This window comes from Oncorhynchus gorbuscha, linkage group LG06 (assembly GCF_021184085.1).
Source record: "Oncorhynchus gorbuscha isolate QuinsamMale2020 ecotype Even-year linkage group LG06, OgorEven_v1.0, whole genome shotgun sequence".
Lineage (NCBI taxonomy): Eukaryota > Metazoa > Chordata > Actinopteri > Salmoniformes > Salmonidae > Oncorhynchus > Oncorhynchus gorbuscha.
In genome coordinates this window covers 73,898,760-74,187,117 of record NC_060178.1, presented here as the reverse complement: position 1 = coordinate 74,187,117, position 288,358 = coordinate 73,898,760, and the positions used below count along the sequence as shown (strand labels likewise).

Genomic DNA, 288,358 nt, shown 5'->3' with positions numbered 1-288,358 from the left:
TGGTGAAATAACTTCTACTCATTTCTTATCATAACACATCTGAAGCCTAAAACAGTACTATCTAAAAATAGTACAGTAAAGTTTGAATCTAGTGTTCCGGTGTGTTCCAGGCTGTCACCTCTGCAGGGTCGATGTGCTCCTCTAGGAACTGCTGTAGAGAGAGCACCTCGCTGGCGCTGCCATTTTTCTTCTTGGCCTGTGTGGCCTGGGGGTCCAGGGACCTCTGCAGCAGCATGGAGCTCTGGTGAGAGGAGTGGGACAGGGGCTGCTGGACAGGGCTGCTCCCGCTGGACCACTCCTCCTGATCCAGACTGAGGCTGAACTCCCCACTGCTCTCACTGTGGGGCCTGCTGAGGTTTCCGTTCAATGTGCCTGAAGAGAAACACACTACTTACTGTAGGAGAGTTCTGCTCTAACAGTGTACGACTAACTCCGGTACTAACATACGAGTATCACCTTAAGGTGATGACAGGCACTAGATTTAAACCAGCATAGCTCAGAAACCTGCTTATTTGTGAGAACGCAAATAAATAAAATAAATAATAAACATGCCAGAACCTAGCCTGGACCCTTCCAGAACATATCTCACACAGAGAGAGGAAGAGAGTTACAGTATCAATGTTAATAGATTACAAGTGTCATTTTTTTCTCTCCTTTTTATCCAACGTGTGTGTATGAGAGAATCAACATAGAGTACAAGGAGGTGAAGGAGATGTCATATGCAGGAGTGTGGGAGGGAGGGGGCGTTCTCCTTAGTGTTGAGACTGTACCTTTGGCCTCGAGCGGAGTGGAGCGGGAGGTATTACTGCTGATGGTCTTGATACTATGGAGGCTGGAGGCTCGTGAGGCTGGAAAGGACACAGATTGAGGACACGTCACACGGGTCAGCAGATGGTGCAGGCAGGAGGGGTGGCACAGTGCCATGCAACGCCAACATGCCCAATCAAACAAAGGGAGTGGAGAGGGAGGGGCCACACAAACACGAAGGGAGGAATCATTCACGAGGAAGAACATGTTGTAAAACCTGATTGGAGGAAAGGAGAGGGGCCTTGTAATTGACATGACCCAGAGACCAACACAGGAGGGGCTCAGGTAATTGAGAGGAGTAGGGAACGGAGGAGACCCGGGGCAGAGGAATGTACCAAAGGATAGGTGGGCTGTATGTGAATGTGTGGGATGCAAATTGATACAATGCTGTTGCTGTTATTAGTGGTCTTCAGTTTGGTTCAGGTTTGGTGTGGCTGGTACAGTGGTCGTACTGGGGAAGCGATGTCCGCAGGTAGTGGGTGGTAATCATTGATAGCAGTGGCGGGCTTGTGTAAAGTGGTACTGTTAGTGGTCTTAGACAGATGTACACAGGTGTGTCACTTACAACAGATGCTACAGGGGACTCTGCACATAGCGGACGGGTCGAGAGCAGAGGGCGACATAGCCTGAGCACTGCTAAAGACCTGTAGGCCTGGCACATTCAACACACACAGCTAACTGGGTTAACCTGCTACCACAGTTATTAAAACACTACACTGGGCTACAGTGGTGCAGTTCACTTATACTTATATATACACTTATATAGCTACTTGTAGTTTGGCTCAGTTTAGGATATAATGCATTGTACTAGGTTATCTGCCATTTTATTAATTAACTCACCAACATTACAGCACATCATAACAAAGTGCAAAAAAACAGTTGTGGAAAAGGTCATGCAATAAGAGGTATATTACTGTATAATACAATGCACATGACAGTGGGAGGACATTTTAGCTAGCCAAGACCGCACAGAAAATGGAGATAATGGACACTAATTGTGATACCTGTGTGTGTATGTGTGTGTGTGTGTGTGTGTGAGAATCGAGTAGGCAGACAGCCCGATCTACTAGCTAATGGAGGAATGCTGCTCATGACTTTTTGTTAAGCAGAGTTTACTGTTAATGATAGCATGCTGAATCTAGTCATTTAGGCAGATCTACTCTAACGCAGGGCTTTAAAACCCTGTTCCTGGACCGTCCTGTATGTTTTCTTTCCAACCCTAATCTAGCACACCTAATTTCAATTAGCTGGTTGATCAGCTGCATCAGGTTAGTTACAACTGGGGCTGGAGCGAAAACGTACAGTAGGGTAGCATTACAGGAACAAGTTTGGAGAACCCTGCTCTAATGGTAGCAAAAATGTAGAGATATGGACCAAGCTTCCAGTGGCACGACCACTTACTGTAAGGCTTTAAAACATTGCCTATTTTTTTGCCATTTGATATTTCATTCCTTTGTCTCCCAGTAATAAACTGGTGTAAAGCCCTGTGGTTAAATAATAGTAATAGGAGTTTGTCCTAAAGGTCAACAGTTCTCTTACCTTGACCTCTGAACCCAATGGGGTCGTCTGAGGATGCTGGAACGTCTTCACAGGAAGCGTTGTCTGGAGGAGACAAAGATGTGGAAATATGAGTTATGGCTGGAGGGATGGAGAAACTACCAGAGAATAGGGCTTATGAAGGAAACAAAATATGTGGCAGACAATCTTCTGAAAGCTAGAGTATGATCGTAGGCATTCACCAGTGTCCAAATTAAAAAGGAAAAATGGAGATGAAAGAAAAATGACATTTACGATGGATTAAACAATTACTTGCTTCTGAAACACAATGAGACTTGTAGTAAATACACATCCTAGATGATAGTTCACCACACCACCAAGGGGGATCGACTAGCGGTCCTGTAGTCTCTACCTTTGATCTTCAAGCTCCTCTTGGCCCTGTTGCCAGAGGGCAAAGTGAGGGTGGTGTAGTTGATAGCGTTAGTGGAGTAGGCCATGGAGCCCAGCTCCTTCATGTGCCGACTTCGGCTGCCCCCGTTGGCCTCCACGGGCCCCTCCAGGTTCTCTGTGCTGCCCGCCCACTGGCCCCCTGCCAGGGCAATGGTCTGCAGCAGGTCATTCATGGCTGGGGTGGAGATGGACATAAATTAGCCAAGGGCACAGGGAGCAGCGCTAGGCTAGGCATGCAGTGGCTGCTAAGTCAAAGCAGCAGAATTCAGAGATGTGCCACAGTCAGTGTGGGCAAGCCCATGTCGGCAAGGCATGCACAAGAGCTGAAATGCAGCCAAACTGAAAGACTCAATAAAGATAGCAGAGTGACAGAAAAAAGTCAGGAAATTAGAGAAAGAAAAAGAGAGAAAAAAGCACTGTAATGCTCCACTTCAATTCCTACATGGTGGCTGTGAGTGAGAGGTGGCGAGAGAAAGAGAAAAGTGAGGTTCTGCAAAGTCATGCCGGCTCTGTAGTGAGAGAGGAGTGAGGAGGATGACAGGCTGCGCTCACACCACAGGCAGACAGGTAGAGATACAGTATATAGACGGATGGATGGGGTCAGAGTCAATGTGCAGGCCACACACATACCTAGAGACAGCACCACCTTATACAGTACGGTACAGTAGAATGGCATACAGTACCTCTCGACTGCACTGTCACACATACAGTTGAAGTCGGAAGTTTACATACACCTTAGTCAAATACATGTAAACTCAGTTTCACAATTCCTGACATTTAATCTTTGTAAAAATTATCTGTCTTAGGTCAGTTAGGATCACCACTTTATTTTAAGAATGTGAAATGTCAGAATAATAGTAGAGAGAATGATTTATTTCAGCTTTCATTTCTTTCATCTCATTCCCAATGGGTCAGAAGCTTACATATACTCAATTAGTATTTGGTAGCATTGCCTTTAAATTGTTTAACTTGGGTCAAGCGTTTTGGGTAGCCTTCCACAAGCTTCCCACAATAAGTTGGGTGAATTTTGGCCCATTCCTCCTGACAGAGCAGGTGTAACCGAGTCAGGTTTGTAGGCCTCCTTGCTCGCACATGCTTTTTCAGTTCTGCCCACAAATGTTCTATAGGATTGAGGTCAAGGGTTTGTTCACTTTGTTGTCCTTAAGTACTTGCCACAACTTTAGAAGTATGCTTGGGGTCATTGTCCATTTGGAAAACCCATTTGCGACCCAGCTTTAAATTCCTGACTGATGTCTTGAGATGTTGCTTCAATATATCCACATACTTTCCCTCCCTCATGATGCCATCTATTTTTTGATGTGCACCAGTCCCTCCTGCTGCAAAGCACCCCCACAACATGATGCTGCCACCCTTGTGCTTCACGGTTGTGATGGTGTTCTTTGGCTTGTAAGCCTCCCCCTTTTTTCTCCAAACATAAAAGATGGTCATTATGGCCAAACAGTTCCGTTTTTGTTTCATCAGACCATAGGACATTACTCCAAAAAGTACTATCTTTGTCCCCATATTCAGTTGCAAACCGCAGTCTGGCGGTTATGGCAGTTTTGGAGCAGTGGCTTCTTCCTTGCTGTGCGGCCTTTCAGGTTATGTCGATATAGGACTCATTTTACTGTGGATATAGATACTTTTGTACCGGTTCCCTCACTTCATCTTCAAGGTCCTTTGCAGTTGTTCTGGGATTGATTTGCACTTTTCACACCAAAGTACGTTCTTCTCTAGGAGACAGAATGCGTGTTTTTCCTGAGGGGAATGACGGCTGCGTGGTCCCATGGTGTTTTGCGTACTATTGTTTGTACAGATGAACGTGGTACCTTCAGGCGTTTGGAAATTGCTCCCAAGAATGAACCAGACTTGTGGTCTACGATTTCTTTAGATTTTTCCATGATGTCAAGTAAAGAGACAGTGAATTTGAAGGTAGGCCTTGAAATACATCCACAGGTACACCTCCAATTGACTCAAATTATGTCAATTAGCTTATCAGAAGCTTCTAAAGCCATGACATCAGTTTCTGGAGTTTTTCAAGCTGTTGAAAGGCATAGCCAACTTAGTGTATGTAAACTTCTGACTGGAATTGTGATACAGTGAATTAGAAGTGAAATAATCTGTCTGTAAACAATTGTTGGAAAAATTACTTGTGTCATGCACAAAGCAGATGTCCTAACCGACTTGCCAAAACTATAGTTTGTTAACAAGAAATTTGGGGAGTGGTTGAAAAACGAGTTTTAATGATTCCAACCTAAATGTATGTAAACTTCCGACTTCAACTGTACATCGTCTTGACCTAGACCAGCGATGGGCAACTTTGATGGGGGTGGGGGCCACAAAAAAATCTGAACTCATCATGAAGCAGCAGTTGGCCACTTTGCGAGCAAGACATTTTGACAGCGGAGAGAACATTTTTTAAGTTTTAGAGTTCATTTTGTGTAATTCTACACATTTTGTCATAGAGTAGAGAAATATGTGAATTTGTTAATATAATATCTCAATGAGACTGACTAATAAAATCATTGGGGCCCCCCCGGCTGGTAAATCGACCATGATAACAAGTTTAGATAGCTGGCCGCTAAATAGCAATCCACATTCTTGTTGTTGCTGACATGGACTAACTGACTGACTTAACAAGAGGACAACTGCTGATGCACAGACATTTTTTAAAAATGCACCTTGTGTATTCTATTATTGTAACTCGCAACAGTAAGTTTAGACGCCGATAAACCCCCTCCCCCAAAACAAAATGTATAACCTAGACTAAGACTAACCTAGAGTGCATCTACAGATACCACAACATAAAACTACAGAAAAAGAACTACAGAACACCACTACTACCACTCACATTACTTCACATAAGTATTGTCAATCATTGAAGAGTGTTAGTTTGTACTAATATCTACATTTGTTAGTTCTTGTATGTCAATACTTCGACTGTACACAAATCTAACCGAACAAAATTTGTTATGTTAGATGTATCTACTATTGGTGATAAATTAGAGCATGAGTTTTGTTTATTCCTAGAAAGGATGAATAGAAACCAGCTAGAAGCTATGAGAAGAGAAGCTAGGTGAGGAAAGCAGGAAGGCGCAGGCCAGAGGAGGCGGACGGAGGTGGTAGGACGCCAGGCTGTCGGAGGTCTTACACATGGACCGGCGGTAGATGTCCTTCGCTTTGTCTTTCTCCTTCGATCTGTTCCTCATAAAGGGCAACCATTTCACAGCTGTCAGTTTACAGCCAAAGCAGAGGGGGGAGAAACAGAAATACCAGGGGAGATGGAGAGGAAAAGAAAGGAGGGGGAAAAAAGGTGGTTGTTAACGTTGAGAACCAGTGTAACGTTCTGAAGACTCAACTGGTAATAAAACAGTGTTCCATAGATATCGGGGTAAATACTGATATGTATGCAAACAGACACACGCGCACACACACAAACGCTCACTCACTCACTGTTCAAACAAAACGCCAAGCACACAGCAAAGTGGGATGGCTGTGAAGGGGGTTGCCACATAGAAGACCTCAGGCTGCTAACAGACAGAATACCACACATAGGGTGACATTTATTAAAGGGTGCAATTAAGTGAGTACAACAGTGACACCAGGGGAACGGCACTGCAGTGGAAGGAATGGCCACAGGGATCCCATTACTAACGCAAAAAAAATAGTAGATCCTGGGACACTGTATAGAGAGAACATTTTAGATTTCCAGCTCCACAGACACCTCCATGTGTTCTATTGATTTCTGTAAATGCATACATAGTGTGTGTGTGTTATGTAAAATGTTCTTTAGTATAGCTATTAAAAGGCAAAAGAAACAGTTACATCAAATATTGCCTTTAGTATAGCTAAAAATTATTGTCAGAAGTATTACAATGTACTTCTAATCCATCTGTCTGCATATTTCAAGACATGTCATATGAGGGGGCAGAGAGGTACCTGAATGGTTGGATGATACTTTTCTTGTGAATTATCTTGAAAAAGCTTATACTTAAAAACCGGACATCAACCAATCCTCCATCGTTAAGTCAATGGAAAAATCATATGCTTCATTATCTAAATATTGAAAGAGTGTGGGTGACAGAAAATAACAAAATGGTGCGATTTGAGGATGTGGGGGAAAGTAGTGCAGACACTGGAGATAGGCTCTGGGCAGGTGTGATGTTGATTTGTGTGCGTCTGTATGAGATAGACATATATATAGAGAGAGAGAGAGATAGAGAGAGAGAGACATATATCGAGAGAGAGAGAGAGACAGAGAGAGAGAGAGAGAGAGAGAGAGAGAGAGAGAGAGAGAGATAGAGAGAGAGAGAGATAGAGAGAGAGAGAGAGAGATAGAGATAGAGAGAGAGAGACATAGAGAGAGAGAGAGACATAGAGAGAGAGAGAGAGAGAGAGAGAGAGAGAGAGAGAGAGAGAGAGAGAGAGAGAGAGAGAGAGAGAGAGAGAGAGAGAGAGAGAGAGAGAGAGAGAGAGAGAGAGAGAGAGAGAGAGAGAGAGAGAGAGAGAGAGAGAGAGAGAGAGAGAGAGAGAGAGAGAGAGAGAGAGAGAGAGAGAGAGAGAGAGAGAGAGAGAGAGAGAGAGAGAGAGAGAGAGAGAGAGAGAGAGAGAGAGAGAGAGAGAGAGAGAGAGAGAGAGAGAGAGAGAGAGAGAGAGAGAGAGAGAGAGAGAGAGAGAGAGAGAGAGAGAGAGAGAGAGAGAGAGAGAGAGAGAGAGAGAGAGAGAGAGAGAGAGAGAGAGAGACATAGATCTCTCTCTATCTATATATATATATCCATATACTACAATCCCAGTCAAAAGTTTGGACACACCTACTCATTCAAGGGTTTGTCTTTATTTGGACTCTTTTCAACATTGTAGAATAATAGAGAAGACATCAAAACTATAAAATAACAATCAAAATACATTTATGAGATTCTTCAAAGTAGCCACCTTTTGTCTTGATGACAGCTTTGCACACTCTTGGCATTCTCTCAATCAGCTTCACATGGAATGCTTCTCCAACAGTCTTGAAGGAGTTACCACATATGCTGAGCACTTGTTGACTGCTTTTCCTCCACTCTGCGTTCCAACTCATCTTAAACCATCTCAATAGGGTTGAGGTCAGGTGAATGTGGAGGCCAGGTCATCTGATGCAGCACACATGCGGAGATCATCCGTTCACCTACTCTGCATCTCACAATGACAGGGTCGGCTCGAACCAAAACGCTAACTTTTGGACTCATCAGATCAAAGGACATATTTCCACCGGTCTAATGTCCATTGCTTGTGTTTCTTGGCCCAAGCAAGTCTTCTTATTGGTGTCCTTTCGTAGTGGTTTCTTTGCAGCAATTTGACCATGAAGGTCTGATTCACGCAGTCTCCTCTGAACAGTTGATGCTGTGTCTGTTACCTGAACTCTGTGAAGCATTTATTTGGGCTGAAATGTCTGAGGCTGGTAATTCTAATGAACTTATCCTCTGCAGCAGAGGTAACTCTGGTTCTTCCTTTCCCGTGGCGGTCCTCGTGAGAGCCAGTTTCATCATAGCGCTTCATGGTTTTTGTGACTGCACTTGAAGGAACCTTCAAAGTTCTTGACATATTCCGGATTAAAGTAATGATGGATTGTCGTTTCTCTTTGCTTATTTGAGCTGCCCTACCATAAATATGGACTTGGTCTTTTACCAAATAGGGCTATTTTCTGTATAGCACCCCTACCTTGTCACAAGACAACTGATTGGCTCAAACGCATTAAGGTAAGAAATTAACATTTAACAGGCACACCTGTTAATTGAAATGCATTCCAGGTGACTACCTCTTGAAGCTGGTTGAGAGAATGCCAAGAGTGTGCAAAGCTGTCATCAAGGCAAAAGGTTGACTACTTTGAAGAATCTGACATAAAATATATTTTGATATGTTTAACACTTTTTTGGTTACTACATGATTCCATATGTGTTATTTCATAGTTTTGATGTCTTCAATATAACAATGTAGAAAATAGAAAATATAAAAAAATTAAGAAACCCATACATACACACACATACATACATAGCTGGTGCATTGAGCAGAGGTTATATATAATGCACTACACCGTTTAATAGGTATGGAATGTGGGTGCGTTCCTCTGCCCAGGCGTTGCTGACACCTGCCAGATCTTACAACACCTGGATAGGTATTTTATGTATCAGCTAATCACATATGTTATAGCAATGTATCAGTCAATGACACAGCCGATGATGTGGCAAGCAAACATTGGTTGATGCATGCAACGTCTAAGTAGGGGAACGCGACCATTGACTGAAGGATGAGACACGACAGCTCGACTACAAGCCCCGCCCAGCCCTCCCCTCTCAGCATACCATTAGAGGAACCTTGGTTACCCTGGTTACTCTGCACATGGGAGTGCTGCACTCTCTGAGAGTCTTTCTTCCCTATCGCATAGAGAAGGAAAAACAAGCACAGGAAGCATTAGGTTCACACAACCAGCCACCACACAGCAACAAGGGGCTACTGTCCTGGTGTCTCCTGCCCTGCATACCTCCCTGTCTACAACTGAGCCCTGCTCATGTTCTAGTGTCTGTGCCAGCATGTACTTTTCTGTCTGACCCAGTGTACTTCGGTTTCTCTGTCTGCGTGCATCATATTACAAGTGTCTGCATGTATCTGCCTCTGTCTGACCATGCATTTCATGTGTTTAAACCGCATGTATTTATTGACATACGCTCTGCTCCCAGTGTCTTATTGAACTAATATGTGATCTAGTCTTTCTTCCCGTCTGTTAGTCCTTCTGATCAGAGGAAGGGACATATTGAGTGAGAGGAAGACCTAGTCCTAGACTCTTTTCTGGTCTGGAGCGGACTCTCTTTCAAAATATAGGTCTATTACTTCCTTCTATTGTGTCACTTTACCATAAAGTATATTGATGTGTTTTAATGCACTTGAAATAAGGCTCGATTTGATCTGATCAGTAGGGTATTTTCCATGCAGGTCAGAGAGCGTCTACTCACTGCTGTTCCTCTTTTGTGTCAGCGTGTCGTCCAGGGAGTTGGAGCCAGAGCCTATGGAGGAAGAGTCCTGGCTGTCCAGAGGAAGCGCCAGGAAGCCCTCGCTGGACTCGGAGCGCGTGGGCGTCAGTGTCAGGGAACGCATCCGCTCCCGACTCCTCGGCTTGATCAGCTTCTTCATCTTCAGGGTGATCCAATTCTCTCGTCTGAGATGAGAGAGAGATAGTTTTGTAATTAGGGTAAATTATTTGACTCTGGGTAGTGTTCAGTAGGCACAAAAAGAGCGGAAATCTTTTTGAATTAAGGGATCTATTCCCATTTTGTGCCTTATTGAACCAGCATCTGGGGTGTTCTTGCAAACCACAGCCTCCCAATTCCCCAGAGTCAGCTATGATGATGGTGGTTAGGCATAAAGATGAACCAGAGCTTCTTGGTTAATTTGAACCATATGCAGGAGTTGGTTAGGTTCAGACCATATGCATTAAGTCAGGCATGGAAATGAATCAGAACTGAATGGTTAAGCACATACGATCCAGGGCAGTTGGTTATGCAATGGAATTAACCATAACCAGACAACTGCAGAAATCCACCGCGGTTCTACATTTCATTTTCATGTGGGGGATGTCAGCTTTGTCTCAGTCAGCTGTTTACTACGACAGAGGCTGATATGGTCAAAGCACCAGCCACAATGATAGCAGTGGACTCCTCCTAGCTACTTACCTCCGTGGAGGAGAGGGGTCATAAAACTTGTACTGGTCCATGATCTTCTCTTCAAGCTTCTCCTTCTGTCTCCTCAACTCGTTCAGCTTGTCACTGAAGGAGGGAAAGACCAGTTAGGCACAGGAACAAATGACATCTATCTACATAGCCAAGAAACAGACATCTCTTTCTTATTGAAATGTTAACTTGAACACTGGTTACAAAATGTAATAGTGGGGTCATCTCTCACATGTACTGTCTCTGTTCTACGTGGAACAAGTCCTTGCTCTCCATGGTCTGTTCTAGCAAGGTGCGGTTCTGCAGCATCAGGGTCTGGATCTGGTCCAGCAGGTGACGGTTCTCCTCCTCCAGGTTCCCCTTCAACTGACTCAGCAACTAGGGTGAGAGAAATAGACTATTATTTGAGCAAAGTTGGTAGTGTCCAAGTTGCTTTCACATGGTTGTATATATTACACATGGGCTGTGCCTTCCCTTCACAGTGGGTGAATACAGGTCAGACACTTGTTAAGCCTTAAAGAGCATGGTATTGAGAAACCAGCTATCAGACTTCCTTTCCAACAGACGGATGTCAGGCAAACATAGTCATGTCTGGACCGAGACCACATATCAGCTTTGAACACTTACATAACATAGGACTACATTTACCAAGAGTTACCTGTGATAGAGTTTGGAAATATGCGGAACATAATAATTAGAATCTAGTGGTTGGTTTATGGGTAGGGGGTACAGATATTGTAGTACCTCACACTGGTTAGTGAGTGGGAGGGAGTGAAGGGGGACTGAGGGGTGTGTAACCGTACCTCACACTGGTTGGTGAGCTTGGTGGAGGTGATGTCCAGCTGCTGGTACTGCTCTTTGAGTTTGGAGAACTCTGCCTCCAGGCGGGTCTGTTCCAGCTTGGCACCGTTCATCTGGCTCTTCAGATTCTTATGGTCAACCTGCAGGGCCTCATTATCCTTCACCAGCTGGCGGTGTGCCATGTTCAGCCTTCACACAGATGTCATGTGTTTTAAACAGCACATTCTTTACTCATAGCCCCCTGGTTAGTTCTCTAATTTCAACCACTTAAAATGTCTGCATATTGCCACTCAAAACATGCTTACTTTATTTCCCCCTCTCTAAAAACCTTGATGCACAGATTTCTCTGTACCTGGATTGACAGCTTAAGGATGTTCCCTTGCACCTCAAAGTAACCCTCAGGGTAAATTCCCCTCCTCCTCCCCCCTCTCTCATACAAACACACACAGACCTCAGCTTGGTCCTTCTGTAGCTCAGTTGGTAGAGCACGGCGCTTGTAACGCCAGGGTAGTGGGTTCGATCCCCGGGACCACCCATACGTAGAATGTATGCACACATGACTGTAAGTCGCTTTGGATAAAAGCGTCTGCTAAATGGCATATATTACAATTACAATATTTAACCCTGAAACACTCACCTTTCATTCTCCTCTTTCAGTTTGTAGTAGTCTATAGCCGTGGCCTCGTGGCTCTTGTTCTCAGACAGCATCTTCTCCTGCTCTGCCTTCAGTTGTTTCTCCAGCTCCTCCAGCTGATCCTTCTGCCTCAGCAGCTGATTATACCTGCAACACATTACCACCGGTTAGTGGATGGCAGCTGTGTGTGTATATACAGTTGAAGTCAAAATTTTACATACACTTAGGTTTGAGTCATTAAAACTAGTTTTTCAACCACTCCACATATTTTGTGTTAACAAACTATAGTTTTGGCAAGTTGGTTAGGACATCTACTTTGTGCACGACACAAGTAATTTTTCAAGCAATTGTTTACAGACAGATTATTTCACTTATAATTGACTGTATCACAATTCCAGTGGGTCAGAAGTTTACATACACTAAGTTGACTGTGCCTTTAAACAGCTTGGGAAATTCCAGAAAAGTATGTAATGGCTTTAGAAGCTTCTGATAAGCTAATTGACATAATTTGAGTCAATTGGGGGTGTACCTGTGGATGTATTTCAAGGCCTACCTTCAAACTCAGTGCCTCTTTGCTTGACATCATGGGAAAATCCAAATAAATCAGCCAAAAAATTGTAGACCACAAGTCGGGTTCATCCTTGGGAGCAATTTCCAAACGCTTGAAGGTACCACGTTCATCTGTACGAACAATAGTATGCAAGTATAAACACCATGGAACCACGCAGCCGTCATACCGCTCAGGAAGGAGACGCGTTTTGTCTATTAGAGATGAACGCACTTTAGTGCGAAAAGTGCAAATCAATCCCAGAACACCGGTAAAGGACCTTATGAAGATGTTGTAGGAAACCGGTACAAAAGTATCTATATCCACAGTAAAATTATTCCTATATCGACATAACCTGAAAGGCCGCTCAGCAAGGAAGAAGCCACTGCTCCAAAACCGCCATAAAAAAGCCAGACTACGGTTTGCAACTGCACATGGGGACAAAGATCGTACTTTTTGGAGAATGTCCTCTGGTCTGATGAAACAAAAATAGAACCGTTTGGCCATAATGACCATTGTTATGTTTGGAGGAGAAAGGGGGAGGCTTGCAACCCGAAGAACACCATCCCAACCGTTAAGCATGGGGGTGGCAGCATCATGTTGTGGAGGGTGCTTTGCATCAGGAGGGACTGGTGCACTTCACAAAATAGATGGCAACATGAGGGAGGAAAATTCTGTGGATATATTGAAGCAACATCTAAAGTCATCAGTCAGGAAGTTAAAGCTTGATCAAAAATGCTCTTCCAAATGGACAATGACCCCAAGCATACTTCCAAAGTTGTGGCAAAATGGCTTAAGAACAACAAAGTCAAGGTATTGGAGTGGCCATCACAAAGCCCTGACCTCAATCCTATAGAAAATGTGTGGGCAGAACTGAAAAAGCATGTATGAGCAAGGAGGCCTACAAACCTGACTCAGGTACACCAGCTCTGTCAGGAGGAATGGGCCAAAATTCACCCAACTTATTGTGGGAAGCTTGTGGAAGGCTACCCAAAACATTTGACCCAAGTTAAACAATTTAAAAGGCAATGCTACCAAATACTAATTGAGTGTATGTAAACCTCTGACCCACTGGGAATGTGATGAAAGAAATAAAAGCTTAAATAAATCACTGTACTATTATTTCTGACATTTCACATTCTTAAAATAAAGTAGTGATCTTACCTGACCGAAGACAGGGAATTGTTATTAGGATTAAATGTCAGGAATTGTGAAAAACTGAGTTTAAATGTATTTGGCTAAGGTAATGTAATGGTAGTGTGGAACTGAGTGCATACTAAGACTGTCATGCATGTGTATTTGGCAATGTGTGGTTAAGTGTGTGATCAATGCCAGCTGTGCTAGAGTATGATGTAGGCACATAACAGCACCAGTTGAAACCCCACCTGTCCTCCAGGTCTCTGTGCTGTGATTCCAGGCTCTTGTGGGCACTTTTCAGGCCTCCGTGTTTGCCAATGAGGCCCTCATACTCCGAGGCCTGCCTCTCATGCAGGGCAGCCAACTTCTCATGGTCCCTCAGTAGCATCTCATAGGTGGACCTCAGGTCCTCCCTCTCCCTCATCGCCCCCTCCTTCTCGTTCTCCGTGCTGGACTGCTGTGTCGCAAGCTGGGCATTCTGGGCCATGAGAGTGCCGCTCTGGGAGTTCAGGGTGGAGTTCTCCACCTAAAGGGGAAACAAGACATCTGTGCCATCTGAACTCAGTTGCTCAGAAATGCCCTTAGCTATGTCTGTTTTTTCAAGGCTTGTGTCATGTCCTTCTAGGCATTGCATTGGATTAGATTCGCCAGTTATGTGGGGAAAAAAGCAGGACGATAACCTCACAAAACTATTTGTGTAGGTGTCAGTTCTGAGCAATAGAGGGCAATGTGTCCACAGACAGCCTGTCCATCCAGTAAACACTAACGGTTGAGACGTCGCATGTTCTTGTCCAATTTGGATATACATCAGTAGTCAAATGTTTTTTGAAAGTACAAATTCCCAAGCACAGACATGTTCAAAGTTAGATTTGACATGCAGCAGAATGCATCCGATTCCTGTTCAGATGTAGATTTTACGACCAAAGATTTTGTTGAACCGCTGCAATAAAATATATCAAAATAGATGTGGCTTATGAGAGGGGAATTCTCTCTAGCCACGTGGCAGTGGAGAGACAGAGCTTGGGGAGGGTTAAACTACAATATAAGCTATCAATGCAGTGTAGACAAGGCCAGCATATAGGGTGCAGAGCACAGCAGTGAAGGAGCAACAGAAGGAACCAGGGCTTAGTGGTTAGCGTTGGGACAGTAACCGAAAGGTTGCTGGATCTAAGCCCCAAGCTGACAAGGTAAAAATCTGTCGTTCTGCCCGAGAAAGCAGTTAACCCACTGTTCCCCGTGCGCCGAAGACGTGGATGTCGATTATGGCAGCCCCCCGCACCTCTCTGATTCAGAGGGGTTGGGTTAAATGCTGAAGTCACATTTCAGTTGAATGCATTCAGTTGTACAACTGACTAGCTTTCCTCCTTTCCCTTACTTGTAGTTTGGCATTCTGGGTCTGTAGTGTGGTGTTGTTCTCCTGTAGAGATGCAGTCTGTCTCTGTAGAGCCAGAATCTGAGCCTGTAGGTTACTGCTCTGGGTCTCCAGCTGCTTCAGGTTGGTATGCAGGGCCTGCTTCTCTGCCTGTAGGGTGGCATTCTGAAAATGACACACACACACACAAAAGATTAACGCATGCATTAATTATATACAGAGGCCCTTCACATATCGTATCGAAGATGGCTATTTTGACTTGTTGATTAGAATGAGTTTACTTACGTTTCTCTCCACCTCGATGAGGCGGTCTTTGACCTTGAGCAGTTCCCGGGTGGTCTCGTGGCTCTCCTTCTCCCACTTGTTGACCGCCTGAGAGTCCTCCCTGTCCCCTCTTCTGGGGGGTGAGCTCTGCACCATCCTCTCCTCCTCCTCCCTCTGTCGCAGGGCCTCATAGTTCTTCTTTACCTGGAGAGGTCAAATGTGAAAGGGTTAAACCTCAATCCCCCAAAATATGCCCATGCTAATGAGCTCCATCTCTGTTCTGGCACCCCAGTGGCAAGGGTTCTAGTTTTTGTCACAGAGTTAAACATGTGCTGTGGAAATTATTATCTGGGTTTTCTAGGCTCCTGGTGGTTCATGAATAGGGGCGGCAGGGTAGCCTAGTGGTTAGAGCGTTGGACTAGTAACCGGAAGGTTCAAACCCCCGAGCTGACAAGGTACAAATCTGTCGTTCTGCCCCTGAACAGGCAGTTAACCCACTGTTCCTAGGCCGTCATTGAAAATAAGAATTTGTTCTTAACTGACTTGACTAGTAAAATAAAGGAAAAGAAATAATAATAATAAAAATGTAAAAAAAGATAACACAATGGAAAAGGAATGAATAAATAATGAATTGCCTCAGAAGCATTTGAGCGTTTCTCTGTGTCACGTGTTAAAGAAGCATAACCACAGGACCTCTCTGGGATAATGTTTTTTTGTGCAGATGTTCATTGGGCTGCTGTTCTATATTGTTTAGGACTCACAGTTTTGAGCTCCTGGCGCAGTTGTTGGTTGAGGTTGGAGGACTCCTGCAGTCTGGCCTCCAAGGCTGCTATCTTCTCCTCCTTGATCTCCAGAGTAGATTTGAGAGTGGACTCTAGCTTGAACTCCAGCAGCTTGTACCTGCACATAAGGGACATTGACAATCATTAAAAGACCAAGGATCTTTCCCGGATAGAATTCAATGTCTTCACACCGTATTGTTGGCAGAGTGTCTACTATGTGATGTGGTCACAATTATTTATGGGGGGGATGGGTACCTTTGAGCAGCAGCATAATGGTTTGTGTGTGTGTATTACCTGTCGTTGTCAGAGCTCTGCTCATCCTGCAGCAGCCTCTCCTTGTTGAGGCCTATCTTCTCCAGCTCGTTGGTCAGTTTCTCCAGGTTATTGTTCATCTGCTGAGTCCGCAGTTTCTCACTCACCAGTTCCTGAAACATCAAACGCCAATCCAGAGTCACTCTACATTCAATCTCTGGAATTTAATCCTTTATTAATGAATAATACAATCTTAATGTACTTAATAGAACATAGTTGAGTTCCAAGTTGAAAAAAGTGTTGGCATAGTGGTCTGGTTGAATTTCTTCTTGAATAATGCAGGTGCAATGATTATAGCTGAATATTCTAAAATGTACATTTGAAGACTTGTGAGCATTCACCCCATGAATTACCATTACAATATATATACACTAACATTACAACACGCATCTCTCAGGTAGTCGCTACATCATTACCTCTCGTAGAGTGACTAGTGTCTTCTTATCGATGGTGGCCTGTTTGACCAGCTCCTTGTTCTCCTTCTCCAGATCTTTGAGGCGGTTGCAGGAGTCCTTGAAGAAGGTCATCTCCTTGCCCAGCGAGCGGTTGTCCTTCTCCAGGTGGCTGATCCTCAGGTTGTCCTCGTCCATCTTGGAGTCCCTGATCTCCGCCTGCTGTCTCAGCCTCTTGTTGTCCTTCTCCAGGTGCTTCTTGTCCTTCTCCAGCTGAGAGCTCTCCTGCTCCAGAGTCTTATTCTCCTGCTCCAGCTGCTCCAGACGTTTGCTGGAGATCTTCAGTTCCTCGAGGCTCCTCTGCAGGCTCTGGTTCTCCTGCTCTACATCCTGCAGCTCCCCCTCCAACTGCTGCATCTTGCGGCTGCTGTTGTCCAGGGCCTTCTGCAGCCGCTGGTTTTCCGTATCCAGGCCCTGGTTGCTCACCTCGAGCCTCTCCGTTTTCTTGGAGGAGGCCTTGAGCAGCTCCAGGCTCCTTTTCAGCTGGCTCCTCTCACTCTCCAGCTCAAGGTTCTCCAGCTCCAGCTGAGCCACCTTGTTCCCTGCTGAGCGGAGCACCTCAGCAGTCCTGCGAAGCTCCAGGTTCTCCTCATCCAGCTGGGAGTTCTCCTTCTCCAGGGCCTCTAACTGGAAGGATGTGCTCCGCAGGCCATCCACCACCTTCTTTAAACGACGGCCCTCTACCTCCAGCTCGGAGTTCTCCTTCTCCAGAGACACCACCTGAGGATTTGGGAGAATATGGGAACATTTCTCAACAAAGCACTTTTCCTCATTCAAACTCCCATCTGCTTTATACAATAGGAGCTGCACAACAAGGTAATAAGTGACTCATTTGGCACACAATAGACACCAGGTACACCGACAACTTTAAGTGAAGTTTACAGCCACCAATGCACGCAGGGGCCGACCTTGTCACAGGTGATGCCCAGACTGGCTACTCGTTTCTGCAGGGCCTCGTTCTCCCTCTCCAGCCGCTGCGCCTCCACCTCCAGCTCCTCAGCCCTCTCGCCCTTCTCCTTGTACATCTCAAGGTCCTTACGCAGCTGTTTGCGCTCAAACTCCAGTTTGTTGAGCTTGGAGCTGGTCTCCCGGATGGACTCGTGCAGCACGCGGTTCTCCTTCTCCACGTCTTTGACCCGCGCCTCAGCGCCCACCTGGGAGCGCTGCCTCAGCGACGAGACAGTCTGGGTTAGATGCTCGTTCTCCTGCTCCAGGCCTTTCACCTGGAACATGGAGGACGTCTGAGTGGCGCTATGGGACAGCTTCAACTCGAGTCATGCTTCAGTATGGTGTTAATATGAACAGAGCCCCAGAGATTATCTGACCATGAAAAACTCCTTGCTCTTATAATACCCTAGGGTCCTGAATTTGTCCTAAATCAGGTCAAGTGGTCATGAGAAGTTCCTGGTCCTAACTCTGAACCCTGTAGTGTAGGTTCACCAGAGATCTGTTATTCTACTGTAAACCTCATCAATCTTAACTCCCTGTGTCTGGGGCCTCATTAGATTCTGTCGGCTTTCATTACTTTCATTACACCCCCCCAAGCCACACAGAGCTCTTCAAACTCACTGGGAGAATGCAAGCACAAAGACTACGCTCTTTTAAGAAAATCATTATAGATCTGGATTGAGTTAAGTAGCAATGTCGTTTTGAGTTTCTTGGAACAAGACCAGAACAAGGTCAAATCAGTCCTTTGACCAGCCTAAAATGAAAGGCTGTTTGTGTCTTGAACATGGACATGTATGCATGCCTGTGTGTGTGTGTGTGTGTGTACCTGTCTATCTGCGTTCTCTCTCAGTGTCTCCAGGGTTTTCTCCAACAGAGCCTTCTCCTTCATCAGGTCGGTGCTGAGGCTCTCTGCACTGCACAGACTCTCCCTGCCTGTGTTCAGCTCACCCTCCAGCTGCCCCAGCTGCAGGCACACACAGAGGACGCACTGTTACCATGGCACCCAGTCACTTAGATCACAGACAATTACACTATGCAGTACCACATCATTACCCATCACAATTGGACTCAATTACATTGTAATCCAGTCAATGAAATTGAAGAACCCACTATTCAATTTAATTTCCTGATTGGCCAAAATAAAACTGAATTGACTATGATACACAGACATTTATATTTCTCTAATTCCAGTGGCTCCGTGTTGTGATGCATGTCCGATATTAAAGAGAAGCAAAAGCGACTCCATATAAAGCCCTTCCCATGAACACCGGCTCCAATCTCTGTTGTCTCCTCTCCCCTCCGGAGGATGCTGTCAGACTGCACTGGGTAATTACCACTCATGTCACCACACCCTCTACAAAGGGAAGGGCTGAATTATCTACAAATAAAAGCTTTTCACTGCAGCCGCTTCATCCTTGGTCTGTTCTCTCCTTCTGTCCCTTCTACTCACCGCATGACGCACAAACACTGTGGCACCAACAGCAACTACAAGTGCAGTATACACACACACCGTTCTTCAAAAAGCAGGCGGATTATTACTAATCATATCATAGATATATACTCACAGCACTTCATTACGTCAAAGCAGCTTAACTCAAAATTGCCTTCTTATTGCTCTTGCTTGGATTCACTTCTAAATGGGCTCTTTTACAGACAGAGTGCTGTTGCCAAACTCTGTTTCGCTTGAGAAATGCACATTTCATGCATTTTATGTGGAGTGCACAAGAGAGGCCCGAGAGAGGTAGCTTAGAGAAACCTTCAAGTGTCAAGTCTGAGAAATAATAGGAAATGGACTTCAGGATTTACTCAGTTCTTTCAACTCTGTTGTCATGGATCTATGAGGCCTGAAAGCCAAGTCCTGGGGTGAAATATAGGGGGCTGGAGAAAGATGCTAGTGTACTGTAGGGTTACAGAGCAGGCAGCCATTATTATGTTGTTGATGCAATAAGGAGCCAATGTGGAGTGGGCAGATGATTGATGGGCAGATGAGGGCCCATGTTTAGGCAGCAAGTGTGAAGACGTATGGGACAAGTGTAAAAGCTGCTCTGACCCTCTGGGTGAGCCTCTGGTTCTCCTTGTCGGCCTTGAGGCGGTGTGCAGGGGCGTCCTCGCTGGCAGAGCCCCTCAGCTCCTCCACGGTTTTCAGCAGGGCCTGGTTCTCCTTCTCCAGCTTCAGCAGGCGGCTGGACGTCAGCTCATTCACCTCGTGGCCCAGAGACTTCTGAGGGACTACACAATGACACCAACTATGTCAAAACACACAACTTACTGCACCGAGAGACTGAAAATAGCCATCACTAGCACAGAGAGGCTGCTGCCTATATACACAGACTTGAAATCATTGGCCACTTTAATAAATGGAACACTAGTCACTTTAATAATGTTTACATCTCTTGTTTACATCTCTTGCATCTCATATGTATATACTGTATTCTATACTATTCTACTGGGTCTATGCCGCTACCACATTGCTCGTCCCGTCCATATATTTATATATTCTTAATTCCATTCCTTTACTTAGATTTTTGATTTATTTGTATTGGGTATATGTTGTGAAATTGTTAGATATTACTTGTTAGATATTGCTGCACTGTCAGAACTAGAAGCACAAACATTTCGCTGCACCTGCAATAACATCTGCTAAACACATGTATGTGACCAATCAAATCGGATTTTATATTTTAAAAAGGTACTGATATAGTGTTGGGGAACTTCCCAAGGGGAAGAGGAAGTATGGGACATCCCTAAATGTAGATCTACATCAGTACTGTAGTTACTGAGGAAACACACAGGGTTTATCCTGATCCAAGACCAGTTAAACACTATTCCAAATCCAGGCCCGTTGCTAATCTGGGTCTCGGATTCATTAAATATTAATTACAGGAGCTAATCATGTGTAAATAAACCCTGTCCAATCTGGTGTGTGTGTGTGTGTATATATATATATATATATATATATATATATGATCGGCCAGGGCCGGGGTGAAGCCAGAGCCCCAGTAGGCCTACTGATGCTCACCCTCTGTCAGATCAGGGGTCTTGGAGAGCTGCTCCAGCTCCCAGCCCAGGTGGAGAGACTCGTCCATGCTCTGTTTCTGGGCCATTTCTAGCACCAGGTTCTCCTCTAGCAGCTCCTCAATACGCTTCCTGTCCATGTCCCGCTCCTGATGCACACAGACAAACACATAACGTACTGTCAGGATGGCTATACAGTTAGCTAAACCTTAAAGCCGATTTAAGGTAATTCCAGCGTTTGCATTGACAGTACAGCATTTACTGCGATGCAGCCTCTGTAGAAGTCAAGGCATTCATACTTCTTGTGCTTCGTAGAGTTGTTGTAAAGGAAGTTGTCAAGGAAGTGAGTTTGTGTTTATACAGGACCTACCGCCCCCACCTATCGTCAACCAATCATGTCAATGCAGAGCAATACGCAGCCCTCCGTATTGTTACAAAATTTGGGAGGCGCACGACAATGCGGGTACGTAGCTTGATTTGGCCTCTGCAAGCCCCCGCAACTGCATCACACCCTCCATACAGAGCCTCTGGATCACATTTCAGGATCAAGCATAAATGGGCTTTTACAGTGAGAACCTATTCAGTACAGTATATGGGATTTTATTCAGAGAGAACCTACAAAATGGTCCCATAAAGAGAAAATATACAAACATACCAGCATGTCTGTTAACTTTAATCCCACACAAAACACAGTCTCTCAATCTCAATCTTTCCCTCACCATTTCCATGTCGTGGATCTTGGATTTGAGCTGCAGGCTCTCTTTCTCCAGTTCGTGGAGTTTGTCAGAGCGAGCCCTGGTTCCTTCTAGCTGGTCCTCAAGCATGGCCTTGGTCTCCAGCAGAACCTGGTTGTCCTCCTTCAGCTCCTGTAGGGCCCAGCAGAGATCAACATCAGCAGCCCTATCACTTCTAATACACTGGGCTCACAACATTAAACAAACATTGGGGAAACAAGTCGATACATTTATGTTACACCCAATGGATGCTTCATTGACACGTCAAGCTTGTTGTGTGCTGAACTGCTATTTACTTGTTAGGGCATACCTCCACTCTAGCTTTGTAGAACTCAATGTCATGGAGCCTCTCCTTGTAGCGTCCCACTTCACTTTCCAGCTTGTCCACTCTGATGGCCTTCTCTCTCAGAATGTCCAGCTCGTCACGATAGGCCCTGGCAGAACGCGCGTCTGACAACAACTGCAGGCTCTGGAGGGGACAAACAAAACACTTCATGTCAGTGTCACACACATACAAGATATTTGTTTTCACAGACTCATTTCCCTTGAGCGTACAAAACATTAAAAACACCTTCCTAATATCGAGTTGCACCCCCTTTTAACCTCCTTTTGCACCCCCTTTTGAACAGCCTCAATTCACCGGGGAATAGACTCTACAAGGTGTTGATAGCGTTCCACCGGGATGCTGGCCCATGATGACTCAATGCTTCCCACAGTTGGGTCAAGTTGGCTGGAAGTCCTTTGGGTGGTGAACCATTCTTGATACACATGGGAAACTTTTGAGCGTGAAAAACCCAGCAGCGTTGCAGTTCTTGACGCAAACCGATGCGCCCAGCACCTACCTCATTCCTCATTCAAAGGCACTTGGATCTTTTGTCTTGCCCGTTCACCCTCAAAGGCACACATACACAATCCATGTCTCTGGCTTAAAAATCCTTACGCAACTTGTCTCCCCTTCATCTATACTGATTGAAATGGATTTAACAGGTGACATCAATAAGGGATCATAGACTGACTAGGTGAAAGCTATGTCATGGAAAGAGCAGGTGTTCCTAATGTTTTATACACTCAATGTACATGCATTGTGCACAGGCATAATTAATATTGGTAAACAAACACACCATAGATTGAGTAGGTAGACACGCGTGCACACACACACACGGACAGACTAAAGCTCCTCTTAGTCAATAGGGTCATTAGCCAGTAATCTTCTCTGGAAAGGGGATTTGAAATGACCCCACACACACACACAACAAGCACCTCTGCCATGCTGTTGCTGTGGTCCCTACTTTCTAGCGCTGCGAATCATGTTTACAGCAAAGACTATAAATAAAAGAACATCTTTGCCTACTTCTAAGGAGATCGCCAAACTATAGATAGCTCAGCCACTAATTGGTTAAAGGCATTAACCTCATGATTAAGAATGTCAAATAGGAGGTGGTGGAGATGGTTTGATGTGTTGTATAACATTGAGAGCAGTCAGGGCACAACAGGCGACGTGTCTTATAGGTGGAGCTTTTGTCCAGTTGTTGGCGGGCAAGCTCTGTGTGACAGGCCTGTAAATCTGGATTGATGCCTAGCACAGCTCAGCAGCATGGTCAGTGCGTAGTTTGTGTGTGAAAGTGTGTAGCTGGAGATCAGAAGAGACATGTTGGTCCAAGGCAGACTGTGTATTCGTGCATTAAGTGGAGTCTTGCTGGTGCTAAATTGTGTAATGTAATGTGGACCGGGAGCTCTGACATCAGCTGTAATTGACTCCCGGTGATTAGTCAGCTGTGTTGACCTATTCTGTGCCACACCTAGTGAGGTCTCAGTCTGCTCTGGGGTTGGACGGTAATGTGTTATGTTGGGCTATATGTTGTGCTAGTTTCATCTTTCTAATGCAGAGTTGGAAATCTGTTCTATATTTCTTTGTGCTGTAGTAGCTAGATTTGTTTTGTCCAGTACCTCTTGCTGAATCCTCTTGTTCTCAGTCTCCATATTGTCCAGCTCCTGTCTACAGTCCAGCAGCTGCTCACTCTTCTCCTCCCTGAAAGAGAGAGAGCAAGCGAAAGAGGCAGAGAGCGAAAGGGAGAGAGAGAAATGTCTTCAATCACACATGTACACTTTTTTTTTAAACACACATAACAAAATCCTTCCTCACAAACACCATAACTGTCCCACACAGTTGTTATTCTTAGAATAAATATTTTTTCTTGACATTTTTCTAATTTGGCACAGAAACTAGAGGCCATGAGTAACACCGATTGGCCTATAGGGAGCGCTGTTATAAGCAGTCTCACTTAAACCCTCATATCGCCGTCTGTTTGACCTAGAGACTTGAAACTTGGTATGTAGGCGTATTTCAACATGCTGAACAAATCGGCCTCAAGGATCCATAAGGTCTGTCAGGATACATTGTCCTCCATTTTGGAAGATTGTTGAAAAACTTCTCATTAACCAAGTCCAAATAACAGCAAATTAGTTTTGTAGACTCATGGTTAGGGTTGCAAACAGAGGGTATATTACTGGTAATGTTTAATGTTTACCAGTAAACTACCAGAATTTTGGTATCTTTCAAGGATTTGATCTATCACAAGACATTTAGTGGCACTTTTGAGTACTTCAGATTATTACAGGTGTCTGTCCCTCTGTGTGGTATTATCACATGTAAAATATGGAAATAAGTTCAAATGATTTTCAAATAAATAATCTAATGACAAAGGTGTAAAACACTAAATATAAACCAACTTAGTGAATGTTTGTTATTTTACAAACTTATTTATTTTTTGCTTTCTGGGTTGGGAGATGGCGAGATATTGCATATCCAGTATTCTATTTTATACATCTGTCGATGTCATTTATTGTTTCTTTGTAGATAACTAGCTATTATCACTAACTACTTGGCTGATGTGGGTGGGGTACAGTAGTAGTCTACAGTAACGTTACAGCAATACTGAATTACAAAGTAGGCTTGTCACTACTAGCTAGTTGGTTGATATGGGGTACAGTATAACTGAATGACAGTCACCACCCTACTGTTCTGTTATTCATTCGTCTGAAAATGGTTAAATTAACATTAAAGAGACACCCCACACATTCACGCAGTTGGAGGGCCATATACATTTTAGCCAGTAGTTCTGAAAGTAGCACTAATGAGCTAAAAGTGGTCCCCGAAAAGTGTCTCTCTCGCGCTCATTGGCAAATGCTGGTTAGGCCTTGCTAGCTGTCACTCAAATGCAAGGGGTTGGCTAGAACTCAAATTGCTATGGGGCTGACCGACGTGCGGGGAAATGGCACGGCACAGCTTCAAGAAAATAGTAGTTTCAAACTAGAGATTTTGTGTCTAATTGAGTTAGACAGTAATTCTGCATGTGTGAACTAAACATCCAGCCCAATGCAGGAGTTTTATAAAATACTTTCTTAGTCGTCAAAGTACTGGCGCACGTCTTTAAGGCTAAGCTAATCGTTAGATCCTTTGAGGGCGCGTCAGTAAATCCGAGCTGTTTCCCAAAACCATCGTTATTAACGTTGCACTTGAAAACGATCATAATCTAATGCCCGCCTCAGACCACTCGTAGACCATACAAGTGCGTGGTTAGACGCTTTTTTGCCCTCCCACGTCACTTTATACACAGTAGAGCTCTGCTAAACATAGAATCACATGGTTTATAAGTCTCTCTGTGGCAGCTGATAACTCCAGAATAAAGTTGACTACAAAGTTGCCAAAGTTCTTGCAATTGGTACAAACAAGTGACATATAAAAACATGCTTCAAATGAAAACAGATGACTGCATTAAAATATAAATACAGTAGGCTATAGGCCTATTTCAACCCTATCCATTTACATTTCATGTGCAATCAAATGAGTTCTATTTTGCTACTTGTAGGCTAGCTAGGCTACTGTCTGTAATTTGTCTCATATTTCATCATGTGTAGCCTAACATGTGCGCAATTATTTTTATTGGGTAAGCATTAGAATAAGCCACCTCACAATTTGCAGCTGTAGGTGGCAATATCTCTTTAGGAGCTGATCTGTCGTCAGTATTGTGAGATAATTATAATGTTGGGGTAAGGTTTGAATGGAGAAAGCTGAAACCGAGAGCAGTTCTGCCTTTCTTTTGATCCAGTCAGTATCAACACATGCTCCAATGACGAACAGAGACCGTTCACGCTACGTGGTGTTTTGGGAAACGTATGTTATGCAATGTAGGAACAATGCAGGGTTAAAAAAAAACACTTGAAAGCCTAAGTTCCACCGCTATCGGGGAAACTGGGCCCAGGTCTCCCTTGAAAAAGTTATGTTATTTTTGACCAGGTAAAACAATTTAAAACGTTGTGTGTAAGCTCACTAGATAGAATTGTGAGGTTCAAAGAAAATAGACATGGATATCGACATGGATATCGTCAGCAATCCTCAATCAGATGAGATACACCTGGTCGCATTATTAACAGTATTACTGAGAAACAGATACATCGTTTCAATTCCCAACTATTAAAAAGTTGATTGTTTCTAAAAACACAGCAAACCAGTCACGGCTACCTTTGAAAATGCTGTGGACAACACCTCTAAATTAGTCTTATGGTAAATAACTAATCCAAAATGAATTTCATTCATAAAATGTGGCTACAATTTACTGTGTGGATATCTTTACAAGTTATGCATAATTATTGTTAATATTACATTTCTCTTTCCATTCCCAGATATGAAGTCACCTGTCTCCAGCAGGAAATACCAGGGGATGGGGGGGGAAGTGTTGGCTTAAGGTACGACTTCCTATTGGGGAAATGTTAAATCACTCAAGGTCATATTTAGACTTAGTGACTAACACTAATAGGAGCATGCATATACATTACAGGATTAGTCTACCCTCGCGTTGAACAATAACATGCAAGAACCACAATGGTTAAGAGGTGCTTACACACTTGCATCCTTTATTCAACTTGTGTAGACTAAGCCCTAGAGATTATAACTTCACACGATTTAGCCTCCTTGTCAATCCAGATCTCAATGTTTAATATCCTTTTACTGTACTTTTGATAGTATTTGATGCCAAAGCTAATCACCGAATGTCCTACTACAAGGTCAGGTTGACACAGTCACAAAATCACACACACGATTTGCAAATATATTCAGATATAGTACATGCAGCTTTTCTGTCATTACCTGTTGCCCTAGAATACTAAATAAACCCTTGCTCACCAGAAAATGTCATACATTGATAGATTGAATGCTTAAATCTAGTTGACATCGGTAAAGTGCCTTTACCTCTGCTTTTGCCTCAGTGGATCGATGTAAATGATTTCTGCCCAATTTCCCAAAAGCATTTGGTAATTGGCATGTATTGGTGCTCGTACACTTAGGCCCTAAAGATTATGCTTACGCACTAACGCCAGATATAAAATATATATATATACATGTAGCTTCATATGAATTGTACAAAAATTATATACTACATGGCCAAAAGTATCTGCTCGTCGAACATCTCTTTCCAAAATCATGGCTATTAATATGGTGTTGGCGGCGAGCTTTACACCACTCCAGCCGATGCTTGGCATTTCACATTGTGATCTTAGGCTTGTGTGCGGCTGCTTGGCCATGGAAACCCATTTCATGAAGCTCCCAAAAAAACAGTTAGTGTGCTGAGATTGATTCCAGAGGCAGTTTGGAATTCTGTAGTGTGTGTTGCAACCGAGGACAGAATATTGTGATGTTCTTCAGTTCTCGGCTGCCCCGTCCTGTGAGCTTGTGTGGCCTACAACTTTGCGGCTTAGCCGTTGTTGCTCCTAGATGTTTCTAATTCACAATAACAAACACATTAGCCTGGGGCATCTCGAGCATGCAGAAATATGACAAACTGACTTGTTGGAAAGGTGGCATCCTATGACGGTGCCACGTTGAAAGTCATTGAGCTCTTCAGTACAGGCCATTCTACTGCCAATGTTTGTCTAGGGAGATTACATGGCTGTGTGCTCAATTTTATACACCTGTCAGCAACAGGTGTGGCTGAAATATTTAAATCCGCTGATTTGAAGCTGTGTCCTCATACTTAAAACGTAAAAAAGCTTCATGTGTAAAAAAGCTTCATGTGCCTAGTGACTGAACGCAAAAACAAAAACAGCATAGCGACATGATCACACAGTTACCTCTCCGCCACTCATGTAGTTTAACTATGCGATTATTATCACTTAAGGTAATTCTTAAGTGAGGACGGACATGCATGACTCTTCTCTCCTCCCCGCCGAAAACGATCCGGCCCCAGCAGCACAGACCTCTGCCTGCCACGCCACCCCTGCCCATGAAAGCTTCTCCCTGGGCGGCAACAAGACAGCAGTTCGTCCTGGACCAAGGCCACAGCCAATGTCTATTGATGGGCTACTGGCCAAGCACCACAGGGAGATCCAGAAGCGAGTGGATACCGCCGGCCGTCTGTACAAGTTCTGCCACCAGCCACTGAAAGGTCCTAACAGCCCTCCAACACATACCGGCTTTCCTGGAGTGGCAGGAAAATATCTACTGCCTAGCCCAAGTGTCCATGGTATTGGAGGGAGATTCAACAGTCTGCCTTTAATAAGACTGGAAAGCAGAGATGGATGGTGGAGAATGGGGAGTGACTCTACAGACACACAGAAATAAATAAGAGCTGAAGATCTTTCCATTGATGGAAGTGGTTTGTTTGATGTATTTATTTGACAGGTACTGTTCATTCTATTACATTACATGCAGTACTTCAGAAAAGTATTCATACCCCTTATTCCACATTTTGTTGTGTTACAGCCTGAATTTAAAACGTGCTGACGAACACAGAAATCTCTCATTTATAGAAAATCACCTTTGGCAGCAATGACAGCTATGAGAGCTTTGCACACTTGGGATTGTACAATATTTGCTATTATTTTTATAATTCTGCAAGCTTTTTCAAGTTGATTGTTGATAATTACTAGACAGACATTTTCAAGCCAATTTAGGTCAAACTGTAACTAGGCCACTCAGGAGCATTCAATGTCGTCTTGGTAAGCAACTCCAGTGCATAATTGGCCTTGTGTTCTAGTTTGTCCTGCTGAAAGATGAATTTGTCTCCCAATGTCTGTTGGAAAGTAGACAATCAGGTTTTCCTCTAGGAATTTGCCTGTGCTTAGCTTTATTCCCATTCTTTCTATCCACAAAAAAAGCTCCCTAGTCCTTGTCAATGACAAGCATACCCATAACATGATGAAGCCACCACCATGCTTGAAAATATGAAGAGTGGTACTCAATGTGTGTTGGATTTGCCCCAAAACATTATGCTTTGTATTCAGGATAAACATTCAAATTCTTTGCAACATTCTTTGCAGATTTACTTCAGTGCCATACAGGATTCATGTTTTGGAATATTTTTATTCTGTACAGGCTTCCTTTACACTCTGTCAATTAGCTTAGTATTGTGGAGTAACTAAACTCAGCAAAAAAAGAAATGTCCCTATTTCAGGACCCTGTCTTTCAAAGATAATTTGTAAAAATCCAAATAACTTCACAGATCTTCATTGTAAAGGTGTTTAAACACCGTTCCCATGGTTCAATAAACCATAAACTATTAATGAACATGCACCTGTGGAACAGTTGTTAAGACACTAACAGCTTCCAAATGGTAGGTAATTAAGGTCACAGTTATGAAAACTTAGGACACTAAAGAGGCCTTTCTACTGACTCTGGAAAAACACCAAAAGAAAGATACCCAGGGTGCCTGCTCATCAACGGGAATGTGCCTTCGGCATGCTGCAAGGAGCCATGAGGACTGCAGATGTGGCTAGGGAAATAAATTGCAATGTCCATACTGTGAGACTCCTAAGACAGCACTACAGGGAGACAGGACGGACAGCTGATGGTCCTCGCAGTAGCAGACCACGTGTAACAACACCTGCACAGGATCAGTACATCCGAACATCACACCTGCGGACAGGTACAGGATGGCTACAACAACTGCCCCAGATACACCAGGAACGCAAGTTCCCTCCATCAGTACTCAGACTGTCCGCAATAGGCGGAGGGCTTGTAGGCCTGTTGTAAGGCAGGTCCTCAACAGACATCGCCGGCAACAACGTTGTCTGCGGGCACAAACCCACCGTCGCTGGACCAGACAGGACTGGCAAAAAGTGCTCTTCACTGACGAGTCACGCTTTTGTCTCACCAGGGGTGATAGCTGGATTTGCGTTTATCGTCAAAGGAATGAGCGTTACACTGAGGCCTGTACTCTGGAGCAGGATAGATTTGGAGGTGGAGAGTCAGTCATGGTCTGTGGAGGTGTGTCACAGCATCATCGGAATGAACTTGTCGTCATTGCAGGGAAGACATCCTCCCCTGTCATGTGGTACCCTTCCTGCAGGCTCATCCTGACATGACCCTCCAGCATGACAATGCCACCAGCCATACTGCTCGTTCTGTGCGTGATTTCCTGCAAGACAGGAATGTCAGTGTTCTGCCATGGCCAGCGAAGAGCCTGGATTTCAATCCCATTGAGCAAGTCTGGGACCTGTTGGATTGGAGAGTGAGGGCTAGGGCCATTTCCCCCCCAGAAATGTTCGGGAACTTGCAGGTGCCTTGGTTGAAAGAGTGGGGTAACATCTCACAGCAAGAACTGGCAAACCTGGTACAGTCCATGAGGAGGAGATGCACTGCAGTACTTAATGCAGCTGGTGGCCACACCAAATACTGACTGTTACTTTGGATTTTGACACCCCCCTTTGTTCAGGGACACATTATTCAATTTCTGTTTGTCACATGTCTGTGGAACTTGCTCAGTTTATTTCGGTGGTTGAATCTTATGTTCATACAAATATTTACACGTTTGATGAAAATAAAATGCAGTTGACCGTGAGAGGACATTCATTTTTTTGCTGAGTTTACAATGTTACTGACTTACTGACCCATCCTCGGTTTTTCCTATCACAGCCATTAAACTCTGTTTTAAAGTCACCAGCGGTTTCCTTGCTCTCCTGCAACTGAGTTAGGAAGGACGCCTGTATCTTTGTAGTGACTGGGTGTATTGATCCATTATCCAAAGTGTAATTAATAAATTCATCATGCTCAAATGGATATGCAATATATTGCTTTTTATTATTTACCCATCCACCAATAGGTTCCCTTTTTTGCAAATTCACTTCTTACAGATAATTATCTTACAGATCTTACAGATAATTGGTTAAATGGGGTACAGAGGTAGTCATTCAAAAATCATGTCAAACAACTATTATACACAGAGTCCATGTGACTTGTTAAGGTTTAATATTTTTTATTACTTTTGTAAAAATAAAAAATCTGTGTAGCCCAATGACACAATCTCAATTTAAAGCCCTATTCTAAAATGAATTACACCCCCCCCCCATATCAATCTACACACAATACCCCATAATAACAACAAAGAAAAAACAGGTTAAACATTTTTGCAAATTTATTACAAATAAAACTGAAGGATTGTTTTTTTTTGTTTTTTAATCACTAACATAAGTATTTAGACCCTTTACTCAACACTTTGTTGAAGCACCTTTGGCAGCAATTACAGCCTCTGGTATTCTTGGGTATGACGCTACAAACTCTGACTGGGATACTTAAGGACATTCAGAGACTTGTTCCGAAGCCACTCCTGCGTTGTCTTGGCTGTGTGCTTAGGGTCCTTGTCCTGTTAGGTGAACCTACACCCCTGTCTGAGGTGCTGAGCGCTCTGGAGAAGGTTTTCATCCAAGGATCTCTCTGTACTTTGCTCCAATCATCTTTCCATCGATCCTGATGAGTCTCCCAGTCATTGCCTCTGAAAAACATCCCCCACAGCATGATGCTGCCACCATGCATCACCGTAGGGATGGCCAGGTTACCTCCAGATGTGATGCTTGCATTCAGGCCAAAGAGTTCAATCTTGGTTTTATCAGTCCAGAGGATCTTGTTTCTCATGGTCTTTTCGTGCCTTTTGGCAAACTCCAAACGGGCTGTCATGTGCCTTTTATTGAAGAGCGGCTTCTGTCTGGCGACTCTACCATAAAGGCCTGATTGGTGGAGTGCTGCAGAGATGGGAGAACCTTCCAGAAGGACAACCATCTCCACAGAGCAACTCTGGAGCTCTGTCAGTGACCATCGGGTTCTTGGTCACCTCCCTGACCAAGGCCCTTCACCACTTGCTCAGTTCAGCCGGGTGGCCAACTCTAGGAAGTCTTGGTGGTTCCAAACTTCTTCCATTTAAGAATGATGGAGGCCACTGTGTTCTAGGGGAACTTCAACCTTCAATGCTGTAGACATTGTTTGGTACCCTTCCCCAGATCTGTGCCTTGACACAATCCTGTCTCGGCGCTCTATGGACATCTCCTTGGACCTCATGGCTTGGTTTTTGCTCTGACATGCATTGTGAACAGTGGGACCTTGTATAGGCAGGTGTGTGCCTTTCTAAATCATGTCCAATCAATTGAATTTACCACAGGTGGACAATCACGTTGTAGAAACATCAAGGATTATCAATGGAAACAGGATGCACCTGGGCTCAGTTTCAAGTCTCAAAGCAAAGGGTCTAAACACTTTTGTAAATTATTTTTTATATTTTTGCAAAAATGTCCAAAAACCTGTTTTCACTGTCATTATGGGGTATTGTGTGTAGACTGATGAGGAAAACATTTAATACGTTTTAGAATGAGGCTGTAATGTAACAAAATGGGGAAAAAGTCAAGGCGTATGAAATACTTTCTGAATGCATTGTATTAGTTTATTGCTAGTGTGTGAAAATGAACAAATACCAACATTTTATTCTAAATTGCTGTGAATGTCTTGAATAAATCAATTGCTATAGTGTGTTAATAGGTTTGCTGTACAATGGATTGTGCTCTAACACTATTCTACAGTAAACCTCAACAATATGAAAGATAAACATGGTAATGCCTTCACTGATTGCACATAAAGGAAGATATCATGTAGGAACTAAAGTGCTTGCTTTGTGTCATCCTATGAATCCTGTTTATTGCTGTTCACAGCTATATTTATTTCTGTTTTCTCTAAAGTAGTCTTGAAAAACTGGAATTTTTACTGAGGCCATGTAACTCATTGGTTAGTACAAACCAAGATGTTTACCCAGCAGATAGGAATCCACAGACCTCTGTCCTTACCGGGTCAAGTCAGCTTGTTGACTTCTGCCTGTGTGGGTTGGGGGTGTGGTTAATTACCAAATGATACAGTCCATAGAGGATTATATCTGACATTATTAGGAGCTATTCAGACTCTGCAGGTGAGGATAATTCATTTATATGTGTAATGAACAATTGAAATGATAGTGTGTGAGTACATCTTCTGTCTTTTTGATCATATGAAAACAACCTGATTTGTACTTTGAAGAAAAGAACCAAGCATACATTTTCCTTCAGAGGCAAGTCAATGATCTTGAGTGGAAAAAACAAAAATGCCTGTGTGTTTTTTTACAACTTCAACAGAACAACCCTTTCCTCAGGACAACAAACATAGCTCAAATGAAAATATACAAAGTACGACCACAAACACAACCTACAAATGACCTCACAATAAGCTCCCCTATGACATGCAAATCTCTAACTGTCGTGCTGCTTTGCTTTAGTTACACCAGCTCTTTGTAACAGAGCAAATCCAGATAACTAGATGTTAAGTGAGCAACAGGCCAACAGATTCCTCTCCTCGCTCCGTCTATGACTAGACGGACTTCAAACCCCCTCAACCCAGCATTAGCAGCAAATAGAGCTCCTTTGACAACAGCATATTCAACGGTTAATGGGTTTGCGTGATTGTGACACAACATTACACAGGCAATGCAACCAAAATACAGGTTGGGACTTGATGAGGCTGAGGGAGGCCAGTCCTGCAAGCTCCTGGTCGGTGAGGAATTAAGAATGTGGCACACAAAGCTTTGAAGAAACCTGTACACTCTTCAGATGAGTGGAGATGCTTCCCAGTCTCCTTGGTCCACTGAACAGAACTTATGATGGCCTGCTAGATTAGTGATCTGTACTGGCTTGGCTGCTTGTAGGAATTATCATCACTGTTCTATGCTTCCTGTGATGTGCTTGTAGAAATCAGAGGCTTGAGAAGCTAGCTTCGAGCATGGAATAAAACTCACATTACGCTGCTGTTGCTTCAGCTGCTTTTGCTTCAGCTGCTTTTGGTGAGCACACACTCCAAGTGTGTACCTCTTGTGTTTGGAGTCCTTTCATCTCATCCCACCATAGATCCTGTCATCAGACATTCAGCCTCAGCAGCAACACACCTTTCACTGTATTCCACGTTTAATTAAGGCCCTAACAAAGAGAGTAGTTGACAGCCTAGGCCGAACAGAAAGCTGCTCATCCACTGTGGGTGACAGCACTGAGCCTGCAGCAGCTGAGTCACACTGACAACCATGGTACCATGGTCTACCTGCATTTTACAGTCTAACATTCACAATAGAAAATGCACCTAACTGTAGTTCCACAGAACCTGACAGGATTGAGATTGGGTCTTTAGGGGCTATATCATAATCTATTTCTACACAATCTATTCCTATTCTATTCCTCTTAACACCAGGTTTCATATTTAAGCTTTTAAAAAATCATGATTATTAAGCCATATTGTTTAAAGATATTCTGCAGTATGTATGGTCAACATGGTCACTTTACTGTGCCCTCAAATGGATCAGTAGAACTGAATCTCTATTTGTGTTTTAAAGCATGCCTTTGGCGGAGAATGGCCAGCTCCCCTTCTCTAGTGTTGGTGCGCCAGAGTCAACAACGGCCAGAAATCGGAAGAAAGCAAGTGGAATTCAATAGGAACTGCGTAAGTAGGTCAAAAACCCATTTAAAAAAAGAACATGCCTCTGCACGGCATCATTGGATCTGGGTCAAATCCTCAGACATCTGACCCAGCATCAGGCCTGGGTGACTGGAGGGGTCTGTGGCCATCTACGGCAATAACATCTCCACACACATACACGAGACTACAGTATATGCACTCGCACTCCTGTAGAGAAGTAGTCTGCCGCGTCACTCTTATATTCTGGATATCTTCTGGAATTATGATCACCATAAAAAAAGATACACACAGCACATACATACAGTACCAGTGAAAGGGTTTCCTTATTTGTACTATTTTCTACATTGTAGAATAATAGTGAAGACATCAAAACTATGAAATAACACATATGGAATAATGTAGTAAACAAAAAAGTGTTAAACAAATCAAAATGTATTTAATATTTGAGATTCTTCAAAGTAGCCACCCTTTGCCTCGATGACAGCTTTGCACACTCTAGGCATTCTCTCAACCAAGCTTCATGAGGTAGTCACCTGGAATGCATTTCAAGTAATAGGTGTGCCTTGTTAATATTTCTTTCCTTCTTAATGTGTTTGAGCAAATCAGTTCTGTTGTGACAAGGTAGGGGTGGTATACAAAAGACAGCCCTATTTGGTAAAAGACCAAGGCCATATTAAGGCAAGAACAGCTCAAATAAGCAAAGAGAAACTACTTTAAAACATGAAGGTCAGTCAATACAGAACATTTCAAGAACTTTGAATGTTTCTTTAAGTGCAGTTGCAAAAACCATCAAGCGCTATGATGAAACTAGTTCTCATGAGAACCACCACAGGAAAGGAAGACTCAGAGTTACATCTGCTGCAGAGGACAGGTTCATTAGAGTTTACTGCAACTCAGAAATTGCAGCCCAAATAAAGTGTGCTGCAAGTAACAGACACATTCAAGTAACAGAGTTCAAGTAACAGACACATCAATATCAACTGTTCAGAGGAGACTGTGAAATCAGGCATTCATGGTCGAATTGCTGCAAAGAAACCACTACTAAAGGACACCAATAATAAGAAGCTTGCTTGGGCCAAGAAACACCAGCAATGGACATTAGACCAGTGGAAATCTGTCCTTTGGTCTGATGAGTCCAAATTTTTGATTTTGGTTCCATCTGCCATGTCTTTGTGAGATGCAGAGTAGGTGAATGAATGATCTCCACAAGTATGAAGAACAGATGAGGAGTTGTGATGGTTCTTTGCTGGTGACAATGTCAGTGTTTTATTTAGAATTCAAGGCACACTTAACCAGCATGGTTTCCACAGCATTCTGCAGCGATACACCATCCCATTTGGTGGACGCTTAGTGGGACTATGATTTGTTTTCCAACAGGACAATGACCCAAAACTGCTCCAGGCTGTTTGACCAAGTAGGAGTGCTGCATCAGATGACCTGGCCTCCACAAACACCCATCCTCAAACCAACTGAGATGGTTTGGCGATACACCAGAACTTAGCTTGCGTTTCATTGTTTTTCTACAGACAAATAAATTCTACGGTTGGAACATTATTGAAGATATATGTTAAAAACATCCTAAAGATTGATTCTATACTTCCTTTGACATGTTTCTATGACCTGTAATATAACTTTTTGGACTTTTCGTCTGGACTTGCACGCGCGTTTGGATTTGTTCACCAAACGCCCTAACAAAGGAAGGTATTTGGACATAAATTATGAACTTTATCAAACAAATCAAACATTTATTGTGGAACTGGGATTCCTGGGAGTGCATTTGGATTAAGATCAAAGGTAAGTGAATATTTACAATGCTATTTCTGACTAATGTTGACCACACAACATGAGGGATCTCTTTGGCTGTCTCTGAGCGCCGTACTCGGGTAATTGCACGGTGTGTTTTTTCCGTAAACATTTTTTAAAATCTGACACAGCGGTTGCATTAAGGAGAAGTGCATCTTAAGTTCCATGTATAATAACTATCTTTTATCAATGTTTATTATGAGTATTTCTGTGAATTGATGTGGCTCTCTGCAAAATCACTGCATATTTTGGAACTACTGAACATTACGCGCCAATGTAAAATGAGATTTTTGAATATAAATATGCACTTTATCAAACAAAACATACATGTATTGTGTAACATGAAGTCCTATGAGTGTCATCTGATGAAGATCAAAGGTTAGTGATTAATTTAATCTATATTTCTGCTTTTTGTGACTCCTCTCTTTGGCTGGAAAAATGGCTGTGTTTTTCTGTGACTTGGTGGTGACCTAACAATCGTTTGTGGTGCTTTCGTTGTAAAGCCTTTTTGAAATCAGACACTGTAGCTGGATTAACAAGAATTATCTTTAAAATGGTGTAAAATACTTGTATGCTTGAGGAATTTTAATTATGAGATTTTTGTTGTTTTGAATTTGGCGCCCTGCACTTTCACTGGCTGTTGGCGTGGTGGGACGCTACCGTCCCAAATATCCCAGAGAGGTTAACGCTTTATTGGTGACTACATGATTCTATATGTTATTTCATAGTTTTGATGTCTAAACTATTATTCTACAAAAGAGAAAATAGTAAAAATAAAGACAACTCATGAATGAGTAGGTGTCCCAACTTTTGAATGGTATTGTGCGTGCGTGTGTGACATATATATAAAAAAATATACATACATACTACAGTTCAAAAGTTTGGGGTCACTTAGTTGGAGACTTATCTCCCTAAACAACTTTAAACATCTGCTATCTGAGCAGCTAACCGATCGATGCAGCTGTACATAGTCCATCGGTATATAGCCCACCCAATTTACCTACCTCATCCCCATACTGTTTTTATTTTATTTATTTCTCTGCTCTTTTGCACACCAGTATCTCTACCTGCACATGTTCATCTGATCATTTATCACTCCAGTGTTAATCTGCTAAATTGTAATTATTCACTCCTATGGCCTATTTATTGCCTACCTCCTTATTGCCTGCCTCCCTCATACCTTTTGCACACAATGTATATAGATTAATTTTTTCTACTATGTTATTGACTTGTTTATTGTTTACTCCATGTGTAACTCTGTGTCGTTGTCAGTTCACACTGCTATGCTTTATCTTGTCCAGGTCGCAGTTGCAAATGAGAACTTGTTCTCAACTAGCCTACCTGGTTAAATAAATCAAATAAGAAATGTCCTTGTTTTTGTACATTAAAATATCATCAAATTGATCAGAAATACAGCGTAGACATGGTTAATGTTATAAATGACTATTGTAGCTGGATTTTTTTATGGAATATATACACATAGGTGTACAGAGGCCCATTATCAACAACCATCACTCCTGTGTGCCAATGGCACGTTGTGTTAGCTAATCCAAGCTTATTTAAAAAAAGGCTAATTGATCATTAGAAAACCCTTTTGCAATTATGTTAGCACAGCTGAAAACTGTTGTGCCAATTAAAGAAATCAAATCAAAAGTATTTATTTATATAGCCCTTCGTACATCAGCTGATATCTCAAAGTGCTGTACAGAAACCCAGCCTAAAACCCCAAACAGCAAGCAATGCAGGTGTAGAAGCACGGTGGCTAGGAAAAACTCCCTAGAAAGGCCAAAACCTAGGAAGAAACCTAGAGAGGAACCAGGCTATGTGGGGTGGCCAGTCCTCTTCTGGCTGTGCCGGGTGGAGATTATAACAGAACATGGCCAAGATGTTCAAATGTTCATAAATGACCAGCATGGTCGAATAATAATAAGGCAGAACAGTTGAAACTGGAGCAGCAGCACAGTCAGGTGGACTGGGGACAGCAAGGAGTCATCATGTCAGGTAGTCCTGGGGCATGGTCCTAGGGCTCAGGTCAGCAATACAACTGGCCTTCTTTAGACTAGTTGAGTATCTGGAGCATCAGCATTTGTGGGTTCGATCACAGGCTCAAAATGGCCAGAAACAAAGCACTTTCTTCTGAAATTCGTCAGTCTGTTCTTGTTCGGAGACTTGAAGGCTATTTATTCCATGTGAGAAATTGCCAAGAAACTGAAGATCTCGAACAACTCTGTGTACTACTCCCTTCATAGAACAGCGCAAACTGGCACTAACCAGAATAGAAAGAGGAGTGGGAGGCCCCTGTGCACAACTGAGCAAGAGAACAAGTACATTAGTTTTTGTTCCATTTTAAAACAAGACACTAAATTGTTTTTTCCTTCAAAAACAAGGACATTTCTAAGTGACCCCATACTTTTAACCGTTGCTGACAGGTGTATAAAATCAAGCACACAAGTCGCCATAGACAAACATTGGCAGTAGAATGGCATTACTGAAGAGCTCCGTGACTTTCAACATGGCACAGTCATAGGATGCCACCCATCCAAATCAGTTCGTCAGATTTCTGCCATGCTAGAGCTGCCCCAGTCAACTGTAAGTACTGTTATTGTGAAGTAGAAACATCTAGGAGCAACAACAGCTCAGCCGCAAAGTGGTAGGCCTCACAAGCTCACAGAACGGGACCGCTGAGTGCTGAGGCGTGTAAAAATTGTCTGTCTTCTGTTGCAACCCTCACTACAGAGTTCCAAACTGCCCCTGGAAGCAACATCAGCACAATAACTGTTTGTCGGGAGCATCATAAAATGGGTTTCCATGGCCAAGCAGCCGCACACAAGCCTAAGATCACCATGCACAATGCCAAGTGTTGGAGTGGCGTAAAGCACGCCACCATTGGACTCTAGCACAGCGGAAACAAGATCTCTGGAGTGATGAATCATACTTCAGCATCTGGCAGTCCAACAGACAAATCTGGGTTTGGTGGATGTCAGACGAAGACCTGCCCGAATTCATAGTCGCAACTGTAAAGTTTGGTGGCCCCTTAGTTCTAGTGAAGGGGCAGCCTTAAAGCTACAGCATACAAAGAAATTCTAGACAAATCTGTGCAACAGTTTGGGGAAGGTATGACAATGCCGTCATGCACAAACTGAGGTCCACACAAAAATGTTTTGTCGATATCAGTGTGGAAGAACTTGACTTGCCTGCACAGAGCCCTGACCTCAACCCCAACAAACACCTTTGGGATGAATTGGAATTGCAAGCCAGGTCTAAAATCGCCAAACATCAGTGACCAACCTCACTAATACTCGTGGCTGAATGGAAGCAAGTCCCCGTAGCAATGTTCCAACATCTAATGGAAAGCCTTCCCAGAGGAGTGGAGGCTGTTATAGCAGCAAAGGAGAGGACCAACTCCATATTTATGCCCATGATTTTGGAATGAAAGTTGATGAGGAGGTGTCCACATACTTTTGTTAATGTAGTGTACCTCAAAACCGGTTTGACCCAGCACTAAGAAGCCTGCATTGCTAAACCCCAACCGTATCACTGGACAAACCACTTTAATGTTATGATGGACTTGTTTAAGAGATTCCAGAGTCAGCACCTCAATTTTTTGCATCCTAAAAAACACTTCCGTCTGAAACAGAGAATGCTTCTCGTAAAAATCCCTCCCTTTGATAAACTGACCACTGGCCTTTGTCTCTGCCCAGGGTTAATGGACTCTGAAGAGGAAGTTCAATTATTTATGACAACAATGAAGGTCTAGCACTACGGCATCAGAACAGTAGTGTAGAACCATTTGTTTCCTACTGAGAGGCAAGAGGAAATGTATTCTTAATTTAACAATATCGCTGACATAAAACTTTTAAGTTCCGTAATTAGCGTCCTGCTTTTGCGGTTCTCTCCGGTCAGTATTAGAGTGCTCCATGAACTGGTGAACAGAGAATGGGATACACAAAGACAGAGCTGAGTCACGGTTCCTAGCTCCAATGACACACCGTACTGGGTTGTTTTCCATTACTAGGCAGTCACGAGACAGCAGTAGATGAATGCAGAGTGTCACATTTAGAGACACTCTGCTAGACTACACGAGGCACCAACAATACTCTTAGGATACTTGTACAAAGCATATAGAACTTGTGAGAACCTATGATGTGTTAAGAGATCCTGGGAGGTCCAACAGTGTTTGCAGTCTACCACAGACTTACTAAAAAGGGCCAATGGAGCTGGAGAAAGGCCAAATGAGGGTACTTACAGCTCCTGGCGCAGGCGTCTGATCTTGGCCTTGGCGTCGGCCAGCTCCACAGACAGGTGCTGGCGGCTCTCTGTGCGGCGCAAGCTAGGCGAGTCGTTGGGCGACTGGGCAAAGAGGGGCGGAGGAGAGTACAGTCCACAGTCCCTCTCCTGGGTCAGCTCCACAATGGTCTGGAGGACACGCAACACCATAACAGTTAGACCAGGGATGCAAACTGGTGAAGGCCCAAGGTGGTGACAAAACATTCTCTGTGTAAACTGACTATTTTCAGAGTGGGGTTGTCACTACACCAAAATATGACTAACGATGGCCAAGTTTCATAAAACAGAGTAGTATCGTGACCACACAGGGTTAGAGGCAAACTGAGGACGGATCAACATTGTAATTACTCCACAATACTAACCTAATTGAGAGAGTGAAAAGAAGGGCGCCTGTACAGAATACAAATACTTCAAAACATGCATCCTGTTTAAAATAAGGCACTAAAGTCCAATTGCCCAGAAATATCCTGAATACAAAGTGTTACGCATGCATTCTGTGCTCAGTCAATCATTTCAATATGAGAAACATACACCATTATTTAGTGATCACACAGAGAGAGAAGCTCTTTTCACACCCCTCAATGATCTCAATAATTTAAGATCAAAATGGCAAATATTGCCAAAAAGGAACAAGCTTGCATCCCTGTAGACAACTCACAGACCAGGACCCTGATCATGTATCCTACACTCATCTTCTATATTTAACACATGTATCCCTCCCTCCTTCCTTACTTACTTGAAATGACCAGCCCAAGTAATCTTAACAGATTTGGATGGGTGAAAACAAGGCTCTCATCAAATTGCTTTCAACAGTGTTAGATCATTGATCACAATGAAAGACAAAGCAGTTGTCAGACAGGGTATTGAAGATTGAGTATACTGACCGTGTGGATTGCAGTCTATATATAGTCTACCGTGACACCTTGTTATTGAACAGTAGTACCTATATTGCGTCAGGCTCTCCTGCTGTTCTGTCTGCTCAGTCTGGGAGGTGTGAGCTTAGGGAGATGGCTCTGATTAGGACGGACCTCAGAGGAGGAGAAGCAGCACCTAGCCACCAGGATCAGTCACTTAAATGGAAACCCCAAACATAATGAAAAGCCCAGTACTAATGCAGTTAAGGCTCAAGTGTCGGCACACAAGGGTATATTAGGCTGGGTTCGGAGATAATAGTAGCAAAAGGCATTGGTTTAAAATGGCCTGTGACAACATATCATCCCTCCTCTCTCTCTCATCGTCCGTTCATAACCCAGTGGCTACGCAATGAAATGGACTTTTAATGAAGAGTGTCTAGCCTCCAGTGGAGATCCTTATAATCCCACCTCCTTCTCCCTGCCCCCCTAGCCCATAGGATGCTGGGACTGCTGCTCTACCAGGCTTTGGCAACTGTACGGGTGGGCTGTCCTTAATCAGACTACTCTGGGTTCAATTCACACACACCCCAACCATACACACAAACTGACGCACACGCCATAAAAATGCAGACACCATAGCACCATACAGACTCTATACAGGCCGTTACCTCATTGAGACAACATTTTATTCATTTTATTTTACCTTTATTTAACTAGGCAAGTCAGTTAAGAACAAATTCCTATTTACAATGACGCCTAGAAACAATGGGTTAACTGACTTGTTCAGGAGCAGAACATATTTTTACCTTGTCAGCTCTGGGATTCGATCTAGCAACCTTTCGGTTACTTGCCCAACGCTCTAACCACTTGAGTGGAGTTAAAAAGGCACCAATGTGCCCGGTTTCAGACATGTACCTCCAGCTGGTCGTCTCTCTCGTCCACCAGGCGTTTGAGATGGAAGGCCATGTTCCTGGAGAAGGAGTCCAGGTCCTCTGGGGGCAGGTCACCCCCCTCCAGCCACTGTAGGTCCACAACATTCTCCTGGTTGTGGGTCACCTTCAAAACAACAGCATTAGCAGAGTCACACTCTGCCAGCCAATACACAGAACAAATGTGTTGAAAGCAATGGTAAGCAAACTAATTTACTTTGACTCAAACTGCTGTGGAGGGCAGTGACATAAGTGTGGCTGAAAAGCTCACAGATCAGTCCTACAATAACTAAAGTTTCCTTTTACAAAAAGCTGGCCCAAAACAGACACACAAGACGCAAGGGTTTATGTTTGAACTGGATGCCTTCACAAAATGAGATATATCTTTATATCTATACATCGGTCTCTCATACCTCTTGGATGTGAGATGCTATGGCAGCTTTTGTGTCAAAGTCTAGCGTCTGGATCCTCTCGATGTACTCTTCTTTCTTCTCACACTGCAAACAAAAGGAGGCGGTTTGGGGTTTGGATGACAGTCTGGAGAGTGGAATTAGAGAGGTCTTTGCGAGGTCAGCTTCCTAAACACAGGCTAGGTTGAAGATGGGAAGATGAAGACACCAGGGAGGTTCTACCACTCAATCAACCAAGGGAGCAGCTAAAATATTGTAGCTACGCTGCCTAGGCAGAAGACAAGCATTCTGAAACAGATATCAGTATGGTGAAAAATGCATTTTAAGCGAATGCCAGAAAAAAAGACATCTAGCCAGCTAGCTAACGTCGAGGTTGAAAATTACACGGTTAAGACAACAGGGTTCTAATATCTCGTAACTCTTTACAATTCATGGAATTAGCTTTACTAGCAACGGCACTAGTAGTTATCAATGGCGCCGGTCCCATTAGTTTATTTTTGAATGCTTCAGCATTGAATTATTACATGGTCTTAACAAGAGAATGGCCTGGGTTCTGATTGGTTGACTTTGAGGAAAAATGCCTGTGAAGGAATATCTAGATCAGGGGTCAGCAACAGGTGGCCCGCAGGCCATAACCGACCCGCAACTGACTTCCCCACCAAAGTTTTTTTGCAAAACAAAAAAGGGGGATTTTCATTTTTTGGTCAAACAAGACTAAAACCATCAGGAATTCAGCTAAAAATCAAGTTACCCTGTAATAGAACAGTGTCACCTAACAATTATGATCTAGAAAACAACATTTAAATCAACACTGACTTCACACATATTTCCCTATCAGGAGTCCTTGAAGTATCCTAGGTCAACTCCCTAAAACAGTGAGCTAAGTGTGAACGAGAATGACTGAGGTTAGCGTCTCTCTGGTCAGGGGTTAAGTATGACGCATCATCAGTGCTACTCCAGCCAGGCCCAGGGCAAAGACAGAGACAAGGGTCGGGTCAGGGCATACAGAGCCTCCCATTGAGCAGACACACCCTCTGACCCTTCTCTGGCCTGCTGCCAGGACAGAAGACAGACCACCTGTCATAGTGCCAACTCTGCTGAGGAAGAGGAAGCGAATGCTAGTCTGAGTGAGAATGACTCATTTTTACTCATACAACTGTAGTTGTGTTAACACTCGTCTGAACAATAGAGCCGAAGGTTATTGATGGTCAGGAAGTAGTGAGTAAGAGCTACTCAAATCAATAGAAGAGTGAGTGTTAATCCTACAGGAAATGGTAAATGGTAGACTATTGACAGTAGATGATGATGAGTGTACAGTAGGACTTACCTGGACAGCACAGCCAAGCAACAGCAACAACAGCTTCCTCATCTCCTCCAGACCTTGCTCTGCAGACAGATTGTCAAATAGTGTTTTACTACCATTGATTTTACTACCATACATATTTTCATTGACTGTAGTTCTTGCCCCTGGCATTTTGCCTCGTTTCAAATTCATTTCATAAATCACAACCAAATTCCATAAGCTTTTGCTGTATCATTTTGCAAAAAAGATATCTGCCCCCCGGCCCGGTCACACAGATAGGGCTGTAGTAAGTATCCTGAGATGAGCCATTCAAGTAACCCTATTACATACATGCAAACCTTCTATTGCATGCTTATAATGTGAGGTCCTTAACCAAAAAGATTGTACTGTAATTTTCAGCATCCAATCAGCTAGGTACGGTATGATGCCAAGCCACATGTAGAGGAAATAATTACACAGCTGCTAGGAAGCTCAACAAGGTTGAGGTAATCTGTAGAATTGTAAAATAATGAGCCTGCCTGCCCGCCTGCCTGCCTGCCTGCCTGCCTGCCTGCCAGCCAGCCAGCCAGCCAGCCAGCCCCAAGGACATAAACACAGATTAATAACAGGCTTTGACAACAAGGCATGTCTATTCAGAAAAAAAGGGCCACACAGCAATAACAACTACTGTAAATCTCCACCAGTAGGTACAACATCTTCATGGACAGCCATAATATCAAATGGCAATATTTTGTTCTTAGTGTATGTTATGGTGCATTCGTTTCCTCCATGTGGGTGTGTAGTGACAGTAGAGGTAGAGGGTTTGGAAGGTTGAACTATTGGATGTAGCCTCCAGTGCATTCAGAAAGTATTCAGTACACTTGACTTTTTCCACATTATGTTACAGCCACATTCTAAAATAGATCAAATTGTTTTCCCCATCTCAAATCCACACACAATACCACATAATGACAAACAAACAGTATTTTTTTGCAAATGCATAAAAAAAATAAAAGAAACACCCAATTTACATAAGTAATCTGACCCTTTACTATTAGAATCTAAATTGAGCTCAGGTGCATTCGGTTTCCATTGATCATCCTTGAGATGTTTCCACAACATGATTGGAGTCCACCTTTGGTAAATTCAAATTATTTGACATGATTTGGAAAGGCACACACCTGTCTATAAGGTCCCACAGTTGACAGTGCATGTAAGAGCAAAAACCAACCCATGAGGTTGAAGGAATTGTTCGTTGAGCTCCGAGACAGGATTGTGTCGAGGCACAGATCTGGGGAAAGGTAACAAAAAATGTCTGCAATATTGAAGTTCCCCAAGAACCCAGTGGCATCAATCAATCTTATATGGAACAAGTTTGGAACCAACAATACTCTTCCTTGAGCTGGCCAGGGGCAAAATTGAGCAATCGGGGAGAAGGGTCTTTGGTCGGGGATGTGACCAAGAACACAATGGTCACTTTGACAGAGCTCCAGAGTTCCTCTGGGGAGATGGGATAAACCTTCCAGAAGGACAACAAACTCTGCAGCACTCCACCAATCAGACCTTTATGGTAGAGTGGCCAGACTGAAGCAACTCCTAAGTAAAATGGCACGACAGTCCGCTTGGAGTTTGCCAAAAGGAACCCAAAGACTCCCAGACTAGAGATCGGCCGATTATTTGAGAACCAAAAAAAGCCGATACCGATTTAAAATCGGACAAATGTATTTATTTGTAATAATGACAATTACAACAATACTGAATGAACACTTATTTTAACTTAATATAATACATCAATAAAATCAATTTAGCCTCAAAAAAATAATGAAACATGTTCAATTCGATTTAAATAATGCAAAAACAAAGTGTTGGAGAAGTAAAAGTGCAATATATGCCATGTAAGAAAGCTAACGTTTAAGTTCCTTGCTCAGAACATGAGAACATATGAAAGCTGGTGGTTCCTTCAATATTCCCAGGTAAGAAGTTTTAGGTTGTAGTTATTATAGGAATTATAGGACTATTTCCCTCTATACCATTTGTATTTCATATACCTTTGACTATTGGATGTTCTTATAGGCACTTTAGTGTTGCCAGTGTAACAGTATAGCAGTATAGCTTCCGTCCCTCTCCTTGCCCCTACCTGGGCTCGAACCAGGAACACGTCAAAAACAGCCACACTTGAAGCATCATTATCCATTGCTCCACAAATGGCGCGGCCCTTGCAGAGCAAGGGGAACAACTACTTCAAGGTCTCAGAGCGAGTGCCGTCACCGATTGAAACGCTATTAGCGCGCACCACGCTAACCATTTCACATCGGTTACACGAGCCTAATCTCGGGAGTTGATAGGCTTGAAGTCATAAACAGCTCAATACTTTTATTTATTTTATTTAACCTTTATTAACTTAATAACACACAGAAATACAAGCCTTAGGTCATTAATATGGTAAAATCCAGAAACATTTTGAAACCAAAATTTTTATTCTTTCAGTGAAATACGGAACCGTTCCGTATTTTACCTAACGGGTGGCATCCCTATGTCTAAATATTGCTGTTACATTGTACAACCTTCAATGTTATGTCATAATGATGTACAATTCTGGCAAATTCATTACAGGCTTTGTTAGGAATAAATGGTCTTCACACAGTTCGCAACGAGCCAGGCAGCCCAAACTGCTGCATATACCCCGACTCTGCTTGCACAGAATGCAAGAGAAGTGACACATTTTCCCTAGTTAAAAGAAAGTCATGTTAGCAGGAAATCTTAACTAAATATGCAGGTTTAAAAATATATACTTGTGTATTTTTAAAGGCATTGATGTTTATGGTTAGGTACACATTGGTGCAACGACAGTGCTTTTTCGCAAATGAGCTTGTTAAATCACCACTGATTTGCCTAGTTAAATAAAGGTGTAAAAGAAAAGAAAAATACTACATTTTTATTTTTTATTTTAAAAATCAGCCACAATCGGTGTCCAAAAATGCAGATTACCGATTGTTATGAGAACTTGAAATCAGCCCTGATCAATCGGTCGACCTCTAACCCAGACCATGAGAAACAAGATTCTCTGGTCTGATGAAACCAAGATTGAACTCTTTGGCCTGAATGCCAAGATTCACATCTGGAGGAAACCTGGCACCATCCCTATGGTGAAGCATGGTGGTGGCAGCAGCATGCTGGGGGATTATTTTTCAGCTGCAGGATAGAAGGAAAGATAAATGGAGAGCAGTACAGAGAGATTCTTGATGAAAACCTGCTCCAGAGAGCTCAGGACCTCAGACTGGGGCGAAGGTTCACCTACCAACATGACAACGACCCTAGGCACACAGCCAAGACAATGCAGGAGTGGCTTCGGGACAAGTCTGTCCTTGAATGGCCCAGCCAGAGCCCGGACTTAAACCCGATCTAACATCTCTGGAGAGACCTGAAAATAGCTGTGCAGCGACACATCCCATCCAACCTGACAGAGCTCAAGAGGATCTCCAGAGAAGAATGGAAGAAACTCCCCAAATTCAGGTGTGCAAAGCTTGTACGGTAGTGTCATACCCAAGAAGACTTGAGGCTGTAATCGCTGCCAAAAAGTGCTTCAACAAAGTACTGAGTAAAGGGTCTGTGTATGTATGTAATTGTGATATTTCAGTTTTGCTTGGTCATTATGGGGCAGTGTGTGTAAATTGATGAGGGGGGGGACAATTGAATTAATTTTAGAATAAGACTTTAACATAACATGTGGAAGAAGTCAAGTGGTCTGAATACTTTCTACTTTCTAAATGCACTGTATACAACACAATAATGCTTCTAAGGGGCATTTGGTGTTAAATGTACTGCTATAGTGTCAAGTCAACTGATTATAAAAGCCACGATAAAAATGATGACCTGTAACACTTCCTCTGAGCTGGCTTATATCTGTGGCTAATAAACAACTCATAGTGACATCAGTGTTTCACTCATCCTAATGACAACATCCTTGAAGACCAGATTCATCCTATGCCATCTGGAATCCTTACAGATGTCCACACAGGACATCCAGAGGATCAAAACACAGGTCTCAGCTAAACTAACAATGTTTGTGGCCCAGACTGAAGCACCATCAGTAAGAAAAATAACTACTGGCCTATATTCACATTATGATGTTCAATGTTTCTTTAGGGGGGAAAAAAATTCACCATATTAAAACAAGAGTTAAGTAACAGGGTTGACCTTGAAATTAAAAATCATTAATCACACAAAATAATATTCAGAAATGACTGTCAAAGTAACAAAATAACTAGGTGTTTCTTGATAATCGTGAAAACTTGGAGAAATTTTGGGGTTAAAGATCTTCCTAGACAGGGACATGTCAAAATGCCCAAGTCTATTCATGTAAAAAAAGTGTTAAGGTCGCAATGAATAACTCAAGATAATATTATGATAGATAGGATATGGACGGAACTGACGACGATTAGAAAATGTTGAGGCCCATCAAAGCTAAACAACATCTAAAGGCTAGGACATACAATAGCTTTTGTCGGCCAAGAGTACTTAGCACCTCTGAACAGATTGCAGGCCATAATTTGCCAACCATTCTTCATGTAGAATTGCGCAAAAATGTTGGCAGGTCTCTAACACACCACACTGAACAAGCGGCAGATCGACATTATGTGTGGTGTGTGTGGTCCTTTAGGGAATAGGAGAGTAGTCCGTTCTGGATTCTATTCTGAGTACACAAGGCCAGCTGTTGCGAATGCCTTCTAAATGCTTTTTCTTCAAACTGAAAGCCTTAAGAAGGATTCATACACACACAGCAGAGCCTACACACAGAAGCCTGTAGTGATTTAGAAAGGCAAATCTTCTTGAGCGCTGAAGATAAAGGAGCAGGCAGGCACTGGATGAATAATTTAAGAAGCTGACTGAACCAAGCATGGCGAGCGAGCATGCGAGAGAAAGAGAGAGATGGGGGAGAGAGCAAGATGTTGCGAGAGAATGAGAAAGAGAGCAAGAGGAGAGGGGGGGTGGTTTAAAATAGATGGAAATTTCCCTTCAGAAGCCCTGGCTCTGCAGGCATTGTTATGATAGTGCTGTATGTGCCTAGTGTGGCTCCTTTCCTCGGTCGCTACACTCCGCTCTTCCTGGCAGGAAACTCATAGTGGCGCACAGACAGTGACTTACCCCTCATTGCTGCAACCCTTCCTGCCCAGCCATTGTTCACAGGAACCTGGGGGGGGGGGTCCTACCAGGGAGCAGGGGCACAAGGCCTCAGTGACGCTGGGGCATACAGGTGAAAAACTCTGCAGCGTCCCAGTTCTTGACACACTCAAACCAGTGCGCCCAGCACCTACTACCACACCCCATTCAAAGGCACTTGAATCTTTTGTCTTGCCAATTCACCCTCTGAAAGGCACACATACACAATCCATGTCTCAATTGACTCCAGGCTTAAAAACCTTTCTTTAACAAGTGACATCAATAAGGGATCATAGCTTTCACCTGGTCAGTCTATGTCATGGAAAGAGCAGGTGTTACTAATGTTTTGTACCGTCAGTGTATTTTGTCAATTGGCCCAATAATTGTTATTCATTATATACGTCTATAACGTGAGTCAGGGACTACTCATGGTTCATCTGATAAAATACCATACGTTTGCTAATTTCACTTCCGACTGAAACTGATTTTATAAATCACTTATTTCCCCAAGGGCCTCATTTATAAACATAGCATATTTTGTGCGTATGCGTGTGCCCAGATCACGCAAAACTTGCCATTTATAAAAACTGAGCTTGAAGTGAGAATGTGCTTATCCTCCCGCAAACTTTAGACCACGTGTACGCAGTTTCTATTGGTTGAAGTATTACATTGCAGGCAAAAGTAGTATCCTTGTGCTGAGACAGTGGAGCTCATATTCCCGACGTGGCTACACAACAAATTACCATGCACGCATCTCATTTAAATTGGGCCTATTAGATAGACTTCAGTCATTTCAAGTTTTTGCTCTTTGCATCCGACAGTGAGCACAGTTCATAAGATTAACAGGTGAACATGATGTTAATATTTTGCGTTGAAATGTGTAGGCTACCATTGTACGTAGGTCTACTGTTGTTTATTTTTTCCCCCCAGAGTAGACTATGTTTCAGAATGTGTGGGCAGTGTAGAATATTTAGGTTCGGGAAAAAGTGAAAGCAAAACATGATTGCATTCAAACGATCTGTTTACTGGTCCACAACAATTTGCTATTGCTTTTGACCTTCAGAAACAGTCAGATAAAGCAAATGTCACTTGATATTTGATAAAGATTACCATTACATTTTCCTTTAGATACAGTCTTGGTCTAATTCCTATACTTCCAAACCATACAGCAAATAAGGGTGTTATTGTCCCCATAAAAGGTGAATGATGGGCATTTTTCAGATGCAGTTATAATGCTTGTTCACGCTTGCACTTTCTTTTACGGCAGGTATGATTTATAAAACGCATGTATGGCGTGCGCCAAGTTTATCAATCTCAATATTTTTGCAGTCTTTTCAGATAAGGCGCACACAGATATTTAGTGTTCAATTTATGTAATGGTTATAAAATGAGGCCCCAGGTGCTCTAACCATCTTCAGGTTTCTAAATGTGACTTCAGGTTTCCTGACCTTCCCACAACCCCACACAGCGTTGCTGATGACTGCCACTCTGCTCTGCCTCCACCTCTCCACCTGGCGAGCACATATCTCCATACGGTTGCCATTGTTCCTGAAAAGAGACACTCCTCTGGCATCTGAACGACAACAATAGAATCGTACAATGTCAGCAATACAAAGTAGGTAGAAACTGCTCTCCACGTGGCAGGCAACGGACACCCATGTCCAGTCTCTGAAAGAAAGGCTTGATCGTTGCACCCAAGGAGAAGTAGTTTCACTAGAAAGACACAGACAGGGCATGACTGTCCACATTGAACAGGAGATGAGCCTTTAAGAGCACATTATGTTCTAGCTGGTCAAAGTGCTTTCCATTTTGAAGCTGGGTCAGACTGAGTCGAAGTGATATTCAGTGTGGAAGTCAGACAGTCTGGGGTGGGGGACCAGATGAGTTAGTTAGTGGGCTCAGAGGAGTGGGGTTTTGTGGTGTTGAGCACAGAGTGGGTTAATAATCAGAGCCTGGGGTAGATTCCCATAGTACTGATAATAGGCCCATACCCCATTGAGCCTTAATGACTGCATAATAAAAGCCACATGGTCAATCACTTTCAGATGGCCCCAGATACCAGCACCGCTGCACACCACCAGGGTCAAAGGTCATTGGAAAGAGACTGGAATGCCACATGTTTTGGTTCAGGACTTTGAGTTGGTCTGATAATACTTTGCACATAGGAGTATTGAATTTCATGGCTGTGTTGTCTAGGTCTTCACTCGAGACGCAGATACTAGCTATGTTTCACAGTAGCAGAACAATTCAAGATTCAATAAACCAGCATAGTGTTTCGCTGTATTTTGACAATACAATCAATGGCTGGTTTGATCTTCATTTTATTTCACCAGCCAATATTGAGAGAACCAAGACTAATTCTAGCCGGGGGAAATCAAATCTACACACAAGGAAAACTGATTTCAAGATAAAAGGGGAATGTGAAATGCAAACAACCTACATGTACGTTGCATAATAATGAAGTTATAAAGGGTTTAAAAAGCACATCATATCCCAGTGTAACAGAGTGTGTATTACACACTGATCAGCCATGACATGTAACAGTGTGTAACAGTTTGCATTGTTGGCAGGTCAGTCAGATGAAGGACGTACCACTGAGAGGGTTCCTGCCCAGCACCAGCACGTTGGGGAGAGGCATCGCCACCAGCTGCTGGAGGGTCTCCTGGAAGAACAAAACATCAAACACTTATTATTACAGTATCAGTTATTACAGATGTTCACAGGATTTCATACATCCTGACAAGTGTGCATATTGTTTTCACTGAACATCAGAATGAGTAGTGACTTCATGGAGAAGGAATCTTTAAAGGATCACTGCAGATTCATGCATGAACCCCCCCACCCAATGCGATAGCTATAGGCTAGACTAGAGAGTTTCAGGCAGGCCGTGTACAGAAACCGTACAGGCAGAGGGAAGCCCAATGGGGATGTTATATAAAAGAGTATCAATTTGTCCAACAATGGACAAAGCAGAAGTCTCATATAGCATCTTTTGATGATGTCACACGTCCTGTGTCTATGTGCAGACTATGCTCTTGGCTGTCATGTGACAATGGTGACTTTGGTCTTTCTGTAGGTTGTAAATCTCAAATCCCCCTTTCACTACAGGTTATTCATGTGATTTTTTTTCCATCATGAAAACAGGATGCCCACACTTAAAGCTCACATACATACGTGAAATGAGCACATAGGAGTACAAACACACACAGCACAAAAGCTGCCGTCAGCTGACAATCAACTACAGCTGCTCATCTCCTGCTCCTCCTAGTTCAGTACTACACCACCATGCTACTGCTGGTACTCTGACAGGCAGCCAGTCATGCCGACTGGTCAATTCTCCACCCATAGGGGTGACATGCACCCTAACGATCTGAGGGGGCACAAAGTACGTGAGGATGGCTGGGGTTGGAGGAGAGCTAGACTGCCATTCCCTGAAGTTGGTGAATTTAGCATTTTTCAAACACCCGAAACCCTGTCCCTGCAATCGAGAGCCATAATCATTATGCTTACATTCGATGTAAAATGTTCTGCACTTCTAAGCATACCTCTTCAGCTTTCTGTATTAGAGGTCTGTGCGGGTTTCCACTGATTTTTTCATCTCGCTCCCGCCTGCCCCCGCCGGCACCTGCTGTCTGTGTCAAGACTCCCACCTGCTACCGCAAGAAATGGTCTGGAACTCAACTGTAGTCTCGCTATGTTATTTTAGAACTATGTGACGACAAAGCTCACTTGACAGCCGAGGTCGCAGCAACATTGCACCCTATAGTCAATATCAAAATGCACAAAAATAACCTAAGAATAGGTTAAATTACCAGAGATTCTCACTGGGCCCATTATAATTAGGCTATCGGTAGGTATTCCTGGGCTATATCAACCAATAGGCTAGATGTAGTTTGAAGAGAGCAGAGTGGACACTTGCACTTTCTCTTGAGATACATTTTATAGCCTACCTTTAAGGACCAGGACAACTTGCATCTGATCTGACCGCCTGCTCCCAACCGCAGCATGAAAAATGCAGACCACGCCACAATGCTCTCTGTCGGGGCCCACGTGTATCCCTCGCAGTCTAAATCCTCCAGACTAGTGGTTCTTTTAAAAAATATATATTTTTAAATAAACTAAATATGCTTCTCCATCTCTGCTCAAATCTGGGTAAAATATTTTTTTTAAATGTGAGTCCTATTCAGTACATTTAGTTAAGTCCACAAACCTAGCTACTCAAACTTGATTGATAGCCTGAAATGGCTTCTTGGTAATTAGTCGAGGTTGGGAACCTATCCGCGTTAGCAATGTTATAAAGTTGGCTTTAGCTCGGTGGCTAGTAGTATTACAGAGAAACAAACATTTTTGTTTGTCCGAGGTGGCACGTGCCCCTGTGCCCCCTATGGGCATAACACCTCTGTCCACACACACACACACACACACACACACACCTTCATCTATTAAGTAAAAAGCCAAGTACTCACTAAATGAGGGAGACCTTCCATTAAACAGCTTTAACTATTGATTCAGTAGTGAAGAAGTCTGTTGAACTGGTGGGACTGGAATGAGACGCATGGGCAGTGCTGTTCTAGGGCATGTGTAACCTCTAACAGACTGCCAGACTGACTGGCCACCTTGGAGAATGAACTTGCTTACGGTGTAAGCATAATTAATAGGCTTTAATTACTATCTCGGGACTTCAGCCAAAGAACTCCAACCCAAAGTAACCATTAAAGTATGTGGGGCGGTGGCCTTGTCATTTGTCCATTTCTCCAAAAATAAAATAGAACAATTCTTGAATGAGTAGGTGTTTTAAAACTTTTGACCGGTGGAGCGAGCGAGAGTGTATATATGCATATTGTGTGTGTGTGTGTGAATGTATGTACAGTGGGGCAAAAAAGTATTTAGTCAGCCACCAATTGTGCAAGTTCTCCCACTTAAAAAGATGAGGCCTGTAATTCTCATCATAGGTACACTTCAACTAACACACACACACACACACACACAGTTGAAGTCGGAAGTTTACATACACCTTAACCAAATACATTTAAACTCAGTTTCACAATTCCGGACATTCAATCCTAGTAAAAATTCCCCGTCTTACGTTAGGATCACTACTTTATTTTAAGAATGTAAGTCACTTTATTCTGACATTTCACACACACACACACACACACACACACACACACACACACACACACACACACACACACTACCAGTCAAAAGTTTGGAGACCTACTCAGTCCAAGCTTTTTCTTAAATTTTTTACATTGTAGAATAATAGTTTAAGCAAAACTACGAAATAAAACATATGGAATCATGTAAACAAACAAAAAAAGTGTTAAACAAATCAAAATATATTTTATATATTACAGATTCTTCAAATAGTCACCCCGTGATGACAGATTTACACACTCTCGGCAATCAAGGTAAGAACAGTGCTAAAGTGTGATGGAACAAGGACATCCAAGCCGGCCAAACCATCCACAAACCCAGAAGACGCAGGGCCAGCTGTGCGCCGCCTCCCAGTCGCAGCCTACTGCGACACATTCCGGGATCGGACCCGGATCTGTAGAGACGCCGCTAGGACTGTCTTAGAACACTGTGCCACTCGTGAGGCCCAAGGTGGAAATTATTTTGTCCATTGGTCACATCTGGTCAATAATAGGCTCGTCTTTTGAGCGAGATTTACAGTTGTAGTCCTATATGATATGCATAACATGGCACGAGGAAAAACAGACAAGAGTGGACAAAATACTGATGCTTCAGCCACCAGACACACTCCCTATCCACAGCACCCCTAACCTCAGACGTGTGGTAGATGCCGGTCACACTAACGAGCGCCAGGGGACGGAGGGCTCAAGGTCATTCGTTTCCGGGGGTTACAAAGTGAGAATTTTACACGGTTGCCATGGTTTTGTGTGTCAGTCAGGATGAGTGTCAAGCTGCTGCTCCACCCTGTACTGCTGCTATGCTGGTGAAGGGTGGATGGATGATTATATGGCTAACACCACAGGAAGGGAGTACCTTCACATTTTTTCCCCCATGCTTCCAGAATAGAATAGATCGAATGGAATAACATGTGATTTGCCATCAAATGCTATCCCACCACAATCATTTTGTGGCATAAGGTGCTGACTGCTGAGTCAGATCCCAAGACAGCAACTATGGCCTTGGATAACTACCAAATACATGTTATTTGTCACATACGCTGAATACAATGAAATGCTTACTAATACGTGTTAAGTATTTACTAAATAAACTGAAGTAAACAAATAAATACAAATGAAAAAATATATATATTATATATAATTATAGCGCAACAATAAAATAACAGTCAACGCAGAAGCCATTTGGTTAGCTGTTCAGGAGTCTTACGGCTTGGGGGTAAAAGCTGTTAAGAAAACCTGGACATCCCCTTGAGAGTAGTCAGACCAGTGTAAACTTGGGGTAAGAGCTAAGGGTAGTAGTTGCCTTGTGGAAATTGGAGGGGGATAATGTAACGATTCCTGTGACCACTGACAACGCTAGAAATATTGTAAAAGCAGGTGCACCAGCTGGATTGGGGCCACAGATGTAATGTGAGCAAAGCATCCTTAATCTAGCATCTCAAAAAGCAATGTCAGTGAATCCAATCTCTCGCCTCCTAGCAAAGATCAGGAAGGTGGTATCCTTCTTTCATAAAAGCACAACTCCTGCACATGTTTTCAAGACAAAACAGGAGATGCTGGAGCTGCCAAACAACAAACTAATCCAAGATGTCCCTGCTAGATGGAATTCAAGCCATGACATGGTTGAGAGATACCTTGAGCAGAAAGTTGCAGTTTCAAGCTGTGAGGAAGAATGACATAAGATTAGCAGAGGAAGTTATCAAAGTGTGCAAACCTCTCAACACAGTCAACAACACTGAGATGCACCGAGAGCATTCCATCAGTTTCCATGGTCCTATGTAAACAATGATCCTGAAATCAATGGTGGCATCTGATGAAGATGAACTCACAGTAAGGGACGTCAAGACTGCTATCAGAGTTAACCTGGAGCATAGATATGCTGACCCTGGTGTCCAAGACTTCTTACACAAGAGCACCGCTTTGGACCCCCGGTTCAAGTCCCTGCTACACCTGGATGCTGCTGCTCGTCTGAGAGTCTACAATGAACTCACAGCCGAGATTGTGACCAATATACAATGGGTATTGTATTTATTTTGTTAATGTGACATTTAATTTATTAGTAGGTTAACAATTAAAGTCTTGTGTCTAATATACATTTCAAACAACAAATCATATCTTTAAGCCACTTCAGAGATTTTCATATAATTGAATTCTGCAGGGTCAAGCCACAGATACCACAGGCGCCAACCCCTCTCCAGAGAAGGCAGATGAAAGGGGTTCTCCTCCAGAAAAGAAGTCTGCCATGGCTGGGCTTTTTGGGGAGTTGTTCACGACCCAGGAGCAGGGAACCAAGTCAAAGGTCAAGGTCATCGAGGAGGTGGTGACCTCATACAGGGAAGTGGACTATATTCACCTGGATTCTGATCCACTTACATTCATTCCAGAAAATGTAGATATACTAATCTTCTTAAAGAAAAACATGGGGGGAAAAAATTCAATCATTATCATCAGATTGAGTAACCAGTCTCAAGTAGTCCTATTTTGTTTAAGGCACTGCTATGTCACTTAATTTTGATATATGCTGCTGGACTATGCATTCTTGTTGAAGTTCTGTTTTAAATTTAATTTCATGTTGTACGGCAGCCACTGCTGTTTTTTTGTAGTCCCTTTGTTTTCAAGCTACCCATGTTTACTATTATAATAAATGCCAAATTTAAATACAAATCACATTTCTCAGGCATTTATTTTGTCGATGTATCATCGAAACCATACAAAACCACCTCTGTACCGTATTGTACCATGAGTTTTGTGAACCTTTTCACCTCTAATTCTCATGTAGGTGTTCCTTTTGTCCAAGTGGGAAAGAGCAGTGTGGAGTGCAATCGTGATTGCGTCATCTGTGGATCTGTTGGGGCGGTATGCAAATTGGAGTGGGTCTAGGTTTTTGGGATAATTGTGTTGATGTGAGCCATGACAAGCGTTTCAAAGTACTTCATGACTACAAATGTGAGTGCTTACGGGTAAGTAGTCATTTAGGCAGATTACCTTGGTGTTCTTGGGCACAGGGACTATGGTGATCTGCTTGAAAATCTTGGTATAATACTGCCTCGGTCAAGGACAGGTTGAAAATGTCATTGAAGACACCAGTCAGTTGGTCAACGCATGCTCGGAGTACACATCCTGGTAATCAGTCTGGCCGTGGCCTTGTCAATGTTGACCTGTTTTAAATGTCTTACTCATATCGGCTTCGAAGAGCGTGATCACACATTCTTCCAGAACAGCTAGTCCTCTCATATAGGCTTCAGTGATGCTTACCTCGAAGCGAGCACAGAAGTAATTTAGCTCATCTGTTAGGCTCGGGTCACTTGGCAGCTCGTGGCTGTGCTTCCCTTTGTAGTTCGTAATAGTTTGCAAGCCCTGCCACATCCAATGCGAGTCGGAGCTGGTGTAGTAGGATTCAAGCTTAGTCCTGTGTTAACGCTTGCCCATTTGATGGTTTGTTGGAGAGAATAGCAGGATTTATTACAAGCGTCAGGGTTACAGTCCCGCTCCTTGAAAGCGGTAGCTCAAACTTTTAGCTCAGTACAGATGTTGCCTGTAATCCATGGCTTCTGGTTGGGGCATGTACGTACGGTGACTGTGGGGACGACGTCATCGATGCACTTATTGAGCAAGCCTGTGACTGGCATTGAGGAGTACACCATATCATCTGAAGAATCCCGGAATATATTCCAGTCTGTGCTAGCAAAACAGTCCTGTAGCTTAGCATCTGCGTCATCTGACCACTTCCATACTGAGCGAGTCACTGGTGCTTCCTGCTTTAGTTTTTGCTTGTAAGCAGGAATCAGGAGGATAGAGTTATTGTCAGATATGCTAAATGGAGGGCAAGGGAGAGATTTGTACACATCTCTGTGTGTGGAGTAAAGGTGGTCTAGAGTCATTTCCCCCTGGTTGCATGTGACATGCTGGTAGAAACGAAGTAAAACTGATTTAAACTTTCCCTGCATTAAAGTCCCACTAGGAGCCACTAGGAGCGCCACATTTGGATGAGCATTCTCTTGTTTGCTTATGGTTTTATACAGCTCGTTGAGTTGGGTCTTAGTGCCAGCATCTGTTTGTGGTGGTAAATAGACAGCTTCTGAAAAATATGATGAAAACTTGTGGTAAATAGTGTGGTTTACAGCTTATCATGAGATACTCTACCTCAGGTGAGCAAAACCTTGAGACTTCCTTCATATTAGATTTTGTGCACCAGCTGTTATTGACAAATAGACACAGACCGCCACCCCTTGTCTTATCGGGGGCAGCTATTCTATTTTGCTGATTCACGGAAAATCCAACCAGCTGTATGTTATCCATGTTGTCGTTCAGCCAATTCTCGGTGAAACGTAAGATTACAGTTTTTAAATGTCCTTTTGGTAGGATAGTCTTGATCGGAGCTCATCCAGTTCATTATACAATAATTGCACGTTGGCTAATAAGACTGATGGCAGATGCGGGTTATCCATTCGCCATCTGATTAATTACCAGGCACAACAACCTACGACCCTACATCTCTGTCTCTTCTTCATGCGAATGATGGGGATTTGAGAGTTGTCCAGTGTCTGAAGTAAATCCTTTAGGACTAATTGCTAAATTAAAAGGCTGAATGAGTTGATGCTAAATCAAGGTTAGCATATTAAAGACATGTTCTGGAAATGTAGGACTTAAATCTTTTTTAAGCCTCCCTCTTTTGGCTGGATGTCTCAATCTGTAGTTCACACATGCATAATCTATGAGCACAATTAGCGTTTTACCTTAGCTACGAAATCCAGTTTGAAAGCTGTTTTTCTGGGAGCTGTGAAGCGCCATGTGAATTGGGTCTAGCGCGGGGGGGGGGGGGGGGCTTCCTGAGGCATACATCTAGACGGATTAGCTAACAATGTCACAAATGTTACGTGCACGACGATGTGACTGGAAGCCGTAATTTGTTACGGTTTGTACTTAGGACCATATTTTCTCAAGTCGGCAGAACAGAACATAATAGCAGCTCAATTCATAGGCCTTTGCTACAAATTAAACAATTAACATCTGGTTAGTAGGCTATATAAATCAGTTCAATGTCAATAATATATCCTAATATTTTCAATCTGATTACACTGCTAAAAATCAAGTCGTTTCTTTATATATATTTCTTGGTGCAATTAAGAGAAAATGTCGCTCTGAAGAAGTCTCAAAAGAGGTGGATAATGAAAATAGGGATGAATAGACAGCGAAATAGGCATTCTTAACATATTTCTCCTATGTCAATCCCAAGTGTCTTGTTTCCAATGAAACGGTTGCGGTTTGCAAGTAATTCAATAATATTAGACATCAGTATGAATCTAAACAGAATTTCAGATACAAATAATATATCCCCATAAGCATCAGCGTCACATATTTTGTAGGGGTGGGCGGTATAGCGGGATGAACGCGAATACCGGTATGACGTTTTGCCATGATATGGATTTTGCAATGTCGTGCATGTCATGATGAATTAATAAAATAAGCAGTTGTTTCATTCCAGATTTCAGGCGTGCGTTACGGCCTCAAATTGTTTCTCTTTTACTAAAACCATAGCCTTTTTTAGCAAAGTTTTAAAAACTAGAAGCATGGATGTTACACGCAATCTGCCTAACAATCAAAGTATACAAATAAGCATGCGCAACTGCAGAGTACGCAAACATTTAGTGAAGTAAACTCCTTTCGTTAACAAGTGTAAAATGTGTAGGCAAGCATTGAGGATGACCGAAGACCAGGAACAGTTGAGGTTGATTTGCAAGACGAAGAATTGGTTAGAAAAGAAAAAGAAAAGGGGGGCCTCTGTGGTTTTGGAACTGGTTTCGCTTTAAGATAACCAGTTGTGTCAATGCATTATGCTAGCCAGAGGTGGAAACACTAGCAATACATTTCACTACCTGAAAACACTGAATGTGTGCGCGAATTAGAGGTCGACTGATTTAAAATCGGCATGGCCGAATAATTAGGGCCGATTTCAAGTTCATAACAAGCGGTAATCTGCATTTTTGGACGCCAATTATATTGCAATCCATGAGGAGACTGCGTGGCAGGCTGACTACATTTTACGCAAGTGCAGCAAGGAGCCAATGTAAGTTGCTAGCTAGCATTAAACGTATCTTCTAAAAAAACGTCACATAATTACTAGTTAACTACACATGGTTGATGATATTACTAGGTTAACTAGCTTGTCCTGCGTTGCATATAACCAATGCGGTGCCTGTTAATTTATCGAATCACAGCTTACTTCACCAAACGGGTGATGATTTAGCAAAAGCACATCCGCGAAAAAAGCCAAATCGTTTCACCAATGAACCTAACCATCAATGCCTTTCTTAAAATCAATACACAAGTATATATATTTTTTACCTGCATATGTAGTTAACTTCTTCGAGATAGGGGGCGCTCTTAATTTTTGGATAAAAAACATTCCCGTTTTAAACAAGATATTTTGTCACGAAAAGATGCTCGACTATGCATGTAATTGACAGCTTTGGAAAGTAAAAGCTGACGTTTCCAAAACCGCAAAGATATTATCAGTGAGTGCCCCAGAACTAATGCTACAGGCGAAACCAAGATGAAATTTCATACAGGAAATGCCCCCGATTCTGAAGGCGCTGTGTTCCAATGTCTCCTTATATGGCTGTGAATGCGCCAGGAATGAGCCTGCCCTTTGTCGTTTCCCCAAGGTGTCTGCAGCATTGTGACGTATTTGTAGGCATATCATTGGAAGATTGACCATAAGAGACTACATTTACCAGGTGTCCGCCCGGTGTCCTGCGTCAAAATTATTGCGTAATCTCCAGGTCCATGCGCGTTCCATTTCTTCAGAGGAGAAACTAAACTGCCACGAATGATTTATCATCGATAGATATGTGAAAAACACCTTGAGGATTGATTCTAAACAACGTTTGCCATGTTTCTGTCGATATTATGGAGTTAATTTGGAAAAAAGTTAGCAGGATTTTTCTTACCCAAATGTGAAGAAAACGGAGCGATTTGTCTACACAAATAATATTTTTGTAAAAACGGAACATTTGCTATCTAACTGAGAGTCTCCTCATTGAAAACATTGAAGTTCTTCAAAAGTAAATTATTTTATTTGAATGCTTTTCTTGTTTGTGAAAATTTTGCATGCTGAATGCCAGGCTTAATGCTATGCTAGGCTATCAATACTGTTACACAAATGCTTGTTTAGCTATGGTTCAAAAGCATATTTTGAAAATCTGAGATAACAGTGTTGTTAAAAGGCTAAGCTTGAGAGCTAATATATTAATTAAAATTCATTTATGATTTTCATGAATAGTTAACGTTGCGTTATGGTAATGAGCTTGAGGCTGTATTCACGATCCCGGATCCGGGATGGCTAGAATCAAGAGGTTAAGAAATTCATGTTAGCAGGCAATATTAACTAGGGAAATTGTGTCACTTGTCTTGCGTTCCAGTGCAAGCAGAGTCAGGGTATGCAGCAGTTTGGGCCGCCTGGGATGTTGGGAACTAATATGCCAAAATGTTACATAATTATGACATAACTTCAATCAAATGTATTTATATAGCCCTTCTTACATCAGCTGATATCTCAAAGTGCTGTACAGAAACCCAGCCTAAAACCCCAAACAGCAAGCAATGCAGGTGTAGAAGCACGGTGGTTAGGAAAAACTCCCTAGAGAAGGCCAAAACTTAGGAAGAAACCGAGAGGAACCAGGCTATGGAGGGGTGGCCACTCCTCTTCTGGCTGTGCCGGGTGGAGATAACAGAACATGGCCAAGATGTTCATAAATGACCAGCATATGGTCAAATAATAATAATCACAGTAGTTGCCGAGGGTGCCACAGAGGTCAGCACCACGGGAGTAAATGTCAGTTGGTAGCCGATTATTGAGAATATCTCTATCACTCGGCTGAAGTTTGTGCAATGTAACAGAAATATTTAGACTTAAGGTTGCCAACCGTTCGATAAAATACGCAACAGTTCCGTATTTCCCTGAAAGAAAAAAATGTTTTTTTTCTCGAAATGATAGTTTCCGGATTTGACCATATTAAATGACCAAAGGCTCGTATTTGTGTTTATTATATTATAATTAAGTCTATGACTTGATATAACAGTCTGACTGAGCGGTGGTAGGCAGCAGCAGGCTCATAAGCATTCATTGAAACTTTACTGTGTTTGCCAGCAGCTCTTAGCAATGCTTGAAGCACAGCGTCATTTATGACTTCAAGCCTATCAACTCCTGAGATTAGGCTGGCAATACTAAAGTGCCTATTAGAACATCCAATAGTCAAAGGTATATGAAATACAAAAATGGTAGAGAGAGAAATAGTCAACCCTTCATAATTCCTATAATAACTACATCCTAAAACATCTTAACTGGGAATATTGATGAACTGGGAATATTGAATCACCAGCTTTCATAAGTTCTGAGCAAGGAACTTAAACGTTAACTTTTTTTACCTGGCACATGGCATTTTTACGTTCTCCTCCAACACTGTTTTTGCATTATTTAAATCAAACTGAACATGTTTCATTATTTATTTGGCTAAATTGATTTTATTGATGTATTATATTAAGTTAAAATAAGTGTTCATTCAGTATTGTTGTAATTGTCATTATATATATATATATGGCATCAGCTTTTTTTGGGTCCTCCAATAATCGGTATCAGCATTGAAAAATCATAAAATCGGTCAACCTCTAGCGTGAATATGAAGAATCTAGCAGAATGCTTGCAACAAACACCCGGAGCAGGTCGCAAGACATCTTCAAGTCAGACCTGCACTCAGCTATAACTCAAGGCATCATTCATTAGTGGTACTCCCTATGACAAGAAGAGCAAGAAGAAGTGGAATGAGATAACAAATGCAGTTAAGTATCACATAGCGAAAGCCATGGAACCAATTAAACTGTGGAGAAAGACAGTTTATTTGAACGCAAGACCCAAGATACGAGATCCCGAGCGGCAGGATAGCCTAGTGGTTAGAGCGTTGGACTAGTAACCGAAAGGTAGCAAGTTTGAATCCCCGAGCTGACAAGGTACAAATCTGTCGTTCTGCCCCTGAACAGGCAGTTAACCCACTGTTCCTAGGCAGTCATTGAAAATAAAAATTTGTTCTTAACTGACTTGACTAGTAAAATAAAGGTAAAAAATAAATATATAAAAATCACAAAACATGTCTGCCAGAACTCTACACAGAATGGCAACGCTGTCCTGACAACGAAATCCCTAATGCTCAAATCTTCCTTACCACTGCCGACTTGTGATCAAGCCGGACCACAGAGCCATACATTAGCCTCACGATTCATTACATTGATGACAACTGGAAGCTGCAAAGCAAATTCCTTCAAACCTCTTATTTCCCAGATGTCCACACTTTCTTCCTAGGGCCTGAAAGAGTCACGTCAAGTATGTAGGACTACAGACAGCGGATCGAACATGGTCAAAGCATTGGAGCTAAACAAATGGACAAGACTAGCGTATTCCGGACACAGGCTATACATTGCTTTTGGTAAGTTTCAAAAATGTCCAAAACACAGCTAGGTAGAACAATTACATAACTACAAAAATAAAGAAGAAAATGCAGAACTATAGTTAAGTTCTCCATTTAAAGTTATAGCCGACTACGCAATCTGATCTTTCTTATATGTTCCACTGAATATATATATACAGCTACACAAATCTATAATATTTGTAATTTGTTCACGTGTGCAATAACCCAATATTACATGGATTAATTTGCTTAATTATAATCAATACAATTGCCTATGGTTTCAATATATGCATCAATCCTCTTTCAGTAATAATTTATTGAGAAGGCTATCCTGTTTTCTAATGCAACATAGCTCTCTTAATCATAACAGTTGTAAATCTATAAATGGATTACATTTGTAATCATGTCCGGTGTCCATGCTTTAATTATATCAGATGCAATGCTATTTCTATTGAATAATTGTGATTCATATGCAACTCTTTTTCACCTTTTTATTTTTTCAGAGAGGAGTGTCCAAAATGAACCTCTGGTTTCCTGGGCCACTAGAATGTGCAAGGAAGTGGTCAGCATATTTTCCTAAAGCTAAAAGAAGCAGAAGGCCCAGACAAGTGCAGAGGGTAAACAGAGCCTGACCCTCCACAAACCCATCACAGAATCCCCGACAAAGTGGGGATCTCAACTGCAGATGATAGGAAGAGTCCTGGTGCAGGAAAAGGCCATCACACAAGTTCTGGCAGCAGGTTAAAAAAAACAGCACCTTGCACCCTCCGGGCAAGACATTGATGCCTTTGAATCCATCACTGCAGCCCCTCCAGGATTTCACAGATTGCCTGTCAGGAGAGAAATACATGAGTGTGTACCATCTGAAGCCGATCCTCAATTTGTTCAAGACGGAGGTTCTGAAATCAAATGGAGGGCAAAGCCAAACTGACCCTAGAGATTATGAATGTCCTCAATTACCTGAATGACAAATGCACCAACCCTGAAACAGAGGAGCTGCTCACCATAGCTACCTTTCTGCACCCAAGGTTCAAGACCACCTACATGACCACTGAAGCTGGTGGAGGTGAAGGGGAGAGCTGCCTGAGACAGAAGCCCTCCTGGTAGGGAACACAGCCGTGGGAGACTTCTCTCTTGAAGAGGACGAGAGTGAGAAAGAAGCTGCCACTGCTCCACAATCAGCAAAGAAGTCCAAGAAGAGCCTTGGGAGCATCTTTAAAAGAAAACCAGTAGTGCACCTACCTTAAGAACCCAGAGATCAGCCACAGAGCAAGAGCTGGACAGCTACACTCTGATGATGGCAGCAGACAGTGAGGCTGATCCTTTGAAGTGGTGGCGAGTTCACGCATCCAACTTCCCACAAGTGAGTTGTCTGACAAAGAAATACTTATGCCACAAGCCCTCAGAAAGCATTTAGCAATGGGGGCAATGTGGTCACAAGCCAGAGGGCAACTTTGAAGTCTGAAACTGTCAATAGGCTGGTGTTCCTGGCACAGAACTTGTGAAGAGGGAGGCAGTGACTTGTTACATGGTGAACTGAGAGACATACAGTGTCTGGTTAATGCCCCCTTTCTGCTTCTATACGGTTAAAAGAAACTTTGAAGGGCTTAAAAAAATGTTTATTTCTTAGATTGGAATAAATGGGCTCCAACTAAGCCCTTTTGATGTTAGTTCAGTCAAAAAAATAAATGAAATTACTTTCAGCACCATTTGCTGTCCACCTCTGATTATGCCTCAGCCGCTCCATAGCTGATGTCTGCCCACTTGCAATTCTTGTTGACCGCACTCTTTTTGTTCCTGCACTCTCTCCTCATTAATAAGTTAATGATTTAAAAAGTGTCCGTCTCATGACATTGCAATACATTTGGGCTCCATTCTAAGACTACAGAAAACCCCATAGGCTACTACTCTTTCTACTGCAGGCTACATAGATCTAATTTATGTTAAATTAATTTGATGGCGCATTGGTGGAGAGCCGCAATGCTGCGTTTCTCCATCAGAACCCTGGAGAGGAACGCTGGGCATGGAAAATAAATATTTTGCAGCACTGCCTTTGGCAAAGTGGGCATTGCTTATCATGGGGCAGCATCAGCACTCACTTAAATAGCCTTCATGTCACTGAGTGAGAGAAGATGTTGTTTATGGAAGGAATAATGTGTGGTGTTGGAGGTGCGTCTTGGTCAGTTGAGTTCGAAAAATACCGCCCTTGTCAAACCACCGCTCCGGGCAGGTGCCTAGTCCTGGACTTATATTTAGAATCTCTATTAATTCAAAAGAATCTCTAGTCAAAGATTTGTTATTTAACTTTTAAAATGTATTACCTTTATTGGGGCTCCCGAGTGGCAAATCTTAGTGCTACAGGCGTCACTACAGACACCCTGGTTCGAATCCAGGCTGTCACAACCGGCTGTAAGGTGCAAAATTGGCCCAGCATCATCCTGCTTTCGCCGGTATAAGCAGTAATAGTAAATACGAACTTATTCTTAACCCGATTTGCCTAGTTAAATAAAGGATACATTTAAAAATACAGTTGAAGTCAGAAGTTTAAATACACCTTAGCAAAATACATTTAAAAACTCAGTTTCACAGTTCCTGACATTTTTTCCTAATCTTAGGTCAGTTAGGATCACCACTTTATTTTAAGAATGTGAAATGTCAGAATAATAGTAGAGAGAATGATTTATTTCAGCTTATTTCTTTCATCACATTCCCATTGGGTCAGATGCTCAATTAGTATTTGGTAGCATTGCCATTAAATTGTTTAACTTGGGTCAAGCGTTTTGGGTAGCCTTCCACAAGCTTCCCACAATAAGTTGGATGAATTTTGGCCCATTCCTCCTGACAGAGCAGGTGTAACCGAGTCAGGTTTGTAAGCATCCATGCTCACACACGCTTTTTCAGTTCTGCCCACAAATTTTCTATGGGATTGAGGTCAGGGCTTTGTGATGGCCACTCCAATACCTTCACTTTCTTGTCCTTAAGCAATTTTGCCACAACATTGTAAGTATGCTTGGGGTCATTGTACACTTGGAAGACCCATTTGCGACCAAGATTTAACTTCCTGACTTTAGCTTCAATAAATCCACATACTTTTCCAACCTCATGATGCCATCTATTTTGTGAAGTGCACCAGTCCCTCCTGCAGCAAAGCACCCCCACAACATGATACAGCCACCCCCGTGCTTCATGGTTGGAATGGTGTTTCTTCGGCTTGCAAGCCTCCATTTTCCTCCAAACATAACAATGGTCATTATGGCCAAACAATTCTATTTTTGTTTCATCAGACAAGAGGACATTTCTCCGAAAAGTACAATCTTTGTCCCCATGTGCAGTTGCAAACTATAGTCTGGCTTTTTTATGGTGGTTTGGAGCAGTGGCTTCTTCCATGCTGAGCGGCCATTCAGGTTGTCGATATAGGACTTGTTTTACTGAGGATATAGATACATTTGTACCCGTTTCCTCCAGCATCTTCCACAAGGTCCTTTGCCGTTGTTCTGGGATTGATTTGCACTTCTCTCACCAAAGTACATTCATCTCTAGGAGACAGAAAGCATCTCCTTCCATTGCGGTATGATGGCTGCGTGGTATGGTGTTTATCCTTGCGAACTGTTGTTTGTACAGATGAATGTGGTACCTTCAGGCATTTGGAAATTGCTCCCAAGGATGAACCAGACTTGTGATCTACAAAAGAAAAATTCTGAGGTCTTGGCTAATTTCTTTTGATTTTCCTATGATGTCAAGCAAAGAGGCACTGAGTTTGAAGGTAGGCCTTGAAATACAAATACATCCACAGGTACACCTCCAATTGACGTAATTTAGTCTATCAGAAACTTTTAAAATCACAATTATCTGGAGTTTTCCAAGCTGTTTAAAAAGCACAGTCAACTTCTGACCCACTGGATTTGTGATACAGTGAATTATAAGTGAAATAATCTGTCTGTAAACAATTGTTGGGAAAATTCTCTTGCGTCATGCACAATGTAGATGTCCTAACCGACTTGCCAAAACTATAGTTTGTTAACAATACATTTGTGGAGTGGTTAAAAAAAAAATAGTTAACCTGTTACTCCTACCCCCTACTTTTTCGAACATTCTGTTAAAAATCACGCAACATTTCAGCGCCCTGTTACTCAGGCCAGGAATATAGTATATGCATATGATTAGTATGTGTGGATAGAAAACACTCAGGCGTTTATAAAACTGGTTAAATCACAGCTGTGACTATAACAGAACGTGCGTTTCATCGCAAAGTGCAGGAAAATCTGATCACTGAAAGTGGAAAAATATATCCATCCACCGCTTCAACCCATTGTTATGGGCGAACGACATTAAATAGGGCTGAGGTTGCAGTACCTACAGCTTCCACACGATGTCAACAGTCTTGTCATTTGCCAATTCTTTGTTTCTTGGTCAAACGAACAAGAGACAGGCTTTTTCTTCAGGTCTCCGACCGGATATTTTGGTTGAGAAATACACGGACAGTATTTCAAGACAGACCCCTATAGAAAACACTTCGTCTCGTGATTAATTTGATCGCTTATTAACCTTTACTAATACCTAAAGTTGCATTACAAAAGTATTTCGAAGTGTTTTGTGAAAGTCTATCGTCGACTTTTTTAATTGAAAAAAAATGACGTTACGTTATTAGACGCTATTTTTTTTGTTTATCACAGTCTTCATAGGGCGGCAGCGTAGCCTAGTGCTTAGAGCGTTGGACTAGTAACTGGAAGGTTGCGAGTTCAAACCCCCGAGCTGACAAGGTACAAATCTGTCGTTCTGCCCCTGAACAGGCAGTTAACCCACTGTTCCTAGGCTGTCATTGAAAATGAGAATATGTTCTTAACTGACTTGCCTGGTTAAATAAAGGTAAAATAAAAAATAAAAATAAAATCGATATCTAGGCTATATATGGACCGATTTAAATCGGAAAAAAAGACCCAATAGTGATTATGGGACATCTAGGAGTGCCAACAAAGAAGATGGTCAAAGGTAATGAATGTTTTATATTTTATTTGTGCAGTTTGTGTAGCACCGACTATGCTAATTATTTTGTTTACGTCCCCTGCGGGTGTTTTGGGGTGTTACATGCTGTCAGATAATAGCTTCTCATGCTTTCGCCGAAAAGCATTTTAAAAATCTGACTTGTTGCCTGGATTCACAACGAGTGTAGCTTTAATTCAATACCCTGCATGTGTATTTTAATGAACGTTTGAGTTTTAACTAATACTATTAGCATTTAGCGTAGTGCATTTGCATTTCCAGAGCTCTAGATGGGACGCCTGCGTGCCAGGTAGGAGCAAGAGGTTAACTGTATATATGCTGTGGCATAAACACAACCAGTCATGTTTTTATATGACTGTCAAAATCACTTCAAAGGGCTCCTTCACTAGACTACTCATGCACGTTGATCCACTCGCAACACATTTCCAGACACCAAACAGTGGGGAATGGAAAGAGACATCGGTTACAATTTTGGCGATAGAATTAATTCCTCCACTGCTGTCCGCGCGTCTCAGTGTCAGCCACTCATCTCTGCCTTGGCAAAATGTCAGTGTTCTCGTCGAACCACATCGCATTTTGGAGCGTAAGCTATAGGCCTACCACCCGTTTAAGTCCATTCGCTCATCTTTCATGCCTCAACATTCAGTGATGGTAAATAGTGGTGTAATAGCCTGCAGTTCTTGTGATAGGCTCATGTTTTACCGGTACGGCATACTAGAGGTCGACAGATTATGATTTTAACACAGATACCAATAATTGGAGGACCAAAAAAAAGCAGATACCGATTAAAAATCGGCCAATTCTTTTAAATGTATTTGTAATAATGACAATTACAACAATACTGAATGAACACTTATTTTAACTTAATATAATACATCAATAAAATCAATTTAGCCTCAAACAAATAATGAAACATGTTCAATTTGGTTTAAATAATGCAAAAACAAAGTGTTGGAGAAGTAAAAGTGCAATATATGCCATGTAAGAAAGCTAACGTTTAAGTTCCTTGCTCAGAACATGAGAACATATGAAAGCTGTTGGTTCTTTCAATATTCCCAGGTAAGAAGTTTTAGGTTGTAGTTATTATAGGAATTATAGGACTATTTCCCTCTATACCATTTGTATTTCATTAACCTTTGACTATTGGGTGTTCTTAGAGGCACTTTAGTATTGCCAGTGTAACAGTATAGCGTCCTTCCCTCTCCTCGCTCCTACCTGGGCTCGAACCAGGAACACGTCGACAACAGCCACCCTCGAAGCAGCGTTACCCATGGCTCCACAAAAGCCGAGGCCCTTGCAGAGCAAGGGGAAGAACTACTCCAAGTCTCAGAGCTCATGACGTTTTAAATGCTATTAGCACGCACCCCGCTAACTAGCTAGCCATTTCACATCGGTTCCGCCAGCCTAATCTCGGGAGTTGATAGGCTTGAAGTCATAAACAGCATTGCGAAGAGGTGCTGGCAAAACGCACTAAATTGCTGTTTGAATTAATTCTTACGAGCCTGCTGGTGCCTACCATCGCTCAGTAAGACTGCTCTATCAAATCATAGACTTCATTATAACATAGTAATACACAGAAATACGAGCCTTAGGTCATTAATATGGTTGAATCCAGAAACTATCATCTTAAAAACAAAACATTTCGTCCTTCAGTGAAATACGGAACAGTTCTGTATTTTATCTAATGGGTGGCATCCGTAAGTCTAAATAGTCCTGTTACATTGCACAACCTTCAATGTTATGTCATAGTTACGTAAAATTCTGGCAAATTAGTTCGCAACGAGCCAGGCGGCCCAAACTGTTGCACATACCCTGACTCTGCGTGCAATTAACGTAAGAGAAGTGACAAAATTTCACCTGGTTAATATTGCCTGCTTAACGTGGATTTCTTTTAGCTAAATGTGCAGGTTTAAAAATATATACACCTCTGTATTTATTTTAAGAAAGGCATTGACGTTTATGGTTAGGTACAGTCGTTCAACGATTGTGCTTTTTTCACAAATGGGCTTTTGTTAAATCATCCCCTGTTTGGAGAAGTTGGCTATCTTTGTTAGGAAGAAATAGTCTTCAGAGTTCGCAACGAGCCAGGCGGCCCAAACTGCTGCATATACCCTGACTTTGTTGCACGCATGGATTATATGCAAAGCAGGACACGCTAGATAAACTAGTAATATCATCTACCATGTGTAGTTAACTAGTGATTATGATTGTTGTTTACAAGATAGGTTTAATGCTAGCTTAACAGGCAGACTCCTCGTGGAGTGCAATGTAAGGCAGGTGGTTAGAGAGTTGAACTAGTCACGGTAAGGTTGCAAGATTGAATCCCCGAGCTGACAAGGTAAAAATCTGTCGTTCTGCCCCTGAACAAGGAAGTTAACCCACCGTTCCTAGGCCGTCGTTGAAAATAATAATGTGTTCTTAACAGACTTGCCTAGTTAAATAAAAGGTGATATATATATTATTTTCTTTAAAAAAAAAATTGGGGGGCCAAATCGGTGTCCAAAAATACCGATTTCCGATTGTTATGAAAACTTGAAAAATCGGCCATTCCGATTAATCGGTCGACCTCTACGCCATACCCCACTATTTATTTTACCGAACCGCCTTGCTTTAACCGCTGATTTTCAATAAACATTTGGAAACTACATACAGTTTACATGTCAACAATCTAAGCCAACCCAGTCTGTTTTGCCCCAGTTGCCCACGTGTCGGTTTTGTTGCCAAACAACCAACCAGTCTATAATTTGACATTGTTTTTTAAAAATTCTTTATTTTTACAGTGGCATCCACAATTTAGCAGCTGCGATGCATATAGGGGAAACACTGAGCATGTGGTGGCAGGAATACATACTCTTCTTTGAAATGGAAAAGCCTCCATCATCCAGTGGCACGCTCCATGGTGCCAGGCAGGAGGGCAACAAAAACAGCACATGCCGGTCTTGTGATTTGTTTTACTTTTCACATCTGCAACTTAATATTCATGGTTAGAAAATAGTCAATCTGTAAAGCAGTTTAGGCAGATGTGCCAGTGTGGAGAGAGAGAGAGAGAAAGTTACAGTAAGCTGTGATTAGCTTACACTTCCTCGTCACACTGAGTACTCCTGAATTATAGATCAGCTCAGAGTTCATTGCTCTTCAAGACTGGGTCACGTTACAATCAGATAAGGTGTTACTGAAGTGCTACACCTTTGGTTCTGTAGTACCATGTATTGCTGAGATGAAACAGTGTTCTCACAGTGCATCAAAACAGAACATTTTTTGCAATAACAAGGTGTTAAAAAAAAATGCAGTTGCTCAAAAATAACCACAACCCTCATTATGCCAGTATGTGGATCCTGTTGGCACTGTATGCCAACTAGACAGTGTTCTTTATCCCGATAGACTGGAGTATACTTATGAGACAGTGTGCTCTGCTGACAAACCATGCTTGCTGATATACTAGCCTCTCCCTAATACAGTATTCTGCTGCCGTATGCAGAATGCAGATTTCCCTCCTCCCTTCTCTTCCTCACAGGAAGGGAGGGAAGGAGAAAGGTGATGTTTGCTCTGAGAGGGCTGTGTTTCTGTCTCACAGGACCCCAGTCTGTTTAAGCAGCTCACTACCCCCAACTCCCCAGGTTCCACTATCGGCACCTCTCAAACGGGGGCAAGTGTGCAGTAGCGTGAGAGTTGGGGAAGGGGTGGATGGTGGCTTGCTTGCTTATCAACTCAATGCTTGAATCACAACTGTTCTGCACACAGTGGGTTGCCTTAGCAACATCGATGGGGTTTATTCTCCCCAGCCTGGTGAATGTTCCCTGGGCGTCTCGCTCGCACACACGTGCACATGCACACACTTCTGGAAAAGGCAGTGCAGACTTAACTCCTCTACGGTGAACGTGATGTGATTACGAATATGTAGACAGGCTTAAGCTGGTCAGATAGAAGGAGAAGAGGACATGCAGAGAGGAGAGGGAAAAGCAGGAGAGGTAAGAGCGGGAGCAGCTCCATGGAAATGAGCTGCACCACAGCAGGCTTCCTCTCTCACACTAACACACAAGTCTCTCACCACATGTGACAGACAAGGAAAGCACTCCTATTGTTGAGGATTTCAAGAAAAGCTGGAGAACAATAAACCTTTAGACAGGATTGTAGGTCCAATTCAGAGCTGAGATAATCGTGCACAAGTGGGACTTTTACATAAATGAATCTCTAATTTAATGAGTTCAGCGCAAAGATTTCAGAATACCTCCCTGTGTGAATAGTGGCATAAAACATGGTCTCCAATGTGCTTGGTTATATCAGATGTGCTGTAATGTAGGTCAGAATCAAATCCTCTGGCCGTAAATGACTGTACACATACCAAATTTCATAGCTTTAGTGCCGATTTGGATACATGACAAACATCTCATCAACGCATCCATGTAATAATACCAGCGGTCACAGTCAGTAGTACCACCAACTGATCAAACTACCCCACGAGTCATACTGTCAATGACCCTTGTTAGCGAGGCCAAACGAGAAACCGAAGGACCCAGTCAGATGGACAGACTTCATACATGTGAAGGAGGGGAGTACATAGCTATTAGTCCTGTCCTCCCTTTGTTTCCAGAGCTATCAGTTAGAGTGGTTTTAATATAGCCCCCTGGGGATGCTGCTGTTGCTCATGACCAAGATAGAGGCACCTCCACGAGGACAGCCTTGGCCCACACTGCCACCACAGAGACTAGCATCTGGTGGCAGGTACCAACACTGCCCTGTCTCTCCTACAGATCAGGCTCTTTTCTTTCTACTTTAATCTAAATTCATCTTGAAATGTGCTGTTCTTTTACACATGCTCATTAAGACAACTACAGTGTAATTTGACTATGGAGAAGGGCACCTGCTGGAGTGTCTGTACTGTAATGTCATGACAATACTTACTATAGATAGAAAGAGTGGTGTAACTCAAGGTGTGAGAGTACCGAATTCAGGTTATCCTTGGCGAAATAAATAGGCGCATTTCTGTACTAAAGCAGGTCCTGGTGACAGATCTTTTACTCTGTCACAGGGATGTCCTCAGGCAGACACCCCCCTTTATTTGATCTATGAGGAGGCCACAGAGGGGTGATTGCACCAATTATCAACCTTGGTCGAGGCTTAATAGAACACTTGCCAAGCTCTTCTGCGGAATACACTTTAATGAATTAAAAACCTCTCATTATGCTATATTAAGACAGGGGCAGTACTCATCCAATTATAATTTCTCTGAACACTGCGAGGTCACTGACAATCTCTTTTTGTATAGATAAGTCATGATGCTATTCTCTATTATACTTTGCTCCAGTGTGGCTTTAGGGGCATTGGCTACACAGCAATGCAGAATCTAGATAAAGGCTTGGTTTGATCCGATCCACGTTAGTTCTGCTCTAATTTCTGATGGAGCCGACATGACGGCCTTTACCGTGAATGTGATCTCTGCGAAAGTCGGGGGAAAGGTGCAATGTTAGCTGTCCAGCGTGCTGCGCTATGAATTTAATTCTGGCCTCAATCTATATTGCATCTGCCAAATAAAAAAATAAACCAACAAATGACAACCCTGCAAAGACGGCTGGCGATGATGTGCGTGTACCAGCTATCGGCACAGCTCTGACATCAACAGGACATTTAGGCTTAGCATGTGAGATTGCATGAGTAGATGCATTTAGCCCCGAGCTACAAGTAGCCTACATGCCCTAATAAACTGATCTGCTAATGTTTCAAATGCAAAGGCCATGAAAGAAATCCCTTAGGGATCAGGCATACGCAGTTCCCAAATTAAATAAATGTTGTGAATTGCCGATGATTCAAAGAAAGCAAAAGAACCTCTGGCTTGAACCTTTCCCATAATAACACACACTTAAATCTTTCCATGATGAAGTCCAAGACAAAAACAACAACATCCATCCTAGGCTCTGCTCTCGCCATCTCAGCCCTCTGGCCCACTAACAGACAGTCTTTGTGTAGGTCAGCAAGCCTCAGCCACAAGGGGAACTCAGTCCCCTGGAGCCTCCAAAACAAGGTCCACTACTCCGGGGATCAGCATAGAGACATACAGCATTAAAGTGTCATATGTGGAGGATTATTTAGCATTTGGATGATAGCAGAGATGATGTGAGCTGTGAGTGTGCCAAACTCATCTTTAAATGGCTTCTAAAAAAATGGGCATGGGGTAGGGGTGAGGTCAAAAGATACATTAGGCTCAGTGCCCTGAGGACCAGGCCCTGTGTGTGAATGGAGCGCTGTTCCCTTTAATGCAGTGAAAACAAAATGAGCTACTGCCTTAACACACCCCAAAGCAAAGCAGTGCTAAAGGGCAATGTTACACAGCAGGTCCACTCTTCAATTCAGATCGGTACCGAAAGGTTTAGGGCTATAAGGCATCTTTTTATTTTTTTTTACCTGACGTGATGCTACGCACATGGAATTTGTTTGGCTAGCGAGAGCTCCAGAAAAATATGCATGCAAGCATGCCAAACAGAGACCACCAAATAAATAGGCCTAACAATCATTTGGATTGAGTAACCAAGAAGAGAAACCTTCATATGACCAATCAACAATACTGGCAAACCCAAATATCATTACTAGGAATGCACTTAAAATGTTTGGAAAAATGTAAAATTACCATTTCCAGTGTGAAATAGAGTTAATAAGTTAGATCTCAAAACCACCTTCTGGACTCTGGACTCTGAATCACCAGGTAGTACTCAGTGAAATGTTGAGTATTTGGAAAGCACTCCTCACAGTTGAATTCAGTGGAATACGAAGTACCTGGGAGCGATGCATCCACCAATGATTACCTCAGGCCCTGATCCTTATGACCAAAGCCTAGCTAAGGAAGGTATTATGTACAGTTGAGTAATGAGGATCCTGAAAGAACATGACAAAGAATCAATAGCCTACTTCGTAAATAAATGAAAATCTTGTGCACTCCTAGTGTAATAAAAAGTCAGAACTAGGAATGCATTGGTTCTAATCAATCATTCCTTCTGACAGAAACAAGTCATGAGCATTGTTCCTTCCTACAAAACCCAGCCGCAATAGTGTCATACCGTAGTAACACTATCCATGCCAATAACAATAGCACTCAATGAGCGACTACAAATATTTAAGCAGATAAGTGCAATAGCAGAAACCATGGGACACATGACAAAATGCATATTATGCATGCCGATGAGAGCGGATACCGCAATAAAAAGACATTATGGAACTATAGGCCACTCCACTTTAACAATCTCTGCACAAAGTAATTTTCCACGTGTCCCAAGACACTGGTGCACTAATAGGATGAGTGGATGGATAGATGGGATCCCAGAGGAATGGAGGTCTCTAGTCTGACACCGGAGCTCTGAAGAGGAGAGTTAGCTTAAGTATTACATTTGCTCAGTTGCAGGAGACTTTGAGCGGAGTCAGAACAATCAGTAGCTTAATAATGTTCCTCCTCCCGAGATTCCAGAGTGAAGCTACAGTGCAGAATCGACAGACAAAAGGATGGTAGAGCTGCCAACATAACCACCCTATATGCCAAATGAGCCCTGCAGTGTCTACGTGCCCACTTTAGTATGATGTTAACTCCATTAGTTGAAAACCTAGAGAATTGATTACATTTCCATCTAGAACACGTAAGATTAAAAAAAGGATGAATTAAAAGGCAAGAACAACTGGGACCACAGCAAAGAAAAGCAAAGACATTGTTCAATGTCAAAGTGCCTCTCTCTAGACTTTGATCAGCCCCAGTGGTGAATGGCTGGGGCCCGCTGGCCTGTTTTCCACTAGCCTAGTTTAGGATCAGCCAGGTAGGCCAGTCATAGAAGTCTATAACCAGCAGCACTGAAGCACCAGGGTGAACCTTAGCCAGGTAAGATAGCAACTTAAGGCTGGATAGTAGGCAATCCAGAGCCTAGAAATAAGGAGTAGTGTGCTAGAGGACGCTTCAATTCAAGACCTCGATAAAATCAAGGGGTCTGTTGGCCAGACCTTTAATCTGAAATCATTCCTACACATTAACCAATATCATAAGACTGGGCTGTTCTTGTTTCAGTGGAGCAATTACTTGTGTTCACTAATCAGCTAAAAAAAATAACACAAAAAACAATTGCTGAAAGTCACAAAAGAAGCGTAAATAAAGCCAAGCAGTGTTTGCTGGCAGCTGGTCCACTGATCTCAGTCAAGTAGTTGTCATTTACACCAAAGGCCAGCCCTTCATCAAATCTCAATCCTTGATGAATGTGAATGAGGTAATCAAGTGGATTTCAAAACAAGTCAAAACGGACTACGCAGGTCTACACAAAACACCACAAGAATCACTGCTGTCCACATGAAAGGAAAATGGCATGGCGTTTCCAGTTAACAGAGTAGTTGATTGTGGGTGCTAAAGCCACAACGACAATTGAGAGACTTGCTACAAACAGTGGTGGCTTCACTGGATTGACAATATATAAAACATGAGGTTAGCACAAAGGCAGGAAAGGCTAGGAAAAGATTGATGACACCCACCGTAGAAGCATTCATTGTGCATCTAAGGCGAATGCTTTCAGCTTGACATGGCCACTTGGAAAGTTGATGTTCTTACATAAACCCAAGCGGCTAATAAGGGTTTTAAGACACTTGGCTTTGTGACAGATTATTTTGAAAGACATTTTGAGAGGGCCTAGCAGAGCTTTCAAGGCTTATGACATTAATGTTGATAAACAATGGCCCTGCGTAGTGAGATGTTAAAGGGATGTGTAATTGGATGTTCCAGGAAAGTCGCTTAGCCAAGCATGTAATAGCAGTGTCCAGAGTCGTGGTCATCATCCTACTCTACAATATGGTATGTTGATGAGCATTGGGCTTATGGGGATGTGACTGCGTAGTTTCTGCATTGAGACTTGCAGATGACGATAGGAAGATCGATTGGTGGCCGACTGGAGGGAACATCTCTGTCCAGATTGAGGAGAGGATTTCCCACGGCTGTGTCAGACTGTTCTGCTGGGTAAATCCCCCATAGTCAGCTCCACATATTCCTGCCGTTGGTGTTGTGCATGCTGGATCAAGTGCATTTCCTGATTATCATTCTGAGTGCCAAGACACCCTGAGACGACCAATTATCTCTCCCAGCATCAGCACCTTCAGCAGAAACACCAACATATCACGGCTGAAATTCTTTATCGACCTTCATGTGAATTATTTACATTTACATTACATTTAAGTCATTTAGCAGACGCTCTTATCCAGAGCGACTTACAAATTGGTGCATTCACCGAGTTCTCACTGTTAAGTTAAATCGAGACATTAACATCTGCAGATCAATACTAAATTAACACCATCTTCTAATAGACAATAATAGCAACAATAACAACAACGACTCAAATAGAATCCGCCCGTAGAGCTGCTCACGGCAGGAATGTACACTCGCTTAAAAAAAATAGGAAGAATGTTTTAAAAAGTGAGAGGGACTCAACAACTGAGGGTGAGGCGTCAGCCAGTAAGTGGCTGTTTCACACAGCTCTCAGATCAGGCACTTTAAAGTCAAACGCAGGTCATTGGGTTTCATAGCTTCAAGGCGGTCGGTTTCTACTGATTCAGGGCCAGTTTCACAATATAAATATAATTCCTAGAAGGGAAATAGCCCTTCAGATCACGGCAATTTGACTGCACCCTTCATTGGTACACTCAAAATGGCCGCTAGCCAACCCATCAGCTCCCCACGGACTTAAATGGGGATGCCCACTGTAGGAAATATATTTCTATAAGATTGGTGGTTGGTTCCATTCGTTCATTTAGGCGTTGGTGTTGTTGTACTCCATGCGAGTGACCATGGTAGAGACCAGTTTCTGCAGCTGGATGGAGCGGTGCTGGCCTGTCTCCAGGACTTCCTTGTGGTTGGCCTTCTCCTCACTGTCGTAGTCCATCACAGCCTTGTTGGTGATCAGGGACAGGGCTAACACTCGCATGCCGCAGTGACGCGCTACAATCACCTCATGAACTGTACTCATACCGACAGCGTCAGCTCCCAGTTTGTGCAGCATGCGACACTCCGCAATGGTCTCGAACGAGGGCCCGCCCAGGACACAGTACACGCCTTCACGCAGGAAGTCACCGTAGCCCAGCTCCTCTCCCACATCCACAGCCAGCTGCTGCAGCTCTCTGTCGTACGCATCAGACATACAGGGGAATCGCACGCCGAACCTGTCGTCGTTAGGTCCAGACAGTGGGTTGTTGCCAGCGAACCCAGGCATGTTGATGTGGTCTTTCATGATCATGATGTCTCCCACCTTGAAGTCCTGGTTGAGACCGCCAGCAGCGTTGGTCAGGATTACTGTCTCAACACCCAGCAAGCTGAAGATCCGCATGGGCAGGGTGATCTGCTGGATGGCGTATCCCTCGTAGAGGTGGAAGCGACCCTGCATGCACACACATGGCCTTCCCTTCAGCATCCCGAACACCAGGCGACCAGCATGTCCATCCACTGTGCTCTGGGGGAAGTTGGGGATGTCCTTGTAGTTGAAGGCCACCTGGTCTTTAAGCATGTCAGCCAGTCCTCCCATTCCTGAACCACACACAATGCCCACCAGGGGGCGAACAGAGGTCTGGGCCAACAGCCAGTCTGCTGTGCCCTTGCAGTCCTCATAGCTGATCCCGGTACTTGACTCTGGAAACATTCTGAAAACTAATGCGACTGGAATCCTCTCAAAAGCAGCGACGTATCAATTGGCTCAATGTAACAGCAGCAGATAGACTTGACTGGCGGCAAAACCTCAAGCGGATAAAAATCCTTTTAAAAAACAAACACTTCAAATAAGCACCTGTATATTGTATTCTCTCTCTCCCTCTCGGATGTGAGGTTGGCAAAAAAGTTGGTGGACAGAGGTGCTGACAGCCAGATAAACTTCCCTTATATTAAGGCCAGAGCCCCTCCATTCGCAGTCATTGTGTATACCAGATCTTGTCACCAGGAAGCCCCCCTTCCTCCCTCTATCCATCAGATTAATGGGAAGTCTCATTACTTGAGCAGAATGGAAATATCAACCACGCTCTGAATTTACTCTCACATGCAAGAACCTGATATGATCTAATGCAATGAAAACATCAGCCAAGCAGCAAAACTGAGACACTACTGGAAGACAGCTTTTAAAGTTACTATAGTGGGTAAGTAACTCCTCATAGTGTGTCCGTTTTAATAGTGTTCTGAGCGCTCACAAAACTGAAGCCAAAATACATCCCAGTTCTTCATTATTTAAAGCGTGAGACGGAGAACCACATTAGTGTGCTGCGTTTCAGCTCCAAAAATGTCTAACATGTCTGCATGCAGTTCCCTTCCATTTATAGAAGCCTCCGTGACATCTGGATGGAGGTCCCCTTGCCACATCACACCAGCCACAGACATCTTCAAATATGTGTGTGTTTATACTTATTTTCCAATGTGTGTGTATTTGTTTATAGGCTAGTTTAAACTTGATTTTGTGCACACGTGTGTGTGTGTGTGTGTGTGTGTGTGTGTGTGTGTGTGTGTGTGTGTGTGTGTGTGTGTGTGTGTGTGTGTGTGTGTGTGTGTGTGTGTGTGTACAAGGCAGTCTCCACTGAAACGTGTCTTGCTGACAAACCTCAGGGAAGAAAATGTCATTGATCCCAAAGAGCAAGGAAGCTAATGGCTTTAACAGATCAGCACAATGAACCAGACCTCAGCACCAGATGCAATCTGTATCATTTTTCCATTAGAGCTTTAGGGTTAATTAACTGCCCACTCACCTGGTAGTACGACTTTATCTGCCGGATCAGGATGGAGAGGTTTTGTATGCGCAGTGTTGAGTCATTGTTCACTTTCTTGTTGGTTCTTTGAACAGTGGCTTTTGGATTTCTGTGGGGGAAAAAAAATAGATGAGAATAAGAGCAGAGTAGATAAATCCGTTTGTAAATTGACTTTCTGCCTTTCAGTCAGTCAGTAAAATGCTGCATTAGCAGTACAGTGTTAAATCAGTGTTTGAACATTGACATTTCTCATGGTTGTGTTGATGACCCCAGTACGAACAGAGCTAAGTCAAAACCAGGACTCTCCAACCCTGTTCCAGGAGAGCTGCCTTCCTCTAGATGTTCAATCCAACTCCAGTTGTAACAAACCTGATTCAGCTGATCAACCAGCTAATTATAACAAATCAGGTACACTAGATTACGGTTGGAGCGAAAACCTACAGGACAGTAGCTCTCCAGGAACAGGGTTGGAGAGCCCTGGTCTAAACTTTGGAACGTTTGTCTGTGTTGCAGGACAGTTTGTAGCGAAAACAACTCACTTAACAATTACTTGAGTCTGGTGTGAGAATCACAGAGGGAGTGCATTCTAGTATATGAGATGTGCTGCCCCAGGGCTAGGAGTGTAACTTATCAGGAGTGTCAACCTGCATTAACAGACATTCCAGACATACTAAGCATGGGTGTGGAACATCAGAACAATAAGTATTTTCCTTGCTCTGAGTGTATGAGGAATGCATGACATTCTCCTAGCAGACTAGGTGAAATACCTGCCGATGTGCCCTTGAGCAAGGCACTTCACTCCGATTGCTCTTGTAAGTCACCCTGGATAAGAGCGTCTGCTAAATGACTAAAATGTTTAAAAACTTCAATGCAATTCCAACAATCTGCCTTTAATGAATCAACATTTTAGTAATTAATCATGCATTCTAAATCATTTAGCATTATTATTTTCAAAACTATGTTCATTACACTTTGAGGAATACTTTATGAAACTACCTGAAATGTAAAAAAAAGGGGTATTGAATTGAATTCTTGAACACTGACAGGACAAAAGCAGAGGAATTTCCCCTCATCTGTCCTCACAGACAATCAAGGTTGACCCAATTTCTGAGTCCCTCTCATCTACTGTCTGTTAGTTCAGAGCTTTGCTTTGATGATCATCAACCAAAAGGTTTTGGACCAACATGGTTTACGAGCTCAGAGATTAAACACACGCAGGCCTCCACTGGGCTCCTTCACTGGCCAGATGGCTTGAGTTCAGTCTCTGGATGCTCTCCTCTGACCTAATTTCTTACTGAAGCCAATCTGATGGTGCGTCCATGCAGCGTTCCAATGATCTACTGGTCTGGAGATTTAAAGGCGTCGCTGATAAAGCGAATTATCTCCCAATGTTGGAGGATGGGACAATTTTTTTGACAACAAAATCTCTAAATTTATTGTGTGGCCATTAAACCCAAATGGCATGGCATGGCATGTTCATTAACTTCTTTGGGACTGGGGGGCAGTATTGAGTAGCTTTGATGAATAAGGTGCCCAGAGTAAACTGCCTGCTACTCAGGCCCAGTTGCTAATATATGCATATTATTAGTAGATTTGGATAGAAAACACTGAAGTTTCTAAAACTGTTTGAATGATGTCTGAGTATAACAGAACTCATATGGCAGGCAAAAACCTGAGAAAAAAATCCAATCAGGAAGTGGGAAATCTGAGGTTTGTAGTTTTTCCATGTCATTGCTTATCGAATATACAGTGTCAATGGGGTCATATTGCACTTCCTAAGGCTTCCACTAGATGTCAACAGTCTTTAGAATGTTGTTTGAGGCTTCTACTGTGAAGGAGGGGGGGAATGAGAGCTGATTGAATGAGGGGTCTCAGCAGAGTGCCATGAGCTGATCACGTGCGCTCACGTGAGAGCAACCTGCGTTCCATCGCATTTCTACAGACAAAGGAATTCTCCGGTTGGAACATTATTGAAGATTTATGTTAAAAACATCCTAAAGATTGATTCTATACATCGTTTGACATGTTTCTAAGAACTGTAATTGGACTTAGTCTGAACTTATGCCTGGACTTGCCAGCGCCTCGTGAGTTTGGATTGTGTACTAAACGTGCAAACAAAAAAGGAGGTATTTGGATATAGATGGACTTTATCGAATAAATCAAACATTTGTGGAACTGGGATTCCTGGGAGTACATTCTGATGAAGATCAAAGGTAAGTGAATATTTATAAATGCTATTTCTGACTTCTGTTGACTCCACAACATGAAGGATATCTGTAAGGTTTTATTTTGTTGTCGGAGCGCTGTACTCAGATTATTGCATGGTGTGCTTTTTTGGTAAAGCTTTTTTGAAATCTGACACAGCGGTTGCATTAAGGAGAAGTGTATCTATAATTCCATGCATAACACTTGTATCGTCATCAACATCTCTGCAAAAATCACCGGATATTTTGGAAGCAAGACATTATTGTAAACAATGTAAACTGAGATTTTTGGATATAAATATGAACTTATTCGAACAAAACATACATGAATTGTGTAACATGAAGTCGTATGAATGTCATCTGATGAAGAGCAAAGGTTAGAGATTAATTTTCTCTATTTCTGCTTTTTGTGACTCCTCTCTTTGGCTGGAAAAATGGCTGTTTTTCTGTGACTAGGTACTAACCTAACATAATCGTTTGCTGTGCTTTCGTCGTAAAGCCTTTTCGGACACTGTGGCTGGATTTACAACAAGTTTCTTTAAAATGGTGTAAAATACGTGTATGTTTGAGGAATTTTAATTATGGGATTTCTGTTGTTTTTTAAATTTGGCGCCCTGCAATTTCACTGGCTGTTGGCGAGGTGGGACCCTACCGTCCCACATATCCCAGAGAGGTTAAATCTATTGTAAACAGGGTTGTGTGTTTACCTGCATGAGTGCATGTACATGTGTAGCATGTGCGTGCAGTCATACATGCCCGCATCTGTGATCCAATCTTTCAGCATTCATGTCTAACACAACCTCATGCGTGCACAGCTAATTTCAAATTAACCTTGCACAATTTCTCCCCTCACCGTTAACTCGGTTCTAGATTTGGCTTCCATGGAATTAGAACACTCGGTGAGGGATAAAATGAACCTCTAATGCGCCTCGGTCATAATACTCATAATGGAAAAATAGGCCCGTTGCCAAGCAACTGATAAAATAGAATAAACAGAGTTTCCAGCATCTTCCTGAAACCCCCTGTATTGTTAAGACTTAGCAGTTGGCCTATAAAAAATTAAGACCAGAGAGCTATCATTGAACTATGATAAATAAACATTCATGATTTTTTATGAAAGCAACTATCCTGAGAAGGGGAGCGTGTGTCAATAGGCATTTTGATCAGCTATGCTCCCACACACACACTGTCCCCTCAGTCTTGCAAATCAGAAAGACAGGGTCCACTTTAAGGGCACTTTGAATAGCACTGGCCACATAACCCCACCGCTCACTCAGAGCCCCTCTAGAGGAGCACTTTGGGGGTGGGGTCATCTTAACCCCTAATTAAATAGCATGGAGGGAGCTGAAATCCTTTCAAGCCGAGCATTGGCTGCACATAGGGAGCTGGGAAGGAGGATGCTAATTTAGTAACTAACTTCTCTATACATCACAGAGCCAGAAACACACAGCCAATTCAATGTGCCTTGAAAACACAATCCCAATCCCGCCGTGGCTCAGTTTTTTTAGGCCGAGGCCTCTACTCCTCCTCCCTCATTGGACTACATCACCCCCAGTGTTAGTGACTGCAGGAGCCTGAATAGGGCACTTTGTGAGGTAGACAAAACCCAAATCATGTACCACGATGATCATATAGGCTTCAGACAATGGGGAGTCAACATACAAGTCAATAGTCAATGCAGAGCACAGTACTGCCCAGGGCGCTCCTGTGTTGCATTGGGAAATAACCTACTTCTGACATGCGGCATCAAAGTCAACAGGAGCAGAGAGTAGAGCAGGGGCAGGCTGCCCAGCACGAGGAGGACAGAGCCAGTGAGCCTCTCAGTCCAAACACACTAGTGGGGAGGAGTGATTTACTTCCCAGGCACATGGAGGGCTCGCTGGGGGAATCACCAGAGAGGAATGTGGATGATGACTACAGTTGTCCCACTGTGGTGAGGCGGTGTTCAGAACTATGCAGGCAGGATGACAGTGTGTGTGTGTCTCATGGAGCTGCTATAGTGTTGCCCAATCATTTCCATTTTTCAGCTCAAAGCTCCTGAAAGCCACAACTGGTATCACGGCAATCTACTGTAACATACTCTTTCTACAGTACAGCACACGTTATAATATCCAGGGAGAGGGAACAGCTGCAGTAGGTTCTGCACCTCGGCCTTATTTTCGTGGCCTTGTGCTTTAACGGGTAGTTTGGTTCTGTATGAAGCTGTGTGTCATTCATGTACATTTCCATAGGGCCGTTCCTATTCCTGTGAGTCTCTGCATGGCCTTGTTAAAGCAGTACCCTTTCAAGGTCACAACAGCTGCTTCCTGCATGTCTGACTCACAAGGCTTTTTTCCAGCTTATAACATCCTCCTTCAATACCGTAGTCTAGTGACCATGTGAGTGAAGCACAAGACATCAGGCATAATAATAATAATAATAATGCCCACTGTTTACATTACCATTCAAAAACAGAACCACAAGCTCTGTTGTGTTCACACCAACCATAGGTAGACACGGAGAGAGGTCTTGGTTCAGGCAGATAAACGGAATAGCTAGCTGGCTGTCAGTGGTAGCCTATGACTGAAGCCTTTGATCTCCAAAGGAAAAATAACCTAGCTAGGGAAATTCAACAAATATACACCAGCCGTCCAGCAAGAATCCAAACTATACCCAGTCTTCCTAAGCAGGAGAAAACAAAAGCAGGAGGCATGCTGCTCAGTGAAAACACAGGGAGACAGCGTGCATGGAGACGTGTTGTCTCTGGTTCAGCAGTGGTGCAGAGGTGGTAGTTGTGATGCCGCCCTGTCTTAACACCCATTTTTTTTTCCAGTGGGAAGATAATTCAAGATAAGATAATTCAACTGTTGTCCTTCAACAGAGCTTCCTCTAAACTGCTGCACCACTGCGTTAAGTGGCCATGTCGCGTTGGAAGTGGGCCACACTCGTCTGTGATTTTGTCCTGACTAAGGTGTTGAGGGAGAGGCTCAGGAACAATGAGCATGTAGTTTCCCTACAGCTGCTGCATGGCTTCAGGTGGAATTAACGTGTGTGTGTGTGTGTGTGTGTGTGTGTGTGTGTGTGTGTGTGTGTGTGTGTGTGTGTGTGTGTGTGTGTGTGTGTGTGTGTGTGTGTGTGTGACATGCTCATTAGTCTCATTCATCTGAGTTTCATGGACTGAGGTGATGTATTTGAACACTGAAGTGGAAAATAGCACACTAACAATATCACTTCCAGAATTGAGGGGGATGTAGTTACCCTTGATACATAAATTTAGCTTCAAAAACAGGTTTAGCTCTAAATTGTGCTACAATTTGGCCTTGAGGTCAACCATCCCAGACACTGAAAATGCAGCCATTCACCTTATTACAACTGTGGACCTGAACCATTGTAATATATGCCAGTACAACCAGAAAAAAATAACCTGCTTTTTGACCAATGCAATGAGAAGAGAGAAATTTCAATTCTGTCCAGTCTGTGCTCCACACAAGAAAACAGACCTACAGTATATTGCGGAAAGGTGGTCTAATTGGCTGGGCAGTAGTGACTGAGGGGCAGGACAGTGACAACATGCCATCTGTGAGTCCAACTAGCCGTTAGATAATCCAGTAGGGCCTCTGTGCTTCATGGACAACTTAAGTCTGCCTGCCTCCCTGTCAACAACTTGGAGAGATACTACAAAATAAACATACAGATGCTTAAATCATTTGGAGCTCCTATCTGTGTACAGTACATGATGAACCACACACATACAGTATTCAACATGAGAAGATTCAAATGGTAGTAAGCGAAACTCACTATTTGTACAACAAGCACTGCAACTCATTACATGTTAATTTTATGCAGTACATGATACACCCGCTACTTCAAAGCATGCCAATCTGAAGGTCTACACAGCTCTGTGCTAGATGGATGATGCCTGTACGCCTAGTAGAAATGTGGTTTTAAATTAATTGTTTGATCTATCAGACATCCATTTATCTTTCTAATGGCTGCTCATGGACAAGACTGAGCACCCCTTTGCGAGGCTACATTGATCATAGGCAGGTCAATACCAAGTATGCCTACCGTTACACCCACGATAACAGCACTCGGCAGGAGTTTCAACACAGACTTGGGCAGTGAGAGTGCGTATTGTTGGGCAAAGCCATCAACTTTACAGACCCGCTGGGCAGTTAATCTTTTTCATCACTTAACACAGCTCTCCACTCTGCATACAAACTCATCGTCACTGCAGACAACATTAAGTTTAGTAGAAATGAGATGTTGAATAAACTGAAGTCATATGAGCTGTAACATGGTTAACATGAACTAAATCTACGCTTTTGTACAACTTCACTAAATAAACTGGAAGTCTGAGTTTTGATATGGTCGAATCAACTAAACCAAGGACAAACATGGGGGGAATAATAATAACTTCATCCAGCACAAGGTAAATATTTACCAGTGAATATTAAACCAGCCAACGCAAGATGAACATGTAGCCTTGACGAAATGGAGAGTGAGACAAAGACCTGCTTCCCAACAGATTTTGACAATGTGCCTTCTGTGTGGGAGTCTTGCTGGGCAGACGAGTGCCAACAGCTGCCCAAAACTGACTGTGCACGCATGCACACACACAAAGAGCTAGGATGAAGTGACTGGCCAGCCCCAACAACCTGCCGGCCAGACAAGCAAAGCTAAACTACAGTTCATTTAAACTGAAAACTGGTCATGGGATGAGAATCAACAAATCCAAATATTAGGCTTTGACTGATTATATTGGCAATTATAAACAGGGCCTACTGGTATGACTGGAGTAATGGATATGAATACAATACCAAAATTTGCCACAAAAAACAAAAACAAAAAAACACCGAGTAGAGTTTGCAAGGTCATTGGCAACCTAGTAAGATTTGAGGCCTGATGAGTGTTGCCAAGGCAGCATGAGCACAGCTAGTACCTGGAAACTGTGAGCTAACTGATACTCTGGGCCAGTAGAGATTAGACCTGTTAATAGAATGTGTGAGAAGTAACAAGCTCATAGTGTGAGAAGAAAGTGCTCTGCAATAACAAAAAATGAATTTATTTGACGTCTACCTTCTGATTTTGAATCCAGAGTGATAATGCCCATAATAAATAACTTGGGTTAGGGTTCATTCTACTCATACAGGATAAGTAGGCCAAAGTTGACATAGGCTACCTTTTAATGCAAACCTAGCCCAGACAAAAGCATGGGTGGAAACCAGCTTCTTTTGTATAGTGCATGTCAGTGGTCATGGCAGAGATGGATAGATTCCTCATTTCTACTCCTTGAGGGGTAGGCTGGGTGAGTGAGGTAGACTAGCTGCCCTCTGTATTATTCTAGCGGGCAAGAAGAGCAAGTGCCAGGGAGAGGAGGTCTTCAGCAGGCTGCAGATTGCAATTCACATTCTGACATTTGTCAGTGACTGACTGCTCGCGTGGAAGATGACCTGCTGCAGACTCCGCCATCAATACAGAACTCGTGAAACGGTCTGCTTCAAAATACCTACAACTCATTCTGATTAGACCACCGAATCTAGTTGCATCGATGGCTGACATACTTCACTAGTGAAATGTGTCTGTGGAACTCGTTTAACATTTTTTGTCCTGAATGTGTCATGAATCCACCATAACCTACAGTGCAGGGCAAAACTTGATGAGTGGCCAATGGATCAGAAGCACGCGTGGCCATTCATTCATGTGAAAGACAGAGAGCGCCCATAAATGACAGACAGGCTACTACTTACATCTCAAGCATGATCTCGTTTAAATAGACGCCATCCAACAATTCAATGTATTCCGATAGTTTGGTTCCATCGTTTCCTGATGAATGCCCAGCCGCCTTAACCTGAAAAATATGACAATACACACCAAACCTGTCATCAAAACCAAATCACTTGTTAAACAGGGCATTTATTTGGGATACCCTGATTAATTGCTTTACTCAAATTCCCATAGAATGGTTCATTAGGGTGCCTTACCCAGGCGACCAATGGCGTGAGCAGAAATTGTTCCAACAATGGCGTAAAAACCTCACTTTCCATTTCCTTGTGTCGAACAGGGACAATTCCAGAGAATTTGAATTAAACTGTATTTTCTCCTTGTCGGGAAATTTTCTTCGCGTCGCCTTTCACCCCTCTGAACGCGTCCTTAATTTAGACGCAACTCATGTGGTTGATTTAATTAAACAAACACAACTTTTGCCGATAAAGAAAACAAGTCAATGACGTCGGGTTTTGCTGAAAATTGATCCACAATTATCGTATCTGATACCCGAGATAAACATGTTAACGTTACCCTCCTTGAGAAGGACTCCATCACATTTTTTGAAAAACCTTGAATCCCATCTAGCCTGTGCCCGTCAAGGCAGCTTACCTACCTACAGCTAAATGTCTTTAACTAAGACATTAGACCTGTACAGGTAGGCTAATAATAAAGAACATGCTCCATGAAAATCTAACGTTGGTCTGATAAAACACAGAACTAGTAGTAAGCCTAAAGACAGTAACTGGTTTCCTCCAATGGACGTCGAGTTACAATATTCTTTTAAAAAATGTATTCCTTTCCCCATCACGTTCTTTTAAGTCTTGAAGGTCGCATATTTTTCCCCAATAAAACCAACGACTGTTCCAATAGAATTGGGCAGAGATCTCTTTCTTCTGTCATGTATTCCCTTCTTCCAGCCAAGTGACTAACGGCTGAATAGCCTACTACTGACATGAGTTTACTGATGGCGCTAGACTAAGTACCGCCTCCACCGGCTCAACTCCGTTTTGTTTCCATTCCAGCGTACTCATCCATCCGTAGAGGACGTGTCTTCTTCCGCCAAATTCAACTGCGCTTAAGAAAATAGGGCTGCAGCACGTTGTCATTAACAGTTCCACCTCCACATTAAATGGATTATGTTGTATGGAGACTATAGACTACATTAGCAGGACACAATGCTTCACATTTGATGTGTCTTCTTTGTCAATGAATATTGTCAAAGTGAGTGTCAGTAGGACTATGCAGTGTGTGTGTGTGTGTGTGTGTGTGTGTGTGTGTGTGTGTGTGTGTGTGTGTGTGTGTGTGTGTGTGTGTGTGTGTGTGTGTGTGTGTGTGTGTGTGTGTGTGTGTGTGTGTGTGTGTGTGTGTGTGTGTGTGTGTGGCATGCTGGCTGGCTGCCAATGTAGGTTATGGGTAGTATTCATATAAATGATCTCAAACTCAAACAACATGACTAGAAAAATCATTAGTGTTACCACACAGAGAACAATAAGAATGTCCAGACAAATCCTTGTATTAATGATTGAAAGAAATCCTCATCTGCCCATCTATAGATATATCCTGATGTAATTGATCACGGTAATTCATAATTCATATTGGATTTTTACACTGTTATCTACCTGTAATTACAAACAAAGTGTCACAGGGAGGCCAAGTAGATAATCAAGGACCTCAGCCACTCGAGCCACAGCCTGTTCACCCCGCTACCATCTAGAAGGCAGAGAAAGTACAAGTGCATCAAAGCTGGGCATGAGAGACTGATGAACAGCTTCTATCTCCAAGCCATCAGACTGTTAAACAGTCATCACTAGCCGGCCTCTGCCCAGTACACTGCCCTGAACCTTAGTCACTGTTACTAGCCTACCGGTACTCTACCCTGCACCTTAGAGACTGGTCACTTTAATAATGTTTACATACTGTTTTACCCAATTAATATGTATATACTGTATTCTACTGTAGTCATAACTCATCCTATACAACTACTGCTGTACACACCATTTATATTCACATACGGTCTATACTGTCTATATACACCATTCACATACATATTATTTATATTCCGTATTATGGCCCAGAAGCTAATTCCCTGCAATTCTATCCATTTTGCCATGGGGTTTTGTTCTGCGTATTTTAGTTCTGTATTCTCGGCATAGCTCATTGCAATATTTCTACTACCATACATTGGGAAGTGGTGAGAAGTGGCAGACAGGGAAAGTGTTTTGTAAACAGCAGGTGTAGACTAACAATGAAATGCATATTTACGTGCCCTTCCCAACAGTGCAGAGAGAGAAAAAAATGGAATAATTGAAAAATGTAAAATAACATCTAGTGACTAGGCTACAGGATAGATAATAAACAGCAAGCTGAATATGGGATGAGTCACAAGAGTTAGTGCAAAAAGGGTCAATGCAGATGAAAAGTTAACCAATAACTACCTGGACTAATTATTTAGGAGTCTTATGGCTTGGAGATAAAAGCTGTTCATGGTCATGTTGGTTCCAGACTCGATGCATTGATACCGCTTGGATCCAGTTGTTGGAGGGAGGTGTTTAGTCCCAGGGTCCTTAGCTTAGTAATGAGCTTTGTGGGCACTATGTAGTTGAACTCTGAGCTGTAGTCAATGAACACTATTCTCACGTAGGTTTTTCTTTTTGGTTGGAAAGGGCCGCATGGAGTGCAATTGAGATTGCGACATCTGTGGATCTGTTGGGGCGGTATGCAAATTGGAGTGGGTCTTGGGTTAACGGGATGCTGGTGTTGGCCTTTCAATGCACTTCATGGCTACAGACGTGCGTGCTACCGGGCGGTAGTCATTTAAGCAGAGTCACCTTGGCTTCTTGGACACAGGGACTATGGTGGTCTGCTTTAAACTTGTAGGTGTTACAGACTTGGTCAGGGAGAGGTTGAAAATGTTAGTGAAGACATCTGACCACTTCCGTATTGAGTGAGTCACTGGTACTTCCTGCTTTAGTTTTTGCTTGTACGCGGGAATCAAGAGGATAGAATTATGGTCAGATTTGTCAAATGGAGGATGAGGGATAACTTTGTACGTGTCTCTGTGTGCAGAGTAAAGTTTTTCTAGAGTTTTTTCCCCTCTGGTTGCACATGTGACATGCTGGTAGAAATGAGGTAAAATGGTTGTTGAGGTAAAAGTTTGCCAGCATTAAAGTCTCCGGCCACTAGGAGCACCGCTTCTACAATTTAAAGATTTTACTGAGTTTAAGTTTATTTAAAGAAATCAGTCAATTGAAATAAATTCATTAGGCCCGAATCTATGGATTTCACATGACTGGGTATACAAATATGCCTTTGTTGGTCACAGATACAGTACGTTAAAAATAAAGGTAGTGGCGGGATCAGAAAACCAGTCATTATCTGATGTGACCACCATTTGCCTCATGCAGTGTGACACATCTCCTGGTGATTGTGGCCTGCGGAATGTTGTCCCACTCCTCTTCAATGGCTGTGCGAAGTTGCTGGACATTGGTGAGAACTGGAACACACTGTCGTACACGTCAATCCAGAACATCCCAAACATGCTCAATGGCTGACATGTCTGGTGAGTATGCAGGCCATGGAAGAACTGGGACATTTTCAGCTTCTAGGAATTGTGTACAGATCCTTGCGACATGGGCCATGCATTATCATGTTGAAACATGAGGTGATGGCGGCAGATGAATGGCACGACAATGGGCCTCAGGGTCTAGTCACGGTATCTTTGTGCATTCAAATTGCTATCGATAAAATGCAATTCATTTCAATTGACTGATTTCTTTATATGACCTGTAACTCAGTAAAATCTTTGACATTTTTGCATGTTGCGTTTATATTTTTGTTCAGAATTGTAAAATAAGAATTTCTGCTAAACTGTGTACGTGACCAATAAACTTTGATTTGGTGAGCAGTCAGCAGTTAGGAAGCATATTTCAGTGGAGGCTGCTGAGGGACGGATGGCTCATAATAATGGCTGGAACAGAGTAAATGGAATGGGAATGGAAACCATGTGTTTGATGCATTTGATACCACCCCACTATTCCGCTCCAGCTATTGCCACAAGCCCATTCTCCCCAATTAAAGTGCCACCAACCTCCTGTGGCATATTTTGAGACCAGCCCAGTCATTCATCCCACAAGATAAGCCTCACATTCAAACAAACTGATTATTTGGTCGGTCGGATTGAATGGGGAAAGGGCAATGTCACCAAAAAGGCAATTTTAAAACAATTATTTACTTGTTAATGGTTACATCTGAGGGCTTAGCTAAAATCTATGTATGGAAGCACATCACTTTACCTGAAATAATTACTATGGGTATGTTATGAAAATAATTTTACACAGGGACACTAGAAGTCAATCTTAAATTAATCGTTGTTTATTGCCAGTGTACTGGAGAGGTTCCAAATCAATGCACCATTGTGAACATCCGTCAGGAGCTCTGCCGGGGCAGTCCCAGCAGTTGTCTTATATACGCCTGTACACAGTTATATTTGCACACAGTTATATTTGCATGATTTAGTATGATTCATTCATCATTACCAATTTGTTTCATTCATGTGACCAACCAATACTGGTTCAAGATATTTAACAGATCAATACCTCACAACGTTTCTTGTCTCTAAGTTGAGAACTTGAAACTCCAATATCTTTCATTCTCAAAACAAAGGTCTGGGTGTACTGCCAAATTGCAGCTACTGATAGTGAGGATTCGTTCAGTCAGTCACTTGCATGAACACAGAAAACGGTTATTAGAAAAGTACATGAATAGAACACAGACATTTGGTATTAGAAAATCACAAACATTAAACTTTTCCAGCACAGGTCATTCTCCAGTCTCCTGAGATAAGGAAGGAGAGCTTCTGAGTTCATTTGATGTGACTTTCTGGGACTTTCTGGGAACACTATCTCCCACGGATTTAGGCTTTAGTTTATGTTCAAAAAGAGGATGTTAGGTAGACATTCCATGTGTTCTCTGGTTTGGGCGGGACTTTGGACTACCATTTGTGTAGGAGGGGATTCAAATACACAGCAAGCCAATCCACGGGCCAGGCTGAGCACATAGATTCTGAAACACTTACAGGTAATTCATACTCATCAATTCATCACGACTCATGTAATGCGCACCTACCACAATCTGAAAACAATTATATTTAATGTGGACATTTCTTTTTTTGTGAAGCTCCATTTTTGTCTTTTCAATGTGGAGAACAGTGTGTGTTTGGCATAAACCTTGGTTTTGAAAATGCGATTGGTCATATGTTTTTTATTCATAAATTATTAATCATGTTTATGTGATGCGTAACAGAGCATACTAATTCATTATTGGGTCATAGAGCAACAGCAACATTCCTTACGCAGCTTGAACACAGCAGGGAAAACAACTCTACAAATTCCTTCAACTTGGCTGGCTTCTTAAAAACGCAGACCACCCCTTTGGCTAAGGAAAATCAAACTCTCCAAAGCCAGTGTACTCAAACAGAGCTGCAACAGAGGTGCATGGAATCATGTTAATTTAACCTAAAGCAAAGATTCCACTGAACAAGTAATGCCGCAATACCAAAACGCCAGTCTCTCTCGCTCTCTCTCGCTCTCTCTCTCCACAGTGGTCAGGAATTCCACACTCTGTTTAGGGCCAGATCTTGTTTTCTTGCTGGTCTAGGTGGGTTGTCTGTTGCGCTGTTGCTGCTGTGTGAGGTGCTGGGGTTGTGGGCAATGTCTTTCAGGGTTCTTCAAAAAGTGGAACGACTTACTTGGAGTCGAGAGTTGTCACCAAGAAAGAGCTTCTCCTGCTGTACCATGTCTTTGATTCTGTAAAAGTCCTGTTGGACGTCTTTGAAACTTCCCTACACCACCACTGTTCCAAACTTGTACAAATTGACATAGGCTGTCTAAGTCTCAGGGTCCTTGTCTGATTTTCCACCCACCCTGGGCCATTACCCTCTCTCTTGACAGAGGGGTAGTGTGCTCTTATAGCAGTGTGCCATGCCAGGGGATTGTATGTGTGGAAAATGAAGTTGCTTATGTTCCCAGTCTTGTAGCAGTCCGCAGATAGTGTCTCTGGAGTCATTTTTATTTTGTTGGGAACTGTACTATGATAGTCTCTGCAAATGGGTGTAAAGAAGTCACAGGGCATCAGGGTTCAGAGGCCTCTGCATTTGGGTTGAGGAAGTTGTGATTTTATGTTGCCAAGGGCTTTCACACCTCTCACTTCACTGCAAATTGAAGTTGCAGTCGGACCTGTTCTATCCTAGCAAGCTTGGTAGCTCTGTGACCCTAATTTACCATTCAGTCTTTATAAAGTAAAATATCTAGAATTTATTGTAATGAATTTTACTTTTGGTTTGCTGGATGGTCCTGAATAGTCCTTGGTAGTAAGAATCCTTCCAGGTAATTGTGTCCAAATTCCAGGTTGTAGGTTTGAAGTTTTGATTTGGAGTGAAGGTTATGTTGTAGAGTGTATATGTCAAACTCCTCCCTTGTACTTGATTGATGAATTAAGGTCACTGATTAGTAAACTGGTTCACCTAGTTGTCTATGTCTTAATTGAAAGGAAAAAACTAAAACCTGCAGATATTAGGCCCTCCGTGGAATGAGTTTGACACCTCTGTTGTAGAGGATAGTATCCTTTATAGGTCCTTGTGAAAAAATCCAATTGTATCTAACTCTCATGAGCTCATGACCCTTTCCTCATTCGTACTTAGTTCCTGTTACTCATTTACAGGTTTGGGGAGTTACTGATTACATGTAATCATTTGCATGTCATCTGATTACAATAAACTAAAATCAGTTACGTTACCAGCAAAAGTACTTTTGGAAAACACAATGATTACTTCTTGGATTATTTTTAAATTCAGAAAGGATCATTGTAAAAAAAACAAATAAACATTATGACACCTTTGTTTTCTCAAAGACATTCAATTTACCATTGACAAAAGGCGCAAGTTTAAGTTATGTTTAACTTCAGCAATCTACACACAATACCCCATAATGGCAAAGCAAAAACAGAAATGTTTGCAAATTTATTAATAATAAAAACAGATACCTTATATAAGTATTCAGACCCTTTGCTATTAGACTTGAAATTGAGCTCAGGGTGCATCCTGCTTCCATTGATCATCCTTGAGATGTTTCGGCAACTTGATTGGAGATAACCTGTGGTAAATTCAATTGACTGGACATGATTTGGAAAGGCACACACCTGTCTATATAAGGTCCCACAATTGACAATGCATGTCAGAGCAAAAAACAAGCCATGAGGTCGAAGGAATTGTCCGTAGAGCGCCGAGACAGGATTTTGTCGAGGCACAGATCTGGGGAAGGGCACCAAAACATTTCTGCAGCATTGAAGGTCCCCAAGAAAACAGTGGCCTCCATAATTCTTAAATGGAAGAAGGTGGTTCCAAACAATACCAAACTGAGCAATCAGGGGAGAAGGGGATTGGTCAGGGAAGTGACTCCGTGACTCTGACAGAGCTCTAGAGTTCCTCTGTGGAGATGGGAGAACTTTCCAGAAGGACAACCATCTCTGCAGTACTCCACCCGTCAGGCCTTTATGGTAGAGTTGCCAGACGGAAGCTATTCCTCAGTAAAAGGTACATGACAGCTCGCTTGGAGTTTGCCAAAATGATTCTCAGACCATGAGAAACAAGATTATCTGGTTTGATGAAACTAAGATGTAACTCTTTGGCCTGAATGCCAAGCATCACGTCTGGAGGAAACCTGGCACCATCCCTATGGTTAAGCATGGTGGTGGCAGCATCATGCTGTGGGGGTGATTTTCAGTGGCAGGGACTGGTAGACTAGTCAGGATCGAGGCAAAGTACAGAGAGATTCTTGATGACAACCTGCTCCAGAGAGCTCAGGACCTCAGACTAGGGTGGCCCACCTTCCAATAGGACAACCACACTAAGCACACAGCCAAGACAACGCAGGAGAGGCTTTTGGACAAATCTCTGAATGTCCTTGAGTGGCCCAGCCAGAGCCCGGACTTGAACTCAATCGAACATCTCTGGAGAGACCTGAAATTAGCTGTGCAGCAACGCTCCCCATCCAACCTGACAGAGCTTGAGAGGAACTGCAGAGAAACTCGCCAAGTACAGGTGTGCCAAGCTTGTAGCGTCATACCCAAGAAGACTTGAGGCTGTAATCGCTGCCAAAGGTGCTTCAACAAAGTACTGAGTAAAAGGTCTGAATACTTATGTAAATGTGATATTTCAGTTTTATTTTTCATAAATGAGCAAAAATGTCTAAACCTGTTTCTCATTGTGTGTAGATTGATGAGGGGAAGAAAACAATTCTGTCCATTTTAGAATAAGGCTGTAACAAAGCAAAATATGGAAAAGGTCAAGGGGTATGAATACTTTCCAAAGGTACTGTAACTAGTATCTGTAACTGATTACATTTAGAAAGTAATCTACCCAACTCTGCTTATCTATGCATCACAAACATTTTGGAATCTTTGTTATGCAGGTGAGTGAGGACCCAAAAGCGACTTAACAGAAACAGAGTTTATTAATGTCCAAACAGGGAAAACATAAATCCTCAATCTTTACAGGAGATGTCCAAACAGGGAAAACATAAATCCTCTATCTTTACAGGAGTGTCCCCCTTCTAGTAGTAGAGGAGAATTGCAGGGCTAGCGGCAACAGACTGCAGGTCCCTTCGGGTAGGCGCGGGCCGTAGAGGACAGAGACACCTGCTCACACGCAGCATCTGATGAAGAGGCAGACAACGACAGGACGGAACAAGGGCAAAGCAAACAAGAATCCGACAAGGACAGAAGCAGAAACAGAGAGAGAAATAGAGACTTAATCAGAGGCAAAAGAGGGGACAGGTGTGAGAGAGTAAACAAGGTTGTTAGGAGAATGAGGAACAGCTGGGAGCAGGAACGGAACGATAGAGAGAGAGAGAGATAGAGAGAGAGAAAGTAACCTAATACGACCAGCAGGGGGAAACGAAGAGAAGAGAAAGCACAGGGACAAGACATGACAATACAATACATGACAATCTTTATCCAAGGTGTGAATGTGTACTAAAATACATCACTATCAACCTTACACTTTGCTGGTCTTGTCAAATGATTGATGTATGCTTTTGGGATGACTGACCTATTTGGAGCAGCAGCCCCATAACTCACTTCTCTTCATCCTGTCGGGCTGATATGGGAAATCAAACCAAATGGATCAAATCCCCCTTCTGTTGATATAAAGCCCCTATGGCAAAGGTCAGCCCAATGTTTTATGAATATATTAGATGACTGATAGCGGTGTTGTTTTGAAGCCACCGTGCCTCCAACTTGGCACTCCTCCACCATTGTAAAAAATATTTTGGAAGATATAGAAAGGAATGTATTGATGCCTACATTTGTTATTTTGGCATATTTATTATATTAGACACCTTATTGCATACTCCTAAATTATTATGTGAGCTAAACAAACATGTTAAATAAAAATTATATTCTAAAAAATGTAATTATGTCCATGAAATATTATATTGAATTACTGTATAAATCCATTCATTCCTATGGAAGATTGCTCCTACTGGAGAGTGCCAATATGGCCGACTGGTGGCTTCATAGCCTGTCAATGGCCAATACATAGCATCTGAAATCCAGGGTTTATAGACATAATTGGTTCAGCCTGATTTACAACAAAAATACCAATAGATTCCCTGCTGCTGTGTTTCTGACAAGCCTACAGTATCAACACCTCATTGTCATAATTCATATGTCATGTTAGAATTTCCTTAGAACTTTTAATGATACCTACAGCTCTGCTAGGCACCATGTAATTACTACACACCTGACATGGACGATCAGTCTTCTCCACTTTAAGTCTTAGTGATCAAAATGACTGACTGTGCTCATGAGCTAATGTCCACTTTTGACAGGTGATAAATTAGCTAAGGCAGGAGCAAGGATAATGGCCACCACATGTTGTCTGGTAAACTGGGTATGAAATTATGTAGAAAATGAAATCTAATTCCATTATCACTCACAAAATTGATATTGTACTTTTTGCACCTCAAGCAAAAAAGTAGGCAGACTATGGCCAATGTAAAAGCAATTTCCTTTATATATAATATCAGTGGAGGCTGCTGAGGTGAGGACGGCTCATAATAGTGGGTGGAACAGAGCGAATGGAATGGCATCCAACCATGTGTTTGATGTATTGATGTATTTGATACAATTCCACAGATTCCGCTCCAGCCATTATCACGAACCAGTCCTTCCCAAGGTGCCACCAACCTCCTGTGTGTCACCCATACTCTAGATATGTGTGCTGCAGACTTTCTGTTGTAAACATATTTGCACTGTATTTTTAGAGAATGGTTTTATGTGGAATCCCTATCTAAGACGCAGTGATGATTGATTGCCAGACACCCTTAACCCAAATTGTCACTCCACTGTTAAAAATGTAATTGGATATGCCAAAAATGTATTACTGTGGTACTTATACAGCCTGTCGTCAGTGCCTAGCCCCACCATAGTATATAGACACTAGCAACGGGTTCACTCTCTTTAACCACTGGAGTCCTGGAGTGACCTGCCCTGAGTGCATTCTACACCAGTGGTTCCCAACTCCAGTCCTTGAATACCCCAAAAGCACAAATTATTGTTGTAGCTCCAGACAAACATTCCTGATTCAGCTCATTTAGGGCCTGATTAGTTGACAAGTTGAATCAGGCGTGCTTGTCTGGGACTACAATACAAATTGTGTACCATTGGGAGTATTATAGGACCGGAGTTGGGAAACACTGTTCTACACTACACAAATGCTTTCTCAATCTTTCAGCGTGCCTTTCACAGCACAACTACAATTTGATTTAAGATACAAGGTCAGACACCTTCCAGTCCCTATAGACCTGGGGTACTCAACTCTTACCCTATGAGATCCGGAGCCTGCTGGTTTTCTGTTCTACCTGATAATTAATTGCACACACCTAGTGTACCAGGTGTAAACCCATCCCTGGTGAGAGGGGAACAATAAAACAAATGATCACAGTGCACACATGGTTAGAAATCCATTTCCAAGACCATCTTTTGTAAGAAACCATGAAACAATAATAATCTAAGTGCAATCTGATGGAAACATTAAGTGAATGGTCCATAAGACACTGATGGTCTTTGCCTCTGGATATCGTCAGGACAGGAGCTCTCAACCTGTCCATATCTATGGCAACTGGATAAACCTAATAGAATCTCTAGCAAAAAAAAGCTGCTGACACTAATCTGTTGTCATAACAACCAGAGCCTCACACCCCTTCCTCGGCATGGCTGCTCACACTAATCTCCTTTCATTACACCAAGATGCCCTCCCGGGGTACAGCAAGGGGATGTTTTTGACACATGAGGCATGGCGTGTAATTGTGAAATTTGAACAAACCAAAAAACACCACACCAAAATGTCCAGTAGCAAGCAGTAATTGCCTACTGAATTAGCCCCCTAAAGAAGTGAATCTTTCTGAGAAGGTATAACAGTGAAAGAGAGAGCTTCAGGTCCAAATTGTTATTATCTGAGTGTAAGGATGGTGTTCACAGACAAAGATTATTCAATTCAAAGTTACAAACATAATTTGGTATGAAAGTATGCATCACTTCAAACATGATGCTGTGACTAGTGCGCCAGTCAGGCCTATTTGCAACAGAACATGCATATCCAGTGTGCTTTCCCTCTTTATAGATGTTAGATTAATTATGCATGCTCTTGCCGTGTCAACGATTAGGTTGCTGGCGGGTCCAACACCCATCACCAACACCAATAACGACACTGTGGTCATTATTATAGAGGATATGGTGAGTGGTTCATCCATTGAAGAAGTGAAATCCACGGACACAAAAATGCACAGTAAAAGAGAGGAGAGTAGTTTCTCCTTTCAATGGACTCATGGGTCCTGGTTGACGTTAAAATGGCTGAGAATACACCTGCACAGGAAGAGTCCATAGGCGCAGTCAGAGTGGTTGAGAGTGGGGATGAGTGAAAGCAAGGATTAATATCGCTCACATTCTAAGTTCTCGGTAGGGGACCCTCACCACCGTTCACCACTCTGAAAGTACCAATAGCTGACTCTAAAGCAGGTAAATTCGACTCCCAATATATAGTGTAAGGGTCAACCAATATTTCATGACGAGGAAGCTGATAATGCTGTGTTGACCAAAGACAGCATATTCCTATCGAACAAGTCTTTCAACATATCCTCACATTGTTCTTTAGGCTGGTACAGTAACAGCATGGCTGGCAAGCGTGCCATTGTACAACCAAAGACTTCCGGTTCATGGGTCGGTCTTGAATTGCGGTGGCATTTGGGCATGGCATTTTGGAGAGAAGAAAAGTTGTATTTATTTAAATGTATTTGGGTACATCTTCCCATTCTAAGTCAACTAATATACAGCCTAATGACTGTCATATTAGTGACTATTTTTTACCATAAGGATAACATTGTGCCACCAGTAGTTGTATTAACACCACCAACGGTAACATCAATGAGAAATGTTAGATTTTTAAATATTTTCTTAAATGGAGGCCACAGATGCTCAACTCTAAGGCCGTTAACACAAATAATGAAATATAGTGATATGATTAATAATTTTGCTCACAATGTTATTTCCCTTCAATTAAATTGAGTAACACCAAGTGACACTTTGGATTTCCTGAGTGGCTTCCGAGTGGCGCATCGGTCGAAGGCACTGCGTCTCAGTGCTAGAGGCGCCACTACAGACCCTGGTTTGATTCCAGGCTGTATCACAACTGGCCATGATTGGAAGTCCCATAGGGTGGTGCACAATTGGCCCAGCGTTGCTAGGGTTTGGCTGGGGAAGGCCATCATTGTAAATAAGAATTTGTTCTTAACTGGCTTGCCTGCCTAGTTAAATAAAATACATAAAAATTAGACACACCAAATTATCAATGGAATCCTCAAATTCATGACACACTAAAAGGATGTGATTAGCCAATAATCTTCTTTAATATAGACCACTCTGCCGGTAACAGTTTGCCACTGGAAGGAATGCTCAAATTCCTTGTCTATCTTTGTCATGAGTGATTTTCAAGGTGGTAACACCAATTACATAAAACTGAGGGACAGACATTATACTAGTAATACATTTTTTATTTTAATAGCCTTCTTTGTTATTATTGATCTATACAAGATATGAAATACTTTTCACTTTTTTAAATGTATTTATTTATTTTACCTTTATTTAACCAGGTAGGCAAGTTGAGAACAAGTTCTCATTTACAATTGCGACCTGGCAACTTTCTAGGATTCATAAAATAGATATCTCTAAATCCCCAAAACTTGTCTTGACAATTCTACACTCTATCCCTACTGGGACAACACAATTTGCTTACCCTAAGTACTTTAAGCAATGCATAAACAGCATTTGCAGTATAAAGGTCTTGCAATATGTTTTATCATTGATCAACAGTTTAATATAAACAAAGACATGTATGATTGCAAAGGCAAGGGAGGCCCCTGCAATTTAAGAACAACCACGTCATACTGCATTATACCTGTGTGCTACCCAATAACATCTAATTTCTCCTGAAGTGTGTACTGCCCCAACAGTTTGTGTACCGCCTCAACAGATCCACAGATGATGCAATCTCTATTGCACTCAACACTGCCCTTTCCCACCTGGACAAAAGGAACACCTATTAGGGAATATTATTCATTGACCACAGCTCAGCGTTCAACACCATAGTGCCCTCAAAGCTTATCACTAAGCTAAGCACCCTGGGACTCAACACCTCCCTCTGCAACTGGATCCTGGACTTCCTGACAGGCCAAACCCAGGTGGTAAGGGTAGGTAACAACACATCCTCCACGCTGATCCTCAACACGGGGACCCCTCACGGGTGTGTTCTCAGTCCCCTCCTTTACACCCTGTTCACTCATGACTACATGACCAGGCACGACTCTAACACCATCATCAAGTTTTCAGATGACACAACAGTGGTAGGCCTGATCACCAACAACGATGAGACAGCCTAGAGGGAGGAGGTAAGAGACCTGGCCGTGTGGTGCCAGGACAACAACCTCTACTTCAAAGTGATCAAGACAAAGGAGATGATTGTGGAATACAGGAAAAGGAGGACCGAGCACGCCGGTTGAGAGCTTCAAGTTCCTTGGTGTCCACATCACCAACAAACTGTCATGGTCCAAACACACTAAGACAGTCGTGAAGAGGGCACGGCAAAGCCTATTTCCCCTCAGGAGACTGAAAAGATTTGTCATGGGTCCTCAGATCCTCAAAAGGTTCTACAGCTACACCATCAAGAGCATACTGACTGGTTGCATCACTGCCTGGTATGGCAACTACTCGGCCTCCGACTGGGGCCAGCTTCCTGCCATCCAGGACCTTTATACCAGGCGATGCCAGAGGAAGGCCCTATAATGGTCAAAATATCCAGCCACCCTAGTCATGGACTGTTTTCTCTGCTACCACAAGGCAAGTTGTACCGGAGCGCCAAGTCTAGGTCCAAAATCATTCTTAACAGCTGCTACACTCTGTTTATTATCTATGCATAGTCACTTTAACTGTACTTACATGTACATATTACTTCAATTACCTCGAATAACCGGTGTCCCCCCACATTGTCTCTGTACCGGTACCCCCTGTATATAGCCTCACTATTGTTATTTTACTGCTGCTGTTAAATTATTTGTTACTATTTTTTACAATTTTTACTTAAAACTTCTTAAAACATTGTTGGTTAAGGGCTTGTAAGTAAGCATTTCACTGTAATGCCAACACCTGATGTATTCGGCGCATGTGACAAATACAATTTGATTTGATTTGAAGTCTGCGCTCGTTCATTACTTCCAACAAATCTAAAAGCATTGAATTGGCGGGGGCATGGGCTGGTGGAGGTTTCCACAATATTTCTTATACCAGTCATTTTCTTTCAAATCGGCAAAGGGGAGTGCAGTGCAAACTTTGGGTGGAAGGAGATATAATTGAGGCATGGGCCATGTAGGCATCATGTTTATTGTGAGGAGAAAGCGCCCTCTTGTGTTCACATTTTTAAACGGCACTGTACCACTCAAAAATCCCCATGAAATAGGTACAAGCTCCATTTACTTCATGGTTATCGTGATTGTGTGGGGTACAAACAAAAATCACAATATATAAGTAAACACAACTAAGTTCAAACATCACCCTTTTCTCCTAGTTTCTTGAGAAAAAAACACGTTTAGCATTTAGTAATTTTGCAGCTTGACATACACTACCGTTCAACAGTTTGGGGTCACTTAGAAATGTCCTTGTTTTTGAAAGAAAAGCGCATTTTCTGTCCATTGAAAAAAACATAACATTCATCAGAAATACAGTGTAAACATTGTTAATGTTGTAAATGGCTATTGTAGCTGGAAATGGCAACTTTTTAATGGAATATCTACATCGGTGTACAGAGGCCCATTATCAGGGATCACTCCGGGATGCTGGCCTTCTAGGCAGAGTTGCAAAGAAAAAGCCATATCTCAGATTGACCAATAAAAAGAAAAGATGGGCAAAAGAACACAGACACTGGACAAAGGAAAGCTGCCTATAGGGCTAGCATCCCGGAGTCGCCTCTTCACTGTTGACGTTGAGACTGGTGTTTTGCTGGTACTATTTAATGAAGCTGCCAGTTGAGGACTTGTGAGGTGTCTGTTTCTCAAACAAGACACTCTAATGTATTTATCCTCTTGCTCAGTTGTGCACAGGGGCCTCCCACTCCTCTTTCTATTGTAGTTAGAGCCAGTTTGCGCTGTTCTGTGAAGGGAGTAGTACACAGCGTTGTTCGAGATCTTCAGTTTCTTGGCAATTTCTCGCATGAATAGCATTCATTTCTCAGAACTAAAATAGACTGACGAGTTTCAGAAGAAAGTTCTTTGTTTCTGGCCATTTTGGGCCTGTAATTGAACCCACAAATGCTGATGCTCTTGATACCTAACTAGTCAAATGAAGGCCAGTTTTATTGCTTCTTTAATTAAAACAACAGTTTTCAGCTGTGATAAATTGGATTAGCTAGCACAACATGCCACTGGAACACAGGAATGACGGTTGCTGATAATGGGCCTTTGTACGCCTATGTCGCCAAACCCACTGGCTCCATGTCATCTACAAGACCCTGCTAGGTAAAGTCCCCCTTATCTCAGCTCGCTGGTCACCATAGCATCTCCCACCTGTAGCACACGCTCCAGCAGGTATATCTCTCTCGTCACCCCCAAAACCAATTCTTTCTTTGGCCGCCTCTCCTTCCAGTTCTCTGCTGCCAATGACTGGAACGAACTACAAAAATCTCTGAAACTGGAAACACTTATCTCCCTCACTAGCTTTAAGCACCAACTGTCAGAGCATCTTACAGATTACTGCACCTGTACATAGCCCACCTATAATTTAGCCCAAACAACTACCTCTTTCCCTACTGTATTTAATTAATTTATTTATTTTGCTCCTTTGCACCCCATTATTTTTATTTCTACTTTGCACATTCTTCCATTGCAAAACTACCATTCCAGTGTTTTACTTGCTATATTGTATTTACTTTGCCACCATGGCCTTTTTTGCCTTTACCTCCCTTCTCACCTAATTTGCTCACATTGTATATAGACTTGTTTATACTGTATTATTGACTGTATGTTTGTTTTACTCCATGTGTAACTCTGTGTCGTTGTATCTGTCGAACTGCTTTGCTTTATCTTGGCCAGGTCGCAATAGTAAATGAGAACTTGTTCTCAACTTGCCTACCTGGTTAAATAAAGGTGAAATAAAAAAAATAAAAAAATGTAGATATTCCATGAAAAAAATCAGCTGTTTCTAGCTTCAAGTCATTTAGAACATTAACACTGTATTTCTTATCAATTTTTTTGCTATTTTAATGGACAAAAAAAGTGATTTTCTTTCAAAAACAAGGACATTTCTAAGTGACCTCAAACTTTTGAACGGTAGTGTATATTCTGTATGTAATTTGAACTATAAATGAGGAGTGAACTTCTGAAGTGGTCTCGTATATTGAAACGCCTTGTTTTGTCGATTTATCTTTGGTCCTATCACAAGACAAATAAATTTCTGACGTACTTCCGTGCATGTGATGAACTGTAATGGCAGCCCACATGCGCATCAAAATTGTGTAAAAGATACCTGTGCAATTCACAAAAATGTGTAATGTTAGCTTTTACTTAAATATGAGACATTTACTGAGACTTGGGCTCTCGCTGGCTCGACTAAATGTGCGGTTGTGCCACCAAAGCGTCTGGAACAGTCATGGAATGATACGAAAAGTGGGAGTGGACTTCGGAGGGAAGTAAGTTGTCGTCTGACTTGGCTAGCTAGTTGGCTAGCTAGTTAGTAGTTAGCTACCTTCATAGCTTTCTAATAACATAACGTTACACAGTAACAACCAGTCAAGCCTGTGGGTCAAAGTTTCAAGATCGTTATTCAATGCAGGGGTGTATTTGTTGATTTCATATGGTCATGGTCTGAGTCAGATATATTTATAAGAAGAAATATTATTTAGAATATATCGTTCTTGAGTCTTCCTAAATGTGTATTGCTGTGATGATGAATGGGTGATTCACTCACATCAATTCACTCTAACCTCAGATGCTTTCTGATTTCCCTGCTATTAAAGAAAACTTGAGATCTCAACAGGGAAACTTGCCAGATTTGCAGATGGGTCGGCTGTTGTGCAGGTAAGCTATATTTCAGTTTGCAACTTGAATATGCACAAGATGTTCAAACCAGTTACTCAGATGCATTCCACCTCTTTATCCAGCTTGGGGACACAACAGTGATGGTGACAGCTGTCAGTAAAACAAAACCGTCCCCCTCCCAATTTATGCCTCTAGTGGTAAGTTAATGCTCCTGTTTTTTTAAGTGGGGTCATATTAATTTATTTTAATGCCCTTCAAACATATTGAAAAACTGTTTTTCTTCCATGCAGGATGTTTCATTAATGTGTAATGATCTCTTTAGTGTATTGGGCTATTACATAGTGTTTTCAGGTCCCTTGGAGTAATGCAGGTCCCTTGGCTAGAGCTGTGTTTTTTTGATTGACAGGTGGACTACAGGCAAAAAGCAGCTGCTGCTGGTAGAATCCCCACTAACCACCTGCGGCGGGAGTTGGGCACCACTGAAAATGAGATTCTGACTAGTAGGCTAATAGGTGAGAAGATTATTCTAACTTTTATCCTATAAATTCCACCTTTTGCCTTACCACCCCTACTGGAGGGCAGCTCCCGCTCAGCTCAGTCCAAGTTCTTCTCTGTCCTGGCGCCCCAATGGTGGAACCAGCTTCCCCCTGGAGCTAGGACATTTCTGAAAACATTTGAAACCCTACCTCTTCAAACAGTTTCTTAAATAATCCTCCTCACCTCGACCTGAACCAGCACTCTAGCTCTGACCCTACTGCTACTTTATTGAGGAAAAATGTACTTTATATGCCTGTGATGTGTGGTTGTCCCACCTAGCTATCTTAAGAATGCACTAACTGTAAGTCGCTCTGGAAAAGAGCGTCTGCTAAATTACTAAAATGTCATTGTAAATGTGTGCAACAGGGAGGGGCAATTGAATGCAAGGTTCACAAACAGAAGGAAATTATAAAAGCATGTATAGCTTGTCTGTCTATTGGTAACAGGGTTGATGTGTTATGCTTGACCCACTCTGTTTTCCACCACAAAACACCAGCAAATTGCCAAAACCATATTAAATTACAGTTCAATTCATATAACAGAATTGACCTTAAAATTAATTGCTAATCACATGAAATAAATAATCTACAGAAATTACAACAAGATATCTAGGGCTTTACAATGATGTTCATAACTTTTGGGTTAAGTGGGTTAAAATCTACCTGGAATTCAGAGGGTGAAGGGCAGTAAATATCAAAATGTTGAATTTGAGCACTTTAGCAAGTCTTTATTCATATTAATTATCTGATTTATTAAATGATCCTTGTGATCTATATTAAAATATCAAAGGCACTCATTTGTGGAACAACCCAACAATTACTCTAGTCATGAATTGGTACAAATACCATTAGCAGACTTTTAACTGTATTCTTTTTTGTTGTCTCACCTCAGACAGGGCAATCAGACCGCTTTTTCCAGCTGGTTATTTCTATGACACTCAGGTGAGTCATCATTTGTAGCTAATGTTGTAATTATTTATGGGCTCATTACCGTTATGTTTACACTATTATTACAAGCTATGCCCTTGATTGTAATACTGCTATGTATATTTTCAGGTCCTGTGTAATCTGTTGGCAGTTGATGGTGTTAATGATCCAGATGTACTGGCCATTAATGGAGGTGAGGAGAGATTGATTTCCTTGTAGAAGCAGTCACATGACCTTTGTTTGACATCCAGTGATTAAATAAACTATTTCTCATCCCTACAGCCTCTGCTGCGTTATCCCTCTCTGACATTCCTTGGAATGGGCCCATTGGTTAGTATCTCTTACAAACCTGTCCTTTTTTTTTGTTGCACAGCGTGTGGCTTTAACCATATGGTTTGTGTTTCGTGGATATTTAGGTGCAGTGCGCATTGGCCTGGTGAATGGAGAGTTTCTGGTGAACCCAACACGAAAGGAAATGGCTTCCAGCACTATCAACCTGATAGTGGCAGGAGCACCGCTCAGCCAAGTGGGTTAGTAGTCCATCTATATCGCACATCCATTTTTCCTACAGGACTCTCTTCTACCGTAATGTAACATTCTATGATATATGTTGTGTGTTATGTCATATTCAGTCTCTGTAAAAAAAACTAAAAAAACACATTGTTTGTGTCTTAGTGATGATAGAGGCTTCTGCTGAGAATGTGTTGCAGCAGGACTTCTGTCATGCAGTCAAGGTTGGTGTGAAGCACACACAGCAGATCATACTGGCAATTCAGCAGATGGCCAGAGAAGCAAAGGTGTCCAAGCGCACTCCTCCCAAAATATTTTCTGCTCCCCTGGAAATGATTGAGCTTGCTCGACAGTAAGGCATCAAATTTCTGTTTAATATTTCTCATATCTGTCATGTTTTTATTTATTGATGGTAACATGACAGCACACGGTTTTGCTTTCAGGTTTGCCTCTGAAAAGGTCTATGCTGTTTTCACAGACTTCACTCATGACAAAGTAAGTATTTGTGTCTGGGTGTTTTTGCTATTATGTTTTTGTGGTACTTTTTCATTCAGTATGATCAGTAACTTACTGTGTCCTTTCAGATTTCCAGAGATGATGCCATCAATAAAGTAAGGTTTGAAACAGAGGAACAAATAAAAGGTACATATCATTGCTATATACCAAATAAATGCTATGCTACAGATGTTATGCTTTTTGCAACTTTCAAGGTATTGTGAGTGGTTACTGTTTTACCGCCTACTGTTTACTGTCTAACCGCCTACATATGTCTATTCTGTAGAGAAATATCCTCAAGCAGAACCTTACGAGGTGATGGAGTCCTTCAACATGGTATCAAAAGAGGTTTTCCGCAATCTGGTTTTGAATGAGTACAGGAGGTAAAAAGAACATGTCTCAGTAGTATTTAGCAAATATTCATGAATATATGACCAACATATGCAATTGATGAATACTGTGGTTTGGAACAATAAAATAGTTTCCTTGTTTTACAGGTGTGATGGAAGAGACTTGACTTCATTGAGAAATATTTCCTGTGAGGCGGACATCTTTAAGCCCCTTCATGGGTCTGCACTTTTCCAGAGGGGACAGACACAGGTAGGGATCTGGCGTTTATAAAGATGTAGGCTCAGAGTATGCATCCTATTTATTTTGGGGACATTGGAAAGTATTGGCTGAGTCTGATTTATTTTGGGTGGCTTGTCATTCTATCTTTAGCCTACTTAATAAAGCCTTTTCTCTCTAGGTTCTGTGCTCTGTAACATTTGACTCATTGGAGTCTAGTATTAAAACAGACATCATTACTACGGCGTTAAGGTAAACTTGTACATGATTAATTACGGTCCTCTTGAAAGCAAATTTCAAGCAAGTGTTAAATTGCATTATGTAGGTTAGATGAAACTAGTTGCTCTCTTTTAACAGTGGAGTCAAAGACAAGAATTTCATGCTTCACTATGAGGTGAGTATCACATTTTGCAAATATGTAGGATTTGAGGATTTGCTTATTAGTTTTGTATTGCACAAAAAAACATCTGAATGGGCTGAATATATATATATATATATTTATTTTTCAGTTTCCACCTTATGCAACCAATGAAATTGGAAAGATGAGTGGAATGAACAGAAGAGAGCTTGGTCATGGTTAGTATGCTGGTATAGATTAGATGACGTGTGGGTGGCATGGTTATTAAATTGATGTGACTATTTAGATCATATTCTGCTTCTATGGTAACAGGGGCACTGGCTGAGAAGTCTTTGAGACCTGTCATTCCCAAAGACTTCCCCTTCACAATTAGAGTTACCTCTGAGGTTCTGGAGTCTAATGGTGAGATCTATGGATGACTTTCATTTTGCTTCTACATTTTTAGACTATTACTTGTTATAAGCTTAGTTGCAAAATCTTAATTTCATTGACTGTATGATTAGCCCCCGCTCTTTCTTTCTCTCACGCACTCTCATTCTCTCAGGGTCCTCGTCTATGGCATCAGCATGTGGAGGCAGTCTGGCTTTGATGGATGCTGGTACAGTACTTTATGTTTTTTAAGTGGAAAATAAAAAACGTAATTTGTTGTTGTTGATGATCCTTCTGTTCTTCTGCAGTGAAACGTAGCACTTTTGTGTTTCAGGTGTTCCTATTTCATCAGCTGTGGCAGGTGTCGCTATTGGACTCATATCCAAGGCAAACCCAGAGAAGCCATCAGAAATCCAGGATTACCGAATATTGACTGATATTCTGGTACCCAATATTACTAGTATTTTTCTCACCAAATCTACATTCGTACTGTAATAATGGGATCCCCCGTAGAACTGTTTTATTTGTGTTTTCTGTCACAACAGGGAATAGAGGATTACCTAGGAGACATGGACTTCAAACTGGCAGGAACAAACAAGGGTATCAATGCCTTACAGGTACTGTAGATGAACGTCCAGTGGTTTTGCTATTCTGTTGTATTTTGACTATTTATTTTTGCTATAATGTATGCCTCCTTCTAGGCTGATGTGAAGATTCCAGGGTTACCTCTGAAACTTGTAATGGAGGCTATTCAGCAAGCCACAGGTGAAATGAAAGACATGCTCCAGAAATATATTGTTTATATCACTAAAAATATCATAGTCACCAATCCTCATTTCATTCTCATCTTTAGTTGCTAAGAGGGAGATTTTGGGCATCATGAACAAGACCATTGCCAAGCCAAGGGATAAAAGAAAGGAGAATGGCCCAGTTGTCGGTAAGACTCTTGGTGTCTAGCCCTTATTTGATTCCCATCATTTATGTATTTCCCTTTGAAGGAATGTTTCCTGTCTGTTGCAGAAAATGTCAGAGTCCCTGTCTCCAGACGAGCACGCTTTGTCGGACCAGGGGGATATAACCTCCGCAGACTACAAGCTCAAACGGGTAACATTTTAATATAAAAAAAACAACATTCTAACTCCATTTGTGTCAACCCTAACACATGAGCTTTCTTCATAGGTGCATAGTGTATGGAAAAATTACAGGTTGTTCTGTGTCATTGGATAGGTGTGACGATAAGCCAGGTGGACGAGGAGACCTTCTCTGTGTTTGCACCTACTCCAGGTGCAATGAATGAAGCCCAGGAATTCATCACAGAAATCTGCAAGGATGATGTGAGTCCAGCCTAGTCTGATTCCACTGTATTGCCTAATTTTTTACCATTCCTTAATGCATTTTGATTCACTAAATGTTTATACTATAGACCCATTTCCCGGCCGCGTCATAAAGTTGGTGCGCTGTTCGTCTTTAAAACCCTCTTTGTTTACCTAGCAGTGGATACGATCACGTGCAAGTTAATGCAGCTTGTGCAAGTTAATAAACAGGTGATCTGTTGGTTATCATCTACAACATTGCAGATGTCATCAGAGGATTGATTATCTAGCAAGCCAGCGAGGCAAGGTGAAATATCACAAATAGAGCTAGATAAGGCCAGAAGAATAATATACTGTACATGTTGAACATAGCTATAGCCATCAGTCTTGCATGTTTTCATGGTCATCACTCACTTACTGTTAAGTTTGTCAAGGTCCCGACATCAGCATTGGCTATCCTGCTACAGAGCTTTTTGATGTTGGGATGCGCACATTACTCGAACACGACGTTTGATGGGAAACAGAAAAGGGCTCTATATTAGCTCTTAAATGCGGGCGACATTCTGCCTTCTCCCTACAGGTATCAGCCATTAGCTTCACTCACGACTGCCTCATGTGAACTACAATCCCGACGCTGTGTTTTAATGTTTAGAAAACTTTCTAATAATCGCTTGCGATATGGCTTTCCAAACATAAGGCTCTTATCTTTCATAGCGAGGAAGAATCCTTAAAATAAAAAACACTTACTGTAAATGCTTTGTATAGATCCATACAGCTAGGGGAGCCTCCATCTGACGAAACTACACTTCCGCTACGCTTCCCGAGTTGCGCTTACACACAGGTGTTTTGCCCTCCGTCTTTCCATAAACATACTCTATAACATAGAGATGTGGGAACACCAACTCTAACCGTATCAAGATGTGTATCAATTTAACCTTCTGTGTTTTGAAAATTATTTTTCGCTCCTATGAAAGATCGGGTAGTTATGCTTCCAAAACCGTACCGCAAGCGATGAATGTTAATGTGCAGAGCGAGTGTCTGGGATCTTAACAAAACTCTCCAATGACTCTTATGTGTAATGTAATGGAACTGAGAGTCATGATCAAGGGCTAGACTCTATATCATCCAAAAAAGCAATGTTTACCCGCATCAATGAATCTGAGGATACATTTTTTGCATTGCAGCAAGAGCAGCTGCTGGAGTTTGGTGCTGTTTACACTGCCACCATCATGGAAATAAGGTACACAATGTTATGTGTCATTGGAGGATGCTGTTTAATCTGTGATGCAGCTACTGTCGGTGGTTTTTAAACATAGGACTGATTAAACATTGGATTGCTAAATGGGTAGCTTCATGACTTGCTTCAATTGTGTCTCCCTTCCCCCACAGGGACATTGGTGTCATGGTGAAGCTATATCCCAACATGAGTGCTGTTCTGCTCCATAACTCTCAGCTGGACCACAAACGGGTAAGAGTCTTGCCCCAGAATATCATGCAGGGGTCACAGGACCCTCGACAGAGATTGTTTTACAGATGTTACCATTTTGGAAAGGGCTGCATGTGTTGGCTTGTTTTCTGTTTGTCATTTATGTTTCAGAGTGAAATAATTGTAAACTCTGAATTTGTACAGATAAAACACCCAAGTGCTCTTGGATTAGAGGTTGGACAGCAGATTCAGGTATGTGTTGCAGTAGGATCATTATTTTGATCTTTAGTTAATCTGCTTGATTTCTTAACTAACATTATTTATCTGATGGAACTTTGCCAACAGGTTAAATACTTTGGGCGAGACCCAACAGATGGTAGAATGAGGCTTTCGAGGAAGGTGTTACAATCTCCAGCAGCAACAGTTGTTAAGACACTGAGTGAGAAACAGAGCATCTCCATGGGCACAGGGAATGGCCAAGCGACCAGCACCTCCTCTTGACTCCCCGTGTCCTCCTAGACTGCGAACAACTGTCCATGACCATGCATCTTCAGGACACTCCATTCACCCTGACTTCACTGAACTACCGTTTCTCGATACTCACCAACATCCTCCAAGCACCACTTACTGTACTCTCATTCTCTGCTGATTTCAGCAATGGGATGGCCATACTATTTTGAGTTTATAGCCTGCCAGTTTCTGTTTATCTATTTTATACAATGTGTAATAAATATGTAAATTAACCATGTAATTGTTTTACGCTGACTTGACTTAAACTTGTGACCTCTCATGTGATGGGATATTCCAATCTTCTACATACTTATTGTTTTAGTTCTGTAACAGATCTGTCCGTTTGGATATTGCCACAATAAAGCCCCGTGTACACTTATCACGCTCTACCGCGCGGTGAAACACACCTTCCCATTAATTTTCAATGGAAGGAAAGTGTAGAGGGCGGGCGACCTTTGGGCGGTGCGAATGTGGCATGGGACACACCGGCTTCCGTAGCCCCTCTGAGGAGACCCCGCGGCGGTAACCGTTTGATTGACGTAGGGAAGAAAAAGACAAGATCGGATTACAAGATGGCGGTCTCTGGATGAGAGTGAAGAGGCCGTCGTAGTTGTGGTTTCAACGGTGAATTGTACAGTTAGCAAGCTAGAAATCCGGCATTCTGCGGGGAAAATAATAATAATCGTAATATGCTCGTGAGTTAGCTTTACGTTTTAGCACATTATTGCAAAACATGCGGGTAGAAACAAAGTTTGAAGTTCGGGAATAAGAAAATAGCTAGGCAACTATTTGAAATAGTGAACTAGTGGCTAGCTAACGTTAGATTGTTAGCTTTTCCGCTCAAGGTAACCATGTCGGATACTCGGCGGCGTGTGAAAGTATATACGCTGAATGAAGACCGACAGTGGGATGATAGGGGCACAGGACATGTCTCGTCTACCTTTGTCGAACGACTGAAGGGAATATCATTATTAGTTCGGGCCGAATCCGACGGTGAGTTGTTGGCTAACATATCCTATTAGCAGATGGTCAGATAGCTCGTCGCATGTTTGTTTTGTTCGTAACGCAGCTATCTAGTTTGCAGGTAACATTTTAACAGGCCGCAAATCCAATAAATCAACATCGCTAACTAGTTTGCGAACAATCGGCGACTGTAACTAACTAACGTAAAAACACCAACTGAACTAGCTAGCTAACGTTAGTAGCGTAACGTTACAGTAACTGCTGCCGGCGTGAATTAAGTTAGTTATTCTAGCCATCACACTATTGCTAATGCTAGTTGGCTACCGTTAGCTAGCTAATGGTATCTATTTAACGTTGGCTAACAAATTTAAACGTTTACTTGTATTAACACTAGCTAATGTTATTGGTGGTTGGGCTTGAAGATCAAATACAAATCAAATACAAATCATCAAAATACATTACTTTAGGTAGCTCGTTAGCTAATTAATGTTCGCTATAAACGAATCAATAAACACCTATCTAACATTAACTAACATTATTTACTCAAACCAGCTTGTTAGCTAACTAACCTAGTTGGATGGCTAGCGAGCCAATGCTTGGAAGTAAAGTGTGGTTTAACTGACATGCTTTGTAATCCTGTTTTCCTTTCAATTATTTTATAGCTATTTTGGTACAGTAGCTAGTTAACCATCGGTACAGTTTAAAAGTACTATATCCAGCTAGTTAACTAACGTTACCTATAATAATAATAATAATAATATATGCCATTTAGCAGACGCTTTTATCCAAAGCGACTTACAGTCATGTGTGCATACATTCTACGTATGGGTGGTCCCGGGGATCGAACCCACTACCCTGGCGTTACAAGCGCCATGCTCTACCAACTGAGCTACACAGGACCAATGTTAGTCAGCTGGCTAGGTAATTAACGTTAACCAGCTCGTGAACTCACTTGGCTTACTCGGTAATAAATAAAGGGACATTTGCTTGCCAGCCAAAAACGCACGTTCGCTAATTTATGGGTAGTTGTCCTTAGGTAGTTGTTTACATGCACAGTTCATGTCAGTAAAAGTGTGGTGTTCAGGTTTCAGCAGTAAGACTGACAATTACAGTTACAACATCCGTCTTATTTGAAGAACATGTTCTTTCACACCCATGTGACTGAATTATCCCGTTCTGTTTTATAATTTTGCGAATATTTAGGCATCAACTAATTATTTCATTAAGGTAGTGGGTAGCTAACTAAATTCCCATTTGTCTTTTAGGCTCACTTCTTCTGGAGTCTAAAATCAGCCCAAATACTGCATATCAGAAACAACAAGTGAGTATTCTGCCTCTATAACGGGTTGGTTAGCGTTTTTTCGTCATTAGTCTTGTTCTGGAGGCAGCTGTGCAGTGGGTACTAGCTGGCACAGCCACAGTAATACTATGTAATTTGAAAGCTAACCTTAACCACACTGCTAACTCTAATGCTTAACCCTGACCAAAAAGCAAATGTTTGTTTTAGTGAATTTTTACAATGTAGCACATTTTGACTTTGCAGCTGACCTATGTGGAAATCGCTCAGTTCTGCCTCCTGGACAAAGCTCATGACAATATGTTAACCTGTCTACAGTGCCTTCAAAGTATTCATACCGCTTGACTTATTCCACATTTTGCTGTTACAGCCTGAAATCAAAAAAGCATTAAGTTTATATATTTTCTCACCCATCTACACACAATATTCCATTATGACAAGTGAAAAAATGTTTTTAGACATGTAAGCACATTTATTGAAAATTAAAGAAATATCTACTTTACAGAAGTCAATACATGTTAGAATCAGAATTGGCAGAAATTACAGATGTGACTGGGTGAGTCGAGCTTTACACATCTTGATTGTACAATATTTGAATGTTATTTTCTAAATTCTTCAAGCTCTGTTAAATTGGTTGATGATCATTGCTAGACAACCATTTTCAAGTCTTGCCATAGATTTTTCAAGCAGATTTAAGTCAAAACTGTAACTCAGGAACATCCACTAAGCAACTCGTGTAGATTTGGTCTATTTTAAGGTGAATTTGTCTCCCAGTGTCTGGTGTAAAGCATACTGAACAAAGTTTTTCTCTACGATTTTGGCTGTGCTTAGCTCAGTTTCTTTTTATCCTGAAAAACTCACTGGTCCTTAACTATTATGATGACACCCATAACATGATGCAGCCACCAACCACTATGCTTGAAAATATGGAGAGTGGTACTCAGTAATGTGTTCTATTGGATTGCCCCAAACACAAAACTTTAGACTCAAGTCAAAAAGTAAATTTCTTTACTATTTTTTTTGTATTACTTTAGTGTCTTGTTGCAAACAGGATGCATGTTTTGGGATATGTTTTTCTGGACCGGCTTCCTTATTTTTACTCTTCCAACTAGGTTATTATTATTGAGTAACTACAATGTTGTTCCATCCTCCATTTTCTCCTATCACATCCATTAAACATCCATCAAACTCAAACTCAATTCCATTATGACTTACTGTGTGTATGACTGATCTTTACTTAATCCCTTTTAAATTCAGGCTGTAACAAAATGTGGAAAAAGTAAAGGGGTGTGAATACTTTCTGAAGGCACTGTAACTTCAGTCTTTTCTTTGCTCTGTGGGTCATCCATTTCTAAAAGTAGCCTGTTTTAATGTCATGTGCAAAATGACAGTGAAATGCTTTTATTGCAAGCTCCTAACCCAACAATGAGGTAAGCCTAATCGTTATCAATGTAGTGCTAAGAATAAGGTAATAACACAAGAAAATAAGCTATATACAGGGTTAGTTCCAATACCATATTTACAATATGTAGGAATACTGGAGTGATAAAGGTAGATATGTATATGGGTTGGTGACTAGTTATCAGCATGTATGATAAACAGAGTAGCAGCGGTGTAAATTATGATGGTGTGTGTGTAGTCAGTATAAATTAGTGTGTAGTAGGGGGTCGACCGATTTCATAATATGTATTCTGCATTTTTGGACACTGATTATGGCCAATTACATTGCACTCCGCGAGGAGACTGCGTGGCAGGTTGACTACCTGTTATGCGAGTGCAGCAAGGAGCCATGGTAAGGTGCTAGCTAGTCTTAAACTTATCTTATAAAAAACAATCAATCTTAACATAATCAGTAGTTCACTACACATGGTTGATGATATTACTAGTTTATCTAGCTTGTCCTGCATTGTATATAATCGATGCAGTGCCTGTTAATTTATCGTTGAATCATAGCCTACTTTGCCAGACGGGTGATTTAACAAGCGCATTCGCATCAATGCCTTTCTTAAAATCAATACACAAGTATATATTTTTAAACCTGCAAATGTAGTTAATATTGCCTGCTAACATTAATTTCTTTTAACTAGGGAAATTGTCACTTCTTCTCTTCGTTCTGTGCAAAGCAGAGTCAGGGTATATGCAGCAGTTTGGGCCGCCTGGCTCGTTGCGAACTGTATGAAGACCATTTCTTCCTAACAAAGTCCGTAATTAATTTGCCAGAATTGTACATTATTATGACATAACATTGAAGGTTGTGCAATGTAACAGCAATATTTAGACTTAGGGATGTCACCCAGTATTTCACTGAAAGAATAAACATTTTGTTTTCAAAATTATAGTTTCCGGATTTGACCATATTAATGACCTAAGGCTTGTATTTCTGTGTTATTATATTATAATGAGTTCTCTGATTTGATAGAGCTGTCTGACTGAGCGGTGGTAGGCAGCAGCAGGATCGTAAGCATTCATTCAAACAGCACTTTCCTGCATTTGCCAGCAGCTCTTCGCTGTGCTTCAAGCATTGTGCTGTTTATGACTTCAAGCCTATCAACTCCCGAGATTAGTCTGGCAATACTAAAGTACCTATTAGAACATCCAATAGTCAAAGGTAAATCAAATCAAATTTTATTTGTCACATACACATGGTTAGCAGATGTTAATGCGAGTGTAGCGAAATGCTTGTGCTTCTAGTTCCGACAATGCAGTGATAACCAACAAGTAATCTAACTAACAATGAAATACAAATGATATAGAGAGAAATAGTCATATAATTCCTATAATAACTACAACCTAAAACTTCTTACCTGGGAATATTGAAGACTCGTGTTTAAAGGAACCACCAGCTTTCATATGTTCTTAGCAAGGAACTTAAACGTGTGCTTTTTTACATGGCACATATTGCACTTTTACTTTCTTCTCCAACCGTTTGTTTTTGCCTTATTTAAACCAAATTGAACATGTTTCGTTATTTATTTGAGACTAAATTGAATTTATTGATGTGTTATATTAAGTTAAAATAAGTGTTCATTCAGTATTGTTGTAACTGTCATTACAAATATAAATTAAAATCGTCCGATTAATCGGTATTGGCTTTCTTTTGTCCTCCGGCGTTGAAAAATCATAATCGGTCGACCTCTAGTGTGTAGAGCCCCAGTAGTGTACACAGAGACGGTGCATAAATGTACGGTTCAACCGTTGTTAGCTACTTAGCAGTCTTATGGCTTGGGGATCGAAGCTGTTCAGGAGCCTCTTGGTGTCCGGCTTAATGCACCAGCATAGCTTGCCATGTGGAAGCAGAGAGTAGTCTATGGCTTGGCCTTATGCATCTAAAGAATTCTGCATGTGTACAGTTGCAGTTAACTTGACACAATTATTATTTTTATTTTCTTACATTGTTATGCAAATACCAGATTTACAAATTTCATGTTATGAAAATATATGTTTTTTCAACTTGATCATGAGAATGGTTTTCCCCCTCTCAGGACACCCTGATTGTGTGGTCGGAAGCAGAGAACTATGATCTGGCCCTGAGTTTTCAGGAAAAAGCTGGCTGCGATGAAATCTGGGAAAAGATATGTCAGGTATAGTACCATGTTTATATGGTTTTGTAAGTCAGTGTAAAGTTTATGATACACTACTATGCTGTTTAGTCTTTTTATGGCATCCGAAAGCACACTTTGAACTATATAAACTACATGTCACTACTGTTGGTGACACATGTAAGTTAAACAACATCCTTTTGCAATATAACATTGTCTAGAGCAACTGATTGTACCGTATTTGCTTGTTATTTGAAGCCCCAATACTATGAATAGCCATGTCTGTGCTTAGGTCACTGCTGCTTCTTTAGGGGGCAGTAAACAAACAAATGAATGTCTCTTACAAAACTAAGCCATTTAATAATTAAGTATAGAATATCATGTAACTGAATTTTCTCCTTGGCAATACGGGACTACAGTCTTTCAGTAGTTCTTACATGTGGCCCCGTGTCTAATTTCCTCCCCAGGTGCAAGGGAAAGACCCTGCGCTGGAGATCACCCAGGACCCCATCGATGAGTCTGAGGAGGAGCGCTTCGAGGAGATGCCAGAGACCAGCCACCTGGTGGAGCTGCCTCCATGCGAGCTGGCCCGGCTGGAGGAGATCGCTGACCTTGTGACCTCTGTCCTGTCCTCGCCTATCCGCCGGGAGAAGCTGGCCCTGGCCCTTATGAGTGAAGGCTATATGAAGAAGCTGCTGCAGCTCTTCCAGGTGTGCGAGGACCTCGACAACCGGGAGGGCTTACACCACCTGTATGAGATTGTACGTGGAGTGTTGTTCCTTAACAAGGCGGCTCTATTCGAGGTCATGTTCTCGGACGACTGTATCATGGATGTGGTTGGCTGTCTGGAGTTTGATCCGTCGCTGGTGCAGCCTAAAAAGCACCGGGAGTTCCTCACCAAGACGGCCAAGTTCAAGGAGGTAATCCCCATCACGGACTCAGAGCTGCGGCAAAAGATCCACCAGACGTACCGGGTGCAGTACATTCAGGACATCATCCTGCCCACACCTTCTGTCTTCGAGGAGAACTTCCTTTCCACCCTCACATCCTTTATTTTCTTCAACAAGGTGGAGATAGTCAGCATGCTGCAGGTGAGTTACTGCAAACCAACAGAACCCTCAGAAAATGTTCTCTTCTATTTTGCTCTTCTTGACTAGAAATGAAGTGTAAGCAAATCCGTTTGTTGTCTGAACTGCCTCTTCAACTCTGGTGTTTTCAGTTTAACAGGTTTCATTTTAGTCTGTTAAGTGACTGTGCTTTATTACCTTCACTTATCTTAACTCACTACATATCACAAACTTTCACACCATTGTCAATGTAGATGATAATGTTGATTTTCTGCTGGTGGGTTTATTTTCCTGTGAAAAGTATGGAACATTCCCTCCATCTTCACATTTGAACATCAATTGTAATCATTACATGTGATATTCTGCTGTTGTCATCAACCTGGAAAGGATTAACTTTATGAATGTATTTTATTTGACAGTAATGGACTGTCATGAAATGTGATATGTTTTTGCTGCTTTTGTCTTCAGTATTGTAAATCAATGCTTGTGACTTCTCTATTGTTGAAAGGGTTTGTAGTTGATAGGGCATCTTCAATTTTAATCAAGGTATCTAATTTGAAATCCGCAAGATTTACGTTTTAAGTTCCTTTTGTTGGCACTTTGCAACGTAATTATACATGTTTTAGAAGTTCAAGAGGGACTTGGTTAGGGCTGTGAGAGTAATGAGATTTTGGATGATGGTTATGTCAGTAAAATGACCACAGTCACTGATTTATAATCGTGCAAAGGGAAATACTATATATATATACACACACACACACTACATGGCAAAGTATGTGGGCACCTGCTCGTCGAATATCTCATGTCCATTAATATGTAGTTGGTCCCCTCTTTGCTCCTATAACAGCCTCCACTCTTCGGGGAAGGCTTTCCACTAGATGTTGCAACATTTCCTCAGAGACTTGCTTTCATTCAGCCACAAGCATTAGTGAGATCAGACACCGATGTTGGGCAATTAGGCCTGGCTCACAGTCCGTGTTCCAATTGATCCTAAAGGTGTTCAATGGGTATGAGGTCAGGGCTAAGGTCCTACATTTTGACAGTGTATGTGAGAGCAAAAACCAAGCCACGGGGTCAAAGGAATTGTCCGTAGAGCTCGGAGACAGGATTGTGTCAAGGCACAGATCTGATCAAGGGTACCAAATCATTTCTGCAGCTTTGTAGGTCACCAAGAACGCAGTGGCCTCCATTCTTAAATGGAAGCCGTTTGGAACCACAAAGGCACTTCCTAGAGCTGGCTGCCCGGCCAAACTGAGCAATCGGGGTAGAAGGGCCTTGGTTAGGAAGGTGACCAAGAACTCTATGGTCACACTGACAGAGCACCAGAGTTCCTCTGTGGAGATCGGAGAACCTTCCAGGGGGACAACCATCTCGGCAGCACTCCAACAATCAGGCCTTTATGGTAGAGTGGCTAGACGGAAGCCGCCACTCTGTAAAAGGCACTTAACAGCCCACTTGGAGTTTGCCAAAAGGTACCTAAATGGATCTCACCATGAAAAACAAGATTCTCTGGTCTGATGAAACCAACATTGAACTGTTTGACCTGAATGCCAAGCGTCATGTATAGAAGAAACCTGGCACCATCCCTACGGTGAAGCTTGGTGGTGGCAGCCTCATGCTGTGGGGATGTTTTTCAGCGGCAAGGACTGGGAGTTTAGTCAAGATCGTGGAAAAGACATACAAAGATCCTTGATGAAAACCTGCTCCAGAGCGCTCAAGACCTACTGGGGTGAAGGTCCTGACTAGTCTCCCAGTCATCTTATGTGTATACTGTATTCTATTCTACTGTTTTTAAGTCAATGCTCAATCAAATATTTGTCTTAATTCCATAATTGTACTTTTAGATGTGTGTGTATTGTTGTGACGTGTTAGATGCTACTGCACTGTTGGAGCTAGGAACACAAGCATTTCGCTACACCCGCAGTAACATCTGCTAAATATATGTGTGTGTGTGTGACCAATAAAATTGAATTTGAGGTTCACCTTCCAACAAGACAACGCATGAGTATCTTCGGGGCAAGTCTCAATGTTGTAGAGTGGAAGGGGGTTTGAATACTTTCTGAATGCACTGGGTGTATGTATGTACAGTACCAGTCAAAAGTTTGGACACACCTTCTCATTCAAGGGTTTTTATTTTGACTATTTTCTACATTGTATAATAGTGAAGACATCAAAACTATGAAATAACACATGGAATCATGTAGTAAACAAATCAAAATATATTTGAGATTATTCAAAGTAGTCACGTTTTTGCCTTGAGGACACACTTGACATTTTCTCAACTAGCTTCATGAGGTAGTCACAATTAACAATTGTGCCTTGTTAAAGGTTAATTTGAGGAATTTCTTTCCATCTAAATGCGTTTGAGCAAATCAGTTGTGTTGTGACATGGTAGGGGTGGTATACAGAAGATAGCCCTATTTGGTAAAAGACCAAGTCCATATTATGGCAAGAACAGCTCAAATAAGCAAAGAGAAACCACAGTCCATTACTTTAAGACATAAAGGTCAGTCAATACAGAACATTTCAAGAACTTTGAATGTTTCTTTCAGTGCAGTCGCAAAAACCATCAAGCGCTATGATGAAACTGGCTCTCATGAGGACCGCCACAAGAAAGAAAGACCCAGAGTTACTTCTGCTTCAGAGGATACGTTTAGTAGAGTTTACTGCACCTCAGAAATTGCATCCCAAATAAATGCTTCATAGAGTTCAAGTAACAGACACATCAACTCAACATCAACTGTTCAGGGGAGACTGAATCAAGCCTTCATGGTCGAACTGCAATGAAACCACTACTAAAGGACACCAATAAGAAGAAGAGACTTGCTTGGGCCAAGAAACAGGATCAATGGACATGAGACCGGTGGAAATCTGTTCTTTGCTCCGATTAGTCCAAATTTGAGATATTTGGTTTCAACCGCCATGTATTTGTGAGACGCAGAGTAGGTGAACGGATGATTTCCGCATGTGTGGTTCCGTGAAGCATGGAGGAGGTGATGCTGTCGGTAGCTTCGGGACAAGGTCCCGAGTCCATGTTACCACGGAGATGGGCTCAACCATGTTGGCTGCAGCCGTCTTCGGTCTGCTGTTTGTTCCACAACATTTCTTAAACTGGCAATTTGTCTCCTTTTGTCTCTCCTTTCAAATTGAACCACCGATATAAAACATGCTTACTTTTGGCTAAGGTTTGACGACTTCATAATGAAGTACGTAAAGTCCCGGTGCTTTTTCAACATGACCACAAACTGTGATGCAGTATGTTTTTGTAAACCTTTTATCCCTGCCTTGCACTACAGGAGGATGAGAAGTTCCTAACTGAAGTCTTTGCACAGCTAACGGATGAAGCGACAGAAGACGGTAAAAGGCGGGAACTAGTAAGTTGAATGATCAACTTGTTTAATTAAAAGCATGCAAATACTTAGCTTTAATGCAATAAAGGTTTCAGTGACACACTGTCCTATGTTTTCCTTCCTCTTCACAGGTGAACTTTTTCAAAGAATTTTGTGCTTTTTCACAAACCTTGCAACCGCAAAATAGAGATGCTTTCTTCAAGACTCTGGCGAATCTAGGCATTCTTCCTGCTCTTGAAATAGTCATGGTATGAATGGTTTTACTACTGTATTAAATGTCTATTAAATGTCAAACAGGTTTTGCATATTTGTCCTAGACATTTTGATGTGACAAAGTTCTCTTGATCCCTTGAATGTGAAATACCATCTCAACTTCAAGGGCTGCATCTTGGAAGCACGTCAAAATCAATGAAACCGTATGTTTCTTAACCCTGAACTTAAAGGTATTAAGTCAGTCCAGATTGCACCAGGCTCCTGAGGCCTTAAAGCAGGAGTGTTAAACTCATTCCATGGAGGGCCTAGTGTCTGCTGGTTTTTGTTTTTTCCTTTCAATTAAGACCTAGACAACCAAGTGAGGGGAGTTCCTTAATAACAGAGGTGGGAAAGGTACTCAATTATCATACTTGAGTAAAAGTAAAGATACTTTTACTTGAGTCATTTTATATTAAGGTAACACAGTAAAAATTTTAGACTTTTAATCAAGTAGTATCAGATTTTAAATGTACTTCAGTACAGTGGTGGGAAAAGTACTCAATTGTCATACTTAAGGAAACGTACAAGTAAATGCTATCCATCAAATTCCTTATATTTAGCAAACCATACGGCACAATTTCCTTTACTTTTTTTGAGAGCCAGGGGCACACTCAAACACTCAGGTGTAATTTACAAATGAATTATTTGTGTTTTGTGAGTCAACCAGATCAGAGGCAGTAGGGATGACCAGGGATGTTCTCTTGATAGGTGTGTGAATTGGACCCTTTTCCTTATACTGCTAAATATTCAAATTATAACTAGTACTTTTGGGTATCAGGGAAAATGTATGGAGTAAAAAGTAAATCATATTCTTTAGGAATGTAGTCAAATATAAAGTACTGATACCCCAAAAACGACTTAAGTAAAAAATACTTTAAAGTACTACTTAAGTACTTTACACCACTGCTTAATAATCAGTGACCTTATTCATGAATCACGTCCAAGGGACGAGTGAAAACCCGCAGACACTGCCCTCAGTGGAATGAGTTTGACACATGTACCCTAAAGAAACACCTTGATGGCGCTGAATGAGTTATTAGTTAGAGCACACTATCAGTGTGTGTCTCACCGTCTCCACAGGGTATGGACGACTTGCAGGTGAGGGCTGCAGCCACAGATATCTTCTCCTATCTGGTGGAGTTCAGCCCCTCCATGGTCCGGGAGTTTGTTATGCAGGAGCCTCAGCAGACTGATGATGTAAGTATAGCATCAACCTTGTCATATAACTAGGTCTACATGAAATGTGACACTGGTGGGCAAATTTCTCTGCTACATCTAGGTGCCATATGGAGCTGTGTTTATGTAAATAAAAGCATGATTATTTACCCAGTAAAATGTTACTTGTACAGTGGCTTGCGAAAGTATTCATCCCCGTGGATTTTTTCCTATTTTGTTGTCTTACAACCTGGAATTAAAATAATTTTATTTGGGGTGTGTTTGTATAATTTGATTTACACAACATGCCTACCACTTTGAAGATGCAAAATATTTTTTATTATGAACAATCAAGAAATAAGACAAAACAGAAAACTTGAGCGTGCTTAACTATTAACCCCCCGAAAATAAATACTTTGTATAGCCAACTTTAGCAGCAATTACAGCTGTAAGTCTCTTTGGGTATGTCTCTATAAACTTGGCACATCAAGCCACTGGGATTGTTGCCAATTCTTCAAGGCAAAACTGCTCCAGCTCTTTTAATTTGGATAGGTTCCACTGGTGTACAGCAATCTTTAAGTCATACCACAGATTCTCAATTGGATTGAGGTCTGGGCTTTGACTAGGCCATTCCAAGACATTTAAATGTTTCTCCTTAAACCATTGTAGTGTTGCTTAATTATGCAGTATGCTTAGGGTCATTGTCCTGCTGGAAGGTGAACCTCCGTCCCAGTCTCAAATCTCTGGAAGACTGAAACAGGTTTCCCTCAAGAATTTTCCGGCAGTCCCTGCCGATGGAAAAACATCCCCACAGCGTGATGCTGCCACCACCATGCAGGGGATGAGAGGTGTTGGGTTTGCGCCAGACATAGCATTTTCCTTGATGGCCAAAAAGCTCAAATGTAGTCTCATCTGACCAGAGTACCTTCTTTCATATATTTGGGGTGTCTCCCACATGCCTTTTGGCAAACACCAAACATGTTTGCTTATTTTTTTCTGGCCACTCTGTTGTGAAGCCCAGCTCTGGAGTGTAGGGCTTAAAGGGGTCCTATGGACAGATACTCCAATCTCCGCTGTGGAGCTTTGCATCTCCTTCAGGGTTATCTTTGGTCTCATCGTTGTCTCTCTGATTAATGCCCTCCTTGCCTGGTCCATGAGTTTTGGTGGGCGGCCCTCTCTTGGCAGATTTGTTGTGGTGCCCTATTTTTTTCAATTGTTTTTATAATTGATTTAATGGTGCTTCGTGGGATGTTCAAAGTTTCGGATATTTTTTTATAACCCAACCCTGATCTGTACTTCTCCACAACTTTGTCCCTGACCTGTTTGAAGAGCTCCTTGGTCTTCATAGTACTGCTTGCTTAGTGGTGTTGCAGACTCTGGGGCCTTTCAGATATATACTGAGATCATGTGACAGGTCATGTGACACTTAGATTGCGCACAGGTGGACTTTATTTAACTAATTATGTGACTTCTGAAGGTAATTTGTTGCACCAGATCTTATTTAGGGGCTTCATAGCAAAGGGGGTGAAACAAGTTATTTTTTTCATTTCACTTATCCAATTTGGACTATTTTGTATATGTTCATTACATGAAATCCAAATAAAAATCTAATTAAATTACAGGTTGTAATGCAACAAAATAGAAAAAAGGCCAAGGTGGGGCGGTGTACTTTTTCAGGGATTAGATGTTTAGGATGTTCAAGGTCTCCTGTGGGTGTTGCCGCTCAAAGTTCCTCTCTGTGTGCATTAGGATGTGCTGCTGATCAACGTGGTGATAAAGCAGATGATCTGTGACTCAGACCCTGAGTTGGGCGGTGCTGTGCAGCTTATGGGGCTTCTACGCACATTGATCGACCCAGAGAACATGCTGGCCCCCACCAATGTAAGACCCTATCCGATCTCTCACTCACTCAGTCACTCACACACAGTTATGTCATAACACTGGGTGTAATGATTATTGTACAAGAATGCAGAATTATACCAAACATTCATACATTTTAAAGAACTCTGTAATATCTCAGCATCACTGTCTAATCGACTTCTTACTTTGAATCCCATTAGAAAACAGAGAAGACTGAGTTCCTCAGCTTCTTCTACAAGTACTGCATGCAGGTCCTCACAGTCCCTCTATTGGCCAGCACTGTAGATGAGAAGAACTGTAAAGGTGAGCAGGGGGGGACCCTTTGATCTAAATGGATGTATGCATTGTATGTATGGTCTCATGTCGTGCTTGAATGGGTGTGTTTAGGTCCAGCTGTATGTGGATATGCATGGCTTTATGTTGGACAGTATAATGGCACCAGAGGGATGGGCCGGGATGGGCCCCTGACCAGTTGTGCTTTTGATTTTGAGCTTTGTTTGCGCTGATCCTAACTCGTTGTATACCTAATGTTTGGCCATTTCATATGACCAAAAAGAGCTTCTGGACTTCAAAACAACGATTACTAACCTTAATTTGGATGAGGACTTCTATTTCAACCAATCGGAGGTGAAGGACATAACGCTCATCCCAGACCAGGCTCATATCCCGTAACTGATGGAAGCAGCGTCTATAGAGGTCGGTGTTCGGGATATCTAACCTGACTGCAACGGCGAGTGGACAAGTGGCCATTACCCTACGTTCTATTGACAAATGTGCAATCATTGGAAAATAAACTGGATGAGCTCCATTCAAGACTATTCTATCAGCGTGATCTGAAGAACTGTGATATGCTATGTTTCACTGAGTCATGACTAAACAAGGACATGGAAAATATAAATCGAGCTGGTTATTCTTTTCATTGGCAGGACAAAACGTCTGCATCCGGTAAGCTGAGGAGAGGGGGTGTATGTCGCTTTGTCAACAAGTTGGTCCCTGATCTCTAATATTAAGGATGTCTTGAGGTTCTACTCGCCTGAGTTAGAATAGCTCATGATAAACTGTAGACCCCACTATTTACCAAGAGTTTTCCTTTATTTTTCATAGCTGTCTGTTTACTACCACAAACTGATGCTGGAAAGAACACCGCATTCAATGAGATGTGTAGCGCCCTATGCAAAAAAGACAACAAAAAAATTCTTGCCCAGATGCAACGCTCCTAGTAACCAGGGATTGAAATGCAGGAAAACTGAAATTAGTTTTACCTCATTCCTACTAGCATGTCTCCTGTGCAACTAGAGGCAGGGAAATAAAAACTCTACATCACCTCTACTCTACACAAAAAAACTCTCCCTCGCCCTCCATTTGGAAAATTGGACCATAACTCCATCCTCTGAATTCCTGCTTACAAGCAAAAACTCAAACAGGAAGTACCAGGGATGAGCTCAATACGGAAGTGGTCCGATGAAGCAGATGCTAAACTACAGGACTGTTTTGCTAGCACAGATTGGAATATGTTCAGGGATTCATCTGGTGGCATTGAGTTTACCACATTAGTCATTGGTGCATCGACGACGTAGTCCCCACAGTGACCGTACGGACGTACGTACTATACTGTACCAGTCAAAAGTTTGGACACCTACTCATTCCAGGGTTTTTGTTTATTTTTACTATTTTCTACATTGTAGAATAATAATGAAGACATCAAAACTATGAAATAACACAATCATGTAGTAACCAAAAAGGTGTTAAACAAATCAAAATATATTTTAGATTATGCAACTTAGCCATCCTTTTCCAGCTTTTTCCAGCCCTTACATGGCCTGGAGGTGTGTTGGGTCATTGTCCTGTTGAAAAACATATGATAGTCCCACTAAGCGCAAGGCTGATGGGGTGGCGTATCGCTGCAGAATGCTGTGCTAGCCATGCTGGTTAAGTTTGCCTTGAATTATAAATAAATCACTGACAATGTCACCAGCAAAGCACCATCACACCACCACCTCCATGCTTCACGGTGGGAACTACACATGCGGAGATCATCCGTTCACCTACTCTGCGTCTCACAAGACACGGCGGTTGAAAACAAAAATCTAAAATTTAAACTCATCAGACCAATGAACAGATTTCCACCGGTCTAATGTCCATTGCTTGTGTTTCTTGGCCCAAGCAAGTCTTCTTATTGGTGTCCTTTAGTGGTGGGTTCTTTGCAGCGATTCGACCATGTAGGCCTGATTCACGCAGTCTCCTAACTAGATGATGTTGAGATGTGTCTGTTACTTGAACTCTGAAGCATTTATTTGGGATGCAATTTCAGAGGCTGCTAACTCTAATGAGCATATCCTCTGCAGCAGATGTAACTCTGGGTCTTCCTTTCCTGTGGCGGTCCTCATGAGAGCCAGTTTCGTCATGGCGCGTGATGGTTTTTGCTACTGCACTCGTAACTTTCAAAGTTATTGAAATGTTCCGTATTGACTGACCTTAATGTCTTAAAGTTATGATGAACTGTTAATTCTCTTTGCTTATTTGAGCTGATCTTGCCATAATATGGACTTGGTCTTTTACCAAATAGGGCTTTCCTTTGCTTAAAGTTTTTTTTAATTGGTTGTGGTAGTATTAATTTAACTGTCCCAGATTGTTTGTTTTAAATTTATTTCTGGCATTGAATAGGTCAACTTTTGTATTATGGGGGATGGTAGATTGACATAGTCTAGTGATTTTGCTGTTCGTTAGGCCTACTCATCTTGTTGGCTGACAAAGTAAATGTTGACAATTCTTCCAATATCTTCAATATGCGACTCCGAATTGGATAAGGATGCGTATGGTTGCGTCCCCAATGTGTCTTTCTTCACTTGTGGCCTGTGAGAAGGACCCAATTGCGTGACGGGCATTGGCTAATAAGAAATTAGCTTTCTGAGGGAGCCATGTGAGTGAGAGGTGCTTCGGAGCATGCAGCCAGGAGAAGGGAATTCTAATTAATGATTATATTTAGCCCAAGGGCACAACATCCACTGTCCACAAAATGCATGGATTCTTTTAGGGGGGGGCATTACCGCCACACAAAGTGGGTGCAGCCGGGAAATTTGAAGCATTATCAAGTGCTTGTCAAATTGGGAATGAGACTGATGAAGTGTGTGCAGCAGAGCTCATGCCTTTCATGTAACTTTTTTCAAATCATCACTAGTCGCATCATGCAGCCATAGAATTTATTGAAAATCAGAACATATAGCCTAAAGTTATATTAGTAAGTCTAAATTAAGCATAGAGAAGGACCTGTTTCTTTGTTAACCACTCAACACAGAACATTTTTTATTGAGCAGTGTTCTATTGTATTCGTCATACTATAAAATAATGCCACAGAATTCTAATTGCTAAATGAGCTAGTGTAGCACACAGCCATATGGCATAAGGACAACTCCGTATGCTATTCTGCTCTTCTGAAAGACTACATTTTTTTCATGTTTCTTTTGACCTGTCTAAAATCATGGATTTATTATTTTAATATGTAGACGTTCCAAATGTCGTCATCAGTGGTTCGTAGGCTATGCATGAAAGCCAGGAGATGCTAAATGTGTTTGTCAATTTAACGGTAAATTACCGTGAGACCTGCAGTTATTTGCTTGACAATCACCGGCTGACACAATTTCATGACCGCCACAGCCCTAGGTTGGCCTGATCACTGATGACGATGAGATGTCAGTGGTGCCAAGACAACAGCCTCTCCCTCAACGTCAGCAAGACAAAGGAGCTGATCGTGGACTACAGGAAAAGTAGAGATTGTCGAGAGCTTCAAGTTCCTCGGTGTCCACATCATTAAGGACCGATCATGGTCCAAACTAGAGGTTGACCGATTATGATTTTTCAACGCCGATACAGATTATTGGAGGACCAAAAACCCGATACCGATTAATCGGCTGATTTTAAATAAAATAAAAATAGTTTAAAAAAAATTGTGTTTTGTAATAATGACAATTACAACAATACTGAATTAACACTTATTTTAACTTAATATAATACATCAATAAAATCAATTTAGCCTCAAGTAAATAATGAAACATGTTCAATTTGGTTCAAATAATGCAAAAACAAAGTGTTGGAGAAGAACGTAAAAGTGCAATATGTGCTAAGTAAGAAAGTGAACGTTTCAGTTCCTTGCTCAGAACATGAGAACATATGAAAACTGGTGGTTCCTTTTAACATGAGTCTTCAATATTCCCAGGTAAGTAGTTATTATAGGACTATTTCCCTCTATACCATTTGTATTTCATATACCTTTGACTGTTGGATGTTCTTATAGGCACTTTAGTATTGCCAGTGTAACAGTATAGCTTCCGTCCCTCTCCTCGCTACTCCCTGGGCTCGAACCAGCAACACAACGACAACAGCCACCACATCGAAGCAGCGTTACCCATGCAGAGCAAGGGAAACAACCACCCCAAGGCTCAGAGCGAGTGAAGTTTGAAACACTATTAGCGCGCGCTAACTAGCCAGCCATTTCACTTCGGTCACACCAGCCTCATTTCGGGAGTTGATAGGTTTGAAGTCATAAACAGTGCAATGCTTGACGCACAACGAAGAGCTACTGGCAAAATGCACGAAAGTGCTGTTTGAATGAATGTTTACGCCTCTGCTTCTGCCTACCACCGCTCAGTCAGATACTTAGATACTTGTATGCTTGTATGCTCAGTCAGATTATATGCAACACAGGACACGCTAGATTATATCTAGTAATATCATCAACCATGTGTAGTTAACTAGTGATTATCATTGATTGTTTTTATAAGATAAGTTTAATGCTAGGTAGCAACTTACATTGGCTTACTGCATTTGCGTAACAGGCAGTCTCCTTGTGGAGTGCAAAGAGAGCGAGGCAGATCGTTATTGCGTTGGACTAGTTAACTGTAAGGTTGCAAGACTGGATCCCCTGAGCTGACAAGGTGAAAATCTGTCTTTCTGCCCCTGAACGAGGCAGGGAAAATAGATAGAGCCCCGTTTACAATGCCTACAGCTTCCACACGATGTCGCCAGTACTGGCAATTCAGTTGTAGTTTATCCTTGGTGGGATGAGGAATAGGCACTTCCTGTCTTGGGGTACACCGAAGGAAGTTATAATCCCTTTTATGGCTGCTGTCCCTGTACAGGGACCGAAATCAGCGGAAATTTCAGAGCGCCAACTAATAGTACTCGATACAACTCAAACTTTCATTAAAACACACATGCAGGGTACTCAATTAAAGCTACACTCGTTGTGAATCTAGCCAACATGTCAGATTTGTAAAATGCTTTTCGGCGAAAGCATGAGAAGCTATTATCTGATAGCATGCAACCCCCGAAATACCCAAAGGGGACGTAAACAGAAATAATTAGCGTAGCCGGCGCTAAACAAAACGCAGAAATAAAATATAGAACAGTCATTACCTTTGACGAGCTTCTTTGTTGGCACTCCTATATGTCCCATAAACATCACAATTGGGTATTTTTTTCTGATTAAATCCGTCCATGTATACCCAAACTGTAAATTTATGAAGCCCGTTTGATCCAGGATAAAGCACCTTTCCAAAACGCAACGGCATTTTTTAAAATAAAAAAAGTTGCCTATAAACTTTGACAAAACACTTCAAACTACCTTTGTAAACCAACTTTAGGTATTAATAAACGTTAATAATCGATCAAATTGATCACGGGGCGATCTCTATTCGATAGCAGCAAGTCTTGAAATCATCGTCCATATTCTCCCTTTCATAACTTCCTTCGGTGTACCCCAAGACAGGAAGTGCCTATTCCTCATCCCACCAAGGATAAACTACAACTGAATTGCCAGTACTGGCGACATCGTGTGGAAGCTGTAGGCATTGTAAAAGGGGCTCTATCTATTTTCCCTTGCCATAGACAATACAGAGACTGGCGGATGGATATTTTTTGTGTGTTTTTGGTGAACAGTTTTCCTTGGGATTCTGCCTCCTAAACACGTTCTGTTATAGCCACAGACATGATTTAACCAGTTTAAGAGACTTCAGAGTGTTTTCTATCCACACATACTAATCATATGCATTTACTATATTCTTTGCATGAGTAGCAGGACGTTGAAATTTTGCGCGATTTTTAACAAAAAGCTGCGAAAATTCACAGCTTCCCTAACTTAACCCACCGTTCCTAGGCCGTCATTGAAAATAAGAATGTGTTCTTAACTGACTTGCCTAGTTAAATAAAGATTAAATAAAGGTGTAAAAAAAAAAAATAATCCCCAAAATTCTGATTTCCGATTGTTAAGAAAACTTGAAATCGGCCCTAATTAATCGGCCATTCAGATTAATCGGTCGACCTCTAGTCCATACACACCAACACAGTCATGAAGAGGGCACAACTACACCTCTTTCCCCTCAGGAGGCTGAAAAGATTTGGCATGGGCCCTCAGATCCTCAACATTTCAGATGCACCATTGAAAGCATCTGGTACTGCTTGGAATGGCAAATGCTTGTCATACAACACTGGGGCCCAGCTCCCTGCCATCCAGGACCTCTATATCAGGCGGTGTCAGAGGAAGGCCCTAAAAATTGTCCGACTCCAGCTACCCAAGTGACCGTGTTGTCACTGCGCGGCAAGTGGTACCGGAGTGCCAGGTCTGGGACCAAAAGGCCCCTGATTGGCTTATACCCCAAAGCCATAAGACTGCTGAACAGTTAAACAGTTACCTGGTCTTTCTACTTTTCACCCTCCTACCTACATGTACATAGTACGTCAAACAATCACCTAACCAAACCTACATGTACATATTACTTAATTCTCCCCAACTACTTCATTTCCCAGTACACTGACTTGGTACCACTACTCCTTGTATATAGCCTCGTTAATGTTATTTTATTGTGTTAATATTTACTTTGTCTTTGTTCGTTTTCTTTTTGAGTGCATTGTTGGGAAAGGGTTTAACTAAGCATTTCACAGTAAAGCCTGCCCTTGTTGTATTCGGCGCACGTGACATACAATTCGATTCGATTTTGACAGGCCATGATGTCTTTGTTGGGATCTGTGTTGTGTTAAGACTTATGCATTTGTAAGACTGATATTCATTGCTTTTACTGTGTCTTACAGATCTGCAAGAGGGGTCCACCAAGATCAACCCAGTGTGTCCTGGTATGTAATCATACATTGATACTCCCAATCATAATTCTAATTTATATAAGTGTCTCTTCCCCTATTGTAAATGCATGTTTGTGTCTTTCAGATAATTTCCAGACAGCCCAACTCCTGGCTTTGATTCTGGAGCTGCTGACGTTCTGTGTAGAGCACCACACGTACCACATAAAGACCTACATTATGAACAAGGACCTGCTGCGACGAGTTCTGGTGCTAATGAACTCTAAACACACCTTCCTTGCGCTGTGTGAGTCACTGGGAAACACTACGGAGGGGATATGGGTGCAAGAATAGTGGAAGCACCAAGAATTGACATACACATTCTGTATGTCAGTAGACTGAATTAGTTTATTCATAATTGAATGATTTGAATGAAGCACATCATGATAAAACTCAAACGTTTGGGCCCTTGGCTCCTGGGTGGAGCATAATCATTGATATAACTTAAATGTACTGCTTGTGGTGTAAATAGATGCAATATGGAGTTTCCTCAACTCATTTTTTCAAGGTGTTGATTGTACTGATTTGTTATGTCTTTTAACAGGTGCTCTGCGCTTCATGAGGAGGATAATTGGGCAGAAGGATGAGTACTACAACCGCTACATTGTCAAAGGGAACCTGTTTGAGCCAGTCATCAACACTCTGCTGGATAATGGCACTAGATACAACCTCTTAAACTCAGCCATCATTGAACTCTTTGAGTTCATCAAAGTGGTATGCCCATATTCACCTTTTAACATGTCTGTTTACCATTTTACCACATGTATACACCCTAATATTTATCTATCTATCTCAACAGGAGGATATCAAGTCCCTCATAGCACACATCATAGACAACTACTACAAAGCACTTGAATCCATTGAATACGTCCAGACTTTTAAGGGCTTGAAGGGCAGATATGAGCAGGAGAAGGACCGACAGACTCTGAGGCTCAACAGGTGTGTAAGGCATCATCTCCCAAAGACATGGACAACTAGAATAGTAGAGAAGTTGATTTGTGGTTTGTTTCAGCCAAAGAGGATAGCATATAATTTAAGAGTAGTTTGTGTTGAGCAGAGTAACTTCAGCAGTGTTGCATTGTCGAGTGACTTAAAACATTTAATTGGTTATTTACGTAAAGCCTGTTAAAAGTAATCTTGACGTTATTCAAGCAGATATCGTAGGGATGCCCGAACACTGGACGAGGACGAGGATGAGGAAATGTGGTTCAATGAAGATGGAGAGGCTATTGAGAAAAGCAGGCCTGAGGAAGAGTTCCCAGAGAGCTTTGGAAAGTATATGGAAGCAAAAAAAGGTAAGTGCCTCCACTCTGCTCAGTGTGTGTGTGTGTGTTCAACCCCACAACTTGTGGAATGGTATGTTCACCCTATGTATTTCCATCTCTTTGCAGTTAAAGAGAGTGACAACAAAGAGAACTTCCCAAAGCGGACCCCAACTGGCAGCTTTAAGTTTACCTTCTCTCATTCTGCAGGGGCTGCCAACGGAACCAACGGTGCCAACTGCAAGCCAGCCACCTCTCCCACCTCCGCCGCCAGTCCCAACGGCTCCCCCGCCAAGTCGGCAACGCCACCCGCCACCCCGGTAGTCAAGGTGAGCTTTCCCTGTCAACTGCCATTCTAGTTGCCAAGGTGAGCCATATCCTCTTTTTATCTGTCATTTATCTGTAGTAAAATGTCCCATCTGCCTGCCACCCCAGTAGTCAAAATTATCCATACCTCAGGGTTTAGTCACTTGAGTTCTGTGACCTGTGTTCTTGTTGACAGACTGCGATGGTCGGCCTTGTAGACTACCCTGACGATGAAGACGAGGAGGATGAAGATGAAGAGCAGTCCCCACGGAAACGGCCCCGTCTGGGCTCATAAGCCAGTGAAGTCCCCTGGTCTTGGTCCGCTGTGCCACTGTCACAGTCCACTGGACAGAGACCACTCCCGCCGTCCTACCCTCCCAGCCTGCTCCTACGCCCCCCTACCTGGCCTGTGGACCAGAGAGGTTGATCAGTGCCAAGGTTTCCCTGATGCTCCGGCAGGGACGCAGCACTTCACGCAAACCTCAGCCGCTCTACAAAAGGGGGAGCAGGGGCTAATGGGGGAGCCAGTCATGCTAGCAGGACTAGCCGCTTAGTAATGGAAGCTTGATTGGCTGACCCCATAGAACTGTTAATTTGGGTTGGGTGGAGAGAACTAGGCAAAATGAGGGTTAACAGAAAAAACTAACCAACAGAAAACAGTTGCTTAGTTCTGAGGAGCAGGACTCAACCGTCGAAGCTGGGGCTGCATTGCCCAAGCTCACACACACCTACATCAGCCAGGAGTCCTGTATTCATGAGTTTATTAAAAGTACTGTACAGTTATTTTTCTTTTTAATAATTTGCCCCTTAAGTGATTTTAAAAGGGTAGAGCTATACCTGCCAGTGTATTGCTTTTGCACAAATGGTGGGATCACTGTTCACCCTTTTAATTCAATGATTCATTGTATAAAGCAAGAGTTGCAATGCTGGTTTTAAAATAACATGTATTAAACGGCAGTAAAGTCATTTTTGCAGCCCACTGAGAATGTCTAAAGTCTGTGTGTATTCATTCGGTGGCTTTGACTTACTGTGGCTCCCAGAGGTGTCTTTGTTAAGAGAAGTCATTCTTCCAGCAGATGTGTGTATCCTTTTCTTAAAGGACACAAGCCCTTCTCATACTAGTGTTCCAGTTCAGTACTCATGGATTGAGTTGATTTTGTTGCTAGCCCAGTCCCTGTGGGTCAGAGCATATTTCAATCCTAAATTGTAGCAGCGGTGGTTTAGGTCAGCTACTGCCATTTTATATAGACATTCCTAATGACAGATGAAGTGTGAGATGTCAGGGAAAGGTGGAAAGCATTTAATCTACAAGCATGGATAGTACAACAGCTGAGTGTCCAAATGTAACCATTTCAAATATGTCTAGATCGTGTAGGTTTGTCTCCATGAACATTTTGGACAAGTGCATTTACTATCACTATCGCCATTCTAAACATTTGATACGTTTTCAGATTGTGACCCTGGCATTTGTGTGAATCTAGCTTTATTTTAATCTGAAGGAGTTGAATTGAACTAATGATTTATATTTACACTAGGTTACTGTTAGGGGGTGCTGTGTTGAAGCTACAGTTCCTCAATCTTGGCACTCCCTCAATGTAAAAAATATTTAGAAATGTATTAGTCTACATTCATTTTTGGCATATTTATTCTTAGACACCTTAATACTTTTAAATGATAGTGAGCTAAACATACATATTTTCCTTAATGTATAATTGAGATACTGTCCCAACTAAAAAAGAGGACAAAATTACATGTATTTAACATTTAGTTGAAATACCAAAATTCTATGGAGTGTCAATACGGCCGACCAGAGGCTTCAAAGTTCTCAATGGCCAATACATAGCATCAGCAATCCAGGGTTTATATACATTGATTTGAACCTGCAATACATGTGTGAACCTGCTTATTTTTCTGAATTGTGTTAATACTACAACCCTTACATTTTTCATATACAGTAAAGTTTGTATATTTGTGTGATCATTTCCTAATGCATATTCACACTTAAGATGCTCTGAGGTATACATCCTGTTATCTACAAGCATGGATAGTTAATTGCATATTTTCATGCTAACCACCTGTCACAGACCAGTAGGTTTATTACACAAGATCTCTGGCAGAATTTACATTTTCTTTAAAATATATTTATTAAACCACATATTATACAAAGGGATAGTTCACCCAAATTACAAAATTAAATTTGTTTCCTTACCCTGTAAGCCGTCTATAGACCAGGTATGACAGCAAAGCAATTTCTCTGGCACTGCTAACATTTGACCATTTGTGAAACAAATCATATTCAAGTCATAGGATCAATATTAGAATAGTTTGTGCATAATTTCCAAATCAGTGCCAGGGAAACTAAACCAAAGCATGGATTGTTGTCACCTTGCCCACAGACTGCTTATAGGGTAAGGAAACCAATGTGTCATTCCCTTTAAGACTATCAATAACCATTGAAATACTACATTTCATTACAAATGCACATTTCCTGTTGCCCCTTCACAAGCACAGTCCATCTCAGCTTCCCAATGAATTGATGGTCCAGTTGGAGTACAGTTACACTCTGGGGGGGATATATTGCAGTTTTACTTTTTGATGACTTCCTCTTTCAGTTTTTCTGCCAGATGTTTTCTTTTCTGCAACTTCTTTTTTTCTTCGACAGAGATCTCCTATGAAGAGAACAAAGTGAGTCAAATTCTGAACGGTAGCACCACTAAATCTAGTCAAGTCGCACATATCAGCCATATTGACAGGCACAGGGCTGTAGCTACAGTAAGAATAGAAGCACATATGGCAGCAGCACTACAAAGTGAAATCAAAATGTCATCACTCAAACAGATCACCTTGGGCTGCTTCTCCTGTCCCCCCAAAGGAGAGCTCACAGGCTGGGGTGCATTGACCCTCTCTTCATTTATACTAGCACCACCCCCGTTCATTTTGGGACCATCGTCCTTTGATTGGCAATGCAGCAAAAGAAAATGATAAGGGAATAAAGAGCAGGAGAAAATCCAAACTTCAAAAAGGGAAGAATGTCAAAACGGACAAACCTGAGACTAAATATCAGGGGAAATCAAGAGAACGGATTGAAACTCACTAAAAACAATGAGACAGGAAGACCAGAGTTGACCCCAGGTACTATGCAGTCATCAGCCGAGGTGTGCATTATCTACCACAAATTAAAGCTGTTACATGTGTCTTATGGAGGAGTACTACCCATATATTTACAGGAAGAGACATTATAGAAGAAGGTGTGATGTTACCGGTGTGCTGAGAGTGGGTGCTGGGGTTTCTGGTGTGGCTGGTTTGGGTCTCTGCTCTTTTTTCATGGCCTGAAGCTTGTCCCTCTGCTGCCTCAGGTACAGTGCCCTTTGCTGGAGTTGCTCTTGCTGCTCTGCTGACAACTCCTGAACACACAGAGAAACACAATCCATCAGTTCTCAGTCTCCAACAAAACTGGTAATGTAGCATTTCAAGGTTTCCTTTCTATGTACTGTTGCCTGAGTGTTGCTTTTCCCCCACAATCTAGATATCCAGCGGAGGCTTTCATTCAGAGTGATTTATAGTCAGCGCATGACATGTATGGTATATGCAGTAGGAGAGACTCACTGTGAATGGCTTGGAGATGCCAGCCTCCTTACGTGCCTCCTCTATCCATCCCTCTGCAGCCTGGCTGCTGCTCCCCTTCTCCCTGGAGACAGCCGGAGGCTCGGTGCCCTTCACTGGAACCCTCACTGCAGGCAGGATCCTTGGCTCTGCACTGTGCCGCTCTGCATCAACACATAACCATCTATTACTCATATACCCTCTGAAGTCTATTCAACCTTTTAGCATTCATGTGCTCCAGGAAAGGCTTCAAGGGGAACAGAGTAATGTATACAGAGTCCGTACTATTACCTGATGGCAACTTAGAAAGGGCAGATGTGCTGGTCTTGGCTGGACTTATCTGCCCACCACCAGCTACAGCAGGCTCTTTCCTCTGAGATGAACTGTTCACCTACAGGGAGGGCACAGGGCAGCCATGTCATTGCATCTAGCTGTTCCAGTTCTAATGCCATACTGAGCTTCATAAAGTTCAGGTTGTACAGCTAACAGTTCAGTGCGCACAATCTGCTATTGCATAACTAGGGGGGGGGGGGGGGGGGTTGCATTGCCATTCACCAGTGCGACAGAGGGCTGTTGGCCACCACTGTTCCCCACCTTCGCATGTGCAACATACAAGAGTTGTCACATACCCCACAATAGGTTAATATACAGGCTAAAACACCACATTGTAACGATAATGCAGAAAAAAACATTGTTTACAAGTCAATGCTTTAGTTTATAGGGACACAAGCCTCTTTCTGAGATGACTTTGATTGAAAAAAAACATGATATGTAGCCTATGCAGGGGCTGTAAGCAGCTGGCTGCAGCACTCATCACTGCCCCTTTGCTTTGATGCTTAATTACATGGCTCAGAAGAATACTATAGCTCCCAATACATGAAATAGGACACATTTATCACACTCTGAAGAAAGGCAGACAAAGAGTCATTGGTGTTTATTCTTTTTGTATTACATCACTCCATTGAGTCAGTATTAGATTCATAACTCACCTTGTTGGTGGTGTTTGTCTGTTGAGTGGAGGCTGTCGTCTGGATGCTGGCTGCTTCTAGAAGTGGCCTATCAGAGCAACTTCGGGACGTGGAGCCAATCTCCTCCTCTGACTGCAGTCTCAGAGCCATCTCTTGGTCATATTCATCCTTTGACATCCTGTGCAAACATATAGAGGGAGATATCAGTAGATTAATCCCCTATTCTGGGCCTAGATAGTCACATAACACCGATGATAAGAGAGGTTACTTCACGACAAAGAATGTGAATGTGTTACTTGTAGTTGAATAAAGGTTGGCCTACTGCCAGTCTTAAACAACATATAGTACATTAACTCACAAAGTACTGAAGTATGAGTGTTATAAAGACACTGTAAGGCCCAAAGCTGGCATGAGTCCAAGCTCCTGTCCTTAGTGATCACCTTGCTGCCACTCACCATCATGATCTCTTAATTGAGTTGATTAGCAGCTTAATTCAACAAGGATGAAACTTTCCATCACACAGGATTTGAAGAGCACAAAAATGTTGCAACATTTTCGATGAGCATAGCCGAGAACATAACTTAATATGAGAGCAACATAGGCCAAGTGGTCTCTACACAATCTGTGCTATAAAATAGGCCTCGCTCTTGTGAAGCACATCTCAAAGCTCTGGGTAAACTAGCAATCTAATGCCCCGATTAGACCACTTACAGTCAAAGCATGAAGACGCATCACATAGATCTAGAACATGTCCCTCTGAGACTTCAAGAAGACAATCAGGACCAAAAAAGCGCAGTTCAATGGTGAGAAATGTCTCAGTCCATGGAGCAAAAACGTTGTGCTATCCAGGAGCATGAGTACAACACATCAATAAGCTGCTCCCAAACATTTTAAACATCAGGAAATTGAGTTTCATGGTTCATGTGGGATTCAATGACATTATGACGGGCAGCTCAGAACAGCTGAAGATGGAATTTAAAGAAACTGATTGTAACTGCTTGACACCAACAAACGCCCCATAATATCTGGCCCTCTGCCCTCCCTGAACATTTCAGCAGACTTTTAGCCCTCCATAACTGGCTCTGAGACTATTGCAGCTCTGTGGGTGTAACATTTATTGACCATTTTGATACCTTCTGGAAACAATGCTCATTTTATAAGGAGGATGGGATCCACCCAAATCATTTTTGTTCCTGGATCCTTTCACTGCATTATAAGGCTGCATTGACACAATTACTTATCAATGACCCCAGCTCAGTTAATCCCTACCATTGTCATAATGCTTCAGCAAATGTACATTATCCCAGGGTCATTGGAAGACAATGTACTGTAAGTAACCTAATTCATGTCCCTCTAACTGCCCTGACTGTATCTGCTGATCCCACAGCTATATGCAGTAATCATGTGCCTATGGATCAGAGTTATAGTGTTAGCACTGAGGTGGTGTGCCCTAGTAGGAAGTCCACTGTGTACAGCTAACAGTTCAGTACGCACAATCTGCTATTGCATAACTAGGGGGGGGTTGCATTGCCATTCACCAGTGCGACAGAGGGCTGTTGGCCACCACTGTTCCCCACCTTCGCATGTGCAACATACAAGAGTTGTCACATACCCCACAATAGGTTAATATACAGGCTAAAACACCACATTGTAATGATAATGCAGAAGAAAACATTGTTTACAAGTCAATGCTTTAGTTTATAGGGACACAAGCCTCTTTCTGAGATGACTTTGATTGAAAAAAAAACATGATATGTAGCCTATGCAGGGGCTGTAAGCAGCTGGCTGCAGCACTCATCACTGCCCCTTTGCTTTGATGCTTAATTACATGGCTCAGAAGAATACTATATCTGCATCACATAGATCTATAACATGTCCCTCTGAGACTTCAAGAAGAAATCAGCTCACCCTGCACTAACATACATAGCATGAGTATGTCTACTCTTGCTAAGCTTTCCAGCGAAGAAAACAATCAAGCAGTCCAAAAAGTGCTAAAAATAGCCCACTTTAACATACATGTAGCCTAAGAAACAAGGTTCATGAAGTCAATAACTTGCTAGTAACAGATGACATTCATATTCTATCTCTGAAACGAATTTAGATAATACCTTTTATGATAGTGGTAGCAATACATGGTTATAACATCTACAGAATTGCCAATGGCTGCAGTGTTGCGGTCTATATTAATAACCACATTCCTGTAAAGCTTAGAGAGGATCTCATGTTAAATACTGTTGAAGTAATATGGCTACAGGTTCATCTGCCTCACCTAAAACCCATTCTTGTGGGAAGCTGCTATAGACCACCAAGTGCTAACAGTCAGTATCTGGATAATGTGTGTGAAATGCTTGATAATGTGTGTGATATCAACAGAGGTATATTTTCTGGGTGATTTCAGTATTGACTTTCATCAAGCTGCCCACTCAAGATACAGCTTCAAACTGTACCCGGTGCCTGCCACCTGGTCAACCTACCAGGGCAGTTACAAAGAGCACAGAAATGAAATCATCAACATGTATTCATCACATCTTTATTAATGCAGCAGTCATTTTCTTTAAAGCAGTATCCAAATCCAACTAAATAGTAGCCATTTCTAGGAAAACCAAAGTTCCAAAGGCTGGGCCTATAAAAAAAAAAAGATATATTTTTAAAAAGATTTGCCTGAAATGACATACCCAAATCTAATTGCCTGAAGCTCAGGACCTGAAGCAAGGATATGCATATTATTGATACCATTTGAAAGGAAACACTTTTCTAATTTGTGGAAATGTGAAATTAATGTAGGAGAATAACACATCAGATCTGGTAAAATATACATTTTTAAAATTGTACCATCAGTTTTGAAATGCAAGAGAAAGGCCATAATGTATTATGGATGTATTGGATTCTTGTTCAAAATGTTGTATCAAGACTGCCCTATGATCAGGGGGACACCGATCCCGTAGATGTTGAGCGGTAATACAACACATTTTGTAGTGATTCTTATGTTGATGACACATTTATGAAATTGCTTATCCCAGTTACTAATAAACATGCACCCATTAAGAAAATTACTAAAAACTGTTAAATTACCTTGAATTGATGAGGAATTTAAAAAATTGTATGGCTGAGAGGGATGAGGCAAAAGGTATGGCAAATAAGTCTAGCAGCACAACCGATTAGCAAATGTACTACAAATTGAGAAATCAGGTGACTAAAGTCAATAAAAAGAAGAAACTATACTATGAAACAAATACATTATATAAAGAATGATAGTAAAAAGCTTTGGAGCACCTTAAATGATATTCATCACAAAACCCACTGATATCGCCAACTACTTTAATAATGTTTTCATTTGCAAGATGAGCAAATTTAGGCATGACATTCCAGCAACAAACGCTGACACTACACATCTGATCAAATTATGAAAGCCAAGGATTGTAATTTTGAATTTCATAAAGCATGTATTGAAAAGGTGAAAAAATTATTGCTGTCTATCAACAATGACAAGCCACTGGGATCTGACAACTTGGATGGAAAATTACTGAGGATAATAGCAGATGATATTGACAGACCTTTTTGCCATATATTTCATTTAAGCCTACTAGAAAGAAAGTGTGTGCCCCCAGGCCTGGAGGGATAAAAAAGTAATTCCCCTACATAAGAATAGTAAAGCCCCCTTTACTGGCTCAAATAGCCGACCAAATAGCCTGTTACCCATGCTTATTAAGTTTGTGTTATACTTCAGTGAGGCTTTTTTGACCTTATTGATCATAATCTGCTACTGTAAAAATGTATGTGTTATGGCTTTACACCCCCTGTTATATTGTGGATAAAGAGTTACCTGTCTAACAGAACACAGAGGGTGTTCTTTAATGGAAGGATATCTGACATAATCCAGGTCGAATCAGGAATTCCCCAGGGCAGCTGTCTAGGCCCCTTACTTTTAAAATGTTTTACTAATGGCATGCCACAGGCTTTGAGGAAAGCCAGTGTGTCTATGTATGTGGATGACTCAACACTATACACGTCAGCTACTATAGCGACTGAAATGACTGCAACACTTAAAGAGCTGCAGTTAGTTTCAGAATGGGTGGCAAGGAATAAGTTAGTCCCAAATATTTCTAAAACTAAAAGCATTGTACAAATCATTCACTAAACCCTAAACCTCAACAAAATCTTATAATAAATAATGGGGAAATTGAGTAAAGTTGAGGTGACTAAACTGCTTGGAGTAACCCTGGATTGTAAACGGTCATGGTTAAAACATATTAATACAACAGTAGCTAAGATGGAGAGAAGTCTGTCAATAATAAGGTGCTGCTTCTGCCTAAAAAGCACTATCAACAAGGCAGGTCCTATAGGACCTAGTTTTGTTGTACCTGGACTACTGTTCAGTCATGTGGTCAGGTGCCACAAAGAGGGACTTAGGAAAATTGCAATTGACTCAGAACAGGGCAGCACAGCTGACCCTTGGATGTACACAGAGAACTAACATTAATAATATGCATGTCAATCTCTCCTGGCTCAATGTGGAGGAGAGATTGACTTCATCACTACTTGTATTTGTGAGAGGTTGAATGTTGAATGCACTGAGCTGTCTGTTTGAACTAGTAGCACACAGCTCGGACACCCATTCATACCCCAAAAGACATGCTTTTACATGCTTTTCAACCGATCGCTGCCCGCACCTGCCCACCCGTCCAGCATCACTACTATGGACGGATCTGACTTAGAATATGTGGACAACTACAAATACCTAGGTGTCTGGTTAGACTGTAAACTCTCCTTCCAGACTCACATTAAGTATCTCCAATTCAAAATTAAATCTAGAATCGGCTTCCTATTTCACAACAAAGCATCCTTCACTCATGCTGCCAAACATACCCTCGTAAAACTGACCATCCTACCGTTCCTCGACTTTGGCGATGTCATTTACAAAATAGCCTCCAACACTCTACTCAACAAATTGGATGCAGTCTATCACAGTGCCATTCGTTTAGTCACCAAAGCCCCATATACTACCCACCACTGCGACCTGTACGCTCTCCTTGGCTGGCCCTTGCTTCATACACGTCGCCAAAGCCACTGGCTCCAGGTCATCTACAAGTCTCTGCTAGGTAAAATCCCACCTTATCTCAGCTCACTGGTCACCATAGCAGCACCCACCCGTAGCACGCGCTCCTGCAGGTATATCTCACTGGTCACCCCCAAAGCCAATTCTTACTTTGGCCGCCTTTCCTTCCAGTTCTCTGCTGCCAATGACTGGAATGAACTGCAAAAATCACTGAAGCTGGAGACTCATATCCCCCTCACTAGCTTTAAGCACCAGCTGTCAGAGCAGCTCACAGATCACTGCACATAACCCATCCAACTACCTCATCCCAATACTGTATTTATTTATCTTACTCCTTTGCACCCCAGTATCTCTACTTGCACATTCATCTTCTGCACATCTACCGTTCCAGTGTTTAATTGCTATATTGTAATTACTTCGCCACCATGACCTATTTATTGCCTTACCTCCCCTATCCTACCTCATTTGCAAACACTGTATATTGACTGTGTGTTTGTTTATTCCATGTGTAACTCTGTTGTTGTATGTGTCGAACTGCTTTGCTTTATCTTGGCCAGGTCGCAGTTGTAAATGAGAACTTGTTCTCAACTAGCCTACCTGGTTAAATAAAGGTGAAAAAAAAAATAGAAAATGCCACCAGAGGTCTCTTCACAGCCCCCATGTGTGGAACAGACTATGGGAGGCACACAATACTGCATAGAGCCATGGCTACATGGAACTGTATTCCACATCAGGGTAACTGATGCAAGCAATAGAATCAGATTTTAAAAAATATATGTGTATATATATATATATATATATATATATATATATATACATACACAAAATACACCTTATTGAACAACGGGGTCTGTGAAGAGACACAATCACGATAACATACGCACTGCACTATACACACATGTACACATGGATTTTGTGTTGTAGATATGTGATAGGAGAGTAGTGGCCTGAGGGCACACACTTAACGTGTTGTGAATTTATTGTAATGTTTAAAAAATTTATTTTTTTAAAATATATTTTATTTTTGCATTTTCCAATTAAGAACATTCAAAACAAAAGTGAAAAGATATTAGACAACGATAGGACAAAGTGACAGTAACAGACGAACGTAACAAAAATAAATTATAATTATAGTTATATAAACAAACATACAATAATAAAAAATATATATATTTTTTAAATTAAAAAAATAACGAGACATTGGATCACCCGCCGTAGGCTACATATTATACATTATGTGTGAAACATTGTGAGGATTATATATAGATTCAATCAATGAGATGTGGGGGGAGATTCTCCATATAGTCAATAAAAGGTTGCCAAATTCTGTAAAATGTATTTAACTTATTCCTCAAGCAGTAAGTGATTTTCTCCAAAGGGATACAACTATTAACTTCCGAAAGCCACATTGCAACTGGCAGGGAGGAATCAAATTTCCATTTCAAGGCAATACATTTATTGGCAATCGCTAGCAATATTTCTGTTAGCTTTATAGTATGGCTTTGCCTAAGAATGGTGTTAGTAAAGTTACCCAGTAGACAGACCTCCGGGTCTAAAGGGAATGCAACCCCGTGAATTGAGGATATGGTATCGCATACCCCCTGCCAGAAACCGTGTAGTTTTGAACACTGCCAAGTGGAATGGAGGAATGTTCCTTCATCTGAGCCACATCTAAAACATAGGGAGGAGATATCTGGGTTGAACCTGTGCAGTCTAGATGGGGTGATATAGAGCTGATGGAGGAAATTAAACTGGATCAGTCTGTATCTGGAGTTCAATGTGGATGTAACCCCATCCCTGCATAGGGCACTCCATAGATCCTCATCAAGATCAATACCTAGATCTCTCTCCCATCTAAGTCGGGGTTTATCTAGCCCAGGCAGTGTTAGTCCTGACATAAGAGCATTGTAAACACGGGAAATGGTCTTGAACAGTGGTTGGTCTGCGTGGCAGAGTTGTTCAATAGGTGACATCTTAGGTAGGTTCCATTGTCCCTTGAGAGTCACCCTAATAAAGTTTCGTAGTTGTAGGTAGCTAAAGAAGTCCCTGTTAGGCAAGTGGTATTTCTGTTTCAGCTGATCAAAAGACATAAGAACTCCCTCCTCGTAACAATGTTCCAGAAGAGTGATCCCCTTATCAGACCATGGTCTAAAGTTACTATTCTGGAAAAACACAGGGATCAATCTATTGTTCCATAAAGGGGTTTTAGGGGAAAGGAATCCCCCTCGTCCGAACAGCTCATGCAGTTTGCACCATGCCAGGACAGAATGTATGATTAAAGGGTTGTCTGTGATGGTTTTTATAGATTTTCTGTCCCATTTGTAAAACAAATCTGCCCCAGTGTCATCATTTACCTCAAGCTTTTCAATGTTCAACCATGAGGGAGAGGGACCATTGTCAAACCTCTGAGCCAGAAACCTAGACTGTGCAGCCCAGTAGTACATTCTAAAATTGGGGAGGTTTAAGCCCCCTTGACTCTAGTCAAGGGTCAGTTTATCCAGGCCAACCCTAGGGGTTTTGCCGTGCCAGATAAACCGTCTGGTCAGCTTGTCGAGAGAGGAAAAAAATGCTGCGGGAACAGGGATAGGGAGAGATTGAAACAGATATAGAAACCTGGGCAGGACATTAATTTTAATTACATTGATTCTATCCAGTAGAGTGAGAGGTAAGTCCATCCATTTACAAAGGTCAACCTCCACCTTTTGCAACAAACTGGCCAGATTGAGTTTATAGAGGTTGTTCAGATTACCATCCACCATTATGCCCAAATATGTGAAGCCCATAGGCGACCATCTAAACGGAAACTTGTGCTTGATGGTATGATGGTCAAAGACAGACAACGGTAAGATTTTGCTTTTATCATGATTGACCTTATATCCAGAGAAAGAACTATAACACTGTAGTAGGATCTGCAAGTGAGAGAGGGAGTGTTCTGGGTTTGTTAGGAATAAGACAAGGTCGTCCGCAAAGAGGGATAGTTTATGGGTATGGGGACCCACCTCAAAGCCATGTATGTCAGGGCACGTTCTAATAGCCTCAGCCAACGGTTCGATGGCGAGGGCAAAGAGGTGGGGGCTAATTGGGCAACCTTGTCTGTTCCCCCTATAAAGAGGGAAAGAGGAGGAAGTAATCCCATTCGTAGCAATCCTAGCTTTAGGAGATTTGTAGAGTGATTTTATCAAATTTACAAACACAGTACCTAAACCGAACTTTTCCAAGACGCGAAAGAGGTATGGCCATTCAACCCTATCAAAGGCCTTTTCAGCGTCGAGGGAGACTGCGACACCAGGTATTTTGTTTTTGTTAGCAAGGTGAATTATATCAAAAGAACCTTCTCAGATTATTGGAGGACAATCTATTAATTATGAAGCCAGTCTGATCTGAGTTGACCAACAGGGGAAGACATGACTCCAGTCTCTTAGATAGCATCTTGGTGACCAGTTTACAATCTGTATTAAGGAGAGAGATTGGTCTATAGGAGGCGCACTTTAGCGAGTTTTTCCCTTTCTTGTGGATTACAGTAATCACTGCTTGAGAGAAGGACTCTGTAAAGCAGTTGTCTTCTCTGGCTTTTTTAAGTACCTCCATAAGGTAGGGGACCAACAGCTCCCTAAATTCTTTATAGAACTCTGGAGGAAGCCATCCTCCCCAGGAGATTTATTAGAAGGTAAGGATTTAATGGCCTCCAACAATTCAGGGACTGAGAAGTGTTCACTCGGGCGCTCGCTGTCTTCCCCTGACAGGCATGGGAAGTTGAGAGAGGAGAGAAAGGAGTCTATCTCTGATAGATCATCGCTTGATTGGGAAGTGTAGAGGTCTTCATAGTATTTCTTAAAAGTATTATTAATTTCAGTAGGGTCGAAAGATATCTCTTTAGTGAGAGTTTCTATGGCATTAATTGTCCTCTTACTTTCCTCTGCTTTCAGTTGCCATGCCAATACTTTGTGAGCTTTCTCTCCAAGCTCATAATAACGCTGTTTTGATTTAGTGATGGCCCTCTCAGCTTGATATGTGTTCAGAATTTAATTTAATTTAATTTAAGTTTTTTATTTACCAAAAGCTTGTATAGATCTTTAGTCGGGCCTCTTTGGTAGGTTCTCTAGCTCTGAGATTTCAGATTCAAGGGCACTCAGTTCCGCACCGTGTTTTTTCTTCAGCCCTTTAGTATAGGAAATAATCTGTCCCCTCAGGTAGGCCTTCAATGTGTCCCAAAGAATGAAGCTGTCAGGGGCAGAGGGTTTGTTTTTCAAAGTAAAAATATTGATCTGCTCTTTGATGAATGCACAAAATTCAGGTTGCTTTAGAAGTGTAGAATTTAGTCTCCATCTATATGCTCCATTTACCTTGGTAGGAATGGAGATTGATAATACCAGAGGAGAATGGTCACTAAGCAATCTGGGGAGATACTCGACATCTAACACTCTATGAAACAGTTGTGTCGAAAGTAAAAAGTTATCTATGCGTTTGTGTGTCTTGTGTGGGTGTGAATAAAAAGAGTAGTTCCTATTCTGTGGGTGCAACTGTCTCCAGATATCTAGTAAATTGAGATCTTTCATGAATGACATGGTGAGCTTGCCGGCTTTGGTAAGAAGTGAGGGTTTATCAGAAGACCTATCAAGAACTGTATCTAAGCAAAAATTAAAATCTCCTCCAACCAGTAGCCATCCTGGTGGAGCATAAATATTCAATAGGGTCCAAGACTCTGAAAACATATGCCCCTGCACCAAAACAAACCTGCCAGAGGGATCAGAGATGGTGTTGTTGACGCAGAAGGAGATGTGTTTACTTATCAAAATTGCAGTTCCTCTTGCTTTGGAGTTAAAAGAGAATGCAAAAACTTGTTCTACCCATTCCCTCTTCAATTTCTTGTGTTCACTGGCTGTAAGATGTGTTTCTTGTAAAAACACAATGTCAGCCTTTAATTTCTTAAGGTATGTATAGACTCTTTTCCTTTTAATCGGGCTGTTAAGACCTTTTACGTTGAATGTGACATATTTTAGTGGATTAAGCATAGGTTGGGTTTCAAATATGTAACTGAATAGAAATCTATCATATGCAGATAATTAGGAAATGTTTCAACTTTGGTTTGAGCACAAAAGCCCACCCCGATTGTCAGACTAGAACATCAGTCCCAACAATCAAACATGAATACACTTGTAGAGATACGTTGCTGCTCGCTTTCCATCTTGCTCTTACTAGCTAAACCTTGGCGTAAACTAAAACCTGCGAGCTCTCTACATTGAAAACAAACGTTGTGAATAGATATTTATGGCTGAATATTTACTGCCCACGGTAAGGGCTGCTTGAGACTCTTTACGAAAGATTAACATAAATGAGGGGGAAAGCAGTGGGCCTAAACCCACTTATTGGGTTTCACCCAGTAGATATGGACTAAACCAAAATATACTCTCCTGTAAATGTAATAGAACTCACCCCGGGAAGATACGGTTAGTTGAAAATGTACAAATCAATTAAAGTGACCGGGAGACACCAGCAGTTCAATCCGGATAAGAGAAAACAAACGAACTGCATTTTATCCCCCAGAGAGACCGTCCTGGCTCAGACTCAGACGTTGCTCAGTTCTTAGAGAAAAGTGTGCTCTTCTCCCGGTGTGTTGAAGAGATGGCTTCGGCCTTTGTACTGAACTTTCATCTGCGCAGGGTGGATGAGGTAGCCGGTGATGTTCTTCTCCTTCAGTGCTTTGGCGGCAGGTCTGAACTGCTTGCGCCGTCTGGCGAGGTCCGCGCTCATATCCGGGAAAAGGCTGACCCTCTTCCCATCGATGGCGATGTCCCCTTTGGCTCTTGCGAGTTGCAGTATCTTCTCTCAGTCTTGGAAACGGAGGAACCTGATCAGGACGGCTCATGGGGGCTCATCTGGCCGGGGTTTCGGCGCTGATGTTCTGTGGGGCGCGTTCGATTTCCAGCGGCTTGGTGAAGTTGGTTATGCCTAGGACCTCCTGGATCCATTGAGTCAAGAAACGGACCGGGTCACGGCCCTCGCTGTCCTCTTTCAATCCCACCACACGGATATTACTACGTCTACTCTGGTTCTCCATCTGATCTACTTTGTTTTTGAGGTAGGCATTGTCCTTTTGCAGTTGTGTCAAGACCTGGTCATGTCTAGCGATGGTGTCTTCAACTGTGCTAATGCGCAGCTCTGCCTCAGTCGTTCTCAAAAGGAGATCATTCATGTAGGATTTCAGGTCGTCAATGGAAGAATGGAGTTCAGACGATTTCTTATTGATTTTCAGAGAAAGACCTCTGTTACCATCCTGAATTTCCCGGAGGAGAGTAGCCAGCATGTTGGCAGGCTCGCAAGAGGCTGCTGAGAGCAACAGTCTGGAACTGTCGTCTGAGTTATGAGGGCTAATGCTAATCTTGCTAGCTGTGGCGTTATCGTTATTTTGGGAATCAACAACGTTTTGGTCGTCCTGCTTGCCTCTCGGTCGGAGGTCCATGGCGCTTTGGGAAGGTAAGTACTTGACAATTTATCAGCCGATGTTAGAATATTGTTTCAATGTTGTTATTTAGGTAAAAATATAATAACTTTGAAGAGCTCGGTTTGTCAACGTCTGCTCAGCTCCGCGGCATCACGTGTGTTTTTAAAATTGTTTAACTGCATTAATTTGGCTGGACCCCAGTAATGGGGATCCATAATAATACAAATACACTGATCCCCAAAGAGGACATTGGATTTGCAACCAGAGCAAACACCAGCACTGTACAGAACACAAACATCGAAATGGATACTTTTGTAGCCAAGTGCATTAGCATACATAGCATAATGTTTAGAGCCAGGAGTTGTTCATGACCAAATGTACTGACCAGGAAAGCCTCCAGACCCTGGTTATCGACCATCATTGGAGCTTTTTCAAGGTCTAAGGATGTGCTCAGGAAAAACTATGGGCCCTATGTATGCTCCAATGAGTAAAGGAAACTACACAAAGGCCTTTTTTTATAGGAAAACACTTTTCCTATAAAATTACATCAATAAATTAGAGTCACAGTGCATGTATGAGATTGGGTGGAAAGGCCTCAGTTCTGTCTCTTACTTGAGCACCTCCTGAAGAATCTTCAGCTCCTGCTTCTCCAGCTCACTCATCACATCTGCTCCATCTGTGAGACACTCAGGTAGAGCGCCTACGCACACATTAGAAGAAACGGTTTAATTGGTGTCGTTTTAGAAAGTGTAGTCTCATCAGTACCATAGTGTGTGTGTGAATGTAGAATATAAGCAGGTATGGTAAGCAAGCATTAGGTCCTCGCTGTCACTTTCCCATATTTTCTACAGAAATCCCACTTGAAAGACTCAGAGAATCAAGAGAATAATCAGGAAATCCAGAATCCTCCAAACAGGACTTCTGGAAAATCTGGATATTTTTGGAAAGTTATAGGATTCTGTAACCCTAATTGGGAGTTGTGTGGCAACTCTGACAAGGCCAACAAGCCTACCATTTCTCTCTTTAATGACACGCAGCGCCTGGAGCTGCAGCTCCATATTCTTCTGTACCATGAGAGCCCTGAACATCTGGAAGTCATCTGTGGCCAGGACAGGATGGAATACAGCCTGTACCAAGGTAGACAGGACAGGAGCAGAAAATAGTTAGGCCTCAGTCAAAAAGGGGTTAGTAACAAGGTAATAACAAGCACAAATAATTTTTAACATTATCTAACTATTTTGGCTAGATCATGCTTGTACTTTCTACTGCCTCTGGGTGTGCACTCTTGGCAGTTGGCTCTGTCATTGTTACAGTGGGCCAACAGCATGGTTAGGGTTGAAACTAGCTCTCTCTCTCTCTATCACACACACCTGATGTCTTTTTCTGGCCCAGGTAAGTCCCAGAGGGCACCGCTGGATCTGGGACTAAGTAACACTCTCCATCAGGAATAGCTCCCTTGAGCTGTTCCTATATCTCACTAACCCAATTCAGGCCTGGCCCACTAATCCTGTCATAGATCAGGTCTACCTGAATTCCAGAAGCTAACCGTCTCAGGCTCACAAACCAACAAACCAACGTTACCAGATGGAGAAAAAGAATACATCATTATTATGTACTGGAACTATTTCCTATTGTGTATTGTCATGCAGGTCCATACATTATTTGGCCATGGAGTTGAACATGATGGGACATGCTCCTCAGTCCATGACGAGGAGGAAGCATTTCAAGAAGATCTAGGCTGTAAATTAACTTGAATGTTTTGCAGGAAAGCATTACATAATGACCAGCCCGCCCGCTCGCGTGTGTGTGTCCACACGCATGTTGATTTTGTCCATCCACACCAGACTCGATCAGGACACGCAGGTTGAAATATCATAACGAACTAGTGATGCACCAATATGACATTTTTGGCGGATACCCATATCCGATATTTTCAATTCAAATAAATTAAAAAACTATACCAATATTTACATTTTTTGCGGCCATTTAAGCATTCTAGTACAGTTAAATAGTTAACACACACACACACGGACGCAGTGTTCTAAAGCACTGCATCTCAGTGCAAGAGGCGTCACTATAGTCCCTAGTTCGAATCCAGGCTGTATCACATCTGGCTGTGATTGGGAGTCCCATAGGCGGTGCACAATTGGCCCATCGTCATCCGGGTTTGGCCGGGGTAGGCCGTCATTGTAAATGAACTGACTTGCCTAGTTAAATAAAGGTTACACACCACACTGTCCAAAAAGTTATGCTGTTGGCATTTACGCATGTCCCCATTACCAGTAAAACATAATCAAAACCTATTTCTTTCACTTACTTGATGTGCTGTTTGTTTGTTCATTTGTTCAGTCATTCCATTCTCAACCAGTATTTACATGGAACGCTGTTTGGGTCTTTGCGTGTCAAAAAAAGATTCATGTCAAATAACACTATTTGACGTGTCAAATATGCTTGTTGACCAATCAGGACCTGAATATGACTGCACGTCACATAATAATTTAACGCGTTCATTCATTTTTTACGTAGTTATTACACATTACAGTGCTGGTCATTAAGGAAAGCTAGCTAGCTCATGGATGCAAACAATGTTCTTCCTCAAAAACATAGCAAAACGACATAATCTGTTTCAGTAGCTATAGTTATCTAGCTAACTATATAGCTTGGTGTCATCATCTAAAATAACCCTAATTTATAAAACTGTTCTTATTTGCTTAATGGTGGTCGGACCCATCTATGTAAAGCTAGCCACAATAAGGATTAGCCACAATAGTGGACTTTGCGGTTAGCCTTCTAAATAAAAGTATGTCCTTGACAGTGATGCTAATGAATACAAATAGTCAAATTATGCCATAATTGAATAGATCATGCTAAACGAGGTTGGAATGTTGTTATATGAAATCAACAAAAGACAATAATTTGTCAATTTGACAAATCTGTTGAAATCACACTGGATGTATAATACTTTAGAATTGCATTGTGGTCATACAAATTTCACTGTACAGCCTTACCCATGGATTGTGGATCAATGACATGGGGTATCAGAATACTCAGTGACACCCAGAGAACATTGTAGCGTTGTAGCTCTTATTGCGGGACTCTGAAACAACTGTGAATTGAGCCACATTTATTGTCTACCTATGTGTTTTGAACACTATTCCGGAGGAAAAACAATACTGTGTGGATGTTTTGGAGTCTGATAACTCTGAGGAGGATGTTGGGAAAAAAATAGCTTGAGTATTGAGTAGAGTGATACCCCATTTAATTGATCCCCAATCCTTAGGTAAAGCTGTACAGCGCAATATGAATGTCAATACACACAATAGGCTGACTGGGGAGGTGATTTCACACAGTCACCGTCCCACGATAAGAGCTACAATGCTAATATTTGTGTAAACTCTTCACAGTTGTGTTCTGTGGGTGTCACTGAGTAGACTGATACTGCATTTCTAGTCTAAATATGGCATGACTCCACCAATTGTAACCTTCTGCATCACTTTCAAACAGGTAATTTTATTTTGAAGGCAAACCGCAAATTCCACTAATATGCCTAATCCTTATTGTGGCTAGCTTCACAACACATAACCCGGTCCAGTCGAGCCTCACTAGCCAGATGAAACTAGCTGGCTGCTTATAACATTAGCCTTTGGCAACAGGGTTAAGTACCTGGCTAGCTATTTATTTTCATGAACTGCAGGGTAGCCTAGTGGTTAGAGCGTTGGACTAGTAACCGGAAGGTTGCAAGTTCAAACCCCTGAGCTGACAAAGTACAAATCTGTCGTTCTGCCTCTGAACAGGCAGTTAACCCGCTGTTCCTAGGCCGTCATTGAAAATAAGAATTTGTTCTTAACTGACTTGCCTGGTTAAATAAAACAAATATTTAAAAAAATAGGCGAACAACAAGTTAATAGTTACTCACAAGGATTCCTAAATCATTCCTAAGAATAATTAAAATGACTGCAGTTTCTATTGCTCATTGTTTTCAGGCTCTTTGTATTCATGCTAGCTACCCCAGAAGTTGCGGTCTAACAAATAATGCTTTATTACCAACGTGGTATTGTAAACACATCGTTCGTGGTCGGTGTTTGCTTGTTTGTAGACGTTTTTGTGCAGCTTTGACAGTGCTACTGATAGTAGTGATGGTGCTTGGCTTGCACGTGCAAATTCAGAACACACAACATTCTGTAATAGAACTGTGTTATTTGACATGTTAAATTAACATCAACCACAAAAGAGAACGGTTGATTGTCAAGGGCAATGAATTACGTTATCTTGGCATTAATGGATTTAGCCTTTGTCTTGTTGTCTTGCTGAAATGTTCATACTCTTTCAAATGACTGCTCGATCCACACAGCAGACATTGTGGGCTAGGTTAGGAATGCTGTGTTGCACGTGTAACACAAAATTTTACGTGGCGTCATTACGCCATGTACCAACGTTATAGGTATGCCCGTCTGCTTTGACATCAATTTTGCACATCGGCCATTAAACTAGACATCGGGCCGATACCAATGTTGGCATTTTTAGCTAATATCGTCCGATTCCGATATGTTCACCGATATATTGTGCATCCCTACTCTGAACCAACTATATTAATTCGGGGACAAGTTGAAAAGCATTAAACATTTATGGCAATTTAGCTAGTTTGATTTTGCTAGCTAATTTGTCCTGAGATATAGACATTGGGTTGTTATTTTACCTGAAATGCACATGGTCCTCTACTCCGACAATTAATCCATAGATAAAAGTGTAAACCAAGTTCGTTTATAGTCATTTCTCTTCCTTCAAGCTTCTTTTTTGGACTTTATATGGTGGTTGGCAACCAAGGTGCATTACCACTACCAACTGGACTGGAGTGTGGACCTCAGTTCATCTTTTAAAGCACCCATGTGCGTATATGCTCCTAAAAACCAATGAGGAGATGGGAGAGGCGGGATTTGCAAAAAAAAAGTCATAATATTATGTCCCCTCCAGTTCTAAAACCAAAGTTGCGCCCCTGGGTCTACAGGATAAGTGATTATTCTGGCACAAAAAGAAACACTGTAAACATAGTTTGTTTACCTAACACACCAAATGTGCATAACCTAGGCTGGCTTCTAGTGCAAAAAGAATCACGGTTTGAATTTATCTCAGAAACCTCGTAATTGAGTTTGATTGGATATGGCCCAAAGTTACATGTTTAAATAGTAACAATATAATAGGGAGTCCTAAAAAAAAGTAGCATCCCATATTAGGCTACCTCAGTGGCATTTTTAGGGACACTAGCACTCTCCACTACTTCTTCCTACACTGTGCAATAATCATCCCAAATGACTTGATTAGCTTCCAGTTTAGGTAATCCCTATGAGCAAACCTGAAAATTGACACTTGACTGCATCAGCAAGCAACAAGGTCTTTGGGATGTCAAAGAGCTAATCTCTACTGTTAGAGGTGTTAGGTCTGAGACGTCAGGTAGCCTACTGTGTGTAACATTACATTAATAAGTCATCACTAATGAATTCCCTCACATACAGGAATCATTTAGGGGCCATGGGATGTTCTTCACTGAACCATAACAAATACATAACAGGCTATATGGCATTAATGGTGCATTAAATGAATCATCATGAGATGGAGGCTATTGACTTATGACCAGATACAGAATATAGCCTGTTCCGTAAGGCCAGGGTCCAAAGTAAGAGACCAAGAGCTGGCAAATCTCCAGCAACCATTGGATGGCATCATCATCATACAAATCCCCTAGATATTGGTCATCACAAGAGGCATGATGGAGCAAGTGACAGAGCAGAGTGGCATTAATTCTGTATCTAAAAATATGCCTTATATTAAAAAGACAACTCTCCTACTGTGCAATTTGTTTGTAGAGGTTCTGTTATCTGAAACCATTTGCATTGTAAAACTGCACACTCATCTAAATCTACGTATCTTGCGTATTTGTGGCAGCGTATGAAAAAGATGATTATCGAGCTTACCTGTAAGGTTTTGGACTTGGCGAAAGGAGAGGAGCATGCCTCCAAAAACTGCTGCTCATTGATGCCAACCTCTTGCATGTAGGTTTCTAACAACTTCTCCACCTGAAAATAAATGTGGCTACTTGCATCACTGTTTTCCAAAGACAAAACCTGTGATGTTAAGACACTGAAAAACTTTTCATTACTAACTCATCCATTTCACATTTTGATTTAGGTCTACTTGGAATTGTAGATCAAAAAATATTTATATTTAAGATGCATGTGTAACGTTAAATAATCAAAATAAGAAAACTTGCACAATAACCCAATGCATATTAATGTTGCAAGCCATTCTAAAAGACTAGCTACTCACCAAATGCTTGTACTGCTGATGAATATCTGTATAAGTCAATTTATTCTCATCTTCGTCGTCAAAAACTGAAATAAAATCCAAATTGGTGAACTATGCATAATCTCAATTAAACAACTAGGGGGACACTACCGACATTATGTATTCCTGATTTGCAGCTGTGTTTTTTAATCCATCATCATAAACAATAACAACAAACATCACGTTTTCATGTGTGCCTATTTAACATCGGATTACAAAAGATTGGTTATATAATATATTAGGTTATATATACAGAATATATCTACACAAACATATAAATATATCTACACACACATATTTATATATATATACATATATATATATATATATACATACATACATACATACATACATACATACATACATACATACATACATACATACATACATACATACATACATACATACATACATACATACATACATACATACATACATACATAATTAAATGTATAGAAATGCAATCAATAGAACGGACAAATAAGTGTCTTAAATTGGGACTCACATTCTATTCCTATGCATTTTATCCTATCCAATATGCAAAATCCTGATCATTTTTGAAAAACTGGCCTCTGGCACAGGGAGGTTTGGCAACTGAGGTGATTGTTATTTTGGTTAAGCACCGTTGTTGCTACAGTGTGACAGTTCCACAAGCGAGTGGCTTAAAGGAATGGTAACTAACTTGCGTGAGCCAGACAGATTAGCTAGCTAGCTAACTAGCTAGATTCTTTACATCAAAGTACTAATTTATCATTTCCAATAATTGGATTGATGTAACTCAAACATGTGAAGCACTAATGCATTCCAAACAATGTAAACAACTGGGGTGTATTCAGTCTGTGCCAAAACAGTTCTTAAATAGATGCAAATTAAACAAAACAGGGCGGGACCTATCTGAATTTGTCAAATAGAAACAAATGTTATGGTCTATTTGCTTCTGTTTGGTTCTTAAAATGGTAAACGGTTTCAGTAATGAATACACACCCGAACTGGGGTATAATCCAATGATATTTATAAACCCTGGATTGCTGATTCTATGTATTGGCCAAGGAGAGGCTTTGAAACCACCGATCGGCCATATTGGCACGCCCAAGAAGAAGCAGTTCTCCATAGGAACGAAGGGAATTGTACAGTATTTCAATTAAAGGACAAAAATCACACGTATTATTGTTGTAGTGGGGACAGTAGCATTAGAACTTTAAAAAATCCTACTTTAAGGATAATGTTTTTATAGATTTGTATTTATGTTTAGCTTACATAAAAGTATTTTAAAAGTATGCATTATGGTGTCTGTAATCAAATACGTGGCAAAACAACTGTATACATTAATAAATGCATTTATATAGCTTCCAAAATATATATTGTTAAGTTAGGGGAGTGCCAAGATGAGGCACCGTGGCTTCAAACAGCACCCCATGTCAGCCATCTAATATGTATATAAAATATTGGTGTAATCATTATTCCAACACTTCAATTAAACTATTTAACAAAGCACGCCATTCCATGATTTCAATAAATAAATCAAATATATATATATATATATATATATATTGTCCACCCTGATTCAGAATATACTATTTTCATTGTCCATGGCACGCTTGGTTGGTTCAATAGCTATTGACGAGAAAACCCGAATATCCAATCTAACCGAACCGTGTCCCTAACGTTACCAGCTCTCTGAAAAATCGGGTAAACAATACTTTCCAGTGGATATGTTTTCTTAAAGGACAAACTGCACAGACAACCAGTAGAATCAGTTTAAATGTAATTTGATTAAACATTCTGGCTTGTAAGGAACATTTACACGATTTTGCACACACATGTATCGGGCTGTATAGCTAAATGTACCAATTAAATGTAGTGTTACAGACTGATTAAGAGAGTAAAATCTAACATCAGTTAACGTTAGCTAGCTAAAGTACTCAGAAAAGCCTGCTAACGTTAAGTTAGCTGGCTAGCTAGCTAACTCGGGTGCAAAGCATTGATTATAGCATGTGTAATCCTGGTCCTATAAACCGTTTAACAATTTCCCTTATCGTAAAAATATATATAAAATAAATGGCTTTACCTGTACATTTGCTTTCCATGAAGTCCGTAACTGGTATGACCCATTCGGGACTTGACAAATATCCAGCGATGCTCTCCACAACCCACTCGCTGTCCTCAGCCATGTTGGCTAATAACACCCTATAATGTTCTTCAGGCGAGGAAGTTTAGCCCTGAAATTGTACAACAATGCACAAGTGAAGTCTAAGGATCCATACATTTGTTGAGATCTAGCTAGCAAGCTAGTCCATTGTTATTATCCCTCTCCGTAACATGCTTTGGTAGCTGCATAAAATCTGAAAAAGCGCACTCATGAATTTCGAAAGGGTTGACACCAAATCGGTCCCGGTTCCTATGGTGACCGATTACGTTCTACAAGTAGAACAGTCGGTCAAGTGAGAGCAGTGGGAGTGTGGATTTGACAAGGTTGGAAGAGAGAATGAAAGAGGTTTTCACAAGAAAAGTGTGTATATTGTTCTATTCTATTGTTGACACTTAAGTCTTATACATGACACTGATTATTTTTGACCAAAATGTGAATTTCTGTTCATATAATTTCTGGGATATTTTTTTCTCCCATCATTCACACCCGATCATATTAATATTTTATGGTGCTTACTATACAATCGGGAACTCGGAAAAAACTAGGTCAAATCATGACGTCAGTGGTCCTCAGGTCAGAAAGTCGGAACTCTAGAAAGATGCCCTAGTTCCCGACTTGGAATTCAGGGTATAATGACTGTTCCAAACGATTTTCCCAGATGGAACTCGTTTTTTCCAAGCTGTCTTGAACACACTGAAATCTTAAAGTCAGAGATTTCCGAGTTCCCAGTTGTTTTGAACGCGGTATTATTGTCTTCCTCTGACGTCATGAGCATCAGGATTAAAACTGAATGTTTGTAAATGTGAAATATTATGTTTATTTGACTCTGATGATAAAGAAATATAAAATATTCCTTTAAAGGACTGTGTTAAATATTTAGGAATACATCTGTCAAAAAACACTTAGTCAGACAACATTTGAATTTCTCTCCTAAAATTAAGAAAACCAAAATATATTCAATAATTGGCTACAAATAGATCTTTCTATACTTGGGAGAGTACTTCTGTCCAAGGCAGAGGGACTGCCTCGTTTTGTGTACCCCTCATTATCGTTATGTATAAATCCTGCTACTTGTAAAGATATGAATAAGACCCTTCTTGACTTAATCTGTAAAAATAAGTCACACAAACTAAAAAAGTCAGTCCTTTCTAACAAAAGAGCTGAAGGTGGTCTAGAAGTGTTGGATTTTGTTGACATAAATAACACTTTCACAATAAACTGGTTGAAAAGATGTTTGATCAATGCTGATTCAATATGGTATTTCATTCCAAATAATGTATTTAATAAATTGGGAGGTCTTCAATTTTTACTGAAGTGTAATTATGTTCCTGAAAGATTACCTGCTAAATTGGCTAGGTTTCACCAACAAGCTTTAATGGCCTGGAAAATATATTTCCTGCACAATTTTTCCCCACATAAAGCTCTTTTGTGGAATAATTCAGACATAACTGTAAGGAATAAGTCATTGTTCTACCCCAGCTGGCATAAGAGGAATATTGACTTTGTTCTTGATGTTTTTGACAACAAGGGTAATATTCCCACATATGAACAATTTATAACATTGAAAGAGTTTCCAATACCTTTCAGAGAGTTTATTTCTATGGCCAAAGCCATTCCCAGTGATCTAATCTTAGCTTTGGTAATGATCACAAAGTTTATCCAGAAATCTTGTTGAAATAAATATATAAGACGAATTCTTCATTCAAAAAACCAACTCACACAGAGAGGAAAGTTTTTCTGGAACAGGCTTATTCCTGACATTGTCTGGAAAATGCATGGTTAAGGCCTTACAAATATTGTATACCAAACAAAGTTAAGTTAAGATATATGCATGTAATTCTGTGATATCCAAATTTGTAGCAATTGATGATATCTGTGTTTTCTGTGAAAAGGAAGGTGAGAATCTGTCTCACTTGTTCTTTGAATGTAAATTTGTGTCAGAATTTTGGGAAAACCTTGCAAAATACTTCTTTACCATTATGAACACGGCCTATGTTTTTGACATGAAAGATATAATATGTTACTTTTGCAATGATAACAAGACCACTGAAATTATTGTGATTTATTAATTATTGTTGCCAAATACGTCATGTCATACACAAACAAAAATTCTATGCCAAAATTACACATTTATGATTGAATTCAACTATTTTATTAAAACATTAACCCTAGTGAACAATAACAAGAATAACATTTTCCTAAATCATTACAATAAGATTTTTTTCAGTGTGATTACAATTGCACTAGAATTGTTTATTTGGGTGATTGTCTTCTGTCTTTGTGTATGTCACCAGACAGGACTGTTTCGTTTCGTGTCATTCGCTTTGTTATTTTTGTTTTAGTGTTCTGTGTTTAATAAATTCATCATGAACACGTACCATGCTGCGCATTGGTCCGATCTCTCCTACTCCTCCTCAGAAGAGGAGGAAGACAAGCGTTAGTTTGTTTCAGTCATTTCTCGTTAATACCTGCATTCTGTTTTGTATGATGTAAGAATGTAAATTGTTGATCTGTGTTTTGAATTTTAAAAATAAAATACTGTACGGTCTTGATACTGCTGGACATTTAGTGCTAGTGCGCATGTGTAGTAATCCTAGTAAGAAAAGTGGCAGCAATCATGAAACCATAGTTTCTAAACCCAGAGGCACAACATAGCAGACCAATCAGACCAGGCTAGAGTTTGGGAAGTCAATGAGAGAAGTTGAAAAAGTATTCCTTTTGTTGTTCATTTTCTTGAAATCTAAAGGAACGTACTAGATTTGAGCCATTGTCTTAAGTAATTGAACATGTTATTACTCCAACCTCGTGAAAGTGATATACTGACACGTTTTCATTTGCCAAAAACGTTATATTGAAGGAATGCGTTTGATTTGACGACTATTTAAAAAAAATACGTTTTACCTTTATTTAACTAAGAACAAATTCTTATTTACAATGACGGGCTACACCAGTCAAACCCTAACCAGGAAGCTGGGCCAATTGTGCGCCGCCCTTTGGGAGTAAAAGGCACGCAGATGTCTAATTTTATGCGAGACTACCTTTACAGGCTGACTACACCGCTCGCGTTGCGTGCGCATGCGTTGCAAAATACATTTTGAAATCTATATTATTCAAATATTGCACCCACACTGCTCGCGCGCACCAACGAGTCAGTTCTATTTCTGACAAAGATTGCACTGCAAGTCCTGTCTCTCCCATCTCCTCATTGGTTTATAGAAGCAGGTACCCACCTGCCGTCTCTTCATTGGTTATACCCACGTGGGTGACTGAAAGACGAACGAGGTCGGTGGCGGTAATGCATCTAATTTATGATAGTTGCCAATCGCAATATAAAGTCAAGAGAAGAAAATGCCTAGAAGGAGGAGAGATGACTAGAAACGATTCGGTTGACCGTTTTAGGTGTGGATTAATTGTCGGAGTAGAGGATTTTGTTATTTCAGGTAAAATAACAACTCAATGTTTATATCCCAGGACAAACTAGCTAGCAACAGCAAGCTAGCTAAATAGGACAAATTAGCTAGCAAGTGCAAGCTAGCTAAATTGCCATAAATGTTTAATGCTTTTCAACCTGTTCCTAAATGAATGTAATTGGTTCAGAGTTTGTTTTGATATTTTAACCTACGTGTCGTGATCGCGTTTGGTGTGGGGACAAAATAAATTTATGCACGATGGCGCACACACGCAACCGGTTTGGGTTCCGTGTTAGACCAAATTACGTGTTTCCGCGCATGAGTTTAGCTAGCCAACGCCGCCATGACGTCAACTGCAAGCGTGATCGGGGATTTCTATTGGAAAAGCAGTTTCTGCCTATTTTCATACTGTACTCTATTTGACGAAATGGCCAATTTATGCTTGATCTGAAAATGAGGTCGGAGACGCTGTATAGTTTGTGTGACGCAATTCCGAAGCCTCTGGAGACACACAGAGGCCAAGTTGAGTTCAGTACCACATCGCCATGTGCCTCTAAAAATGTGTACCAATGATGAGGGCCCCCAATTGGTTGACGGTAGGTGCGGGCGGGAGCTCCTGTATAAACACAAACTCACTTCCTTGACAACTTCCTTCAGAACTGCTCTGCAATGCTCAGAGAAGCACAAGAAGTATGAATGCCCTGACTTCTGCAGAGGCCATATTACAGTAAATGCTGCAAGGCCAATGCAGAAGTTGGATTGACTGTGCAGCCTTTAAGGTGAGAAGGTTACATTAAAAAGCCAATTTATGCTTGATCCGCAAATGTGGTCAGAGGCTCGTATGGAGGGTGTGATGCAACTGCGGAGCCTCCAGAGGCATGAAGAGGCCAAACCAAGCTCCGTACTGCATCGCTGTGCTTCTCTCAAATTTTGTAACAATGCGGAAGGCTCCATGTAGCTCCGCATTGACATGAGAATTCTGTTCATTGACTACTGCTCAGCGTTCAATACCATAGTGCCCTCAAAGCTCGTCGCTAAGCTAAGGACCCTGGGACTAAACACCTCCCTCTACAACTGGATCCTGGACTTCCTGACACACCACCCCCAGGTGGTAAGGGTAGGCAACAACACATATGCCACGCTGATCTTCAACACGGGGCCCCTCAGGGGTGCATGCATGCTTAGTCCCCCCATGACTGCGTGGCCAAGCACGACTCCAACACCATCATTATCTTTGCCGAAGACACAACGGTGGTAGGCCTGATCACCGACAACGATGAGACAGCCTATAGGGAGTAGGTCAGCGACCTGGCATTGTGGTGCCAGGACAACAACCTCTCCCTCAACGTGCTCGAGACAAAGGAGATGTTCATGGACTACAGGAAAATAAGTGCAGAGCACACCCCTATTCACATTGACGGCGCTGTTGTGGAGCAGGTTGAGAGCTTCAATTTCCTTGGTGTCCACATCACCAACAAACTGGTCCAAACACCCCAAGACAGTCATGAAGAGGGCACAACAACACCTATTCCCCCTGAGGAGACTGAAAAAATTTGGCATGGTTCCTCAAATCCTCAAAAAGTTCTGCACCATCGAGAGCATCCTGACTTGTTGCATTACCACCTGGTATGGCAACTGCTCAGCCTCCAACCGCAAGGCGCTACAGAGGGTAGTGGGTACGGCCCAGTACATCACTTGGGACAGCTTCCTGCCATCCAGGACCTCTATACCAGGCGGTGTCAGAGGAAGGACCTAAAAATTGCCAAAGACTCCAGACACCCTAGTCAGAGACTGTTCTCTCTACCACCGCACAGCAGGTGGTACCGGAGCTCCAAATCTAGGTGCAAAAGGTTTCTTAACAGCTTCTACCCCCTAGCCATAAGACTGCTGAACAGCTAATCAAATGACTACCCGGAATATTTGCATTGACTCCCCCCACACTTTTTTTACACTGCTGCTACTCGCTGTTTATTATCAATGCATAGTCACTTTACCCCTACCTACATGTACATATTGCTTCAATTACCTCAACTAACCTGTACCTCTGCACATTTACTCAGTACCGATACCTACTATATATAGCCTCGTTATTGTTATTTTATTGTTGTTCTTTTATTTTTTACTGTAGTTTACTTTAGTATTTAGTAGATATTTTTCTTAACTCTTATTTTTCTTAACTGCGTTGTTGGTTAAGGGCTTGTAATAGGTATTTCACGGTATGGTCTACACCTGATGTGTTTGGCGCATATGACATGCAATTTGATTTGATTTGATTGGTTGATGGTAGGTGGGGGTGGTAGGTCCTTTATAAACAGAAACTCACTTCCTTGACAACTTCCTTCACAACAGCTCTGCTCTGTGAAAAGCAAGAAGTTGGAATGCCCTGACTTCTGCAGAGGCCATATCACAATAAATGCTGAGACCAACCAGAAACTGAAGGGGAAGCGAGATACCCCACTCCATTTTTTCTGGTTACATTACAGTCAATGAATTAAGCAGACCAGACCCTGCTGCTATTGCATTGGTGTCTATGAGAGAATCTCCCTGTTAAGCTGTTAAGCAGACCAGAACTGACCTTTTTTAAATGGTAATCGGCCTGAGTGAACTATCTTCAATTATTTACCATCTTTGGACAAACTACAGCACTGCTCAAATCCCTACCATTTTGCCAATGCAGGCGGTGGGCACGTTCCACAGCTAATAAGCCGAGGCGATGCAACAACCAATGGTTGCGTGCCACATCATTGACTGAAAAATTTCTGTAACGTGGTTAGCTGATACTTAAAATACCTATCCAGGCAAAGATCTGTCAGGTGTCAGCAAGGTTTAAGAAAAGGAACGCACCCGGTGACTCTACTTCAGTCAGAGGCGTAATGTTTTGGGGGGCGCTGGGACACTTTCTTCAGTTATGAACCCAGCATTAACCGGCACAGTTCGCCCATTGGTTGTTGCATGACGTCGCTTTACCTGAGCAGAGGGAGTGCCCCTAGCCTCGCAAGCCGCCTGAGCTCACTGAACTTACATTGATATCAGTTAGCTCTAACAGAGATAGGGTGCGTTCCTCTGCCCAGGCATTGCTGGCGCATGCCAGATCTTACAACACCTGGATAGGTATTTTAAGTATCAGCTAGAAACATCATGTTATATGCTGTGTTTGTGTGCTAGTCAGAACTAGGAAACTCGTAAATGTCCGACTTGCAACCAGTTAGCAAGTCTGACATTTCAGAGTTTCCTAGTTCCGACTTGCATGTGAACACGGCAATAGTAATATGTCAGTCGATAACGTGGCACGCAACCATTGGTTGATGTATGCAACGTCTGAGCAGGGGAACCTGACCATTCTCTATATAATGGATGAGATAGTCCATCCTAACAATGGGAGACGTTGTTGCAAAGGCGGAAAAGGCAGGTGGGAGGAGGTGAGATCAGGTGGGAACAGGTCGGAACATTCTAGCCAATGAGAGGCCAGATATGCGTGTGAATCAACAACTGCGATATAAAATAGTTTTTCTTGAAAAAAATATAAAAAATAGTTGCCGAGATGCCACGTGCGTCTAAACTGGGTACCAGTCTCTTAAACTAATCCACTCCCTGTACTCCATGTCATGTGCCAAAGCAATAACCAATAGTGGAATGTTAGCTTAAGAGACTGGTACTCAGACTAACATGCATCCACTTATATCAGTATATTTGTAACAACCTAAACATTACGAAACTTCTGTTCGATCAAATAACCCTCACTCAGCAAATTAGCAATACAAATTTCAGTTGACCAAATCCGGCACTCTCTCATAGACCTCCTCGCCCACTTGTTCTGTGTAGACAGATTTTGACGGAAGTGGAGCCTCTCACTTTGCCTCTTCCTCTCTGGCGGTAATCAGTCTGCTAATTACGAGGCTACTGAGCTCCCTCTATGCCTGAATAGGGTGATTGAGTCAGTATACTTAGCCTAGTTTCATGATTGAGAGCCCTCACCATCCCCACTCTTGAGATAGGGTTAATTAGTTCATAGGTTAAACCCCCACAGTTTAAATCACAAGTAATCTGAAATGGATAGTCACTGAGGTTGGACTGGACAGTGACATGTACAGGCTCTGAATAAAACCACAATACAATGTCAGAACATTTTTTATTAAGAGTACAAATTAAAAGTATCAATTAGATACAGGCATCAACAAGGTTATACAATAAATATACATTCCTTTTGTATTTTGAAATTCTATCATTTTAAAAGAAGGCTCTGTCTATTGTACTATACAGTTCATAAAGGCAGGGCATACAAGGAGTGAGTATGCCAAAATTGAGCAAAATAGATGCAAAACAGAGATAGCGTAATGTACACTGATTGGACAAAATATTATGAACACCTGTTCTTTCCGTGACAGACTGACCAGGTTAATCCAGGTTAAAGCTATGATCCCTTATTGATTTCACTTGTTAAATCCACTTCAATTGGTGTAGATGAAGGGGAGGAGACAGGTTAAATAAGGATTTTTAAACCTTGAGACAATTGAGACAGGGATTGTGTATGTGTACCATTCAGGGGCTGAATGGGCAAGATAAAATATTTAAGTGCCTTTGAATGGGGTATGGTAGTAGGTGCCAGGCACACCGGTTTGTGTCGAGAACTGTTACGCTGCTGGGTATTTCACGCACAACAGTTTCCCGTGTGTATCAAGAATGGTCCACCACCCAAAGGACATCCAGCCAACTTGACATAACTGTGGGAAGCATTGGAGTCAACATGGCCCAGCAGCCCTGTGGAACGCTTCGTGGGGCCGAGGTGTGCAACTCAATATTAGGAAGGAGTTCTTAATATTTTGTACACTCAGTGTATAATCAATTGGTGGGACATATTGTCCTCCAGAGGGCAGTAATTGTACTGTAATAGACGGTAGTCAAATTAACGTCTTCAATGTTGTGATGTGATGCAATGTGCTTTGGAATGAACTCTGTGGTCACCTTGACCACATTGGTATCCTTCCAATTAATATTTTAATATTACAATCATACATTTAATGAACAGATTTACCAGTCAGTAGTAGCCTATGACATGTTGGCCTACTGTGGATTTACCAATCTAATGTAACATCTTGAGAAAACAACACAAGAGACAATTCTAATCAAATGTAGGACATCTGTCTAATCCACAATTGATTATTTCAGACATCTTTTGTGCCTGTTTGCAGGTAAGAGAAATAGCCTTTCCTCAAACTAACTCTAGGTGGCAACAGTTAGTCAGGGGCAGTTTATCGATTGTATCTGGGACTCACCCCAAATTTGGTTTGCGAGAGATCTGTTCTTAATGGGTTCGATGTATAGGTTAGTAAATGTAATTCGCTTTGGATAAGAGCGTCTGTTAAATGAAATAATATGTCAATGTTAATCCCAGCATTGCTACATCAAGAGTAATACAGTGACTGAAGATTTGTCAGCAATAACTGAAAAAAAAGTGACAAAGAGCACCCCAAACAGTCAATATTGAGGTACTCTTTAAACAATATTCAAAATAGCCCACTCTGGACTGTTGCACCAAAAGCAGTCAGATGCCTTTGACATAGTTAAAGGTTAAATTGTTGTACATATATTTACTCTCAGATTAAACTATTTTAAGAACATTGTCTGGCACAAGTGCAGTGTACATCATAGATGTTTGTTAATGCTACATTTATGTTCTGGTTAACACTGACAAAATATTTTCAGGAAGTACATTGTTATTTTTTCAGTCTACTATTAATATTTTTCCTGTATCAGAATAGGTACAGATATAAAAGAACCCCAATGAAAACAGAATATGTGCAAAGAGAACCGTCTGTAACCACACATGACTGTAAGTCGCTTTGGATAAAAGCGTCTGCTAAATGGCATATATTATTATTATTATATTATTCTCCCATTATATTACTGTAAAAAGGCAATGAAAATACAGATATAAGACATTACAATGAATATAAGTATAATGCCCATCAACCACCACAGATAGGCTATTACATACAGAATGTGTTCATTGGCGTGACATAATCATAAACAGATGTTAACAACTCCTGTAGTTGATCATCTTTTATGATCAGGTGCAAAGCTTGTATCATGCGGGTGATGAGATTCTGTGGTTATTTTCTCTGTCAGTGTTAAGTTAAGCAATGCATGCGGTCTTATTTCAAAACATGTCCTTTAGGGGAAACTGGAAATGGTGTCTAGCAGTCTTTAAAAATTCATGATATTGATCTGATCCCCTCCAACAACTGTTTTTTCAATATCTGGTAAATAAGTCAACATCTGCTTCCAAAGAGAGCTACAGTTGTACCACTGGTTAGACACCTTTATCCAGCTGAGTTATACCAGAAAGAAACCCAATTATCCATGAAGAACTTGGGAATCAATTACCAATATTCCATTAGGTAAAATCATTGTCTAGTCTTGTAACTTGACCAAACGAATACCTTAGACCTTAAATGGCAGCTCAGCACCTTCCAATGTTAGTGTGCTATCGACCTCTGTTGCTGTTTCTCTGTTTATTATATGACAGCACATGACAGTGGTATGGTAGCATATCCATTTACAAACTAAGTAAAGCCCAGGGAAGTTTTGTTTCTGTAGTGGTGGTTTTCAATACTTTCCAATATAATCAAGAAAGCAAGATACCTTTTTACAGAAATGTAAATTTCATGAAAAATTCAGTAATAGATCAATTTCTTGATCATGTTAAAACAACACTGTTACGGATACAGTTATCCTGTGTGTGTGTATCCTGTGTGTGTGTTTCTTTTCTCTCCTTCTCCCCTCACAGGTGAAAATCATCACTCCCCAATCAGTCAACAATCAATCATCAATCAGAAGACACACCTCCTATTTCCTGACCTATCACAGTTCCTTCCCCATGGTTTAAAAACCCCATCATTTGTTTGTTCAAAAGCTCAGCTCAGCTCAATCTCTCTGTAAATGCCATGTCTGTAGGTCTCTGTGTTTCACTCTCGCTTTGTCTTAAACCTCTCTTTTGTATAAGCACCTCATAGCACTTTGTCATCACCTGTGAGTATTGTTTTTGGTTATGGTGTTTGTTTGTTTGCTGGTGGGAAAAGGGGAAACCAAGACAAGTCGCCCATGGGCATACACTACCCGTAGGTGAACTTTGTTAAATACACTAGTTAGAACTGGGCGGACCACCCACTGTATTTTTGGTTAGTTAGTTAGCTGTTGTTAAAGTAGGCTAGTCTAGCTTAGGGGTGTGTTTTTGTATATTTATTGTTTCTTTCCTTGGGTCCAGCTCAGCCCCTTTTCCTGCCCCCCCCCCCATTACCGTGTGTTTATAAATAAACCTAGAGTTTGACGGTAGATTTCTGTTGTCGTGGTTATTTCGTGCACACTTTTACTTTGTCACAATAATAATTTGCATGAGTTATGTTACGGGTCTCATTACCATCCCCCCTAGACTGTCGGGCCAAAAGGGATTCGTAACAAACACAATAGGCCTAAAGTTCTATTAAAAGTTGAATACATATCTATTTCTACCCTTTTGAGTGTTTCCAACAAAGACAATATACAGAATAGAATAAAATATGCAACATTTATTTTCATCTTAAAATTGGTTAATGTATCATAATCCTGGAAATTGAGTTAAGATTCCGAGATCAACCCCTGGCATGGTGATATTAAACATAATCAAGTATACAGTCTAGTTGAGACCAAAACAGGATTTTAGATGCAATACCAAAATAGATTGATGCCAATGGGGCATAATTGTCTGTACTCTGCAACAATAAACACCTGAAAGATGTCAGTAGCTTATGAGTCAGATGAGATCTAGACAGGCAGTTGTCTGTTGTTTTCCCATTTGCTTCATTTGATAAGCTGTTGTCCAAGTGACAAATGGCACCTGTTGATTTGGTCGAGGCTGGAGGAATTCTGCACTTTAAAAACAAATATTGAAGACACAAGGTAAACATCCTTGGAGTATAGATTTGTATAGGATATACTGTATCTCCACACTACTGTCCATGCTGCTCCAACCGTGTTTTGGTCAGAGAGGGTTTTAAAGGCTGTGATAAATTATGACATTATTGGTAAAAATTGATTAAACAATTAACTATATTTAGGTTTGGCAATCAATAGAAAATATATTTATTTCATCAGTTCCCTGCCCATGTCTTAGAGGATGAAATAAACAGAAGACGTGATAGAAAACAAATATTACCTAAAAACAAGTTGTAAATTGTATCCGATTTCAGCATTCAAATAGTTATTTTTCTCTTAAAGCATAAAAGTCTTGTAACACACCACATGTCTTTGGAGTCAGAAGGAGCCATTGGGACTCTCCTGACTCCCGCTGCTCTCTGGTGGTTGAGTGATTTTGAGATGTGCCAGTTGGTTGAGCTGGTGCTTGTTGCAGACTGGGATCTTGTTAGCCTGCAGGCTCATGGTGTGGCGTGAATACCAGTCCCGCTGGAATGCAGCCCTCACCTGTTCCACCAACGTTGAGTTCCTCTCCTTCAGCCCCTCTGCCTGACTGATCACCATGCCTGCTCCAGCGTTGAACATAAACTCATTCCCCACCCAGTCAAAGTTCCCTATGGGACAACAGACACCCGCCAAAGCATTAATCAGAAATGTAGATTAAAAAGTACTAGCCAAAGAGTCAATCCACCTCACAAGCAAACTAATCAACCCACCAACCAGTGACAGGCCAATAATTGAATAAACAAATCAATCATTCGTTCATTCGAAAAATACATATTAGTCATCTGAAACTCATGGAAGTAAACTCGCCTATGTACACAGCACTGTCTGTCACTATGAATCTGTTATGGTTGATTCCCTGTAGCGTGCCATCTCTCTGCTCCCTGGTGCTGAAGAACTTCTGCACAAAACACACAGAAGGACTGGCTTAGCAGTAGTGATGAATATGTTTTACACGATATACAGCACATGAGGTTTGCAGGTACAGTAGAGATTATAATATAGGTATGACGTGCCTGAAAACAAAGGCATGATGAGTGATGTTATACAGTTTGTATCCAGTTAATGAGGATGTAGGGGTGTGGTGTCCAATAATGTATTGTAGGTGCACACTCACAGCCTCCAGTGAACAGTTAGGGAGCTCCATACACAAGGTCTTCAGGGACCACACAAAGTTAAAGGTCAGGGGGTGTGTCTGCTCCCAGCAGCTTACTAACAGACGCACTTTGATGTTTCTCAGGATCAAGGCCTCCCGAAGCATCCCATCTATACTTGACCAGTATCTGTCCAGGTAACAAAGAGTTACAAACACTTATCTCTTTGGTAATGACTGGTAATTATACACACAGTTACACAGTTTTATCCTATCAGTTTCATTCTATCAGTTATCATTGTGTTGTATAAATGGGCATGTGATACAATGCTAACAATAAGATTATCAGTTGCTGTCAGTGTTACAGATTGCTCACCTGTGAGAATTCCTGTTAGTGAGAGGCAGGTAGTCTGTAATGGATATGTAGATGAACTTCTTGGCCTTTTGGATCACATAGGATATGGCGTCGAGGTCTCTGGTCCTGTCTTTAGGGCAGAAGACATCTGGAGAGCTCTGCCACAAGATGATAACAGATACTTAAAATCAGTGGAGAGTAGAGAACTGAGGTCTTCATGTCAATGCCAGGGCTATATACTGTGGATGCAATCAATCATTGTCATTGTCGTCATCATCATCACCACACCTCTTGGAGCATATCTTTGTCACAGCCTCTCTAAGAGTAAAAACTATGATTTCTAAAGAGGTCATTAGTATTCGAACAGCAGCGTTACCTTCTCTCTTACTGGTATCTCCCTAGAACTGATCCTGTCTCTATGTTATTTATTTCTTGATATGTCTCATCCCCCTCTCTGTGTGTAAGCAGAATGTGTGTGTGATGAGAACAATGACAGATCACGGTTCACATGGATTGTTATCAATAGCGCCAATGATTGACGCTTCCTCTGCATTTCAGAAATGTTAATGGACATGAAGCGATGGGCAAGCCTGATTTATAGCGAGCCAACCACATGGTTTCTGTTGGAAGCAATGCCATCGTTCATCCAGTCAGCATACATAAAACATGAACTGATGAGTTATAGCGAGCTGTATTAGAAATTGCTTTTAAGCGTCACCTCTCTTGAAAGTTATTACAACTGTGGGAGGACGTTGAAAATATTTACATCATATCAGGACTAATAAAAAGGTTGGAGCCAAGAAAAGTCTTCGCCAGGCAAATTAGTATCCATAAATATTGGCAATTTCTTATTGCGAGCAAGAAAAACCCCACAGAATTCCTAATCTCAGAACGGTATTAATTAATTGAATATAAAGATGAGCTTGTCTCTCAGAATGATAAAACAAACATTGATACATTAGTAACGGCATGAGTTTTTCCCTGACTATGTAACCAGACATGGAAAAACTCAAGGCCCTTGTTATAAGGTCATATTGTAAGGACAAACTCCTAGCCTTAAGTGTAAAGCCATGGGTGAGAATGTCACTCACAGAGAGAAAGACATCAGCCTTGGTGTTGTTGAAGAGAAGTGGGAGGTTTTCATCTTTGTTCCACAGGGCACTCAGCCTCTTGGACCAGATGGACGGTACAAAGTCCTTATACTGCAGCTGCCAGTAGAGGTTGAATACCCTGTGCAGGTCCAGTGCCAGACAACTACAGTTGTAGATGATGATCCCCAGTTCTTTCATCTAAGAGACAACAAAGCAACAACACAGATGTTGTAAGATGTTAGCACGTGCCCCACAGAACTTCACCCACACCCAACTTTACCCTTTCTCCACCCATCTCCTCTTCTTCTCCCTTCCCCCTTTCTCCACCCATCTCCTCTTCTTCTCCCTTCCCCCTTTCTCCACCCATCTCCTCTTCTTCTCCCTTCCCCCTTTCTCCACCCATCTCCTCTTCTCCCTTCCCCCTTTCTCCACCCATCTCCTCTTCTTCTCCCTTCCCCCTTTCTCCACCCATCTCCTCTTCTCCCTTCCCCCTTTCTCCACCCATCTCCTCTTCTTCTCCCTTCCCCCTTTCTCCACCCATCTCCTCTTCTTCTCCCTTCCCCCTTTCTCCACCCATCTCCTCTTCTCCCTTCCCCCTTTCTCCACCCATCTCCCCTTCTTCTCCCTTCTCCCTTTCTCCACCCATCTCCTCTTCTTCTCCCTTCCCCCTTTCTCCACCCATCTCATCTTCTTCTCCCTTCCCCCTTTCTCCACCCATCTCCTCTTCTTCTCCCTTCCCCCTTTCTCCACCCATCTCCTCTTCTTCCCTTCCCCCTTTCTCCACCCATCTCCTCTTCTTCTCCCTTCCCCCTTTCTCCACCCATCTCCTCTTCTTCTCCCTTCCCCCTTTCTCCTTTATTTCCATTTCCACTCTGTCCTCTCCTTCCTCCTACTCCCCACACTTCCATTTACCCTTCTCCCTTGTTCTTGTCTCCCCTCCACAGCTCAGTGCATCTAGCCCCTTCAGCCCTGACCCCTCCCATCCTCTCCTACCCTCTTCTGGCCCTGGACAAGGCAAATAGTCCTCCAGGCACTTCCAATCACCAGGCTTCTCCTATCCCCTCTCACAACTGGGTTTTTCAAGTGATGCCCTTTTCAAGCAAGGGTTTATTTCAGAGAAGTGCTAAAGATAGACAGGCTAGGTACAGTGAATGGGGTCACACTTTAATGAACCGTTGTACTTTTCCAGCTTTGAGCAGCACATGAAAGAATGTCCACATTTCCTTTTTGTCCCTACTCAATTAATTCAGTTTTCTGCCAACTATAAGGTTGCATTTGTTTCCTATTCAGTATGCTTGTGCAACCTGAGCCAATTAATGTATGCTGTTCTCCTAGGGTAAATAGCAGTGTTTGAATAAATATTTATTGCTGAGTCATGGGACAAATCACCAGAGAAGATGGCTGTACACAATGGCCTCAACATACCTGTCAAATATCAGAACTAAAAATCAAACAGTGTACACAATTGGTTGGTAAAAGGGTTTACGTAATCAAGGTATGGAACAAAGTCAAGATGAGGTGTACTCATAGGTGGTCTCATTGAATTGGGTAAAAATGTTACAGAAATATCCACAGGTACACTAGGTGAAATAATGCAGTGAATATACTAAGATACCGTGGACAGTGATCGCCAGTCCATGGTGGCACTGCCGATGTAGATGTGCTTCCTGTCCACCACCCAGAAAGAAGAGTGCAGGAAGCCTTTGGTCAGGGCCGTCATGTTAATGTAGTGCACCTCACCTACACAGGTGGGAAAAGACACAGAAAATGACGGAGATAGAAATCTCAGCATTTGATGTATTTTAGTATTGTGTGTAAGATGGGAGCCATGATGTAACATCCCTCCTCGAGGTAAGTGTCAAGACCATATGAATGCGCTGCAATAAAAGTAATTTCCACAATCAATAGTAATGATATACACATTTATTTTCTATAAAAAGTGGCGATATACAGTACAAGTTCAAGTTTGGACACATCTACTGATTCAAGGGTTTTTCTTTATTTGGACTATTTTCTACATTGTAGAATAATAGTGAAGACTTCAAAACTATGAAATAACACATTTGAATCATGTAGTAACCAAAAAAGTGTAAAACAAATCAAAATATATTTGATATTTGATATTCTTCAAAATAGCCACCCTTTGCCTTGATAACAGTTTTGCACAGTCTTGTGATTCTCTCAACCAGCTTTGCATGGAATGCTTTTCCAACAGTCTTGAAGGAGTTCCCACATATGCTAAGCACGTGTTGAATGCTTTTCCTTCATGCTGCGGTCCAAGTCATCCAAAACCATCTCATTTGAGTTGAGGTCGGGTGTCACACCCTGACCATAGTTTGCTTTGTATGTTTCTATGTTTTGGTTGGTCAGGGTGTGATCTGAGTGGGCATTCTATGTTGGATGTCTTGTTTGTCTATTGCTTTGTCTGGCCTGATATGGTTCTCAATCAGAGGCAGGTGTTAGTCATTGTCTCTGATTGGGAACCATATTTAGGTAGCCTGGGTTTCACTGTGTGTTGGTGGGTGATTGTTCCTGTCTCTGTGTTTGCACCAGATAGGGCTGTTTATGTTTTCGCACGTTTATTGTTTCTGTTCGTTTATTCATGTATAGTGTCTTTATAAATTAAACATGAATAACCGTCACGCATTTTGGTCCGCCTCTCTTTCACCAGAAGAAAACCGTTACATCGGGTGATTGTGGAGGCCAGGTCATCTGATGCAGCACTCCCTCACTCTCCTTCTTGGTTCGAAAAGCCTTTACACAGCCTGGAGCATTTATTTGGGCTGCACTTTCTGAGGTTGGTAACTCTAATGAACTTATCCTCTGCAGCAGAGGTAACTCTGGGTCTTCCTTTCCTGTGGCGGGCCTCATGAGAGCAAGTTTTATCATCAGCGCTTGATGGTTTTTGGGACTGCACTTGAAACTTTAAAAGTTCTTGACATTTTTTGGATTGACTGACCTTTTAATGCCTTAAAGTAATGATGGATTGTCATTTCTCTTTGCTTATTTGAGCTGTTCTTGCCATAATATGAACTTGGTATTTTACCAAATAGGGCTATCTTCTGTATACCCCCTACCTTGTCACAGCACAACTGATTGTTGTAGACAAAATAAAGAAAAATCCTGGAATGAGTTGGTTTGTCCAAACTTTTGACTACTACTGTATATGGAAAGTAAATGTAGCTGTAACTCTGTTGATATGGGTTACAACATGACTCACTCAGACGAGAGAGGCTCTTGAGCTCTACAGAGTTGATCATTCCACTAGCTATCTTCAAATTGATTCCCTTCTTCTTCAGCCCCTGCAGTCTTTGCAGCAAAGCCTGACCCTGTAAGCAAGAGCACAATCAATAGCATCACTATAGGTCCTCACATTCTGGTGTGGACTGGATGTGTTTTATAAGGGATGTTTAGAAAATTCCTAACATGATAGGAAAATTACATACGGGCAGTGTCCAATTCTCCGAATCGTCATTCATGGATATACCCCTACACATGAGTATACACATTCAGGGATATACCCCTACACATGAGTATACACATTCAGGTAGCATAAAGCATAGCCATGCTCTGAAATAACATGTTACACTTTCAGGTCCCCTGTCCATTTTTAAACTGGGGTTTCATTTCAGTGGAGCACAGGAAACAATTGCTGCAGGCTAAAGCGATTTGTTTTGCAGAGCCTGGAGGCACCTTTTCGGGTCAAACGGTGAGCAATTAGGCATGACACTAATTACACTGAACAAAAAATAAAAACGCAACATGTAAAGAGTTGTTTCATGAGCTAAAATTAAAGATCCCAGAAATGTTCTGTATGCACATAAAGCTTATTTCTCTACAATTTTGTGCACAAATTTGTTAACATCCCGGTTAGTGAGCATTTCTCCTTTGCCCAGATAATCCATTCACCTGACAGGTGTGGCATATCAAGAAGCTGATTAAAATGCATGATCATTACACAGGTTAACCGTGTGCTGGGGACAATAAAAGGCCACTCTAAAATGTAGTTTCGTCGCACAACACAATACCACAGGGAGCGTGCAATTGACATGCTGACTGCAGGAATGTCCAGCAGAGCTGTTGACAGAGAATTGAATGTTCATTTCTGTACCATGAACTGCCTCCAAAGTTGTTTCAGAGAATTTGACAGTAAGTCCAACCGTCCTCACAACTGCAGACCACGTGTAACTATGTCAGCCCAGGACCTCCATATCCGGCTTCTACACTTGCGGGATTCTCTGAGACCAGACACCCAGACAGCTGATGAAACTGTGGGTTTGCACAACTGAAGAATTTCAGCACAAACTGTCAAACTGCCTCAGGGAAGCTCATGTGTGTGCCCATCGTCCTCACCAGAGTCTTGACTTGACTGCAGTTCGGAGTCGTAACCGACTTCAGTGGGCAAATGCTCACCTTCGATGGCCACTGGCATGCTGGAGAAGAGTGCTCTTCACAGATGAATCTCGGTTTCAACTATACCTGGTAGATGGCAGACAGCGTGTATGGGGTCGTGTGGGCCAAATGTTTGCTGATGTCAATATTGTGAACAGAGTGCCCCCATAGTGGCGGTGGGGTTATATTATGGGCAAACTGAAGCTACAGACAAAAGAACACAATTGCATTTTATCTATGGCAATTTGAATGCATAGAGATACCGTGGAGAGATCCTGAGGCCCATTGTCATGCATCATAATGCATGGCCCCATGTCACAAGGATCTGTACACAATTCCTGGAAGCTGAAAATGTCCCGTTTCCTCCATGGCCTGCATACTCACCAGACATGTCACTCATTGAGCCTGTTTGGGATGCTCTGGATCGACATTTACAACAGCGTGTTCCAGTTTCCGCCAATATCCAACAACTTCACACAGCCATTGAAGAGGAGTGGGACAACTTTCCACATGCCAAAATCAACAGTGTGATCAACTCTATGCAAAGGAGATTTGTTGCACTGCATGAGGCAAATTGTGGTCACACCAGATACTGATTTCTGATCCACACTCCTACCTTTTTTTAAAGACATTGGTGACGAACAGATGCATATTCCCAATCATGTTAAATCCATAGATTAGGGCCCAATGAATGTATTTCAATTGACAGATTTCCTTCTATCAGTAAAATCTTTGAAAATGTTGCATGTTGCATTTATATTTTTGTTCAGTTTAACTAAACACCAAGGGGATGTCCAAAACTCATGGCTGCCATTTTAGCCAAACCCAAGTGTTAGTTTAACCTCAGTATAAGCAGGGCTGTTTGGATGCTAATGGCTGTCAGCTGTTTTGGAGTCTGCCTGTGTGCCAACACAGTGGATGGGCTCAGCTTTGCCTGCAACCTAGGACTACTAATGGCACATTCTGGCAGAAAGAGGACATACCTAGCCTGCAGTATGTCTATACATACAATGTGTGAGGTATGGATAAGACTGGGCTTAAAGTAACTGCCCAGTGTTTCCAGATTTCTATGAAATAGGGCCTCTACTTATTTACAATATGAGTTTTTTTTTTCAAAATGTTTTTAATTAAGCATGTTAAAAATCTGCTTTTCTGTGTTGGAATGGTGCTGCGTTCCCCAAACAACAGAATGGTGTGGGCTTATACCGGTCATTATAAATATTCACACGTGTAGACTGCTGATTGACCAGCTCATCCAAATCAAATCAAATCAAATCAAATTTTATTTGTCACATACACATGGTTAGCAGATGTTAATGCGAGTGTAGCGAAATGCTTGTGCTTCTAGTTCCGACAATGCAGTAATAACCAACAAGTAATCTAACTAACAATTCCAAAACTACTGTCTTATACACAGTGTAAGGGGATAAGGAACATGTACATAAGGATATGAATGAGTGATGGTACAGAGCAGCATACAGTAGATGGTATCGAGTACAGTATATACATATGAGATGAGTGTGTAGACAAAGTAAACAAAGTGGCATAGTTAAAGTGGCTAGTGATACATGTGTTACATAAGGATGCAGTCGATGATGTAGAGTACAGTATATACATATGCATATGAGATGAATAATGTAGGGTAAGTAACATTATATAAGGTAGCATTGTTTAAAGTGGCTAGTGATATATTTACATCATTTCCCATCAATTCCCATTATTAAAATGGCTGGAGTTGGGTCAGTGTCAATGACAGTGTGTTGGCAGCAGCCACTCAATGTTAGTGGTGGCTGTTTAACAGTCTGATGGCCTTGAGATAGAAGCTGTTTTTCAGTCTCTCGGTCCCAGCTTTGATGCACCTGTACTGACCTCGCCTTCTGGATGATAGCGGGGTGAACAGGCAGTGGTTCGGGTGGTTGATGTCCTTGATGATCTTTATGACCTTCCTGTAACAACGGGTGGTGTAGGTGTCCTGGAGGGCAGGTAGTTTGCCCCCGGTGATGCGTTGTGCAGTCCTCACTACCCTCTGGAGAGCCTTACGGTTGAGGGCGGAGCAGTTGCCGTACCAGGCGGTGATACAGCCCGCCAGGATGCTCTCGATTGTGCATCTGTAGAAGTTTGTGAGTGCTTTTGGTGACAAGCCGAATTTCTTCAGCCTCCTGAGGTTGAATAGGCGCTGCTGCGCCATCTTCACGACGCTGTCAGTGTGAGTGGACCAATTCAGTTTGTCTGTGATGTGTATGCCGAGGAACTTAAAACTAGCTACCCTCTCCACTACTGTTCCATCGATGTGGATAGGGGGGTGTTCCCTCTGCTGTTTCCTGAAGTCCACAATCATCTCCTTAGTTTTGTTGACGTTGAGTGTGAGGTTATTTTCCTGACACCACACTCCGAGGGCCCTCACCTCCTCCCTGTAGGCCGTCTCGTCGTTGTTGGTAATCAAGCCTACCACTGTTGTGTCGTCCGCAAACTTGATGATTGAGTTGGAGGCGTGCGTGGCCACGCAGTCGTGGGTGAACAGGGAGTACAGGAGAGGGCTCAGAACGCACCCTTGTGGGGCCCCCGTGTTGAGGATCAGCGGGGAGGAGATGTTGTTGCCTACCCTCACCACCTGGGGGCGGCCCGTCAGGAAGTCCAGTACCCAGTTGCACAGGGCGGGGTCGAGACCCAGGGTCTCGAGCTTGATGACTAGCTTGGAGGGTACTATGGTGTTGAATGCCGAGCTGTAGTCGATGAACAGCATTCTCACATAGGTATTCCTCTTGTCCAGGTGGGTTAGGGCAGTGTGCAGTGTGGTTGAGATTGCATCGTCTGTGGACCTATTTGGGCGGTAAGCAAATTGGAGTGGGTCTAGGGTGTCAGGTAGGGTGGAGGTGATATGGTCCTTGACTAGTCTCTCAAAGCACTTCATGATGACGGAAGTGAGTGCTACGGGGCGGTAGTCGTTTAGCTCAGTTACCTTAGCTTTCTTGGGAACAGTGTCATGTTTTGTCTTATATTGTCTTGTCATTTTGCTTTCCCTTCTGTTCGTTTCCCCCTGCTGGTCTTATTAGGTTCGTTCCCTTTTTCTATCCCTCTCTCTCTCCCTCCCTCTCTCTCCTCTCTCTATCGTTCCGTTCCTGCTTCCAGCTGTTCCTCATTCTCCTACTCACTCATTTAGTCTTTCCACACCTGTTCCCTATCTTGTCCTCTGATTAGAGTCCCTATTTCTTCCCTTGTTTTCCGTTTCTGTCCTGTCGGATCCTTGTATATTGTTCACCGTGCTGTATCTTTGTCTCGCCCTGTCGTGTCTTGTTTCCCTCAGATGCTGCGTGTGAGCAGGTGTCTGAGTCTGCTACGGTCGGTGCCTTCCCGAGGCAACCTACAGTTTATGATCAAGTCTCCAGTCTGTCCTCGTCACTACGAGTGGAATTAGTTTTTTATGTTTTGTTTTCTGCTCCGATTTGTCTAGGAGTATTGCCTATTTCCTTTACTGGAATAAAGACTCTGTTTTCGCCAAGTCGCTTTTGGGTCCTCATTCACCTGCATAACAAACAGGAACAATGGTGGCCCTCTTGAAGCATGTGGGAACAGCAGACTGGTATAGGGATTGATTGAATATGTCCGTAAACACACCGGCCAGCTGGTCTGCGCATGCTCTGAGGGCGTGGCTGGGGATGCCGTCTGGGCCTGCAGCCTTGCGAGGGTTAACACGTTTAAATGTCTTACTCACCTCGGCTGCAGTGAAGGAGAGACTGCATGTTTCCGTTGCAGGCCGTGTCAGTGGCACTGTATTGTCCTCAAAGCGGGCAAAAAAGTTATTTAGTTTGCCTGGGAGCAAGACATCCTGGTCCGTGACTGGGCTGGATTTCATCTTGTAGTCCGTGATTGACTGTAGACCCTGCCACATGCCTCTTGTGTCTGAGCCATTGAATTGAGATTCCACTTTGTCTCTGTACTGACGCTTAGCTTGTTTGATAGCCTTACGGAGGGAATAGCTGCACTGTTTGTATTCAGTCATGTTGCCAGACACCTTGCCCTGATTAAAAGCAGTGGTTCGCGCTTTCAGTTTCACGCGAATGCTGCCATCAATCCACGGTTTCTGGTTAGGGAATGTTTTTATCGTTGCTATGGGAACGACATCTTCGACGCACGTTCTAATGAACTCGCACACCGAATCAGCGTATTCGTCAATATTCCCATCTGATGCAATACGAAACATGTCCCAGTCCACGTGATGGAAGCAGTCTTGGAGTGTAGAGTCAGCTTGGTCTGACCAGCGTTGGACAGACCTCAGCGTGGGAGCCTCTTGTTTTAATTTCTGTCTGTAGGCAGGGATCAGCAAAATGGAGTCGTGGTCAGCTTTTCCGAAAGGGGGCGGGGCAGGGCCTTATATGCGTCGCGGAAGTTAGAGTAACAATGATCCAAGGTTTTACCACCCCTGGTTGCGCAATCGATATGCTGATAAAATTTAGGGAGTCTTGTTTTCAGATTGGCTTTGTTAAAATCCCCAGCTACAATGAATGCAGCATCCGGATAAATGTTTTCCAGTTTGCAAAGAGTTAAATAAAGTTCGTTCAGAGCCATCGATGTGTCTGCTTGGGGGGGGATATATACGGCTGTGATTATAATCGAAGAGAATTCTCTTGGAAGATAATGCGGTCTACATTTGATTGTGAGGAATTCTAAATCAGGTGCACAGAAGGATTTGAGTTCCTGTATGTTTCCTTCATCACACCATGTCCCGTTAGTCATGAGGCATACGCCCCCGCCACTCTTCTTACCAGATAGATGTTTGTTTCTGTCGGCGCGATGCGTGGAGAAACCCGTTGGCTGCACCGCCCTGGATAGCGTTTTCCCAGTAAGCCATGTTTCCGTAAAGCAGAGAACGTTGCAGTCTCTGATGTCCCTCTGGAATGCCACCCTTGCTCGGATTTCATCAACCTTGTTGTCGAGAGACTGGACATTGGCAAGAAGAATACTGGGAAGTGGTGCGCGATGTGCCCTTTTTCATCCTCCTCTAGACTGCTGATTGGCCAGTTCATCCCCCTCAGGAGGATGACATCATACAACTAGCATTTTCTAAACAGTCTGTTTGAGATAAAAGATTGAGGTGGGGATATTTTTTATTTTTTTCTCTCCAATGTAGGCATTGACCACAAATACAAGTATAGGATGAGTCAACAACATTATTTTGGTATTAGTTAACATAATATGAAGGTTTTAAAGGGAGATTTTCACTGGCTGATCTTTGAAGCTTATCATAGCAAGTCAAAGCAGGTGGAATAAGGGGAAAATATGTCATTTGTATTCTAGGTCAACAGTTATGAGCATCTGGTTTTGCAGACAAGAAAAAGACTATTAGTAAAACTGGGCATCAGTCCAAAACGATCGTTCAAAACAATATTGTGACGAAACATGCAACCCATGAACAGCAGCAGACCCCAGAGAGGGCACAGGCGCAGTGGCAGGGCAGACACTTTCATTACAGGATTCATGTTTGACCAAATCGTGGTTTTAGATGGCCATAAAATATGATTTTTTGAGTGAAATTACAATGTAGAATGTGATCTTTCTACATTCATAGGCACCCTTTCCGTTTTCTACGGACCATGATCTTGGCTGTCTAACTGATGACGGGGTCGAAGTGGGTCTTTTTGCTGGTGACTCGTTTGATTTTGAATGTGCGTTTGCGTGACCTCAGCCAACTGTTCAGCCAAAGGCTCATTATAGAATAGGATAACAGAGAAATTGTGCAAAAATCTTAATTTTTTTACTCAACAGGCCCATGGGCTGCCATGTCACATTTTTCATTGTTTTATTTTTATACTGTTTATATTAACATATTTATTTTCAATTTTGACCAGCTTACCCCCCAAAAAAATGGTCCGGACATCTGGCACTTGCCAGAATTGCCAGATGTCCAATCCACCCCTGCTAATGCCTCACTTCGCCTGGGGGGCTACCTGGTTGGTTGTTGTGCTTACCTGCCTAGAAGATGGTAGGAAGCTTGATTCATTGTCAGAGGAGTTCAGGTTCCATTGTGGTGACACAATCTCCACAGAACGACCAGCCACGGCCAGGTCCAGTAGGCTATGCAGTCCAGCAGAGAGGGTGAGGTGGGCCGTACTATTCTTAGAGAAGGTGACATCTTCTGGAATATTCTCCACAAGCACTACCCTGTGATTGTAAAAGAGTGAAAATCATCCCATGTAATAAAGACAAATGACTGTTTTCAGGTTTGTAATGAAAAAGACCTGAAAGCCAGAGAAGTTTCATTAAATAAGCCCCCAAAATGTTCTAACAGATGAATTTACAGCACATTGAGCCAATTATATTTGTCTGTATTAGCCACAGAATCACCTGTAACTTGTGCAGCTGCCTTGGGATGTTGTAAAATGAGGTCATATTCATTGACTTTCACCTATGATTACCTCCTGCACTATGTTTTAGATTGAGAACACCTTCCGTTTGGGCATTATCACCGAGATAGATTTTAGGGGTGAGTAGAAGAGTGGCTGAACTGCCTTCTAACAGGAACACAATGGCCGAGCTCATAATGAAATGTAATACATTTTCAAGGGCATCCCCATATGCTTTCAAGTAAAGTGAATTTTAGTATCATAAATGTAATGGAAATGACACATTAATGGCAAAAAAAATGTCTATACCCAGCCAGCGAAGTCCGAAGACCAATAGTCAGTCATCAAGCCTGGGTTGAAATAGTACTTGTTTTCTTTGAAATACTTCAAGCAGTAGATTCAGTCTGCTTGGATGGGCAGGGTTTGGAGTTTTGGGATTATTCCATTAGTTCCATTGCACCAGTCAAGCTCAATTAATTACAGTTAAAGTATTTTAAAGAATTTGAACCCAGGTCGTAGTTTTTTTCTTTACACCACCGATACATTTCAGAAACACTTTATGTACTTGTTTCTATTGTGTCTCCAGTCATTTATCCAGGCCTTGGTGAAAAAGGAAACCTGACAACAAAGACGCAACACAGTCCTAACCGACACCGAAGTATCTATTTTAATATGCATAGGCAGCACAATGCACATCAACCTGTGTGCTATGCCACAAAAACATCATAACTAATTGCTCATAGCAATCTTCCAAGAATGTGCCACATTTTCCAAGAAAGTTCAGTCCAGGTATCTTGCCATTTGGGTGACAGAGAATTGTTCCCTGCGGTCCTTAATGTTTAAAACCCCATTCTAGCCCGGCAGGTAAACATATTGGATTTAATGTGTCAGGCTGAGTACTTTAGACACACTGCATGCTATATCAAGCCTGAATGGCTCCTGCTTTATCTTGCCAGGTCATTGATTCATACCGATCCAATACTGAGCACACATTCTTCATGCTGGGAATTGGTTCAATATTGGAGGGAAACACAGTAAATCATATAAAGCAGTAATGGAGTGAACGCAGTGAATGGTGAACGCAGACAACAATTCATTTCCTGGCCCTGGTTGATTCAGCAAGCTGATGGAATATTGTCAGTGCTGCAAAAACCAAAATGACAGGTGATGAGACAGAAACATTAACTTACTGACTAACCACTTTATTCAGGTCAGGATGTTGGAGAAAAGTGAGGAATATGGTCAAATAAGGATAAGCTGTTCAAATGTTCCATAATGAAAGCACTACATATCCCAAAGAGCATGGCAGTCAAATAAATGTATGTGAAATGAACTTGGATTGATTTAGGTCAGGGTCAACAAAGTATTGTAGATTATTCTGCTTTCTGCTTTCAATCTCTAAAACATGTATTGCCAAATGCAATAACATGCAATAAACAAACACTGAAAATAGCATGCATTATCACTCCATACATTATTTACCATTAGAATTAGAAATACGAAAGGGGCACCACACCAAATAGGACAGATAGCTCATAATAATCATCTCATAATGAAAAAAGCAGGGAAATGGAAAACCAGGTAAGGGTAACACGTACTCTTAATAAAAACAATAAACACAACCCATTTCCCTCAGAAAATCATGCATGGGGATTCTATATGCCTGTAGACAGCAAGCAGGTTTGTGTAAAATGAGAATAAGAAGAACATTTGTTTCTGCACTAAGGCAGTCCATTGATTTATTCACAGTCAGTGCAAATTACCCCACACTCATGTGAAATCCCAATGTGCAGCCTTGTGTGTTATTTGGACTGCAGGTGGAGGATCCATAATTCACGTACAGTGCATCCGGAAAGTATTCAGACCCATTGACTTTTTCCACATTTTATGTTACAGCCTTATTCTAAAATGGAGACCCCATAGTGACAAACAAAAACTGTTTTTTAGAAATAGTTGCAAATTCATAAAAAATAACAAACTGAAAAACTACATTTACATATGTATTCAGACCCTTTACTCAGTACTTTGTTGAAGCACCTTTGGCAGCGATTACAGCCTTGAGTCTTCTTAGGTATGACGCTACATGTTTGGCACACCTGTATTTGTTGAGTTGCTGCCACCACTATGCTTCATCGTAAAGATAGTGCCAGGTTTCCACCAGACATGACGCTTGGCATTCAGGCCAAATAGTTCAATCTTGGTTTCATCAGACCAGAGAATCTTGTTTCTCATGGTCAGAGTCCTTTAGGTTCCTTTTGGCAAACAGAAAGTGGGCTGTCATGTGCCTTTTACTGAGGAGTTGCTTCCATCTGGCCACTCTAAAATAAAGGCCTGATTGGTGGAGTGCTGCAGAGATGGTTGTCCTTCTGGAAGGTTCTCCCATTTCCACAGTGGAACTCTGGAGCTCTGTCAGAGTGTCCATCGGGTTCTTGGTCACCTCCTTGAGCAAGGCCCTTCTACCCCGATTGCTCAGTTTGGCTGGGCGGCCAGCTCTAGGAAGAGTCTTGGTGGTGCCAAACTGCTTCCATTTAAGAATGATGGAGGTCACTGTGTTCTTGGGGAGGTTGTGTATCGGAGGACGCATGACTTTCAACCTTCGTCTCTCCCGAGCCCATACGGGAGTTGTAGCAATGAGACAAGGTAGTAGCTACTACAACAATTGGATACCACGAAAAAGGGGTAAAATTCACAAAAAATAAAATAAATAAATAAAATAACTTCACCATGCTCAAGGGAATATTGAATGTCTACTTTCTTATTTTTTTTACCCATCCACCAATAGGTGCCCTTCTTTGCGAGGCATTGGAAAACATTCCTGGTCTTTAGTTGAATCTGTGTTTGAAATTCACTGCTCGACTGAGGGACCTTACAGATAATTGTATGTGTGGGGTACAGAGATTAGTCATTCAAAAATCATGTTAAACACTATTATTGCACACAGAGTGAGACTATACAATGTATTATGTGACTTTTTAAGCACATGTTTACTCCTGAACTTATATACTTGATATAACAAGGGGGTTGACTACTTATTGACTCAAGACATTTCAGCTTTTCATTTTTAATTAATACATTTCAAAATCAAAATAAACATAATTACACTTTAGACCAGTTACACTCAATCTCAATTTAATCCATTTTTAATTCAGGCTTTTACACAACAAAATGTGGAAAAAGTCAAGGGCTTTGAATACTTTCTGAAGGAACTGCATGATGAATGATTAGATATGCCTATGTTATAAAAGTCATAAAAAGCCATTGTTATTATGCGTTATTGTAAAGGAATTAGAAGTGTCTCTGATATATTGCTGAGAAATAACTCAAATACAGCGATATGGGGATAAATTCCCCAAATAAAAAGTAAGAATATCACAGCCTGGGCCTGACCCTGGGGTTTCGTTGAGTTATAATACTGCTGTGGCTTAGACAATTCATTCATTCACACTCCAGATGCTGGCAGAACTTTGATACTGTCTGGTTACTGTATAGTACATGACCAAGGTAGAGTGTCTTGGATGCTACCGACTGAAGGTGTGCCAGACAAAAATAAACAGATCATTAATTTATATGATCGACTGCCTATGAGACTGATTGCACTGGTACTCAGCCAAAATTACACGTTTGACAAACTGTGCTTATGCCCCTTGATTCATTATTCACCATATGACTTGAAAATAATATTTTTGTGGGGACTGACATGTATAATGTCATGTATGAAGTACATAAACATAGTGTAAGGTCAGTGATAAGAATGTTAACCAGGGACACTGCGACTTCAGCGTTAGACTCAATGTTTAATGTCGGAGTGCTACACAATTTATACGTGACAAGGTCCCATGTGGCTCAGTTGGTAGAGCATTCTGCTTGCGACGCCAGGGTTTTGGGTTTGATTCCCACAGGGGAGCAGTATGCACTCCCCCCAAAAAATAAATACTCGAAGTCACTCTGGATAAGAGTGTCTGCTAAATGATGCATATGTAAAATAAACTAGGCAAGAGTGTGGTTCCTTCTTCCATGGAAGAATTACCCATGAACTTTTGCTCCTCTTCCAAGAGCCAGAATAACATTTCAAAATAAGATTCCCACACATTATGCTGTCACAATAAAGGTCCCACAGTACTCTTACCGTAGGAAAAGAAACGTCCATGTTTCAGAACAGCGATGTAGAAAACTGTAAAATTAGTGAACAATGTAGCTTAATTTCTATTGTCACGTTACAACAGAGAACATAAGTGCTTGTTTTGTCTTTCAGTCTTTTTGTATATTTGTATTTGTGTACTTCACACCAAAGTCTCTGAAATTGTCAGACAATGTAACCAGCCTGTGCCCCGGTAATAGGGACTGCCCAAAGTCCAGTGGGGGACAGCATGACTGTGTGGATCTGCACAGCAGCATTTGACATGGTTCGCTTTTTCATTGTTTGGACACAGGACAAGCAGTTGAAGATCAGCTGTCATCTCCAGCTACAGTTGGTTTACCTTTGTCTCTACAAAGTCTGTGTGCATGGCGTGTACACGATGGTGTTGGAGAGTGGTGTTTCGAAGTCTGCTCTCGTCTGTGGCTTTGCCTGTCATATGTGCTGCAGCTGGGGAAACGCCCGCCATGGCTGTCGTACGGGCTAGGTGATGGCGGTCGTCTTTTTGGGTAGAACTTGTCGACTGCGTATACCTCTTGGTGGCGATGCCTGTAGCTCCTAGTGGAGGCTGCTGAGGGGAGAACGACTCATAAGAATGGCTGGAGCATAGCGAATGGAATGGCATCAAACTATGTATTTGATACCATTCCACCTATTCTGCCCCAGCCATTACCACGAGCCCGTCCTCCCCAATTAAGGTGCAACCAACCTCCTGTGGTGGTACGTCCCGCAGCGATCAGCCCTGGCACACTCACACAGGGGAGTTGTCCTGTATGAGGCAGATCTAGAGGGGTGCTCAAGGGAATGAACATTAGTGTTTCTATTTAAGTTAGTGTGTGTCAGAAAGGCTACCTCTGACTGAAGTTTGTCTACTACATGGGTGAGTGCATCAAGTTGGTAAGTTACTTTTCATTACTGCTGACCATGATTACTTCAAGTTTAGATAGCTGGCTACACTAACTTTCTAGGGGTGTGCATCTTTCCCTTTCAAGATGATTCAATATGTAATATTCTCTCAGAAACTGTGCAATGGGTTTGATTAGTTCTCTCAAATGTAAAAAAAAAATCCTCAGTGGTTGAGTTAGGCACGAGATAACCATTAGACCCAAGGACATTTCTGCGCATGAGCTTAGCTAGCCAAATAGCGATTTCTATCGGAGAAGCAGTTTCTGCCTACTTCATACTGTCTTTGCCTAAGCTAACTAACCAGCTAACAAGCTAGGAGAGCTGGATAGCTAGCATAAATACCTTGTGGAGAGCTGAAGAAAAATCCCAATTGAAATTGTACAATATATATATATATATATATATATATATATATATTATATATAGTATATTTTTAATTATACCGGTCCCAAGTTGTTTTAGGTAGTCAGTCTTACCAATGTTAAAAGTATGGCCGGCCGGGATGTCCTTGTCCCATTGTGCTCTAACGACTCCTGTGGAGGGCCGGGTGCAAGCATATGGTCGCCAGTTTTATGTGTTTCCTCCTATACATTGGTGGGGCTGGCTTCTGGGTTAAGCGAGCAGTGTGGCTTGGCAGGGTTGTGTTTTGGAGAATGGATGGCTCTCAACCTTTGCCTCTTCTGAGTCCATAAGGGAGTTGCAGCGATGGGACAAGACTGTAACTACCAATTGGAAAAAGCATTGAGTGTATAAAGCATTGTCCATAGTACTCACAGCAATATTCACTGAGCTCGCTAGCTATTTAATTAAAATCCACAATCCAGCATGGAGTTCGTAAGCTGCCACTAATTTGTAAGGCCGATAACAATGTAAACTCGGGACACTGCGACTTTAGCCTGGCTGACGTGACCCACAGGGCAGGGAGAACTGCGAGTTGTGACACACTGGTCTGGAAAGGAGGCTGTTTGTTAATGCAATATTCTGTCAGAAATTGTGCAATGGGTTTGATTGGTTCTCTCAAATGTAGAAAAAAATACTCAGGGGTTGAGTTCTCTCGTTGTTTGGATTTGAAAATCCAACCATTGTATGGAAGGGGGCAGTACTCTGGTGCTGTGTACTGTAGCTGTGTGTGTGGGTGGGTGTTTGAGTGAGAAAGACACAGGAGGGCCAACCAGCACAGACCCCTTAATTATCTATGCATTATGCTGACAACATCGAAGAGCCATTCTAGACTTTCAAAGTGAGGTGTTAGCCAGACTACTGCGACTTCCGTGTTAGACTTGATGTTTAATGTCAGAGTACTACACAACTTAAACGGGACAAAATTATAACATGAGCAAGTGCATGGCTCCTACTTTCACTCCAAACTCAAGTATTCGTTATCCATGTACAATGTTCCCTCAAATCTTTTGGGGCACTGAGCAAATGCCATGTCTGCTGAGCGCAAACTTGAACATTGTGAAAATTCGGGGGAACTTCTGGAGCACATTTACTGTGAAAACTGAAGCTGTACATGCTTTAAGTTACAGTTATATCAGTGGCTGAGTAGGCTACTGTGGCTATTTGATCCTAATGTAGGCCTATCAGAGTGGCTTACCACCAAAAACAATGGAGAAAATACATCTCATAACATTTTAACATGAAAATAGCTTTTTCTATCACTCAGCCTACAGTAGTAGCCAATGTGTGGTGTTCAATGTAGATCTACATTCAATTAAACTTTTGGAAAAAACATGCAGGACTTGACATGGACCTGTTTATCCACTTGTCCTTCAGACAAGGAGGTGACTAAACATGTGTTGTTTGATACAAGAAACCACTTTACAAAATACCATTTATTATTATTACCATCAGTGGTGGAGAAGGTACTCAATTCTCATACTTGAGTAAAAGTAAAGATACCTTAATAGAAAATGACTCAAGTAAAAGTGAAAGTCACCCAGTAAAATACTACTTGAGTAAAAGTAAATCAATATTTGGTTTTAAATATACTTAAATGGAATTTCTAAAATGTACTGAAGAAAAAGTATAAACCAGTTCTAATTCCTTATATTAAGCAAAGCAGACGGCACCAACATTTTTTTACGGATAGCAAGGGGCACACTCAGACATAATTTACAAACAAAGCATTTGTGTTTAGTGAGTCCTTCAGATCAGAGGCAGTAGAGACGACTAGGGAAGTTCTCTTGATAAGTGTGTGAATTGGACCATTTTCCTGTTAAAATGTAAAGAGTACTTTTGGGTGTCAGGGAAAATGTATGGGGTAAAAAGTACATTATTTCCATTAGGAATGTAGCGAAGTAAAGATATAAATAGAAAAGTACAGATACCCCCAAAAACTACTTAAGTAGCACATTGAAGTATTTTTACTTAATTACTTTACACCACTGCACACCTTTACTACAGAGAATCAAACAATGTGTGTTACCCTATTAATCTATTGTAGTCTACTGTAGCCTAGTTGTAGCCTAGTAGTCTATTGTAGCCTATTGTAGCCTAGTAGTCTATTGGCTACTTAGCTTATTCAAGACCGTCTCAAAATACAACACTGCCCATTTAAGACAAAAAAAGCTCTTTACCTGACTTGCTTTTCAAATATGGCGAGAAATATACACGTTTTGTGCTCTTGTAACAAGCAACCACTCCCCCATTGATGACTATAAATTAGCTACAACTGGGCTAATAACTCACCTACTAGAAAAGAATATGAACAAATATGCTCATGTGGCTACATGCAACTCTCGCTTTGATCTCAAAACTAGTGCATCTACTTGCAGCCACTCATGTCATAAACATAGTCCAGTTCAAAGTTAATGGCACAGATCCATATATGGCAAGGGTCTATTTGCATATACTGTAGGTCTACTGCAGCTCTGATTGGTTATGCCACACCGGTCTGTGTAGAGTATGAGCCTGAGTCTTGCCTGTCAGTGCAATTGAATCCTACTCCAATGCACTCTGCCTACAATAAAATCTCTCGCATAGTTAGTTTTGCATACTAAATCTAGCATAATTTGTTTTGTTTCGGGATGTTGCATTGAAAGTGAGTAATATTGTGTTGATTCGATCACAACTCCCACAGTATAGGGAAACGTTGATAGTGTTTTAACTAAAGGGGAAAACTAGAAAGTTGAGTAAAGTTCAACTGTACTTCGCAGTGCGGGTTGATGTGTCTTCTGCGCGGCAGTCCCGGGGAGCTATGCACCCACACACACACGCAGCTTATAGGGAACATTGTCCATGAACCTTTGCTCCTCTCCCAACAGCCAGAATAACATTTTTAAATAAGATTCAAACACATTATGTTATCACAATAAAGGTCCCACAACAGTATAGTTATCCAACTGCAGTATCAGGAGCAGTGGATTTCATAGAGATATTTCCATCAAAGGTCTTCCAGTAAAATAATACCAGTGTAAGGATTTTCTAGATCCATCACCATCCGGAAACTACAGTATTTGGTTTCAAGCCTGCCACTACACAGCCTTGGATCAATATGTACCTCGTCAACAGACATTCAATACCAGCAATTAGACATATAGAGGAATGCACAATAGGATCACATCTTAGTGGCTATCTATAATGTTGTCATCAAAGAAATCTTTAGATGAACCTAAAGTGGTAAGGAAGAATATCATCATTATAATGCATTAGTTGATGTTAGGCATGAATGGTTTGATACACCTTGTATTGCAGTGTGCATAGTTTGACAATTGGGTATAGGTTGACAGTTAGACATTACCCATTCAAGCCACATTTTCTGGCATCGGGAAATAAAAGAGCTTAAACAGTATATGTCCGAAAAGCATGGAAAGTACATCAGCACGTGCAAAAGTACAAGAGAAAGATATCTAGAGAGATGCTATCAGCCCCCATACTGCTTACAGTACATTATGTGCACTAAGCTCTACCATGGCATAGCTACATTTAATCTTTAAGAGAACCCAATCCTTCTAAACATCATGCCATTCACAATCCCAGGCAACTGATGCTAAGACTGGAGCCAATGGGATCAGGCAATGCAAGACGTCCTAAATTAGCCCAAGTTGACAGCATGGAGATGTAGCCAAGATCAACAGTGGCTCCAAATACTGACAGCTTGCAAAGAGTCATAAGGACGAAAGCAACACTACAGTATGTTGATCATTCTGAGCTTCTCTTTGACACACTGCAGCCTGAGCTGTGAAAATGTCTGACGCAGCACAGTAGTTTATGCTTTCTGATCTGCACACAAGATTTTCATTTGATAAAATATTCTGATATTGTGGCTGATGTAAACATGGCCTTTGATCCCTGCCTCACAAAGGTCTGTGAGGCCTGTTGGCCTATGAGACATAAAAAAATACATATGCCGGATTCTGAGATAGAAGTCATTGATTTTATCTACACCTGACTGACTTAGCGGACGAAGCTAGGTCCACTCTAACTGAATGAGCACGGTGGATTTTCCTATTCCTCAAACAATCAAATCCATGGCTCAAGATAAATGATTCCTCATACAATGCTTTCAGATGTGCCCTGTCATCGATACAGTCCAATAGAATGCCATCTCGTTTCAGAAGTGCGTATTTGCTTACCAAGCATGATTCATTCCACTCTAGAGAGCATCCTGATTAGAGGAAATCTGCATAACAGAAACAAACACTGTGGTTTAGAGATTTAGGCACACTGCTAAGACGCATCAGCGCAAGAGGAGCATTTCTATTTGACTAAGTGGTGAGAAATGACTGTACCACCCTGGCCCTTTGATGATGCCAGGACAATAAATGTATATTTTTGGTGATGTGTGAACAAATGCGTCTCTCTCTTGTCTCAAAGTCCCGGTGGCCCCACAGAGTAACAAAAATCAATTTCAACTTTAGAAGTTGGAATTACATTTTCTACCCTCATTGAGGAGAGAGATGTCGGACAGATTGCTCTTGAGGGCGCAGATACATGTCTGGAGAGGGAGAGAGATTCTGGTAACAAGCAACCTGAGCCAGTGCACACAGGCAGATGATTTACTAATGGAACACAGAGTAGAGTCCAATTGAGTAATAACCAACCATGTGCCTGCCTGCCTCAAATGAATCTGCAGAGTAAGACATGGCTACATGCACCATGAAATTGGAGGATTCATTCCCTATACTCTTTTGTCTGGCTGAAATACACACAAGCCTGATTGCTGGTATCATGTTGATGGGCTAGCAATGGAATGCATTCAAAGGGAACAGCGTACACTACATGACAAAAAGTATGTGGAAACCTGCTCGTCGAACATCTCATTCCAAAATCATGGTCATTACTTTGGAACTGGTCCCCCCTTTGTTGCTATAACAGCCTCTAAGCTTCTGGGAAGGCTTTCCACTAAATGTTGGAACATTGCTGCGGGGACTTGCTTCCATTCAGCCACAAGATCATTAATGAGGTTTGGCACTAATTTTGAGCGATTAGGCCTGGCACGCAGTCGGCGTTCCAATTGATCCCAAAGGTGTTCAATGGAGTTGAGGTCAGGGCTCTCTGCAGACCAGTCAAGTTCTTCCACACCGATCTTGACAAACCATTTCTGTATGGACCTCGTTTTGTGCACAGGGGCATTGTCCTGCTGAAACAAAGATTTCTCTTCACTGGAACTAAGTGGTCTAGCCTGAACCATGAAAAACAGCCCCAGACCATTATTCCTCTTCCACCAAACTTTAAAGTTAGCACTATGCATTGGGGCAGGAAGCGTTCTCCTTGCATCTGTCAAATCCAGATTTGTCCGACGGACTGCCAGATGGTGAAGTGTGATTAATCACTCAAGAGAATGCGTTTCCATTGCTCCAGAGTCCAATGGCGGTGAGCTTTAAACCACTCCAGCCGACGCTTGGCATTGCGCATAGTGATCTTAGGCTTGTGTGTGGCTGCTCGGCCATGGAAACCCATTTCATGAAACTGCCAAAGAACAGTTATTGTGTTGACTTTGCTTTCAGAGGCAGTTTGGAACTCGATAGTAAGTCTTGCAACCGAGGACAGATGATTTTTACGTGCTACGCGCTTCAGCCCTCTCCGGTCCCGTTCTGTGAGCTTGTGTGGGCTACCACTTCACGGCTGAGCCGTTGTTGCTTCTAGACGTTTCCAATTCACCAATGCAGCACTTCCAGTTGACTGGGGCAGCTCTAGCAGGGCAGAAATTTGACGAAAATGACTTGTTGGAAAGGTGGCATCCTATGACGGTGCCACGTTGAAATTTACGGAGCTCTTCAATAATGCCATTCTACTGCCAATGTTTGTCTGTGGAGATTGCATGGCTGTGTGCTGAATTTTATACACCTGTCAGCAACGGGTGTGGCTGAAACAGCCAAATCGATTAATTTGAAGACGTGTCCACATACTTTTGTATGTATAGTGTATTTATGTATCCAGCTGAAATAACATGATTGACATGATTGACAGTGTTATTATAGTGTATAGAGAGAGGCAGATGAATATAATCTTGAAATTGAGAGATTGTGATGGCTGGAAGGTATCTCACCTGCAGTTCTTGTTACAGTTCTCTTCTGTTATACCGTCTTCATCCTCTCCCCAGACATCCACCGCCGAGAAGATCAAGGCCACCAGGACAGCGAAACAGCACACCAAAGCGAAGATTACGATGCATTTCTGCTGAGACTGCAAAAGAGAAGAAACAAATGGACTGTTTGTTATTTTTATTTCGCCTAGAGATGGTCAAAGTGCCCCAACCTTGCACTCACACAGCCTGATGTATTGCACCGCACAGCAAATCATAAATGATAGCAGCGTGTTACCAGGGGAATTTTACACAAACATGTACATACTGTGCATGGCCACATGTTCAGGCTCCACCATATGGCTCTACCATATGGAGAAGAGAAGCCAACAGGGAACCCACTGAAGAGGCCTTTTAATTCCAACCTGGTATTTATAGCCACTAACTTGACATATTTAGGCTGCATCCTGGATCAATATGGTGAAAAGGTGACCCTTGGTTGGAAGGATAATGATGGGAAAAGGGAGAACAAAGTAGTTACAGGGAGGACAGGGCTGGTGGTAGAGTGATCTACTGAAAACAGGTTGATTTTGCCCTAAATCAATCATTTATGAGAAAGTACTACTCGGGGCTTGTCCAAATCACATGGGACACATGGACCTTGGCTAAGCCTGAAAAAGTGATATTGTAAAGGCAGAAAATCTGCATTGTATACAGTATATCATCACAACACTGTATTTATTAGTCTCTCTCAGACAGATCATCTAATAAAATAATTGTGGGTATATCAATAACAAGGTCTTGAGGTCTAATGTAGTCAAATGCATTTTTATTAAAGTAAATATGCCTGTGGAAACTGTGTGAACAATATTATGTATGTGAATGGTGCACCCTTGTTACTAATTATGCTTAGATGGCAGGTTCACTGTCAATGGTTCACTGGCAGGGTAGCCTAGTGGTTAGAGCGTTGGACTAGTAACTGGAAGGTTGCAAGTTCAAACCCCCGAGCTGACTAGGTGCAAATCTGTCGTTCTGCCCCTGAACAGGCAGTTAACCCACTGTTTCTAGGCTGTCATTGAAAATAAGAATTTGTTCTTAACTGACTTGCTAGTTAAATAAAGGTAAAATACAAATGTTTCATCTCCTCTGTGCAACATCTGATGTGAGAGTGCTAAGCTATATTCACTCTGCTAATTAGTATCCTCAAAGGGCACCAACTGAAGAACAACATGTGCCCATAGAAAGATATGCTGACTTTGAACTGGGAAATGTACTGTGGACTTATAATTAACATCATTTATACATGAATTATAATTGCTGCTTGGGCTACTTACATGTGGTTGCTCAGAATTTCAAATGTCCTTTACATCATCATAAGCTTCAATGCCATGGGGCATAAAGAAAACACACTTATGGTGACAGACCATGCATTTAGCGACTGATCCACTCAAACATAACAATCAGCAAACGAATTTGGTTGCTGTAATTCATTTAATAGTTCATTACCGTTATCTACCCACCCACTAAAGGGTGTTTATCAAATCAAGATCAAATCACATTTTGTTTGTCACATGCGCCGAATACAACAGGTTTTTTATTTGATTTAATCTTTATTTAACAAGGCAAGTCAATTAAGAACAAATTCAAAATGTACAATGACGGCCTACCCCGGCCAAACCCTAACCCGGACAATGCTGGGCTAATTGTGTGCCGCCCTATGGGACTCCCAATCATGGCTGGATGTGATACAGTCTGGATTCGAACCCGGGTCTGTAGGGACGACTCTAGCACTGAGATGCAGTGCCTTAGACCGGTGCGCCATTCGGGAACCCAAAACAGGTGTAGGCCTTACAGTGAAATGCTTACTTAAAAGCCCTTAATCAATAATGTGGTTTTACTAAAATAAACTATAAAAAAGAAAGAATAAGAAGAAAATGTAAAAATAACAAATTAAAGAGAAACAATAAAATAACAGTAACGAGGATATATACAGGGGGTACCAGTTAGTCAAGGTAATTGAAGTAATATGTACATGTAGGTAGAGGTAAAGTGACTGCATAGATAATAAACAGAGTTGCAGCAGCGTAACAATGGTGAGGGGGTTTGGGAGGGGTTGGGGGTAGCCATTTTATTAGATGCTCAGAAGTCTTATGGCTAGGGGGTAGAATCTGTTAAGATGCCTTTTGGACCTAGACTTGCCACTCCAGTATCGCTTGCTGTGCGGTAGCATAGAGAACAGTCTATGACTAGGGTGGCTGGAGTCTTTGGGAATGTTTAGGGCCTTCCTCTGACACCGCCTGGTATAGATGTCCTGGATGTCAGGAAGATTAGCCCCAGTGATGTACTAGGCTGTACACGTTTCCCTCAGTAGCACGTTGCGGTCGGTGGCAGAGTAGTTGCCATACCAGGCGGAGATGCAACCAATCAGGATGCTCTCGATGGTGCAGCTGTAGAACTTTTTGAGGATCTGAGGACCCATGCCAAATCTCTTCAGTCTCCTGAGGGGGAATAGGCGTTGTCGTGCCCTCTTCATGACTGTCTTGGGGTGTTTGGACCATGATAGTTTGTTGGTGATGTGGACACCAAGGAATTTGAAGCTCTCAACCTGCTCCACTACAGTCCCGTCGATGAGAATGGGGGTGTGCTCAGCCCTCCTTTCATGTAATCCACTATCATCTCCTTTGTATATATGCCATTTAGCAGACGCTTTTATCCAAAGCGACTTACAGTCATGTGTGCATACATTCTACGTATGGGTGGTCCCGGGGATCGAACCCACTACCCTGGCGTTACAAGCGCCATGCTCTACCAACTGAGCTACAGAGCTACAGAAGGAGCTACAGAAGGACCACCACTTTGTCTTGATGACGTTGAGGGAGAGCTCGGACCTCCTCCCTATAGACTGTCTCATCATTGTCGGTGATCAGGCCTATCGCTGTTGTGTCGTCTGCAAACTTAATGATGGTGTTGGAGTCGTGCTTGGCCATGCAGTTATGGGTGAACAGGGAGCACAGGAGGGGACTGAGCACACACCCCTGAGGGGCTCCCGTGTTGAGGATCAGCGTGGTATATGTGTTTTAACCTACCATTACCACCTGGGGGTGACCCATCAGGAAGTCCAGGATCCAGTTGCAGAGGGAGGTTTTTAGTCCCAGAGTCCTTAGCTTAGTGATGAGCTTTAAGGGCACTGTGGTGTTGAACACTGAGCTGTAGTCAATGAATAGCAATCTCATGTAGGGGTTCCTTTTGTCCAGGTGGAAAAGGGCAGTGTGGATCTGTTGCGGCGGTATGCAAATTGGAGTGGGTATAGGGTTTCTGGGATAATGCTGTTGATGTGAGCCATGACTATGGGACTATGGTGGTCTGCTTAAAACATGTTGGTATTAGAGACTCGGTCAGGTACAGGTTGAAAATGTCAGTGAAGACACTTGACTGGTAATCCGTCTGGCCTTGCGGCCTTGAGAATGTTGACCTGTTTAAAGGTCTTACTCACATCGGCTACGGAGAGAGTGATCACACAGTTGTCTGGAACAGCTGGTGCTCTCATGTATGCTTCAGTGTTGCATGCCTCGAAGCACGCATAGAAGTCATTTAGCTCATCTGGTAGGCTTGTGTCACTGGGAAGCTTGCGACTGTGCTTCCCTTTCTAGTCCGTATTAGCCCTGCCACATCCGACGAGTGTCGGAGCCGGTGTGGTAGGATTTAATCTTAGTCCTATATTGACGCTTTGCCTGTTTGATGGTTCATTGGAGGGCATCACGGGATTTCTTATAAGCATCCAGGTTATAAGCCCCGCTCCTTGAAAGTGGCAGCTCTACCCTTTAGCTCAGTGCGGATGTTGCCTGTAATCCATGGCTTCTGGTAGGGTTATGTACAGTACGTATGGTCACTGTAGGGATGACATTATCAGTGTACTTATTGATGAAGCCAGTGACCACTTGTTATATATTGTTAATTCCATTCCTATACTTTAGATTTGTGTGTATTGTGTGTATTGTTGTGAAATTATTAGATATTAATTGTTAGATATTACTGCACTGTTGGAGCTAGAAACACAATAATTTTGCAACACCCACAATAGTGTCTGCTAAACACGTGTATGTGACCAATACAATGTTATTTTATTTGATGTGGTGTCATCGGAAGAATCACAAAAAACATATTCCAGCAAAACAGTCCTGTAGCTTAGCATCTGTGTCATCTGACCACTTCCGTATGGAGCGAGTTACTGGTACTTCCTGCTTTAGTTTTTGCTTGTAAGCAGGAATCAGGAGGATAGAGTTAAGGTCAGATTTGCCAAATGGAGGGGAGGGAGAGCTTTATACGTGTCTCTGTGTTTCGAGTAAAGGTGGTCTAGAGTTTTTTCCCCTCTGGTTGCACATGTAACATGCTGGTAGAAATGAGGTAAAATGGATTTAAGTTTCCCTGCATTAAAGTCCCCGGCCACTAGGAGCGCCGCCTCTGGATGAGCATTTTCTTGTTTGCTTATGGTTTTATACAGCTCGTTGAGTTGGGTTTTAGTGCCAACATTGGTTTGTGGTGGTATATGGACAGCTTACGAAAAATATTGAAGAAAACTCTCTTGGTAAATAGTGTGGTCTACAGCTTATCATGAGATACTCTACCTCAGGAGAGCAAAACCTTGAGACTTCCTTCATATTAGATTTTGTGCACCAGCTGTTATTGACAAATAGACACAGACCACCACCCCTTGTCTTATCGGAGGCAGCTGTTCTATCTTGCCGATGCACGGAAAACCCAGCCAGCTGTATGTTATCCATGTCGTCGTTCAGCCACGTCTCGGTGAAACATAAGATTACAGTTTTTAAATGTCCTGTTGGTAGGATAGTCTTGATCGGAGCTCATCCAGTTTATTATCCAATAATTGCACGTTGGCTAATAGTGCGGATTGTAGAGGCGGATTACCCACTCTCCGTTGGATTCTTATAGGATTATATATATATTATATATATATTATAGGATTCCTACGTCCCCTATATCTCCGTCTCTTCTTCATGCGAATGACAGGGATTTTGGCCTTGTCCAGTGTCTGAAGTAAATCCTTTGCATCCGACTTGTTATTAAGAAAAAATCATTGCCCAGTATGAGGAGAGTAATCGCTGTTCTGATATACAGAAGCTATTTTAGGTCCTGAGAGCCGGTGGCAGAAACGTTATGTACAAAGTTACACGAAGTTACATAAGTTACACGAAAAAACACACACAATAGCACAATTGGTTAGGAGCCCGAAAAACGACAGCCATCTCCTCCGGAGCCTGTTCTGTGTGTGTTTGCTTATTATATACTGTAGGCCAAGACTCTCCAACCGTGTTCCCAGAGAGCTACCCTCCTGTAGGTTTTCACTCCAACCCTAGTTGTAACTAACCTGATTCAGTTTATAACCCAGCTATTTATTAGAATAACATGAGCTAGATTAGGGTTGGAGCGAAAACCTACAGCATGGTAGCTATCCAGGAACAGGGTTGGAGAGCCCTGACATAGGCTATTGCCGAGGGGGGCTGACTTATAATGAGAAAGTATTGGATAGCCATATATTGTATCATCTAGTCACACTTTATATTCCAAAAACCCCAGGTTATAGTTTCCTCAGTGACCTGGTCAGTTTATAGTATATTATATTTTATTGCTAGGATTTTGTTTGTCCTGTTTTTACATACTTGGTTGTCCTTGGAGGGTAGAAAAAGTGAATCATAACATCACATAATATCCATTGAAATATTCCTTCATGTACAGTATATTCTCATGTTATCCGTATCGATTAAAAGTATACCCAATGCACTTTGTACAGTGGTAAATCATAACTCCAACCAAAACATTGTTTAATGTGCCATTGATTTACAACCATGACCAAATTAATCCAAAACATCAAGCCTGTAAATAAAACAATATCAAATGTGTCCCCATCTCTAACTGCTGTAAAGGGAGCCAAACATATTTACCCTTGAACACAAAGGGCCATGAAATGGGTAGCATCACCAAGTTCAGTACTGAAAAGAACTTGATGTCATACAACAAAAACACAGTTACAGTTGTAGGTACATATACATTTCTCTAACATGATCATATAGGACCCCTGTGGGCACATTAGGACATATATGTGAATTATGTTTGTGTTGCTGGGAGGGGTCATATTGTATATGCACTTGAGACTCTGCCAAATATCTGCCCCTGGAAAGGGGCCAGAATCAATAGACCCTCAATTACCAAAATCTTTCTCCCTTGCTGAAAAACAGCCGTGCCCTCCTCGGTGAACATCCTGTCCACTTTGGTAAGACTGAGAAAGAAACAGTAATCACCACCAACAAGAACACTGAGTACAAACAGCACTGCCCACCTTATGACTACCAAGTATCACACAGCAATGTCCAGTAATATGAATATAAGTATAGAGGATTATATAGGGACTCCAACCTCTGAACACAAAAGTCTACTCCTAATGAAACAAGTATCCAATTGGCTATAGGAACCGGAACACAATACATTTCTGCTTGGTTCATGCCTTCTAGGGGAGTTTCTTCTTGCCACTGTGCTTCTGCCTCTGCATTGTGTGCTCTTTGGGGGTTTAGGTTGGGTATCTGTCAAGCCCTTTTTGACAACTGCTGATATTAAAAGGGCTCTATAAAATATATTTGATTGATTGAGGCAACAGACCACATCTTCGACAAAGACATTAGACACCTCATTGGGTCTCACCCTCACTACTAAGAGGCTGGACTGACTTTGCGTGAAGCCCCAATCCTGCTCAAAGTGCTGTAAAAGCTTCAAAGTTATAGTCCCTGTGAAAAGGCTGACTGGTACATGTCAGCTGGCAGGGTTCCCATCAGTCACACACCCAATTGAAGGGAAGGTCGACCTGGATGTGCATTCACATTCAGGGACCTGAGGTATACTGTAGATGCGTGCTGAATAGAGGGTGTTTCTTCATCAAGGATTAAAACATTAGGCGAAAATGTTAGAGGTGCAGGATGCAGTGGAAAGTTGGCCCATTATAGTTATTTTCCCAACTTGTGTGTACTCACTGCCATTACAGTCAACTCGCTTTCAGAATGTTATGTAAGGTGAATGAAAACTATTTTACCATGGTAGTCATGGTTCTGTGGTATCGGTCATTTAGAGCATTTTAACTAATTAGATTACTGTAATATTGAAAAGGGTAATGTAAATGTCTAGACAAGTCACAACTTATTTTCTGAGACACCCATAGTCAATTTTTTGTCTTACTGTACACAAGCAAAAGGCAGGCAAATGTCAGGAGATGATTATTCCTATTTTAGAGCAACAGACTACTCCTATTTTAGAGCTAACATGCCTTTATACTTCTCGAAGGAAAGGGGTATACCGAAGCACAGGTAGAGGGAAAACACTCAGACCTCGTATAGTGTTATGGTTTTATATCCTGGAATAATTTGACTAAAGTGGACTCTAAACATTGGAGAACCTCTGCAGAGAATGAAGCCCCATGGCGTGGTCGCATTGTTTCATGAACATTTGAACAGCCAGTCTTGTTTTCGAGGCAAGTCAAGTATCTGTAAACCACTGCTGTGACCAGAGATTGTTTAGAGGCAAGCCAAGTATCTGTCAGGCACTGCTGTGACCAGAGATTGTTTTGAGGCAAGCCAAGTATCTGTCAGGCACTGCTGTGACCAGAGATTGTTTTGAGGCAAGCCAAGTATCTGTAAACCACTGCTGTGACCAGAGATTGTTTTGAGGCAAGCCAAGTATCTGTAAACCACTGCTGTGACCAGAGATTGTTTTGAGGCAAGCCAAGTATCTGAAAACCACTGCTGTGACCAGAGATTGTTTTGAGGCAAGCCAAGTATCTGTAAACCACTGCTGTGACCAGAGATTGTTTTGAGGCAAGCCAAGTATCTGTAAACCACTGCTGTGACCAGAGATTGTTTAGAGGCAAGCCAAGTATCTGAAAACCACTGCTGTGACCAGATATTGTTTAGAGGCAAGCCAAGTATCTGTAAACCACTGCTGTGACCAGAGATTGTTTTGAGGCAAGCCAATTATCTGTAAGCCACTGCTGTGACCAGAGATGCAACTTCATTTTCCATTTAATTTGTACTCGCTGAAAATTTGATTCCAGAATAGATGAACAGCTGGAGCGTTTGCCTGTTGACTTCAGCCTACATACAGTACAAGAATTGGACAATGCTGTCACTTAACACTTTAACATGTATACAGCTATCCAGCTATACAGCTTATGCCCACAACAAACCAGATTTGTCTTTCTTTCAGCATATACTTCAAGTGTTGAGCTGTACTGATCGAAACTGACAGGGCCTGACAATCAGGGATTTATGGTTGGTTTCATAGAAGCTACAAGCTAAATGTGCTTCCCTTGGGTCGGTCATATTTATAACAAGATAATTGAAATAACTAAAAAGCAGAAATACTTGCTTTAATTCATACTTGGCTCTCAGCAGTGATTAACAGATGGCTGCACACCTCTTCTGTACGGGTTCAGTAACCTACAACATTCCTTCATCAAGTCCCAGAGATCTCTAAGCACTCAGTTTTAACCTCTACCCACCCACAAGGTTGGTCTACCACAGTCCCTGTACCAGAAGAACTGTCATCGCTCACCAGCCTCACCTTCAGAACACCTAGAAGCCAAAACATGCACATCCAGAGATACAACTTGTAACAGAAAGGGCAGGGGAAATTACATTATATAAATATTAAACTGTGTAAGAAAAAGTAGTTATACACTTGTGTTGAACATAAGTGCTCAAAAATGTAAAACAGGAAAAGCAATGACAACTGACTTAGATTGGAAATATTACTCTGGGATTTTGCTAATGTCAGGTTTTTCAATCGTGACTTCTTTGTAAACACACCTTACTTCCCATTAAAAAAAGACAATGATTTATCTTTTTCTGAGGAACATCTAATCGAAGAGGAGGATTTCTTATGGAACTTGGCATGTTGTACAGACAAGCAAGAAGCAGAGTATAACTATATGCTACACTCTATTTCCCATCTGTATTCTTGTGAGAGGATCTTCCATTCTAATTTAGTAGGGAAAGTCGAGGCCTCCTTCACCTCTAAAAACTGGCATCGGCTCAAAAAAAAACATATCAGTCGTTCTGTAGTTAATATTTAAATGCAGTCTTCTTGGTTTTCATTTTAAGCGTATTTTTATAGCAATGTCACTCGTTTTTATCAATTGCAAAGACACTGGCAGCTTTGTGTCTGTAGTCAACTTTGTTCTGAAGTTCAGCAGTGAGTGACACAGATACTATAAACCATGTGATTCTATGTTTAGCGAAGATCTTCTGTGTTTAAAGTGACGTGGGAGGGCAAAAAAAGAGCCTAACGATGCAATTAGCTGTTCTACGAGTGGTCTGAGGCAGGTGTTAGATTACACGTGTTTATAATGATGGTTTTGGGAAACCGCTCAGATTTAACGCTGCTCCTATCTTTTGAATGATTTTTTTTGTATTTCTTACCCCCTTTTCTCCCCAACTTCGTGGTGTCCAATTGGTTGTTACAGTCTTGTCTCATCGCTGCAACTCCCGTATGGACTCGGTAGAGGCGATGGTCGAGAGGAGTGTGTCCTCCGAAACAGAACCCAACCAAGCCGCACTGCTTCTTGACACAATGCCCACTTAACCCGGAAGCCAACCCCACCAATGTGTCTGAGGACACACCGTACACCATGACGACCGGCCCGGCCCGCCACTGGATGTGCGCTATATTGTGAGATGGGACAAGGACATCTCTGCCGACCAAACCCTGCCCGAACCAGACCAATTGTGCGCCGCCCCATGGGTCTCCCGGTCGCGGCTGGCTGCGACAGAGCCTGCACTCAAATCCAGAATCTCCAGTGGCACAGCTAGCCAATGCGATGCAGTGCCTTAGATCGCTGCGCCAATTAGGAGGCCCAACGCTGCTCCTATCTAACAATGAACTTAGCCTTAAGCCTTAACATGCTTTTCGGAAAAAGGGCCCTGATGATGCCTTTGGTAGACTGTTGTGGGTGCTGAGACTCATGATGATGCCTTTGGTAGACTGTTGTGGGTGCTGAGACTCATGATGAACACTGACAAACGTACCAGGAAGAAAGAATTGGAATTCATTTTGAATAATTGGGCCGACCAACCAGTGCTCCCGCACATTGGCTAACCAGACTATATGCATTGTGTCCCGCCACCCACCACCTGCCAACCCCTCTTTTACACTACTGCTACTCTCTGTTCATCATATATGCATAGCCACTTTAACCATATCTACATGTACATACTACCTCAATCAGTTTGACTAACCTGTGTCTGTATGTAGCCTTGCTACTTTTATAGCCTCGCTACTGTATATAGCCTGTCTTTTTACTGTTGTTTTATTTCCTTATCTATTGTTCACCTCATACCTTTTTTGCACTACTGGTTAGAGCCTGTAAGTAAACATTTCACTGTAAGGTCTACACCTGTTGTATTCAGCGCACGTGACGGATAAACTTGGATTTGATTTCATTGTTTGGCACATTTCCTAAACAACAGACACTTAATGCATGTTGGTGTAAGAACTGTGTTTACCTTTTACATATAGACACTTTACACACAGGGGACTTACAGTAGTGTGGAGAACGTGTAAAATACAGTTGACACACCAAAACAGTGTAATCAGTTAGATTGATTTGATAAGAAAGTTCTTTGGAGTACCAGATTTTTTAAAAGAATATCTCTGATTGATGGCACTGTATGTGCAATCTTAGAGATGCTCTTCTTGAATTATAAATCAATACCTCTGAGTTTTATTTATGTCTCTGAAGGTTGGTGCTAAATCTGCTTCCTGAATAATGTTTAAAGGATATCACTTTTTTCAAGCTTATCAAGTACAAATGGCTTCTCTACCCAACATTAACAGTGAAATCTTCAGATCTTGCACCTCTCCAAAGGTGTAACTAAAACAAAGAGAAGTGGAATAAGTTAAACTGGTGGTATGATGCACAACAGCTAAGGAAAGGGAATTAGAGTATCTTTACTTCACGTAAGGTAGAAAGATAGCTACAGTAAGAAATAGTGAGGTGTACTGTATATCTATCAAACAATGGATATTGCAATATATGGCTTTATTTTATATACTACTTAAAAGTTATTACATTAAGAAGAGTAATTAAATTATGTTGTACCAAGAACAGAGGGAGGGCCCTCCATTGGGTGAGCCCACAGGAAAATCTTCATCTATGTTCTTGTTTACATGTTATGTAATGTACCAACATTCAGTACATACATGTTGTTTCAAAGCAACACACAAGAGATCATTCCCTAGGGGCATCATTTGAAAGATCAAAACAACTTCCTAATATACCGAAACATGGTATATGCTGAGGTCTGTAACAGTTTTGCTAAGGTTGAGTGTACATCAACAATATAGGCAGTAATCGACCCAATTTAAATCAGCCTCATTTATCAAACATTCAAGTGGGATCAATTTATTGGTACACTAATTCACAGTGAAATTGATCAAACTTAAGCAAACAATCTGTAATCACGATATTGAATTGATAGATTAGGATTTTGCCCCTGAAATGGAGTTCAAGGACTTTTAAATTGATTCAGTTAAGTTCCATAGAACTGCTGTAGCCATCGGACAAAACAAAAGCATACCTAAAATAAATTATTGAAACAATTTTCAATAATTAATAATTATAGAACATACTTATTTACAAGCACAATGATTTACAACATTTGTGTCATTGAACTATTCCCCAGACCACAATATACAGTATATCACCTGATGTTGCACTGTGTCTTCGGTGTGCATATCTCTGACACCTGCAACAAAGTGCTGGCAAACGCACCACCTAGTCCAAACAGTGTCTGGTTCCTCAGTCTCCTGGCTCCTGTCTTCTTATTCACTGTCTTTCTACCGCTATGCCCATCACACAGTGTTGTTCACTACAGTACTGTGCCTCCTCTTTAAATGACAGTGTGTAGGTCCCCTGAGCCAGTGAGTCAGGACAGTGTGTCCTGTCAGCCGGATGAGTCTCTGCACATACTCAGCATATCAAGGCTAGGCACTCTGGGATATATGGTCTTTCGCTGGACACGCTCACTCCTTTTCCATTTCCAGAGTGAAGGACAGACTGTATTCATGTTGGCTGATGGCCCAGACAAGATACTTACAGTGCAAATGGTACCATTTTTCCATGGCCCTGATATTTCCATCTAGAAGTGCAGAGATGCTCGTTGTGTTGGTTTAGAATTAATAATTTGTTATACTGGTTTGGTTTTGTCCAAAGGCTGGTTAAAAGCCTCACAGAGGAATGTGTGACACCATGACACAAAAGTGCGACACAACTGTGCGACTTCAGAAATGTTGCAGAGCCCCAGGTACCCCAGGACTAAGATTGACATGGAAATTCAACTAAGGAACAAGCAAATGGCAATATCAGATGAATGTAGCCTACATTCTGTATAGGCTACTGCAAACCGATCCTCACATTAACATAGTGCCCATAACTCTTTTGACATATTTGATCCTGTAAAGTCAGAACTGTGAATTAATAATAATGAGTTGGGCTTACAGCTTGGCAAACAAGTCCAGCCAGCTTTATGATAGCTGTATTGGTGCGGAGAATGTCTGGCGAAATGCCAGATATTTCAGTTTCAATCTGATGGCCAGTCACATAGCTGAACCAATCAATGGAACCTGGATCTCATCTGTCATGAAGACAAGCAGATAGGAGGTGGCGGGATGGAATATCAAGGGGAATTTTGGTTTCAAGGATAAGTAGCCTAATCAGCTCTGACACAAATGATAGTAACAGCTTAGTTGAGGGGGGGTGATTTGGAGGGAGAAAACCCACTTTAAAAAAAATCCTATACTTGAAAGTGCCTGGGTAAGCCTCCATTTCAGCATGCACGTTATAAGCCTACACATCTGATAATATAATCTACAATCACTGGTACACCATCAAATGGTAAGATTGGCTGTGATCAGGCTTATCTGCCAAAAGTTAGCATTAGCATAATTGTTGTCACTCAATTTACAGTTTATCCTAGACACCCAACTCACTGTTTATTTCCTAATGTAATATCACCACTTAAACAAGAGACAAGCCAAGTGGTCCTGTGTAGCTCAGTTGGTAGAGCATGGCGCTTGTAACGCCAGGGTAGTGGGTTCGATCCCCGGGACCACCCATACGTAGAATGTATGCACACATGACTGTAAGTCGCTTTGGATAAAAGCGTCTGCTAAATGGCATATATTATTATTATTATTTATTATAAGTCTCAATCTGTTGGCAATTTATGCAGAGGCATTACTGTTGCAACATTCATCAATACCCAATCAGCGGGGGATTGCCATCAATTCATTCCATCGGTACTGGGCCTAAAGGTTAGCGCTGATCCCTGCAAGAACTTTCATTACTCCAGTCTGCATTATGAGAAGTAATTTACTATTTCAATACTAACATGTTACAGAAAAAATGTAGCCTGCCACATGGTCTAGGTCAGTATCTATTTAATTTACAGTACCAGTCAAAAGTTTGGACACTCCTACTCATTCAAGGGTTTTTCTTTATTTTTACTATTTTCTACATTGTAGTCATCAACACTATGAAATAACACATAAGGAATCTTGTACTAACCAAAACAGTGTTACATTCAAAATATATTTTAGATTCTTCAAAGTAGCCACCTTTTGCCTCGATGACAGCTTTGCACACTCTTGGCATTCTCTCAACCAGCTTCACCTGGAATGCTTTTCCAACAGTCTTAATTAAAGGAGATCGCAATATGCTGAACACTTGTTGGCTACTTTTCCTTCACTCTGTGGTCCAACTCATCCCAAACCATCGCAGTTGGGTTGAGGTCAGGTGATTGTGGCCAGGTCATCTGATGCAGCACTCCATCACTCTCCTTCTTGGTAAAATAGCCCTTACAAAGCCTGGAGTTGGGTCATTGTCCTGTTGAAAAACAAATAGTCCCACTAAACAAAAACAAGATGGGATTGCATAAGACTGCATAATGCTGTGGTATCCATGCGGGTTAAGTGTGCCTTGAATTCTAAATAAATCACTGACAGTGTCACCAGCAAAGCACCATCACACCTCCTCCTCCCTGATTCACGGTGGGAACCACACATGGGGAGATAATCCGTTCACCTACTCTGCATCTCACAAAGACACGGCCGTTGGAACCAAAAATCTCAAATTTGGAATCATCGACCAAAGGATACAGTGGCTTGTGAAAGTATTCACCCCCTTGGCATTTTTCCTATTTTGTTGCCTTACAAGCTGGAATTAAAATGGATTTGGGGGGGGGGGTTTATCATTTGTTTTACACAAAATGTCTATCAATTTGAAGATATAAATATTTTTTATTGTGAAACAAACAATAAATAAGACAAAAAAACGGAAAACTTGAGCGTGCATAACTATTCACCCCTCCATAGTCAATACTTTGTAGAGCCACCTTTTGCAGAAATTACAGCTGCAAGTCTCTTCGGGTATATCTCTATAAGCTTGGCACATCTAGCCACTGGGATTCTTGCCCATTCTTCAAGGCAAAACTGCTCCAGCTCCTACAAGTTGGATGGGTTCCGCTGGTGTACAGCAATCTTTAAGTCATACCACAGATTCTCAATTGGATTGAGGTCTGGGCTTTGACTCGGCCATTCCAAGACATTTACATTTTTCCCTTAAACCACTCAAGTGTTGCTTTATCTGTATGATTCGGGTCATTGTCCTGCTGGAAGGTGAACCTCCGTCCGTCTCTGGAAGACTGAAACAGGTTTCCCTCAAGAATTTCCCTGTATTTAGTGTCATCCATCATTCCTTAAATTCTGGACAGTTTCCCAGTCCCTGCCAATGAAAAACATAGTGTTGAGAGGTGTTGGGTTTGCGCCAGACATAGCATTTTCCTTGATGGCCAAATAGCTCAATTTTAGTCTAATCTGACCAGAGTACATTCTTCCATATGTTCGGGGAGTCTCCCACATGCCTTTTGGCAAACACCAAACATGTTTGTTTATTTTTTTTCTGGCCACTCTGTTGTAAAGCCCAGCTCTGTGGAGTGTAGTGCTTAAAGTGGTCCTATGGACAGATACTCCAATCTACGCTTTGGTGCTCCTTCAGGGTTATCCTTGGTATCTTTGTTGCCTCTCTGATTAATGCCCTCCTTGCCTGGTCCGTGAGCTTTGGTTTGGCAGCCCGCTCTTGGCAGGTTTGTTGTGGTGCCCTATTCTTTAAACATTTTAATAATGGATTTAATGGTGCTCCGTGGGATGTTCAAAGTTTCTGATATTTTTTTATAACCCATCCCTGATCTGTACTTCTCCACAACTTTGTCCCTGACCTGTTTGGAGAGCTCCTTGGTCTTCATAGTACCACTTGCTTGGTGGTGTCCCTTGCTTAGTGGTGTTGCAAACTCTGCGGCCTTTCAGAACAGGTGTATATATACTGAGATCATGTGACAGATCATGTGACGCTTAGATTGCACACAGGTGGACTTAATTTAACTAATTATGTGACTTCTGAAGGTAATTGGTTGGTTACATTTACATTTACATTTAAGTCATTTAGCAGACGCTCTTATCCAGAGCGACTTACAAATTGGTGCATTCACCTTATGACATCCAGTGGGACAGTCACTTAACAATAGTGCATCTAAAACTTAGGGGGGGTGGGGTGAGAGGGATTACTTAACCTATCCTAGGTATTCCTTAAAGAGGTGGGGTTTCAGGTGTCTCCGGAAGGTGGTGATTGACTCCGCTGTCCTGGCGTCGTGAGGGAGTTTGTTCCACCATTGGGGGGCCAGGGCAGCGAACAGTTTTGACTGGGCTGAGCGGGAGCTGTACTTCCTCAGTGGTAGGGAGGCGAGCAGGCCAGAGGTGGATGAACGCAGTGCCCTTGTTTGGGTGTAGGGCCTGATCAGAGCCTGGAGGTACTGAGGTGCCGTTCCCCTCACAGCTCCGTAGGCAAGCACCATGGTCTTGTAGCGGATGCGAGCTTCAACTGGAAGCCAGTGGAGAGAACGGAGGAGCGGGGTGACGTGAGAGAACTTGGGAAGGTTGAACACCAGACGGGCTGCGGCGTTCTGGATGAGTTGAAGGGGTTTAATGGCACAGGCAGGGAGCCCAGCCAACAGCGAGTTGCAGTAATCCAGACGGGAGATGACAAGTGCCTGGATTAGGACCTGCGCCGCTTCCTGTGTGAGGCAGGGTCGTACTCTGCGGATGTTGTAGAGCATGAACCTACAGGAACGGGCCACCGCCTTGATGTTAGTTGAGAACGACAGGGTGTTGTCCAGGATCACACCAAGGTTCTTGGCGCTCTGGGAGGAGGACACAGTGGAGTTGTCAACCGTGATGGCGAGATCATGGAACGGGCAGTCCTTCCCCGGGAGGAAGAGCAGCTCCGTCTTGCCGAGGTTCAGCTTGAGGTGGTGATCCGTCATCCACACTGATATGTCTGCCAGACATGCAGAGATGCGATTCGCCACCTGGTCATCAGAAGGGGGAAAGGAGAAGATTAATTGTGTGTCGTCTGCATAGCAATGATAAGAGAGACCATGTGAGGTTATGACAGAGCCAAGTGACTTGGTGTATAGCGAGAATAGGAGAGGGCCAAGAACAGAGCCCTGGGGGACACCAGTGGTGAGAGCGCGTGGTGAGGAGACAGATTCTCGCCACGCCACCTGGTAGGAGCGACCTGTCAGGTAGGACGCAATCCAAGCGTGGGCCGCGCCGGAGATGCCCAACTCGGAGAGGGTGGAGAGGAGGATCTGATGGTTCACAGTATCGAAGGCAGCCGATAGATCTAGAAGGATGAGAGCAGAGGAGAGAGAGTTAGCTTTAGCAGTGCGGAGCGCCTCCGTGATACAGAGGAGAGCAGTCTCAGTTGAATGACTAGTCTTGAAACCTGACTGATTTGGATCAAGAAGGTCATTCAGAGAGAGATAGCGGGAGAGCTGGCCAAGGACGGCACGTTCAAGAGTTTTGGAGAGAAAAGAAAGAAGGGATACTGGTCTGTAATTGTTGACATCGGAGGGATCGAGTGTAGGTTTTTTCAGAAGGGGTGCAACTCTCGCTCTCTTGAAGACGGAAGGGACGTAGCCAACGGTCAGGGATGAGTTGATGAGCGAGGTGAGGTAAGGGAGAAGGTCTCCGGAAATGGTCTGGAGAAGAGAGGAGGGGATAGGGTCAAGCGGGCAGGTTGTTGGGCGGCCGGCCGTCACAAGACGCGAGATTTCATCTGGAGAGAGAGGGGAGAAAGAGGTCAGAGCATAGGGTAGGGCAGTGTGAGCAGAACCAGCGGTGTCGTTTGACTTAGCAAACGAGGATCGGATGTCGTCGACCTTCTTTTCAAAATGGTTGACGAAGTCATCTGCAGAGAGGGAGGAGGGGGAGGGGGCGGAGGATTCAGGAGGGAGGAGAAGGTGGCAAAGAGCTTCCTAGGGTTAGAGGCAGAAGCTTGGAATTTAGCGTGGTAGAAAGTGGCTTTAGCAGCAGAGACAGAGGAGGAAAATGTAGAGAGGAGGGAGTGAAAGGATGCCAGGTCCGCAGGGAGGCGAGTTTTCCTCCATTTCCGCTCGGCTGCCCGGAGCCCTGTTCTGTGAGCTCGCAATGAGTCATCGAGCCACGGAGCGGGAGGGGAGGACCGAGCCGGCCTGGAGGATAGGGGACATAGAGAGTCAAGGGATGCAGAGAGGGAGGAGAGGAGGGTTGAGGAGGCAGAATCAGGAGATAGGTGGGAGAAGGTTTGAGCGGAGGGAAGAGATGATAGGATGGAAGAGGAGAGAGTAGCGGGGGAGAGAGAGCGAAGGTTGGGACGGCGCGATACCATCCGAGTAGGGGCAGTGTGGGAGGTGTTGGATGAGAGCGAGAGGGAAAAGGATACAAGGCAGTGGTCGGAGACTTGGAGGGGAGTTGCAATGAGGTTAGTGGAAGAACAGCATCTAGTAAAGATGAGGTCGAGCGTATTGCCTGCCTTGTGAGTAGGGGGGAAGGTGAGAGGGTGAGGTCAAAGAGGAGAGGAGTGGAAAGAAGGAGGCAGAGAGGAAAGAGTCAAAGGTAGACGTGGGGAGGTTAAAGTCGCCCAGAACTGTGAGAGGTGAGCCGTCCTCAGGAAAGGAGCTTATCAAGGCATCAAGCTCATTGATGAACTCTCCGAGGGAACCTGGAGGGCGATAAATGATAAGGATGTTAAGCTTGAAAGGGCTAGTGACTGTGACAGCATGGAATTCAAAGGAGGCGATAGACAGATGGGTAAGGGGAGAAAGAGAGAATGACCACTTGGGAGAGATGAGGATCCCGGTGCCACCACCCCGCTGACCAGACGCTCTCGGGGTGTGCGAGAACACGTGGGCGGACGAAGAGAGAGCAGTAGGAGTAGCAGTGTTGTCTGTGGTGATCCATGTTTCCGTCAGGGCCAAGAAGTCGAGGGACTGGAGGGAGGCATGGGCTGAGATGAACTCTGCCTTGTTGACCGCAGATTGGCAGTTCCAGAGGCTACCGGAGACCTGGAACTCCACGTGGGTCGTGCGCGCTGGGACCACCAGATTAGGTGTACCAGATCTTATTTACGGGCTTCATAGCAAAGGGGGTGAATACATATGCATGCACCACTTTTCGGTTTTATTTTAATTGAATTTTTTAAAACAAGTTGTTTTTAAAATTTAACTTCACCAATCTGGACTATTTTGTGTATGTCCATTACATTAAATCCAAATAAAAATCAATTTAAATTACAGGTTGTAATGCGACAAAATAGGAAAAACGCCAAAGGGGTGAATACTTTTGCAAGGTACTGTAGATTTCCACCAGTCTAATGTCCATTGCTCATATTACTTGGCCCAAGCAAGTCTCTTCTTCTTTTGCTGTCCTAGTAGTGGTTTCTTTGCAGCAATTTGACCATGAAGGCCTGATTCACGAAGTCTCCTCTGAACAGTTGATGTTGAGATGTGTCTCTTACTTGAACTCAGTGAAGCACTTATTTGGGCTGCAATCTGAGGTGCAGTTAACTCTAATTAACTTATCCTCCTCAGCAGAGGTAAATTTGGGTCTTCCTTTCCTGTGGCGGTACTCATGAGAGCCCGTTTCATCATAGCTCTTGATGGTTTTTATGACTTTAGTTTAAGAAACTTTCAAAGCTCTTGTCTTAAAGTAATGATGGACTGTTGTTTCACTTTGCTTATTTGAACTGTTCTTGACATAATATGAACTTGGTCTTTTACCAAATAGGTCTATCTTCTGTATACCACCCCTACCTTTGTCTGATTGGCTCAAACGCATTAAAGAAATTCCACAAATGAACTTTAACAAGGCACACCTGTTAATTGAAATGCATTCCAGGTGATTACCTCATGAAGCTGGTTGAGAGAATGCCAAGAGTGTGCAAAGCTGTCATCAAGAAAAGGGTGGCTACTTTGAAGAATCTCAAATATAAAATATATTTTGATTTGTTAAACACTTTTTTTGGTGTGTTGTTTCATAGTTTTGACATCTTCACTAGTATTCTACAATGTAGAAAATAGTACAAATAAATAAAAACCTTAGAATGAGTAGGTGTGTCAAAACTTTTGACTGGTATTGCATGTCTGGGCTTGGAGGTAGACAGGTGTGCGCTAGCTACATGCCAGTGACTGACAATGTGTTTATTCGATTTTATTTATTCTCACCAAAGAAAAGAAGTGGAAGCCAAACAGTATTAATCAAAAACTGGTAAAAAAAGAGGTTGAAAGGCCAAAAGGTCTTAAATGAAAACCACACCAGAAATATAAGCACAAGAAATCTGTTAAACAAAACATATTATTGATACTTGTACATGATAGACTCAGTATACAAGAACAGTGTGCTGCATGGGTTCCAACAGGAGGAGCTTTGCTGTCTGTGATTGGTTATTGGCACTCATGTCACCCACTGATTAATGCTGCTGCCATCACACAATGGAGTGATGGGTGTTTAAATGGTATAGAGTTTAGCTCTAATGGTTCCTTGACTTTAGCATGTTCAATTGCACCAACCTGAGTTACCACCAGAGTGGATCTTTATGTGGAATCTCCTGAAGGAACTTCAACATTGGGAATGTGAGGTGAGGATACTAATGATTGTGATTAATAATCAATAGTAACGATTCAATATCAATGAGCCATCATATGTGTGATGCATCTCCTTTTCAATGCCAGTCAAGCAGTCAAGTTGATCATTGACGAGGTCCTCTTCTTACCTCCATCACACAGAAAGGTCAGAATACAAACGCTGCCGTTCGCCTTGGAACTCGGGTGACCTCCCCACTATTAAAGACCCAGTGCACTACTTTTGTTATTATTATTTTATATATATATATATATATATCAAATCAAATCAAATTGTATTTGTCACATACACATGGTTAGCAGATGTCAATGCGAGTGTAAAGAAATGCTTGTGCTTCTAGTTCCGACAATGCAGTAATAACCAACGAGTAATCTAACCTAACAATTTCACAACAACTACCTTATACACACAAGTGTAAAGGGATGAAGAATATGTACATAAAAATATATGAATGAGTGATGGTACGGATCTGCATAGACAAGATGCAGTAGATGGTATAGAGTACAGTATATACATATGAGATGAGTAATGTAGGGTATGTAAAACTTATAAAAGTGGCATTGTTTAAAGTGGCTAGTGATACATGTATTACATAAAGATGGCAAGATGCAGTAGATGGTACAGAGTACAGTATATACATATACATATGAGATGAGTAATGTAGGGTATGTAAACATTATATTAAGTGGCATTGTTTAAAGTGGCTAGTGATACATTTTTACATCAATTCTTCCATTATTAAAGTGGCTGGAGTTGAGTGAGTGTGTTGGCAGCAGCCACTCAATGTTAGTGGTGGCTGTTTAACAGTCTGATGACCTTGAGATAGAAGCTGTTATTTAGTCTCTCGGTCCCTGCTTTGATGCACCTGTACTGACCTCACCTTCTGAAAGATAGCGGGGTGAACAGGCAGTGGCTCGGGTGGTTGTTGTCCTTGATGATCTTTATGGCCTTCCTGTGACATCAGGTGGTGTAGGTGTCCTGGACGGCAGGTAGTTTGCCCCCGGTGATGCGTTGTGCAGACCTCACTACCCTCTGGAGAGCCTTACGGTTGTGGGCGGAGCAGTTGCCGTACCAGGCGGTGAAACAGCGCGACAGGATGCTCTCGATTGTACATCTGTAAAAGTTTGTGAGTGCTTTTTGGTGACAAGACAAATTTATTCAGCCTCCTGAGATTGAAGAGGCACTGCTGCGCCTTCTTCACCACGCTGTCTGTGTGGGTGGACCAATTCAGTTTGTCCGTGATGTGTACGCCGAAGAACTTACTACCCTCTCCACTACTGTCCCGTCGATGTGGATATGGGGGTGTTCCCTCTGCTGTTTCCCGAAGTCCACGATCATATCCTTTGTTTTGTTGACGTTGAGTGAGGTTATTTTCCTGACAGGAGGGCCCTCACCTCCTCCCTGTAGGCCGTCTCGTCATTGTTGGGAATCAAGCCTACCACTGTAGTGTCTTCTGAAAACTTGTTGATTGAGTTGGTGGCTTGCGTGGCCACGCAGTCGTGGGTGAACAGGGACTGCAGGAGAGGGCTCAGAACGCACCCTTGTGGGGCCCCGGTGTTGAGGATCAGCGGGGTGGAGATGTTGTTACCTACCCTCACCACCTGGGGGCAGCCCATCAGGAAGTCCAGTATCCAGTTGCACAGACCCAGGGTCTCGAGCTTGATGACAAGTTTGGAGGGTACTATGGTGTTAAATGCTGAGCTGTAATCGATGAACAGCATTCTCACATAGGTATTCCTCTTGTCCAGATGGGTTAGGGCAGTGTGCAGTGTGGTTGCGATTGCGTCGTCGGTGGACCTATTGGGGCGGTAAGCAAATTGGAGTGGGTCTAGGGTGTCAGTTAGGGTGGAGGTGTTATGGTCCTTGACTAGTCTCTCAAAGCACTTCATGATGACGGAAGTGAGTGCTGTGGGGCGGTTGTCGTTTAGCTCAGATACCTTAGCTTTCTTGGGAACAGGGACAATGGTGGCCCTCTTGAAGCATGTGGGAACAGCAGACTGGGATAAGGATTAATTGAATATGTCCGTAAACACACCGGCCAGCTGGTCTGCGCATGCTCTGAGGACGCGGCTGGGGATGCCGTCTGGGCCTGCAGCCCTGCGAGGGTTAACACGTTTAAATGTTTTACTCACGTCAGCTGCGGTGAAGGAGAGTCCACAGGTTTTGGTAGTGGGCCGTGTCAGTGGCATTGTATTATCCTCAAAGCGAGCAAAGAAGTTGTTTAGTCTGTCTGGGAGCAAGACATCCTGGTCGGCGACAGGGATGGTTTGCTTTTTGTGATACGTGATTGACTGTACACCCTGCCACATACCTCTTGTGTCATTCGCCGTTGAATTGTGACTATACTTTGTCTCCATACTGACGCTTAGCTTGTTTGATTGCCTTGCGGAGGGAATAGCTAGACTGTTTGTATTTGGTCATGTTTCCGGTCACCTTGCCCTGGTTAAAAGCAGTGGTACACACTTTCAGTTTCGTGTGAATGCTGCCATCAATCCACGGTTTCTGGTTTGGGAATGTTTTAATAGTTGCTGTGGGTACGACATCGCCAATGCAGTTGCTAATAAACTCACTCACCGAATCAGCGTATTCGTCAATGTTGTTGTTTGACGCAATGCGGAACATAGCCCAATCCACGTGATCGAAGCAATCTTGAAGCGTGGAATCAGATTGGTCGGACCAGCGTTGAACAGACCTGAGCGCAGGACCTTCCTGTTTTAATCTCAGTCTATAGGCTGGGTCTTGGTCAGCTTTTCCAAAAGGAGGGCGGGGGAGGGCCTTATATGCGTTGCAGAAGTTAGAATAACAATGATCCAGGGTTTAACCAGCCCTGGTAGCACAATCGATATGCTGATAGAATTTAGGGAGTCTTGTTTTCAGATTAGCCTTGTTAAAATCCACAGCTACAATGAATGCAGACTATATATTAAATTCATATTTTTTTAATTCATATTTTTTAGGGGGTGCTGCAGCAGCCTTAGCACCTCTACTTCCAGTGGCTATGCCCCTCTCTCCTCTGTCTCTCAGAGAAGTAGCTGGTAAAGATTGCGTCTACTATAGTCTGAAGGACTGGGAAGCGCTCCCTGCCTTGCATGGCAGCTCAGCCCATTAATTACAGCCAGGGCCCTCCTGATCAATAAGTCAATTAAGCCTCCATTAGAGCGACATGAGAGCCGAGGCCTCCAGACACCTACTAATGCCAGACTGGAGCAAATTTCCCCACATTCCTGTGAAGCATCAGCCTGGGACTTTAATGACCAGAGGACAGCTGGTGCAGAACGAACACCATAATGATAGGAAAATTGTGATGGGAATTCCTAAACTGCTGCACTGACAGAAAAACAGCCATTTTACTCAAGACAAGGGATCATTTAAATACTATCTGTGGCAGAGGACTCTGCTGCCTGTCAGAATAGAAAAGCCTTGAACACGTTAAATACAAAGGTAGGGAAAACAAACAAATTTATGCTGGTGCAGAAACATCAGTTTTAGCAGCTGTAGAAATAGTATATTTTTTGCAGACTCCTTCGGTTCTTCTAATGTTGCTTCTTGCTTCCTGCCTCAGCCCTCTCTGCATATCTGTAGAGTATCATATTGCCATGGGCACAGGTCACTATCCACTATCAACCTCTCTCCGTAGGGACCATCTTTACAGTGGAATCAGCATGATTTATAATGGCACTGCCAGGACTGATCTGTGTCTGGTTTAGAGGGGGTGTAAACTCCCATCAGGACTGTTCTAAGCCGCATACTTAAAAGCCAGACTCCGACACACTCTGCAAGCTAAATAACTTTCATTAAAGCTTTGCCAATAGGAACAAGTGTGCTTATCTCTTGACAAGCCACAGGCTAAATTCATTCATTAAGGAGGAGGTAAAAACAATGAGAAAATGTTTTGACTTCAGGGGAGATTCCAGGACATGACGGGGTTGAATTATTTGGTCTTTGTTTCAAGCAGGGTTTTTGTCTGTAAAGAACATAATCAGCAGATCGTGTAACCGGAGGTATTGTTATTAATCAAAGGAGGATTATCTTTCTTTTTCGATACATTATGATCACAGTCTATACTGCACAAAAAGCTTATTTCTCACAAATGTTGTGCGCAAATTTGTTTACATCCCTGTTAGTGAGCATTTCTCCTTTGCCAAGATAATCCAACCACCTGACAGGCGTGGCATATCAGGAAGATGATTAAACAGCATGATCATTACACAGGTGTACCTTGTGCCGGGGGAAACAACACAATGCCACAGATGTCTCAAGTTCTGAGGGAGTGTGCAATTGTCATGCAGACTGCAAGAATGTTACTTTTCTCTAGAGAATTTGGCAAACTGTCAGAAACCGTCTCAGGGAAGCACCTCTCCATGCTCATTGTTTTCACCAGGGTATTGGTCTGACTGCAGTTTGGCGTCGTAACCAAACTCAGTTGGCAAATACTCACCTTCGATGGCCACTGGCACACTGGAGAAGTGTGCTCTTCATGGATGAATTCCGCTATCAATTGTAAGGGGCAAATGGCAGACCATGTGTATGGCTTTGTGTGGGCGAGCGGATTACTCATGTCAATGTTGTGAACAGAGTGCTCCATGGTGGCATTGGGGTTATGGTATTGGCAGGTATATGCTATGGACATCGAACACAATTGCATTTTATTGTTGGCAATTTGAATGCACAGCGATACCGTGACGAGTTCCTGAGGCCCATTGCCGTGCCATTCTTTCGCCGCCATCTCCTCATGTTTCAGCATGATAATCCATGGCCCCATGTCGCAAGGATCTGTACACAATTACTGGAAGCTGAAAATGTCACAGTTCTCCCATGGCCTGCATACTCATCAGACATGTAACCCATTGAGCATGTTTCAGATGCTCTAGATAGACGTGTGAGACAGCGTGTTCCAGCTCCCGCCAATATCCAGCAACTTCACACAGCCAATGAAGAGGAGTGGGACAGCATTCCACGGGCCACAATCAACAGCCTGATCAACTCTATGCGAAGAAGATGATATTGACTGCTTTTCTGATCCATGCCCCTACCTTGTTTTAATATATCTGTGACCAACAGATGTATATCTGTATTCCCAGTAATGTGAAATCCATAGCTTAGGGCCAAATTTATTTATTTCAATTTCCTTATATGAACTGTAAAGAATGTTAGAAATTGTTGCATTTTGCATTCATATTTTTGTTCAGTGTATAATTGCAGTATTGTGTTTCATGGGGAAGGCCTCAGCATAGGGCAAATAAAATAGGACCACAACCACTGGAGGACTCCACCGCAGACATTAACATTATACAGTGGGGCAAAAAAGTATTTAGTCAGCCACCAATTGTGCAAGTTCTCCCACTTAAAAAGATGAGAGAGGCCTGTAATTTTCATCATAGGTACACTTCAACTATGACAGACAAAATTAGATTTTCTTTCTCCAGAAAATCACATTGTAGGATTTGTAATGAATTTATTAGCAAATTATGGTGGAAAATAAGTATTTGGTCAATAACAAAAGTTTATCTTAATACTTTGTTATATACCCTTGGTTGGCAATGACAGAGGTCAAACGTTTTCTGTAAATCTTTGCAAGGTTTTCACACACTGTTGCTGGTATTTTGGCCCATTCCTCCATGCAGATCTCCTCTAGAGCAGTGATGTTTTGGGGCTGTTGCTGGGCAACACGGACTTTCAACTCCCTCCAAAGATTTTCTATGGGGTTGAGATCTGGAGACTGGCTAGGCTACTCCAGGACCTTGAAATGCTTCTTACGAAGCCACTCCTTCGTTGCCCAGGCGGTGTGTTTGGGATCATTGTCATGCTGAAAGACCCAGCCACGTTTCATCTTCAATGCCCTTGCTGATGGTAGGCTTTGTTACTTTGGTCCCAGCTCTCTGCAGGTCATTCACTAGGTCCCCCCGAGTGGTTCTGGGATTTTTGCTCACCGTTCTTGTGATCATTTTGACCCCACGGGGTGAGATCTTCCGTGGAGCTCCAGATCGAGGGAGATTATCAGTGGTCTTGTATGTGTTCCATTTCCTAATAATTGCCCCCACAGTTGATTTCTTCAAACCAAGCTGCTTACCTATTACAGATTCAGTCTTCCCAGCCTGGTGCAGGTCTACAATTTTGTTCCTGGTGTCCTTTGACAGCTCTTTGGTCTTGGCCATAGTGGAGTTTGGAGTGTGACTGTTTGGCTTGTGGACAGGTGTCTTTTATACTGATAACAAGTTCAAACAGGTGCCATTAATACAGGTAACGAGTGGAGGACAGAGTAGCCTCTTAAAGAAGGTCTGTGAGAGCCAGAAATCTTGCTTGTTTGTAGGTGACCAAATACTTATTTTCCACCATAATTTGCAAATAAAAAAATCATACAATGTGATTTTCTAGATTTTTTTTCTTATTTTGTCTGTCATAGTTGAAGTGTACCTATGATGAAAATTACAGGCCCCTCTCATCTTTTTAAGTGGGAGAACTTGCACAATTGGTTGCTGACTAAATACTTTTTTGCCCCATTGTATATTGATGAAGACCATCAACCAATTTGGAAGTTACCAACAGGGGAGAATTCAGAGAGAAAAAGCAATCTCATAACAGGAACAAGGACATTATTCTGGTCCCAGCATTATAATAATTGTATTACATCAAAACAAATATTTGTCAAGGTCAACTTTGGGAAATGAGGCAGCATTGCTAGAGGAAAAAAGAACACCAACACTTTGTAGTGAGAGTTCAGATAGCGGTTTCTGGGTGAGGACTATTAGGCCATGGTCGGTGGCGAGGGTGGATTATCCCAGGACATGAAGGGGAGGAACTATGACTTTAATGGAGTGGGGTCCACGTCCCAAGCCGGGCCCGCCACCATGGACAGACGCCCACCCGGACCCTCCCTATTGTTTTGAGGTGCGTCCGGGAGTCCGCACCTTAGGGGGGGGGGGGATTCTGTCACGCCTTGGTCTTAGTATTTTGTGTTTTCTTCAATTATTTGTTCAGGCCAGGGTGTGACATGGGGTTATTGTATTGTCTTTTTGGGATTTTTTGTAGGCATTGGGATTGTGGTTGATTTGGGGTGTGTCTAGTATAGGCTTGGCTGCCTGAGGCGGTTCTCAATCAGAGTCAGGTGATTCTTGTTGTCTCTGATGGGGAACCGTATTTAGGTAGCCTGGGTTTCGCTTTGTATTTCGTGGGTGATTGTTCCTGTCTCTATGTGTCTCTATGTCTCTATGTCTCTGTCTCTATGTCTCTACAGCCTATCTATGTGATAGGCTGTAATTAGGTTTCACGTTCCATTTGTTGTTTTTGTATTTCTATAGTTATTTCATGTATCGTCATTCTCTTCATTAAAGAACATGAGTAACAACCACGCTGCATTTCGGTCCGACTCTCTTTCTACAAACGAAGAACGCCGTTACACTATGTTGTGTCTGAAAAAGTCAGTTATAAATTATTCTGTCCTAGTTCTAAACAATTTATCATCTAGTAGGCTTTGATTAAATTTAAAATATCCTCGCCCACGTGGAAATTCTGTAAGAGTAATATATATGCCAATTATGTGATGATCCGACCGCATTCTGTCTCCTATCAACACTTTTTAAACTTTTGGTGCCAGAGAGAATGGCATAAGAAAGTAGTGAAGACGACTAGCTTGATTAAGCCTCCGCCAATGTATATCTCACTAGGTCAGGGTATTTAAGTCTCCATATATCCACTAATTCCAAAATATCCATGACATTCATGATTTCCTTAAGTGCCTGAGGGTGATAGTTTGTAGTGTGATTTCCTTTCCGGTCCATAGAGGTATTTAAGACCGTATTAAAATCTCCCACCATAATAATAGTCTAGTGTTGCTTGTAGAGTTGATAAATTCTTATATATATTTTCAAAGAAGCTTGGATCATCATTATTCGGACCGTATAGGTTAATAAGCCATATCTGTTTATTGTCTAATAACATATTTAAAATAATGCATCTACCTTGAGGATCTGTTTGAACAATTTGCACATTTGGATCAAAATGATTGTTAATTAAAACCATCACCCCTTCTGAATTTCTTTGCCCATGGGAGAAATGTATTCCCCCCCCCCCCAGTTATTTTTCTACAAAACTTCATCTAAATTGTTGAATGAGTTTCCTGTAAACAATAGATATTATATTCCTTCTCTTTTAGCCAGGTAAATACTGATCGTCTTTTCTTATTTTCTGCTAGGCCATTACAATTGTAACTGACTATACTTATTTCACCACTTACCATAATGAGACACAACTTTCAATTATTTTTATCAAAATATATGTTTGTAAACGTACCATTAAAAAGTAACATGATGATTGAGTGTCTATATAGCTGTACCATGATATTTGCATTGCTACTAAGTAAACCTCCAATTGGTCCCTACTATTCCACCTGCTAAAAGCCCTCCTCATCTCGAGTTGGGTTGTCATCCCAATGCCCGGCAGACCACCCTCGACCCCCTGTATCCCATAACCCTGAACCGACTGGGATCCATCCTTTGTAAAGAGCACACAGTGCCATTTACCGAATTGAAGTAGATCAACTGCCAAATGCATTTCCATCGCCCTCACCTCGATTTGTATTATATATAGCTGTGGATCATCCTCTATTGTCCCTAACATCTTTTAGTCCTCCGCAACAGTTGTGGGATACACACATACACCCACACACACACTCAATCCTTTCCCCCCCACACAACCATAAGCTCACATTCTCAACAATTTGCACCATCCCAGAGCCCAACTCAAGAAAGGTCTTGATTTACAATTGCACTTACAGTTGCAGCTGCATGAGAAGGCCTGCAAGACCTCGCAAAAAATGGGCAGAAAATTAGAGATTTTATTAACCATTGTCACATCCAAATGATGGAGGTCAAATGTACACCTTTTCCCTGAAACACCCAAAATATTCCCAAGCATCTCCATGCAGTCAGACTTTGATTTTGTGCCACCAGGGTCACAATAATATACCCCCTTTCTGAATGTCCGAGTGTGACCCCCTCCCCATGGGTTACTGCAGCTAGTGTTGCGAGCACTGCCACTGTCTGGGTGGGGGCACCCCACCGGAATCCCCACCGGCTAGGTACAAGGTCGTCAAGGTTCTTATTAGCAGCTTTGAGAATTTCCTTGTGTAGTATGCTCTCCCTTTAGGGGGCTTTGGCTTTGCAGGACCAACCCTGCCAAGCAGGCTCAGAATCTTGAGGGGGCAGCGCTGCTCTTGGTCTCTGACCTCATTTTGGCTGCATACAGACCGCTTACAGCAGGCACATAAAATAGTTAGAGACTTCTCCTTAGTATCTGGGTCATTCAGGTGGGTGTCTAGGATATAGGGTCGTGGACCGTACCATTAAAATAGGATCATAAATAAATCATTTGATATAATTTATTTTTAAAATGTAGTTCCCCATGATAGGACAATAAATAAATGAAACGTATAATTTATTTTATAACTGTTCCCCCATGATAGGAAAATACATAAATAAATAAGACGTATAATTCATTATAAAAGTACAGTACATCCACCATCTGAACAACATTGAAAGCCCTCTCATACCCCGGCTCACAGCAATACATTGGTTCTGGGATATGCAACCATTTCCTTTCTCACTCAACGCCACACTTTCCCAAACATAAACAAACACACCACACCATCCACACATACTGAGCCTTCTGTTTACTGAGTTTTTATCTTCACTATGTTGAATTAGTGCTTGTGTGTTCAATTAGTTATATGTGAAGATATATAGAAAAGTTATATTTTTTATTGTATTGTTACAATCCATAACCGGGCTAGAATTGTGTTTCATTATTTTCCTCATCTATGAGAACTTTGTCATTTTTAAAATAACCATGGAGTAGTCTATATATAGGGTGTGTTTACCACATGGCCTCACATGCGAATCCTGAAAGAGATGGGTGGGGCTAAGGCTTAAGAAGGTGTGAACGATGCTGAATGGGTGTAGACAAAGAAGCACTCTCCAGTAGGTGTACCAAATCATTCAAAGACCATTTTCTCAAAAGTGAGGTTACCTAGTTTAGCAACTTTTAAAGCAGAATTACTTTCCCATTGTTCCTCAACTGCAGTGCATGATATACCATTTTCTAGCCCTGAGTCTCCACTTTTATCCAATGTAAAACACACCATTTCAAATGTTTCTACATAAGACCGAATCAAGGCGGTCAGTCACATATATTGATGCCCCTCAGCTCTGATTATCCGCTGTGCACGCAATATCAAGTGTGCTTATATGCTATTTACTGTGATCTCAATCAAATGATCCATAGCCTATAGGCTACAAAGTACATGTTCGGAGAAGCACAGACCAAAGTTATATTTCTAAGATAGCTGCTTGGATTGTGTAAATAAAACTAGCCTGCATTACACACTGCAATGGATATTCCAGCCCTGAGTCCCGGCTGCCTAACCAATGACTGTGCTGTGTAGGTCTACGGTGGCAGTTCAGGAGGAGAGTCAAAGGCTTCTTCGAAGATATTTTTTGAGTAGACCTAGTCCAACAAATGCATCATCATCTTGTAGGCCTAGTCCAACAAATGCACCATCTTGTGGAAAGACCTAGCCAATATCCTATGTTCTGTTCAGTTTGAGAAGGAGAGCGCGAAGGTGAGGACCGGGGGTCAACTTTAATAGCTTGCTTACTATAATTGATTTTTAAAAACAATATATTTATTGCCCATGGTGTACTGTATTTATCAGAGTTATTGACCTCACAATAAGCCAGATTCAAGTAACTTACATTGTGGTGCTGAACCTTGAAGCAGCAGCAACAGCACAATGAATCGGAACTGGACACCTCATGATGCTGAAAGTAGGCAAATTCGTGTAGGCATAATTAATTTCAACAACTTCATTTTAATTAGACATAATTACTAATAAACAAGAGGGCTTTGTGTTGGAGCCTATTTCTTCCTAATTAAGAAAAAAGACAGACAATATTAGGTTATAGTCTGCTATATACATTGATTTTTTGGGCAATTCCTCCACCCACCATACACTCTTTACATACCCCCTCAATTCGAGTCTTGTTAGGCTATGTGTTCCTCCGGCGACGATCCCCGCACCAGAGCCGCCATGGAGGATGAGGTATCTGCGAGCGGAGTGGGTACTTCACCCCGCACCGGAGCCGCCCACGATGGTAGAATCCCACCCAGACCCTCCCCTATTGAGTCAGGTTTTGCGGTTGGAGTCCACACCAGTGGGGGGTGGGGGGTACTGTCACGCCTTGACCATAGAGAGCTGTTTATTCTCTATGTTGGTTGGGGCATGACTGTGACTAGGGTGGTTTATCTAGGCGATTAACGATCTATGTTGGCCTGGTATGGTTCCCAATCAGAGGCAGCTGTTTATCGTTGTCTCTGATTGGGGATCATATTTAGGTAGCCATTTCCCCATTGTGCTTTGTGGGATCTTATCTAGGTATAGTTGCCTGCGAGCACTACTTTGTGCTTCACGTTTCGTTTTATTGTTTTTGTTCTTTGAGTTTCTCTTTTAAATAAAAAAATGGAAACATACCACGCTGCATCTTGGTCCACTCCTTATAACGACCGTGACAGTATGAGAGGGTATGCCATAGGTCTACCTTTTATTAACTGAAAGTAACCGAAAGGTTGCAAGATCGAATCCCCAAGCTGACAAGGTAAAAATCTGTCATTCTGCCCCTGAACAAGGCAGTTAACCCACTGTTCCTAGGCTGTCATTGAAAATAAGAATTTGTTCTGAACTGACTTGCCGAGTTAAATAAAGGTAAAATACATTTTAAAAATGAAAGAAAATGTCAAAAAAAGATGTTGAAGAAAATAAAAAGTATGAGATTATATAAAGTGATCTATAACAGCCCTTTGGTCCGCGATGCCTTATGCTAGAATCAAGCAGTAAATTACCTGGAAAGACGCGACTCCGATGCATATGGGAATATCATTGTTTTGCTTCTTTGATATTCAGAGACTGAGCTACAACCTTCTATAACCGAGGAGACAAAAAATCGACTTTGTTTGGGAAGCAATCTAATTCTGTCAATATCAATTGATTAAGTTATTCACTTTCTGTACAATAAAAGATGTTTAAACCCAGACAGCTTTTAGGAAAACATTTGTGACCTTGTCTTGTTGGGTTAAGGCATGGAAGAAGAGTAGCCAACAGTACAGTTTTCAGCATTGTTAGGTGAAAAGGTAATGCCTAACATTTGAAATTACCATGCTCAGATTCCTAATGAAGTCTCAGATTTAATTATTTGCAGATAGGGAGTTTTGTTGCAAACATGATACACTAACTTGGCATTGGACAAATATGATACGATGAACACAAAGGCTTATCTCTCTGTCCATTCTTAGCTAGTCATTTCAGAAATTGGTTTGTTATTACTAAAAATTACTATTACACTTTACTTGACACCAAGTGTCATAACAAATTATAACACGGCCATAATATGTCATAACCTGTCAAAATATGGTCATAACACTGTCATGGACCATAAATTTACACCTGCCGTGACATATATTGCGTTATTTTACGGCTGGTTATGACACCTACATAAGAGTGTCAAAACCAACATTTATTCAAATTTGTTTATTCCCTGACAAGAAGTTTCCTTTCATTTGAATGTTTTTTTCTTAAATCTTTTGTTGTGGTAATGAACTATTTAAAGTCAGATTTGTTTCATCATATTTTAAATAACTTGAAGAAAATACCCATTGTGACACTGTCATGAAGCATTATGACCATTCTGTGTCACTTCACTTGGGCTAAGAAAATACACTTTATGACACTGTCAAGAAGCATTATGACCATCATAATGCCAGATAGGCCAATCACGTACATACCCAGATATCAGTCATCATAAAGAAGAGCATTGGGGTAGGTGCATGTCTGACATCAATGTGTGTGCATTTACAATGATAATTTAATATGGTCAATGCAAAATATATATATACAGTTGAAGTCGGAAGTTTACATACACTTAGGTTGGAGTCATTAAAACTCATTTTTCAACCAGTCCACAAATTTCTTGTTAACAAACTATATTTTTGGGAAGTCGGTTAGGACATCTACTTTGTGCATGACATAAGTAATTTTTCCCAAAATTGTTTACAGACAGATAATTTCACTTATAATTCACTGTATCATAATTCCAGTGGGTCAGATGTTTACATACACTATGTTGACTGTGCAGCAAAGGACCTTGTGAAGCCTTGTGAAGATGATGGAGGAAACAGATACAAAAGTATCTATATCCACAGTAAAAACGAGTCCTATATCGACATAACATGAAAGGCCGCTCAGCAAGGAAGAAGCCACTGCTCCAAAACCACCATAAAAAAAGCCAGACTATGGTTTGCACATGGGGACAAAGATTTGGTCTGATGAAACAAAAATAGAACTATTTGGCCACAATGACCATCGTTATGTTTGGAGGAAAAAGGGGGAGGCTTGCAAGACGAAGAACACCATGCCAACTTTGAAGCATGGGGTTGGCAGCATCATGTTGTGGGGGTGCTTTGCTGCAGGAGGGACTGGTGCACTTCACAAAATAGATGGCATCATGAGGAAAGAAAATTATGTGGATATATTGAAGCAACATCTCAAGACATCAGTCAGGAAGTTAAAGCTTGGTCGCAAATGTGTCTTCCAAACGGACAATGACCCCAAGCATACTTCCAAAGTTGTGGCAAATTAGCTTAAGGACAACAAAGTCAAGGTATTGGAGTGGCCATAACAAAGCCCTGACCTTAATCCTATAGAAGATTTGTGGACAGAACTGAAAAAGTGTGTGCAAGCAAGGAGGCCTACAAATCTGACTCAGTCACACCAGCTCTGTCAGGAGGAATGGGCCAAAATTCACCTATTGTTAAGGTTGTGGAAGGCTACCTGGAATGTTTGACCCAAGTTAAACAATTTAAAGGCAATGCTACCAAATACTAATTGAGTGTATGTATACTTCTGACCCACTGGGAATGTGATGAAAGAAATAAAAGCTGAAATAAATCATTTTTCTACTATTATTCTGACATTTCACATTCTTAAAATAAAGTGGTGATCCTAACTGACCTAAGACAGGGCATTTTTACTAAATGTCAGGAATGGTGAAAAACTGAGTTTAAATATATTTGGCTAAGGTGTATGTAAACTACTGACTTAAACTGTAACAGAACAATACTGTTGACACGTAGATTATGGTGTAATGGAATGTTTTGCCTTTGCGTGTTAAGTTGTGTGGGTTTTGACACTCTTTTGAAAGGTGTCATAACCAGCCATAAAACAAGTCAATCTATGTCATAACAGGTCTAAATATATGTCATGACAGTGTTATGACCATATTGTAACAGGTTATGACAGGTTGTGCCAGCTGTTATGACATATTATGACATGTTATGACCATGTCATAGCGTGTTATGACACTGGGTGTCAAGTAAAGTGTTACCAAAAAGATTCAGCTAATATGTAAAATGACGTAGAATTGCATGAAATGTTTCTAAAAGTGACTTTTTTTTCTCTGACCCGTAAATACGATGTTTCATGCAATGCTTTTACTATAAAGTAGATCTATCCACCCCTACACTTGTCCACGGTGATCTGTGAACCCACAACCTTCTGGCCAGCAGCCCTGTGCGCTATTCCTGCATTGCCATGTGATGCTTACAGGACGAAGAACAGATTCTACAACTGCATATCTAAGGCTCTGGTATGTTGAAGAAGTGAGTCTAAATGGTAGACATGTTGTCTGCTATCCACTTTATGTTTTAATTATTATTTGGGGTATAGGGGAGGGTAAAAAAAGTAAAGCGTTCAGGGAGGGTTTAGTTAAAATATATTTTGTTGAAGTGAGGGGCCATTCATTTTCATTTCAGAGAGGTCAGATTTTCTCTGTGTAACCCTTATTAGAAATATAGTTAACTTATTGTGGGGAATGGACATGGTATATACAAATGCAATACTGTAGTATTTACTATAGTTAGAAAAGTGGGTTTTGCTGACATTACTGTAGTATTAAGTGAAGTGTTTTTGTGTGGATAATACTGTAGTATTTACTGTAGAATTCTACAGTGTACTACAACATTATATAGTAAGTGCTACATGATTGAGGGATACTACAGTGTGTAGGATAGTATTCTACTGTATACCACAGTTGACTATAGTAAGTACTGTGGTATTCTGTAGTAAACTGTAGTATTTCTAATGTAGGTTGGTAGAAGAATAGAGAGAAAGTAGAATATTTGATAAAATAATCACTTCAAGCATCAACCAAGCTATCTAAAAAACAATTGAAAACCATTTCCCTTTCCCTTTGTATCTAATCATGTTTTTTTTAAAGGAGCACACACTCCTTAGATCTCATTATCTTTGGAGGGGCACCATTTGTTTTCTCCAGTTAAGGGCCAATTCGGAGGGGGATGATCAATGATGTGTCTCCCCATGCTGCAGTATCAGTGAACCTGCCAGGCATGGTAGCACTGTTGCTGTCCCAGTTTCTCCCTCCTGGAGCCTCTATAGGATGCAGCCTGCTGCACTGTCTGGGTCATTACAGTCTCAGAGGGACCTCAGAGTTCCTGAGACCTGACCATGACGGATCTGTGGTCAGCCCATCCGCTCATCCTCATCCATCCTGAAAAAGATCTCAAGAGCTCTGTGTGACCTAATGCACTTGGGAAGAGAAGGGATACAGTAGGGACTATTCCCCTGTGTTATTTTAGGGAACTGACATCAATTAAGTACAATTTTTTTTAAAGTGGCTCTTATGTTGCTGTTGTGATTTTGGCTAAACTATGAAAGGCTATTTACCACAATTAAAGTTCCTTAAATATAATACAAGTGTATATACATTGCATTCGTAAAGTATTCCAACCCCTTGACTTTGGCCAGTCAATGACATCCAAAGCCACTCCTGCATTGTCTTGGCTGTGTGCTTATGTTCGTTGTCCTGTAGGAAGGTAAACCTTCAACCCAGTCTGAGATCCTGAGCGCTCTGGAGCAGGTTTTCAACAACGATCTCTTTCTACTTTGTTCTATTCATCTTTCTCTCGATTTACAAGTCTTCCAGTCCCTGCTGCTGAAAAACATCCCCACAGCATGATGCTGCCACCACCATGCTTCAGTGTAGGGATGGTGCCAGGTTTCTTCCAGACGTGACGCTTGGCATTCAGGCCAAAGAGTTCAATATTGGTTTCATCAGACCAGAGAATCTTGCTTCTCATGGTCTGAGAGTCTTTTAGGTGCCTTTTGGCAAACTCCAAGCGGGCTGTCATGTGCCATTTACTGAGAAGTGGCTTCCGTCTGGCCACTCAACCATAAAGGCCTGATTGGTGGAGTACTGCAGAGAAGGTTGTCCTTCTGGAAGGTTCTCCCATCTCCACAGAGAAACTCTGGAGCTCTGTCAAAGTGACCATTGGGTTCTTGGTCACCTCCCTGACCAAGGTCCTTCTCCCATGATTGCTCAGTTTGGCAAGGCAGCCAGTCCTAGGAAGTGGTTTGATGGTTCCAAACTTCTTCCATTTAAGAATGATGAAGTCCATTGTGTTCTTGGGGACCTTCAATGTTGGTGAAATGTTTTGGTACCCTTCCCCAGATCTGCTACTCTCGGTGCGCTATGGACAATTCATTCGACATCATGGCTTGGTTTTTGCACTGACATGCACTGTCAACTGTGGAACTGTAAAAAGACAGGTGTGTGCCTTTCCAAATCATGTCCAATGTGAGTGGATGCATGTTAGTCTGAGTACCAGTCTCCTAAGCGAACATTCCACTCCTTGTCATTGCTTTGGTACATGACATGGAGTACAGGGAGTGGATTAGCTAAAGAGACTGGTACCCAGGTTAGACGCACGTGGCATCTCGGCAACTTTGAAAAAAAAACAACATTATATCCCAGTTGTGCGCGTTATCACACTCGTATCTGCCCTCTCATTCGCTAGAAAGGTCCCACCTGCCTCCTCCCGACTGCCTTCCATTTTTGAAGATGTTTCTTTTCATTGTTAGAGCAGCCAATGGAGTATCTGGTCCATATAATGGATAATCTGGTTTCACACATCCCCATGTGCTACATTCCCCCCTCAAACTTACTCAACAGTGACCCAAGATTTGAGCTGAGCACAACTATAGATCCCGGTCACGGCACCACTGTAAAGGACGACACATTTAGTGAGCAAGGGTAAGGATGCTGAGGAGTAAATTTCACACATCCCCATGTGCTACACTTCCATATTTTACCAGTCGGCAGTATGTGTTATTTCTGAAATAAGATTTAGCAAATGGTACAGAATTCTGTCCAGGGAACCGTCTCACAGCATGAGGTCTGAGAGAAAGATGTTAGAATTTCAGTACGCTACACACACACACACACACACACACACACACACACACACACACACACACACACACACACACACACACACACACACACACACACACACACACACACACACACACACACACACACACACACACACACACACACACACACACACACACACACACACACACACACACACACACACACACACACACACACACACACACACACACACACACACACACGCGCACACACACACACACACGTACAAAACAAACACTGAAACATGCCATAAACGAACACGGTCTGTCAATGTGTGGGACTAAGATAGAATTATCTTAGATACAATGTTACTCATACCGTCATTAGAGACTGTAAGCCATAAGTAGCAATGTTATCCTCAAATGATCCCACCAACTCTGTTGCATTAGATGATTCTGTTGCATTAGATGGAGCTACCTGAGGAGACAGTGATTATGTTTCCATGGGTACCACTCCAAGTGCTTTTGTCTCCTCTCTCCTATGGGCTTTCTGCTGGATGAGTTCTGTAAGCGCAATGTGTGTGTGTGTGTGTGTGTGTACACGTGTGCATGAATGTGAGTGAGTGTGAATGTTGGCACGCTCTGTGCATAGAGATCCTGTCTGTGAGTGGAATTGTCAGCCTCACAACCCTCAACATCTCAGAGGTGTCAACCGCAATGTGACAACAATATGACAGATGAAAAAATTACTTGAAGCACAGAAAATTACAAAAACATTTGCCAAATATGCAAATGAACAGCAATTCCATATATATATTCCAAATCCTCATAAAAGTTTTCACTCACTAACTGTATAAACATTTTACATTTCTTTCATGTCTTTCATGTCATAACTGCATTATGTCATTAATTTAGTTATAGACGCCTTCACAACACAAACCTTCTTTAGTCTTCGTCCTCAAGCAAATAACCCAGCACCACAGCAAACCAGCAGCAACTCTAGCAACTCTCTGCTTTCCCCTCAACCATGTACTGTACATCCCAGCCCCCACTCTACCGAAGAGCCCAAATCCCTCACCCATGTTCATTGTTTTCATCAATGTCTTCAACTACAACCGATTGTAAAGGACGTCACACTGCTTGCTTAGTGAGGGCCGCTTCCTCCTGATCCGGCTCTTATGAGGCTGGAACGCAGGACATCTGCCTCGCAAACACACGTGACCACCCTCCCGAAGCGTCATTCCCAGTCACGCCACTGAAAAGCTAGCTATTCGGCAGCGCAAGTGGAGACACTTCAGGATGAGGAGTGAGGTCAACATATCTGCTACACCAGCACATTCACCCAAACAACACAAAGCATCACTCACTCTGGTTCATATAATTACTACAGACATTGTGCACTGGCAGACCGCCAATTAACCACCTGGATGTGAAGTAGTTCAAGGCAAGCAAAACATACATTTTGAACTTTTTGAAACAATCAAACGACTCTGCTAAGCAGATCGTATATACTGTAGCATCAAGATCGTAGCGAACAAGATTGTTCACAGGACAAAAACACATTCACCTGTTCTGAATTTCAAAGTCTCATTAAGAGCTACAACACAGCCACACACTGTCCCATGTAAATGGACACGAATCTAATCAAATGTTTAGCTCACATGAATGTGAGCTAAAAGATGACAAGGCAGCTGGCAACGTGCCCAGTGAAACAGTACAGTAGCTGCTGACATACAGTAAAGTGTTGACTTCCCCTCAAACTATGTCACTCTGGGTGAGTAGAGCTCACCTTCATGGTGCATCCCTGTGTCGACCGTGTCCTTCGCAGCACATGTGTGAGTGTGTGTTTAGTTTGTGTGTGTGTCCTGGGCAGGAGCCGCACTCTGTTTCCCACAGGGGAGGGAAAGCTGTCCCCTCACACGCTGCTACTCCTGTTTGCTGGACAGCGTCCAAATGAACGGTATAATGTAGAGTAAAGAAACAGGACGCTACTGAGTCGTGACATGATGCTATCAATCTCCCCCCTCTCCATTTCTCCCTCTCCTACTTCCTCCCTCTCTCTCCCGTTCTCCCTCTCCCCTCTTTCTATCCCTCTATTCATCACACTTCTCCACCCTTTAGATGGAAACACAGATATCGAGAGAGATTGGGAAAGATAGATGAGATGGTCCATTCTGCTCACCCCTCCTACCCTTTATGATCCACCCCCTCTTTTATTCCATCCAATACAAATACTCTCCAGCCCTCCTACCCTCCCTCTGTTCAAGCCATACTGAGTGAGAGTCTCAGCCAGTGGCAGACTTGTGAAAATAACACCCCCTTCTCAGTTCTTTTCACACAAAATCAGACACAGGCATTGACACACTGTTTAAATTGATACATGCATATGCATGATTAATATTAAGGAGCTCACATGAATCCAAAGGAAATTGTCGTCGACAGGTCTGTACCAGACAAATTATAAATCCTCAGCGAGTATTATCAATTATAAACTGTGTGGTTCAATCCCTGAATGCTGATTGGCTGACAGCTGTGGTATATCAGACTGTATACCATGAGTATGACAAAACATTTAATTTACTGCTCTAATTACATTGGTAACCAATTTATAATAGCAATAAGGCACCTCGGGGGTTTGTGGTACATGGTTAATATACCCTGGAAAAGGGCTATATCCAGCCACTCTGCTTTGCTTTGTGCCCAAGAACAGCCCTTATCTGTGGTATATTGGCCATATACCACACCAACCTCGGGACTTATTGCTTAATTATACAGTTGAAGTAGGAAGTTTACATACACATAGGTTGGAGTCATTAAAATTAGTTTTTAAACCACTCCACAAATTTCTTGTTAACAACTATAGTTTTGGCAAGTCGGTTAGGACATCTACTTTGTGGATGACACAAGTAATTTCTCCAATAATTGTTTACAGACAGATGATTTCACTTATAATTCACTGATTCACAATTCCAGTGGGTCAGAAGTTTACATACACTAAGCTAACTGTGCCTTTAAACAGCTCGGAAAATTCAAGAAAATGATGTCATGGCTTTAGAAGCTTCTGATAGGCTAATTGACATCATGGGAAAATCCAAAGAAATCAGCCAAGACCTCAGACATTTTGTTTTGTAGACCTCCACAAGTCTGGTTCAGCCTTGGGAGCAATTTCCAAATGCCTGAAGGTACCACGTTCATCTGTACAAACAATAGTACGCAAGTATAAACACAATAGGACCACGCAGCCATTATACCGCTCAGGAAGGAGACACATTCTGTCTCCTAGAGATGAACGTGCGAAAAGTGCAAATCAATCCCAGAACAACGGCAAAGGACCTTGTGAAGTTGCTGGAGGAAACAGGTACAAAGGTACAGTCACAGTTAAATGAGTCCTATATCGACATAACCTGAAAGGCCGCTCAGCAAGGAAGGAGACACTGTTCCAAAACTGCCATAAAAAAGCCAGACTACTGTTTGCAACTGCACATTGGGACAAAGATCACACCTTTTGGAGAAATGTCCTCTGGTTTGATGAAACAAAAATAGAACTGCTTGGCCATAATGACCATCGTTATTTATGGAGGAAAAAATGGGGGGAGGCTTGCAAGCCGAAGAACACCATCCCAACCCTGAAGCACGTGGGTGGCAGCATCATGTTGTGGGGGTGCTTTGCTGCAGGAGGGACTGGTGCACTTCACAAAATAGATGGAATCACGAAGAGAGAAAATTATGTGGATATATTGAAGCAACATCTCAAGACATCAGTCAGGAAGTTAAAGCTTGGTTGCAAATGGTCTTCCAAATGAACAATGCCCCAAGCATACTTCCAAAGTTGTGGCAAAATGGCTTAAGGACAACAAAGTCAAGGTACTGGAGTGGCCATCAAAAAGCCCTGACCTCAATCCTATAGAAAATGTGTGGGCAGAACTGAAAAGCGTGTGCGAGCACGGAGGCCTACAAATGTCATGTTTTGTCTTATATTGTCTTGTCATTATGCTTTCCCTTCTGTTCGTTTCCCCCTGCTGGTCTTATTAGGTTCGTTCCCCTTTTTCTATCCCTCTCTCTCTCCCTCCCTCTCTCTCCTCTCTCTATCGTTCCGTTCCTGCTCCCAGCTGTTCCTCATTCTCCTACTCACTCATTTAGTCTTTCCACACCTGTTCCCTATCTTGTCCTCTGATTAGAGTCCCTATTTCTCCCCTTGTTTTCCGTTTCTGTCCTGTCGGATCCTTGTATATTGTTCGCCGTGCTGTGTCTTTGTCTCGCCCTGTCGTGTCTTGTTTCCCGCAGATGCTGCGTGTGAGCAGGTGTCTGAGTCTGCTACGGTCGGTGCCTTCCCGAGGCAACCTACAGTTTATGGTCGAGTCTCCAGTCTGTCCTCGTCACTACGAGTGGAATTAGTTCTTTATGTTTTGTTTTCTGCTCTGATTTGTCTAGGAGTATTGCTTATTTCCTTTACTGGAATAAAGACTCTGTTTTCGCCAAGTCGCTTTTGGGTCCTCATTCACCTGCATAACAGAAGGATCCGAACAAGTATGGACCCAGCGACTATGGATTCTCTCTACTCTACTCTCGAGTTCCAGGGAGCGATGCTCGGCAGACACGAGCAGGAATTGTCTGCTGCTCGGCATGCCGTTGAGACCCTGGCCGCTCAGGTCTCCGACCTCTCAGGACAGTATCAGAGTCTTCGTCTCGTGCCACCAGCTACTTCCGGGTCTTCCGAGCCTCTGGAACCTAGGGTTAATAACCCACCATGTTATTCTGGGCAGCCCACTGAGTGCCGCTCCTTTCTCACCCAGTGTGATATAGTGTTCTCTCTCCAACCCAACACATACTCAGAGAGAGAGCTCGGATTGCCTACGTCATATCACTCCTTACTGGTCGGGCTCGGCAGTGGGGCACAGCTATCTGGGAGGCAAGCGCTGAGTGTACTAACAATTATCTGAACTTTAAAGAGGAGATGATAAGAGTTTTTGATCGTTCAGTTTTTGGGAAAGAAGCTTCCTGGTCCCTGTCTTCCCTATGTCAAGGTAATCGATCCATAACGGATTACTCTATAGAGTTTCGCACTCTTGCTGCCTCCAGTAACTGGAACGAGCAGGCGTTGCTCGCTCGTTTTCTGGAGGGACTCCACGCTAAGGTTAAGGATGAGATTCTCTCTCGGGAGGTTCCATCCAGCGTGGATTCTTTGATTGAACTCGCTATTCGCATTGAACGACGGGTAGATCTTCGTCACCGAGCTCATAGAAGAGAGCTCACGTTAACTGTGTCTCCCCTCTCTCCGACACTACCATCTTTCCCCACTGACTCAGGTGTTGAGCCCATGCAGCTGGGGGGTATTCGCATTTCGACTAAGGAGAGGGAACGGAGAATCACCAACCGCCTCTGTCTCTATTGCGGTTCCGCTGGTCATTTTGTCATTTCATGTCCAGTTAAAGGCCAGAGCTCATCAGTAAGCGGAGGGCGACTGATAAGCGCTACTAGACGGTCCTCTCCGTCAAGTACCTGTACTACCTTACCGGTCCATCTATGCTGGACCGGATCGGCAGCTTCCTGCAGTGCATTAATAGACTCTGGGGCGGAGGGCTGTTTTATGGACGAAGCCTGGGCTCGGGAACATGACATTCCTCTCAGACAGTTAGGGGAGCCCACGGTCATGTTTGCCTTGGATGGTAGTCCTCTCCCCAGTATATTATGTGAAACACTACCTTTAACCCTCACTGTATCTGGTAACCATAGTGAGACCATTTCTTTTTTGATTTTTTGTTCACCTTTTACACCTGTTGTTTTGGGTCATCCCTGGCTTGTGTGTCATAATCCTTCTTTTGATTGGTCTAGTAATTCTATCCTTTCCTGGAACGTTTCTTGTCATGTGAAGTGTTTAATGTCTGCTATTTCTCCTGTTTGTTCTGCTCCCTCTTCACAGGAGGAACCTGGTGATTTGACAGGAGTGCCGGAGGAAGATCATGGTCTGCGCACGGTCTTCAGTCGGTCCAGAACCAACTCCCTTCCTCCTCACCGGTCGTATGATTGTTGTTCTGATCTCCTCAAGAAGCGTTTTGCATCCGCTCCTATCCTTGTTGCACCTGACGTCACTAAACAGTTTATTGTCGAGGTTGACGCGTCGGGGTGGGCGTGGGAGCCATTCTGTCCCAGCGCTCCGATACTGACGATGGGGTCCACCCTTGCGCGTATTTTTCTCATCGCCTGTCACCGTCGGAACGTAACTATGATGTGGCTAACCGTGAACTGCTCGCCATCCGTTTAGCCCTAGGCAAATGGCGACAGTGGTTGGAGGGGGCGACCGTTCCTTTTGTCGTTTGGACTGACCAAAGGAACCTTGAGTACATCCGTTCTGCCAAACGACTGAATGCGCGTCATGCTCGTTGGGCGTTGTTTTTCGCTCGTTTCGAGTTCGTTATTTCTTATTGCCCGGGTACTAAGAACACCAAGCCTCATGCTTTATCCAGTCTCTTTAGTTCTTCTGTGGCTTCTACTGTTCCCGAGGGGATCCTTCCTGTTGGGCGTGTTGTCGGGTTGACTGTCTGGGGAATTGAGAGACAGGTTAAGCAAGCACTCACGCACACTGCGTCGCCGCGCGCTTGTCCTAGTAACCTTCTTTTCGTTCCTGTTTCTACTCGTCTGGCTGTTCTTCAGTGGGCTCACTCTGCCAAGTTAGCTGGCCATCCCGGCGTTCGAGGTACTCTTGCTTCTATTCGCCAGCACTTTTGGTGGCCTACTCAGGAGCGTGACACGCGCCGTTTCGTGGCTGCGTGTTCGGACTGCGCGCAGAATAAATCTGGTAATTTTTTTTCTGCTTCTGCTCCTGGTCTTGCTGGGTCCCAGTCTGTTCCCTGCCACCGCATCTCTCCTGTTCTTGTTCCTGCCCTTGCTGTGTCTCAGTCTGTCCCTAGTTGTTACTCTCCTGGCCTGTTTGGTCCTGTTTGCTCTAAAGCTTTCAGTTCTCTACCCGTGTCTCATTTTTTTTTTTTAGAGTAGTACCCTAGTTTCCCTTTTTATCGTTTTCCGTTACGGTCCTGAGGAGAGGAGTTGGGTTCTTTCTCGGGACGTGCTGGACCGTTTGTGATCTATGATTTCCTCCGTTGCCGCCAGTGTTCCTCCTCGAGAGCGCCAGGAGGCGCTCGGTGAGTGGGGGGGTACTGTCATGTTTTGTCTTATATTGTCTTGTCATTATGCTTTCCCTTCTGTTCGTTTCCCCCTGCTGGTCTTATTAGGTTCGTTCCCTTTTTCTATCCCTCTCTCTCTCCCTCCCTCTCTCTCCTCTCTCTATCGTTCCGTTCCTGCTCCCAGCTGTTCCTCATTCTCCTACTCACTCATTTAGTCTTTCCACACCTGTTCCCTATCTTATCCTCTGATTAGAGTCCCTATTTCTCCCCTTGTTTTCCGTTTCTGTCCTGTCAGATCCTTGTATATTGTTCGCCGTGCTGTGTCTTTGTCTCGCCCTGTCGTGTCTTGTTTCCCGCAGATGCTGCATGTGAGCAGGTGTCTGAGTCTGCTACGGTCGGTGCCTTCCCGAGGCAACCTACAGTTTATGGTCGAGTCTCCAGTCTGTCCTCGTCACTACGAGTGGAATTAGTTCTTTATGTTTTGTTTTCTGCTCTGATTTGTCTAGGAGTATTGCCTATTTCCTTTACTGGAATAAAGACTCTGTTTTCGCCAAGTCGCTTTTGGGTCCTCATTCACCTGCATAACAACAAACCTGACTCAGTTACACCAGCTCTGTCAGGAGCTGATGCTAATTTACCTAAGACAGGGAATTTTTTCAACGATTAAATGTCAGGAATTGTGAAAACTGAGTTTAAATGTATTTGGCTCAGGTGTATGTAAACGTACGACTTCAACTGTACATACAATGCAAATGTGTAGATTCTTAACAAGTGGGCAACAGCAAAGGAAAGACATAATGAACACTATTGGTGGCGTCGAGTGGCGAACTGTCAGCTATGTCCTCAAATCTCATGTGAATTACATCAACATTTTACCAACAGGCTAAGAACCTTCACAGAAATGTATTGTATAGATGAAGATTTAAAGCCACAATGATGACAAAAGAACGATCGGTTTTAATATTACAGGTGTCATGATGTGGCCCTTTCTGGGTGTAGGTCGTGGCTTCCGCCTCTCTGACCCTCTCCTACATCCAGGTTCTGTTTTCTCAGGTCGTAAATTCCTGGCAGAGACTCTCTTCCCCTTTTCGTGCAGAGAGAGAAACCACAGAGTGAACAAAGGATATCACGTGGCCGAACTCCTAAATCCCCAAAATAGGAAAATGAAACTATATGTCCACTTGTGAGAATGTGGGAAGGGTCTGTGGACACTTAAGGGACAGTTATGTTGAGTGTTTTTCATTTGGTGAGCTCACGAAGGACAGGAAACACACATAACTATATATCTGAATGTGTACATTTCTCAATGATGGTATTTGCATCTAATTCTTGTATAAAATTAATGAGTAAAGATGAAACTATTTGTGAAATGATGTAATGTGATGTTAAACCTTTAATTTCAGAGAATTGTATTCCGTTTAAAGTTTAACTAAGTCATTGGCCCACCCCCGTGAGCACAGATATGATTAGGAACCGCCCTCTTCTACTGTTACGAATAAAAGCCCCTCCTAAGAAAATTATTTTCAGACCAAGCAAACCCACAGCGTGAGCTGTGATTGCGAATAGTTATTGAATTCCTAACCATACCACGTGGAGCGGAGCATTGGCTACACGGCTGTAAATCGTTAAACTCTGAGACTATCGATCCCTACAGAATAAGAGCAAATCTTAGATACTAATTACTAGTCTGCAGCTAGAAATGATGTAAACCTGGGTTGCGAATACCGCCAACCGCCAAACCACCTATTATATGGGAACGTTTTTGAATGGTACTCTGAAGTATTCATTCTAACCATGAAAGGCTGATATTCAAGGAAACAAAAGAGAGAGAGACTCGGATGAACTCTCCAGCAGATGGACCGGATTCCAACAGAGAAGACAACAATGACATACACTGTAAATATGTACTTGCAATTATTCTCAAATGAGCGGCCATTCATATGTGAATGATTAGCATCTCAATGTATATGATTATAGACTGTGTAATGAATCCATTTTGTTTTTCCCGCTCTCTCTCAGTCCACACCCCCTTCCCTTTGTCCACCAAGCTGTCATATCGGTTTAGCCCACTCGGGAATCTTCCCTATCATTGTTAGTAACCATTATCTAGTGTTTGTTTGTTTATGCATTTCTGTGATTATTTAGTTAGTTAGTAAATTAATGATTAAGCCAACTGGTGTATGGATGATTTATAGTAGAGGCTGGGTTCGTGCAACAATTTACAACGTTCAGGTGAGACTGGCCTGAGGTAAAGAATAATTCATTAATAGAAGACTAATTGATCAGATATTAAAATATCCGAAGAGCTATATTCAGATAATTATAACAGTGTAATCTGAAGAGTTTCCGTGGTGCCCGGAATTCCTAGGTAATTCAATTTACGTGATTAGTTTAATCACGTAATAATAATTACAGAGAATTGATTTGATAAAATAACAGTCTTCACCTTTAATGATGCCAAAGACACGACACAGGATTAACTTAATGATCTATTGAAACTAATCAATTAGATTAATATGTCAAAATTCTAAGTAGATATACACAATGTCTCCCATTGTGATAGTGGCACTGCAGTGTGTTTGTGCAGTCAGGGAATGAGATGCTGTTTCTACTTTGTGTGCCAAGAGAGAGGGTTAGAAAGAGATAGGGCAGCTGAATCGCAACACAAGTCTCCCTACACTGTACACTGACTGAAAAATTTTAAGCAACAATTACCAAGCTATTTCAAAGTACATACAGGGCGGCACACTAAGGTTGTGGTTAGGTTGTGGTTAGAGTGTTGGAATAGTAACCAAAAGGTTGAAAGTTCAAATCCCCGAGCTGACAAGGTACAAATCTGTCGTTCTGCCCCTGAACAGGCACTGTTCCTAGGCCATTATTGAAAATAAGAATTTGTTCTTAACTGACTTGCCTAGTTAAATACACAAAAACACTTTGTATTATGACTCATGGTATTTCCACAGTCTGATTTAAATGATCATCCTGTCTTGACTGTGAAGAAACCTTGATCAAAATGTAATGTTTTGTAGACTCATGAACACCCTATCAGAGCATCAACCTTCCCTGCAGCACTATCATAACAAACAGACACCAATAGAGGACAGTCTCATCACACTGTTTTCCTATAACACAGGCAGGTCTGCCATTGACTTCCATCACCAAACAGAAGGCAATTATTTGTGAGGGTGTCATTGTGAGCATCTGGTCAAATCCATAGGTGTCTAATCTGTTTTCTGTCTAGTCTTTTGGGATTGCTATGTGTTTACCCCTCCGCTTGTCTATGATAGTCCATCTTCTCTAACCTGCCAGACTTGATTTGTTATTTTCATTAGATCTATCAGAGCACCCTAGCTGAATTATCGGATCCATCTTTGTCTTTGCTCATCTGTCTGCTATGTCTATCTAGCTAACTGCTGATCTGCTTTGCTGCTGTTCTATCGGATCTATCGCTGCTATTCAACCTTAGTGTGCTTTACAGTATTTATTACTGACTGTACAGTTCTATCTCACACATCTCTATTCTAATTGGTCAGTGCTATCTGATCTACAGAGTGCACCTGTGTTGTGCTGTGTTAGACAGTGAGTGTAATGTGTGCAGTTCTGGACAATGAAGCACCCAGCTGACTGACGATCAAATGGGGAATAATAAACATTTCACAGCCCCAAAGCCAGGAAAGCCATAAATCAGATCATTGGGAATGAGAGGGGGGATAAAGACATGCTGTATACTACTTGAGATGGGTGAAGGGACTGGCCTGGCAAGCATATTTCCCACAGATGACAGCTAGCAGAGACAAAAGCTGACTACAGCACCATCGTGCCTTCAAACTACAATATCTCATACAATACAATAGATCCCTCTATGAGTATGTAATGAAGCAAAAACAAAGCCATTGGTATTACAACGCATGGTTCAAAATCACAGACGACAGCTTGAAAAACAAAGAATTAATGAACAATGATGCCAGCTGTTTGATCAAATTGACAGATAAAGACAGCTAACTATCTCGGAATGTGTTCACATGGGAAAAAAACACCAGATTGCAGTTGTTCCTGGAAACTCATCCACCCACTCAGTAAGGTTCCTCTTCAGGAGATAAAAAGATTTTATTGCAGAAGAAAATTAAGTTTTGATCTTCAGTCACTCTACTGAAAAATGTTCCCCACTCACTTATTTACAAACAGTACATTTCAGAGACGACAGTTATAAACACCCAGTGAAAATATGATGCTGACCATAAAAAGCTTTATCAATTATCAAATCAGGATGACACAATTAAAAGTGGTGATTCACATTAATGTAATGTCATGAAATATCAATTCCAGTTACAAATGTTGACGATGATGATTTTTTTCAATAACAATCACCATGACTGTTGACTGTATTTCCACTGACGTCTAATTATCACAATTGCATTAAATTGCATTTGATGCAATATGTCAGGAATGTGAAAATATATAATGGGAATGGGGTTAGAGGGGTTGGGGTGTCACGCCCTGACCTTAGAGATCCTTTTTATGTCTCTATTTTGTTTTTGGTCAGGGGTGGGCATGCTATGTTTTGGTGTTCTATGTTTTCTATTTCTGTGTGTTTGGCCGGGTGTGGTTCTCAATCAGAGGCAGCTGTCTATCATTGTCTCTGATTGAGAACCATACTTAGGTAGCCTTTTCCCACCTGGGTTTTGTGGGTAATTGTTTTCTGTTTTTGTGTCTGCAACAGACAAAACTGTTTCGGTTTTGTTCGTTCTCTTTGTTATTCAGTGTTCAGTTCTATTAAAATATCATGAACCCTTACCACGCTGCGCTTTGGTCCACTTCTTCAAACAGCTGTTACATGGGGTGGGGTGGGATGTACATGGGGCAGAGGAAGAAATGTACGAGTGATATGTGTTGCAATTGCCCTTGGCATATACTTTGTCAAATGTAATTAGATTTGCATTGAATTATGGTCACTTCGAGGCAAGAAACACTGAAGCATGCATGAGAGCACCAGCTGTTATGGACGACTGTGTGATCACGCTCTCCGTAGCCGATATGAGCAAGATCTTTAAACAGGTCAACATTCACAAAGCTGCAAGGCCAGACAGATTATCAGGACGTGTTCTCAAAGCATGCGCAGACCAACTGGCAAGTGTCTTCACTGACATTTTCAACCTCTCCCTGACTGAGTCTGTAATACCTACATCTTTCAAACAGACTACCATAGTCCCTCTACCCAAGAAAGCGAAGGTAACCTGCCTAAATTATTACCACCCCGTAGCACTCACATCGGTAGCCATGAAGTGCTTTGAAAGGCTTGTCATGGCTCACATCAACACCATCATGCCGGAAACACTACACAACTGACAGACTCAATTAATCGTATACACTGGAAGGCCACCCCCTGTCCTTAAGCTTCTCATATGTTCCTACTCATGATCTCAAATGAATCTGTGAAGAAAAAGGAATGAAAATTGCATAAATAATGTTGCAATGGTCCTGCAGTGAAGCGATAATACGGTCAGGATTTAAGGTGGTGTTATCCAGCAGCAGCTCTTTAAAGTTATATCTAGTCATTCAGTTGCTTTATGAATGTAAGAGGGAGAATCAGTGATAAAATAATATCCAAGTGTATGTTATTTTATTTTTACTGTCAATACAGCATACAAACCAAATTAACCAACAATATTCACGTCTGACAAACAAAAGAATAACATCAACTATTGTCTCTATCAATTGTCACCCCCTGATCTTTTCTGGACTCCATTCCCGCCTGCCTGACCATTCTGCCTGTCCTGACCTCGAGCCTGCCTGCCATTCTGTACCTCTGGAACGCTGAACTGGTTTTGACCTTTTGCCTGTCGATGAATATTCTGTTACCCCTACCCCTTTTGGATTGTTAATAAACATCTTGGACTCTAACCATCTGCCTCCTGCATCTGGTTCTCGCCTTGTGCCCTTATCCATTTAGACTTTGCCAAACAGGAGATGCCCGGGAGGCTTCTGAGAACAAGATTCTGTTCACTTCAAAAATGCTGATTATAGTAACGATAACTTCAACAATACTGAAGACTGTAGCATGCAGTAGAAATGCAATTTTCAGAAAGCTATGATTAATAATAGACCAACTCAGTGCCCTTGTGGTTAGAGTGTCTGCCCTGAGATTGCAAGGTTGTGAATTCAATTCCTGGCTGAGTCATACCAAACTATCAAAATGGGACCTGATTTGTCCTGTCCAGAGGGGTGAAATTGTACATCAAGCTGCCTCATGCTATAGAAACAGGAAATAGGCTCTTGCCCTATGAGCTATTCTGTCTTTTGCAAGGCTACTTTACTTACTATGATTAATAATGCTATTATAAAACAATGGGAAATGTGTGATGCATTGCTGAGATCCATCTATCTCTACTGATCTCGCAAATGGTCAATTCAAAGGATTTCAACAGCTATCTAGTAAAGCATGGAAGTTTAATGCAAAACATTTTACCAAAAGACCTGAGGGGATTTGAGTAAACTGGGGATATTAGGCTAATGTGGCTGATATGGACTTTAGAGAAGTGTACAGGGTAAAGTTATTGTGCGTGTCTGGGATTTGGGAACATCTGGTGTTGAGGGTTGGGGCTGAACTGTAACTGAAGCATGTTACCCTATGATTGTTTACCGGGTCAGACCTAACTTTTGAGATGAGATTAATAAAAAGCAATTGTAGTAGGATGCATGTGAAGAATACATGCATCCTACTGTGAAGAATAACTAACTGCTGTATTAACCTGACATGCAGTATCATAGAAGTTGGGTAAGAGGATAGTTTACTATTCCTATTGGTTTAATTCAAAATAGCTGTTCAATAGATTTTGAAACCTACTGTAGCTTTACATGAGTTGTTTTAATGATAGTGATGCACCTTACCATTCCAAAAATACATACAGTTGAAGTCGGAAGTTTACATACAACTTAGCCAAATACATTTAAACTCAGTTTCACAATTCCTGGCATTTAATCCTAGTAAAATTTCCCTGTTTTAGGATCACCACTTTATTTTAAGAATGTGAAATGTCGGAATAATAGTAGAGAGAATGATTTATTTCAGCTTTTATTTATTTCATCACATTCCCCGTGGCTCAGAAGTTTACATATGCTCAATTTGTATTTGGTAGCATTGCCGTTAAATTGTTTAACTTGGGTCAAACGTTTCGGGTAGCCTTCCACAAGATTCCCACAATAAGTTGGGTGAATTTTGGCCCATTCCTCCTGACAGAGCTGGTGTAACTCAATCAGGTTTGTAGGCCTCCTTGCTCGCACACGCTTTTTCAGTTCTGTCTACACATTTTCAATAGGATTGAGGTCAGGGCTTGGTGATGGCCACTCCAATACCTTGACTTTGTTGTCCTTAAGCCATTTTGCTACAACTTTGGAAGTATGCTTGGGGTCATTGTCCATTTGGAAGACCCATTTGCGACCAAGCTTTAACGTCCTGACTGATGTCTTGATAGCTTGCTTCAATATATCCACATAATTTTCTTTCCTCGTGATGCCATCTATTTTGTGAAGTGCACCAGTCCCTCCTGCAGAAAAGCACCCCCAAAACATGATACTTATCACTCCTGTGCTTCACAGTTGGGATGTGTTCTTCAGCTTGCAAGCCTCCCCCTTCTCCTCCAAACATAACGATGGTCATTATGGCCGAACAGTTCTATTTTTGTTTCATCAGACGAGAGGACATTTCTCCAAAAAGTATGATCTTTGTCCCCATGTGCAGTTTCCAACCATAGTCTGGCTTTTTATGGTGGTTTTGGAGCAGTGGCTTCTTCCTTGCTTTAAACCCTTTCAGGTTTTAACGATATAGGACTTGTTTTACTGTGGATATAGATACTTTTGTACCTGTTTCCTCCAGCAACTTCACAAGGTCCTTTGCTGTTGTTCTGGGATTGATTTGCACTTTTCGCCACAAAGTACATCCATCTCTAGGAGACAGAATGCGTCTCCTTCCTGAGCGGTATGACAGCTGTGTGGTCCCATGGTGTTTATACTTGTGTACTATTGTTTGTACAGATGAACATGGTACCTTCAGGCATTTGGAAATTGCTCCCAAGGCTGAACCAGACTTGTGGAGGTCTACATTTATTTCTGAGGTCTTGGCTGATTTCTTTTGATTTTCCCATGATGTCTAGCAAAGAGGGTCTGAGTTTGAAGGTAGGCCTTGAAATCCACAGATAAACCTCCAATTGACTCAAATTGTGTAAATTAGCTTAACAGAAGCTTCTAAAGCCATGACATAATTTTCTTGAATTTCCCAAGCTTTTTAATGGCACAGTCAAGTTAGTGAATGTTAACTTCTGAAACCACTGGAATTGTGATACAGTCAGTTATAAGTGAAATAATCTGTCTGTAAACAATTGTTGGAAAAATGTGTTGTGTCCTGCACAAAGTAGGTCCTAACCGATTTCCCAAAACTATAGTTTGTTAAGAAGAAATTTGTGGAGGGGTTGAAAAACGAGTTTCAAATACTCCAACATAAGTGTATGTAAACTTCCGACAGAAATTTTGTTTTATTTTACCTTTATTTAACTAGGCAAGTCAGTTCAGAACAAATTCTTATTTTCAGTGATGGCCTAGGAGCAGTGGGTTAACTGCCTTGTTCAGAGGCAGAACAACAGATATGTACCTTGTCAGCTCGGGGATTCCATCTTGCAACCTTTCGGTTACTAGTCCAACGCTCCAACCCCTCTTATCACAATAACTCTCTAACCCCACTTTATAGTACACTAAGTATACTATACAGTAGAATAAGGCAGTGCCTACACTGAGGGCTGAAAAATGGTGTCCTGAATGCTTTCTTCAATGGTCCCACTGGGGCCATATAACAGAGAATCGACCAGAAGTGTGTCGGCATGCCCTGAATTAGCAGGATTATACTGCATTGACATAGCCAATCTGCCCCATCTAATAAACACACGGGCACACACAAGCACATGCACTCACACACATTTAAAAAATGTAGCAAACCTGTGTCATCTTCATGCAGATGCAAGCATGGCTCTCCCACTACTGTAAGTTATTTTTTACTAAGTATAGCATTATCAAAGGAGAGTAACGTAATAGGATCTCCAGGTCATTAAGAAACTCTTATTCAGTGTTGTAGTACTCTCCGACAGTGAGGAATTTCTAGCGGAGACCAGCAGAGTAAAAAAATCATAATTATCAGCTTCCATTCAGTCAACTTATAAAAGGACTTCGCCAGGTCAAATATATACACTCCTTTCTTGAAACATTCATATCTTATGCCCTATCGAAACCTGTGATTCCTACTTTACTCGTAACAGTACTGTCCTTTACTCATTTTTCTTTGAAAAATATCCTCAAATTTTGTCAGATTTTTCTTGATTTGCTGATAGGGAAGAGTGGGGGAAATTGTAAAGTTGGGCGCTCACTATTAGTAAGCAGGGGACAATTGTAACAGTCTTTATCTGTTATAGACATTGCGCAGTGGCGAAGCTATTGGACCTAATATAGGCTCGCGATGCTGTTGTATTCACAAAGGAGTGCAGTTCTTTGTAAAACACAAAGTGTCAGTGGTGTAGGAGAGGCTATACACAGGTGTATGCTTCTACTTTTATTTTCCTTATACCTACTTTTATTTTCAGTGGGCATTGCCTGTGCTCACTTCTCAATCCCTACTGTTGCGTATCAAAGTAGTGTCGTGGAGTTATACGACTTACTAAATATGGAGTACAATAGAGAAATCAAGCTCAAAGTAGCCGACACAATCGCAAAGCACGTGAAATATATTCACATGCCAGTAGCACACAGCCTAGTTTCAGTGGAATATCATCTACAGGCAGCAAGAGTGCGCAGCGGTCAAGTGGTTGTAGCATGGAGCAGCTCACAGAAGAATGACATTGGAGGCCGGTAGGTAGGAAAGACCTTTCAATTTATGATATCTACCAGTAAAGGTAACAATGGGTATGCAAACCAGGTATTGAAAAAGTTTGGTCCTTATGCTTGGTGAGAAGGCTATTTGCGATGCGCAATCCAGTCATCATGCGCTGTTTGCATAAACATTTATAAAAGCTTTCCCCAAAAACTTTCCAAATTAAATGTTGACTGCAATGTAGGTCTACCTGACAAAATGACAGTGCATGCGGAAAGTATTCAGACCACTTTACTTCTTCCACATTTTGTTATGTTCTAGCCTTATTCTAAAATGTATTAAATTGTTTTCCCCCTCATTTTCAAGGCACCAGGCGAGACCCAGATGCAGACACAGGGGGCAGATGGTTGGAGTCTTACAATGTTTATTAATCCAAAGGGGTAGGCAGGAGAATGGTCAGGAACAGGAAAAAAGGTCAAAACCAGATCAGAGTCCAGGAGGTAAGCAGGCGGGTACAAAGTCCAGAAAAAGGCAAGGGTCAAAACCGGGGGGACTAGAAAAAGGAGAATGCAAAAACAGGAGAACGGGGAAAACGCTGGTTGACTTGAAACATACAAGATGAACTGGCACAGAGTGACAGGAAACACAGGGATAAATACACTGGGGAAAACAAGCAACGCCTGGAGGGGGTGGAGAAAATAACGAGGACAGGTGAAACAGATCAGGGTGTGACACTCAATCTACACATAATACCCTATAATGACAAAGCAAAAACAGGTCACGAAAAAAGAAAGATCACATTTACATAAGTATTCAGACCATTTACTCAGTACTTTGTTGAAGCACTTGATTACAGCCTTGAGTCTTCCTGGGTATGACGCTACAAGCTTGTCACACCTGTATTTGGGGAGTTCATCCCATTCTTCTCTGCAGATCCTCTCAAACTCTGTCAGGTTGGATGGGGAGTTCCGCTGCATAGCTATTTTGAGGTCTCTCCAGAGATGTTCGATCAGGTTCAAGTCCGGGCTCTGGGTGGGCCATTCAAGTACATTCAGAGACTTGTCCCGAAGCCACTCCTGCGTTGTCTTGGCTGTGTGCTTAGTGTCATTGTCCTGTTGGAATGTCAACCTTCGTCCCAGTCTGAGGTCCTGAGCACTCTGGAGCAGGTTTTCATCAAGGATCTCTCTGTACTTTGCTCCATTCATCTTTTCCTTGAACCTGACTATTGTCCCAGTCCCTGCTGCTGAAAAACATCCCCACGGCATGATGCTGCCATCGCCATGCTTCACCGTAGATGGTGCCAGGGTTCTTGCAGATGTGATGCTTGGCAATCAGGCCTAAGAGTTCAAGCTTGGTTTCATCAGACTTCATCAGAGAGTCTTTAAGTGTTTTTTGGCAATCTCCAAGCGGGCTGTCATGTGTCTTTTACTGAGGAGTGGCTTCAGTTTGTCCAGTCTACCATAAAGGCCTGATTGGAGGAGCGCTGCAGAGATGGTTGTCCTTCGAGAAGATTCTCCCATTTCCACAAAAGAACCCTGCAGCTCTGTCAGAGTGACCATTAGCTTCTTGGTAACCTCCCTGACCAAGGCCCTTCTCCCCCGATTGCTCAGTTTGGATGGGCAGCCAGCACTAGGAAGAGTCTTGGTGGTTCCAAACTTCTTCCATTTAAGAATGATGTAGGCTACTGTGTTCTTGGGGACCTTCAATGCTGCAGACATGTTTTGGTACCCTTCCCCAGATCTGTACCTCGAAACAATCCTGTCTCTGAGCTCTACGGACAATTCCTTCGACCTCATGGCTTTGTTTTTGCTGTGACATGCATTGTCAACTGTTAGACCTTATATAGACAGTTGTGTGCCTGTCTAAATCATGTCCAATCAATTGAATTTACCACAGATGGACTCCAAACAAGTTGTAGAAACATCTCAAGGATGATCAACGGAAACAGGATGCACCTGTGCTCAATTTCGAGTCTCATAGCAAAGGGTCTGATACTTATTTAAATAAGGTATTTCTGTTTTTCTAAAAAACTTGTTTTTGCTTTGTCATTTTTAGGTATTGTGTGTAGATTCACAATGATTTTTTATTTATTTAATCCATTTTAACATAACAAAATGTGGCAAAAGTCAAGGGGTCTGAATACTTTCTGAACGCACTGTATATAATGCTGATTTGTATCAATGGGGAGGGGATTTGTTTTGCTCAATTGAATTAAATGTAACTACACCCTCGAAATATTTGCCAGACCTCAAAATGTTTTAAGCATGGTTTAAGCATTTTTTGATGGATTTTTTTTTTTGTGGTCTCTGGAGAGATAGATGTACTGTAGATTGCTAAATCACCCATTGGCTAGGCCAACCAAAGCTTGATAGAAGGCATCTGCCATTCAACTGTATTAGGGCAACATTTTGGAGTGACAGTGGAATCAACCATTCACATTGACTTGTAATGGCCAATAGGTCACTGTGCTTTTTTACTGCATGCTCTCTTTGAAAATAACTTGTGTGTGAAACATTGTTGCATTTCAACTTCAGATAATCTGTTACTTTGTGTGCTAAATGTTTTTTTTATGTACCTTTATTTAACTAGGCAAGTCAGTTAAGAACAAATTCTTATTTTCAATGACGGCCTAGGAACAGTGGGTTAACTGCCTTGTTCAGGGGCAGAATGACAGAATTCTACCTTGTCAGCTCAGGGATTTGATCATGCAACCTTTTGGTTAGTAGTCCAACACGCTAACCACTAGGCTATGCTGCCACCCTCAGCATGCATTTTTTCACCATTCTGAATGTCTAAAGTATCCATTACATTCTTTTGAAATATAAACACAGAAATACTGGACATTTTCAACGGTCTTGTCCCCCGGTCTTGGTCTCGACTCGGACACGATTCGCTCCTGTCTTGGTCTTGAATCGGTCTCGCTTTAGGTGGTTCCGAACACAACACTGCTCTTATTATTTGTTCACACCCTCCCCTTACCTAGTAGGTCTATGTCATTACGTAAAGAGTTGGTGCGTGTGAAAACATTTGATCTAGAGCCTCAGTGACAAACATTCCATTATTATAATTCATTACACCCGCACTTCTATCAAAACCTCTTTAAATCCTGTACAAGTACCCACCTCTGCCAGTAATGAACTTGGCCTCAGATCTTATGTTAAAATGTATTATATATAAATAAAACACCCATATTTCATTATATCAGAAGCCATCATGATATATAGAAAATCAATATACCACTATACAGAACAATATATTCTGACACTAAGAAAGACAGCATAGGAACAACAAATAAACACATTTGAAGTCATTTCAGAATATCTGATCCACAGATTCATTGATTTTGAATGCGTTCCCATTTCCATATATCTCAGAGTGTAAGACTTCACAGCTGTGCTCAGTAGTGCTATTGAAAGCTTCACTATGGTGTTGATGCAGTTAGTGCCCTCTGTCACTGACAGACAGTAAGCTTTTAACTTCCCACGGGAAGCTAATTAAGAAGCAGAAATCACCAATGTAGATTCTCACACATTGTTATGGAGCCATCATGTAAAGTGAGGCTCTGCGCACTGCACATCACAAACCCACCTGCATCCCTTTCATGAGGCCATAACATTGTGATCCTTAAATCTTTTAGACTTGGCAGTAGCACCCTCTGCTGTATCTGTGGTTATAGTGACCAATGTGCACTGACAAATACTGGACAGTAAGGCTCTAGTGTTTGGTTTATTCTTGTTCTATAATATCAAAACCAATGCCGGCCAAGCTAAACTGAAACTTAGTTATCCTTTTCTCTTTCATTTCCATGTTCCCCCTCTTCTGGCATATCCCCCAGGCGTATGGTTTTATTTGCCTGTACATTTAGTTGGAATTCTGTCTTGCCAATGTCAACTCAGATGTAAGGCAAGCACAATCTCAGTGCATAAAATATCAAATAAACCCTACATTTGTGGATGACAAACTATGATGATGACATGATGATGAAACAGCAGTTTCACTCATGCCCTTGGTAGAGGACGAAGTTTGAAAGCTTAATTGGCAAGTGTACAAGTTGATGTAATGTTTCTTCTTGCTTAATTGGCAAGTGTACAAGTTGATGTAATGTTTCTTGTCATTTCAGGTCATAACTATACAACTAACTTATTCCACTGAGCCATTTTCTTTCTTCATATTCTTATATATATTCTTACAAAAATTGTTGTTGTCAAGAAGGAACCTGCAGGTAAGCATTTCGTTGGACGGTGTATACCATGCGTATTCTGTACATACAACTAATAAAACTATAAACTAACACTCAGACGAGCGGGGGATTGAACGTGTGTCATCAGCAGAGAAAAAGTGGTGACTGAACTGTCTCTTTTCTTTAACTCTAACAGACATTCTGGAAATGGGTGAGAAGGCAGCCAGCCAGACCTGGCAGCTGATCCCATTAGTTTCACTGTCACAGCTAGGGCTTCTCCAATCTCTCCCTGAGAAGAAAACCGCTCCGGGAAGAGAAACACTTCATTATCCAGAAACCCTGCACCCTGTTGGGAGACTGACATTTGCCTCAGTACAAAAGTTCTCTTGCATCAATACACTTAACCTGTAAAGTTCAAAGGCGCTTTAAATAAGGCAATGAGTCTATCTTCAGATGACTCGCATATAGCTCTGCCTCATATTGAACTACATTATGCCTCTCCAGTGAGATGATTTACCTAGCTGCTAGTTGTTAGGCTACTGATTTGTTTATTTCGAGCCCCAATTAGCTTTTACTAATTGCAACAGCTAGGCTACTCTTCCTGTAATTCAACATATCAAACACTATACGAGTGGCGCAGTGGTCTAAGGCACTGCATCGCAGTGCTAGCTGTGCTACTAAAGACTCTGGGTTTGAGTCCAGGCTCTGTCACAGCCGGGCCACGATCGGGAGACCCATGGGGTGGTGCACAATTGATCCAGGTTAGGGGAGGGTTTGGCTGGCAGGGATGTCCTTGTCCTGTTGCGCACTAGTGACTCCTGTGGCGAGCTGGGCGCAGTGCACGCTGACATGGTTGTAAGGTGTTTCTTCCGGCACATTGGTGTGGCTGGCTTCCAGTTTAAGTGGGCATTGTGTCAAGCAGCAGTGCGGCTTGGCTGGGTTGTGTTTCGGAGGATGCACGGCTTTCGCCTCTCCCAAGTCTGTATGGGATTTGCAGGGACGAGACAAGACTGTAACGACCAATAGGGGAGAAAAAAGGTGTAAAAAAGCAAAACATAAAACACTATCTGAGTTATGTGAATGATTATATTCCTGCCTCATATCCATAGATATACAGATGAAATCGGAAGTTTACATACACCTTAGCCAAATACATTTAAACAAAGTTCTTCATAATTCCTGACATTTAATCCTTGTAAAAATTGCCTGTTTTAGATCAGTTCGGATCACCACTTTATTTTAAGAATGTGAAATGTCAGAATAATAATTGAGAGATGGATTTATTTCAGCTTTTATTTTTTTCATCTAATTCCCAGTGGGTCAGAAGTTTACATACACTCAATTAGTATTTGGTAGCTTTGCCTTGTTTATCTTGGGTCAAACGTTTCGGGTAGCCTTCCACAAGCTTCCCACAATAAGTTGGGTGAATTTTGGCCCATTCCTCCTGACAGAGCTGGTGTAACTGAGTCAGGTTTGTAGGCCTCCTTGCTCGCACATTCTTTTTCAGTTCTGCCCACAAATGTTCAATAGGATTGAGGTCAGGGCTTTGTGATGGCCACTCCAATACCTTGACTTTGTTGTCCTTAAGCCATTTTGCCACAACTTTGGAAGTATGCTTGGGGTGCTTTGGAAGACCCATTTGCGACCAAGCTTTAACTTCCTGACTGATGTCTTGAGATGTTGCTTCAATATATCCACATCATTTTCTTTCGTCATGATGCCATCTATTTTGTGAAGTGCACCAGTCCCTCCTGCAGCAAAGCACCCCCACAACATGATGCTGCCACCCCCGTGCTTCACCATTGGGATGGTGTTCTTCGGCTTGCAAGCGTCCCCCTTTTCCTCCAAACATAACGATGGTCATTATGACCAAACAGTTCTATTTTTGTTTCATCAGACCAGAGGACATTTCTCCAAAAAGTACAATCTCTGTCCCCATGTACAGTTGCAAACCGTAGTCTGTATTTTCTATGGCGGTTTTGGAGCAGTGGCTTCTTCCTTGCAGAGCGGCCTTTCAGGTTATGTCAATATAGGACTCGTTTAACTCTGATTGTAGATACTTTTGCACCTGTTTCCTCTAGCATCTTTACAAGGTCCTTTACTGTTGTTCTGGGAATGATTTGCACTTTTCACACCAAAGTACGTTCATCTCTAGGAGACAGAACGCGTCTCCTTCCTGAGAAGTATGACGGCTGCATGGTCCCATGGTGTTTATACTTGTGTACTATTCTTTATATAGATGAACGTGGTACCTTCAGGCGTTTGGAAATTGCTCCCAAGGATGAACCAGACTTGTGGAGGTCAAACATTTTTTTCTGATGTCTTGGCTGATTTCTATTGATTTTCCCATTATGTCAAGCAATGAGGCACTGAGTTTGAAGGTAGGCCTTGAAATATATCCACAGGTACACCTCCAATTGACTCAAATGATGTCAATTAGCCTAGCAGAAGGTTCTAAAGCCATAACATAATTTTCTGGAATTTTCCAAGCTGTTTAAAGGCACAGTCAATTTTAATGTCTGTAAACTTCTGACCCACTGGAATTGTGATACAGTGAGTTATAAGTTAAATAATTTGTCTGTAAACTATTGTTGGAAAAACTACGTGTGTCATGCACAAAGTAGATCTCCTAACCAACTTGACAAAACTATAGTTTGTTAACAAGACATTTGTTCAGTGGTTGAAAAACGAGTTTTAATGACTCCAACAAGTGTATGTAAACTTCCGACTTCAACTGTATGATGATTAAGTGACAATGCCCTCGAAGCCGGTGTTTGGAGGATATATTTTCACGTGTCGATATATCCTCTAAACACATGATCACTGTTATACAACGGGTTACCAACATATTCAAATAATGATTGACATATTTGAATTAAAAACATTATTATGATGAATTTATTCATACTCTTTCATCCTTCCAGAAAATATAATCCCGAAACAAATCTAGGGTTGCTACCCAAGCCGGCTGGTTGTTCGTTCTATTTGTTCGGTTGCCAGAGAGGCGACCCAGTCGTTCAGTCTTTTTGTTCTGTATCTATGGATGCGTCCCAGTCATTCGTTCTAAATGTTGCATTGCCACCCTGGCTGGCAACGTTCTTATTTATTGCTTGCTAGCTAGCCAATTATGGCTAACTTACAGTCACGCCAAACAGTGCAGAAAGGGAATAACAACAGTAGCTGCATTTGTTTAAGCTGTTTTCTAGTGACGTTTATTTGGACACATCCATTGTTATGTTTGTTCCTTATATAATGACAAACTGGGGAGTAGGTTTAACTACTTTTAATGAACATATACTTCGGCTATAAAACTCCATGTTTACCCACGCAAGGCATTCTTCAATCATCCGCCTCCCGCATAGCCTGCTGCGTAACGTTGTCTAAATGTTATTAACACATAACAACACATCTTCTTTCCTTTAAAATAAAACAACTTTTCTATGTAATTACACGTCACATCACATTTGTTTACTCAACCTGCATAACATGCCATTTTCAATAACACACATTTCTTTCCCCCCCAAAAATGTTTTCTTAACAAATAAAATATTTTTCGACTAAATATAGTCTGTCCATCAATACTCTATTGTGAACCTATTTCTTTTCACATAAACCAAACATTCAGTCCAGGTGCCCCTTTTTTTTTTTTTTTTTAGCAATTCTCAATAAGCCTTTCAGGGGCTCTGACAGTCCTTTTTGGTCATTCTGCTGAAGTGCTTCCTGAAACAGTTGGACAGTGTTCATTGTCAGTTCTGTTCTGACTGAATTGTCCATTTCTAAAGGCATTTGACGCTTCAGCAGTATCCTCCTGATGATCTTCAGTCCCTTGAGTGAATGGCTGCAGCCTTAGATCCACTCTGTTTTGATCCATGCTCCGTTTGGATCTCATAGGATCGCGGTACAACTTCTCTCTGCACACACCCTTGCTGTATCCAGGTTCCTGTAGTGATGTCTCGGAGTCGTACATGATCTCCAGGTTTCAGTTCAGGTAATTTTTATTTATTTTACCTTTATTTAACTAGGCAAGTCAGTTAAGAACAAATTCTTATTTTCAATGACGGCCTAGGAACAGTGGGTTAACTGCCTGTTCAGGGGCAGAACGACAGATTTGTACCTTGTTAGCTCGGGGATTTGAACTTGCAACCTTTCGGTTACACTCTAACCACTAGGCTACCCTGCCGCCCCAAGTGCCTTGCACTTTTGTTGTGTCGCTGTATTTGTTTGTCTTTCTGCTTTTCCTTTGCAAGTTTGACTTTGTGAGCACCTCTGGGTGTTAGCAAGTCCTCATGGATGGGTAGGTTAGTTCTGATGCGACATCCCATCAACATGTGTGCAGGTGAAAGTCCATTCTGCAGCAGTGCGCTGCTGTAGATCACCAGATTTTTTAGGAAATCCTCCTTTCCGTCAAAGGTCCATCAGACCTTTGACAATTTTGACTGAACTCTTTGCTAAGCCGTTGGACCTTGGGTAGTTGGAGCTGGAGGTGTTGTGTTGGAATCCCCAGTCGTTAGCGAACGATCGGAATTCGGAACTTGAGAATTGCGGGCCATTGTCCGAGTACAGTTCATACGCAACCCCATGCCTTGCAAAGACTGATTACAGGTAGGTGATTACAGCTTTGCTGGAGTTAGTTGGCATTGTTGCTACTTCAGGATAGTTGAGTAGTAGTCGGTAATAACAATGTGACTTATGCCATTTTAGTCAAAAAGGTAAACTCCAACTTTGTAGTAGGGTCTGTTGGGTACTGGATGAGGCATTAGCGGCTCTGCTTGCTGCTTTGGCCTGTAGGTCAAACACAGTTCACATGAAGCAGTGGTCTGGCTGATTTCCTGGTTCATTCTTGGCCAGTACATTACTTCTCGTGCTTGTCGTTTGTATTTTTTCCTCACACAAGTGGCCCTGTATTTTCTGTAGCATTTCTTTGCGTAGTGTCATGGAAATGACAATCTTGTTGCCTTTGAACACTATGTCATCCACAACGGTGAGTTCTGCTCTGCACATCCAGTAATCCTGTATTCTCCTTGAACAGTTGTTTATCTGTGCGGGCCATCCTATCAGTGTTGTTTATTTCAACTCTGTCATTGTTTGTTCAGCTGTGGTCTCTCTTTTGATCTGCTCCATTCTCTCAGAAGACACGGGAAGTGATGCTACAATCATGTCGACGTAGGCCTGAATCTCAGTGTTTTTCTGTGTCGAAACTCTCCTTCTTGTCGACTGCTCGAGAAAGAGTGTTGGCGGCGAACATGAACTTTCCCAGGGTATAGATCATCTTCACATCATACTTTTGCAGTCTGATCAACATTCTCTGGATTCTCAATGGACAATTATTCAGTGGCTTGGACATGATTGACACCAATGGTTTGTGGTCGGTTTCTACTTCGAAGTCTCGTCTGTAGACGTATTGGTGAAACCTTTCGCAAGCGTATGTGCTTGCCAGTAGTTCTTTCTCTATTTGTGCATACCTTGTCTCTGCACCTGTCAAGGATCTGGATGCATATGCGACGGGTTGCCATGTGTCGTTATGCTGTTGCAGAAGAACTGCTCCCAGGCCAAACTGTGACGCGTCTGCAGAAATCCTTGTGCTTTTCCCTGGATCATAGAACCTGAGCACTGGCTCTTCTGTGATTGTCTTCTTTCATCCATCATCGTCTCCACTCCTGGAATGTGCTCGAATATCATGTGGATTGTCTTGTGGTAGACCTCTGGCGCTGAGAGATTCCCATATGGTAGACAAAGAAATCTGTACCTGCCTTCAGGTGTGTTGAATGTGCATAACCTTGAGCTTGCATCATCTAGCTTCATTTGCCAGAATCCTGATGAGGCATCAAGCTTACTGAATCACTTTGCTCCAGCAAACTGCAACATTATCTCTTCTCTGGTTGGCAACTTGAAATGCTCTCTCTTGAGATCTCTCGGGTCAAGACATATCCTGAGATCGCTGTTCTTTTTCACCACAATAACCAGTGAGCTTACCCAATCTGTAGGTTCATCCATTTTTGTGATGACGTCCATCTTTTACATGTGTCCGAGTTCCTCTTTGAGCTTTTTCCTCAGTGCAAATTGAACTTTTCTGCATGCATGTACAACTGGAGTAATTTTGTCATCACTACATACAGTGCCTTGCGAAAGTATTCGGCCCCCTTGAACTTTGCGACCTTTTGCCACATTTCAGGCTTCAAACATAAAGATATAAAACTGTATTTTTTTGTGAAGAATCAACAACAAGTGGGACACAATCATGAAGTGGAACGACATTTATTGGATATTTTAAAAAATGTAACAAATCAAAAACTGAAAAATTGGGCGTGCAAAATTATTCAGCCCCTTTACTTTCAGTGCAGCAAACTCTCTCCAGAAGTTCATTGAGGATCTCTGAATGATCCAATGTTGACCTAAATGACTAATGATGATAAATACAATCCACCTGTGTGTAATCAAGTCTCCGTATAAATGCACCTGCACTGTGATAGTCTCAGAGGTCCGTTAAAAGCGCAGAGGGCTTAATGAAGAACTGTCACGCCTTGGTCTTAGTATTTTGTGTTTTCTTTAATTATTTGTTCAGGCCAGGGTGTGACATTGGTGTCACGCCTTGGTCATTGTATTTTGTGTTTTTGTTATATGTTTGGGTAGGCCAGGGTGTGACATGGGTTTATATGTTGTTTTTGTAGTGGGGTTTGTATTATTTGGGATCGTGGCTGATTAGGGGTGTTGTTAGGCTTGGCTGCCTGAGGCGATTCTCAATCAGAGTCAGGTGCTTATCGTTGTCTCTGATTGGGAACCGTATTTAGGGAGCCATAGTTTCGCTTTGTATTTCGTGGGTGATTGTACCTGTCTCTGTGTTGTAGTCACCAGATAGGCTGTAATTAGTTTCACGTTCCGTTCTGTTGTTTTTGTATTTAGTTTCAGTTATTTCATGTACCGCGTTTTTCATTCATTAAAGTCATGAGTAACCAACACGCTGCATTTCGGTCCGAATCTCTTCTTTCAACAGACGAACGCCGTTACAGAATCACCCACCACTCACGGACCGAGCAGTGTGTAAACTGGCAGGAGCAAAAGGAGGACGTTATGGACGGTAGAGGCATGGAGTATACTACGTGGGAAGAAATTGACAGGTGGGCAGCCGACCCAGAGAGAGTGCAGGCGCCCGCCTGGGATTCGCTTCAGCAGTGCGAAGAGGGCTACAGGCGAATGGAGTCAAAAAGGAAAACACGGCGACGCAGAGCGAAAACCGAAAGTAAGCCCCAATTATTTATTGGGGGAGGGCGCAGAGAGAGAGTGGCTGAGTCAGGGTTCAGACCTGAGCCAACTCTCCCCGTTAATCGTGAAGAGCAGTTGCAGTGGGAGAGGCTGCAACACTTGGAGAATTGGACATGGGAGGAGGACTTAGACGGTAAAGGACCCTGGGCTCAGCCTGGAGAATATCGCCGTCCCAAGGAAGAAATAGAAGTGGGTAAAGCGGAGAGGCGCTGGTATGAGGAGGCAGCACGGCGACGCGGTTGGAAGCCCAAAAAAATTATTGGGGGGGGAGGCTAGAAGGGAGTATGGTTATGCCAGGTAGGAGACCTGCGCAAACTCCCTGTGCTCACCGTTGGGCTAGAGAGACCGGGCAGGCACCGTGTTATGCTATGGAGCGCACAGTGTTTCCAGTGCGGGTGCAGAGCCAGGTGCGGCACATACCAGCCCTTCCTATTGGCCGGGCTAGAGTGGGCATCGAGCCAGGTAAGCTTGGGCAGGCTCGGTGCTCAAGAGCTCCAGTGCGCCTGCACGGTCCGATCTATCCAGAGCCACCTCCACACACCAGTCCTCCGGTAGCAGCTCCCTGCACCAGGCTTCCTGTGCGTGTCCTCGATCCAGTACCACCAGTTCCAGCACCACGCACCAGGCCTCCAGTGCGCCTCGCCTGTTCAGCGCAGCCAGCGCCTTTCTCCTCTCCTGCGCTGCCGGAGTCTCCCGTCTGCCCAGCGCCGCCAGTGCTCCCAGTCTGCCCAGCGCCGCCAGTGCTCCCAGTCTGCCCAGCGCCGCCAGTGCTCCCAGTCTGCCCAGCGCCGCCAGTGCCGCCAGTCAGCCCAGCGCCGCCAGACAACCAGTCTCTTCCAGATCTGCCCGACAACCAGTCTCTTCCAGATCTGCCAGACAACCAGTCTCTTCCAGATCTGCCAGACAACCAGAATCTTCCAGATCTGCTTGTCAACCTGAATCTTCCAGTTCCGCCAGCCAGCCAGGATTTACCGGAGCCTACTACCTGCCTGAGCTTCATCTCAGTACTGGGCTTCCTCTCAGTACTGGGCTTCCTCTCAGTACTGGGCTTCCTCTCAGTACTGGGCTTCCCCTCTGTCCCGGGCTGCTTCTGTCCCGGGCTGCCCCTCGGTCCCGAGCTGCCCCTCTGTCCCGAGCTGCCCCTCTGTCCCGAGCTGCCCCTCTGTCCCGAGATGCCCCTCAGTCCCGAGCTGCTCCTCAGTTATGTGGGGATCTGGGTGAGGACTATTAGGCCATGGTCGGCGGAGAGGGTGGATTATCCCAGGACGCGAAGGGGAGGAACAAGGACATTTATGGAGTGGGGTCCACATCCCGAGCCAGAACCGCCACCATGGACAGACGCCCACCCGGACCCTCCCTATGCTCTTGAGGTGCGTCCGGGAGTCCGCACCTTAGGGGGGGGGGGTCTGTCACGCCTTGGTCATTGTATTTTGTGTTTTTGTTATATGTTTGGGTAGGCCAGGGTGTGACATGGGTTTATATGTTGTTTTCGTATTGGAGTTTGTATTATTTGGGATCGTGGCTGATTAGGGGTGTTGTTAGGCTTGGCTGCCTGAGGCGATTCTCAATCAGAGTCAGGTGCTTATCGTTGTCTCTGATTGGGAACCGTATTTAGGGAGCCATAGTTTCGCTTTGTATTTCGTGGGTGATTGTACCTGTCTCTGTGTTGTAGTCACCAGATAGGCTGTAATTAGTTTCACGTTCCGTTCTGTTGTTTTTGTATTTAGTTTCAGTTATTTCATGTACCGCGTTTTTCATTCATTAAAGTCAAGAGTAACCAACACGCTGCATTTCGGTCCGACTCTCTTCTTTCAACAGACGAACGCCATTACAATTGGGTTTATTGTATTGTCGTATTGGGTTTTTTGTAGGCATTGGGATTGTGGTTGATTAGGGGTGTGTCTAGTAAAGGCTTGGCTGCCTGAGGCGGTTCTCAATCAGAGTCAGGTGATTCTTGTTGTCTCTGATGGGGAACCGTATTTAGGTAGCCTGGGTTTCACTTTGTATTTCGTGGGTGATTGTTCCTGTCTCTGTGTAGTTTCACCAGATAGGCTGTAATTAGGTTTCACGGTCCGTTTGTTGTTTTTGTATTTTTTTGTTATTTCATGTATCGTTCCGTTTTTCTTCATTAAAGACATGAGTAACCATCACGCTGCATTTTGGTCCGACTCTCTTTCTACAAACGAAGAACGCCGTTACAAGAACAAGGGACACACCAGGAAGGTCCGAGATACTGTTGTGAAGAGGTTTAAAGCCGGATTTGGATACAAAAAGATTTCCCAAGCTTTAAACATCCCAAGGAGCACTGTGCAAGCGATAATATTGAAATGGAAGGAGTATCAGACCACTGCAAATCTACCAAGACCTGGCCGTCCCTCTAAACTTTCAGCTCATACAAGGAGAAGACTGATCAGAGATGCAGCCAAGAGGCCCATGATCACTCTGGATGAACTGCAGAGATCTACAGCTGAGGTGGGAGACTCTGTCCATAGGACAACAATCAGTCGTATATTGCACAAATCTGGCCTTTATGGAAGAGTGGCAAGAAGAAAGCCATTTCTTAAAGATATCCATAAAAAGTGTCATTTAAAGCCACCTGGGAGACACACCAAACATGTGGAAGAAGGTGCTCTGGTCAGATGAAACCAAAATTGAACTTTTTGGCAACAATGCAAAACGTTATGTTTGGCGTAAAAGCAACACAGCTCATCACCCTGAACACACCATCCCCACTGTCAAACATGGTGGTGGCAGCATCATGGTTTGGGCCTGCTCTTCTTCAGCAGGGACAGGGAAGATGGTTAAAATTGATGGGAAGATGGATGGAGCCAAATACAGGACAATTCTGGAAGAAAACCTGATGGAGTCTGCAAAAGACCTGAGACTGGGACGGAGATTTGTCTTCCAACAAGACAATGATCCAAAACATAAAGCAAAATCTACAATGGAATGGTTCAAAAATAAACATATCCAGGTGTTAGAATGGCCAAGTCAAAGTCCAGACCTGAATCCAATCGAGAATCTGTGGAAAGAACTGAAAACTGCTGTTCACAAATGCTCTCCATTCAACCTCACTGAGCTCGAGCTGTTTTGCAAGGAGGAATGGGAAAAAATGTCAGTCTCTCGATGTGCAAAACTGATAGAGACATACTCCAAGCGACTTACAGCTGTAATCGCAGCAAAAGGTGGCGCTACATAGTATTACGCCCAATTTTTCAGTTTTTGATTTGTTAAAAAAGTTTAAAATATCCAATAAATGTCGTTCCACTTCATGATTGTGTCCCACTTGTTATTGATTCTTCACAAAAAATACAGTTTTATATCTTTATGTTTGAAGCCTGAAATGTGGCAAAAAGTCGCAAAGTTCAAGGGGGCCGAATACTTTCGCAAGGCACTGTATTTTGTGTTCTCCTGGTAAACATCCAAGACCCTCAAACACATCCTCATACACAGCCAGTATTGATTCTTGGTCATTTTCAGTCTATGATGTCACTACATACACTCTTTTCAACAAATTGAGCTTTTCACATGCATTGATTCCTAGAATAGGCTGTACACTCTTTTCCACAATCAGCAGCTGTGCTCTGAACTGTTTTCCTCTGTGCTGTAAAGTTACTTTGCAGCTACCTTTGACTGGTACGTTCTCCCCAGTATAACCAGTAACCTTAATTTTCACCGGGTGTATTTTGCTCTTTATCTTCAGTGTTTTGTAGTCATCCAGCGATAACAGGTTTACCTGTGCTCCAGTATCAAGCTTGAATGGTATTATAGTTTCATTCACAGTCAATGGCACAATCCATTCAGTAGTTACTGCATTGCATATTTCCACAGAATCAACAAAGAATTCTTCCATCTCCTCAACTGTGTGAACCTTTTTCTGTGTAGCCTCAGCTTTGCAGCATTTTGAGAAATTATTATTTTTCCCACAGTTGTTACATGATTTGCCATATGCAGGGCATTTTTTGGGCTTGTGGATAAATCCACATTTTCCACATGTAGTGTTTTGATTTCTCTCTTTTGCTTGTTTTTGCTTTGTAAAGCGTTGTGTGTATTGCTCCTCACTTTTTATTGCATGTACAGACGTCTCATCCCTGCTCAGCTCTTTAGCTTGTGCTCTGGTGGTTTCAGCTGCTTCACACATGTTCACTGCTTTATCAAAAGTTAAATCTTGCTCACGCAGCAATCTCTCCTTTAGTCCATTATCAAGTATGCCACAGACTATCCTGTCTTTCAGGATTCATACGTTTTGCTCAGTGTGTTCAGCTCAGCCAAATACTGGTTAAAACTGACTCCCTGTTTCTGATCATGAGAGAAAAACTTGTATCTCTCAAACGTGACGTTCTGGCTTGGTACAAAGTACTCCTCAAATTTAGCCATTAGCACAGTCAATGTCAATTTTGCCTCGTCTGGCTGAAAGCTATTGGAAATGTCCAATGCATCCTCTCCAATAACATGCAGAACAATTTGTCATCCTCTCCCCTTGCACCACTGGCTGCTAGGTAGATATTGAATCTCTACTTGAAACGTTTCCAATTGTCAGCTAAATTGCCTGTTAACTGCATAGGAGTAGGAGGACTACGCCTATCCATGACGGAGAACAGGAACAGTGTCAATTTCTCTGACTTCAGTATGTTGCTCATCAACTTGCTTGTCAACAGATTCCAATGCAGCCTCTGTCATGTTTTGTCATTTATTATCTTGTCTTGTCCCTGTGCTTCCCATTCTATTCGTTTCCCTCTGCTGGTCTTATTAGGTTCTTTCCCTCTTTCTATCCCTCTCTCTCCCCCTCCCTCTCTCACTCTCTCGCTCTCTCTTCTCTCTATCGTTCCGTTCCTGCTCCCAGCTGTTCCTATTCCCCTAATCATCATTTAGTCTTCCCACACCTGTTCCCGATCCTTTTCCCTGATTAGAGTCCCTATTTCTCTCCTTGTTATTCGTTTCTGCCCTGTCGGTTCCTTGTCTAGAATTCACCGTGCTGTGTTTGTGTATCGCCCTGTCGTGTCGTGTTTTCCTCAGATGCTGCGTGGTGAGCAGGTGTCTGAGTCTGTCTGGTTCAAGTGCCTTCCCGAGGCAACCTGCTGTTCACCTGCTGTTCAAGATCGAGTCTCCAGTTTCTCCTCGTCATTTCGAGTGAAAGTTGTGTTTTTTTGATTGTATTTACTTTACTGGATTAAAGACTCTGTTTTCGCCAAGTCGCTTTTGGGTCCTCTTTCACCTGCATGACAGAAGGAACCGACCAAGGAATGGACCCAGCGACTTCAGACGCTCGTTACACTGCCGTCGAGATCCAAGGAGCCATGCTCGGCAGACACGAGCAGGAATTGTCTGCTGCTCGCCATGCCGTGGAGAACCTGGCCGCTCAGGTTTCCGACCTCTCTGGACAGTTCCAGAGTCTACGTCTCGTGCCACCTGTTACTTCCTGGCCTGCCGAGCCTCCAGAACCTAGGGTTAATAACCCACCTTGCTACTCCGGGCAGCCCACTGAGTGCCGCTCCTTTCTCACGCAGTGTGAGATTGTGTTCTCTCTCCAACCCAACACATACTCTAGAGAGAGAGCTCGGGTTGCTTACGTCATTTCACTCCTTACTGGCCGGGCTCGAGAATGGGGCACAGCTATCTGGGAGGCAAGGGCTGATTGCTCTAACAAGTTCCAGAACTTTAAAGAGGAGATGATTCGGGTTTTTGACCGTTCAGTTTTTGGTAGGGAGGCTTCTAGGGTCCTGGCTTCCTTATGCCAAGGTGAACGGTCCATAACGGATTATTCTATTGAGTTTCGCACTCTTGCTGCCTCTAGTGAGTGGAACGAGCCGGCGCTGCTCGCTCGTTTTCTGGAGGGACTCCACGCAGTGGTTAAGGATGAGATTCTCTCCCGGGAGGTTCCTTCAGATGTGGACTCTTTGATTGCTCTCGCCATCCGCATAGAACGACGGGTAGATCTTCGTCACCGGGCTCGTGGAAGAGAGCTCGCATCAACGGTGTTTCCCTGCTCCGCATCGCAACCATCTCCCTCCTCTGGCTCAGAGACTGAGCCCATGCAGCTGGGAGGATTCGCATCTCGACTAAGGAGAGGGAACGGAGGATCACCAACCGCCTGTGCCTCTATTGCGGAGTTGCTGGACATTTTGTCAATTCATGTCCAGTAAAAGCCAGAGCTCATCTGTAAGCGGAGGGCTACAGGTGAGCGCAACTACTCAAGTCTCTCCATCAAAATCCTGTACTACTTTGTCGGTCCATCTACGCTGGACCGGTTCGGGTGCTACATGTAGTGCCTTGATAGACTCTGGGGCTGAGGGTTGTTTCATGGACGAAGCATGGGTTCGGAAACATGACATTCCTTTCAGAGAGTTAGAGAAGCCTACGCCCATGTTCGCCTTAGATGGTAGTCATCTTCCCAGTATCAGATTTGAGACACTACCTTTAACCCTCACAGTATCTGGTAACCACAGTGAGACTATTTCTTTTTTGATTTTCCGTTCACCGTTTACACCTGTTGTTTTGGGTCATCCCTGGCTAGTATGTCATAATCCTTCTATTAATTGGTCTAGTAATTCTATCCTATCCTGGAACGTTTCTTGTCATGTGAAGTGTTTAATGTCTGCCATCCCTCCCGTTTCTTCTGTCCCTACTTCTCAGGAGGAACCTGGCGATTTGACAGGAGTGCCGGAGGAATATCATGATCTGCGCACGGTCTTCAGTCGGTCCCGAGCCAACTCCCTTCCTCCTCACCGGTCGTATGATTGTAGTATTGATCTCCTTCCGGGGACCACTCCTCCTCGGGGTAGACTATACTCTCTGTCGGCTCCCGAACGTAAGGCTCTCGAGGATTATTTGTCTGTGTCTCTTGACGCCGGTACCATAGTGCCTTCTTCCTCTCCGGCCGGGCGGGGTTCTTTTTGTTAAGAAGAAGGACGGTACTCTGCGCCCCTGCGTGGATTATCGAGGGCTGAATGACATAACGGTTAAGAATCGTTATCCGCTTCCCCTTATGTCATCAGCCTTCGAGATTCTGCAGGGAGCCAGGTGCTTTACTAAGTTGGACCTTCGTAACGCTTACCATCTCGTGCGCATCAGAGAGGGGGACGAGTGGAAAACGGCGTTTAACACTCCGTTAGGGCATTTTGAGTACCGGGTTCTGCCGTTCGGTCTCGCCAATGCGCCAGCTGTTTTTCAGGCATTAGTTAATGATGTTCTGAGAGACATGCTGAACATCTTTGTTTTTGTCTATCTTGACGATATCCTGATTTTTCTCCGTCACTCGAGATTCATGTTCAGCACGTTCGACGTGTTCTACAGCGCCTTTTAGAGAATTGTCTCTACGTAAAGGCTGAGAAGTGCTCTTTTCATGTCTCCTCTGTTACTTTTCTCGGTTCCGTTATTTCCGCTGAAGGCATTCAGATGGATTCCGCTAAGGTCCAAGCTGTCAGTGATTGGCCCGTTCCAAGGTCACGTGTCGAGTTGCAGCGCTTTTAGGTTTCGCTAATTTCTATCGGCGTTTCATTCGTAATTTCGGTCAAGTTGCTGCCCCTCTCACAGCTCTTACTTCTGTCAAGACGTGTTTTAAGTGGTCCGGTTCCGCCCAGGGAGCTTTTGATCTTCTAAAAGAACGTTTTACGTCCGCTCCTATCCTCGTTACTCCTGACGTCACTAAACAATTCATTGTCGAGGTTGACGCTTCAGAGGTAGGCGTGGGAGCCATTCTATCCCAGCGCTTCCAGTCTGACGATAAGGTTCATCCTTGCGCTTATTTTTCTCATCGCCTGTCGCCATCTGAGCGCAACTATGATGTGGGTAACCGTGAACTGCTCGCCATCCGCTTAGCCCTAGGCGAATGGCGACAGTGGTTGGAGGGGGCGACCGTTCCTTTTGTCGTTTGGACAGACCATAAGAACCTTGAGTACATCCGTTCTGCCAAACGACTTAATGCCCGTCAAGCTCGTTGGGCGTTGTTTTTCGCTCGTTTCGAGTTTGTGATTTCTTACCGTCCGGGTAGCAAGAACACCAAGCCTGATGCCTTATCCCGTCTGTTTAGTTCTTCTGTGGCTTCTACTGATCCCGAGGGGATTCTTCCTTATGGGCGTGTTGTCGGGTTAACAGTCTGGGGAATTGAAAGACAGGTTAAGCAAGCACTCACGCACACTGCGTCGCCGCGCGCTTGTCCTAATAACCTCCTTTTCGTTCCTGTTTCCACTCGTCTGGCTGTTCTTCAGTGGGCTCACTCTGCCAAATTAGCTGGTCATCCCGGTGTTCGAGGCACTCTTGCGTCTATTCGCCAGCGCTTTTGGTGGCCGACTCAGCAGCGTGACACGCGCCGTTTCGTGGCTGCTTGTTCGGACTGCGCGCAGACTAAGTCGGGTAACTCTCCTCCTGCCGGTCGTCTCAGACCGCTCCCCATTCCTTCTCGACCATGGTCTCACATCGCCCTAGACTTCATTACCGGTCTGCCTTTGTCTGCGGGGAAGACTGTGATTCTTACGGTTGTCGATAGGTTCTCTAAGGCGGCACATTTCATTCCCCTCGCTAAACTTCCCTCCGCTAAGGAGACGGCACAAATCATTATCGAGAATGTATTCAGAATTCATGGCCTCCCGTTAGACGTCGTTTCAGACAGAGGCCCGCAATTCACGTCACAGTTTTGGAGGGAGTTCTGTCGTTTGATTGGTGCGTCCGTCAGTCTCTCTTCCGGGTTTCATCCCCAGTCTAACGGTCAAGCAGAGAGGGCCAATCAGACGATTGGTCGCATACTACGCAGCCTTTCTTTCAGAAACCCTGCGTCTTGGGCAGAACAGCTCCCTGGGCAGAATACGCTCACAATTCGCTTCCTTCGTCTGCTACCGGGTTATCTCCGTTTCAGAGTAGTCTGGATTACCAGCCTCCTCTGTTCTCATCCCAGCTTGCCGAGTCCAGCGTTCCCTCCGCTCAAGCGTTTGTCCAACGTTGTGAGCGCACCTGGAGGAGGGTGAGGTCTGCACTTTGCCGTTACAGGGCACAGACTGTGAGAGCCGCCAATAAACGCAGGATTAAGAGTCCAAGGTATTGTTGCGGCCAGAGAGTGTGGCTTTCCACTCGCAACCTTCCTCTTACGACAGCTTCTCGTAAGTTGACTCCGCGGTTCATTGGTCCGTTCCGTGTCTCCCAGGTCGTCAATCCTGTCGCTGTGCGACTGCTTCTTCCGCGACATCTTCGTCGCGTCCATCCTGTCTTCCATGTCTCCTGTGTCAAGCCCTTTCTTCGCACTCCCGTTCGTCTTCCCTCCCCCCTCCCGTCCTTGTCGAGAGCGCACCTATTTACAAGGTACATAAGATCATGGACATGCGTTCTCGGGGACGGGGTCACCAATACTTAGTGGATTGGGAGGGTTACGGTCCTGAGGAGAGGAGTTGGGTTCCGTCTCGGGACGTGCTGGACCGTTCACTCATTGATGATTTCCTCCGTTGCCGCCAGGATTCCTCCTCGAGTGCGCCAGGAGGCGCTCGGTGAGTGGGGGTACTGTCATGTTTTGTCATTTATTATCTTGTCTTGTCCCTGTGCTTCCCATTCTATTTGTTTCCCTCTGCTGGTCTTATTAGGTTCTTTCCCTCTTTCTATCCCTCTCTCTCCCCCTCCCTCTCTCACTCTCTCGCTCTCTCTTCTCTCTATCGTTCCGTTCCTGCTCCCAGCTGTTCCTATTCCCCTAATCATCATTTAGTCTTCCCACACCTGTTCCCGATCCTTTTCCCTGATTAGAGTCCCTATTTCTCTCCTTGTTATTCATTTCTGCCCTGTCGGTTCCTTGTCTAGAATTCACCGTGCTGTGTTTGTGTATCGCCCTGTCGTGTCGTGTTTTCCTCAGATGCTGCGTGGTGAGCAGGTGTCTGAGTCTGTCTGGTTCAAGTGCCTTCCCGAGGCAACCTGCTGTTCACCTGCTGTTCAAGATCGAGTCTCCAGTTTGTCCTCGTCATTTCGAGTGAAAGTTGTGTTTTTTTGATTGTATTTACTTTACTGGATTAAAGACTCTGTTTTCGCCAAGTCGCTTTTGGGTCCTCTTTCACCTGCATGACAGCCTCCCTCTCATTGCTGTCACTCGCTGCTGCGGCTTGTTGTCCTCGCTCTTGCAACCTAGCATCTTCGACTACTCACGTCACTTGACTTGTGGTAGAATGTTACATTTTCGTCACGGAAATGCGCAGCGTTACTCCTTTCTTTTCTCTGTCTTGTCATAGCGATTACCAATCTGACACCATGTTATGTTTGTTCCTTATACTGTATAATGACAAACTGGGGCGTAGGTTTAACTACTTTCAATGAACATACTTCGGCTAGAAAACTCCATGTTTAGCCATGCAAGGCATTCTTCAATCATCCGCCTCCCACATAGCCTGCTGGGTAACGTAGTCTATATGTTATTAACACATAACAACACATCCATAACAATGAGCTAATGAGGCACGATTTCGCCTAGCATAAAAATATCTCTCGTTAGGACACTGTTGTTCAGAGGAGCTAGACAACAACACAGCTAACAAAATAACTTCAAACTGAAGCTGGAAAGACTGCAAACTAGCTGCACTTCGTTTCGTTTGACCTTTTTTCAATTTAAATGTATTTGTATATATCCATAAAAATGATGCCAGCTGATTCGACTTGCTGAGAAACGCTGCCTGCCTCACTCTCTCATCCCGACTCCCGACCTCTACACGTTCATTACTATGGGACAGACATGATATTTTTTTATTTTATTTTATTATTTAACCAGGTAAGCTAGTTGAGAACAATTTCTCATTTGCAACTGCGACCTGGCCAAGATAAAGCATAGCAGTTCGACACATACAACAACACAGAGTTACACATGGAATGAACAAAACATACAGTCAATAATACAGTAGAAAAAAAAGAAAACAAAGTCTATATACAGTGATTGCAAATAAGGTCAAATAAGGGAGTTAAGGCAATAAATAGGCCATGGTGGCGAAGTAATTACAATATGGCAATTAAACACTGGAATGGTAGATGTGCAGAAGATGAATGTGCAAGTAGAGATACTGTGGTGCAAAAGGAGCAAAATAAATAAATACAGTATGGGGATGAGGTAGATAGATGGGCTGTATACAGATGGGCTATGAACAGGTGCAGTGATCTGTGAGCTGCTCTGACAGATGGTTCTTAAAGCTAGTGAGGGAGATGGGAATCTCCAGCTTCAGTGATATTTGCAGTTCGTTCCAGTCAGTGGCAGCAACTGGAAGGAAAGGCGATGCTCTTCTCTATCAGTATCCCGTGGGTTGTTGTTAAGAGAATGATGTTCTCCTGTTCAATAACCAATTCAATTGTATTACTCTCAGTCTGTTATATCAGGATTTGTAAGATACTGATAGAAATGAAAACAGACAGAGGCCCAGTCTACCAAAGTTAAATGTTTATTCACGGAACGTTCTGACGTGCACAGCACAAAGACCTTCATTTTATAGTGACACATACTTCCACACAAACCATCAAATCCGCCCGCCAATAGAGATTAGGGGAGTCCGTGAGAATACCGTCTTCCTGCCCTCCCCTAAGATAAGGAGAGACCTGGGACTGGGAAGTTCTCAGTGTCCCAGCCAAGGTCGCCCCGAAACCTGGCTCAGACAGACAGTCTGTTATCAAAATACTAGACACATTGTTCCCAAAACGTTGATTCTGACTAAGAACTACACTCCAGGATATATTATTATTCCACTGACTAAAACCACACACAGTATTATAATATAATAATCAAATGATTCTACTGACTAACACTTATACACATGTATTATGATAATCTAATGATTCAAATTACACACATGTATTATGATAGTCTAATGATTGAAATCAATTTCATACACATCACAGGGTTTCAGATTTATGGTTTCAGGAGTGTAATATTCTAATAATTTATTAAATCACATTTCCTTATCAGTTGTGTGGGTGAACACCTGCTGAACCTATCATATCACACCTCACAATTTACAATGGGTGGGTCTAATCCTGAATGCTGATTGGTTAAAAGCGCATTCTACCCGGTGTCAATTCCACAAGTTACCACCGGCTAAATCTACTAGGTTAAAATGCCTATTTACTCCGTTCCATTTGACTGCGCAATCCACTATCTCATCAGCTCAGACAGGGAAGTTATGAAGTTGATCTCCACTATAAAAAGCATCTCGATATTATCTCACATTTCTTTTAGACTAACATTTAGTTTTCAACAGCGGATATTTGTATAAACCTTCAACACCATGCCATTTACAATCTTCACTGCTTTTAACAGCAAGCATAATTCCTCTACTGCTTCATGGCGCAGCACGACTCTTCCAAACAATTTCCCTCGGCCTCTCTGCGCTCGCGGTTTATGACTTTGAGTTCTCAGAGCAAAACAATGATTATGCTGATATTCACAGTTGATTTAAGGTGGGTGACTGTTCATGGTGGAAGGGTGTTGATTACTTTATTCTCAACAAGACTCAAGTTTCACGAAAGCAAGGTACAGAATACATTATCGCAAGTGTTGTTTTGTTTTCATACAGTCATTCATACAGTCACACTGTATATATACTTCCTTTTTTCTCTCTACTGTCTTATTGACTATGTTTGTTTATTCCACGTGTAACTCTGTGTTGTTGTTTGTGTCAAACTGCTTTGCTTTATCTTGGCCAGGTCGCAGTTGTAAATGAGAACTTGTTCTCAACTAGCCTACCTGGTTAAATAAAGTTGAAATAAAATTTTTGCACATATTGCCTTGTTCCGAATTCAATGAAGTTGCAGACTTTTTCAAGACTTAATAAATTGTTGCAACAAATTTCACAGAGTGAAACTCAGGAAGGAAATAGCTTCCTTTCTGGGGGGGGGGTGTAAGAGCTGGCTAACTGCATGGTGTGACAGGATGAGCAGCCAGGAGTGGAGTTAGGCACGTTTGAAGAGGCTGCAGCTGCAGACTTTCCTCTCCTCCTCTTTGGATATGCAGACAGAGCAGAGAAAGCTGGGTTGCTAAAGCATCACTGGTAACGCTTACATTAAGTTGCCCCTATAACTATGTATCTAACACAGTAATAATTTAACAGTCGTTACATAGATTTTACTACATACTACATGATACTTAATAGTGGTTGTTGCGAATTCAGTTATTACACAATTGAAACAAGGAATGTGTAATTACTGCATAATTGCTGAAGGTTATTCCACATGTGTAACTACTGATGCTATTACACATTCTCTTGTTCCACTATGTAACTCATTTATTGTAATTACACATTTGAAAGTCACCTGTGAATTACCATGTTAATAACTCAAACTAAAATACATATAATTACAAGGTGCCACTACCATGGAATGTACTGGAATACCAGGGTTGATAAATAGGCTAGGACCTGGTAATAACAATTGTAACAATGCACATCCTGTCATTAACTACCAGTCATTTTCAATTAGTTTATGACCTGGCTCAAAAGCTATACCGAATCAAGTGTAATGTAAGAACAATGTATATACTTGTAATTATCATGTAACTACCCTAGAGCAAGCAACTTAATGTAAAGTGAAGCCCAGTAGGGTATAACCTTTATAATTACCATGTAGTTACAATGTATCAACCTTTGCAGACAATAGGCTAAACCGGAGAAATTAGAGGAGACAGGAGAACATTAGGTTTAAACCTTTTAAGTTACATTGCATTTTCAATGTAGCAATATTTAACAACCAACTGTAATTACAATGTTGTTACATGTAATATACATGTACTCACGACGTACTTACCCAGGAACAAGCAACTTAATGTAAAGTGAAGTGACATTTTAATTACAACGTAACTACCTTAGGCGAATAGGTTAACCAGGAGAAATTTCTTTAAGAGATTTGACAAAGACACCGATAAAATTCAATTCCCCATTTCAGACTCAAAGCCATAACTATTATAGTTAGTAAAACCTACTAACAGGGTGGTGGTAAAGCTAGCTAGCTAAGCACTGGCACAATGTCAACACATTTAACAAATCAATAAACATGACAAAATAGTCATAAAACGTATGAAACATTTCACAATTTTGAGACTTAGATTGCACTTTTGCACATTACAAACCTTTATAGGCTTAAACAGGAAAAATTAAGAGACGGACATGGTATCCAGGATCCTTGGGACTTCCATGCCCTAACCCCTGCCCTTACCTTTTAAAATGTAAACTTCAATGGTGGTAGGGACGTCCCAAAGATTCTGGATAAAAATAGCACGTGACCTCCATTTTTGCTGCAGAGGAGAGGTCTGTGAGAGGTCAGTGTGACATCACTTCCTGGTGAACTCTCACTTATACAAAATCATTTAAATAAACTTAAAACAGTTAACCTTTTTTGTCACGCCTTGGTCTTAGTATTTTGTGTTTTCTTTAATTATTTGTTCAGGCCAGGGTGTGACATGGGTTTATTGTATTGTCGTATTGTTTTTTTTGTAGGCATTGGGATTGTGGCTGATTAGGGGTGTGTCTAGCATAGGCTTGGCTGCCTGAGGCGGTTCTCAATCAGAGTCAGGTGATTCTTGTTGTCTCTGATTGGGAACCATATTTAGGTAGCATGGGTTTCACTGTGTATTTTGTGGGTGATTGTTCCTGTCTCTGTGTTAGTTATTCACCAGACAGGCTGTATAGGTTTTCTCGTTCCGTTTGTTGTTTTGTAATATTTATACTTATTTCATGTATCGCTATTCTTCATTAAAGAACATGAGTAACCACCACGCTGCATTTTGGTCCGCTTCTCCTTCAACAGACGAACGCCGTTACAGAATCACCCACCATACCCGGACCGAGCGGCGTGGTAACAGGCAGCGACAGCAGGAGCAGCGAAAGGAGGAATGGACATGGGAAGACGTGTTGGATGGCAAAGGTTGTTACACTTGGGAGGAGATACTGGTCGGAAGAGATCGCCTCCCATGGGAACAGATGGAGGCACTTAGGAGAGCAGAGGCAGCCGGAGATAGGAGCCGACGATACGAGGGAACACGGTTGGCAAGGAAGCCCGAAAAGCAGCCCCAAAAATGTATTGGGGGGAGGCTCAGGGAGAGTGTGGTAGAGTCAGGAGACAGACCTGAGCCAACTCCCCCTGTTAATCGTGAGGAGCAGCGATCAAAGGACTTCTGGACTTGGGACGAGATATTGGACGGAAAAGGACCATGGGCACAAGGAAGAACTGGAAGCGGAAAAAGCGGAGAGGCGCTGGTATGAAGAGGCAGCACGACAAAGCGGATGGAAGCCTGAGAGTCAGCCCCAAAAATGTATTGGGGGGGGGGGCTTACTGGGAGTATGGCTATGCCAGGTAGGAGACCTGCGCAAACTCCCTGTGCTTACCGGGGAGCTAGAGAGACCGGGCAGGCACCGTGTAATGCTATGGAGCGCACGGTGTTTCCAGTGCGGGTGCATAGCCCGGTGCGGTTCATACCAGCTCTTCGTATTGGCCGGGCTAGAGTGGGCATCGAGCCAGGTAAGGTTGGGCAGGCTCGGTGCTCAAGAGCTCCAGTGCGCCTGCACGGTCCGGTCTATCCAGAACCACCTCCAAACACCAGTCCGCCGGTGGCAGCTCCCCGCACCAGGCTTCCTGGGCGTGTCCTCGATCCAGTACCACCAGTTCCAGCACCACGCACCAGGCCTTCAGTGCACCTCACTTGTTCAGCACAGCCAGAGCCTTCCTTCCCTCTAGCGCTGTCGGAGCCTCCCGCCTGTTCAGCGCAGCCAGCGTTTTCCTCCTCTCCTGCACTGTCGGAGTCTCCCGCCTGTTCAGTGCTTCCAGAGCCTTCCTCCTCTACAGCGCTGCCGGAGCCTCCTGCCTGTTCGGAGCAGCCTGAGCTGCCAGACTGCATGGAGCAGCCAGAGCTGCCAGTCTGCATGGAGCAGCCAGAGCTGTCAGCCTGCATGGAGCAGCCTGAGCTGTCAGTCTGCATGGAGCAGCCTGAGCTGTCAGTCTGCATGGAGCAGCCAGAGCTGCCAGTCTGCATGGAGCAGCCAGAGCTGTCAGTCTGCATGAGCAGCCAGAGCTGTCAGTCTGCATGGAGCAGCCAGAGCTGCCAATCTGCATGGAGCAGCCAGAGCTGCCAGTCTGCATAGAGCAGCCAGAGATGTCAGTCTGCATAGAGCTGCCAGTCTGCATGGAGCAGCCAGAACAGCTAAATCCGCCAGTCAGCCATGATCTTCCAGATCTGCCAGTCAACCACATTCTTCCAGATCTGCCAGTCAACCAGACTCTTCCAGATCTGCCAGTCAACCAGACTCTTCCAGATCTGCCAGTCAACCAGACTCTTCCAGATCCGCCAGCCAGCCAGGATCTGCCGGAGCCAACTACCTGCCTGAGCTTCCTCTCAGTATTGGGCTTCCTCTCAGTACTGGGCTTCCTCTCAGTACTGGGCTTCCCCTCAGTACTGGGCTACCCCTCAGTCCCGGGCTTCCCCTCAGTCCCGGGCTTCCCCTCAGTCCCGGGTTTCCCCTCAGTCCTGAGCTTCCCCTCAGTCCCGTGCTTCCCCTCAGTCCTGAGCAGCCCCTCAGTCCTGAGCTTCACCTCAGTCTCGAGCTGCCCCTCAGTCCCGAGCTGCCCCTCAGTCCCGAGCTGCCCCTCAGTCCCGAGCTGCCCCTCAGTCCTGAGCTGCCCCTCAGTCACGAGCTGCCCCTCAGTCCAGTGGGGTTCTGGGTGAGGACTATTAGGCCATGGTCGGCGGCGAGGGTGGATTATCCCAGGACTCGAGGGGGAGGAACTATGACATTTATGGAGTGGGGTCCATGTCCCGAGCCGAAGCCGCCACCATGACAGATGCCCACCCGGACCCTCCCTATGGTTTTGAGGTGTGTCCGGGAGTCCGCACCTTGGGGGGGTTCTGTCATGCCTTGGTCTTAGTATTTTGTGTTTTCTTTAATTATTTGTTCAGGCCAGGGTGTGACATGGGTTTATTGTGTTGTCGTATTATTTTTTTTGTAGGCATTGGGATTGTGGCTGATTAGGGGTGTATCTAGCATAGGCTTGGCTGCCTGAGGCGGTTTTCAATCAGAGGCAGGTGATTCTCGTTGTCTCTGATTGGGAACCATATTTAGGTAGCCTGGGTTTCACTGTGTAATTTGTGTTTGATTGTTCCTGTCTCTGTGTTAGTTATTCACGGGACAAGCTGTATAGGTTTTCTCGTTCCGTTTGTTGTTTTGTAATATTTATAGTTATTTCATGTATCGCTATTCTTCATTAAAGAACATGATTAACCACCACGCTGCATTTTGGTCCGCTTCTCCTTCAACAGACGAACGCCGTTACATTTTTGTTAACTATTAATAAATAGATGGAAAATTTGGACGTTTCCACATTCAAAAGAAGAAAAGAAAAAAATAAGAATGCCATCATTGTTAGATTAAGACACCACGGGAGACGGTTATTGGCGCTTATTGCCACCGAAACAAGATATTGGTGCGGAAAACCAATCAAATCAAAGTTTATTTGTCACTTGCGCCGAATACAACAGGTTACAGTGAAATGCTTCCTTACAGGCTCTAACCAAATTTATCTCAATCCAGGTATAAACAATTGCTTTGTACTCCGAATGATCCCATCCCAAATGTTACACCGGGAAGACTGAAGGACTATTTGTTTTTCTGTAAAGCTACCATTTTCATCATCTAGCTAGCTAGCAGTAACCACAGCAGCCATTATGGAATGTCACTTCTTGTTGAAGTGCAGCCAATCCGCTCCTTTGTTTTTCAACACGAAGTGCCATTCCACAATGGCGGTGGTGGCTACTGCTAGCTAGCATGAGGATGAAAAGGGCAGTTTTCCTGAAAAACTAGCAGTATTTTAAAATTCTTGATGTACAGTGGCACACCCCATCCCCGCATTGAGAATGTTTTCCGACCCATATCTTGCGCCGGCTCTGCGGTGTCTTAATCTAACCATGAATCCATTCCGACCCCAGTGCAGCTCAGTGTAAACAAGCGTAACAGTAGGGTCGGAATCTTTTGGCTAGACACCAGAATCATGGGAGGAGTGAGTATTAATTCTGCTGTAGAATTATTTGCTCAGCCAACAGGTTAAACAAATGACAAACAAATGACAAATCAACGAGTCACTCAGAAAAACGAATCATGATTCTCAAGTCAGTAAAAAGGCTTGTTCAAAATGAATGAATCGTTTGCAAACTGCACATTACTACTAGTTGTGGTGTAGCGGAGGGTAAACGCAAGTAAACACACTTTTTTTGCCCAATAGTGTAGCTTTTGCGGGAAAACGCATTGAAAGTATAGGGAGTTGAACTTTTTTTCACCACGAGAGGCGATCAGAGTTTACCCACCTATTTTTTTACCATTACATCACTGATCAATACCTCTCACACTCTCCTCTGCAGCCAAAATGGAAGCCATATGATATTTCAGTCTCTTAATTAGTCATGCTTTTAATGGTTTGTAATGTGCAAAAAAAGCTATGTGGGTCTCAAATAGTGAAATAACATTGAAACTAAATGTTTCATGAGTTTTGTGATTTAGTAACATTTATTAAAATGTGGAAAAGGTGCTGACATTAGGCTACCAGTGCCTAGCTAGCCATCTAGCTAGCTACATTAGTGAATGATGGGGAAATTGTGTTTTTACTAACTAAAATAGTTATTGCTTTGAGCCTGAAATAGGACATTTAATTTGATTGTGAGTCTATGTCAAATCCATTAAAGAAAAGTAAAACTGAAAAATGCTCTCCTGTCTCATTTCCTCTGGTTAGAATATTATCTGCAAAGGTTGTTACATCATCATTATAAAGGTTATACCCTACTGGGTTCACTTTACATTAAGTTACTTGCTCCTGGTTAGGTACATGATAATTACAAGTATATCCTATGCAACTACATTGTTCTTAGATTATACTTTATTTGGTATTACCTTTGAACCAGGTCATAACATAGAAATAAACAAATAGAAAATGACCAGTAGTTAATAACAGGATGTGCCTTGTTACAATTGTTGTTACCAGGTCCTAGTCTATTTATCAACCCTGGTATTACATGTGGATTCAATGGTAGTGACACCTTGTTGCTACATGTAACAAGATCAGATTATGGTTTGCGTTATTAACATGGTAATTCACAGTTGACTTTCAAACATGTAATTACAAAACGGTTACATAGTGGAACAAGAAAATGTGTAATAACATAAGCACACTGAACTAAAATATAAAAGTAACATGCAACAATTTCAAAGATTTACAGTTCATATCAGTCAATTGAAATAAAAACTTTTATTTATTTATTTATTTCACCTTTATTTAACCAGGTAGGCTAGTTGAGAACAAGTTCTCATTTGCAACTGCGACCTGGCCAAAATAAAGCATAGCAGTGTGAACCGACAACACAGAGTTACACATGGAGTAAACAATTAACAAGTCAATAACACAGTAGGAAAAAAAATGGGCAATCTATATACAATGTGTGCAAAAGGCATGAGGAGGTAGGCGAATAATACAATTTTTCAGATTAACACTGGAGTGATAAATGATCAGATGGTCATGTACAGGTAGAGATATTGGTGTGCAAAAGAGCAGAAAAGTAAATAAATAAAAAACAGTATAAAAACAGTATGGGGATGAGGTAGGTGAAAATGGGTGGGTTATTTACCAATAGACTATGTACAGCTGCAGCGATCGGTTAGCTGCTCGGATAGCTGATGTTTGAAGTTGGTGAGGGAGATAAAAGTCTCCAACTTCAGCGATTTTTGCAGTTCGTTCCAGTCACAGGCAGCAGAGTACTGGAACGAAAGGCGGCCAAATGAGGTGTTGGCTTTAGGGATGATCAGTGAGATACACCTGCAGGAGTGCGTGCTATGGATGGGTGTTGCCATCGTGACCAGTGAACTGAGATAAGGCGGAGCTTTACCTACCATGGACTTGTAGATGACCTGGAGCCAGTGGGTCTGGCGACGAATATGTAGTGAGGGCCAGCCGACTAGAGCATACAAGTCGCAGTGGTGGGTGGTATAAGGTGCTTTAGTGACAAAACGGATGGCACTGTGATAGACTGCATCCAGTTTGCTGAGTAGAGTGTTGGAAGCCATTTTGTAGATGACATCGCCGAAGTCGAGGATCGGTAGGATAGTCAGTTTTACTAGGGTAAGCTTGGCGGCATGAGTGACGGAGGCTTTGTTGCGGAATAGAAAGCCGACTCTTGATTTGATTTTCGATTGGAGATGTTTGATGTGAGTCTGGAAGGAGAGTTTGCAGTCTAGCCAGACACCTAGGTACTTATAGGTGTCCACATATTCAAGGTCGGAACCATCCAGGGTGGTGATGCTAGTCGGGCATGCGGGTGCAGGCAGCGATCGGTTGAAAAGCATGCATTTGGTTTTACTCGCGTTTAAGAGCAGTTGGAGGCCACGGAAGGAGTGCTGTATGGCATTGAAGCTCGTTTGGAGGTTAGATAGCACAGTGTCCAATGACGGGCCAAAAGTATATAGAATGGTGTCGTCTGCGTAGAGGTGGATCAGGGAATCGCCCGCAGCAAGAGCAACATCATTGATATAAACAGAGAAAAGAGTCGACCCGAGAATTGAACCCTGTGGCACCCCCACAGAGACTGCCAGAGGACTGGACAGCATGCCCTCCGATTTGACACACTGAACTCTGTCTGCAAAGTAATTGGTGAACCAGGCAAGGCAGTCATCCGAAAAACCGAGGCTATTGAGTCTGCCGATAAGAATATGGTGATTGACAGAGTCGAAAGCCTTGGCGAGGTCGATGAAGACGGCTGCACAGTACTGTCTTTTATCGATGGCGGTTATGATATCGTTTAGTACCTTGAGTGTAGCTGAGGTGCACCCGTGACCGGCTCGGAAACCAGATTGCACAGCGGAGAAGGTACGGTGGGATTCGAGATGGTCAGTGACCTGTTTGTTGACTTGGCTTTCGAAGACCTTAGATAGACAGGGCAGGATGGATATAGGTCTATAACAGTTTGGGTCCAGGGTGTCTCCCCCTTTGAAGAGGGGGATGACTGCGGCAGCTTTCCAATCCTTGGGGATCTCAGACGATCTGAAATAAATTAGGCCCTAATCTATGGATTTCACATGACTGGGAATACAGATATGCATCTGTCGGTCACAGATACCTTTGGAAGAAAAGGTAGGGGAGGGGATCAGAAAATCAGTTAGTATCTGGTGTGACCACCATTTGCCTCATGCAGCATGACACATCTCCTTCGTATATAGTTGATCACACTGTTGATTGTGGCTTGTGGAATGTTGTCCCACTCCTCTTCTTTGGCTGTATGAAGTTGCTGGATATTGTCGGAAACTGGAACACGCTGTCATACATGTCGATCCAGAGCATCCGAACAGGCTCAATGGGTGACATGTCTGGTGTGTATGCAGGCCATGAAAGAACTGGGACATCTTCAGCTTCTTGGAATTATGCACAGATTCTTGCAACATGGGGCTCTGCATTATCATGCTGAAACATGAGGTGATGGCAGCGGATGAATGGAACGACAATGGGCCTCAGGATCTCATCACGTTATCTCTGTGCATTCAAATTGCCATCGATAATAATGCAATTGTGTTCGTTGTCCTTAGCTTATGCCTGCCCATACCATAACCGCACCACCACCATGGGGCACTCAGTTCACAACGTTGACATCAGAAAACCGCTCGCCCACACAACGCCATACACGTGGTCTGTGGTTGTGATGCCGGTTAGACGTACTGCCAAATTCTCTAAAACAACCTTGGAGTTGGCTTATGTTAGCAAAATTAACATTTAATTCTGTGGCGACAGCTCTGGTAGACATTCCTGCAGTCAGCATGCCAACTGCATGCTCTGTGGCATTGTGTTGTGTGACAAAACTGCACATTTTAGAGTGGCCTTTTATTGTCCCCAGTACAAGGTGCAACTGTGTAACGATCATGCTGTTTAATCAGCTTCTTGATATGCCACACCTGTCAGGTGGATGGATTATATTGGCAAATGAGAAATGTTCACTAACAGGGATGTAAACAAATTTGTGGGCAAAATTTGAGAGAAATAAGATTTTTGTGCATAATGAACATTTCTGGGATCTTTTATTTCAGCTCATGAAACATGGGACCAACAATTGACATGTTTTGTTTCTATTTCTGTTCAGTGTAGTTACATGTGGTATAACGTTCAGCAAGGGACTGTAATTACACATCCCTTGTTCCAATTGTGTACTAACTGATAGCGCAACAACCCTATTACCATGTGATTACATATTAAAACCTATGTAACTACAATGTTAACATAGTATTACTGTGTTATTTACATAGTAATAGGGGCCACTTAATGTAAAGTGTTACCACATCACTCAGACAATGCCATCTCCCATTGAAACATCAAATAGTCAACGTAACATTTCCAGTTCAAAATGCTGGCTGCAGACTAGCCACTAGATCAGAGGTGCACAATTGGCGGGACCTCAGTCCTGGTACGGACCGAGTGAAGGTTCTCTCTGGACCTCGACACATTTCTCATAAATAATTGTATTTTTTCAATGTACACATACTGCGCTGGGAAGGTCCCAGACAGCGCCCCATACTACTGTGCATTGTCCAATCACGTGCATTATTTAAATAACTTCATGAAACTCAGCCAATCAAAGTGAATGTTAACAATGCATATTAACACAGCTTGATGAAGCTATTTGGAGTGCACAATGCATAGCATTAGTTGTTGATGAATCTACTGATGTGAATGATAAATGACTTAAATGTAAATGTAAATGTAATGATCATGCCCAGCTTCTCTGGTGTATGTTAGATTTTACCACACAGAGAAGAAGAAATTCTGCGAAGACCTGTTAGGTGTAACACCACTCGAGACACATACAAGAGAAAAGAGCATAGACGTGGCCCTAAAGGAGATGCTGAGAAAGAGGGGGATAGATCTACAATAAGTGGTGTCTATCACCTTAGATGGGTACCCTGTCATGATAGGAAGAGAGAAAGGAGCTGTGGCATGGCTGAAAGAGAACAACCCTGATCTCACAGCTTACCACTGCATCACTCATCAGTCTGTCCTGTGCGCCAATCTGTCAGAAGTGTATGCTGAAGTGATGAATACAATGATGAAACTCATCAACTTCCTCGGGGCATCTTCATCTCATCAACATCGCCTGCTGAGAGAATTGATGAAATAAGTTGATGCAAATGCAAATGACCTATTGGTGCACAACAACATAAGATGGCTCAGTAAAGGCAGGCTGTTGGAAGGCTTTTGGTCCATTCGAAAGGTAATAACGGTTTTCTTAGAACAGCTCAAGAGTCAGAAGGCAACCCAGTTTTCACTTTTTTTTTTTTGCAAGACAATTGCAAAATGGATATTGTTGCTTTTTTGGTAGACATCACACCTTAATGAGCTCAATGTGAAACTATAGGGTAAGAACAATTCAGCTTGTGATTTGATGACATCTGTCCGCTCCTTCCACAGGAAACTGGAAGTGCTCAAGGAAGATCTTCAATGAGACTTTGCACACTTCCCAAAAGTACAGGAACAGATTCAGGGTGAGAGATATGTTTCTCTCTTCATAGATAAGCTGATAGGAAACGTCATAAATTGGTTTGACAGCTTCAGCCTTGCACAGCAGATCCTTCTTCCAATTGAGAATCCATTCCTCATCACAGATGTCAGGGATTTTCATAGGAGGTGACACAGACCTTCAAGTGGTCACATGCTGGATCTCTACAGATGGAACTGATTGATCTGCAAGCAAATGTTGCACTAAGAGAGCACTTTCAACTAACTGATCATGACACTTTCTGGCTGCAGGCAGAAAACAGGCCTGTGATTGTTTCCCATGGTCTAACCAAAGTAGCACTACACACCTTGAGCATGTTTGGCTCCACATACAGCTGTGAATCTTCTTTCTCCGCTATGAACATCATTAAAAATAAGTACCGTTCTAGACTCACCAATGAGCACCTACATATGTGCATGAGAATGGCACTGACTTCATTCCAGCCAAGGTTCAAATTACTGGCAGGGCAAGCAACAGCCCATTTCTCTCACTAAAGAAGAGAGATGGAGAAGTGAAGTGGGAGAGAGTAGGAAAGGTAAATATTAAACCTGTTGTTTCTTATTTGTTCAAAAATCATAGCACTTTTTTCAGAAACAGGAACTTTTGTTATTTTTTTGTGAAGATGCAGTCTTGTTTTTCTTGAAATGAGAACATTTGTGATAGGCCTACTTTATTTATGGTTAGTCTGCATATTTATTTTACCTCATGTTTAATGTGTCTGCATTGAAAATGTGCAATAAATATTGTTGAAATGTTATTGAAATGTAGTACTTTGATTATTAGCTATATATATACATGAACTACATATGCACGTTAGACATTTTAATGGTTTGGACATTTGGGGGGAGAAAATGTTAGTCACTGAACCTCTTTGAATTCTAATTGTGCACCCCTGCACTAGATGAACAATCCACTGTACGGTATCTACATGTACATTTGCATTTTTGTAGATGCCTTGATGAATATGAATTTAAGCCTTTTACTCCACCTTTAAGACACTGACTGGAAGAAAGCCAAAAAACAAAGCTTTACTCTAAGTCTGACTCATATTAACTTCCTTCAATAAGAAGAGCACATTGAAGCATCACTTATAACAGCATATGGATAAATCAGTTGATCAGAGTACGGTTACAAGGAGCAAATCGTTAAACAATGCCAGCACTCCTCTACATCCGGCTCAGGCTAACAGCATCAACTGAGCACTGGGAGAATTAACACATTTATTTAATATTTTAATGTTTTGTTTAACCTTTTTTAACTAGGCAAGTCATTTAAGAACAAATTCTTATTTACAATGACGGCCTACCAAAAGGCAAAAGGCCTCCTGTGAGGTTGGGGGCTGGGATTAAAAATATAAATACCATCACGACAAGAGAGACAACACAACACTACATAAAGAGAGACCTAAGACAACAACATAGCATGGCAGCAACACATGACAACACAGCATGGTAGCAATACAACATGACAACACATGGTAGCAACACAACATGGCAACAACACAACATGGTAGCAGCACAAAACAGGGTACAAACGTTACTGGGCACAGACAACAGCACAAAGGGCAAGGTAGAGACAAGAATACATGATGCAAAGCAGCCACAACTGTCAGCAAGAGTGTCCATGATTGAGTCTTTGAATGAAGTAATTGAGATAAAACCAGTTTGAGTGTTCGTTGCTGCTCGTTCCAGTCGCGGCCCAGGGATGTGTCTGCTTTGGGGATCTTGAACAGAATGTGACTGGCAGAACGAGTGTTGTATATTTGGAAGATGAGGGCTTGCAGTAGATATCTCAGATAGGGGGAGTGAGGCCTAAGAGGGTTTTATAAATAAGCATCAACCAGTGGGTCTTGCGACGGGTATACAGAGATGACCCGTTTACAGAGGAGTATAGAGTGCAGTGATGTTTCCTATAAGGAGCATTGGTGGCAAATCTGATGGCAGAACGGTAAAGTACATCTAGCTGCTCAAGAGCACCCCTACCTGCCGTTCTATAAATTACATCTCCATAATCTAGCATGGGTAGGATGGTCATCTGAATCAGGGTTAGTTTGGCAGCTGGGGTGAAAGAGGAGCGATTTCGATAGAGGAAACCAAGTCTAGATGTAACTTTAACCTGCAGCTTTGATATGTGCTGAGAGAAGGACAGTGTAACATACAGTGCAGTCTGAACCCAACTTCTACACTCTAAAGGAGAGCAATTAATAATGCAATAGCTGTCTGCAGCAATAAAGTCAAACTGTATAATTTATGTCAGACAGTGCAGTCGCTACTAAAGCAGATAAGATCATGCAGCAGCCAGTGAATACATATAACAAAGAAGCACGGGAACTGCTAACCCAAAACACTCAACTATAGAAACAACCAGATAAAAAATACCTAACACCAACACCAACTTACAAATAAGGATAGACCCAGTAGATTTCACAAGTACAGTAACTTATCAGACAAACATCTGAAAGCTTACATGCTCCAGTTTTTTCTCTTTCCTGCGGAGCCATACGCCTGCAGAGTAGTCCTGCTGCTGGACGGTGCTGTAGATGGTATTCGCCGGGACCACCAGGGGACCACCCCCCTTCAGCTGGAGCTCCATAAAGCCCACTGTCGGCAGCCCGGCTGAGCGCATCTCCGTCCCCTCATGTCAGGCTCGGCTGGAGAAGCCCTCTGCTCAGACGCCTGGCTTGGGGCTCACGGATCCCATGTGTTGTGCGGAAGGAGGAAGAAGAAACTGACGGAGGAAGAAGAGACCCGTCTGGATCAGACCCCAGTAGAGTCAGCAACACTGCCTGTCGGTGCTGGCAGAGTTAGGGAGGCAGGCTGCTCCACTCTACTCTCTCTCTCTCTCTCTCTCTCTCTCTCTCTCTCTCTCTCTCTCTCTCTCTCTCTCTCTCTCTCTCTCTCTCTCTCTCTCTCTCTCTCTCTCTCTCTGGCACTTTTATCCCCCTCCCTCCCTGCTTCTCCTGGTTTCTAGGTCTTTCTATCTCCTCTGTCTCTACCTTCACCACTCTCCACCTCAAGCAGTGATATCTCTGGTTGTCAGAGGGATCCTTCACAGACTAATCAAAAAGATATGTACACACGCAAACATAAACAACTGAATGTGTACACACACAGTTACACACGCAAACATAAACAACTGAATGTGTACACACACAGTTACACACGCAAACATAAACAACTGAATGTGTACACACACAGTTACACACGCACCATTTTAATCATGCTTTTGCTCACATTTTGCCATGAGGCTGAGCTTATTTTTTCATATGCCATCTGGGCCCCCCCCCCCCTAAAAGCACTGCATGCACGTTCAGTAATCCGGCCCTGGGTATGACATAATTTTGTATGATCTGTGG

At 42.4% G+C, this 288,358-nt stretch overlaps 6 protein-coding genes and 1 long non-coding RNA gene across 23 annotated transcripts in view; 3 read left to right on the top strand and 4 right to left on the bottom strand.

The window, feature by feature from the left end:
* Nucleotides 1–29,548, top strand: part of LOC124038313 — a 49,884-nt gene extending 20,336 nt beyond the window's left edge. Inside the window, exons 2-4 of the long non-coding RNA XR_006839343.1 lie at nt 9,763–10,837; nt 26,136–26,198; nt 27,626–29,548. This is a non-coding gene — a long non-coding RNA (uncharacterized LOC124038313). The remainder of the gene's footprint in view (nt 1–9,762; nt 10,838–26,135; nt 26,199–27,625) is intronic.
* Nucleotides 1–89,180, bottom strand: part of LOC124038310 (girdin-like) — a 93,080-nt gene extending 3,900 nt beyond the window's left edge. For 4 of the 9 annotated variants that reach the window (XR_006839342.1, XM_046354026.1, XM_046354031.1 and 1 more), the window contains exons 1-33: nt 88,432–89,180; nt 88,198–88,298; nt 80,265–80,373; nt 51,515–51,584; nt 43,808–43,866; nt 42,484–42,567; nt 42,057–42,197; nt 40,247–40,416; nt 23,400–23,481; nt 21,763–21,921; nt 21,438–21,584; nt 20,723–20,867; nt 19,754–19,932; nt 18,530–18,667; nt 17,664–17,978; nt 16,720–17,475; nt 16,286–16,416; nt 15,971–16,109; nt 15,231–15,413; nt 14,949–15,110; nt 13,822–14,099; nt 11,893–12,036; nt 11,258–11,444; nt 10,687–10,832; nt 10,458–10,550; nt 9,741–9,943; nt 9,093–9,164; nt 5,906–5,983; nt 2,717–2,929; nt 2,347–2,409; nt 1,373–1,459; nt 771–848; nt 119–372 (exon numbers count right to left, since the gene is read on the bottom strand). Coding sequence is in view for 8 of the 9 variants with exons in the window: in XM_046354026.1 (XP_046209982.1) it covers nt 119–372; nt 771–848; nt 1,373–1,459; nt 2,347–2,409; nt 2,717–2,929; nt 5,906–5,983; nt 9,093–9,164; nt 9,741–9,943; nt 10,458–10,550; nt 10,687–10,832; nt 11,258–11,444; nt 11,893–12,036; nt 13,822–14,099; nt 14,949–15,110; nt 15,231–15,413; nt 15,971–16,109; nt 16,286–16,416; nt 16,720–17,475; nt 17,664–17,978; nt 18,530–18,667; nt 19,754–19,932; nt 20,723–20,867; nt 21,438–21,584; nt 21,763–21,921; nt 23,400–23,481; nt 40,247–40,416; nt 42,057–42,197; nt 42,484–42,567; nt 43,808–43,866; nt 51,515–51,584; nt 80,265–80,373; nt 88,198–88,298; nt 88,432–88,494 (5,229 nt within the window). In the remaining variant the exon portion in view is untranslated. The remainder of the gene's footprint in view (nt 1–118; nt 373–770; nt 849–1,372; nt 1,460–2,346; nt 2,410–2,716; nt 2,930–5,905; nt 5,984–9,092; nt 9,165–9,740; nt 9,944–10,457; nt 10,551–10,686; nt 10,833–11,257; nt 11,445–11,892; nt 12,037–13,821; nt 14,100–14,948; nt 15,111–15,230; nt 15,414–15,970; nt 16,110–16,285; nt 16,417–16,719; nt 17,476–17,663; nt 17,979–18,529; nt 18,668–19,753; nt 19,933–20,722; nt 20,868–21,437; nt 21,585–21,762; nt 21,922–23,399; nt 23,482–40,246; nt 40,417–42,056; nt 42,198–42,483; nt 42,568–43,807; nt 43,867–51,514; nt 51,585–80,264; nt 80,374–88,197; nt 88,299–88,431) is intronic. The other 5 variants (XM_046354032.1, XM_046354028.1, XM_046354027.1 and 2 more) reach the window with 5 other exon arrangements.
* On the bottom strand, nt 78,007–79,311 carry LOC124038312 (purine nucleoside phosphorylase-like). The gene has a single exon (XM_046354035.1). It carries the CDS (start codon nt 79,175–79,177, stop codon nt 78,296–78,298), a length of 882 nt encoding a protein of 293 aa, XP_046209991.1. The 5' UTR covers nt 79,178–79,311; the 3' UTR covers nt 78,007–78,295.
* Nucleotides 89,181–105,260: 16,080 nt separating the features above from the next.
* LOC124038307 (polyribonucleotide nucleotidyltransferase 1, mitochondrial-like) lies at nt 105,261–113,098 on the top strand. 2 transcript variants are annotated; one of them, XM_046354019.1, is made up of 28 exons: nt 105,261–105,500; nt 105,828–105,888; nt 105,972–106,046; nt 106,256–106,361; nt 107,278–107,327; nt 107,442–107,505; nt 107,595–107,642; nt 107,729–107,842; nt 107,988–108,174; nt 108,266–108,317; nt 108,407–108,464; nt 108,604–108,700; nt 108,815–108,917; nt 109,066–109,136; nt 109,242–109,278; nt 109,394–109,460; nt 109,555–109,644; nt 109,787–109,840; nt 109,946–110,055; nt 110,157–110,228; nt 110,313–110,376; nt 110,465–110,548; nt 110,632–110,715; nt 110,839–110,945; nt 112,109–112,164; nt 112,314–112,392; nt 112,555–112,602; nt 112,696–113,098. In XM_046354019.1, the coding sequence occupies exons 1-28, from the start codon at nt 105,355–105,357 to the stop codon at nt 112,849–112,851; spliced, it is 2,340 nt and encodes a 779-aa protein (XP_046209975.1). In that variant the 5' UTR covers nt 105,261–105,354; the 3' UTR covers nt 112,852–113,098. The 2 variants fall into 2 exon arrangements, with proteins under 2 accessions (XP_046209975.1, XP_046209976.1); XM_046354020.1 differs by having other exon boundaries at nt 105,261–105,504.
* A 271-nt stretch (nt 113,099–113,369) lies between these two features.
* Nucleotides 113,370–136,025, top strand: LOC124038305 (serine/threonine-protein phosphatase 4 regulatory subunit 3-like). 4 transcript variants are annotated; one of them, XM_046354016.1, is made up of 16 exons: nt 113,370–113,853; nt 115,089–115,144; nt 118,603–118,701; nt 119,127–119,750; nt 123,023–123,100; nt 123,208–123,324; nt 124,409–124,525; nt 126,233–126,364; nt 126,544–126,646; nt 133,427–133,468; nt 133,560–133,718; nt 134,016–134,185; nt 134,271–134,410; nt 134,627–134,765; nt 134,942–135,100; nt 135,236–136,025. In XM_046354016.1, exons 1-16 carry the CDS (start codon nt 113,712–113,714, stop codon nt 135,332–135,334), a joined length of 2,376 nt encoding a protein of 791 aa, XP_046209972.1. In that variant the 5' UTR covers nt 113,370–113,711; the 3' UTR covers nt 135,335–136,025. The 4 variants fall into 4 exon arrangements, with proteins under 4 accessions (XP_046209972.1, XP_046209973.1, XP_046209971.1 ...); XM_046354017.1 differs by having other exon boundaries at nt 134,627–134,766; nt 134,863–135,100; XM_046354015.1 differs by having other exon boundaries at nt 113,373–113,853; nt 134,627–134,766; nt 134,863–135,062.
* Nucleotides 136,026–137,169: 1,144 nt separating this feature from the next.
* On the bottom strand, nt 137,170–159,867 carry LOC124038308 (cilia- and flagella-associated protein 36-like). 5 transcript variants are annotated; one of them, XM_046354022.1, is made up of 12 exons: nt 159,516–159,866; nt 157,430–157,494; nt 157,078–157,179; nt 152,121–152,235; nt 151,721–151,808; nt 139,632–139,788; nt 138,934–139,033; nt 138,646–138,806; nt 138,300–138,443; nt 138,134–138,205; nt 137,883–137,990; nt 137,170–137,708 (listed from the first exon to the last, which is right to left on the bottom strand). In XM_046354022.1, the coding sequence occupies exons 1-12, from the start codon at nt 159,616–159,618 to the stop codon at nt 137,625–137,627; spliced, it is 1,299 nt and encodes a 432-aa protein (XP_046209978.1). In that variant the 5' UTR covers nt 159,619–159,866; the 3' UTR covers nt 137,170–137,624. The 5 variants fall into 5 exon arrangements, with proteins under 5 accessions (XP_046209978.1, XP_046209980.1, XP_046209981.1 ...); XM_046354024.1 differs by lacking the exon at nt 138,134–138,205; XM_046354021.1 differs by lacking the exon at nt 137,170–137,708 and having other exon boundaries at nt 137,715–137,990; nt 159,516–159,867.
* A 10,474-nt stretch (nt 159,868–170,341) lies between these two features.
* Nucleotides 170,342–287,842, bottom strand: LOC124037251 (inactive phospholipase D5-like). Its single transcript, XM_046351930.1, has 10 exons — nt 287,470–287,842; nt 195,766–195,902; nt 183,857–184,049; nt 176,719–176,827; nt 175,114–175,238; nt 173,499–173,696; nt 172,429–172,565; nt 172,077–172,242; nt 171,770–171,860; nt 170,342–171,570 (listed from the first exon to the last, which is right to left on the bottom strand). The coding sequence occupies exons 1-10, from the start codon at nt 287,626–287,628 to the stop codon at nt 171,296–171,298; spliced, it is 1,590 nt and encodes a 529-aa protein (XP_046207886.1). The 5' UTR covers nt 287,629–287,842; the 3' UTR covers nt 170,342–171,295.
* Between the last annotated feature and the right edge of the window lie 516 nt (nt 287,843–288,358).

Bases quoted from the DNA above. Each gene is read 5' to 3' on its own strand.
- LOC124038312 (XM_046354035.1), bottom strand. From the start codon at position 79,177: ATGTTTCCAGAGTCAAGTACCGGGATCAGCTATGAGGACTGCAAGGGC.
- LOC124038307 (XM_046354019.1), top strand. From the start codon at position 105,355: ATGTGTAATGTTAGCTTTTACTTAAATATGAGACATTTACTGAGACTT. The intron at 108,918-109,065 runs GTAGGGATCTGG...TTTTCTCTCTAG, and splicing joins TCCAGAGGGGACAGACACAG to GTTCTGTGCTCTGTAACATT. The intron at 109,279-109,393 runs GTGAGTATCACA...TTTATTTTTCAG, and splicing joins ATTTCATGCTTCACTATGAG to TTTCCACCTTATGCAACCAA.
- LOC124038305 (XM_046354015.1), top strand. From the start codon at position 113,712: ATGTCGGATACTCGGCGGCGTGTGAAAGTATATACGCTGAATGAAGAC. The intron at 133,719-134,015 runs GTGAGTCACTGG...GTCTTTTAACAG, and splicing joins ACACACCTTCCTTGCGCTGT to GTGCTCTGCGCTTCATGAGG. The intron at 135,063-135,235 runs GTGAGCTTTCCC...TCTTGTTGACAG, and splicing joins CCGCCACCCCGGTAGTCAAG to ACTGCGATGGTCGGCCTTGT.
- LOC124038308 (XM_046354021.1), bottom strand. From the start codon at position 159,618: ATGGCTGAGGACAGCGAGTGGGTTGTGGAGAGCATCGCTGGATATTTG. The intron at 157,180-157,429 runs GTGAGTAGCTAG...ATTTATTTTCAG, and splicing joins ATCAGCAGTACAAGCATTTG to GTGGAGAAGTTGTTAGAAAC. The intron at 138,444-138,645 runs GTGAGTCTCTCC...CTGTGTGTTCAG, and splicing joins GCATCTCCAAGCCATTCACA to GAGTTGTCAGCAGAGCAGCA.
- LOC124037251 (XM_046351930.1), bottom strand. From the start codon at position 287,628: ATGCGCTCAGCCGGGCTGCCGACAGTGGGCTTTATGGAGCTCCAGCTG. The intron at 195,903-287,469 runs GTAAGCTTTCAG...TCTCTTTTGCAG, and splicing joins AAGAGAAAAAACTGGAGCAT to TCTCAGCAGAAATGCATCGT. The intron at 172,243-172,428 runs GTGAGCAATCTG...TTACCTGGACAG, and splicing joins ACTAACAGGAATTCTCACAG to ATACTGGTCAAGTATAGATG.